The sequence below is a fragment of the Anopheles merus genome, chromosome 2R, assembly GCF_017562075.2.
Source record: "Anopheles merus strain MAF chromosome 2R, AmerM5.1, whole genome shotgun sequence".
Lineage (NCBI taxonomy): Eukaryota > Metazoa > Arthropoda > Insecta > Diptera > Culicidae > Anopheles > Anopheles merus.
Genome location: NC_054082.1, coordinates 17,281,732 through 17,557,350, shown reverse-complemented (window position 1 = coordinate 17,557,350; position 275,619 = coordinate 17,281,732). Strand labels below are relative to the sequence as shown.

The window sequence follows — 275,619 nt, the reverse complement described above, 5'->3', positions numbered from 1 at the left end:
ATTAATATTTAAAGGGTTTTCTTTTCTTATTGCAAATATCGTTTCTTTGGGTTGCTTGCTCCTAACCGTGATCGAAATAATATCTGTCAAAAATTGAAAAAAGGCTTCTTTAGGTACTCAGGGTTTCGCTTTTCCTTAAACTGTTTGATCGATTGAGTGAGAAAGTGTCGAAAAACAGTGTATCCACAAACAATCCCTTGTTTGATTTATGCCGAAGTAATGCATTTTAATGCGTTCAATGACATTTTTTCACTGGCACAAACAATGACCATGCAGTATTTAGTAAATATTCTTTTTTTGCTCTTCCCTCATGCTTCCACTACAACATGACTTAAATAATACGCCTTTCACTGTGCCGACCCTATCGAACCAAGGAACATTTTCCTGCAAGTGGAAGTAAAGTATCCCCCTTTTTCTAACTGCTAAACCATGCTAGATACAAGCAGATAAATATTACCTAATTCTGAAATTCAACCAAGCTTCAAGGTGAAATAATCCCAAGGACAACTACCACAGATTTTCAGTACTTTTAACAAGAAACAGGGTCGTGAAAAAACAAGTTGATAGAACCTTCTAGAAACCATTAGCCAATCAGAAAAGGCTCAGTAGTACATTCCATCTTTGGCATAGAACAAAACAGATTGGTTTGCGTCAGATTAAAAGCAAGAATCGCTCCTGTCGCCTATAAAAAATAAAAACACTCAAATGAAACTTATACGCTTCTTGAAATCATTTGTTCAATTTTAAATCTATTTTTTCACACGCTCTCAAGAACGTATGTGCCGATTCTGTTGGGAAAGACAACAAAAAACACCATCAAAACATGATCTATTTCCTTTATCGATCGCCCGATGTGCACAATGCAGTTGATTAATCTTACCAACCATTAAAGCACAGCTTCTTGGTTAAAAAGCTGCACAAAGCTGCATCGTTATTGATTTTTTACCACAATCACCCAGATACTGTTGTGCCTTCAAGTGTTTTTTTTTTCTTTCTGACACATTTCCCCGGGGCCTGTTTGCCTCCATTTAAAACAAATCCATCTTCATTCATCATGCATCGCAGAGTGCGTGTGATCCGACCCGTCCACCACCTACTTCAGTGTGCCCTGGCAAAGCAAACAACCTGGGCAGTAATGCGCACTGCTACGAAAGGCATCACACTGCGGCAAACTTGTCGCTTTCTAATTAAAGCCTACCCATGCACCCAAACCCACGCCCCCCCGGGTTACCCCCTTGCAAGCGTTGCCTACCGTGCCGTTCCGTTTGTAAGATGCCGACCTAGGACAACCGGCAATCTTTTGTGTAGAATCGGACAACAAATTACCAACAATCTTTGAACGGCCGACGCAGCAAGCGCAGAAGGTGTTGCGGGTCCGTATGCTGCAGCCCCCGCTCGGTGGTTCACAACGGACACTAAAACCTACAATCATTTATTTCCCTTTTTTTCACCTATTCTAACACCCGCAACATCGATCGATTCGCAATCCTCAGCAGCAGCAGCAGCAGCAGCAGCAACTGCAAAGATCATTAACGAGCCCAAAGCAGGTAGTGGCCTTCCTTCCATCCCTTTCCTTAGACCCAGAATGTTCCTAGTGTGTGATAGAACGACGCGGTGAAGGTGAAGCGCGTTGTTTGTCCGAAAGTCACAAGAGGCGCAAAATAAGATAAATGAAAACAACACTTGCGGTATGCGTCCGGCATGTGATCCGGGCAAGATGAAAGCGCATCCCGGAGTGCCAGAACGCAGGACCAAAAACCGTGTCGGAGCGCCCTTTTGATGTAGGGGTCGGTCAGACCCGGGGAGGGGATAGCGGAGGTGGCCATTTTCCCGCACCGGGAAAATCAATCCCCTATCATTAGGAGCGCGTCAATTGTTGCTGCATTGTGTGAATCCTGACACATTTGAGTGGGTCATGTAACCCTGCGGTCAAAGTAACCTTTTCTTTTCTTCCGTCTGCTGACCACCTTCCAGTTCAACGATTCATCGAAACCGTTTTTGTTTCTTTCTCTTTTTTTCGGTACGGTCAAAGCAACCCGATGGCGATGCACTTCTTCACGTCAGGTAGGTGAAGCGAGAAGGAGATTGATTCGAGGCGTGAAACCGATCGGAAGTTGGTATAGAAGGTCCTGCTACAGTCAAACCAGGCGCCATTTGCAGTGTGTGTGTGTGTGTGTGTGTGTGTGTGTGTGTGTGTGTGTGTGTGTGTGTGTGTGTGTGTGTGTGTGTGTGTGTGTGTATTCGTGTGTGTTATCAGTGCTACTTGACTTACGGTGTGGGAGGAGTTCTAGGTGTCTTTTCCAATTCCATTAAGCGCGTTTGTGTCCTGTCCCCCGCCGTTCTGAGCGAGCCAAACATTAATTGTTTGTCCACCCAGGGGCGGTGTCGTATGTCGTGGGATAATTGCGCAAGTAATTAAACGTCCAAACGAAATGGCCTATGCTCCCCCTACCCTACCGTCACACGTCGGTACAGTCAATCGTCGGTACAGAGACTCGTACGTGTGGTTTGTCGGTTGTCCAATGCCGTCCAACGGATGGAGGAATGCTTAGCCACAACGGGCAACGGGGTAAGCATTAGCTGTCATGGCGGTGACACAAAGGAGCCGTAAAAATGACAACCACCTGAACGTGTGTGCAGTTTGAAAGTGAGAAGTTAATAGAAGGAAAAAATATAAACAAAACTGTGTATCGATGGCAGCGGATACGAGTGTCTCATAAAGTCGTACGATGTGTCTTGGGCAGTGATTAAATGTTTGTCAAATCTAATGGTAATTATTGGACGTGTCGTGTTGCTGATGTTTTGCAGGAGGGCATATGCAGCCGTGCCTCGAAATCAATGCTTTTAATCTAATGCCTGTCGACGGTCAGCGCTTGCTCGCAGGAGTTTCTCGAGTAACTTAATTAGTGCTTTGCTTTAAGCGATTAGATCATCCTGCTGTATATCTGTGTAGCTATTTTTTTTAATCACTTTTTAACTCTCAAAGAATGCATTAGCTAATCGCAAGTTTCAATTTAAAAGATGTATCAAAGTGTTCTTACTTACATCGATCCTGTTGCTTTTTGTTGCAATAGTTTGTGTTTTGTTGCAATAGTTGACCCTTTAAAAGCGACTGGAAAATCATACCAGCATTGGATGATAATCCTTTCCCAACAATCCTTGCATCCGTTCTGTTTACCTTTCCATCCGTTTTGTTTACCTGTTACCATTCGTGGCATTATTCCTAGAACCCTACTAATCAAACTAGTACGAATAATTGGGGTAGGAGTGAAAGAGAAATTTAGTATAAAAGAGATGTTAGATTATAATTCTCAAAATCAAAAGATTAATAAGCTCCAACTGCTACGAATCTCTCCAAGCAAACCCACGAACAAATCCTCGAACCCAAAAGATCCAGAAATCCACATTTCCAGATTTCTAAGCTTCCACATTCCCTCTTTGCAAGAAAAAATAAACTAACGGAAAATACTGGTTATTGGACAAAAAGATAAAGAATATATCCACAATGTTTGATCCTTCGCCGCATACGACTCTGCCACTCCTGCCGAGGGACAAATCCTCCGTGTCGCCTGTCGGTGAAACTTACTACGTAGTACTACCACTATAGACCGAGTAATCCTCGATTAATCCTTTCTTTCGAAAAATCTTCACATTATTGTATGTTCGCTATCGTATTCAAATATCCTTTTATTGTTGCATTGCAAAAACTAACACTTCATTCTTATCCATCCATTAAACCAAATTAGATCCATTAAACCAAATCAATAGTATAAGCTGATGTCTATGGGATGAAAAACACGATTCGAAAAATATAATAGCTCAACAATGGGTTTTTTAAATCAAAATTGTATCTATTTTAACATAAAACATGCAATCATTCTTCAACTTTCTGTGCGTTTTTTAAACGCATTTCAACCCTCCAATAGCGTTTTGCACCTTTAAGCATTGGAAATCACTCTTTCAACGGCCACAGTAATGCTAACCGAACGGTGGGCACTGTTTGGGAGAAAGCTGTCGTCATGCAGTCTACTACGACTCACGGTTGCAACCGTTTCCATGCAACCCTATCTTCCGCTTGCAATTGAAATTCTGCTTTACTTTAATCGGCGTTGCCCGCTTGGGTTGGTTCAACGTTCAGCGCTCAGATGCAGTGATGGAAAACCGCCAGAATACCAAGATCGGCTGACCAAAAACGAGAGCTCCTGCACAAGCACAGAACCGGACGGAACTAACAACCCAGAATCCGCCCATTCAAAAAACACGGGAGTTGTTTTGTTCTGCTTATTCGGACAAAACGGTTAAAATGTGGAATACAACCAACAACCTGCCTCAAGAAGCGTCCCGATACTTTGGAGCTGGACTGCAGCGAACCTCTCGCAGCGGAGGCTGTGACTAAAAAATCATACTCGAAAGGAAAGGAAAAAAACGGTCACAAACGCGCTCTTCTAAGGAACGCAACAAACGAGATATGCCGTGGCTCGGTAATCGGTGCACCCCAAAGCTTCTCTCGAGTCGTCCAGTCTGGCGAGAAACTGTCTAACGGACGACGGAAAGCAGGGACGGCGTAGTTTTCGCCTTACCACGGCGGATCCGCCCATCCGCGAGGTTTGCGCAAAGGAACGAAAACATACACGCAAGCAAACCACGCACCATCACTTCAAAGTGCGCACGATCGAGGTGCAGGATCGGAGGTGAAAGATAAACGACAGGCAAAACAAGATGCTTTGGCCGCACGATACACGATCCACCGCTACCACCACCACCACCACCCAACGCACTAAAGGAAGCCCGCACGGCAACGCGGCGACCCTAAATGATCTTTCGGCACTTCTTTTGAATGCGTGGTCGCCACGTTTTTTGGACGATTCCCTTCTCCCCCCAAAAAGGAACGCCAAATTAATTGCACCCCGACACTTCTGTGGCTGTGTGGGTGTGTGTGTGTGTTCTCGTGTTCATGCTACTGCGCGCGATGTGCCCTACGCTGCCCCCTTACCCGTTCCCAGGAACGCTGACGATGGGCGCGTTAAGTAGTAGAAGCATGGTTTGCTTAGTTCCTCAAGGATCGGTGAATTTTGTTTGCCATATTTTTTTATGGAACAAACTTCACGGCCACACAGCGAAATGAACTATTTGGCAGACGGAAAGCACTTCAAGTTGAAGCAAACGCTTTGGTAATCACTCTAAAAACAGCATTTTGTGTATTTGAGCTCCTACAAATAGGTTCGTCTCGGCTAGTTTGACAAATCTTTGTTCGACACTCGGAGAAAGCAAGGTTTCCCGCAAACCCTGCTGCAACTCTCCCCTCTAAAGAAATCCCATGATCTCATCCCACCAAAATCTGAACCATTATCTCACCTCTAGTATTCGATCTAGTCACCTTGATTATGGCTTTAATTTTGGCCACCATGATAGAAACGAATTTCTTTAGAGAATCAGCCGTACCGGTGAACTCGTTCGTTTTGTACTGCCTAACAGTAGTGGTACAAACCTGTCCAACTCATTAGCGACGAACGTTTTCCGACGAACGAGTTCATCGGTATGGCAATTATGGATAAATGGTTACTAAGAACTTTGTCAAAGTAAACGGGACGGACGGAGGCCGGTTGTAATTTATGGACCTTGGTTGATACCAAGGTGGCTAGATAGGAGGGTTTTTTACTTTGATTTTGGTAGCCATGATGGATGGACATTTCTAGGGAGATTGGCAGATAGGGAGTTATGGTTGCTAAGGACGTTGTATGAGTTACTAATTATCTTCGGACTCCCTAGCTGTGAAATTAAGATTTGTCAAAGCAAGCCAGAAAGATTGAGCAGTAGTAATTTATGGTTGACCTTCGTTGACGTACAGGCTGTTGGTATTTGGTCGATCTGGAAGGATAAAAATTAGTTGATACTTGAAATTCTTCTTCGAATTCTTGAAACTTAGGAAATAAAACTGTCTTGGACACAACCTAGAAGTTCCGCAAAGTTGACCACACTAACAAGAATATTCGGTACCTTTTTGATAATACACTCCTTGGAGTTTTACAGAGGTCTTCAGGCGGTTCTGTTAAATGTGGAATAGTTGCTTAACTCTCATTCTTACTGGAAGTGAACAGTACATGTGGTGAAGTGGACTTTACGGCATCATTGATGGGCTCATTTGGAATCCAATAGGAATGGGACAGTATTTCAAATTGCAAAATAGCGAAATACTTCTCGCAGGTAGAACCTCCTAGTGTTAGTAGAAACAAGTTAATTGTTGAGCATTGCTGAAAAATATATTTTATTCTATTGACTTCGACAGTTGATCTACGAAACAGGCAACAGCTGGATGAGAGTATCATGCCTAATTTAAATAAATTGCCTTTTGGATATCTATCTAAGCCTGTCCAGGAGCATACACAGAACAATTGGAAACAATTTAAAATTGTACTTCAATAAAGTGCTACCAGATGCGGAATATGCCACATTATGTCGCTCACACGCCTTCCTCGTATGGCTACCGCCCATTGCTAATCCACCAGTGTCACTATCGATACACTACAGCAAAACAAACGTTCCCGGCAGCCACAAATTGCGCTCGCCTCTTTAATCGCGTCAACATCCGTCCGCGACCGCATCCCCGCCATCACCTACCGCGCACTAACAAGCGAAACAGTCCCCGTTTCGACACGCGGGCTAAGTGGAGGAGTCCGCTTGACATGATTACCATCGGGGCCACGGGGCTTCTGTGCACACTGCTTCCTCGATCCACTCCCCGCTTGAGCGAAATGCGATCCGAATCCGATCCGATCGCAAACGACCCGCGCAAGCTGCAAGATGGCCGCAGTACTTCTGCGCACCCTGCACTGCCCGCCCCGCACCTGAGTTAATGAGTTAGTGGTAAGCCGTGGTGCACCCAGCTGATAATACCTATTAGCATAACGAACGCCTTGCCCATCGCATGGCATTGGCAAAGGGCAGGGTCGTGGCTGGATGGTTGGTGCTATTTCCCAGCCCAATTCGCAGATAGCGCGGACGATAGGCGACTACACCAACTACTGTCCTTTCGCGTCCATTTTCACTCGCCATCGCTCTCTTTCTGTCTCTCTCTCTCTCTCTCTATGACGACCCACCGTGTGCCCTTTGCGTCTTCCCGGAACGGTTCGCGGTGAAAATTGTAGCGCAGTGGAAAGCCTCCTATCGGTGGGCCCCGATCGATCGACCAATCTTCGACACGCGGTGGTGCCGCTTCCCGACACGTTCGCGCCAACGAAGACGGGCAGACTCTTACGGGCACTGCCTAGAGCGGCCTGCTCGTGACGATCTGTAGAGCTCGGCTCTGGGGGCAGTGAAGGCAATGGTAAAAAGACAGCGAGACAGCTCATTATCGATAATTTAGATCTTCCTTCCATGGCAGTGTTTCGCGGCTGCTTTTTTGCAGCCAGTTCTCTTTTCCCCCCGTGTCTTGTGTGGCGTGTATACAGTTTGACTTCTAACTTAATAAAGCCTAAACACATATAATTTTCGTTCCTGCGCGTTGTCGCGTTAAAGGATCTGTCTGCGTGAAACGGGGTAAGCCTGTGTGGAAAGATTAACTTCCAGGGAGAGGCAGAGAGAGAGAGAGAGAGAGAGAGAGAGAGAGAGAGAGAGAGAGCGCAGTCTTTGCACATGGAAAGATGTATCGAGATATGTTAAAATAAGCATTCTAGTTAAAGCCGTGAAAGCTGCTCGGTTTATCTTCATTGCATTTTCTCGTTACGATGATTTCGTGAGTGAGTGTGATATTTGGCTTAATTAGTATAATTATCGATGGCAAGTTAAAGAGAACGTTTATAGTTTTAAATACAATTACAAATACCAAATAAAAAAAAAACAGAATATTTACATAATATGAACAATGGTTGCTTTCATTTCTATATTTTTTATTTACAAAAAAAATCAAATGCAAAATGAGCTAATTTTTCGAATAGTACTAACCCAAAACGATAATTTTGAAACTCCTCCCTAGCGCCACCTATTGTAACATTAGAAATGCTAACGATGTTTCTGCACAGCGCCATCTACTGACCGTTTTTCAGTCGACGCGTTACGGTTGATTTCTCAGCTAGTGTTACGACATCTGTTAGATGAAAATACTGTTATACAATAGATGTGTAGAACAATAACTATATAACAGTAGAAACTGTTATACGTTAGACGTAATGCCGTTACTTAATTTTATTCCATTTTTTTCAACTTTTTATATTTGTTTATATTCGAAACAAAACATTTGAGAATTTGACTTTTTGCGTGAAATTGATTTTTAATTTTTATACTACGCATATTTTCTGAAATTGAAAATAAAAAGGATAACCAAATAATATCATATTTCTTTCGTTTTTCTTCCTTGCACAACTTACCTCACATACAAACCACAAACATAACCCATGCAAAACAATAAAATATCAACAAAAACGTTCGAAGCCTCTTAACGGACAATATTCAAAAATTTCAAATAAAACAAAATACATTTTTTTACTTTTCTTTTCGCATTTTCTTAGCTCTTTGTTGTATATTTTAAATTATAATTATCATCACTTACACTGTTAGGTAATCATCATCATCATCATCATCATTCCTCACATATGTTATCATCGCAACTAATGCCTTCCTCACAACTCTCACACACACACACACACACAACAAGCACGTCCACACTGTGCACACAATAAAATCATGCCATCTACTAGCATCACTTGTGTACTGTTGTATGCAGTTGCATGTGTGTGTGTGTGTGTGTGTGTGCGTGTGTGCGTATGTTTGCAGTGTCTCAATCTTCTTGCACCGTTTCCTTCGCTTTCACTAAAATACTAAAAATACAAATTTGCTTATTCGGCCTGATCCGGCGCGAGCCCTTTTCACCCTAATCTCCCCTCCCATACACACACGTACACACACGCGCTTAGTCAAGCGCTGTGCTGTCGAAGTACACTTGTCTACTAATCCTTTCTAATGTTTCTCTTATTTTTCCTGCTTTTCTTCATCTTTTAGCGACCATTGCAATCCCAACTTTATCCATCTTATCGCGAGCACTCAATGTGAGTGAACTTCCTTCTCTCACCTGGCTAAGGGGCACAAATAGCACAACTGTGTCCTACACTTTAAAAACAGAAGAGAGGGAAACACAACGAGGCTCGAAAAACCCCGTTTCGAACCGGTGTTTGTATCCCCATGCATGCCCTAGGGACGTAGCTCAACAGAAGGGAAGGTTTAAATTAACCGTTATTACAGTGTATAGATTCGAAGGAATCATCCTCCTGTACATCCAAGCAATCGTACGCGATCCCTTCTGTTCGCGATCCGGTGGGTAGGGGGAGGGGGCCATGTTATAGCCAGCTCTCTTTGTCTCTCTCTCTCACTCTCTCGCTTTAGTACACAGATAATCTACTTTCTCTCTTGCTTTCAACGGCACCTAAGTAGCCTTTGCCCTTCTCGTGGCCCTTCGCACACATACTTGGGTTGTGGTTAGGCCATCGCCTTTGTATCATGTTAAAACAAACCGCGAAACAAAAAAAAAAAACAACGCATAGCACGGTGAAGGTTAGGCAATGGTCCATAGTCGTCTATACATGCTTCTACCATTTCAGAATAAATTGTACATCCTAATACTATTTCTGTGTTTTTTTTTGCCTTTTTTTACCATTGTTTTGTTTGCTAGCTTTTTGTTGTTGTTGTTGTTGTTGCGCCGTGCACTCTCTCCTACACTCCTACTCTTTTGTGCTCTAACTTTTGTCTAACTACCGGATTTTGTTTGCTTCTCTCATTCTCTTAAAGCTCCTATACATGTGTGCAGTATGTGCGTTTAGTGTTTCCGTTCTAAAAACGAATCCCAGGACTGTGTGGGGGGGGGGGGGATAGATGGAAAGAAAGTGTAAGAAAATTGTGCTTGCTGTGCAGCAACGCTCTTTCTCCTGTGGCTGCCTTTCTGTGTCAGTCTTGTCGTCTAATTTTCTAGTTGTAATAATGACTGTTTCACAAAATTTCTGTTGCACAAAAGTATCCCAGGTAAGAGATAAAGGGGGAGAAAATAGGGGAGCGGAAATATCGACCAAGGGGTACCGCGTTCAGAACTGAGAAGGAAGCAACCGTACATCATTGCATGGCAAAAAGGGCCCAAAACCCAGTCCTATGTGCAGTCACGACGGATGAGAATTAAGAAAAAAGAACGAAAAAAACTAACTACACTACTTTTCAAAAACTCGCTCACTTGTTTCCGGTAGAAAAGGGCCATTTTGCAACAGCCCGTACTATTTCTTCTTTCGTTAAAAATATTTGAGTTCGATGGTTTGGACAAACTGTGTCGATCACATGGGTGGAATGAAACTTATACTTAATAAACACTAGCGTCTCCCTCTCTCTCTCTCTCTTTAGCACCGAATAATTCAAGTTACGCGTAAACTGCACACACACGGACAGGGCAAAGCAAACCCTTTTGCCACTATTGTTCGATTTCTCCTAACGCAGTCCCTCGGTTTGGTTCATAGTCGGTGGGGAAGCAGGGCTTTGTAGTTTGTAATTCCTCGGCCAGGAATGGGCTCTGTCTGTACTAAAACAAAAGAATCAATCGGTTCATCGCAAACATGCGGTGTGTGTCTGAGTGTACTGCTTTTTTTTTTGGTTTTGTTTTTGGATCGCACAGTGGGCAATATTCGTTTACTAGTCGCTTACGCTTTCCCACACACTCACTGCGCGGGCATACAAAACAAGAGCAAACGTCCCGATAAAGACGAAAATAAGAGCTGCTGTGCACTAGAAGAGCGTACGGGGTGGAGGGGAGGGTTTTGTTCCGTTTTTTTTTTCTTTTAGAAGGCGCTACTTTTGCTTACACATGAAAGATAATAAATTAAATAGTTTTAAGCTCCTAAAACACTCCTGACCTCGCGTCACCTCGAATACTCGACCGCTTGTATGGGGCGTGCGTTGTGTGTTGAGGAGTCTTGCGTGCCTGTGGGGACGCAACAGCGAAACCCATTGGGGCAAACGGGTAGGGGAGAGTGATAAGGGTTGTTAAAAAATATACCGTGGACATTACTATCAATATAAAAAAAAACCGCCTAGCACACACATGCACACTTGTTCTACACCCAGTAGGAATGGAAATCTAGCATCTAGCCGCGGCAGCAGCGGCAATAGGGGATAGGGATGTGGGGGGGAGAAAAACAAACTCCCAACACTATCGCGGGAGAGAGGTGTGTGTTGCACACCCTCGTCTCGTACCGATAGTGTGGCGTTTGCATCCTTTTCCTATTGCTCGCCCGTTGCCGCATCGCCTAGCCGTTTTATCATTTGTGTTGTGCCGCCCTGGAAGACGACGACGACGACGCTTAACTGCTAAAGTTGTTGGAAATCATTATGATTAATACACGTAGATCGTCTTGAGCTGGGGCTTCAGCTCGGGCGGTATAACTGGGGCGGGCTCGTGCGCTTTCCGCGATACCAGGCGCTTGAAACGACCGGACAGCTGACGTTTCAGTCCCTTGAAGCCGGTCTTCTCGTTATGTACTAACGCGTCCTGTTTGAAACAAAAAAGAGAGCGAGAGAGAGAGAAAGAGCGTTATTAGTACGGCGCGGCTTGTTGGTGCATTGAGGAGGAGCCCTAACAACTGCGGATGCGCTTCGGTCGCGTTTGCTTCACCCTCGTCCCGTCGATCTTTTCACATTCAAACATTCAATTCCATTTTGGTTCATTCGTCTTCCAACCTACTCTCTTCTTCCTTCGCCTGGGCATGCCCCCGGGGGGGACTGAAAGCTTCAATGACCGCCGAAATCGAGTTCCCAACCGGAAGCTACGCTAACCGAGAAAACCTTGAAAACCGAATGAACCGAACCTCATCCATACCGTCACGCCGTTGTCTGCTCACTGTCTTCTTCATGCAGGCTCGACCGGCAGCCAAGCAATTTCAAGTGCTTTAAGACATTTTTTAGTTTTTTTTTTTTTTTTCAATTTTTCTCTTAATCTTTTCGTGCGCGCCCCTGTCTGGAGCGTTGGTTTTTTGTTCCGTTTTGCACAGTACGTTCATCCGGGCGCCCGTCTGCGCTGCTCGTTCGTACCGAAAAGGACAATGCTCTCTGTCGCGCTCCCTGTCGGGCTGGCAGGGACCGGCCGTCTGGCGAGTAGGCGAGGAAGAAGGCGCTCACAGTGTGGTCCACAGCCACCCGGGCCAGCCAGCTGCTCCTGCTTCGCGCTTCCCCTGCGACCTCAGACACAGAGAGATCCAAGGGGCACTGAACTTAATGTAAGTGCAGGAAGCAACAACAAAAAACACCACAGCGAAGAGCCCTGTACAGCCACATCGAACGAGGGCGAGTTCAAGGCCTACCAAGCGACTGATGGGTTCGTTCAAAATCCACACACATACACACTCATACTCACTCACACACCAAAGGATGCGTGGTGTGTGTATGTGTGGTGTCTCGCAGTTCTGTTTGGTGTAAATTCTAAACTCTAAAATGCAATTTGGGTGATTTTGTTCCCCTTCTTACCTGACTACTGGCGTTGTAGATGTTGGGCTGCGGTGGTAACGGTGGAAAGACCCACACAGTAGACGGACTCTGTCGGAAGGCTATCGGCGTCGGTACGGAGTAGCCTGTTTCCGGACTGCTGCCGCCGTTCTGCTGGTGATGGTGATTACTGCTACTGTTGTTCTGCTGCTGCTGCTGCTGCTGAGGATGGCTGGTTCCGTTGTGATGCAGCTGATGGTGACTGTGAGGGTGATGATGCTGGTGATGATGGTGATGGTGGTGGTGGTGCGGTGGCGCCTCCACGTTGCCCGCCGTCACCGGGCTCACCGTCGACGACTCTTCCCGCTTTCTCAGCTTACTGCGGACGAGACGCATCGTCATTAGGGTACCGTTGCTTCCAACCATTTTCCTGAACTCGTTAATCTTGGCGCGTCGGTTTTGTGTCGTTTTTGGCTTTGCCAACAAGGAACTTCTAGTATGCTTCTTGATAGCTTTGCGATAACGTTTATACTGTTTTTTGATTGTTTTGCTTTAAGCAGCTTCACAAAAGGAACGCTTTTTCAACCCGGTTTTTAATGCTGTCGCATCACCCTTTCACAATAGCAAATTCTTCCCTCAACGCAATATCACAGACAATTTGCTTCCCGTTTTTTGGGTAGTTTTGATTAACACGAGTCACACTCGCGCGCTCGCGCACAGGCACAACACACACACGGGGAGAAATTTGGGTTCCCAAATATTTTAAAGACTTTTGGAAAGAACTGTCAGACACAATCAGCTCACACACTTTGCTCTCAGACTAGATATCCCGCGGGTTGCTTTGGTTTCTTTATCCCAAACAAAACCCCGATTCGGCTGGTACTGTGAGACCGTTTTTAGCTGGAGGACATTTTCTGGTTGCACTTCTTCTTCGCGTTGTGTTCTTCTCCTCTCAACTGTTTGCGCTTCTAAGCAGGCGTGTTGCCAGACGAACGTTACACGTTACGTGCGGTAAACCCACGAGAGCTATCACACTCGCAAACACAAACACACTAACAAACTCTCTGGAAGAGAGCGTGAGAGAGTAATCGAACAAAAAAAAACACACACACACTCAAATACACAGATGCACGCAACCCAAAATGTTTCTGTGTGTCCTGACCGGTACCACAACGATCCTTCCAATGGTGCGAGTGTCCTTTTCCTTTTTTTCCCGTGGCTACGCTCCCAGAGCACTCACACGTTACACACGCTATACTGTCGGGCGGACCGTTGAATCGAGCGCCTTTTGTACCCGATTTTTGCTTAAGCCGCTTGCCAGATTTGCCAGGCCAAGCGTGCGCTTCCGTGGGCTGTTGGCAAACGCTGCTCGATCCCGTAACCTTCCCTTCGGTTTCGGGCCCGGTTTTCGGGTCGTACGCGAGTCTTCGCGTCAGCACCGACCGAGCTAATAGGCGTAGGTGCGGGTGACCGTGTATCCTTTGATTCGAACTTTGCTTTTCCCACACCGAGCTAGTAGACGGGACGGGGCTTTGTCCTTGCTAATGTCACTGGTGCGGTTCGTTCACTACACTGCGAAGTCAACGTGTGTAACGCCAACGATAATCACCTTCGAAATGCTCGCAACAAGCGATACAGCACACTTGCCTTCGTATACACACACACACAACACCCGAACCTACTGAAACTATCAGTTCGAACCGATCGTAACCGTTTGTAACTTGTGTTCTTGTTTGAGTTTGTACTGGTTGTTATTTGCTTCCTGCTGCTAGCCTTTCTCTAATGACGTCGCTTGAAATATTCACCAACCACACTGTACCGTGTGGCGGATTCGAGGGCGCGCGTAAGTAGTGCTTTCTAACACTGTGTTTGTTTCTCGCACGCTCCGTCCGCTCTTTTGTGTGTCCGCTAGATGCGACGGTTCGTACTCGACTTGCTTCGGAGCGCCGTCGGCAGTTCGATTTTTATATCTCGCGTTCGGGATGCCGCGAAGCGAGCGATCGCGAACGGCTCTGCGTGTGTACAATCACCACACACCGCACACGAACGAACACAAACAGGGCAGGCATACGCATACAACCATCATCAGGGCGCCCGGTCTCCACCGCATGCTGGTTGGAGCGCGCGGACACTCCATATACACACCACCGCCCGGGGCCCGCTGCGCGCGTATACTCTGCGCCAAGCGCACTGACGTCACACGCGCACAGCGTACGAAAAGCCGTAGTAGTATTCCATGCGGAATATACCCTTTGCTCGGCGTACGGTTACAGCGCGTAAGGGTTGGTTAGCGACACGAAAAAAGCAAAACAATCATCGTGTAATACGACGATCCGCGTAACGTCACCACTACTACTGGTGACGGCCCAATGGGAAAGTGGAACGGAACTTTCCGACAGGGTATCGGTACCCGTGTTTGTGTGTGTTGTTTTGTGGCAGTGAAAAACAATAGAAATTAATTAGTAAAACACACACACTCGTTCAAGTACAATAACAACAGATAAAACACAAAACACAGTTTCACCTGAAGCTACTGAGTCATAAAACATGCAGGAACCCAGGAGGGGCGCACTTTGACGGGTTGCGCCCAGTGCGAACTGGAATCGGTTGGTATTATGACTAGTCGTTTCCAGCTCCCATACATTGCAACCATTGTAACATAAAACTACCTGCAAGGGACAAGCGCGTCCATACGTCCAAATCCAATCTCAAAGTGCCGGACGGACGGACGAACGGACGGACGTGTCTCGCAAGTCACCGCCGCAGAGCGGTGTCTTCCGACAAAGTTCAAGTGCAACGGACACAGACAAAGGAGAGGCGAACACCCGGCTCAGGCCCAGGTTTCGACCGGACCCGCCGCTCGATCGATACGAAAACGTACTCAAGGTCGATCGGAACCGGTTATCCGGCGGCGGGAGAAGGAGTCCTAAACTCTCCACTGCACCAACGAGCTGCATTATGCATGCGCGGCCAATCGATCGACCTGGCCCACCGGTCGTCGACTGTCTTGTTTTTGCTTAAAAGTTAATTATCGTTATACAGGCTTAAGAGAACCCAAGCGCTAGACGAAGAAGCACGCCAGTGTCATTATCTTTTCAAAGCGGTAGAACCGTTTATCTACGGCACTGGACAAAACACATTACCCGAGGGATTGCCCCGCATCTCCTAAGCTCGTTCTTCCTCGTGGATACCTTTTTAACCTGCCTTTAGTTAACATTGGATCTGATATCCGGAACTGGACAACTTCTTATCAGCTAAACCTAGCGCGCGTGCGCTGACCACTGTGACCGGACTTTCGCCTGATCTTCGTCTTGAAGTCGTAATAACCCCTTTGAAAACATCAACCATTGCTCATTTAGCTGCTTAGTAGCATTGGTCCAGCAGTGCCAAACAATGGCACTGGAGCACTGTAACAATGGGCACGTTTCGTTGGCCAGTGCAGCGCAATCGTGGCACATTACGTGTGCTCGATATACATATGTGTGACATCCGGCTGGCCCGAAGGTCCACGTCCCGGGCAATCAGTCACCGGGCGCGTGCTATCCGCGCTGAGTCAGCCACTGTTACCACCGCCCTAGCCTTGACGTGTGGCGTATTTGAGGGGAAACAAACATATTCATTCGATGTTTGAACATTGTGCAATGGAAAGATACTGCCATGATCGGAGGTTCAACGCGATCATACTGAAGACACTGGAATTGATCCGCGCAATCGTCACCGTACGTCGTACTGGAGTACTGGAATGATGGGGTTCGGGTGAACCTGTCGTGCTAATTGGCTCGGCTTCTTTTATGAGTTAGGAAGTAAATAGTGACGGCCGGGAAGTTGGTGACAAATGCAAATGCAAAACACGCTCGCTCTAATCGTCAATGAACATGCGGAAGAACGGCACCAAAGCCGACGATAGGGCGCTGCGGGGGCTTAGCAAAGCCTAGGCAAGCCTGTCATTCGGATGCAATATTAGTACTAATTTGCATTGTAAACCTCAATGACAGTGCAATGTACTTGCATCCCTGAAAGCGTGTGGCCTGTCGTCGGAATTATGACAGCCTGTCGCTCCCACTGTGCTCCATCTATCTAACGTCGCAACTTCACTTCCAGACACCTTCGTACAGTTCGTACACTACGGAGACAACAGAGCAATGGCCTGATACAAATTCACCAATATACAAACCGATCACGAACAGCAACGTCTTCCACCCGAGAGCATCATCGGAGCTAAGGGTTAGTTATAAATTTGTTGATAACACAACATCATCTTGATCGCCTCATGCCCCGCGCAGCAAGTCTCAGGGCAACCACAACCCCACCCACAAATTCATTCATGAAAACCTTGGTCCGCGGCACCAACGGCCCCGATTTAGATAAGAACGCCATTATTCAACGACCAACCGAAGACGCTTCTCGCGGACAATGACGCCATCGTTCAAGCAGAAAGGGTGATATGATACTGGCTCAATCCCTTCTGCTTCCCTGCTGTTTGTCGACCTACTGACGTCGTAACCGACAGAACCATCATCGGCCGTTGTTTGTTGCGAAATCGGAACAGTGCCCGCAAGCCGCCTCGCCACGATCTTCCTCACATTGAAGAAAACAAACATCAGGCGACGGTTAAAAACATGTTTTGATTGCGGCAGGGTTTGCTGTAGTCTTAAAGTCAGTCGGCTTGCACTTCCACAGCTAGCAGTCCCGTCTTCTCAAACAAACCGACCTTATCGTGCCCCGTTTTCTAAGAAGCTGGTCCAAGAATTAGATGCAAAATTGTACAGTTAAAGGGTCTCCTATCGGGCTGTGTATCAGCCACTGCGAAACGGCTTTATCACCGGAGACGGCGGACAGTTGACCGCACATCAATGTCGGCAAATTGGTTCGCGGTTATTGCTTCATTAAGCAACTTCTGCCGCCGCCCTTGCCTTCCTCCTCATCACTTTCAATTCGCTGTCGCTGATTAATCAAAACCTCGTCGAAAATTTAGACTCCCTTTTTCCCGCTCTCTTGCGCGCTCCGTGTGCATGTGACCTTCGTGTGAGACGAAGCGTGAGAACTTGCTTTCCCAATGGGGTTTAAACGTTCTTTTCCTGATCATACCGTAGCGATGCCGGCAGTTCAGTGAATCACAATAAAAAGAACATTATAAATTGGGAAGAATTAGCACCCTTAAGCTGATGTATAAATTAAAACTGTAACTTTAGCGGGTGAGAGCACACCATCTGCCCGAAGGTCAGCCGCTTAAATTCGGCAAAGAATAGAGTTTGGACACTGCGTTCGTGCGTAACATAGCCAACAGTGCCGACGCAAATGGCACCACGATAAACAATAAGGCTAACAAATTTATATCACCGCGTGAGGAACTCATTTCGGCTGGCAAATATAAATTAACAAGAAGAACGTGAAAGCTTCAAACATCTGGTGTGGGGCGCCTGGTCGTTGCTATTTGCCATCACGCTGCGGGAGTTGGCATTTGGCGCACCGGAAGCGGGAAAGGGGGGGGGGAGCGAGGGTGCAAGCATTGGAAAATGGCCTAGCAAACAAAAACAAATTTATCAGCAACCTTAACCAACAACATGCAAACAAACAGCGGTTTGTGCTCTCTAGTGGGGACTAAAATGGGAAAAAAACATTTCCAACCCTTGACCAGAGTCTGGGGGCTCGCCTGGTGGGCCGTGGGTTTTGCTCACGTCACCACGTCCCATCCCGTCGTCCACTTAGCACAAGACCACAGAAGGGGGATAGGATTGATTGGGTGACTCCCCGAGTGCTAATCATTGATCAAAGAGGTAAGAATCGTGCAAGGACCGGTTCAGAATACAATAAAAACTAAACCAACTGCAACCGTCCCCCAAAGACATAACACCTTTGTCCAGCGATGATTACTTGTCCGGCTTTTTGCCGGCATAATTGCGTTCAAGTCTAGACCGAGTCTTTTCATAGAAACCACTGCGCATTATCAGTAGCGTTGCGGCGAACAAGCCGGACGAACACGGTGCAACAGACCACAGAACATCGGAAACAGGACAGACATTTTTATCTTCCGCTAATCGATCGACACCTGGTCGATACGATAGGTGTTTCGATACGATTGTTGAATTAGTTGATTAATGGACTGCGCAAACAGTCCACCGGGTTGTCGAGCAGTTACGTTAACATTTTCCTGGAATCGTTAGATCATTATGAATTTTGTTACTGTGCCCTTTTGCTGACTAATAAGTGTTGCTAGCCAGAGTGCTGCCATGATAAAAGGTGTTACCGATCGTCTCGCACGATCGCTTCATTGTAAGTTCTCCCTCTTAAGCACCAGCGAGATCTTAATTGAGAGTCACTGTGAACGAAGGTTCGCACAAGTCCTCTCCAGAGTTTTGGAGAAAAGATGAAGATCGCTCGATCGGTTCGTGCAACGTCAAAACTTCACTTCGGGCTGTCAAAAGTGATCCGCCCGCTCTGGAGGAGGAAACACGCATTGCTGCGGCAAACACTTTCTCTTGAGTTTGCTTGAAAATTATGCAATATTTTTTCGCAATTATAACATCGTGTGGTGTAAAAACGAGAAACGAAAACATGAGAAACCTCCAACATCAATGTGCCAATAACTGATTGACGAAATAAACATCATCTACTCCGTCAGTGCACTGACGGACGTGGAATCTTTTCCTGCGAACATTAGCGTAAAAGGGGGATTGCCCAAAACAAGGATGTATTGTAGCCAGTCCAAACAGCCAAACTGCAACACCAGGCGCCCCGCATTTGCCAGATGTACGTGTTGTGCTGCGTGTGATCCCCGGACTTCATGTAAGCCTGATCCAGCCAGTCACAACCAGACAATGATCGGTTCCCATGACGTCATTGCCGCTCGTCTGTTTACGTACGCCAGCTGGCACACAACCCGTGTGCGAAAGCGTGAACCTTGTGCAACCCGCCACGGTACTACTGCGAAGAAAGTGAATCGAACTGTAAATGCGTTCTGCAATTTCGAAACAAGCGATAGAGCGAGGGGATCATTCGGTCGGAATGATTCATTGGCCCCTTTTCCAGGGCAAGCGATACCTCCTTTTTGTTAGCGAACTGTGCATTGGGGGGGGGGGGGGGGGGGGGGGGAAGAACTTCTGAGAAACTTACTACTGACAATCTGCTCTATAAACTCAAGCACAAGCACAGAAATAGTGTTATTTCCCGCTCTGTGTTTGATCTATGTTTATCCCTCCGTTACTTCCCTCTCTGCGCTTAATTCCATCCATCCTTCGCTGCCGGGTTCGAAGCTACTGGAAGGAACAGATGTACAATTATTCGTCGACCGGAGCGTCGATCGTTTTCTAGAAATCCCGGGGTACGATCATATCCATCCACGCTCTGGGCCGTTTCCATCGCTTGCACAATTAGCTTCTTTTTTCATTCAATTGTAGCAATCGGAAGGGAAGTGCCAGCACGGAAACGTTTGATGATTCACCGTGCTCTCTCCGTCTCGGAATTCACATCACCCCTCTTCCCACTGCAACGGCCAACGATCGGAGTGCGTTGCTTAAGGCAGCAATTAACACCTTTTCTTCAAGCTATTGCAGGCCAACGGCCATACCTGTTTGAAGTGCTCCAGGGCAGATGAGTGGTGGCCACTTCAAAAAGTTAAAAAAATCGAGTCCATCTCGAAACAGAAGCCGAGACCTTTTGAGGCAATGGCCAATTTTAGAACGATTCGTCAGCGATCGCTTCTTAGACACTTTTCGCTCTTCGAGTGGAATCGGATGAATCAGTACACTACTGCATTGTTTGCACTGGACTTTCCGTCTTAATGGGGGGGGGGGGGGGGGTACAGGGGACTTTAACCAACGGCCTCGATTAACAAATTGCATAATAACCACCGCCGCCGCCACCACCATCACCACCATCACCATTACAAACCAGCAAGCTATGCATCTCCACCGACCACCAGGGGGACACGTGCCAGACCGAGCAGGTCCGAAGATGTGTGACCATGGCGTGGAGCAGCAGCAGCAACAGCAATGTGTGTGTGTGTTTGCAAATGGTGTATGGCGGGCGGCGGTGACCGTGAAGTGTTGCTGTCGATCATCATTACCTTTCCATGTAGAGATACAGATAGACCTCCTCCATCGTGAAGCGTGCGAGATTGTACTTCCAGCCGACGACGTTACTGCCACGTTTGCGCTCACAAAAGACGGTTCACGATGACGAGCGTTGGGGAGGATGGCTCTGCTGGCCTGTCCACAGGTCCTTGTGGCAGGGATGGCAGTTTCGGGGTTTAGATAAATCCCAGCACGAAATGCATCACACCATTGCCAGGTGCCACGGGAACGCACACACACACACACTCGCTCTCTCTCTGCACCGGGAACCAACTCTGCGCGGTTTTAGCCTCTAAAGTTTTGCGCGTGTATTGAATCGAACGCCTTGACCGGCATCGGTTGTTGAGCCAAACAAGAAGAGAAGAAGAAGATTGAATCGAACGCGAGGCACGATTAGACACACACACACCACTGTTCGTTTCTTGCCGTTTTGCCACTATTGTACCTCTGAACGACTAAAAATGGCGGCCATCGATCGATCGAGAGGGAGCGAGAGAACCGCAACCGTGCAAAAACGAATGGGGCAGATACAAACGGAAAAAAACGGAAAGCCTTGCGCGAGCTGCACAAACAACTCTCCGTCCAGCGTGTATGGTAAAGGCTTCACGGGCAGATCGTTCCGGAGTGGGGGGGGGAGTGGGTGGGTGGGGATGAGATGGTGGAGATGATGATGGTGGTGGTGGATTGGAGCCAACCGCAGCAATCAGCTGTTCTTCCAGTGCTGATGGTGCTGGTGGAGCGGTCTCGGCGGGACCTTCTCGGCGGCGCGTAGCTTCATCGCCAGCTGCAGGCGCGGTGCACGAGGCAGAACGTTGGAAAGAGGGAGCAGGTACAGTCCACCCCTCCCGGCTGCTATCACTAAGATCGTGCTCCCCTGGCTGTTTTTTTTTTTTTTTGTTTTCGCACTGGCTGGCACCACTGCACCCAGCAATAACGGTAATAGACGTGCGGCGGAACGGACCGGTGGATCGGTTGAGGTGAGTTTTTACACCTCACACACACACATACTCACACGCACACAAGCAAAGATGCGTGAACAGAGAAACACTCAGCGCGACCAAAACTGCCGTGCGGTTCTGTCACAGCACTCAATCTGTCACTGTATCCGCGCGCGACCGATCTCGATCCGAGTGTGCTGCGTCGTCGCCAGTTTAGTAACACACAAGCACAGTCCGTTAGTATGCGTCGCAAGCGATCGGGCAGCGTTTGGTGTGTGCGCGCTCGCGCGCTTTACAAATGAGCCCACACCTTCACACACAGCACCAGCGAAAGACAATGGCGACTGTGTGGCGACTCGGTCCCGATGCAGAAGTTTCGCCTGCTTTTCCTTCCGGGCCAACAATGCCACGCTTTGCACAGTACGAGATCGCGCTTGATCACACTAACACACTATGCACGGCACGCTCGGCCACGCTGCTGCTGCTCTTGTTTTGGGGGACTTTGGACGTTGCAAACGGCGAAACTTTACCACCACCACACCATCCGGTGGAGTTTGGAACACGTCCGCCTCGACCGAGGACAAAGAAAATGGCCCGCGGCTAGCACAAAACTCTGCACAGTGCGCACCATTGGCTTGTGGCCCCGTTTCTTTCTCTCTTTTTTTTTTTTTTTGTTGTTGTTGCACCAGTCCCACGTTGCGACCCTCACAGCCCGCGGCGATAAGATAGCACACGCCCGTCCGCACCACGTATGCGCCTCGAACCGGGGGCGGTAGCGCCAACAGCTGATGACATTCGCTACCACACAAGCACACACTACATACAAGCGCACGCACGCACGAATGCACACGAAACACGCGAAACGCGCACACAAAGATCGTCGAAAAGGCACGCACAGCGATGGCTGCGCTATACGCAATGTGGTTGCTCGCTACACGCGCTCCGCTCAGAGGCACATTTGGTCGGGGACTGGTTTGCGAGCAGCGGTGGACCGCTAGTTTTAACCGAAGAAACTAACCGACCGTAACACACACACAGCGGCAGCAGGAGGGAAACAAAACCGAGAGAGAGCACGTTGGCAACTGTACGCGGCCCAGACTGGCAGCATCAACCGCAGGTCTACAGGGAGGGATTGTACGGCCAACCAGTTGTTGGAGTTTCCCCCTGCTAAAGCGAACGCAAAACCCCGGAGCCTTCAACGGAGCACATGCACGGACGGCGGGGAAACGACAGCGAGAAACGGCTCTGTATCGAAACTGTCGGTGAATGATCGCTTGCAGCAGCCGTAGCAGCAGCAGCAGCAGCAGTTCGCTCACGAGCTGAGAGTAATCCCCGTTTTGCTCATGAAACCCCGAGCCGAAGCTGACTCATGCGACTCCGCCGTCTGGAAGTCCCGCAGCGATGCAGCGGCGGTCACAGTCGAGAAACGGGAAAGGGATGGGAACTCCTGCACCCAAAACGCTCCAGAAGGCGTCGTCCCTACGAAAGCCGTTGGTCGCTCGTGAGTAGCCTGCCTGCCTGCCTGCCTGCCTGCCCGTCTGCCTTGCTGCTCAGAACTCGATCCGTGATGCTTTTTTTCCATCGGGAGCATCGGCTTCAGCAGCATAATTGAGCCATGAGCGCCCTATATACGAGGGTAATGATCTTAGGCCGGATGATCAACGAACTTTGCGCGGGCATGGGTGAATCGACCCGAAGAAGAGTCGATGTTGCTTGCTGCCACGAAATGAAAAAGAGCCGTTGCCTTTGTTTGGATCCGACCCGAAGCTGCCCCTGACGCCATGTTTGATCGCATCCAGTAAAAAGATAAAACAGAAAGGGGAAATGGAATCACGCAACTCTGCACAAGCTCAGAAACACCATATGAAAGACTCATCGTGCTCACATATTTTGCTCGACACGCAGCTATGGTGTATTTATCAGTTGAATGACATTCCTGTCATTCGATTAAGAACTTCCCGCACCCAACGATAAACGGTCGCACATCAAACGAAACCCTCGCGGTTAATTTACAACCACACCCCAGTTGTGGTGAGTTACTATCAACTGTTAAACCCTTAATGCTAGTAATCCCACATTTTGATCGCGAAAGCAGTAACATTACCATCCAGCTTATCAGTTAGTGGCACACCCGGCACTGCCAAAAATGAATAGACTTCCGCTCCAACTCACACCAACGTCGAAGCCTTCCGAATGCGGCACACAGCAGCTGCTGGCCGTAACACGACCGTAAGGGTTGCTGTGACACTTTCAATTTGCAATGTTAACCTCACTTTCGGAAGCAACCCGCGTTCCATGTTTCGTAATTTCTCCAATGTCGACACAAATTGAACGAATTGGCCATTTCGCGTAAATAATCAACACCGCAACGGCCAATCAACAATACCGACTGACCCCCGACCGATACCTAAACTCTGACCCCGGGAGTGTTCAAATCGACAGATTGTTTTGACAATAACTTAATAGATGCGCTCGATTGATCGTTGGGCAAAGCAGGGCCTGCTGTGATTGGCACCGACCAACAACGACCAACATGGGTCCCAACGACGGCCTAGCCTGGTCTGTATCAGAGGCTGGTGTGAACGAAGAGCATCACTTTCTTGCTTAATTTCCACTACTGGCTGATAATGAAGCCTGCCTGGCGTGTGTGTGCGCGCGAACGCCAATTACGCAAAAGCCGCGCAAGAGCCGTTTTTAGAACGTTTGCTGCTTTCTGGAACCTGCGAACACCAGCGAAACGGCACGTTCAAATAAGTTTTGCGTCATTTCTGCGATGTTTGTGCTAATCGGCTGAAAGTTTGGCGAAATCAAGGCGTAGGTCTGTTGCAGGAAACATTTCGGACAAAAACGTTACGTTCTAACAGCGCACGTGTTTCCCAGTCGTTCGACCACTTTCTTGTTGTTGTTGTTGATAGTTATTTGTGTACCAGTATTGATTGTTGCTGGAATTTCAAGCGGTGTCGTCAGATGCTAGGGATTTTTTTTGTTTTGAAATTTAGCATTTTAACAGTGAGGGATTTTTTGTAAACACCATCCCCACCATACCCGCTTTCGGGAGAAACCGGCGTCGAGACCTGTTTGAGGGAATTTTTGCAACACATGCTTGATGTTGTAAGACGTTCAAGAAAATCGACATTTCAAGCACGGTCCAAACAATGCTTACAAACACAGTCCCTACACGTGGCGGACGATAATTTAACGATTTAGCGCCCCCGTAACAGTTTCATTTCGTTCTAAAGCATTTTGCAAATGGCATTTGAAATTTCCATGCAGCCGAGACTTGTTCCGTATGTTCCGTGTCCACACTGCACTCTGGTGAAAGAGAGAGAGAGAGAGAGAGAGAGAGAGAGAGAGAGAGAGAGAGAGAGAGAGAGAGAGAGCATGTGCAGTCGTATAAAGTAGTTCTCCCCGTCAAACAACTCCTACCGACTACCGACAGCACAGTGTGTGCGCGAACGTTGATATTTCATAATTTGCTTTGCAAAGCTCGGGCAGCTCTCGACCCCCCGTGTCGTGTCTAATCGGCCACATATCGGCATTAGAAACGGGAGCGGAAACAGTGCTGGCGGCGCTAGAGAGCTCTAGAATCTAGAGCAGGGTCAGGGCTTGATCGCGGCGTCGATCGAGACCGCACACAACCTAGAACGTTGGGTTCTTAGTTTTTGTTTTGTCGTGCATTTGTCGTGCGCTCAGCCGTTCCTCCCCAATGCACCTTTTGAGCAACCTTTAAGCAACTCGCGCCCGCTGGTGGCGATTTGTTGCAACTACGCACGCGAACACCGCCTAACCGCACCTCCGCACCCCGTTCACCCCGATCACCACAGGCCCTGTACATGGCATTGTTCGACACGCGTTTCCTTAACTGGACGCGGACCTGGTAGTTGTGTGATGGCAGTCCCGCTGTCGTGGTTGACCTTCGAAGAGCGTAGCGAACACCCCAGCACGCTCGTGCCAGCCGTGCGTTCGTTCTACCCTAGAACAAAGCGCAAAACAGCGAAGCTCAGGTTCGCCGCCTAGACCTGGACCTGGAGGCCAGTGTTCTGTAGTAATGTGCGGGTACTGGCGAGCTTAAAATAACCCGTAAAACATCGCCCGCGGTCCGTTACGGAAGACTTTACGGGCCTGGTGTCGGATGCTACACGCGACTGCTACCGAACACCATACCGGTACCACTGAAGAAGAGGAGGAGGAAGAAGAACTCGCCAAGGGTACGAAAGGCAAACGACTGAGCTGAGTTCGCACTCCCACTCCGTTAGTGTGGCACAATTGGACACTTGGCCGGGGGCGTTATATTACACCAACGTTGTCGTCTGGGCCGGACCGGGATTCGTCGGCTGCCTTATGGAAATTCCCATAAGCGGGGCGCATGAACTGAAGTGGATGTATTTCGGTGGCACCCGAAATATCTCCCAGTCCTCGAGGGGTCCGAAACTCCGCTCAAATTACTTCAAAAGTCACTCATTTTGGGGCTATCGGTAATGCTGTGACCCTCGGCTGTGACGTTGCCTCTGAATGAGGATGCTTCTGCTGCGCTAGTGTCTGCGGTGTTATGTAACAAAAACGGCAACAGGGAACTCTCTGTGGCTCTGTGGGAAAGCGGAGTCGCCCTTAGACGCCAGCTAAGCGTAGTTATTGGAGCTGCGCGTGGAGCATTCAAGTGTCCGTTATCGCTTCTAGCGTAACATAAAAAAATGGAAATCCATAGTCGCACACGACGGCTATCTTGGCCGCCATCACAGTCCCCTACCGTTGAGAATAAATCCCAACGGTACTTCTGTACCAGCGGAACCTGCTGCCACCGAAAACCACTCATACTAGCACTACCAGCAAACACACGCACTGGAAACGCGGAAGTAAGCGCAACAACGGTCCGGTCCGTGCCCGGGCGTATAAACATTTCACGATCCAAAACAAACCAACCGGAAAGAGTTGATCGAACTCTCGACCATCCTCCCGGTCCAACCGATTCCCCTCCGACACGGGCCAGCAACAAAGAAGCCGCGAAGGAGGAGCGGTGAGTTCTTCGCGATCGCACGGCGTTGCACTTCTCTACGCACCAGCATGCGCGGAAGCAGCGCCACCAAACCGGTACAAACCGCAACGAAGCTGGCGGACCAAACCATAACAACACAGAATGCGAGCGTGAACGGGTCGCCAATTACCCCACAAATGTATACAAAAACCCCCGCCAGCTCGAAAGAGACGTCACACAACCGACGTCTGAAGAGCTGCTGACATCGCTGCTGTGATCGTCCATACACCGCGCCGTACAAAATGCGCCGATGAATATTAATGATCTCTTCGCATGGGATTAGTTTTTTGCTTACACATTTTGGTCTACCCAAGTTCACTTCCTGAGGTGATGGTGACCTCCCCGAGTGGAGGAAGAATTTGAGCAAATCTTGATTAGAGGGAAGACTAAAAGAAGTCTGCCATGTTGTTTTGCGCCTTACCGATAATGGGGGGGGGAGGGGGGGGGGTTTACATTTGAATCCTTGTGTGCCACGCTTTTTGATTAATCAAGTACAGGTGTACATGCTTGGACGAAGCGACAATTAAGTTCTTCATCCGACGTTGGGTTGAGATCGAACCGAAGCTTTACTTCAGTTCTGAATTTAAGCAGGCGCATGGGTTGGAGGGGATCAGCGAATCGATTAGAATCTTCAAGAGCTTGATAAACGACCTCTTCAAGTCCTCTTCAGTCGGGATTACCGCTTGAGATTAGGCTCATCCTCAAGCGCGTGTGGTGCGCATCCGTACCTTCGCCAGCTCTGGCACTGGCCTTGGCAAATCCGGGCGGTTCGCGTGTTCACACGCTTTGACTCTTCGCGCAAGCCACTTCCCGTTTACCTTTCGTAGATACTTCATCAACAGTAGTTGTTGGGAGGAGGGCAACTACAAAAAAAAAATATAAAGGTAACTCCACAAAGTAAAACGAGTAACGCTGCTGGTGGAAGTGGAGCGTTGGCAAGCGATTGCAAAACACACTCCAGCCGCACGCGGGGGTAAACAGGAGCTTAAAATAGCCGCCCAGGGCCGTGTTTGTAAACTATTAGTCGTAACAACAACAACAACAACACCAACACCAGTAACCGCAACAAAAAATGCGCACACTCGTTAGCCTCAAACCTCAAAAGCTCCACTGTTTGGCATTTACATTAGCGGATGTAAGATCGTATTTCGTAGTGGAATTCGCCTCGTACATGTCTTGGCCATGTCTGCCGCCTTTGATAATGGATGTGGAAAGGGTAATAGTGATTGTCATCCCTTTTCAAGGCCATATCAAGCCTAAACCTAGAACCTCCAACAAAGAATACAGTTCCAACGTTTGTCTGTCCAACTGTCGTTGCGCGGTCCTCTATAAGCGAGAACCTCAGTATTTCAGGATCAATTCGTGCATCATTCTCAGAGGGTGTGTCCTCTAATAAATATAGCATCGGTTTTGTTTTAAAGCGCTTCAAAACCTGCACACAAAACCGAGGACGCCAAGAACGTGTTCTAAAACGGCAAATCACACTCACCTGATCGTAACTGCAACTAAAACTATGATGAGGCCCACGAGGACCATGGCGATGACGACTCCACATATCATATACAGCACATCGTTGGGAGCATCTGCAACGAAAGCAAAACAATCAGTTTTGTTAGTAAAGAGGGGGGAGGGATCTGTGAGTGGGTTTTCATTTCAAGCACAAGCAGCCGCGCACTATTTTCAACCCAGGCGGTTGCTGTGGCGTGTGTGGTTTCGATGTTCTGTGAGTAAAATTAGTGCCGATGGACAACACAACACAGCGCTGCCGGGTGCTGACACCCAAACGAAAACGACGACCGCGACGACGATGAGACGAAACGGGAGCGTGCCAACACATGTGGGGATGGGAGGGAAGCTAAAGATGTGACTTTTGTGTGTGTCTTTTATGTAAGTGCAGTGGTTCGCACTCGCAGCGGGTGGTGATTTTTGCTCAAACGTCCCAAGGTGCACACGGTAAGGTGATCAGATATTGATAAATTCTTAAACCAGAGGTTGGTACTAATATGTCCTGCATCTGTACAATTACATACAACGATACAATCGATTGCGTGGGGAGTCGAAGCCTGACCCATTTCGGTTCACAACTCGACCGCCGCTGCTGATTCATCCATGCGCGCAGGGCCGTCTAGCAGGAAGCAAGACAGGCCCCAACATCACCCCGTTCGGTGTGGGTGCTACGACAAGTACCTGCGGGCTGACATATGCACCGGGCTATACCTTTCTATTGGCAGTTGGCGAGACTTTATGGTTTACTGCCCCGGGGGTGACCCCACATCACCAGGTGGACCGAGCACGTCGGCGGTGAGTTGCAAGCGCACCGACACACATAGGAAGTGTCGTTCAAGGAGCGCCCAAAGGTGGCGTAGTAAGTACTCTTGAGGTAGTACTTACAGCAGCCTTTTATCCTTGCATACCTTCTTGCAGTGGATCGCGAAAGTAAACGCTTTAAAACAGGGCACTTTGAACGGTTTATGGCTCCCCATTGGACCATGATGAACTGCCAGCAAAAGTGGTGTTTTGCATCTGTAAATCAATTCACTCGTTTTGCATAAGATTGTTCTCGTTTTTTTTTTCATTTTCTGGTACTCTTGCATAAGAGCATCTCCAGCCATCGTTATGCCACAGTGGATGTGGCCAAAGCCGCACTACATTTATGTAACGGGAGGGCATAAAGTTAAGCTCCAGCAGGCGGCTCCCGATGTAAGATGCGGAGGCTCTCCCCAAGTGCCACCACAAAGCCACGGTGTGTCTAACTGCCACTTGCGCGTGGGATGACCACCACGGCTTAAGGCGGCTTAAGGCTGTGAGGCGTTTTGGAGACACGTTTCATTCGAACAGTTCAATCGTGCTCCTTTTCGGCAGTCTAGCTGTTCAGCAGACGTAACTTCAAAGCGAAAAGTTGTCGGTGTGGAATTGTGTAGAAACTTCACATAATGAGCGCTCTATCTTGGAGACAAACAATAGTGCTCGTTTATTGCTAGAATTCTGAAAAGAATCCTTTCTTCATAAGTCTAATATGTCTTTCTACTTCACTAGCAAAAGTTCTTAAGAAGGAAAACAACGGCGAATCTGTCTCCATTTTATGCCACAAAAAACAACAATCAAAATGATTGAACATTCGCACTCGTGTCAGTTTTCGCACACAGCACCACCCTCATCTAGATCATCATCATCATCGTCGTCATCGTCACCGCCGTCACAGCATCGTGACCTGAGTGCAACCGCCAACGAGAGTAAAAGTGAAGCAAATCTTCTTCCCCCGACGGATGCGAAAGATCGTCACCGTCACTGAGGTGCGAAGATTGAATATGGTAATGACGAATGGCGAGCAGTGGTACATTACAGCAGCAAAATGAAATGAAGCAACAACAAAAAAAAACACTCACAACCCACAAATCCGCACACGTTCGCGTAACCGCATTCATTCATAAACGCGCGCCAAGCAGCGGCGACGATGAGCGATCGGTTTGCCTTGGCTCGTTTGGCGCAGTTACCCGGCGGACAAAGATTTCAAACGCTCTCCCTCTGCCCAGTGCATGGGGCAGTGGACACACACACACACACACATATATATATATAAACACCAACTCAGAACGCGGGTGGGAGGATGATTTTTTGCCCGCAAGCCTTGCATTGATTTATTCTACGCGATCGCGCGTACAGTGACACAGGCAGGGACCCCCAGCGCGACTTCCCGGTTCGTCGTCTGATACAGTGTCTAGGGTGCGCTTGCTTTCACACGGCAGACACACAGCTGATGGTGTTAATCATCATCATCACCATCAAAAGGATCAATGTTTGCACGAGATGCCAAAAATCAAATTCGGCGCATTTGCAATAAATCGTTTGGGGTTGCTGCATCAAGACACGAAAGATACAAACGATCGCTCTCGGTGCTCGGAACCGAAACAGCGCCAAACATTGTTGGTATACCTGCTGTACCGGGTTCGCCCCCGGTCGCCCTACCGATGGCCCTCCTTTTTGGCTGTTTGGATCACCGTACCGTAAACAATCCGAAGGAGAAAGCGAAGGACTTTCCCGGGTGCAGTTTCGGTCTTGGAAAGGGCGCACTGCGTTGACGCACGCACTATCCTTCCCAAGAGTCTGGGTGTCTCTGGGCACAATCGCACAATCCGATCAGAATGCAGCCAACGGGTGGGATGAGCACACGGGCGATCCCTTTTTCGCCGTAGGATTCCGTCGCGTTTGCTTGATTCTACAGGGTGGTTGTAGTTTAAGCGAACTAAAATTAGTTGCCGGCTGGCTTTAAAAATAAAACCAAGCCACAACCAACGATTCCACGCGGCTTATCGATAATGTAGTGTGGAAGAGTGGGGTGATATATGTTGACGAAATAGTGGTATGAGCGAAAGGGTTATGCTGTTAACATTTTAGGCATGTCAATTATTACATTTTAAAGGACATTAAAATCGTTTAAAAGTTCCTTTTTAAGATGCATTTCTAGCGGCGTCATAAAGTGAAACCATCCCTTTCCCTTCTGGTACAGCATGGCCCACCGAAAAGGCAAGCCGTTCGGGCGCTAATTACTCTCTTGCGCTTGGACGGGTGACAAACTCCTACAAAGACATAACTAAACGTCGCGTCCATCGGTTAACGCCATGCCGCGTCGCCGTCACCATCGAATCCGTACCACGATCCGCTCTGCTGCTGACCACGCGCCCCACCATCGACCGTTGTCATATGACCGCGTGGATTTGCCACGCAATCAAGCACGAAGAGCGGCGGCTAACCGTACCCCACCCATTGCTAAGAATAAACTCATCATTGCCCGACTGCGCCGTGCTCGTGTGACGCCCGCTTGTGTAGTAACTGTCGCCGACCACAGCATAGCTGTACAGCAAAAAAAAAAAAAACGGTGACGAAACCGCAAACCCTCATTGGAGCTCCCAATGCGTCTCCGATGCCGATTCTAACTAAGCGGGAAATCCTTGACCAAGCAGCTGAAAGATAAATCATATACCACGGGACTCCCATGCACTGGTCGCCCGCACACTGGATCGTTTGCTGAGGCGTTAGAAAGATCAGCCACAAGGCAAGCCAAAACCCGCGATGTGCACTCAGCGTGTGTGTATTTAAACACCCGATGTTGTTGTTTTTTTTTTCGCGGCACCCGCCACAAAAACTGAGAACTATTTTCAGAACTTTCTCAACCGCGCGCATTCGGGCGGATTTTTGGATGGCGCGTGTGAATCTAACGAGTAGCACACGCGCTTTCTAGCCCTTTTGAAGGTGAAAGGATGGACATTTTGGGTGTGTATGTATGTGGCTGTGTTGATAGAAAACTATCCATCCAAAGTCCACGGACAAGGCTCGTGGTTCTTTGGTCTCTTGTCCTTTCTCCCATTCCCTTAGTTTATCGATTTTCGATGGTCATCAATGGAAAGGGGAATTGATACGTTTGTTGCCAACAAAGCCAGACCAGAGAACAGGGAACATTAGTGAATTGGTACTAAATTTAGCAGTGGTGTGTATGCATAGCAAGACAAATGCATACTACCAACTAAAACACTCACACACACACAACAAAAAACCGAACATTGATGGTTGTGTTATGCCCTATGTCCTTGCGGAGGCTCCCTTTCGGCTTCACCTGGAACATACTTTGTAGAAGCTTATCTTTCAATCAACCTTGGCATTCGACGATGAAGAAGAAAAAAGAACCTTCTACATTATGCAGCGAGTTACGGAACTGCGGACATGCGACTACCCTGTGGCCTGGGATGTTATCAAACAGTTCGATCTGGTTCTGTACGACACTACTCAAATTGATTCTTAATTGGTGTTGCAATACTGTACAATAGCAACTTACGACGACTGCGAACCTTTTCACAACGTTATTCTTATTACTACATTTATTGCTTGTTTTGCTTTCTAATCGACTTTTATTGCCTTGCCGAGAAACCGGAGAAAGTGTTTCAACAGTCCAATTAACTTCGAACAACGAAAAGAAATAAAATATTCCTCAATTCCATACATTCCGTCGCCAAACACAATCAGTAGCAATTAGCATGCCCGAACTGTCATGCTGCATGGCCGAACCGATCCCTCGCGTATCTGTCAATTAAGAGCAATCATGTTCAACCTTTAGCCCCCCTTACTTATGTACCAGCAGCAGCAACGAAATCGCGGTCAATGAATTTCTTACAACTACAACTTGAGCATGAACAACAAAGACTAAGCCATAGACACAAAGCAACCGTCTCGTATCAGTGTGTGATAATTCAGCACAATTTGCTGCAAATCCCACAGTACCTTTCTGTTCAATGAAAGATTGTAATTATTGCTTAGCAAACTCTATCGCCGCTGATAAGTGCATCCGTAATGCAGGGCTCCAAATATAGCGCCAATGCGGGGTAAAAATAGTCACAGCAAAACAGCACACACACCCATTGGCCCCGGTGCGCCCCAGGTTCGTAGTAGGCGCCGCAATGCACTCCATCCCTGATTTCCCCACACGGCCTTATTCGCAATCGCACAGATGCATCGAATTGCTTGATAACCTTTTGATACGGCCCCAAGCCTCCAGCTGCCTTGCCCCCCCTGATGGTTATCGCTACTCCCAAAGGGGGTTTGAAAGTTTTCGATTAGCAAAATCGAGCAGCCGCCATCGACCGGTCGGTCCAAAGTTTCCCCGCGACTGTTGCTAAGGTAAGCTGCGACCTAGCGAGCCGCCTGTTTCCACGGCAGTTTGGAAAGGGCCACGATCGGAGGTCAGTGTCTTCGCCAGGGCGATTTTTTTATTCTTTCATTTTTTTTCGTTTCGGTTCCAGGCGTTTGTCGTCCACTCGCGTGAAATTGGATACTCGATGGACGAGCGTGTGTGAGCAGTCACATGATGCTTTTTTTTCTTCTTTTTTTTTGGTTTCACTCAACCCAACAAGGAACAGAAACGACCGCTAACATTCTACTGCCATTCTATTAGTGAGGACCCCGCCCATTCCCTTGCTACCAAACCACTGCGCATGAAACGCGATCGATGCATTTACAGTGGAGGCGCGCGCGTACCAAAGTCCAACCCAACTCCAGGCTTCAGGCAAACAACACACACACACACAGTCACAGTCACTCGGTGGTAACGGAAGAGAAAGTGTTTCAGCAAATTTGTGATTATTATTGCCATGAGGGGTTTTTGTTTTTTTGCTTTTATTCTGCCCATCGATCAGTTTGGATGGATTGTTGTTTTGTGTCATGTTGTTAAAGCCCTTTTTGTTTCCTTTGGGTTTACCCCCGTCTCTGCGATCGAGGTCGATCGGCGCTGACGCGGCGCTGTTTTTAATGTATTTCCCTCCCTGTCCCGTGATCCCCTGTTGTGGTGATCGTTGTGTTCACCCCGATTGGTGGTGATGGCGCCAACATGTTTACACTACACTGCTGCGGCACAAGGGCAGAGACACCCTTGAAAAGTAGTGCAGAACCCTGCCATCGGAGTACAGCGCCATCGGATGGGGTTAGCTGTATACGAACATACACATACACAGACATCAGGTAAAAGGTGGACTAGAAAATGGGGAAGGTCTTGAGGTAGGTCTTCCGATAATAAATGCTTCGTGATGCAACACCAGCATTTCAAAGGACAGATAGAGAGAGAAAGAGCGACTGGGGACAAACTCAACTACTTCGATCGTACTATACTATCCACTTTTAAGCAGCAGGTAACGATAGCAGAGGGTGCTGGAATTGCCATCTGACCGTGCAATTATATCAATTGCGTGCGTGGAAAAGTTTTCGCCCTGTTATGATACAAACATCCGCAAACTGCTGTGGCCCGATCGAGTCCGATGCAAAAAAGATTACACTGCGATCCAAATCGTAACCGTGGTGGTTCGTATTAATAGCAAACTGTAAATACAAAACGCAGCATCATGCTGTACAAGACATGCAGGCGTAAAATGGTGAGATCGCAGCATAGCAGCTTCGGTAATGAGGAGTAGTAGCGGCAGGGCCGGAGATGCGGGAGTTATTTAAAACTAGGTTGCCTTCGTCACGGCGACACATGGCGACACACGGGCGGAGGTCAAACGCAGGGTGTGTCTGAGTGTGTGTGTATGTGTAGTACAAAACACTGGTACTAGAGATTACATGCACGATCAGCATAGAGACGACAAGCGTGCGCGAACGGTTTCGAGACCAGCAAGATCATGTTCGGGTGAAGACGGTAACAAAAAAGCGTCACCAATGCAACCCAAGTGGATGTTAGACCCTTGGGACGGAAGGAAAGAGAGACAATCTAAGGCAAAAGTACACTCCCCAACACACACACACACAGCTCCGTCACGGACAAGCGGCGGCGGCGGCGGCAGACGAAACTAGAACACATCGCCGTAGCGCCGTACCAAAAGGGCTAACGTTACGGTCCTGCCCCCGGCTTCTTGTGTCTGGCAGTCTTGCTCGCTGTCTCTCTGTGCTCTGCTTTTGCCTGTTGCTGCTGCTGCCGCTGCGGCCAAAGTCTATTTTATTTTTGAGCTGCTAACCGATGGTTGGTAACACATCGCGGAGCAAGCGATTCGGAACGATGATTCCCGGAGGAGTTCTGTCGCCACCTTGCAACCGGACCCAAGCTGCCAGATGTTAGATTGTTAGCATTAGGCTTTCTCCAGGTTATTCAAAACATCCACAAACGCGACTCCAACCGGATCGTTTCATTTCAAACAGTTGGCAGCTCTGGCAACTCTGTAGCACCGCTAGCGTTATTTGTAAGCAAACAATTGCTATGTGCAACAGCTCTATTCGCTATTGTTTACGGTTCTGTTGTGTGTCGCCTGCAATTTGCTTTCGTTTGACACTTTAATTTACAATCTAAACCGCTGAACCGATAACGATTGACAGCCGTTCCTTTCACAGCTCGCGGCACGAGCGTCCCAGGCAAAGTGTTGGCGCAGCGATTGCCATTGTAATGGATTATTTTATTGCACCCGCAACACCCCTCCCTGATTAGCTCTCTCTCTGCCCCGGCCATCATCCCGGCCTCCCCAAAGACCCGGATCCAGAATTCGGTGTGAATGGCGTGGCGAGAATGATCGGCTGGAAAAGCCCCCAAGATCCCACGGTTGACCTTCGCCAACACGATTACCTCGTTTCAAATGTGGAGGGTGCCCTCGACCCTCCCTCTACCGAGAATCCCGTGTTGGGGGGTGGTTGTAAATTCGTTGCGCATCATATCATAGGTTAAAGTGTAAAGCGTACCGTTATCAGCGCCGCAGCTCCCAAAGCTAGTAATAAAAAAACCGGCAATCTTTTCGCGTCCGACAGCAACACGGGAACACGGGAAGCATTTCAAACGAAAGCGTGAGTCAGTGAATTAATGTGAATTTTCCTACGCGATAAGCGTTACGATATGCACCGCAGACAGCACACCATCGAACATCAACTGCATCCGATCAGCTGATCTCATGGGCATGTGTGTGTGTGTTTGTGTGACCGTACAGCATCACTTCAACGCTGAAGCCCCAAGCCGGGGGTGAATTGGAATTGCCCTCGGGACCGACTGAAAGTCCCGCGCGGTACTCTGAAAACCAATGAGCCGTGTCTTACTTCGTTTTTTTGTCTCTGTTGACCCACTTGCGGACCCGCAGTACGACCGGCCAAAATTTTATGGTATGCCTTGGTGGTATGCCCCCCAGCAACATCATGCTGCCGGAATCACAAGCATGGCAGCGAGATCTCTCGTTGACGCTTCCCGTTGTTGCCTTCGAACGTTCATTTCGCTGTTCTGCAGGAAGAAAAGCCCGCACTGTTGCTAAGCGCGATCGAGCCACTCGCTAAGCACAGACACACACAAACACACTCACACACACCGACATGGCGACCGCACCAACACGATCGTTTCGAATACGGCTCGCTCGGCAAAGAACGCTCTGGCAACACGCATGGTGAGAGCGAGCACCAGATGGAGCAGCGCGCGGCCGACGATTACAGTGCGCTACACTAATTAGTCAACACCAGACAGCGTGTGAAAGGTGGATATCAGTTGTTGATATCTTTTGCACCCCATACTATCGCACTCGAGAGTGTTCTGGTATGGAACGGGGCGCATGTTGGCTTGGTGTGATCGTGGTTCCATGGAGATGATAATCAAATTTACCCCCTCCCCCATACCTCCCCTCTCCATCGGGCGCGAGCGAAAGCGGCCTTGTCACTAGGGCGAACCACAGGTATCTCGCACTCCCCACCCATTTGCCCGGCAGTTTGCAACCGAGTGAGGTATTTTTCCGCTAGCAACCGCACACACTATTGACACAATGCATTAGACCCGGTTGTTAAGGCAAATCCTTTATTCCGCCCAGCTGTAAAGCACAGTTTTTTTGTTGTAATGTGCTCCCTTTGCCTGGCGACCGTACGAACCGTACTGATGATTTTTCATCGTCAAGACCGCATTTTCACACTTGCCCGTGATTGCGTGGAGCAAAGATGATGGTGGAAGCGTGTCGCGTAGCCTTTCGTCGCGCTACCGCCGTATCGCTGGAATTGATGGAGAGAAAACGCATTCACCGTGCACGATCAGGCCCGCCAAAAGGTAAATAAAGCTTTTGGGACCAGTTGGAACGTTTGATTCCTCACGTTTACTTTGAAGTTGGCGAAGGAATTCCACGGCAAACAACAAAAAATCAGGGTCCAGCCAAGAGCAGATCAAGCCAGCCGAATCATTCAAAACAATATTTGTCTTTCTAGCATCCGTTCTGCTCCCTTCGGCAAGACGATTCGCGTTAAAATCTCAGGTTGGAGGCGCGGCTTCTTTCACAAAAAAAGAAACCAAACTTCTTTCGACCAAACATTTCTTACAGTTTAATTAATTTTACTCGCTCGTTCTTTTTCCAGCATCCCGAAAAAAGGGGAAAGCGTAAACACAATTATCGTGCCTGTGGTTTCTTCCTTCTCTTAGGTCTTCAGCCCTCCCCGATCGTCATAACGGACGATCCGAAATGATGTACACACGGTTTTACGGTGCATCATGAAGCTAAACCTCCGCTCCCCAAAAACCGGTGCCGGTATAGAACGTCTTTGTTTATTTGTAATGTTAGGTTCTATTGTTTACACTACTACCCCTCTGTTTGCAGCACCGTTTACTGGTAGAGAATCATTCAAAATTCAAGCAGCATTACAGCTGCATGACAGTAAGCTTACACTTTACGAGCGTAATTAAATGGTCCGGGCAGCAGTCCGGCACAATGAATGTCTTTTAATTATTTCCCATCTTCCATCTACCAACAAGAAATGAAAGTAGAGTATAACATCCGATCGAGAACTATATTTAGCTTTAGCCACAATAATGTATCAACATGTACACACACACATACCCCAACCTTGAGGATGTTACCACACCTGAGCGATTTATCTTTTACTGCTCTTTATATTGAGAAAAAGTGCCCCTCGTCTAGCATCATCTTCCCCCGGCTGTCATAGTCTAGGCTCGTTCGGTTAATGGCACCTGGGGCACCAACCCCAACCGTCCTCACACCCTCTCTCACTCTCTCCCAAATCCCAATAGTAATATCACGATACTTTACGATATCACTTCATAGTATCCGCGACCGGTGTCACGCCGCCAACATGTCTACCAGATGTGTGATGTGTGTGTATGGTGTGCAGGAGTCTATTTCTGTACATCATTACTTCCACGCCGCGTTCGGTCAGACGCTGGATGGCAATTATATGGTCTACCGCGCACCACACCATATGTCACTCCACCTACGACTTGGGGGGAGGGCGGCGAAATCAGCTCCGAGTTACCGACGATCGAGGTTCGTAAATATGGTCCAGATTTTCGGACACCGGTACCCCAAATAGTACGATTCGGTCAGCGGGATTTCGAAACGCGATTCTCCGAAAACGGGCTGACGTCAAACGGTACGATGCTGTGGTGGTCCGCGTCTCTGTTTACTGCAATCCCTCATGTGTACCTTTGGGATCCACCACTATAACGAGTTTAGCGGAGGAATGCTACTACCACAGAGCGCATAATGTGAGCGCATAATGGGAGCACAAGGCCTCATCGGATTGCACCATATGCACCACTCCCGTGTGTAAGCGCACGACGACTGACGTCAAACGGACAACGGCTGCCCTGGGAGCCGTGGTTCCGATTGCTTAAGACAACCGCCGCTACCACACGCTCTGCTGGTGCTGGTCCGGCTCTATCGGCTGCTACACTCGCCAATTGGGTCGGAACGAGCCCCCTTCGATAGAAGCTTCTCATTAAATCTATAACCGTATAGAGTACAGCACATTGATAAGTGACAAATCGCCGTAGCGTTCAAGATTAGTAACCGGCTTTGTGTTTCGTAGGTCAGACCGCGGGGTCGTCGTGTCGTTTCCGGGCACGATCGATAACGCTACTATCGCCCGTGCGTGGCTTTTGCCTTGGAGATAACCGGCCGCCGGTAATGCACTAACAATGTCCGGTTCGGGCACCAGCTCCTTCCCAGGGGAGGAAGTGGGTTTTCGGCGTTGGATGGTAATGAAGCAGACAATCCGCACGAGACAGGTCTTATTATTGGTTGCTCCAGTGGGGCTAAAAATAGTAACAGCCGTGAGGATTATCATCCCCGGTCGTACGCAACATTGTCAGCGGATGAAGATTGCAAAGTATAAATATCACGAAACAAAACTAGCACAGGTAAAGAGATACTTTGAAAGTAATTGGAGCAGTGATGAAAACGTCAATGATGTGCTCTAAATGTGAAATTAATCATCGCTATCTGGACCGTGCTGTATCAGTTACAGTGCCACTATTCTGGGAGCGATAAAGATTAGGCGAATTTGTGTCTCGTCGCGTACAATCCCAGTTTGAAGTAATCGCTTTAAACTATAGAGACTATCGTGGCGCCAGACTACAAGAGCAATGACACCAAGGGTGGTGTATCCTTGAAGGATACTAGTTTCAAAACATAATCGGACGCTGCATGGCGTCCGATAAGCAGTGAACCGCGATAAGAAGAGTCTTTTCAAATGAAATTACTGCACAGAAATATTTTTTTCGATCAACCAATTGCTTCATATGGAAGAGAAGAAGCAGAAAATTAGAGCCCCAAAATGAAAGCTATGACTGAACCCAATTTAGATGTAATTTTGATAGAAACGTTCGCCATGGGAAAAGCCAGCATCTGCCGGCGCCCATAAAATGTGTCACGGACATTTGTTTACGATTGACTTTCCATGGCATACAATCACGCTCTTTGGTCGTGTTTCCGGAAGCCGACAAAATCTAGTGCAATGAATTAGCGTAGGGCGGCATTCGTGTTTATTGTAATTGTACAGACACATACAACGCTATGCTCGATTAAATTTTGCCCACACTCATAAGTGCAGTGTCCCTTTTTCTGTGTTCCGCCACTTTCTACTTCAGCTGCCTGTGTTGTCTGCTCACACTGTGCTGCCCGCGCGTTCGCTTCGTTCTCTTAAAATGAATCGTTTTACGCAACTATTGTCAATATTCTGTCCTTCGGTTTGTTACACAACCACCACTACCACCGCCATCGGCACCATGCTGCGATTGATGGCAGTGCCATGCGGTGAGCTGATGATATAAATAAATCACGATACGCTCACTCAATAGTTTGATAAAAAAAAACATATCTGCGACGCTGCTAATGGTATGCGTGGATTGATATCATTTGCCAGAACTAAGATAACACGGAAAGGGAAAATAGCAACTCATCCTACATATACTGCTAGCAGCTACTTTTCCTTTCTAACGTAGTCTAGATGTTTTATTCCAATCATTATCCTTAACACGATAGTCTGGAAAATTATCAAAATTTTCTCTGATAAACTCAAATATAATAATTGTGGATATTATCACTGTTGTGTACTTGTTGACTGTAATGTATTTTGACTCGGTTCGGAACTAGTCTTGCTACGCACTGGCAATATATTTTTAGTTTTCCCAAGCAGTAAAAAAATACCAAAGGGTTATAAATTATCAACACAGCATTTCCGTTTCACACACGTTATCTGTGAACAATCTACCAGGAGTAATACCATATTCGAACATCAAGTGATAATACTTAACCTGAATTCCTACTCAAGCTACTTTTTACTCAGTTTCGTGCTTTGTCAAACACATTAACTCAAGTGGCGGGACGGATTACGGCTAGACACACTCTTTTTCAAGCACTGGTAAGAGTGTTTTGGGATTAGCGGAAGCAGCACTTAATACAGTTTAATTATAGAATTACAATTTGAAATATAAAAAAAAGAACCACACACCTGAGATAAGTTGTACACAGCCATCAGAAAATAACAAAATGCTTCAAAGTGTTAAATTTGCTACCCACTTACTATACACCATTACCTTACGATATACCTTTGCAAAGCGTATTTAATGATAATATGCGAAAAAATGCGACATTCATCAATGAAAAACATCACAGTGTGTGGATAAGATTAATATGCTCAAAACTCGAAACAAGTTAATGAACTTACCAAGATGGGACAGAGAAGAAAGCTCAGAATCTGCAATAAACGATGGAAAGAAGAAAAAACATAGTACAATGCGTATGAGTTGAAAATGAGGTTTGAAAACAATACAAAAAGCTTTGATAATGTTTGCACACAAACGCATGTAGCTAGCAAGAGTGGAGCTGAAGAAAGAGAAAATGCTGCCTTCCGGCGACTTTGTAGTGGGACACAATTTTCAAGTCTGTTTTGATTGTAAATTAAAATATTCAACCTTTTCTAAACCAATAACCCCGATCACGTCCAATTGCACGTGAAGGCTTAAGCAAACATGGCCTCAACACGGGCACGGCCGCCCCATTTATTGGCCACAATTAGCGTGTGGATGCACATGTAGCACATGAGCCTGCTGGTTCGGTAAGCAAAAACAGATACGTTGATGTGACTTAGCTTAATTAATCCGACCGATAGACAGCAAAGCGTAGTATCAATACGGTGCTAGCCCCGTTTGTCAATGGTCGCACGGTGGATGAGTGGATGTTTTATTGTGCTCGCGAAGGAATTCGTCTTCAGAAGCAGAAAAAAACGCAAAAAAAAAACACTTTTAAATGTTGAAGTGCATTGCTCAGGAGTTTTGATAACACACACCAATTGCGTTGTTTGGGTTTTTCTGTTTTGAACAAAGAATGAAAGCTTGCTGCGTAAAAGTTTATGAACCGGCAGACAGCAACATTGCATGCAAGAAAGCTACATTGTCGCTCCGATCGAACCGACAGCACACTGACAGTATACTCTTTCTCCTAGACTCGTAAGCACAAAAGCACGTAAGCACAATGAAAAAGCTTCTTCGACTTACCTGTATCGTTGAGTAAGTCCTGTATATTGCCATTGTCTACGTCACTCCCTTCTCCAGCGGCTGTAAAGAAAAAAGAGGAATGTATGAAATAAAATAAAAACTAAAGTAGTATGAACTAGAAAAATCAGTTCTGCGAGCAGCAGTCCATATGTTTTTTTTTTAGTATTTTTTTCCACAAAAGGCAGAAATAAGTGTTACACTTGAAATTGTTTTAAATATTTTTTTCTCTCTTAAATGTTAATTGACAAAAATCAAAGTAAATCCCAATTCAATTAAATCCTTCTAAATTGTAATAATACAATCGGTTACACATATTTCTTTGCAATAAATACAGCCCGCACTGTACTTACAACCACTTGTGTTGAAGATGTTGTCGGGTAACCTATTGCGTGCAAGTTGGTTGGTGCCAATTTTAGCCAAGACACACACCTCGAGGTGTATATCCAAAATTCACCACATTCACGGCGTGTGGTGTATAGTATGACAGATTTACAGATCTCTTTTCTATGCAAACAGTACTTGACTGTACACATTTGCTTGCACACCGAACATGTTTCCTGTTGGCTTTTGGTGCTTTTTTTGTTTATTGAGCTTATTTTCATCGTATACTCAGTAGTGGCTCTATTATTATATGTTGTAGGTCTAAATAATCCTCGTCAACTCCTTGTAACTTGCAGGCTTCATAGGCCATAGTCCTGTGAAAATCCTGCCACGTCTAGCCTTGTAGGATACTCAATGCATATTAGCTTTAAGCTTAAACCATCCGAGGTGTCACCGTTGTTGCAAACACACAATTCTCCTGTTTTTATCGCAAAATTTCAATAGCAAACATGCAAACACTACTATCATCGACAATACTACTCACAATGGCCCCATAAACAATGCGTCAAGCAATCGATGTTTACACTTCATTAGCACATCTCACAGACGGGCGGGTTTATGATGGCGGCTGTTCGCTACCGCACTCCTGCCAATTGCCAATCGAACAATTTATTTACCGATCAAACTCATCAAACAACGTTCATCATTACCACTTATCAAACAATATTGAGCCGTGTGTGTGTGTGTTCCCGAGCGTACCCGGCAGAACAGATGGCAAACATTTTAATTTTTGTACGAAAGAACAGTAGCACGCAAGTCTGCCATTTGATACACGCTCGAACAAATCAGGATGCTGAGACAATCAATTTACATCATCAGGTGCACCCCGTTGACTCACAACGTTGGTGCAATCTCGTGACATGTCGCGCACGAGAGTCGCTGATTTATGCATTGTCGTGCCAGAGGATTTAATACATTGGCACACACATGCCCACATATACTCTAGCCGCCCGGTCTGACACCGTTCGGTCCAAATATTGTGAATCTAGATATTCCATTATGCAATAGGAATAATCGCCTTCCTGTGCATGACAGAGCGAAGGTTGCTTTCCTTCCCGTCCGACATGACTAACCTTTTTTGCGCGTTGTTTCGTTGCTGGTTGCTTCTTTGTGTGCTTTTTTTTTCTTCTGTGCCGAGTGCCCCAGTGTTTGCATTCACCCACAAATAAAACCCTGTGTGTGCATGGTAAGGTGTACGCTCGGTTCAACTTTCTCAACTATCCTCAAGCGCTCAACACACAATCCAAAGCATTGATGCATTGCGCTGTGGCAGGAAGAAAGGGAGAGTGCCGTTTTATTGCTTCCAAATCGAAGCACCTCCAAGCCGCCGAGGGGGTGAGAAACAAAGTAGAGCTTTCAAAATTTTAACAGTTTCCCTCACCCGATCACAACTGTCGATGCACGGGGATCGTGATCGTTACACCATCGATCGACCTCCGAGCACATCGAGCACCCCACACACACACACACACAGTGACGTACTTGCATACCACATTCCCGCACCATGAGAAAGTGTGCGATGCACGCGACCTGTGTAACGCAACCCAGCAACCGTAACCGAATCCTTCCTGCGGCAGCGAAACCACCCAACAACCGCCCACAAAACATGCGGCATAGAAACATAGCAGGAACCTACCCATCCACATCCCCGCACCCTCAACCCACCTTCTTCATTCGGCAATAAGTTTCGGCAGTTTCGGCGGAAGCGACATTGCTGACCAACTGACTGATTCGGTCCCGTCACCTAGCCGCTAGCCGAGTGATCGAGTGTACGGGGCCAGTCTGTCTTATGCAACGCCGGTGCTATGGCGGAAGTGATGGCGTATTTCGATCAGCCATCAGCAAGTGTTACACGAAACACGGTGCCAGGTTTTGCATTTCGGAAACGTCATATTTAATGCGCCGATCGTGGGGTAAAAAATGAGGGGACAGAAGAAAGTAGTTTTCCACAGACTTAATGTCGTGGTCAAAGTGAGATAGCGGTGATAGATCCTTTACATAATAAATATCAAAACATCTTCCACCTCTAGCACAGCGAAGGCGGTATGTCATAAAGCTAAAACGATAAGACAGCTTTCTTTAATTTCCCGGTTTCTCTGTCTCTTTCTCACTAAAACGTGACGCAATAGAGACACATAAATATGCTCTACCAGAACCGTAAGCATACTATGAACAGTGTTTTGCTGTGCCCTGCGGGCATAAACGTTACCGACGACGACGTCATCTGCGGACTTCCGGATAACCTTCAAGAGTGTTCATGATTTTTTGGACGTGAAGAGAATGCATCATATGTTCCTGCCGCAACGCCCGGGCTGGCGAACGGTTTACCGACACAGACCTTCACAGGCACAGGAACGACGACGACGACGACGTCGCGATGGTAGTTGACTAAACTGCGTTCACGTGCACGTCCGTATGCCCATCGCCATAGTTACCTGTTAACAGTTCGGCATGAGTTCCGTTGTCTACGGCCGATGACCGGAGCTGGTGGTAGAGTGATAGTAACTGGTGCTGCTGCTGCTGTTGCTGATGCACAACACCGGCCGACGGTTCGCCGAGGATCGTCATCGTGTGCGAGCGGGGTTTGGCCTTCGAAATACCGTCCGTTTCTACTTCCGCAAGCCGGTAGACGGCAGGATGGCCAACTAGCAACTAGTTGCGCGTACACTGATGACACTGATTGTCTTTCAACATGGTAAATCAATCATGCCTTGCCTGCGCTAATGATGCCTGGTCGCATCTGAGACACCGGCATAAATTACTGCACTTTCATGCCCCGGAGAATGAAAGGCACTGGGGGGAGGGGGTGGGGGGAGCACTTTCGAGTGATGTTGGAAGCATATACACTGACACAAATACACACACATACACACGGGAATGCTGCTATTTTAATAGCAATCCAACATTACAGAAATTCACGGAAAATGGATGGTTTGGAAGCTGTAGACCATTAATTTTAATACAGATAAAAGATAAGATTGGCATGCCATTTTGCGATTTTATCTACAAACAGGGAATTATCCTCGCCTAAACATCGCTGCTTTATAGTACAATCAGTAGATGGATCACTTGGCATAGCAGACGTCTTTGGATCAAAACTCGCTTGTGCCGACGCAACCTTCATCCACTTTTCATCTTGGGAAAAACCATCTTCATCCCAACACTGCTGCCCTCTTCATCAGTTTTTATGTGTGGCCTCAGGCACCTCATCAATCTGTCCCATTATATCCCCTGTTCATTTCACTTTTCCCTTGCACACCGACGTCAACCCAGCGCGCTTGATGATTAGCTGCTGCGCACCAACACACTCTCAAACGACGCTTCTTCAAGCTTTGCCAAAGAAGGCAACCACTTTTATGCCCACACATTTTCACGTTTGTCCCCCCACGGTCAGGGTTATCACTAACACTGTTTCTTCCGCTTGGCCCACGTGAGCAGAGCGTTCATCTTGTCAGCGATTGACGTAGCAGCAGTACGCGCGCGATATCTGATGCGCGATGTATTGCCCATGCCTAACCTGTCCGATTGGTTCCTTATCACTCTCAAACCGTATGGCGTCTGCTCTTCGCGCGTATCATTTCTATGGAACTAATTTATCGCGATACGCAGCGGCGTTTGATTGGCATGACCATCTTGCCGCTCCCGATGCGGCTTGGAGGCGAGCACTTCGCAAAAGGGGCACCCATTATTTGTGTGCACTGAATTATCACCCACTCGCCGCTAGCCTTTTTGTTCTATCGGGTCTTGTAAGAAGGCGCGCGATGCTTTCTTATCGTGCACTTTCATAGCTGAACAACCTGATCACCTGTTCACCTGGCTGCGAGCAATGTCAAACAACGTCCAACAATGGTCACATGCTTTCAAACACGACGCGTTTCTGTTTGTGTGTATAAACTTCATACAAAACACTTTATACTTCGTTATTTAGCCTTATTATTTAGCTTTATACTTTATATTGCGTTATTAAGCCTTACGTCTCAAATTACAACATATAGAAGCCTCACTACGACTAGCAAGCGTTTCATAAGACAAAACAGTCACTATTCCCATTGGTTTAAACCTAAAGCGATTGGTAAAACCATGCCACTCCTCACGCCTATTACGACAACGACCAAGCCTCTACCAAACACACTGATTAAACCTCCTCCAATTGATTATTTGTATAGCTTCGATTACTTCCTACTACCGAGATCCTACCCCGACCGACGCCGAAACCGTGGCCACTGTCCGCGCGTGTGTGTCGCGGTTCGTCGCGGTTCTGCATTTTCTGTCGCTCAGTTCCTGCGCAAGCAGGCGCGGTAACCCGCTGCGAGGGCCCACTATAGCCCACCGAGAGTACTGAGTTTCCGTTCTGCAGCAGTGATTCGGTTTCGTCGTTGCGCTGTGCCTACCCACACAATATGTTTCCGAGTCGATTCTGTGCCAATTTGAACCCACTCCGGAACGGCCTTGACCGTGGTACATAAGGAAGCATCGGAGCGTAACGATGCCACCCGTTCGATGGTGGCCGCCAGCTCGTCGTGGTGGACACACCATCCAGAGTCAACCACACTGCACACAGCACCGCCTTAGGGTGGTTGTGGCCTCGCGTGAAGGTTAATACGGATCCAACTAGGAACAAATCGCATCCAATCGCACCAAACGTGCCGGCGCTCAAACATTAGGACGCAAGAACGAATGGAGGATGTCGAAGGCGCCCCTTTGCCGGCGCTGCGTTCTACTTCGAACGCTGTTTGTGTCACAAGTTTTAGCTCAGGGCTCGTTCGGCGAGGCTACACACTCTACACACCTGGGCCAGTGTCAAGGATGTCGGCCATGGTCAAGCGGAAGCTGCAACGGAATCGAACCGAACCGAAATGGACCCCTTACAGCACACCTCCATTACGCCACAGCGCGACAAGAAGGAAAAGGCCTGGTTGGGGTTTGGTAGAGCGTTTCACGCGTTGCATTCCACCGCGGAAGATACGACGCCGTGAGGTTGTTGACACTGCACGGGTGCACACATATCGCTTGCACGACCACTGCACGGTGCGAAGATTTCGAGTGGCATTGTCAAGTGATTGTCATACGGAGGGGTGACGGGAGTTTACATACCCACCTCGGGGACAATAGTGGCACATGCTAGGCCACTGTTTACAAGGGGCTACTGGTGTTTGCTCTACTTTGAAGAATGTTTGACAGGTGCGCATCGGGCACAAACAAGCTGACCTAATTTGCTGGACAGATGTTTACGACCGTTTAGGACGTCACCGCCATTGGTACACCAAAGTTACGCGGTGCATCATGTGCGTTTGCGCACAATTCTATCCCAAACAACTTCAATTCTACTTCGCTCCAGAGTCGAATGGCGTCGGAAAGTTCGCTTCGCAGCGGATTGATTTAACATCGCAGCATTCATCGGCAGTGGCACCCAGTGTTCCGCGTGCATTCGAGCAAACGAGCAAACTCCGCACCCAGCCACCAGTTTGGCATCATTAAGCGGACAGCGAAATTCCTTTCGTGCCATCACGCAGGTCGCTTTTCCCCGGGACTGGGACCGAAACCGACACTGCACTCTGAGCACGTTCGTTCTGCTGTTGCTGCACCGAGGCGGCACGGCGAACGGTGTGGCGTAACAGGCACCGCCAACTTCCCTCACAACGATTCACCAACGACCAACCCCATCCAACCAGCTTCCTTATTGACCGATTGTTCGCCCCGGCAACGGTTTGCTCCGGTGCGTTTGGGTGAAGTGAATTCCTTTCTAATTTCGTTCCACATTGAAATGTCACTATGAGTGAGGGAGCTTGGGTTTCCTTTGTGTGTTCTATGTCGATCGGTTTAATGTTGCTGAAAAGTGGCGGCTGAAAATTGCACACGTTGTCATGACACCAAAACAACCAAATTCACACGGCCGTTGCATACTGCCACAAAACTATTGCTTTCCAATCACTAGCACAGCCACTTTACACTAAAATCCTCAGGTCGTCACAAACTCACTACCTTTAGCGACACGATTTGGCGCACGATTTGTGATCACGCACGCAACGCACCAACAAACAAATAAACAAAAACAATGGCGCGCACCGCGTTAGCACCTCGTACTGCGGGGAGCAATTCAAACAACCGTCCGTTCCGTAAGGACCCTTGCTCCAGAACTGAATCCAAGCATTCAGCCAACGGTCGTTCTTTGCCATTTTGCCTCCATCGCGCCACCCCGCCGCCCGGCGACGGCAAACGGTTCCGCCGCACGACTCGGACCGGTCGGGCGCACGCTGTGCGCGATTACAATCGCACCAGCCGCACACAAACACAGATGCGCACGAGCGCTGCTGTTGTAGCGACCCCCTACCAACACAATGAACGGGCGGCCCTGCCGTCAAACTGCTGCCCTGCCGTGTGTGTGCGCACCTGTAATCATCGACGAGACGACGCGACATATCATCGTTCATCATCGCTCATTTTTGCGGAACTTCTGCCCTTGTATGCGTGTGTGATGAACCGCGTGAATGGGGATGTAACGTAATGTAACGTATTTCGGCACGAACCCTCCACACGTGCAAGTTGCAGAGCAGAAAAAACGATGAAATGATGGGCCCAACCATGGTTTGTCAGTGTGTGGAAGCGGTTGATTGTCGTGGTGGTTGATGTCCAAGCAGCGTGAGCAAGTTAGCTTTTATCAAGTAGGAAGAGATATGCAACTCGTCGAACAGTAAGAACAGGGTGAAACGGTAAATGTTGTCGCTCACAAGGGGTTAACTCGACAGCGGCTGAGACAGTGCCTTAGAGTGCAGCGAGAGAGCGCTGCGTTTGAGTGTGGAAGGAAACAGACACGTCTTATGCTTGTTAATGAGTTGCTTTTTTTTTTTTGGAAACTCCTCATTAGCTGACCACTGCAGCATGATAATCGCTTTGGAAACGTTAAACAACAGGAAGTATAGTGTAACTGTAAGCAACGTTTTACTACGCCTGCGCGAAGCGCCTAAATGTATGCAACAAGCATTACAAAACGGTCATTTTGAAGGTTCACGTCGGAATAATCACTCATCACTGCGAAAACATTGTTGCGCAATGTCTAGCAAACATTCTAAATTATGATGTTGCTTGTTGTTTCCCTTTCATTAACAGCCCGATAAGAGCATGTCAACAAACCGCCGCCTTGTTTACAAGACCCATTACAGACTAAAGAAGAAGAATAAAAACTCCACAGAACGTCCCGCAAACAGCGGTCACCTTTTGGGTAATCAACCTATTTGTCAGCTATTGTTCACACAAATTTGTCTGATTGTCACAAACCGGCACCACAATGCTTTGTCCAGCCGTCAGCGCTAACCCCAATGGTGCTGGAATTTAAGTTTCCATGCATTACTCACCGGGCGGGCTGGTGTGTTCACAGTTGTATTGGCACGAATTGACACAAGCATTGGCTTTGCTGCTCCACATCACCCGCGCGCTATAAAGCTGTGGCTCTTTTACATCAACAAAAATATGAAAATAATGGTCCGGCAGGGTGCCTCCATCTTCCGATGAGCAATTTTATTGTTGTTGTTCTGCGGCTGTGCTTCAGCCGCTTTGTGATGCAGCAACGCAGTTAATGCGGGGAGAAAAAAAAACAACTTGCCCGTTTTGACAATTCGATTCTAATTTGTGTTTATCGTGACTCACGTTAGTTGCCGCTTGCCAGTCTAGGTGCGGGCGCTAGAACGAACGTGAATCATCCGCAGCCCGGAAACCGAACTCAAGGCTATATTTGCCTTCGTCCGATAAATGGGTTTAAGCACGGTACGAAGGCGCTAAAGGGATAGTTGGGTTTGTAGTATTTAGAATTATCATATCTCTAGGTTTAAGCCAAGTATCGCAAGCGATATGCTAAGTTGAAGGTATCAGTGGAACGCATGGCAAAACCATTCCGCCTCCAATTAGACAACCGTCCATTTCTTCATTGCTCTAATCGGCGAACCAATTGCTCACTATCGGCCACCGATGTGAAACCTATCGTTGCAAGATGCAATCGCAACAACAACAGCAAAGGCAACAAAAAAGTGCTTTGAGAATAGAGCCACTTGCCCAAGCGCGCACGTGGGGCGAGCGCACTTATCATCGCTGTGCACGTTGGCACACACGAAAATCTTGAAGAAAAAGCGTTCGATTGGCCTGGCCAGGCATGGGACCGAGCATGGATCCGAGTGCTGTTGTGTGCTGCGATCAAAAGCATCGAACAACGGACGTCGAATCGAAGATCGAACCAGTATCCACGGGTGGGTGCACCGGTGGGGTGGGGGGTCACCAATTATCGCCTTACACCAGCTCATTTCGTAATTAGTCAAGACGCTTAAGCAAACCCGCGGTGCTCCGCGTTAGATGGTGTCCAGTCACACCACGGCGCGAAGCCAAACTGCTGAGAAATGGAGGTTCAATCCCTCTCTCTCGCATGCGCTCTCTACCGGGGACAGCACACACTGTCAACGAGGGCTGGTTGGTTGGTTGTAAAATTACACATTTTCTTCGCGACCGACTCACATTAACCCACCGCGCTGAGCCTGTGAATGAAAATCATCGCAACCTTACCCAATGGTAAAGTAGTATTTCTGCAATGGCACTTCTTTCTTCGGCCGGCAACACAATTGGCAAGCGGTGCTGGCCCGAGATTACATGCCGGGCGATTGCCTGAAAAGCATTTCTTAAGGTATTGCCACTTGTAGCAGTTGTAGGGGGGGGGGGGTTCGTGCAGGGATCGAAAATTATAGAAGCTTTTTTACGACCACCAAAACATGCTGTCAGACTGCCAAAATCGCCATTACATGTTATTCAATTCTGGGGGATTCCCCAAAAAGTGAAAAATAAACAACAACCGGTTCGGGGTTTTTTTCTTCTTCTCTCCGTACCATGTAAACAGATATCACGCATAATACTACGAACAAACAGAACCAAGTGAGCAAAATACCACACACCCGGTCAAGCGAAAGCAATGAGCAATGGACCAAATACGGGCAAATAATCAACAGTCCTAGGAGGAATTCGACATTCCTCCCAGAAACCCGAAAACAGACGAAACGGAACAACGCAAGCCTAGTAAATATAGGCGCAACCGTGACAATCTGCTGTACAACAACAAAAACGGGTTTTTACGCAAATTTTTCATCGAATGGTGCCAATAAATGTTTGCATATTGATCAACTGAAAAAGTCGTGCCCAAGCCACACAAAGATATATTCGAAATTTTGGTATACTTTTTAATTGGTTAGAGAAAAAGGAGTTACATTCGTAAAAGCTTTAACGTTGCTTTGTGCGGCATTTCCTATCTTTGTAAATCTTCTTTATCGTTTTTATGGCATATAAAATAGTAATTACAAGGTGGCCAAAGGTGAATTCGATCAGCTTTTCAAGATCGGGACTGGATGACAAACACAGTACTACTACCTGTCTCTAGCTCCGAAACGACGTATTCCAAACGTCCAGACGTTTCTTCTTCCTGTACATGTCTCCGGCCAACCGTACCGAGACCCGTTCACTAACCTTGCCGACAGATAATGGCATTATTAATGATTTGCTTTGATTGGGAACACAACAGTCAGCGACCAACCAACGGGGCCGACCACCACACACGGGGTAGAAGCACGGGGAGCGCCGTTTAAGACCCCAAACGCCACCGCGGGTTGCATAGATCAATTGAATTTGTTTCAATTAAAATGGCGCAACCAAACCCCGTGCCGGCTGCGGTCACCCCGTGCTCACTGTTATGGCAATCAGCGCTATTTGACGCTATTGAGTTGACTCTCGGCACGGAGCGTGAGAAGTCAGTGTGTGATGACTGGTTGCGCTGGTACGATCGCACCCCAAAAGCTGATGCTGGGAAAGTGATGGACATGAAGCGCTGGACACTGCGTGCCACCGTCGGCGCCCGATGACATTTTGACTCCACAAAATTTAGCTTGATAGTGGAAGTAAAGCAGAGGTGTTGTTCGATTTACCCTTTGGTCGGATTGCACCGTGTTGTGAAATGGTTCTACGTCGCACAGGGTTGACCTTGAATGGTACCACGCACACACACACATCGAACTGTGTACAGATTAAGACTTCTGGAATAAGACGTACTTTGACTCATGTTGCCACGAAGAGAGCTTTTTCCTAATGAGCCTGTTTTTTTCCTTCTAGCAAGTTATTCCCTTCCGCCTCAAAACAACATATTCATAACAAATAAATTATTCAACCAGCTCGTTCATTCACCTTCCCTCTTGCGGGACGGCAGCACAGGCAGAAACGGCAAACGATCACTCCATTCTTCAGCAGCAGAAACTCATCGATCAAAACCTGATCTGTCTGATCAGTTTCATCTTCACTTTCCCGCGTGTGTTGTTTGGTTAGACTTTGCCCACCACACTTCGCTGTGCTGTTTATTCTTTGCCTTCAAGAGCTCAAGAGTGAAGGTTTTTTGTATTTTTTTCTAAATAAAATATTCATAAAACCTTAAGTGGGACGACGACTTCTAGCACTCCCTCATCCGTTGCTAGGGAGATTATTTAAATTGGCCAGAAAACTGTAGTCATACGAATAGACTGATCCACTGATCAGGGATCATAGACTTTTCGCGGAATACGTTTAACAGGCCGTAACATTCAATCATTATTCATGCAATTTCAGACAAAACATTCGGTTACCATACCAGACCATTGCGTATTCAGTAACGCAGCGTATCCTCAGCGTCGACTCCAATGCAAACGTCACCGAACCGGCTTGATACGACCATGTACGACCATTCCGGCGATCGGCGCCGGAATATCAATTGCCAGCGTGTCCCAGTTTTCTCGGTGTCACATTTTTGGGGCCAACATAAACGGTCATTGCCAAATGCTGTGCTGCTCTTAGAATCCATATGATGTATGTCTCCTTTTGTGTCCACTTACCTGAAAGAAGAGGTGAGGAGAAAACGAAAAAAAGCACGTTTAGTCTTTTAACATTAAAAACACTTTCGATTATTGAACGCTCAGTGCGCTGTTACTTTGAAGGTCTGCTCAAGGAGAAAGAACATCTTCGAAATTACACTTTCTAATAGACCGCAGACGAGCCGCGCACTACTGACGGATGCGCAGTTTCACTCTTAATTGACCCTAGACGCTAGAACGCCCGTCACAGCGTCATTGAACCGCGATCGATGAAATTATATGCCCCGTTCCAGCCGAACACAACCGTGCGCAAACCAAACAGCATCGCGCGAACGGGTAGCTGAAACTGGACATAAAAACTGACACCATCCATTTTTGGGGCTCCGAAAGCCACAAGTCCAAGGATACATGCACCCAAACACCCACTCGCACGGTACCCGACCGCTTCTAGAGATGAGTCTTTGCAGCCTTGAAGCCAGCAGCTTCATTCACAAGTTCCCCGCTGCTTCGATCGCGCATAAAGTGAAGGTTTTAGTTTCTTCTTCTTAATGTCAATGTCGGCCAAATGTGCCTGGCCTAAAGCCTTTTGGGAGATGGCAGTGTCTTGACCTCATGAAACGAGCGTAAAAACACACGCCACCCAACAGACGCAACCAACCTACGCTGTATAACTGGGTCTGTGATCTTGGGAGTGCTTCCTGGTGCTAAAAATACGTTCCAATAAACTACACATTCGCGCTCGCACCATTCAGCCCAGATTCCTAACCCACATACACAGCACGGACAGCAGCACGGTAAGCATCTAATAAACAGCCAACCGCAGCGCTTAAAACTTGCCACTCCAGACCCTGGCCAACAACAACAGCAGCAGGTGTCTAGCAATGCTAGAGTGGCGTGCCAGTAGCATAGCCACCGACACGATCGATACCGATCGGTATGCATGGTGCCCGTGAACCAGCTGTGTCCCGAACTGTTGGCGAGATCCCGTGCGGTCCTGACTAGATTCTCGATTCAAGATTAATCGAGGTCAGGCACGGAGTCGATCAGCAATGATGGTTGCATAATGCATGACCGCTTACGGCATCATGGTAGCCCGGGCAACCGCCGCTGTCGCTGCTGCTGTTGCTGCTGCTGCTACTGCTAGTAGTCTGGTAGCTTCTAATGCCCAGACAGAGAGGTCGGTAGGTGGCTTTTGCTCGTGCTAGCACCCATTGGAACGGTTCCACCGAGAACTGAACCGTGCCATGACGTACGTACTTCCAGCTGGATAATGACTCATTTAACGCTAGCCCGCTGCAGGTGAGTTAATCTGGAATTGCATCTCAATGATGTCGCACACACCAAGTGGTGGCACCGGGTGGACGTCTAACCAGAGCGAGTAATAATAGATTGCATTAATTAAGCTCACGCCGTGCCGAGTCATCACGCAATTGAACTGTTAATATGACACAACAAAAAAACATACTTTGTTTGGATGTGGTTTATGGGATGATCTTGTTTTAAGTCGAATGTTTTATTCAAAAAAGAAGGATGATTACAGATTACACGGATAGTCTCGTGGTACAGTCGTCAAGTCGTATGACTCAATAACATGCCCGTCAGGAGTTCAAACCTAGAATAAGACCGACCGCCGTAGCAAAGACTGACAATCCGGCTGCGCAGTACTGAATAAGTCTTAAAAGCCTATAAAAAGGCCGACATGTCCGCGTAGGACGATACTCCAAATACAAGAAAAGGAAGGTGGTAACGGAAAACTTCCTGAATATTTAAGCTTGCTTTTAAATCCAAAGACACAATCGTTTATTTCCAATGCTTGGAAACCTCCCAACCTCTCTGCAAGCTATTTTTGGTTTCTCCCAAGCTCGTGGATGGGAATTTCCCAATCATCGGTATGAGATCAACTACCCTGCTTTGATGCTAGCGAATACTTGTTCCGCTCCTTCAATGCTCCCCATGTGCCATACGCACCAAAACTGCCCGCATTTACACAGCCTGACTTGCAGCAATCTTCAAAGCAGCAATCCAAACCTGTTGTACCAATGTTGTACCATGCGAAGCACAAAGAAACAGGCAGCCTCCGCGTTTGGGCCTTTCCTAAGGCATCAAACTTGATCGAAAACCTGATTTCTTCCCTGCTCCAGTAACCACCAATGCTCTAGCTAGCGTGGCCTAGCAACAGGGGAAAACACAAAAAAGAGCCAACCTGCGTATCATATCACCCAGAACTGGTCCCAGGGCAAGATGCAGCAACAACGCTCGCAACGTTCCCATCTTCCTGCGGGAGCGGATCACTTACTCCTGCGTCTTGCCAGTCGATTGCTCGATCGAGCGGCACGAAAGTGAAAGGCTGGAAGGATACGCCGTTAGGTACTTAGGGGGGAGACCAGCGAGCCTATATCAAAGAAGCGTGTATCCCGCGTCGTTAGTACGAGCCTTGGTGAGAGGTTCGTCACAGCGCTGCTATACTTCTACACCTGCTGACCTCAAGGTAAGCAAGCTACGATCGATTCATTTCGACCCTTAGCGCAACTTACGCACCGACCCCCGGTCACCCTTTCATTACCCGCTCCGCTGACGTCACCATTTGGTCCGCTGCAATAGTTGCAGTGTTCTTATTAGCAATGGCGGAAATTGTCTATCAACAGTTCATTAGCCACTTTGCGGACGCACGCACGCACGCACGTCAGTGTGCAAAACGGAAGTGTCTTTGCCGGTGGTGATTTAATTCATCCGTGCCCTGATAGTGGTGCCGTCGGTGCATTGTCAGGCTGCAATCACCGATTGACCGAACCACCCGGCTAGAAACAAACGAAAGCCTCCAAGCACGCTAACGTATCACGAGATTTCAACGTGCCCAGATCAGTGCGAGATCGCCTGCCTCATGCGCTCATTTCCATAACGGCCGATAGTGGCGGTGTGCGGCCGGTCGGTGACGGAAATGGTTTGCCGACAAATGCAACCCGGCACAACGGCGGCGAGTCAACAAACTGCAACAGTGCTTTAATTTGTTATTGTCACTCTCGGCAGCAAGGAGTTTCCAGGGTGGAGGGGCGTTTCCAAAATTTGCATACCGTTTTGCACAAACTTGCGCACTAGGGTGATCCGTTACTACACTAAACCCTTTGCGCAACGGTGTATGCATCAGGTTGTTGGCTCGTGTTTTGCGCCAATTGAGTTCAACAACTCACGAGCTAGAGAGTACTTAGCATACGTGCTTAGTAATAATGAATTTAAAATGATCATTAAAAAAAGCTTCAATTTGCTTACAAATCTGTTCAGAAAATCAGAACGTGCTATTTGTGGTAATTTTGCTGTAATTTTGCTCGTCATATTTCTGTTTACTTCGGGCAGCGCCGTCCCGACGGACAGCCTTGCAGCAAAAACAGCTGTCACACAGAAAACACCTGCACGCCTACTACTCCAGTGACCTCATTTGGGTGGGTGCGTGGGTTGTACTTTTACTCCATTAGTTAATTACTTTAGCCACCCTTGACAGTGAGGCCCTCCGTGAAGGCCTTTGAACCCGATTGCGCAAGTTAACCGCTTTACTTCTTATGCGTAGTGGTACTTCGTGCACGTAGAAAGAGGCTCGTCTGTGGTTTCGGTTTGCTTTGGAGGCAAGTTTTCACTAGCCCCAAAGAACATTTATAAGCAGGAGGTTAATCCAATTAGCATAGGACGTTATGGAACGGTATGACATAATATTCACAGTCGGAATATGCTAAGCAGCATTACCACATCAACTCACTGTTAGCTGCATTAACGCGAAACCATACAGCGATACAAGCATTGTCCATGTAATGTCCCATATTTATACTGCGCACTGTGTGACAAGAATTTTCCAATAAAGGCAGCACTGACCTAACCGAACACTGACCCGGGGCTAGTTCCTTCTGTCTCCTCTGGTTGCGTTAAGCGTTAAGTTTGTGATAACTGAAACCGCTGTTTGAAAAAAACACACACACACCACAGCCGATTCACATTTCCAGCCTCCCCACCCATTACTTTAGTACCAGGTTGCACCGATCATGGCAATCGTGTCGCAAGTCAACGACTTCTGTAACCTGCCCTGCACGTACTTAAACGGAAACTGCACACATCGCCGTAAACTGACCGTAATCGTCGGTACCGTTTATGCTGCACCGAATCCGAGCGGCTGGGCCCGACCGGGAGGGCTTTAATTAGAAGTGCCCAACACCAAACACTGTCCGTTCGCTGAGCGATCTCAAGACAAGAAGCCTGTAAGCTCCTCGCACGTTAGAGTTTGTGTGAACGAGGGATGTTTTTTTTGCGAATTTAATAGCTTACGTATATGCAGTGCAAGGCGAGACGATGACCAGTTAACAGCTGTCGTACCTTTGCCGTACCACCGGGCAGCAGCAAAGGTGCTACTTCAACGGCTGCGCAGCGCTACAAAGCTGCCCAGGCGAGCTTCTACAAATTCTACACTACAAATCGTACAATAAAATGTTCATCTTCCTTTTCAATCGGTTACTTAATTGATTGAAATCAGCGCCCAAAAAGCATCGCACACACATCGCCGCCGGGAGCCTTGACATCTTTTCGCACAGGCCGCGTTTGTGCCCCGCTGGATGAACCACAGGCAAAAGAGACAAACATCAGCATCATCATTTGGGCCTTCGATCGAAACATCCCAAATTAGGCAAAGCCGAAAGGTCAGCGGAAATGCGCACCGCTCACAGCACAAAACGGACGGGTGTCCGATCAGTGGCAGGGTTTCCCAATCGCTCAATTATATGAGCCCGTGAGATGGATTGATGATTTTTTTTTCTCTTCGTTAGGACAGTGTGAAACGTTACAGTCGAGTTTTGGGTTTTTTTTAACAAAACTGTTGACTAATTATCATTCTGAAGCGTCGCATTTAAATGGAAACAAAAAATTGACAAAGTTTTGGTGTGCAGAGCGAAGCCTGTACTGCTTACAATCTTCACTAATCTACATGCTTCAAACGCATGGTCACAAATAATATTCAAAGTCGTAAACAACAGCTATTCAAATACAACTCTAGCACGCTAGTATAGAGTTGCTAGCAGAAGTCCTCCCGCGTCATTTGCGCAACCCGCGGGGTAGATAATAATGTCACCGGCAGGTATTAAATACCACGCAACTTAAACAGCACATCACGTTACAAGTGCCACCACTTCTGCGTATGATCCTATCGGATCAGTCTAAAAGAAAACAGAACCGCTTCAACCCTCCCCCAGTGTGCGAAGTTTGCATTGCAAATTCTTAGCGGACGCTGGTGATAGCGCATCGGGCACACGTGAGATGACAAATGATCATAACCACCTTCGGCGTCTTATTAATTGCGCATAGCGCAATATGTGCCGCACCGGCCCTACCGAAATGGACTTCTGACGATGACAGATAAGGCACCACGCTGCGAACGTGATTCCGATCTAGCGGGCACGATACCCGCGTTCCGATTTGACATTTGCAATCCCTGAGGGTTTGCCTGGTGACAGCGAGCGCCCGACAGGCGACAGTTTTGCTAATTGCGTTCACGCGAAACAGTTAGCTGTACGGCGGCTCATTCGCGAATGATAGTCTTTGTCTCGGGAATAAAAATTCTAAACGAAAGTATCGCAATACCAAGCGCACCCAGTTACACCGGAACGGAAGGAAAGTGAAAGTGTCTACATTCTTTTCTTCAAAGACCCTGTTTGCTTTTTCTCGCAAACATTTCTTAAATGTCACCCGCGCTCAGAATGCGCTCTCTTCTCCCTGCAGCTTGCAACAACAGCAGCCCGTTGTGCCCAGTTGTCAGTCAAGTCACGTTGACTGATGTTGCCTTCACTTATTTGTTGAGCATTTTTGCCTCACTCCTGCAGTTACAACCGTTTCCCACCCCAACGGCGCACAACATCACGTGATGTGTTCTGTCGCTACCTCAGAATAATTATGCATCGTACAGTTTCGGGCAAAGCGTTTGTTCGTCTCCTTTTTTTTGCTTCAAAACCGGCACGTCTGTGGCACAAAAAAAAACACGCTTTACACCGTTTCAACGCAAGCGCAGTTCCCTTGCACAGTCGCAGTACCACGCGAGATTGAGTTCATCGAACGCATTATTCGGTGCGGAGGTCTGTCATTAACGGAGGTTTCGTGCTGCCGCTGCGATGCCCCGAACGCTGACAGACGCTGTGCCTACCCATTTTCGATGGTGCAGGTGGAGGTCGGTGGCAGCGTCCTGTGAAACCCCCGCAGGACATGTCCCGGCCAGACCGGGCCGGGTTGGCGGTGCGGAAATGCATCGAAACCGGCTTTTTACCCCAATGGCATGGAATGATGGCGGTAAACCCGAGCACCACCCCGCACAAGGAACTTCGGGCGCCGAACATACGCGAAGGAAGAAGCACCGTTCTTCCTGCATTTTGAACGATCTGTGCCAGTCCCCGCTTGCCGCAACTCGAGCCTCAACAGGCAAGGCTCGAGAGCGCCCCATTATGGCAGTGGGCTAACTATTTCCCCCCTGCCAGTAACGAGTAGGCACGGGCAGGATTCAGGTTCGTTTCTTTTCGTTCGCATGTTCGTTCCCTCCACCGTTCGGCGCTCGGTTCATGGCCGAAAGCGTCCCGCGCTTTTCAAGGATACGCGCACACGATCGCGTGCGGATTCTGAACCGTCATCGCCTTCCCACCGGTGCGATTGTTGATATTGCTGGCGGTGCGAACCGATAGACCGACGCATATTCTATGCTTCCCATAAATCAAGCCGCGATTGGCGGCTCTGCCACATTGTAGAGTAATTGTGTGGCTTTTGGTCCGATTTCGATTGCCGGTGGATCAACGTCCAGCGCTAGTATTTTGAGTGGTTTTGTTTCGTTTTACTAAAGCTCAGTCAGGCACTTGATGTCAGCTGATAAGTTGCTGCCAGCATCGTCTACCATGATCAACGCGGAAGCTTTAAGTGCAACAATCATTTACCTATCAAACCAGCAGAACGGCCACGAACGAACACGAGCAGGAACATTGTGATGCCGGTATGACGCGAAGGTTCACAGCGAATACACGCAATTAATATTCTCTAATTATTGCACGTTTGGTTTTGGGCTGCATTGTGCACGTTCGATGGAGGGTTTTTGTTCCTGCAGTCTCTCACCGGGTGAGGATCGGCTGTCAAGGACACCCTCCCGTACTTGCCAGGAAGGTTTCCCCGTGCGGGTTATGATATCGGCCGATCGGTGCAATTAAAATCGACCACCTATCGTGTGTCATTCCTCCGGGCGTCATCATCGCAACGGAAAAGGATTGTCAAACCGAAACATCGCACACATGGCTCGTTCCGGTAGAATGGGTGTCTCGTGCCATCCATGAGCGCATACACACACAGAACGGGTTCGGCAGCAACAGCAGCAGCACGTTACGGGCATAAATTTGGAGGTCACCCCAGCTGGTTTAATATTCGGGTCACGATTTTTATTAGCACCGCTGCTCCGTTCTGAAAGTGATTGTTTGGTGCCCATTTTGGACCCCGCGTAAATAGCTTGGGCTTCCAGTGTCGCGCTTCGGGAAGGGTTTGGTAGACACGCGTTATTGACACTCGCCTCGCATGTACCGTATCGTGAAACCATACATATTTCATGGTTAGCACGATGTTTCACAGTCGATTCGGATGAAGAGCCTCGGTTGATCGAAGAACAAAGACGAATGCATCTACAATGCGTTTACTGGGCTTTTGCTACTGGATTATTTTAAAAGTTGTAATAACCTCTTCATGATTGATTGACTGATCGAATAAATTTGTATCGATATAAAATTAAATCATTTTTGCACAAAATCGAAACAAAGTTTCGCGCCCTCCACTGTCGTTGCAGTCTTTCGTTAAAAATTCACGCGATACTGTACGCAAACGTACTGCTACCGTTCCCACCGCCGTACATCATTTAGCTTCATTGTGAAAATAAATAAAGCGAAACGATTCTCCCCGTTTGCCCTGATCCCACACTCCTCGCTCTCATTCATTTTTCTCTTCACTCTCTTCCTTCCCGCTCGTGTTGAATGGAATGCTGGCCAAATCCGAGAGTGAAAACTCATTAACGGAGAGCAATTAAATTGCACCCCATCTCGGGTGGCTCGAACGCCCGCGGGGAAAATCGCTAGCTAGAGATAATAAAAAAAAGGCTCCGATGAGGGTGGTGGCTACACTCGTGGCTACATTAATGGCTGCGTTCCACGTGCGCGGAAAACATCCGTTTCCGTGACTGTCGCAATTTCCTCCCCATCACACACTCTCCCGCAGGTTGTTTCTAAGCACTGAAAACGTGGTGTTTGGAAAATACGGCGGGCGCATCGAACGTTCTACACCACGTGAATTTTGTATCGTGCACCATTTATCTTATCCCCCGAAGCGGCCACGTTGCCACCAATCTTCTATTCCCGATCACGTCCCCTTTGACACACACACAACAATTTTTTTGTGTATGCACAGGCCACATTCGGGAACCCAGAGGCCCTCCGTCGCTGACACTTGCTTTTTTTCTATCATCAAGTGAAAATTGCTTCCATTATTTTGCTTGCAGGAAACGATCTCTGTGTATGTGTGTGTGTACGTTTTCCCTCAACCGTTCCACCAGACATGACACCGCTGCAAGCGAAACAGTAACGCCTAAACGACCACGAGGCTGCGACTCTAACGCTCGGCACGATGGCATCGAACACCGCACAGTGATTATCCGTTGCCAGTGCAAAGCGATTGTTGTCCCATCGCAAACAAATTACCATTCGCCATAAGCAATGAAATAACAATAAAGAAAACATTATAATTTACATTCCCTAAACGGGGAGACAAGTAAATTTGTACCAAGAGACGCGATCGCTCGTTCGCTGACGTCCGGCGTCGTTTTTCGCTTCTGTTCTTCTCTTCCAAATGATGTTGGCGGGTATGTGGACAACACAATCCGAACAGCAGGGCAAGCTTGAATCGCTTCAACACTCTCCCAACCGTTTGATATCTTCTGCAAGGTATTCGCGAATACGCAATCATTGCTATATTTGTGTAGTAGCAGGCCCGTTTCGTAGCGCTTATTGTCACCGATCGTCCGTCGGCCAGATTTGGTGCACGAAGGGAAATTCCTTCGCCTTCATGATGTAATCCCATACACACCGGAAGAGGAGCGCGACATATTTGTATGCAAATGTGGGCACACTGCCAGTGCGGTATGATGATGATGAAGTAGTAACGTAGTAATTTAATTTTCGTCCTTTTATGGACAGATTAATCCAGTTCAGAAAGCGCATTAAGACACGAAGATTTACTTTCTACTCGTGATCATCTCACTGTGAATAAAGGCAAAGCTATTGCTCATTCATGAATCATAGAAAAGGAGAGAAATGGTAACACATTTTGGCACACATTCCGGCTGCTGAGTCATGCTTGATAAGCTACTCCAAATTAAATCATTTTATTACCGGCACATCAAACGCAATGTCTCGGCGAACATGTGATGCCGTCACGTACAATCCACCAGTGCCCTCGTGCTATAGATAAAGAATGCTAAACAGTGACACACACATATAATGTTATCAGCCTATCAGTCACAAGTATCACCTCCTCGTTAAAGGGTTCCGCCGTGTACACATACCGCGGCAAGTGTACGGGACGTGGTTAGTGAGATCTTTACGAGCCCGACAAAGTGCGAAAACTCTACTGTACGACGACTGCCCAGAAGGGGTTCGCTTCGACCGAGGTGAAGGTTACGGTATTGGCAATGATCCAAACAGAACTGACCCGATCTTTACCGTCTATACACGCGTTCGAAAGCACGAGTAGGGTCGCGCGGCGCACGTTAGTCGAGTCGGCGAGTCGCCAGAACTTCGCATCTTATGGGCATCTCGCACACAAGATGCCGAAGGTGGTAGGGTAGAGCAGCATGGTGGCAATAGCGACCCGCTCTACACAATAAACCGCCGGCGCTAATGACGGGTGCGTAAGAGGTGGACTCGAAAAAAAAGGTATTTCCTCGTTCTCGCGGGCAAGATCGTGCCCACCTTCCTCGAGTGTCGCTTGCGCCTTCCTCCGGTGTGGTTCTCCGGTTAGGGCACAGATCCTCCGCTACCACCCCCTTCTTTGTGGCGACTGTGTAAGTGAGCTTATTAATTGCGCAAAAAAGTACCTAGCAGCGCATTGGTTAGCTGCTGCTGCTGTTGCTGCCTGCCTCTGCCTGTATCTCTGACCCTGACCGGAGACGCACTGGTTTTTGTTTCGTTTTACTCCGCCACTGCACCAGTTCTTTCTACATCGACACACAGACACACGCACACAGCTTGAGTAGAAGGCAAGTGCAAGAGGCTTGCGAAAGCTAACAAACCCTCACCGACCGACCTCCCCTTTGCTAATTGGAGCTCGATTAGAACCCGTGTCAGTTGGGACGAAGACGACGACGACGACGACGCTTACCTGTGCTCGATGCCACCGCGGGCTGATGGCTGGTGGTGGGCAGATCATTGATGACACTGTATCCAAAGTAATCCAGCTTGAACGCGTGAACCGCTGCCGATTTTCCGAACACACACACACACGCACGTCCGCTACCGATCGCTCTTCATTCACTTGTCTTGCGGGGGTCTGTTTCGCACGTTTTCCTTTTTGGCAGCCGGTCGGCGTAGTGTCTTTTGGGAAAACTTTGGATCCACCAACGTAACACCCTCACGCCGTAGCAAGCAAAGCCGCTGCTCTATGAAACTGTCAATAAAAGCCCAAACTTTAACATACCGCACGGTCGGGTCTACTGCGGTTCCTCCTCTACACCGTGACGGAAATTTCTCTCGTTTGCCGCCATCGGAGGTGTAAGTGTATCAGGAGGAGCCACAGTACACGTTTTACGATCCCAGCACATGGTAACGGTTGGCCGATAGGGGTTGAATCTCGTTGTCACTTTCACACTCTCCTACAGCAAGAAACCGTGTCCCGGGCAAAGATGGGCAAAGATGCAAGCGACGCTTAGGGACGCGTGCAGACACTACTACCAGTGCGCACATCGCACTGACCACCGCATGCTCTATTAAATTTGGACACATTTTAATTGCTGCTTAAGCTTTCGTAAAGCTTTATACATTTTCATGGCCGGTGCACGCTTTTGCTTCGGGCACGAGTTTGTGTGCGGTTGTGTGTGCTACTACCATCGCTAAACTCCGAACCGTCCCCGGCAGCCAGTGAGAGTGAAGAAACGAGTTTTTCGTGTTTTCACAGCTGGCCTAACGCACACACCCCCCCCCCCCCCCACACGGACTGCCAAACGTAAGTTAAGGAACAACCACACAAAACGTTAAAAAGTGAAACGTATAAATAGGCATCGTTTTAAGGCTTGAGCAAATGTAAGTGGCGTTGTACTGCCGTTGTTGGAATATTCAAGAAAGCATCACACAAAATGATGGTTCCGAGTTGCAGATAAAGCCTGATAAAACTTTTAAGACTGTTTTTACATGGCTGCAGGGAAGACAGTTGATGTCTTGGTGAAAAATATGTCATTAGGCCTTTTTTAAGATATAGAAGTAGCACCACCTAATAACGTCCTCCCAATGGACCTGCCGGGTGGTCTAATGATCTAACGCGCCGGTTCCTTTGAAGAACGTATTAGCTTCGATACCCAAGTGGAATGTCCCCCGGTATGCCCTTTACAAGACCGGCATGACTAGTGTCAGTTACGTCAAACAAAGGAAGAAATGAAGAACATTCTTAACATGGTTGTCACTAATTTGAACCATAATCAGATAAGGTTAATCAAACATTAAGTTGCTACAAAAAAGTAAACCGTGCAATTATGATCTGGCGTTCGTTTTAATTCTCTCGCCCACAAAAAAAAACAAACAACATTCTTTTCAAATACGCATATTTCTACCACCGATCACAACACACAAATGTTTACGCTTTTCAAACAATCAACAAAAAACCACTGACACTGTGGTGTTAGCCACATGTATGTGCATTCATCAACTACTATTAGCACTTCACGGCCACGGGATGAGATGCTCTTGGAATTCAAATCCAAAGCCGCGTCATCTCCCCTCAATTGTGACACCATTTTTAGTTGAAATTCTAATCGGCAGTTGGGCAAACATCAGCACCGGAGCTTTTAGCACCTTTTTGACTCACACCACAGACGTACCCGCGACGACGCTACACAACGTTCTTGGCTCCCAGGTATTCTGTGTGAACTTACTCCTAACACAGTAGGAACAGTCTAGCTGTCATTCCATCCACTTCAGGGTTACGTTTGGACTTGTTGTTATGTACGGCTTGCCTATAACACAGCAAATTTCTTCTACATCGAGTGCCGACAAAGTACTGGCTTGATCGAAGGCACTCGCTGTTTTCTAGCCCAAAACAATATCCTACAGTTTGGCTGCAGCGCATTTCGCTCGACGATGACGTTGCAGGATATGAGCGGAACAGGTCGGCCAGGCCGGTTTAAACTGCATTTTGAGTCGCCGGAGCGCGCGCCCCATCAAGCGCAGTGTGCCCTTCAGAGGCTGATTGTGCGTCTTGTGGCTCGGGGGTAAATCGAAATTTCCCAAACATTGTCTGACGTTCGCAGACATGGTAGCGTCATGGTGCTTAATTCGGATGAAACAACACCTTTGTTTTTTTTTTGCTTACACCTAGCTATTCTCCGTCTGTTCGGAGGATTCATTTCGGTTGAAAATTATATTCCGCTCGCCAAATACACAATTTAAGAACACACTGCCAGACCAAACGCTTAAAACGGGAACGCAGTTCGTCACGTATCATTACGCTGCGCATCGTACCGGGGAAGCGGTGAAATTTTACCACACTACATCTCACTGTACATCACGTGAGATTCGCGCAAAAGCTCCCGCCAGGCCCTGGATGCTGCGCGAATAAACAGAGGCAACGGTAAACATGGGAAGCGCGTTATCACAATGCGACACCTTGTACGTACGGCTGCTTGAGGGAATGTTTTCACACTGTCACACCTTGGATTGGCCTCAGCGCACGGTACGAATTACGGCTTCACAATTTGATACATTCACGATACCAATATTCTTTTACGCTCCTTGCTTTGTAACTTCAAGTTACTAGTCTACACAAGATCCTATCAGGACACACAGCACCTTTACCACGTGTTCCCAGGAATGGAAAAATATCCATGTCGAAGATCTAAGCAGATCACGCTTGCCGTGTACTTGCCGTAGTACGCGCCACCCTGAGCACCTTCCGACGATCGCCCACACCAAAAACCCCAAACCAACAAACTCCGCAAGCTCGGCGCTACCTACTGGATTGTGCGCTTGGCACTGCTGCAAGTTCACCGAGGCGCGCACCGTTCGCGTTACCGTATCTGTACGGTCTGCGTCAACTGATAATCCCGAGCCTGTCCGAAACCGAGACGACGATGACGCTCCGGTACAGTGTTGTGTGTGCGTGCGCTGCGTCGGCCTCCGTCGGCCCTCCGCGCTCCGGCGTCTCGCGGTTTGCCGGCGGGGTTTTGCTACCTCTCACACCGTCCCACCTCCCCCTCCCCAAGCCTTCGGACGTAGCGCCGATGATCTCTACCGGTCGCACGGAACTCCCTTTCCAAGCCCGCTGCACACGCTGCGCAGCACTAGTAGTTCACTCTTGGCGCAGCGGAAGCTTTCCGTTTTTACAGGCAGGCACTGTATCAACCTCGAACGGCGGCGCGATCAACAAATCGCTTATGAAAACAGATACGATCACAGAGAGAGAGAGAGAGAGAGAGAGAGAGAGAGAGAGAGAGAGAGAGAGAGAGAGAGCAACTCTCTGTTGAGGTACACACAGGAGGCTGTATATGCTGCTTAGTAGCAGCGCCACACGATCGTCGAGCCGCTATGAGAAGCGATCTTGTAGAACAACGACCGCGCAATCGCCAGAACAGACGGGCTGCTGATCCATCCACCGTATATGCTGACGAGTAATAACGATCATCCCCACTCCACCCTCGCAAACACTCTCTCACACACACGCACACGTGTGCACACTGGCACTACCGCGAGTGTCAACGTAAATGCCATTGCAAACGAACCGGAGATGATGTCGCCGCGCTCGTGTACGAGACAACCATAAAGCCAACCCCAAAACGACAGGTAGATAAATAATAAACAATAACACTTCGTCTAAAATGATACACGATACACACATGGCACCTCCACTCCCCCGATCCGCCTCTTCAGCCCATCATCCCCCACCGCCATTCGCAAAACCCGCATAATTAGCAGATAATGAATTCGCCCACGACACGGCAAGGGATGGAAAGTTGGCGAGAAAGGCATCCCGGCATTAGAAAGATAGAGATAGAGAAAACGTTGTGGAAGAAGAGAGAGTGAGGAAGAGAGCGAGGCAGGTGGCTGAGCTCTTCCGAATCGACGTGACTGAGGAAAAATTGACGCTCTCCGGTTCGTGATTGCCCGGTAAGTCACGCTAGCGAGAAAAAAAAAACCACCCGCACTAGCGATCGGTCACGCTTGCACTAGCGACCGGTTGATGGCGCCACCGTACAAAGCGCCTTGCTTGCCCGACGGCCAATTAGTGTTGGACACTTTCAAACTGCTTTGGCGTGCAAACGAAGCAAAACAAAGCCTCAACCGAATTCTAACTGAAAGTCACAATTTCGACGCAATTTATGCAATCGCGAAACCGGTTTTTTTTCTCTCGCTTTAATCCAGAACTCAGCATCCCCGTGAAGGACCAAGAACGAGTTAATGATGTTCAACAGGATTTGCATATTTTTTGGCAATCGGATACTTTCTTCTCGCAGTGGCTGGAAATAACATAAACGCCCAAGCGCAAGGCTTGTTTTGGTGAGAATGTGTTTGGCGTTGTGCATCGATATGGCGTGCTGCAGCCAAAACTGCACCATGCATCCATATCATTTGTGCGCATGCTTATTGCATTCGAAATTCCCTGCTCAAGCTTTCCCAATGCTCCATAAAGGGAATGTCTGATTGTACAACACAGCGCGTGTGGTGTGCGAAGTTTTGGAACGGACGAAAAGCTCCACCCTCGCCTGTCCCTATCTGCGTTGCAAAAGCCAACTAGTTCAATTAAATTATGTCAGAAGGCAAGAATCGGTTGTTGAAATTATGGCAGCAGAAAAGGAAAGCAGGTGCACCGATTATTGTCTAGCCTGGTGAGGTACACAGTGAGCTAGGCACGAAAACTTGATTCAAGTGAGCGTCACTGAAGGTAACCGGAACGATTACGATTAATCAAGTGCTAAAGCACCGCGTGGTAGTGATATGTTTTGGTCCACTTTTTTGTACATTGCTCAAAAATGTTCCAGAACGCCTTGCAGCAACCCGGTGGCAGCAACCGTTCAAGGTACATCACATAAAATACTCGTTTTCACTCGCAGAATGCGGCGGCAACGGTGAAGGTTCGCCCAACCATTTTGTTCAACAAATGATCAACGAACCAGCTGACCTAACCGGCATTTAGGACACTTCGTTCTTCATAATTAACAAATAGCGCACCCAATAAACAACGCAATGTAGCGCTAATGGGTTTCTGTTTTTGCTGCGTAAGGCAAGTCCCAATACCAGTCCTTCACCTTATTTACGCCGCAGTTCTGGTGAGCGTTCCTGATCTTGATTCGATCCTGGGCACGCATCAACACAGAGCCGAAGGTTACTCGGCTGCGTCCGGGAGTAGAAGCCGCGAAGCAATTTAATGAAGCTATAAAATGCATTCCCGAGAACGTTCGACCGATCCCTTGCCGACCGTTGTATGGCCTCCAGGCTCCGGGGAGGAACAGCACAGCATACGAGCCGAGCCGGACGATCCTGCCGGGGCAGATGGGTACCGCGGGCGAACATTATACGAAGGCCACCGAGACAACCTTTAACGATCCTAGCTCTTATGCAGCCCACTGTGGGCTTCAGCATTCTGAAAGGCTTGTGAGACACGCGAGTGCAAGCATACACAGGAACTTCAAGGTGGCTTCCTCGTTACAGAAACCAAATAAAAAAAATGCACTCACTCCCGTCGATCTCTTGCACCCGCAAACTACTTGCTCCGACTTGGACGTGTACACTTTCTGCCCCTTTTAAGCGATTGTATGCGCGATTGCCTCTTGCATTGTGTGTGCAGCGTTTTGATTAATCGTGAACATTTATTTATTTTACATCACGGCACGGCCCTCAAGCCGGAAGAAAGCACTACACGACGGGCGCGATTCATGGGGTTCGGTTTTTATCGATTTAAATCGCACTGCAGCCCCGTCCCTGCTTAATGGCTTGTTAATCGACTGAAGCTCCCACGCTGCCTCACGCCCCGTTCGAGCGTTTTCGTTTTCTTCTCTTTCTCTCTCTCTCTCTCGGTCTGCCCCGGGCGTGCTGCCTTCGTTCCATCTCCGTCAAGGTTACGAAAGCTTCCGTTTGATTGATAAGCTCGGGCAACATTCACCACCCCCTGGGCGGGCTAGCTGACCACCAGCACCCCCTTTTACGGCTAAGGGCATGCACGCTAGTAGAGCCGTACGCTAGCTGGCCAATATGCCGATTTTACTTCCGTCCGATACACAAACACACTTGAACACTAAAGTTCACACAGTTCACTCAGCTGCCCTGCGTCGGTGGTCCAGTGCCGTACCGTGCAGTGCACGAACGTTACACACGCGGACGGGTTCGCGATTTCGTTCGAAACTGTTCTACACGCACGCAAAACGCGAGCGTCCTCCGTGCGCTCCGGTTGCAAGAATACTGAGGGCAGGCCGGACGCTGTCCGGTCGAGACCGAACGTCTCGACTCGCGATACCGACGAGAGCCACCGTACGCAGATCCTGGCTTGGGTGTGTGTTTGCGGTGTTGCTTTGCTCCCACATCAGCCGTGTGTGCTGGCTGTGCGCCAGTGCACCCCAGCGTGACCTTTCGCGCTTCTAGAACACAGCCGATCATGGGGTCCAAACTTCCGTCCGCGCAACGGGTTCAGCCACTGTTGCTTGCGCTTAAGTCCTCCCCAACCCGTACCATTCCAGCCACATCAAACCTTCACACCTTCGCCAGTTGTCCCCTAGGATGTGCCGCCGAGCAGCAGGGATGATGCGGCAAGCGTTTGTCGGTGCGCCGTAACGAAGGGCACGGCGCAACGGCAAGCGCAACAGTTTACAGCCAGTGAGAAACTGACGTTTGACCTACACGACCGCAGCCTGACACACCTGCGAGGCGCGGAGCGTGTATTTGTATGGTGTGCCGCGTACTGCCGAACCGGAGACCCGTTGGCGTGGCGTCGTGAACGGCACGACGCAACATTCACAGGCCCGCGGAGGTGCACAGGTCTCGTGACACATCGCGCGTTAAACGCTTTGACGCGACAGGACTACGCACTTCGCAAATGGGGGGGGGGGGGGGGGGGGTGGCAGAGGTTAACCGATCTGCTCCGTTCAACGCCGGTTTGATCTTGAACGACCGGACCGCCATTTTGTGTCTGTCCTCCCCGCGGGGGTTCTCTCTCCGCTCACGTTGTGAACGTGTGACTGAAGGACATCCAGTTCCGTCCGGGCACTGTCGAAGTGCGTGCCCTGTGTTCTCCAGCGCTGCGGTCAAAACGTATTGCACGGCAGAGATAGTCCGTTGTCCAAACGCATGCTGGTGCGGGTAAAACAGGTGTGTGCATTCGGTTACGAATCTTTCGCAAGGTCCACCTCGGGATGTGTGGAAGTAAGTCGAATAATAACGAAAATAGCCATTTTTGCCCACTAATCAGCAGCTAGAGCTGAGCAGGCGCAATGCATCCAGTGGTAAAGTGAAGCAACCTTACACATTAATTGCATTTCGTAAGCGCCGTGTCAAATGTCAGGGAGCAGCACAAAAAGGCTCGACCAAAAATCGAACAGCCGAATAGCCGTGTGTCACCGAGGTCGTCCGGGGCTGGTGGTTCACATTGGTCTCAGTGAGCGCAAGTGCATTGGAAGTAAAGAAAGAACAAAAAAAGCCTACTCTTACTACCCTACAAACCTTGTATGGAATTTTACATGGAGATCTCTCTGCAGGACCTGAACCTTCCTTCCTTAACCATTCCGAGAAAACCAAGATTCCTGGCTATGCTTTACTACAGCAAAAAACACACACAGACACATAAAAAAAACTGACCAAATTGGTGTCGGCAAAATACAAAAGAGGCGTATTGAGGCACTGAAAACTGGTTGTCCAGAAACCAAGTGACCTGACCTGATAACTTGGATTTTTTGTTTTGGTTGCCTTCAGTTCAGACAAACGATGACGCAACCGCTCTACCACAGGCGGGCTACAATTTCACCAATTGCTGGGCGCGAACCTGGGGGGGGGGGACCACAAAACGTGTCTTTCCTGTTGCGCTTAACGAGATTTTTCCAAAAATCGAAAGCCAAACCAAACTGAAAGACCTTGGCTAAATAAATCGACATCCCTTTAAGGATGTCATCGTTTGGTGCCTGTGTAGCATTGGGGAACTGTGAAAATTCTTCAAATCTTGGCAGGTTTCCATCACCAATTAACCTTCAATATGACCAACATATGTCTGTATGAAACCGCTACTAATATTGATTCCAGTAAAATTGCCCGAGGCGGTCCAGAGCCTATTCAGCAACCAGTTCCTTGCACCTCAACATTGCTAAGGCACGCCCCGGGTCCATCCCATAATTGGATGTTACGCTTCGTTTAATTACTTTTGCAGCTCCGTGTCTGGGACCGGGCCTAATCGGAAGTGCACCCGCGCGACCTGCCGGGTCTCTAATATCTAACTAGGGTGTAAGATACGGACGTCTGACGTCTGAATAACTTCCCTCATTTCCTTGAACCTGTGTAGGGCGCGCACTGATGGCCAAAGTCACCCAAGTTTATCGGGCGCGTCGCTATCGCGATCAGCGCGCGTTGGTCAGTTTCACGTACAAGCACACCATATCAACGCTGGACCTGCCTATTAGCACAGTCAGTCAAGTCAGAGAGATGAGATAAAGATGAGAAACCATCGTGCCAGCCAAGACCCAATGTAAACATGATTGTGCTTAGGAGTGGCTGTATGAGTGTGTGTATGTATACGTTCACAAATGTGTACGTTAGAGCATAGTGTACAGAGGGTGTCGGATATTAAAACCTACACGGGAGACTTTTCATTGCCACGTTTTGTTTGCCAACTGATGAACTTACCAAGGTCGCAGAAGGCCTAGCTAGCAAGTTCACTGCGTGTACAGTGCAGCTTCTTTGGGCGCCACTTTTGATGCTCTAAGCAAGTTGTTTAGGAAAGCTATACAAAACATTTATTCTTCTGATAAAAACATGTGTGGGACGACTCTCTAAGCAAAAACCTGATGCATTTACCATTTTTACTATTTCTTACTTCACGACTACTACACAAGGTCATGCAAGCGTCTTGATGATTAGAGAACGGTCTAACGTGGTGCACGGAACTAAATCGATCTCGCATCCGGCGTATCGGCTTTCCGAACTTCTGCGGCCGTGTCTGCATTTCGTTCACGGAAGCAAACCACAGAAACTTGGCAGAAAAAATGTCATTCTAACTGCACGAGTTTCCCCCGTACTGGATGGAGTCACTTCCGCTTCTCACCAAAAACAAAAACCCTCCCATTCCAACGAGCGAGATATTGCACACCTCGACGCGCTCGACACCGTTGCAAACCGGATTGCTTGCTGGATTTGCGCAACCACCGATCCACATAGCGGCGTTCGGCGGAACTAATCCAAATCGCGGCGATCGCAAAGTTGGTCAGAATTGGTGGCTCGCCGCGATCGGAAACCCAAAACCCCACGAAGGCCATGCGCCGTTTGGGTTCCGTAACTGGGGCGCCCGAGTGGTTTTGGCAAACAGCAATTTGGAATGATCGCAAATGATCGCATCCAACGATCGGTGCATGGCGAGAGTGATGCAAAACATAAACACACGAAATTGCAAAGAATTGTTGAGGATTGGCGAGTGTCGGCCAATTCTAAGCCGATAGGCTCGATCGATAATCTCAGTTGGCATTGCAATCCAAACTGATGGCGGATTTTATTTCGCTTCTAGCGACAGCTTCAATTGCTTAATCTCTCCCAATGCTATCGCGCCTTCTTCGCCCTCTTTCTTATTGAATCGAACTGATTCATTGCCCTAGGGGATCGCGCAAACGCATCGCTCGAAACGACAAACGAGTTCATCTGGGTCACCGAGTGCTGGCCAGCTAGTCATTAACCTTATTTCGTTCCGCATCGCCGGACACCCGTGCTGCTGCTGCTGCTGCGATTTTGCACACAGATCACGTATACACAATGCGCTTGGCTGTGCAATCCCGCCACACCCGGGACAGGTTTTGCTGCCTGCACCAAACAGCCCAACAGGGACGCATTTATTTTGGCAACATAGGAGGACACGTACCGGTCAAAGGCTACTGCAACCCTTCCCGTGCCCGGGCAGACCAAGAACCGGTTCAGGTTGCGTAAGATAAGTTGGCAGTAAAACAAAGCATGCCACGCAAACTACAGCAGCCTGTTAAAAAGATCCTTCAGGTATATCTTGCCGTCGTTTGAAGAGCAGCTTCGCCACAAGTGTTGAGAAATGAAACCGAGAGTTGTCTGGATTGGTAGGCACGATAAGTGACAGGTGCTTCACGGTAAAGAGAGGCAAAGCCCTTGTACGTGGCAAATGGACTCCAGCATACTTATTGTTTGCAATTTGCAATTACTTGATTTATCAATCTCCTTCACTTTATCGATCTATTTCCTAATGTTCTATTCATTCCAACTCTCCTTCAGAATCTTTCCGCGATGCCATCGGAAGATAGTGCCAATGGTGGGATTGTAAAACTGCACACCGAGCTGCATCGAGAACGTCCAACCAGTCGCACCATCGTGCAAATAGCTCCTCTAGGGCTTAAACAACCTGTAGGAGCGATCTTGCCATTGATCATTATTTTCCACCTCAGCGGTTGCAAACGCGTCCCCTTAAGGTATGTCGATTAGGAAACATAGCATTCTAACTCTAATGGCAATTGCATTTAGATAGCAATAGAGTTGCTTGTAGTAAGAGTAGAGCAAAATAAAAGGAAGAAGCCTTAGATTGCTCTGTAGCAGTTCCCGTTCTACCTACAATTGGTCATTGGGTCGTAATTGTACATAAAAATCTTAACGAGCGTCAGTTTAAAAAGCTGTTCATTGATGAGCTAGAAAGTGTAATGTCCATTAGGGCCTACTTAAAAGTAAATTAACAGTTACAGGTACCATTACACAAATTGAGCTCATTTCAAACACCTGACATCTTTTTTGTTCTGTCTGTCTCATCTGTAAACTCAGTCCAGAGGTGCTATAATGATAGCGAAATTAAATCGATAATAGGGCTTTCATTTTATCTTGCGAAAAAAAAGAGACAGTCCTACATAGACCGGGTGAGTGGAGAGGAATGGAAATGTAAAGCACTGCTTAAAAGAATGAATTTGCTGCAAGTATCAGCCCACATACGTTTTTTTTTTCTTTGTTTATGTTTTTTTGAGGGGTGTTAACATTACACCAGGGGTAAGCATAACTCAGTGCCAGTCACAGCTTAACAATGACAACCCATAAGTCTTACATAAGCAACAATCTTGACTTGGCTCAAAAAAGAGGCATGACCTGCATGGGCTTCAGCACTTAAGCAAGCATAAAAATCCTACCCCCTTCGAGGTACATCGAGTGACATTGTACGAGCGCAGCGCTAAAACTAGGACAAGTGCGTCGTAAAATATTGCGGTCGCTGCCACCAAGCCGTCTCCGCGGTTGCTTTGAAATGATGTGGGTAGGTTGGTAGTAGATTTACATATAAAAATACTTCTTCTTCTTCTTTGGCTCAACAACCGATGCCGGTCAAGGCCTGCCAACACACTTGTGGGGTTGGCTTTCAGTGACTTATTGATTTCCCCCCATAGCAGGATAGTCAGTCCTACGTATGGCGGCACGGTCTATTTGGGGCTTGAACCCATGACGGGCATGTTGTTAAGTCGTACGAGTTGACGACTGTACCATGAGACCGTGATAAAAATACTATTTGATAATAATTTTACTCAACCGTCTTTACCTGGGGAGCTGTTCTCGAGCTTGGAATGTTAATGTTATTAGAACCATTTCCAACTGGTCGGCGAAGCTTAAAATAGCTTATTCCAGATGTTCTGGCATTTATGCAGACATCTCAAGAAAGTTGGATGCAAATGTGTGCTCCATCGGCAACAAAAAAAAACCCAAAAAATTACGAATTCCAACCGCTCACATTCTCAGAACAGAACCTTTTAACCTTTCCCCGTGGTGGACACCGCTCGTGAACTGGTTTTCAGTGTTCAGCAGCCCCTCCAGACGCCCCTGCAGGAGTGTAGTTTACGATTATAACGTCGCGAACGTGACCGTTTCGCGCGGACATCACTACCAACCCTCCCGTCCGAGCAGCAGCATCAAACGGCTGAAAAGCAAATGGGCAACCTACCTGCTTCATGGTGATGGTCGTGACTCTCGTGCCCGTGATGCCCGTGGTGATGATCGTGGTCATCCTGCAGATGGTGCTTCAGATGATGCAGATGGGCGTAGAAATGGTGATGGTGCAGGACGCAGGCGAGATCGGTACAGTTTAACATAATTCCGTATTATGTGCCGAGTGTGTCGCTCGGCTGCTGGGTGGATGATATCGTCGCGTCGCAAACCCTGTTTTGCTTGGCTTTTTGTTCAACAACTTTCCACACTGTTCACTATTAGCATAGCCACACACGGTGCGAAGTGTATACCTTCCAAAATGTCACCTCGTGGCGCACGTAATCCGGGCCGGATCTTCCGGAAGATTTTGCCTCACACCTGTACTCGAACCGGCATGAAACGAAACCTGTAAGACAGCGGGAAGAGAAGAAGAGTGTGATTAATGCCGGCTTTTTTGCCTTTGCAACTCCTAGCTGTACCCGAACAAGAAACGCTAACTTCTTCCCAACTCCTCAGACGGTCAAGACAACTTGTCTCCGATCGTTAGAAGCATCACGCACACACACACACACACACACACAGGCACACTCCTTTCATGCACGATGCGAGATTCAAGGATTTCGAGAACTATCCAAAACCCACCAGCCGCTAACGATAATCAACGTCAACGTGGTGCGTTCAGTGCGGACGAACACTTCCTGCAACACACCTGCGCCCTCAATGTTCTAGCCTGTTCGGGCAAGATGAATGTACTGCCAGCTGCTAGACACTGACGACATAGAACCGTACGGATCTCCTTTGCCATTGGGCCAAGATCTGAGTGCCGCTAGATCGAAGCGTTCGCCCCCTGTGCGCACGCTCGTGTGTCCTTGGCTGGCTGTTCAAATGTCGAAGAGCCATTGCGAAAGATTGCGCCAAGCAAACGGATCCGACCGGAGTCCGGGGGGCGAGTGGGAGAGAGAGAGAGAGAGAGCGGAGCTGCTGATTATTTGTGCGACTCCCTTCCCAAGCACGGCCATGTTTTGCATAGAAGTTCTACTGAAGGAATGAGGAGGAGGACGATGAGGTGTGGAACCTGAGCAAGGGAACCTGAGCGTCGCTTCTTCACCACACACAAAGAGCGCGAACAAGTGCGAAACGCTACTAAAACCGTGGAGGTTGCTGCGGTGGAGCAGCCGGTAGTGTGGATCGAGATAGATTGATCAACGGCGTGTCGAACGGAGGCGGCGGCGAGCGGTGCTAAAAGCCTGCCCGTGTGTCTCGCCGTACTTTGGCGATGAAACTAACGATAGTGCTGTTAATTAAAACCATGAGAAGGTTCAACGGTACACTGTGCGCGGTTAACTGCTGATTGTAATACATACAGCGCCTACATTTCCGACACCAATTTGTCTCGCCGAAGCTTCCGGGAGAGTTGGATGTGCTAGCGGATATTCTAAGCGACAGTGGCGTTAGTTTACTACTAATGTATGCAAAGTTGCATCTAATGAGCTTCCTATCAAACAAAAACTAACAGTTTTAGTATATCTAGATATAAGTAAAATAAAGGAAAAATGAATTTTTGTTTCCTGTGATTATCTATCATATATCAGAAAAAAATGTTGCTTCCCATATCATTCACATTTGAAAAGCAAGTAACGTTCAACATTGTTGTTCCTTTTTTTCGTATAATTGTTTTTAATTCAATGTGTTTTAAATAGTCTTGTTTCTAAATCTAATTCTACATTTTAAAATGGTTTAATGATAGCAAAAACATCAAACTTCTACTTTAATTATTCAACTAAAAATGTGTCAAATGGAGCCATCTCATCTCAAACCAAAAAGTTAATGCAAACCGACGGCTATCAGCGATCAGCATTGATTTCAACACATTCGGTCGCTGGGCTAACTGAAGATACGAATGCCATCAACAAAATGATGATCTTTATCGTCACTAGCTCCGATTTCCCAAATTGGGTTAGCGCATGGTGAAATAATTAAAAATGCACACATCTGATACGAAAGGTTCGAAAACCCCTCTTCGCCCTAATGCGTAAGTAGCAAGCTATGCCCGTTCGACACGTAACGATGCGTTTGTCATTATGCAAGCTTACGGAGCAGCATGGCCAGACAGTCAACGAGCCACATTTAACGTAAAGGAGCGGAAAACTGTACTCCTGACGCATCAATCAATTGCAACTCCTTTTCTGCCGTTTGATGATCGGTTGGCGTTATTTTGTTAAGTTAATCGCAGCCAGCACCATCGCAGCACATTTTTCTCGCACTAATCATAGTCTTTTTTTTTTTGTATGGGAATTGAAGCCGCAAGTTAACTATGCTAATAAAAGGCTTGTAAAATCCAACACGAGCCACTAAGTGCTGCACCCGCCCCTCAAGCACAAGCATTCCACAAGCGAATCTTATCAGCTGAAGCGTATCTCCGACTCATTCTCCCGATTCGCACGTGCGAATGTGTAACAATCCATTATTTCGCTTCGATTAAACCTGACTAGAGCATCATCGATGCGATAAAGCGGGACAGAGACAGTTAGTTCGTGTTTCAAACCGACTTTATTCCGTACTATGACTTGAGTAGGCTTCGTACTAGCTACCTCACGGTGCCATCACATTACGACTTGTCTTACAGGTCAGGTTCGGCCTGACGCCGGCTACATCTTCATTATGCAAACGTCTGTCCTAGGCAGGAAGGCAGAAGGCACACCAGCGAGGCAAGGCGGAGTAACGCACGCTGGTTTGGTTCGGTACATGAAAATCGCGCCTCCACTCTTCAACAATCGATCATTTACACGCCGCGTCATTGCGTCAGGGCTGTGGTGACGACGAGCAGGTGAACGTCAACGACAACGCCCGTCTGGCACATTGTTGAACCGATTTTAATCGACCCAACCATGTTGCAACGCCCAACCCACCGACAACGGCAAAAAAAAGTACAGCCCAGCTTTAAAATTGACTGTCAATTCTGTCCCTTCGACGCTTACCGTCCTCGAGTGCGCTAAACACCGAGCCCAGACATGCGAAATATCTTCAGCCGCGCGACGAAAGGCTGCAATTTTCTGTTTCCACCGAGCAACATTTTAATGATCATGTCTGTGCAGGGATCAGTGCTGTAGGTTTCCCTTTTCCCCCTTTTCCTTTTTACCCGCCACCTTAACGCTGAGGATGAAAATGATGGATCACATTGTGTGCTAGATTGTTCGTAACCCACTTCTAGGTCCTTGGGCTCTTGCTTAACGATGCTCTGCGAAGGGTCAGCGTAAGCGGCATGTCACAACCTTTTATTGCTGCCACCTAGATGGCCCAGCTGGTGTGGTGGGTTTCTTCGCGACTGTCTAAAACAAGCGGTGGAGATATTATCTTCACCGACATCCCAAAATGGTCGGCGCATAACTTAGACATCGACAAGCTAAGGCTAACGACGGTGACAAACGGTCCATCACACGATTTATAGGTTGGTAACCTTTTATCGCTTTAGCGCAAATTGCTACAAGTCATTTCAGTACGGCTGTAACAGAGCGCCTTTCGTTTGTTCAAGTCTCATCTAGATGCAAGTTTTTTTTTGTCGTATATAGCGTTGAAACTTTGCATTTACAATGTTACTTTGTTTCTAAAGTTTTCATAGACAATTCATGATCAGAGTTCAAATGAAAAATACTTCCTCAAAAGCAATAGGACACAGCTTCGTGCAGGTTCCGTTTAATCACCGCTATTATCATATCTCATGTCACTTTCTTCAAATACATCCACAGACATCTACCCGCCCATCCATCCACTAGATTGGAGATAGCAACGACACAGTTCGGTTCAACGTCTCTCAGTTTGCATCCCGCTCAACGTGCAAATCATCGGCGAAGATAAACACACCTGTGTATGCCAAACAGCTTGAAAATCATCATCATTAGCCGGTGCCGATTTCAACGACACGATGAGTGATGAACACCGAGAACAGGCCGCTTAGTGTCTATCGCCGCTGACAGCTAATGGAGCTTCGACGGAGCGGGAACCACGGCAACCGATCGGCGCGGCAGGATCGACCGTCACGATCGTTCTCGGGCGGTTTGGAAGACAAAACAAGCGAAGTATAATCTACGGTTGCTGAGTTATTACAGCACTCAGATTGGAGGAATACCTAGAATAACACAGACACTACGTTAGATGTAAGAACAAACCGTGTGCATTAGCCTCCGCACGAAAGCGTCAATTTATTTCGAATAATGCACTCGTAACTTCCTACTCGATCGTATCCGTCCCATCCCGAAGGAGCACTTATATCTTTGCACTTTGTCATCGAATCTTCGCCAATCGTTCCGTAGCTCACAAGTCCCAAAAACGGGTTTGGCCAGGACACTGTCAACAGGGCAAATTTGTACCTTATCGACACTGCCACTCCCACTGAGGTAGACAAACACTACGTCAGAAACCGGTCGGTCACACAATTTCACAACCATTCTACAGTCCAAAGAGCAGCGAAAACAATCTCAGCCTTGAACTCGTCCGGGGCTTAGGACCGTCGTACCGGAAGCGTCTTTTTTTGCAGCTGCAAGCTCCTCCAATCAATTGAAAGATTGCTGGGCCCGATCGCGACCTGATGGCGACATCTCTCGTGCTGCCTTTGATTGCTCAACACGTGGTGGTAGGCAGCAATGGCGGTGTGGGACGCCAGTTAGTAGGTGCGCGGTGGGGATGGCAAACACCGCCACAGCCACAGAGAAAGGTGCGTACTTTCCTAATCGGAACTGGTTATGATTTTGTTTTACATTTTTTCTGCTTCACGTTCGCTCAATGCACAATGCAGTGGGCAATGGAGGGCCTGGGATGATTATTTTATACGTTTCGGGTTTTTCCAGCTGAGTTTACAGTGTCCGATTAGCTTGAGAGCTTTCATTCATATGCATAAGGTAGTTTCATTTCTTTTGCTCGCATCAGCGCGATGTTTTGCTCGAAATGATGCATGTCTAATAGGGCGCATAGCCGAACGTTCAATCAACCTGTCAAACCTGGGTACGCTTAATGAAACTACCAAAAAACAAACGATCTACCACCGCAAGCGGGTCTAGTTGGTTACGCTTTATCACTGTCAAAAGTGAAATTGAAGGTGGCCTCCGGGCCGTAATTGCAATCGACATATATATTCTAGCGACACACTTTACACCGGTCACCTTTCCACTGTCAAGTTCTGCCTGTCCTCAATCGAAACGGGCATTGGCGCTATGGTCACTCTCAATCTCTCTCGCTCTCGCCGTCCTGTTTTGCATGCAGTCTTTTTCCATACCGAACAGCCTGAAAGGTGCACACATACACACACACACACTACTACACCGCACGTATATCACCTCGTTAGCGCCAGGACCGGAAGCCGAGGTGAAATCACTTTCGAAAATATTGAAAATTGCGCCACCAAACCAAAAGTGCACCGTACTCGCACCGTATAACACGCACGACGCATGCAACGCGGGCGCGCGCGCTCGCACAGCCGCTTCCTACGCAGCCGAATGCAACCCGTGCGCGAAAGGAGTTTGAGTCAAACAGAGGGAGGGGGGAAGCACGCGTCAAGAGCAACCTGTTCCAGCACACGAGCACGAATTCAAATTCGATCACGAGAGCGTGGGGTGCTGGTGCAATGGGCTGGTGTAGCACGCGCTGTTCGAAGGTAGCATAATGCTGCGGGTGCACTAAATACACACATACAAACACACTTTCCAACCCTCTCCATTGCGCCTTATCGCTCCCTGGTTTGTATGTTTATTGCGTATTATGATAGCTTTTAAATGGTTGTAATTTCTTTACCCCTTCGCGGCGACTCTCGCGGCGACTCTCGCGGCCACTGGTCACGCGATCGGTTTGACGTCCGCGTCAAGTTAACTGTCAGAACGATTAGAAGGAAAACCCCCACATGCCAGGATCAGGCCAGGAAGCTGATGCGGCGATCCGTAAACAAACAACTTACAAACCGCTTACAAATACAGGAACGGAATGACGTTTAATGGATGAACAGAGGGGTAGTGTGTTACAGTTTTCTAATCTCGCTCCTCGAGCATGTCAAGTAGGAGAGAGAGAGAGTAGGGGCCACTAGTTACCACTGGCCACCGCATATCGCATAACCGATGCGTAACATCAATGCGTAGTTAGTGCTGGCGGCCGAGTACGACATAATCTCGCCTTATCTGGCGGGAGGGGGAAGTTTCCAGTGACCGTCAGTAGATTGTAGCATTATTTAACTCTTCGCTCTCGGTGCCGTGCTCTCGGTTTGTTTGTTTGCCCATCGCGAGTACAAGGATCAATCAATTAGCGGCTGGAGGGCAAAACACTGCTCCCAGCGGTTCCAGTTCGTTAGCAAGTACGTTACCGCGTCTCGACGGGATCACAGATGCGATCAGATTAAATATATATATATATATATATATATATATATATATATATATATATATATATATATATATATATATATATTATATGTAAAGAACAAGCAGTCCGACGAAAGACTGGCACATCAGTTGATCTATCGTATGGACAAGAGATAGACGTGCTTGTAGTTGATATACACTTTAGTATCTTTCTTTCGTAATCTAATGCAAATGCCTGGAAGTGTACGATCACTCGAAAGGATTGTGTAATACTTAGGACATAGTGATCGTTTGCCAGTTCTTTTACACCTTTCTCTCCACTTCCCTCTTCCCTCTTCACTAAACGCAACGGTCACACTACTTACCGAACTGCAGGGCCCGAACGCACTCACTGCCAGCTCTGAAGTTTGCCGATCCCGTTTCCGGTCTCGTAGGCTATTCGTGGCCTTTTCTCACTGTTGGACAAAAAAAAACAAAAACACTTTTTTGTAGAGACGGAACCGGAAATCTATTCACCCTAAATGAGGGGAAACACACGCACACACATAAGCTAAAGTTGTGTGTACTACGTAAACATTCGTTAAGCAGCCACTAATGCCCTCCTCGAGGCCTGGCTGACGCAAACACTTAGTAGCACACGAAGAAGTGGTAAAGCTACTAGCATGAGAGTAAAACCAACATAAACAATGATGAAACAAAATGCTCTCTCACACACACACAAACAAACACACGCACACAGGGTCGAGATAAGATCAGCAGTGCAATCACTACCACTTCCTCCGGGGCTGGATGCTGTTGCTGCAGCCCCTTTGCAGGCTCACACTTCGGGTTCGGGTTCCACTTTCATCCACTCTTGGGCTGCAATTTGCTGTACCTTCCCGGTACTCTTTTGCACTTTCTTTTCTTAATGCTCCCGGAGCGACCGGGCGAGGGAAGGCGTGGAAGTAGCACTCCTCTTCGATGCACTGCCACAACACTGCTGCTTCCTATTTTCACTGTTTCACGGACGGCCGGGCAACGCGTTTGAGCGCTCTGGTCAGCCTTTTCCTAAGCGAACCTTTCCCGTGGATTACTTGTTAGTTAGCCCTCACACTATCGGCCCTTTCCTTCACCGCCACGAACGAGAGTGAGAGATGGAGAGACCCTCGAGATTGCTGATAACACACCAAAACACACACACACACGCTGCGGGCTTGACTGATAATCTACGAGCTACGAGCCACCAACGGACAACCGATCACCAATCAGGCAGACCTCGCAAGACGCGCCCTGCGACAGTGACAGTGAAGATGCAAGCGCAAGTCTTCAATCGCTTTGCCTCCAAACAGATTACGATTCGAACTTTGTGCACGCTGGCTGCTTTGTTTCTAGCACTTTGGAGCGATCGCACGAGGGCCCAGCTCCGTCCACTGTGCTGCAGACTAGCACCAATAGCAACTGCTACGAACTGGTTGCTGATAACACACCGTACTGTACCGCATCATTTTTCATCGCACCGCCATCGGCTCACAGAAAAGATGTCTTCCGAAACACTTTTGTTTGGCCCTTGTTACTTAAGCGCTACACCTTCGAGTATTTTCTATCGATCGATCCGCGCAATACACTTGCCACTGCTTCAAACTTCACCGAAAAAGTGTTATAAAACCGTCACAACAAAGCGCGGAACTACAGCAGACCGGTACGCCAAATGTACTACCGCATCGGTGGACCACTGTCCAAGCACTGATCCGTACAGGGGTGGCCGAGATTTCGTCTCGGCTTATAGCGGAGCCGAGCTTTTGTTTGTCGTTTTGGAGCAGCACAAGCACAACAATAGAGCAGGGACCGTCCGTGTAAACGGGCGCGAGCTCGCAGTTCGACAGCCTCTCTCCTTCCTGTACTGCCGCCAGCAGTTGTTTGACTTGTTGTGAAAAGCTAAATCGACCGACCACGGTCAACCATGCAACACACACACACACAAGCACGCACGCACAAAGACCTCACGAAGCTCAGCAAAGATGGCGAACCGTACGGGGACGACCGGCGAGGGAGGTCCACTGGAAGCTGTAAGGTTCTATTCAGCTAATTTACTAGAGCACATCAAACGCGCGCACACATTCCATTCTGGCCTGAGCTGAGTGCATCGCACGCGGGACACGAAGGGGAAGTTCCGCCTTGGGGTGGAGTTGGAGCACTGAGGTTGGATGCACCCTTATTTTCGTCTAATTATAGACAACCCAGCACTGGACGGTTGGAATGGTGGCGGCAGCGGGGCCGGACGGGAAGATGCGCCGAAGCTACACACAATTGTTTGCCCCGTGGCTGTGTCGCTGGGCTGTCGATTAGTGGATGGGTCGCACCGGCCCCACCAGCTGGCAGTGCAATTTGTGCACCGCAAGGGGGATTACGCACGGGGATTACGGGATTTCAATCGATTTTCTCACCCTATTGTGTCTGGTGGACGGGACGCGGAAAGCGGGGAGTGTTGCGTCCAGCTTCCCTGGTCGGAATGTTCGAACCGGAGCACAGCAAAAAACTGCGGCACCAACACGCAAAAATTGCTTCCCGCGAAGTAGGGGGCGACGAGATAAGCGATCCGACCGAGTCCAAGAAATTATTCGAAAGATTCGGAAGGTCACCTCGCGGGATGCGTCATTGCGGCGGAGAAGGTTGTTCGGCAGTAGAGCGGCAGCTGCAACGAAAGTGAAACGAATCAAAGGTGGCGATGAGATAAGCGGAACGGACGGTGAGCGGTACAAGATTAATGGAGAAGGTTGTGTGCCACAGCACAAGATGAACTAACTATCTAACTAACTAACTTTTTTCTATTAGTCGTATTTATGAAAAAAAAAATTTTTACACGTACATTAAATAGACACCATGGGTTTAGCGCTCAAAACGCTCGGTGCCCCACATATGCATTTCATTTCACTCGAAAAGCGTAGTGAAAGTTGGGGTGGTAAACACGGCCCTGCCCAGCAAAGAATGGTCGGCGTCTGTCCGGTGCAAATTATGGTTCAGCTCGAATCCCGAACCAGTTCAGCTGTAAACGGCAAGTAGGTTATGGGTAGAGCGAGGTTCACTTGTGTTTGTTTAGTTTTGTTTTTTTTTTTTTTTGCGCAGCACTTTATCTTTCGATGTGACAGGAAAATAATGCACAGACATAACCGTAGGCTACGAGGCTATGATGTTCCCGGTATTACGATCTTCCCTAAGGCGCTGCTATGCAGTCTTACGTATTGAACAAACGACGAACCTGTGGTGGCATATAAAGATGCTCTAATAAACCTGTCAAACATGTTGAAACATCAAACATGAAGCAGTTGTTTGTCGAAAATATCTAAACAAATACAAACACTGATAGCTGACTGAACTTTCTAGGTTGATTCTAGAGCATCACTTGCATCAAAGAACTAATTAATAGAATATTCTTTCAAATGAAACGCTTTATTGATCTTCGTAGGAAGATGTATGTATAAGTAAACAAAAAAAGTCTAGTGAAGTTTGAACTCTCCCACAATTTAATGTAAATGTTATAAAAAAAGACATGAAACAGCACAAATATTGGACTTCTTCTCTGCTTCTCTCTAATTCAATAGACTACCAATGATCAAAGGGGTGCAAAACATCTGCTCAAAACAATTTTCGATTATCTTTTCCACCAAATTCATGCGTAAAATTAGTTAAGCATGTTCGGCACCACACAAACTGTACGAAATAATTGCTCGCCATACACGTTCGCCAAAGTTTTGTTAAACCGCTCGCCACTGAAGGTGAAGAGAAAATTACCAACGCACACTACTACTCCACCACTGCACTCCCCCTTGTATGCCCAATTCTTGAACTCTGCTCCTTTGCGCAACAACGCACAACATTTGGATTCATCTTGCATGGTGTGTGTGTGTGGGGGGCGTACATGTGTACGGCGAGTCCTTGTGCCTGATTTCGCTAATTTCAGCCGGCCCGACCCGTGTGTGAATGAATGAATAGCTGTATTGATTGGGCCAACCGTTGTGAACGCTCCCTATCGAGCTTAATTAAGCGCAGCTATTAAAATTATTTTCAAGCGCAGAGTAAGAAGGGAACAGAAGAAAAAACCTAATAACCATAAAATATCAACGAAACAGTTTTGCATGAGCATTGCACCAACCGAAACTGTTTCTATTACGCTCAAGGAAAATATTAAAATCATTTTTAACACTGAGCCGTTTGAAACACACCCCCTGGGTTGTGGTTTTCATTCACACGTGAGGTGCTAAAAACGTTGCGAGCAAAAATGTTTGCCTTTCTTCCGGCAGGCCCCTGTACGAGGTATGCATTACGTGGTCTTCTATTTACAAGCCAGGACGTTACGCTCCGTCCCAAAACAAACCGCCCTTTCAAACCCCTTCGTTCACACCAACTAGAAAGAGGGCGGAAAATTTGCACAGGAAAAGCACCAGCACCACCTTACGTGTACGGGGGGTTTTGTTTCGCGCGCGCACACACACACGGCAACCACTGTCAATCATAAAGGCAACCCTTTCTACGGTGAGCGGTACAAGCATCGCAGTCTGTGTTGCCCCCGGTAGCGTAGCATTTGCCCGGCTGTGCACGTGAAATGGAAAGTGCACGAACCACCCCCTAATATTGGCCGATGACGCCTTCCGCCTGTGAAAAGGCTAGACCGGCCGCAAGGCACTTCCCATTGCATCACCGGACCCGTCGGAATGGCGTACCGTACGCAAACATTCCTGCAAACCTCCCCTTCAGGCGTCAATTCGAGCATGAATTGGCATCCGCGTGGTTTGGCAAAGTGGTAGCACACGGTGCCTTACGTACGCATCCGTGCACTTGTGGTGTGGTACCGCAACTTTTGCACTATTTCTTTCTTTTTTTTCTGATTGCGAGTTGCTCGCTTCATGTTGATGTTGTTGGCTGTCCAAATCAATCTACGCTTCAAAGCGGCGCGCTGGTGCATCCATTAATTCGAAACCCCAAAAAGCCTGACCTGAAGCCCCGAAAGGATGAGTTGCTGCAAATTGTAATTATCTCACGAATCGATCGGCGCAACGGCGGCAGCAAAAAGAGAGGCCGAAGTGACGATTGCTGGCAGACGAAATTGCCACGAGAAAGCCGAACCGATCCCAGAAGGGTACACCGCAAACGGCCAAATGCCACACACCATCACCCCGTCGATGAACGGGGCTGGTCCCCCCACACCACGAAGGGGGTGAAACCTATTCTGCGTAAGGAAAGGTTGTCGATGTGATGAACTGTTCGATGCTCGGCTGTTACGAAAAGCCTCTCCCCATGGGTTACAATTTATCGCGGAAATAATAGCCAATAGTGCTGCTACTGTTCTCCGGTGGTGATGATGGCCTCCTCCTTCTCACTCTCTGTCTCTGTCACGAAGGGGGCAATGTTTTTTTTTTTGTATGACCGCAATAGCCACACACAACAACCGCACAACAAAACAGCAGTTCCACGCAAATTACCGCAGGACGGCAGCACCAACTGATAAAAGATTGGGTAAGACGCTGCCAGATGACGATTGATTTTCCATTCATTCCGAGCGGCAACCCGACATCGTCTCGCAAGGTTTTTGTGTTGATTATGGCAGTTTTCTATCCGCAGCACACACACATACGCGTCATCGACGGGTCAATATGAAACAGTCGGTGTGTTACCGAAGGCTCTTTCGCGCGATAATCCGGTGGCGGTGTATAATTTCATCATTCAGTAATTTCGCCTCAATTAGACGGAGAATATAATTCGTTTAAAATAAACGAGAGCCACATTTCGCAAGATGAATTCGGGGGAAGAAACGGGCAAAAAGTGACCACCACAAAGAGCCACACAGCCGTTTGAATTAGTGCACAAAAACAAATGAGAAGGTACATTAACCACGGGTACTTTTTATTGGGAGGGAACATGAATTTGATACAAAAACGATTAGACCTTTTTTCCCCCTCATTTACTTTACATTAATGAATCGTTCAAACGCGATTGCTACTTTCGATGTCAAAAATTGTCTTTGATTTTTTGGGGGCCCACCATCCGTTTTAATTAAATGACAATGAAAACGTCTGTACAATGCTTCGTAATGGTCGTGTGAATGGGCAACGGGCTACAGCACCATATCGCTCGCTGGCCTGTTACGTTGACCGGATGACTTTCGGTAAAAGCAGCCCGGTAAGCCCGGGCGTAATGGAACGAACGCCGGAAAAGTCACCTCGCACTGAACGTTGGAAACGAACGTGCAGCTCGATTGAGTAACAGTGAAATCATCGTCCTGCCCAATGGCGTCAACGAACGTGCGAACGTGCGGGTTGGTAGATTAAATTCGGCAAAAGATGACACAATGCACGGTATCGGGAGGCGCAGGTTAAGGGGCTTGCCTTAATTTAGTGTTTAAATTATGATAGAAAGCTACAAAATGATAATTGGACTCCAAATACAATACAGCACGACAGATTTGTCGGTTAGATCAGATTCCACCAAAGAGCTTTAGTCGCACGGGACATGTGCAAAGGTCATTTGATTATAGATCAAATGGACTTTACTAGAGTACCACACAAAGATTATCTTCTCGTATGTGCTACTCGCAATTAAAATATGTTTTATGTTGCAGTTTATGTGTGTAAATAGTTAGTTCAGCCCACAAGTCATATCAGCCGAAAGACGTATCGGAATCTCATCGCACGGTTGCACCATTTCCGCCACAAGACGCTTCATTCCACATACCGGCTGCGCTTCCCAACTTGCACGTCAAGCAATTATGATTTGCACTGATTTGCGATAACACAATCTGTGCTTTGATTGCTGTTGGCAATGATTTCTGGCCATTGCTTCCTTCACCACCCCGTGCACAAGCGTGTAATGTTTCCGACCACAGCGCAACAGCGAACATCCAAAAGCAAAACACATCAAACATAACGCATTACCGATAATACCGCCCAAACACACACACAGCACAGCACAGCTCTCGCGTCAGCTTTGGGAAGGAAAGCAAAAACCATCGGCATCGGTCCACCATTCCACCACCACCGCCATTTTGCAAATCCCCACGAGTACGATAACACCACACGGCTGAAGGAAAATTGGCAATTCAAACCGTTCCCCCTCCCTACCATTGAACCACGAACGGGTTGCATAGATAGAAAAGGTAACCTCTGGCACCCTTCCTCTCCACCCATTCATTATCTGCACACAGCACCGCACCGCGTCCATCTATGCGCGGTGGACGCAGGCACTCAGACCACCAGCCGATCCCATCCGAACGGGTGTGAAATTAGAAAGTGTTTTCTAATACATCCACAAACCGCCGGCACTACACACCAGTGCCTGTTGGGAGCCGCCGCAAATAAGCGGAGCCTTTTTGCCTTTTAGTAGCTGGATAGTTTATCGCGCGAGAAGCAACGTTTCCGTGCGCCTGTAGTTGTGCGGGATGGACGCGCGAGCGCACGCTGAAATTCCACAATCTCGTGCAAACCATTTACCATTCATTCAGCGGATGCGTCTCGACCTTACCGGGACGCTGAGCGTTTAACCTTCAACGCGTAGGCCTCCCGAACTGGAGCGACTTTTTAAGATTTAAAATTAATTTAAAAAAAATGCTACATAAACGAATGTCAACCCCAAACAGGAGCTCTGACCCCAAAGAAAGTAGAGGCACCTTCTGGGCCGCGCTGAAGTACTGCCGTGCATGCCACGCAACCAAAACGGACCGCGTCGACAGTCTGCCTGCGCTGCCTGCCTGTAACTCAGCCCGTGGGTGCGTGGGTTTATTTAAACGAGGACGGGACCGGAGGACGTACCTGTTGTGTATGCAAAGTTTTGAGCACCGAATCCCCCGCCCGACGAACGAGTTAACGGGGTTTTCGGATTTTGAAACCTACCGGTGGTCACCACCACCATAAGTCTGGTTCCATTTTCTATGAACCTTCTTTCTGTTTGTGTGTGTTTTTTTTTTTTTGCTTTCCCTTCACCATTTCCTCCCAACCATTATGCGAACCACCATTGCAGAGCCGGCGAGAGACGGCGAGACCGGCTGGCTAGCCATCGTTCGCCCCGTCGCCAAAGCCGATAAGTGGTGAATAGCAGCATAAATATGCGAGACCAAGCGCGCGCACTCCCTCGTGGTGGTTATAGTTCTGTGTTTCGTTTTGCCAGCCGACGCTCGACGTCCGCCGAAACCCACTTGGGACTGGGATGGGCTGGACAGGGAGATACCTCGCAAATCATACACAAGCTCTCATAAACTTGGACCGTCTGACGACTAATCAGGGAACCAAACGTTGGAAAAAAGTCGGGCGCTCAGGGAAGTTTTGCTAGAAAAGGTTTTATTGCATTCTGCCATCCTGCTTTTGCAATTAATGTACGACCAAAACACTTGCCATCAGGCCCATGCCCACATGCTTACCTTCGTAGGCATTTAAAATGTGATTAAATCGTGCTGCGGATTTATTGTAAGTGCAACTACACCAACCAAAACTTGATGTTCTCTCTTTCTATCTCTCTCTACCTCAATTACGCTCTTTCAACATCACCTTCAGGGTTGGCTTTACGTTAAACGTTTACAAGGTGACTTAGGGGTGGGTAAATAAAACCCAGCGTTTCGCATCGGACGAAAATGAAAAACCCCTTGGCAGCAGCTGGCGGAAGTAAGTCCGTAGCTAACCGGCCGAACAAGTGGCAAATCGACGATCGATACAACCTCATTACGGGGCGAGCTCGCAATAAAACTGAGCTACTTTGTGCGTACTGTAAACACACTCAAACGTCTGACGTCTTACTGTGACACTTAAGAGTCTTTTTCGCACTACGAACTCAAAATGAGGATTCTCCCCACTGCTTTTTTCTCTGTAAAATTGATGATCTGCACAAATTTTAAAATAAAACTATTTTCAACTCCGATAGGTATCGAATATGTCTGCCTGTGTGGCACTTGAACAACGCTGCAACACCGGAAAGGTGTCGAAATGTCAACTCGTCCTTCGACCGCCGAGGTACGCGAAGAGGGCAGATTTAATTGGATCCCCTCACTCGCTACCCCTGCCCCCCCCCCCCCCCGGTACTTCCCACACGAAAGCTTCCCCGTGACACGCGGTAGAGTCTTATAATGTCTTGAATTTTGTTGTCTGAAGGACAGAATTCAAAACGGAATCTCTGAAATCGATGAAGATCACAGCTTGCAACATCAACGTCCGGCTGCGACACCTCGTCCTGAGCCTCAATCCACCAGTGTCCATTGTGACGGTTGAACCCCAAAGTCTGCTTCATTACACCTAATTGTAACACGTAACGGCGTGATCCCCTTTCAATAGCTACCGTTTTGGAGGGTGTCCAATCAATGTCCAAGCAAATACTGCTCCTTGTCTCCCAAGCCCGAAAGTCCTTGAGTGGTCCGCGGTGCGTCGTCCTACGCAGCACACAGTGAGCGCCCAACGCCTCCCATTCAAAATTAAAAAAACGCCCTCCCCGGCCAAATGAAGTAAAGTGAACCGAGGGACAGAGAGAGAGAGAGAAAGAACAAGCGAATAAGAGAGAGACAGAGGAAAGCAGCCCAGATCGTCACACCATTGCCGCGATGCATTATCGGGCGGCGCGCTGATGCAATTGCGCGCACCGTGTGCCGTACCAACTACCGTCCCTTCCCCTACACAATCTGGGCAGTCGAACTGGCCGAGCGTCGGACGAAGAGCGTTCTTTAATTGGACACACGGGGAGCAGCAGCCAGGCGCAAAGCCTCGACAGTGCCGTAAAAAGGCAAGCAAGATTCGCAGCGAGCGCGCTTCGAGAAGGCTCTCAAGATCTTCGACTATCGGGATGGCGATTTTCTGTGACACTACTACAGTGCTACATACCGGTGAGAGCACGGGACGGTGAAAAAAAATCCTTCCCCATATTGTTTCTCTCCTCCAGGGCGCGAAAAAGCGAGTGAAAAGGGAACGAGAGAAGCGAAACATATCACACGCACTAAAAGCCTCATTTTAGCGCATCGAAAGCCCTTGCAGGAGTGTTTGTGTGTGTGTGTGTGTCCACGTTGTCAGCGAACACGAGTACTGAGCCCTCCCCACTTCGGTGGCGATCGGTGGTCGGATGATCTTGACAGGGAAGCGCGCGGTCTGTTATCAACACTTTACCTTGCGCTCGCGGCAAAAACCAATGGTGGTAATGTGTGGATGGCAAAAAGTGAAGGGCCCTCGAGTGGACATGGGTGACGATGCGAGAAAATATTGCATCGGGAGAAAGAGATAGACAGAGAGAGAGAGAGACCCGTATGCTACCAAGTGTTTAAGCCGAGACGCGAGAAATTGGTTCATCTTGAAAATCCCGCGCCACCTTATCGAAATGGGGCAAAACCCAATGGGATTGTTCGAGAAAGGGTCAGCAGCACACGCCTGATACATTGGCTCAATCACCACCACTATCACCAAAAACGGGCTTTCACGGTGTGGCGTGCAATCGCAGTGAAAAAGATGATCACAATCACTGGACACGCACATGCCCAAACGAAAACACAGAATATAAATACCTGAGCGCATTTTCACCTGCGCACACGCACTTACGCACGGTTCTCAGACGCTTCGTGTGCAAACGCACATTGCCCTGGCATACACACACACACACCCCCCCATTCACCACGCCGGGCTGAGTGGGAGGGAAGGCCAAAGCCAAACCGTGTCGTAGGAATGTTCGAATGCTTTACCCCTTCTTCTCCTGCTCACGCTGCTACCTCCATGCACCAGCTCTAAGGCATCCCACACTAACGCATCTTAGCAACGCGCGCGGCACACAGCGAACGTCGTCGTGTACGGATGATTTGTTACGCCAGCCAGCCCTTTTCGAAGGCTGCTACATTCCACGGCGGTTCGGTGTGCCATAATTTTCCGATGCAATACGCCCAGACACACACACAGGCATAGATATCCAGGGAATAGATGTGTGTTTTTGTTGCGCTACCATCACATTCTGGAGTGATTTGTTTTTATTTGCACCGCCTTAACCAAAGCAGTAAATGGCAACTTTCTACCAGAGCAAGAAGAGCGAACCTGCCAGACGAAAATAAACCAACTCACACACACACACACACACTTACACAGCTCACATCACACTAGCATGGCGACTCTGTGCTGTGCTGGTTGCGGCCAATCGTACGAATCCGTGCGTTCGTTCCAAGGTCTCACAAAATGCTGCATTTCACCCGAACCCGAACGCTTCTTCGAACGCTTGCTTCCACGAGCAACACACAGAAGGGCACCACGGTCACTGTACGACACCACACCGTTACTGCATTGAACTGCAAACTACGAAATACTTACACTGCTGCGAGCGGGATGTGCAGGATCAAACCCTCGAACGTCACTGACAGCTGAGTGTGTTGTTTTTGGCAGGGCTCCTTTCGCTCTCTCTCTCTCTTTCTCGCTGTCAACCACACTTCTCGGTCAAAGCCTGCTACGTATTCGTCCTTTTCATACGCGCACACACACGCACACAAAAAGCCTTATCTGGAGCTCGGAGGTATGAAAAAGTTTCACCAGCATTCATACACCACGACGGCACGGCGGATTCGCAACGATCTGGCGTCTAACGCGGGCCGATTTTCAAAACATAAACACACACGCCGCCACGAGACGCGGACCTTCAGTGCGTGCTGCAGTCGGTTCGTGGTGTTCGGCACCTTCGACACTATACACTCACACACCACCACCACCGGCGGTGTACCCCCCGGTTGTCGAACGTACAAACACGGCGCACAATCACGAACGCGGTAACCGTTTGCGCTGCAGGGCTTGTTAGGGTTGTCGGGGCTACTACACTGATCGAAACCGGGACGCGCGCGCGCTATCGGCGAAAAATGTTAATCCAGCGAACGCTTGCCGAGCATTGAATTAAGCTCACGCGCATAATGATGTTCAGAGCCCGCAGAGCAACGCGCGGTGCTGCGAAAGGAGAGTTCCCCCTCCACGCGACAACAGGGCTGTACTGCTCGGTCCGTGCGGGGCCCGGCTGCTTATTGTGTGGACGGGGTTTCGGACGGAACCCGTCAACGCCGAGAGCATCGTTCGGTGGTGGCTACAGGGGCCACAGCACCGTACGCCCGAAACAGGCGGAAAAGGGACAGCAGCAACGGGAGCTTTTGTGCACCGCTCACTCCGACGGCTCCGACTCTCGGGCCCGGCCCGGGTAGGCCTCTCGTGAAAGCTTGCCGAAAAGCATTTCGAACGGCGGTCAGTTTGCGATCGCTTCACTGAAGGGTTTGTGCGGGAGATGTGTGTGTAGAAGTCGGCCAGCGCATATTGGTTTTATTTGAATTATTTTCTAACACATTCATTTTGTGGGTATTTTTTTATATGCAAGGCTGTTTAACTAACATATTAAAAATTGTTTGATTTCAGCATTACATTAAAAATTTATTTTTATTAAAATTATAACGTATGTTAACAATGCCATAGACTACGCAACAATTACTCAAAAATTATATAAAATTAATTTCATTTATTTTTACTGGAATTCTACTGAACATCTTTCAACAGTTCCGAAAAAAACGAGCATTTTTATTTTAATCATTTAAAAACAAACATACAACCCGCTAAACCAAACGCCCGGCAACCACTGCAGCCTTTCGCTCACGAACAAACGACTTCAACGACCAACCCGATCCGAAGAGACGAACCCCACGCCAACGAGCAAAGCTTGCAGCGAAGCGCGGGTACGCTTGGAAGCTTGGAAGAAATTTCTCACCACACGCTCTTTGCTCGGTGTGAGTGAAAGGAGCATAGTTTTAGGGAAAAAGAAAGGTACAATACACCAAAAAAGCTTACCACAAAACCAAAAAAGCTCTACAGGCAGCTCATTTTTAACTGCTTGAGTAGTGGGGCAAACACTTACCTGTACCATTCCGGGTGGTGAACAATCCGTAAGAGGATGAAGTTTTTTTTCTCCTTCTTGTTGTTCTGTGTGGTGCTGTTACGAAGCCGGTAGGATGGGCCTCGCAAGGAAAAAGAAACGCACCGAGAAGGTCGTCCATGAGAGAAGCAATTTACGAGCGTGTAGTGTAGAGAAGCTAAAACAAAAGCTAAAACGGTAAAGAAATAACACAAACGAATAAGCGAAAAGAAAACGATAGCCCTTTTGTTCACACAGGGACGAAACAAGAATTATATTGCAGTAATGTGCAAGGATGTTCATGTGCATGGGTTTGCTTTTGAAGGAGTAATTATTGAGAATGAACCATTCTTTACATGCTTATGTGTAGTTTTATTTAGCTTAAAAACTCAAAAAATTGAATGACGTTATAAATTTAGTCGTATGTAATTCTAAGCTTATTTTAATGTAAAAAAACGTTGTCCACCAATCACGAGACGCAGCCGGCGTCGAAAAACAAACAAACAAATTTGCGCATCCGCCTGCACGAAGCTGTGCCAAGGCGAGTGAGCTACAGCGATATTTGTTATGCCTCTTTGCGGCGCTTCATATTTCCCTCCCAACAGGGAATACCGTCTTGACGCAACCGCGTAGGATTTGTTTGCCGTCATGAGAGAGTTTCATGTTTTTGGTTTATTTTTTTGCTTTGCGTCGATGCATTTTTGAGCCGATTTTAATAATCAACACAACGTGAAGGACATTGGGCGATGTTTGTTTTGCTCCGATCGTAAACAAAACGAAAACAAAAAGGTCATTTCTTTCGCTGCAAAATCGACAGCTGCGTCGCTTCAATCGCTCATTTCACATGCATTACGCATCAATGAATGGAGACTGCGTTACGTGCATCATAATTATTTTGACACACAGAAACGACCATTGTCGCCTGTTGCGCACGCCGGCACAATGGATTTGCAATTGAAAGTGCTTTCCTTCTTGCTTCGCTCACCTTCAGTTGGGACGCTTTGTTTATGATCCTACAGCCGATTTCAATGGCAAGAGCAACAAACACATACACACACACACATTTTGCACCCATTGTTAGACAAGGCAGGGGAAATTGTAATTTCGTTGTGCTTTTTTTTGCTGTTCCAGTACCTGGGTATCCTTTTATTTTGGGGCATTTGTTTATGATTACTTTAAAATTTAAATAAAACCCAACATACACAGGTATACAGTTACAGCAGTGACGAGTCTATTTGGCACGAAATGAAACACAGGATGACATTGTTTGAAACGTGCATACTCTAATAGTTGAACTACCATCCGCACTTCGCCACTGTCTCATAATTATGGAGCATCAAATGTTACTGTAAACTCAAACTTTCTCTTATTCGTACGCTAATGTTGGGATTTTTCTTTTAAAAAATCACAACACACTCGCATGCCGTTTGAGAAAACCCACCATAAAAAAAAACGGAACGCAGAACCTGCAACCACCACAAAGCATAGCACCATACTGACCGATAGAATTATGAATGTCATCCAGAGTGACACCACACTCCACGAAGCATATAATGCCCCTCCGGATCCGGGAGTGGATCAAACAATGTGTCGTGCAGTAAAAAAAAAGGAACACAATAACAAGACAAAAACCCTCAACGGCACGACACGACATGAATGGGCGGCAAATTCGCATATGTAAGGCGATCATACAAAATACTTAGCCTTAGTCCAATCGGCTTATCCTGCCCCATTCGTAGCTCCACGTTCTTGGCGTGTGCCGTGCTGCCAACGTATGCGCTGGCGTGCGCGTTCGCGATGTAGTTGTGGACGAAATTAACATGTTTAGCGGCTTAGTTCACCGATGCGTTCGCATGTAATTTGATGCCATTTTACGCTCATAACGCTACGCAACGTGATAAGCTCCGTGTACGGGAGTATACAGTGCTCTGGGACGATTTTCTTGAGGGGCTCGTTTTCCGAACACTGTAGCTGGCAGTCGAGCAATGAGTCAACGAACGTGTACTGTGGAGCGATTAGACGTATCCCATAGCTGTTGACTACCTTGACCTTACGCTTTAACTGATGGGGCGTCGGCATATACTTCTATGAAAGCATTGTTAAACTAACAGTAGGATAATCGCAATTTTTATCCCCTACAGAACAATACAAATATTTAAATATCAATTTGCTGATCACTGTACTTCGTGCGTAGAACATGTAAATTTTACATGAAGACTTATATATTTTAATTAACGTCGTGCAAAATTGCCGGCTGGAAACTCTGACATTACCAATAAAGAGCAATATTATCTCCAAAACCTTCATTTGTTTTGTGTACTACAAACTATGCTACAACAATTTGTAAAATTGTTAAAATGACTAATTACACAAGTACACAAATCATTCAAGCAACGTTATAAGGATTAGCGAATGTCCAATTTTTTATCAGAGGGAACTCCCAAATCAAATTGCATTTGATTTTATCGTATTATAGCTAGACTTAATATAGTTCCAAAATGGTTTGGCTTTGATTAAGCAATACGGCTGAACAATCAAAATTATCTAATACGTACGGAAAAATTGAGAAATAAAGGTATAAAAATTGTAATGCAACAGCTAAGACATTTAAGCCTGCACTCTACTGTAGAATGTTTGTTAGTATAGAATGTATGTAACCCAAAACTAAGTCTACATTTCAGAACATACATTGAGACTTTGAGTGTCCATTTAAGGAAAATTACAAGAATAAATCGATAAATTGAAGGTTCTCACCGCTTCACTAGCTGCCCCCAACCCTTCCACGTGAAACAATGTACACCAACTCTCCTTTAATTTGTTTACAAATGATGCGCAATAGCCACGACCTAGCGTCCGTTAGGAACCTTAGGTCAACGTCTCAACAGTTACCATCCTCGGATGACCGTTTTGGTGTGAAGCTAATTAGTGGTAAATTATATTAAACACACTTGAGAAGCTCATTAGCCCAGACCGCCAAACTGACACCCACAAGACACACCTCCCCACGCACAAACTTTCCCTCGCCCCCTCGCCCCACAGCAAGCATTATGACTGTCAACGAAGCAGCATTGAAACGATGGGATGAAATATGAAACCGGCCAGCGAGCTCATCACTTCCTGGAGGAGAAAATGTGCGTTGCCGTTTGCTTTTCCGCCGGGAAGGCTGGGCCGGAAAAAGCGTTACCGTTAACGAGGACATATGCGGGACGCTCGCCGTATTAATCTTCTGCCAGCGCGGCGGAAGGCACCAAGGCACCGGGGCACCAGAATGGACCGACGAGCCTACTGCCGCCGTGTAATTCGATTAGCTCTATTATGTGCAATAAATATGTGCCGTCTCCTGCCGACCTGCTCAAGTCGGTGATCTGACTTCGGCGTGCAAACAGTGACTCCTGTGGGTGCAGATAGTAGCGAGCAGTGTGTGTGTTTAGTGTAGCAAAAGAGTGATCCACGAAGGCAACACACGCGGGGCGCTAGTAGTTTTTTTCCCCCCAGACCGTTTCCACAGAAATTCTTCAAAGATGCCATACTACGGTCCAATGCAACAGCCCGGGCTGTGGGGCCAGCCGGTGGCCAACCTGACCGTGGTGGACAAGGTGCCGCCCGAAATTATGCACCTGGTCGATCCGCACTGGTCCCAGTTCCCGCCGATGAACCCGCTGTGGCACTCCATCATCGGGTTTGTCATCTTCGTGCTGGGCGTGGTGTCGATCATCGGCAACGGCATGGTGATCTACATCTTCTCCACCGCCAAAACGCTCCGCACACCGTCGAACCTGTTCATCGTCAATCTGGCCCTGTCGGACTTCCTGATGATGGGCACGAACGCGTTCACGATGGTGTACAACTGCTGGTTCGAGACCTGGTCGCTCGGGCTGCTGATGTGCGATCTGTACGCGTTCTTCGGTTCGCTGTTCGGCTGCTGCTCGATCTGGACGATGACGATGATCGCGCTGGACCGGCACAACGTGATCGTGCGCGGTCTGTCCGGCAAGCCGCTCACCAACACGGGCGCCATACTGCGCATCCTGCTCTGCTGGCTGATCGGTGTCGTGTGGGGCATACTGCCGATGCTCGGCTGGAACCGGTACGTGCCGGAGGGCAACATGACGGCCTGCGGTACGGACTACCTGACCGACGATTGGTTCCACAAGTCGTACATACTGGTGTACTCGGTGTTTGTCTACTACACGCCCCTGTTTACCATCATCTACGCGTACTTCTTCATTATTAAGGTATAGTGAGGTCCCGGGATCTAGACTAATCAGTAGAATTAAGATCACGCCGCCCCTTTTCTAAACTGTTACCCTCTCTATTCCAACCACTCCTTGACAGGCTGTATCGGCGCACGAGAAAAACATGCGCGAACAGGCGAAACGCATGAACATACAGTCCCTGCGCTCGTCGGACGATGGTAAGAGCACCGAGATGAAGCTGGCCAAGGTGGCACTGGTGACCATCTCGCTGTGGTTCATGGCCTGGACACCGTACACGGTGATCAACTATACGGGCGTGTTCAAGACGGCCAGCATCACACCGCTGGCCACCATCTGGGGTTCGGTCTTTGCCAAAGCAAATGCCGTCTACAACCCGATCGTGTACGGCATCAGCCATCCCAAGTACCGGGCGGCCCTGTTGCGCCGGTTCCCATCGCTCGCCTGCAGTGACGGTCCACCGGCCGACGATAAATCGCTCGCCTCCGAAGCGTCCGGCATTACGTCGGCCGGCAACCCAACCACAGCGTAAAGCCCGACGATGGACGTAAGGGGTGAAAGCTGAGGAAAAACCCTCCCAGCACCCTGCATAGTGAAACTGATGCGCCGTTTTGCTTTGAAAGGAAAAATGGACTCTCAGGATAGATGCCGAACGAAACGCTAGCTAGCTTTCTTAGTAGGAGCCTGTCCTTCCGTGTGAGTGTTGTGGTAAGGGAATGTGATGTATTATTATTATTATTATTATTGTGAACATAATTGTTTCTTTTGTGCAAATAAACTTCAACTTGTTATCATGCTACAGTGGAGCGACACTTTTGTTAAGCGACACTCTAAATTTAAGTTTCCGTTTACATGTAAGGTCATAATTTTTGGGATTCTTTTCGGAAGTGGAGCCTACAGGCGAGAAAGAAACCCAGAACGTCGACATAACCATTCTATTGGCGTTAGAGAAACGTTGTTTTGTGCCAGCTACGGTGCAGCGAATTGCATTTGCCTTCGTTCTACTGCATTGGCCACGCAAATGCACATTGATAAAAATATTTTTGAATCTAATATTGTTTTAACCTGGCGTCCACCAAACTGAACAAATATTTGCACAACAATGGGGAATGGTAATTATTTTTCAATTTACGAACCTTAATTGATTGGCTTCCACGCTTGCGGAGAAATTTGTGGTAGTTATCAGCTATAAAATAGAACACGTATTTTACAGCTGATAGTCTGTTTTGTGTTCCCGTGTCGAGTGTGTAGTGGAACCTCGAAAGATAAGAAAAGGTGAGTAAAATTGAACCAGTGAAATAGGGTCCTTTTTCCAATGCAGGGGAAATATCTGAAAATCTCACAAACTATCCGTGATTTGATTCAATCCCGTATGGAACTAGCCCTCAATATATCTTACCTAATATATCGTCCTATAAGTGACAAGACATTCAGTCACAGACAGGCCAAGCTCATTCACTAAAGGCTAATATCGGACCTAGACCGGCTAAGCTTGTTTATATCAAAGGAAAGGCTGAAGCAAAGAACATTTCTTCACATAAACAAGTAGATTTTGATTTTTTATTATAGGCTTAGCATTTTCATACTTCAGTTAATAGACGCTATAACCAATTTCCGATCATCCAGTTGAAGAAGTAAACACATGAGCTTCTTCTTCTTCTTCTTCTTTGACTCAACAACCATTGTCGGTCAAGGCCGGCCTGTATCCTACTTGTGGGGTTGGCTTTCAGTGACTTATGGATTACCCCCCATAGCAGGATAGATAGTCCTACGTATGGCGGCACGGTCCTTTTGGGGCATGAACCCATGACGGGCATGTTGCTAAGTCGTACGAGTTACAGGGTTCATTAAGTTATCTTTTCCACTTCGTAGAAATAATCTTCGGTCTGTTAAAGTGGACAATAGAAAAGATCCATATCTATTTCCATGTCGATCCAGTTACTACAACTATGTAGAAATTAATAATCTTCTGTTGCCTACTCTCAACAATGCTGCAACTACTCGAAGTGATTGTCACGTGTCCCAACTCCCAACACACGTGTAGTTTCCGATCCGATATGAATTGCCCTAAATTGCTTACCTGCAATGAGATAAATTCATATTGAAACAACTATTCCGGTGCTATGCGCATTTACTATTCCATTTGAACAACAAGTCACAGTTTATTTCAGCGAATACAAACGAGCCGAATCCACAAAAACACGCACATTCGCATTTAACTACGCCTGCGTTTTGTCACCCAAGCGACTGTTGGTGCACTGCTAGCTGCTGACCAGCTCGTGGGCGCAATGTCACAACATTGCACGCACACTACCATACCCTCGCTCCGTTCCAAATCAAAACAAACCTCTCCGCTACACAGATTTGTTTGCGTGTCAAACTCAAGCATACAAACTTTTTCCAGCGCGCACGTACGCAGCAACATTAAAGCAATAGAGAGAAGAAAAAAACCCCACACTCCCAGCTATTTACTAAAACCGAAGGATTGTTGCCAGATTTTTTGTGCTGGCACCGGACGCTGCTATTCGACAGTAGTCTTTGCGTCTGTACCTGCAAACAAGTGTACTGAGATGCGATTTGTCTGTGCTGTGCATCGGTGCCTGGCTGGCAGCGTACCGCGGAGAGTGTGAGGTTGGCGCCGTAGGTTGTCGTGAATGTAGATCGATGGCAGATATCGCAAGCCACCAGCAAAAGATGGTGCCGTAACTTTGCATCATAAATCGCTAAGCGCTCGCAGTTTGTCGTGTACCGTAGTAAACAATACTCCCTTCCCGTATCAATACTCCACTCGGAAGCGCTCGCATATGGCGTGGTAGTAGTACCTGCTGTTTAGTTACCTAGTCCTTTAATTGTATCCTGCCAAGTGTGTCTGTGCGCGTGTGCGTGCGTATTCAATAGTTTAAGCTAGCAAACGCGAAATCATGGCAGCGCTTCCACCACGCAAAAATCCAACGCCAACCAAAATATCCAAGCAACACCTGACACCGCTGCAAATACTGCTCCAGATGGGCTTCCCCAAGCATAGAGCGTAAGTAGGAGAAAGTACTCCGAACAGAGTGTTGGCATTGCAAACCCTCGTCTTCCCCGCTTCGACTTTCTTATCAATTCGTTCCTTTTTTGTTGTAGTGAAAAAGCACTAGCGGCCACCGGCAACCGGGGCGTCCAGCTGGCCTCCGATTGGCTGCTGGCGCACGTGAACGACCCCTTCCTGGACGAATGCGCTCCGCGCGAATACATCCTGTACGCCTGCCCGACCGGTCCCTTTCTGCAGCAGCTGGAAAACTTCTGGGCCCAGTCGAGGGAGGCGTGCGGCTGGAACGGGGCCCACAACTTTACGCCCCACATTACGCTGGTGTCGTTCTTCAAAGCGCCGGACGAGTGCGCCCCCCAGCTGTCGAAGGCGCTGAAAGACCTGATGAACCTGCCCGGCGCCCGGATCGATCGGCCGATCGGGCTGGAGCTGTACACGAGCCCCAACTTTATGGGCTTTTTCGTCGCGGAAGACGACGCCAACTATCTGAAGCGGCTGGCCCTGCAATACGTAAAGGAGGTGTCCCACTCAAGTGAGCCATTCGCCGTCCGGCGGCGGAGTGTCACGACTCTCACGCCCCGTGCCAACCGTTGGCGTAGTAGATCCATTTCGAGCCCTGCACGAACTGCACACACAAAACTACACACACACTACTAATTCCTTTCCGGCTGGTGGTTGTTTCTCGTGTAACGCTCTTTTTTCTCTTGTCTCTTGTCTCTTCTTCTCATTTCTTGGGACACGCGCGGTTGGTTGGCAAATCGGTAGTAATTAGTGACACCTATGAGCAGCTAGACGCACTGGTAACGTGTTTTCCGTGGTGCGGAGGAGTTACCTCGGCCCGATGCATACCGCGTAGCAGTCGATGTAAGCAGCTCCCCGGTGCCCGACTCCTTGTGCCCTTCCTGACGCTTTCCGTTTTGCGTTTAGTTTTGCCACTTTTAGTTATGTTAGTATTTTTATTACACTTATCTTCTATCTTCTATCCTACTTTTCCATTCTGTTTTGTAAGGATAGTGCTACTTTACATTCCTTATTACTGCTACTATTGCCATTCCATTGCATGCAAAACCGTAGACAGTACGTTGTTTTAGTTGCCCAAATTTCGACCCACCGATCATTAGCCACGCGTTTATTCGCCTCCACACACATTGCAGCCATCTCGCTGGAACCGCACGTCAAGTCGCTGCATCTGACGCTGGCCTACCAGTTCCCGCCGGGTCAGTTTAATGCGCTGAAAGCGTTGGTGGAAAATTTGGACGCTTCCTGCACGGACGCCAACTGGGAGCTGCGGCTGTACTCGCGCGATCCCCGGCTCGTCTCGAAGCAGGTGCACAAGGTGCTGTATCCGCACACGCCGCGCGAAACGGACGAGCTGGAGCTCCGGATCGGTGACCACATCTATCTCAACCCGGAAGCAATACAAGCGTCCACCGACGGCTGGGTCGAGGGGATCTCGTGGCTAACCGGCACTACCGGCTACCTGCCCGAAAACTACACCGAGCGGACGGCGGAATCGGACGCGTGGACGATGCACCGTACGGTGCCGCTGTGCGACGCACGGACCGTACCGGCCGACGAAACACTGTCCGACACGGTTGATGGAGTGCTGCCCGCCAGTGGATCGCCCAGCCTGGCACCGGAAGCGAACGATACGGGTGAGTTTTGGTTTTAGTGGCTGTCCGGTATGTGTCTCGGTTCTGTCAAATGGTGCCAAACTGTTGTGTAGTGTCTATCCCGCGCGCCCTTAGTTTAGCATACTTAGTTGTCTAATCCAGCGAAGGCATGACCGAACAGCGCACAATTGTGCGATAACACGTGCGCACGCCAAAAAGGAACGATACTCCGTATGTGAATCAGTTCGATGAAGATAAGACGGCAAAAAATGATAAGATTTTGCACGGTCACCCTTCACGATGTATCGGAACAGCGGTTCGGTTTGTGAGAACTCGTATATAAAACATCGATCGCACTATGGCTGTCCCTATCGGTGCTGTTGGTCAAGTAGCAGCGTCGCGTGTTATGCGTTTGGGCAGTGCTGTGGCTTGTTATCATCTTTAGCATTGGTTACTGCGACGGAGTGAAGTGTACGTGTATCAATATCAACTAAATTGCTCATCTTGAAATGGTTTCCCGGAGATGCTTGTGCCTCACGCAACGAGTGCACTAAATGTATCAGAAAGTCGTTAAAGAGCGTATTGATAATTCTCAACTTTAATGTTAAAAGCTCAGAATTAGTAAATTACTTTAGCGTGAAACACAAAACATTAATTCATTACAGCCTTTTTGTGTACTGTATGTTCTGCTCTTCATCCCATTGTTCGAGCATTCCTTTTCGGCCTGGTCGATAATGTTTCACCTTTCCGTGTGTGACGTTCACCACATTTCGCTGGAATGAAGCGAAACAAAAAACAGCAGCAAAAACAAAATACCCTACACAGGAAATGTGATACCACACCATCCGAGTGTTTAACAAAGGCGGCCAAATATAATCGCTAACGGTTGGCTTCTCGGTTTCAGTATCTGTAGGTCAGAGCGAAACGCAACCGGACGGTGCACCGCAAACGACGGACCGAGCAGCACCTGCACCAGACCAGCAACAAACAGCAACGGGCAGCGGCGGTGGCGAGCAGCAGAACGGTGGCAAAATGTTCGGTGGCAATAAAACGCTCGACGACATTCCGCTGGAAAAGTTGCACGAGCTGGTGAAAAAGCGTACCAACATGCAGGTGATCCCGGGAGATCAGTGCGCCTCACAGTCGCCGTCCGTACCGCGGACGGAATCGGGCACGCGCAAGGTGTACGTCATGCGACACGGCGAGCGGATCGATTTTACCTTCGGCTCGTGGGTGCCGTACTGCTTCGATGAGGCCGGCAACTACGTCCGGAAAGATCTGAACATGCCCACATCGTTGCCCACACGGTAAGCAGAGAGGGAGCGAGGGAGGGAGTGCCGTTTACCCGTGAGCAGTGTGTGTAGTGTGTCACGTATGATCACATGTTTTCGTGTCCACTCTATCCACAGTAAACCCAGCCTCTGGCAGAAGGATTCACCACTGACGAACGTGGGCCGCTATCAGGCACGGCTGGTGGGCGAAGGGCTGAAGGATGCGGGGGTACAAATAGCGCGCGCGTACTGCTCGCCCTCGTTCCGCTGCATCCAGACGGCCACTTCAGTGCTGGAGGGGCTCGGATTAAAGGCAACCGTGCCGATCTGCATCGAGCCCGGCCTGTTCGAGTGGCTCGCCTGGTACCAGGACGGGCTGCCCGAGTGGCTTACGCCGGACGAGCTGATTGCGGCCGACTACAACATCGATACGGCCTACAAACCGCTCTCTTCGCCGGGCCTGCTGCGGGAACATTTTCACGAAAAGTTGAACGAGTTTTACTGCCGCAATTCGAACGCCGCGGAAGAAATTATTAAAAGCACGGGTAATTGATGGGGGAAGGGGAAATGGGAATTATGGCTATCAAAAAGCAGGAAATACTAATGAAACCCCCTTTCTTTTGTTACGCCTTGCAGAAGGAAACGTGCTGATTGTGGGCCATGCCACAACGCTCGATACGTGCACCCGGTTCATCATTGGCGAGAAGCTTCGCTCCACCAACGATATGGCCCGAATAATGCAGAAAGTGTCCTACTGCAGCCTGGCGGTAATGGAGTCGGACGGCACGACACCGTCCGGTGACAGTGAGCAGGCGGAAAGCACAGTCAAGGGACACTGGAAGCTGGCGGTGCCACCGTGCGATCCTGTGACGCACACCAACAACAACCGGTTTGACTACAAGATACTATTAGAGTAGGCGTAGAATCGCGCAACCATGAGGCGGACTAGTTATTGGGGTTATTGGGTACATCATTGGGACCCTCGTTTCAGCCGTACCAGTGCATTACCAGGGCACTGGCGACAATGGAGAAAGTGTTACTGCTCTACGTTATGCCTGTTATTTAAATACACACATACACACTAGACTAAAACAAAGCTATACATATTATTAAAATCAAATAATTGTCAGGTGACGCGGTCGAACGGAGGAACTTGTTTAGTTCTACGCCAATGTAGCGCATGCGCATTGTTGCTTTTTATATTATCACCGGATGCGTATTACGCCCAAAGTGGCACATATTGCATGCCCCAAAAGGGCAAAGGAACACCCAACTGTTTCGCTTTAATAGTTAGCGCTTTGTTCTCCGTCTGCCGGTGAAGAGTAGGTTCTTCATGCTTTCGAAATGACAATAATACAGAAACCAGAGTATGATCTCAATTGCTCACAATACAGCAAGCACAAGCAAATCAAGCATATATATTCCAATTGGAAAACTGCGCTTTCAACAAGCTTTCGAACCGTTGCGCACTGTCTTTGCGTGGAAGGCAGCTTAACCATGACGCGTACCACTGCTCTCATCGCTTTTACATGCGTTGCACTTGTTGGGGATGGTTTTATTTAAATGATTAGCGTGTGTTAGCGTTTCTTTAAGCAAAAGTAAAACAAAACTGTGGCTACCGTACAATAACTTATTGAAATAAAATATTACATGTTGTGTCAAGCCAAAAAAGATAACAATATACACATACACACACCAGAGCTGTCGTAGAATGATGTACATGTAATAAACCATACTTTTCTTTTGACCAACTACCTCCCGTTGCACGTTGTGTTCTAGGAGCTGTAAGCATGATGCATTCTGTATTTGCAGTCGCCCGATAAGATAAGACGCCCTTAACCACTCGAGTATGCTGTATGATTGTGTGTCGGTGTGTGCGTGCTAGCGAATTTGAGTGACTCCCGTACTGCTGTAACAACCGCACACCAACGCACGCTATCGAGGATACACGGTCGAACCATGGAGATGACTAGATGGTTGTTTGCGGAATATGGTTTTTGCGCGCGGCACCAACATTCACGAGCCAACCATTTGGCTTCCCCTTCTAGCCCTCCCTCCCGTCTTCCGTTGCCCTGGGTTAGAAAACCATTTCTGTTGACTCATTTCAACCGCCACCGTGATTCACACTGCCGTATGGTTTGGTTGGCCTGGTTGCAGAACAAAGAGATGTCTATTACGCAGCGATGGTGAAAGTTCAAGCTAATGGTTTGATTATATTTTTCTAATCGATGTTTGATACCTTTTTCGAGTCAAATTAATTATTATTAATATTTTTTAACAATAAACCTAAACAATTATTTATTTAAATTTCTAGTTAATTTATTAGTTAATTTCTAGCTATTGTTGCATAATTATACAAATCAATCTCTACTATCGACAAGTCATACTAGCTATGAACCACACACCGCACTGGGTCTTTTGCATCGTCATGCCGCAGGATTGAAAGCCGGTAAACAAAATGCAGCCCGAAAATAGATTTAGTTCTAGAAGCGCCTCGGCCGACAATGCTCGAATATGCTACATCATTCAACACCGCTCGCCTGCACCTCAAATAAGATAGAGAAATAGTGCATGATGATGTTGCAACAGTTTCGATGATTCCCTATGAGTATATTTAAAGCAATCGCTTCGAAATGCGTAGTAAAGCCGCAGCTGCAAGATAGTGCATGGCGCGGACAAAAGACAACCACATAACGTCATGGAAAATAACCATCCAAACGATGGTTGAAACCACATGGTTTTCTTCTTCCATACCAGTAGGGCACTCATCTGGTGGCACTCTCACCACTACCATCCAAGCGATGCCGGTGCATGTGTGCGTGTGCGCTAGCTGTACATCGAAAAACCATTTGAGTGACCAAAGCGCAGCAGCGTTTTCGGATTGCTATGATGGCAGGAATCATAACTTTCCTATCGACATTTTGCTGCACCGTGTGCTATGGAGAGGAGAAAAGCCGTCTCCGTTGCAGCGGCTCACGCAAAAGGGCAAATGACTGATAACGTGCACATGCACAGCACAAGTGCAGCGGGGAATCCAGCGTACAGGGTTCGGTAGTCCTCCAAAACCGATCGTCGATTAGCAAACGGCTTTACGTGATGATAATTTCAACGTAAACAAGTCACGCTGACGTTTGTAAGCGAGCGTGTGAAAGTACATCCCAAACATTCAATCTGAAAAAAAAGACGCAGTGACTATTCTGGATTATTATTTTCTTCCATTTTGTGGATCACATGTTGGAATTTTAATGTTTATTTCAAATTCTCTGGAAATACATTGTTTTTTAGCCAAGGGAGTGGCGCTCTAAGCAACACGATCATGCGATCGCTTACAACTGTTGCCAACCTTTCTCCCGGCAGCAAACGCGCTGACCCGGCGGACCTACCCGGCTTACTCCACCTTAGCCAGGAACTCGTCGAACACATGGTTGCCCAAATCGTTGGCCGCGTGCTTCGCCGAGGTGAAGTGCTTCAGGTTGTGCACGTAGCCGGCCAGATCGCGCACCACACCCGACTGGTACTCGATGATGTTCTCGTCCAGGTAGTGGGCCGCGTCCGGATCGTAATGGTAGACGTCGTCCGAGCCGTTCGAGCCGGCCTTCGAGTGGGCGTGCGAAATCTTGCGATGGATGGCGTGCGCCTCCTTCGCCATCTGCTTCTCGTAGTCCAGCGCGAACTGCAGCGAGCTCAGCTCCTGCACGTCCAGCACCTTGCCGTAGTTCTCGCCCTTGCTCGGCTGCACCAGATGGCCGAACGAGCCGCGGCGGCTCTGGTACTTGATCAGCTCGATCGCATCCGCCCATGCCTTGTCGCTGATCTTGCGGTACAGCTTCTCGAACCCGGGACGGTCCAGGCTGTGCTTGTTGAACGCGGACGACATCATCAGGAAGTGGAACGATTTGTCCACCAGCTGGCTAGTGTACTGCTTCAGATCGTTCTCCACCGTCTTGCCGGAACGCGACAGAAAGCTGGAGTAGGTCGGCGAACATTCCTCTGGTAGAGGGATAAAGGGTAATGAAGGGGAAAGGCGTTAGGGGGTAACTGCGCATTGTATATATGTGTGTGTTTTTGCCATGTTGAGCGCGAACGGCCACTTACCCACGTTGATTTCGCAGTCATTTGCACTAAGGTCCGTCGCAAAGGCGGAAGCCACCAGCACAAAGCCCAACACAAACACAACATTCATCTTTGCCATCATTTTTCTTTTTCTTTTTTCACTCGTTCACTCACACTGCCTGTCACTCGGATCGATCCCCAAGGGCGATGATGGCCGCGAACAAACCTGCTTCCAACTACACGGGGCACGGGTATCAAAAAGGGACAGTATTTGTGAACCTTCTCGATTCGACAAAACTGTTCACGGTAAATGGGATTGTTCGGTTATGCTTTAGCCAGCAAGCGAAAAGGATTTCGCTGCAAAATTGACACAATTTCGTACGGGAAAGACACACACAGCACAGAAAGCAAACGCGATTTGCGTCTTACTTCCTCGAATAGTTGCCACTGTTATGAATGCTCTGTCCGACAGTCGAGTGACTTTTGTTCCCGTCCGCACGAGAGTGTAGTGGTGGTGTGTGCACGCCGTAACTCACGTACACAGTTATATACGGTCGTTCGCGGCGCACCATGGAGACAACGAAACGGAATGGTGCCTGCGCTGATTACGAAGCGACAGCGAAATAAAGATCAATATCGGAGGCTACGTGAATTGGGACAAGTGTCATCTTGATCTAGATTTAATTGTTACAGCTTCTAATTCTCGATCGTCACTGCGATGCCCACCTCGATAGGCCGCTAATCGAAGGAACGTGCGCAAAACCATGAAACCATGCAACAACCATCGGAAAACCATTTTGTGTCGTATACAGCGTACTCGCGTACACCGACGGCACTGTGTGCGTGAGAGGCGTTGCTCTACCATCGAATAAAATGACCAGAGTGCCCGCTGCATGAGAACAATACGTAGCAAGCCGTGAACGAGTCAAGTGCACGTCTGTGTCATTGGAAAAGGCAAGAAAACAAATCGTACGCGGTGTGTCTGTTCGCGTTTCCGCCACGGGAAGTTATTCCAGCAACCAGCAAACTGTCGGTGAAGCTGTCGACCTTCTGTGCCAGTGCGTATAAAGGCCGGACAACTTACGTCTCTCGTTAGCTAAGGCTCAATTCCCGTGAGTGTGAACTCTGGTACGAGACGGAAGTGGACGGTGGTGTGCTCTTTGACAGAAAGGAAAGGGCTGTTTCTCGCCCAAGTGTCACACACACACACACACGGTCGTTTCGTCTTGCCGCGTTTGGTGCCCATTGCCAGCGACCAAAACATACTAATTTGTGCGTTGTAATTGCAGCTTCTGTTTCGTGTCATCGCGCTCAAACGTAACTAGGAAATGATGAAATCGATCTTCTTCGGAATCGTTGCCCTGATGTTCGCGGCTGTTGTGATGCAGCAGGACCAGGCATCGGCACAGGTTACCGATACGGATGCCCCCTCAAGTAAGTGCAGGCGAACAACAGTGTTGGTTAGATCATTAGACCTTTTAGATCATTAGAATTATTTCTCGAAAAAAAGTGGAACACTTTCATACGACGCAGTATAATGGTAAAATTCTGATGGCGCCCTGCTCCTTCCATTCCTTGGTGGAGATTTGCCTTGGAGAGCTGTGCGTTTGTGTTTGTTTACGGTCACTCACTACCACCACCACTACGCCGAACAAAGTGTTGGTGTGGCGGTGTGTGAGTGTGTGTGCGTGAGAGGCACGGTTGAGTTCTTTGTTTTGATTCCGGCACACACAGTCACAGCAGCTGATAGGGGTGAAGGAAGAATAGAAAGAAGAAAGCACACTTAGCACATACCACAGCCCAGACATATCCCGCTGTGATAACGTGCAGGGAACGTCCGAAGAATCGAGCAAAAAAAAATGGAGCATATCCGTTTAATCATACGCCCTTTTGTGCCATAATTGAGCATTCATCATTGGTTATTAGCTTCTTTTGCGTTCGGCTTTAAAGCTGTACATCATGCCAAATGCTCTGATGCCAACATAATTCATGCTTATTGTACTTAATCTTGTCTGTTTCCTCCTTTTTTTTTTGTTGCTGCCACACAGGCACCGACGAATGGAACTACATGAACCGTAGCTGCTCCGCCAAGCTGCAGGACCAGATCAACAAGGAGTTCGATGCGGCCATCTTCTACATGCAGTACGGTGCCTACTTCGCCCAGTACCAGGTGAATCTGCCCGGCTTCGAGAAGTTCTTCTTCAACGCCGCCTCGGAGGAGCGCGAGCACGGCATGAAGCTGATCGAGTACGCGCTGATGCGCGGCCAGAAGCCGATCGACCGCAACACCTTCTCGCTGAACTTCGTAAGTGTTTGAATAAGCTCTACCGCAGCGCTGTTTTAACACGTGTTCTTTGTTGCCACTGCAACAGGCTAACCCGGCTGCCCGCGTCGATGCGGAGCAGGGTTCGGTTGCGCTGACCGCCCTGAAGGCCGCCCTCGCCAAGGAGCAGGAGGTGACCAAGAGCATCCGCGAGCTGATCAAGATCTGCGAGGAGGACCACAACGACTACCATCTGGTGGACTACCTGACGGGCGAGTTCCTGGAGGAGCAGCACCAGGGCCAGCGCGATCTGGCCGGCAAGATTACCATGCTGAGCAAGCTGCTGCGCACGAACCCCAAGCTGGGCGAGTTTATGTTCGACAAGCAGAACATGTAAAGCGTTTCGCGGGTGATGGGTTATGGAGAGTAGGAGGCACCTGTGTCCACTTGCAGCATTATGTCTGAATTCCCTGTTAAAAATGTACGTGTGTGTGTGCTAGGAGGTAGAGATTCAATAAACACTTCCAGATAAGAGTCGTACCGACACACAAATCTGCTCTGTTGCTATCCACTGTAGTCTAATGGGATGAGGGAAGGGAAGGGGGGTTGGGGAACAACAACAAAAGGGGATGATGGGCACTTGAAGCAAAGCCGCCTCAGTATAGCTGTTGACGATTTGATGGAGATAGAGAGAGAGAGAGAGAGGAGCATGTATGTTTGTATTGTGATAACTTATGCGTCAGCATGGTGTGTGATTCTTTTGTCCCATCGACACGCACAATAAACTGTCAAATGGTTATAATCACTCCACAAACAAAGAATTAGGGACCTAATTGATGGAAAAAATCCCTGACGGTGCTTAATTAGGGCATTGTGCAACAATTATGCAACCAAACAAATCGCCTAAATATTCCTCCCTCATTTAACGCCATCGAAAAAGGACTTTTTTGCCAAAAGGATGCTAAAACGCCGTAGTACGCAGACGCGTGAAATTTCTGTACTGAGTAAGCCGTGAAATGTCTTTTCTCGTTCGTGTGCGTGTGTGTGTGCGTATTATGCCAAAAAGTCCTTCAGCAGCATTCAGTTTCTTCCCCCGTTAGCCTGGCAGTAGGATGTAAAGTGTGTTTCACGTTTGCTAGAAAAAATTGTCTTCCCCGGTTTGGTATAACTGTTATCCTGCAATTTGCACGTGTCGTTTGTGTTGTCCCTCCTCCCCTTCATGTTTGTTGCATTTGTCACACGTTTCGTTTCCATGTGTTTAAGTATCCTTCATGCGTTTGTATTTTCACTGGTGCCACTGGAGTGCCCATTCAGTCGTACCTCCCCCTTTTTCTGGTGAATTTCGTTCTTATCAATGAATTTCGTTCCACCCATTCGCCAGTTCCCTCAGTCGCAGTCGCAGTCTGCAGTGCAAGGAATTCGCGTGCTTTTTTTTGGAGCATGCCTGGACTGACCACTCGATGAAAGGGAATTCCGGAACCAAACCGTTCGTAATGTGCAGCCGGAGCTACTAGGCGGACTGAGAGGGAGATAGCCAGAGAGAGCGAGAGAGAGAGAGAAGTCAGCTAAAAAACTGGAAGGGCCAACCCTCTTCAACCCACACGGACACCCGCGTAGACGACGGCGAAGACAACCATGAAGCGGCAAAACATTCGCACCCTTTCGCTGGTGGTGTGCACGTTCACCTATCTACTGATCGGGGCCGCCGTGTTCGACGCACTGGAGTCGGAAACCGAAGCACGCCGCTGGGAGTTTTTGAAAAGTAAGACCACGCGGTGCCCTTTGCGACACTCCACCTTACAAGAGGTCTAGGCAGCAAGTGTTTCCTTTCCCCTTTGTTTCTCTCCTTCTTTGCAACCCCTTGCCACACAGGTGTGAAGGCGTCCTTTGTCGCGAAGTACAACATCACGCCGGAGGACTACCACATGATCGAGATCGTGATCACGGAGAACAAACCGCACAAAGCGGGACCCCAGTGGAAGTTTGCCGGCGCGTTCTACTTTGCCACGGTCGTGCTGGCGATGATCGGGTACGGCCACTCGACGCCGGTCACCATCGGCGGGAAGGCGTTCTGCATGGCGTACGCGATGGTCGGCATTCCGCTGGGGCTCGTCATGTTCCAAAGCATTGGCGAACGTTTGAACAAGTTTGCCTCGGTTGTAATACGCCGCGCGAAAAAATATCTGCGCTGCCAGCAGACGGAAGCTACCGAGATGAACCTGATGCTCGCAACCGGATTACTTTCGTCGGTTATTATTACGACCGGAGCGGCTGTGTTTTCACGCTACGAAGGATGGAGCTATTTCGACAGCTTCTACTACTGCTTTGTAACACTGACGACGATCGGCTTCGGTGACTACGTCGCGCTGCAGAACGACCAGGCGCTGATCAACAAGCCCGGCTACGTCGCGCTCAGCCTGGTGTTCATCCTGTTCGGGCTGGCCGTCGTCGCGGCCAGCATCAATCTGCTCGTCCTGCGCTTCATGACGATGTACGATCGGTAGCAGCGGCGGCGGAGGAGCTTCCGGAACGCTTCCCCGGCTTTAATCAACATTTCCCTTTGCGTTTTAGGAATGCGGAAGACATCCGGCGGGAGGAGGCCGAAATGCAATCGTCCGTCGATGGGCTGACGACGTACGAGTGCGAATCGACGGGAAAGTTGCTCTCGTGCGCCAACCTGAACTACTGCTCGGAGATCGAGGAAGAGGACACTTCCGTCTGCTCGTGTACCTGCCTCGGTGGTAACAGCTTCACCACGCACGAGCACGAATTTCTGCTCGACCAAGGATATCATCCGGCCGATATCATCACGAGCACTATCAGCCTTAAGCGCATGTCGATCTAACTAGAGTGGGCGGTGAAGAGCTGCACTCACACACACACGGATTATAGATAGAAATACTAGGGCAGGGATTAAGTATAGTAAGTTCATCCTTTTTTCGTGTGCACATAAGCAAACCGTTCTTTTCTTCCGCTGCTTCAGATAGTTAGAGCCATTCGATATTCAATTTTAGTCGTGCCAAAACAAACGATCCACGTGTCCAAAACAGATTTTGAAATTAGCGATTTTTTTTCTCTCTTTTACTGTAGTGTAGTGTTTCTCATTTTTGTACAAAGAAAACGCCGTTTAACCATTTTATGAAATAAAAGAAATTCATCATTGACTCGTAGTTCGTGATTTGCTGTGCTGTGGTATGCTGCTTTGTAACGTGCTTTTCAAAAATATTTCATCCCTTTCTGAGAATGACAGGGAGTCTTCAGGCGAGCAAAGACCGGGTAGCGAAAGTGAGCGAGAAAGCAGCGATTTGTTTATGTCAAAAACCCTCGCCATGTTGTACGGGCGCGGATGACGGAATCGTTTCCAAAACACCTACAGTAGCGGAACGTTTTGCTTCCTTTCTTCTCAAGTAGACCGAAAACTCGTCTACTGTTTTGGATTTATCATCACCACAAATCAGTGCCGATTACCGTGACTGTTTGCTTTTTGATAAGTAGTAAAAGTCGGGTCACTTGCCTGCAGCGATACAGTGCAGTGTGCAGTTGGAATCATCACTACCGGGGGGGTTTTGTAGGTAAGAAAAATCAATAATCCCCTTGCCTGCAACCTGCGCTCATCGCCTGCCTCCTTACGTGTCGGACTCCTTACGGGCATGCCAAAGAAGTAACGATTTGCTCAACCCACTTTACCAGACGTACGGTGTTGCGTGCGTGTGTTTGTTAGTGGCTCGCGGCACTGCAAACGGCCGACAATGTTTTGCAATGTCCCTCGCCGTGGCTGATACGACAAACACGACGACGACGACGACGACAGTAGCTGAAAACCTTGTATCGCCGACGGCCGAAGAAAGGAGCAACCGGAGTGGGAAACAGCAACCAATTACGCTGATTTTGCCAACCAGCGGAAAGCTATTTTTCGAGAAGAAGCAAGAATTTCAACTGTGCAAGCCCCAGCTGCTGCCGCTGAAATCGTTCAGCCTGGAGAAGCTGGAAAGAATGCACCAGGAAGCGCAGCGACAGTTGCAAGAAACACGCGCCCGAACCGCTGCCTCCAAGAGCGCCAACGTCTTCTAAACGCAAGCGACCGAGTGTGTTACCCAATTACACAACCACACTGTCTGAGAGTTATCCGGCACGATGGCGTATCTGTTGGTGTTTTCCATCTGCTTGGCACTGCTGCTGGCCTCCATATCGCTCTATCGCTACGGCTGCATACAGCGGCAGCATCCGATCGTGACGTTTTCCGTACTGACCGCGTGGAGCTTCTCCTTTCTGATAGTGTTCACGATTCCGCTCGATGTTACCTCGGTGAGTGTGCCGGTTTTGCTGATGCAACCGTTGCTTATTCGCCACTAATTCACGTTATCCCACTTTTCCCACTCCAGACCGTTTATCGCCAGTGCCTGCAGGAGCACAACATTACCAGTAGCAACGGTTCCAACAACAATGACGCGCCCGATGCGATCTGCCAGCGGCCGTGGGGCATGGTGGAGGAGGAAGTGTTCCCGAACCTGTGGCGCATCATCTACTGGTCCTCCCAGTTCCTTACCTGGTTGATAATGCCCCTGATGCAGTCGTACCTGAAGGCGGGCGACTTCACCATCAAGGGCAAGCTGCGATCGGCCCTCGTAGATAACGCGATCTACTACGGCACGTATCTGTTTATCTGCGGCATACTACTCATTTATCTCGCCCTGCAGCCGGGCATATCGCTCGACTGGCAGAAGCTGAAAGCGATCGCCTCGTCCGCCTCGAACACGTGGGGCCTGTTTTTGCTCGTGCTGCTGCTCGGGTACGCGCTGGTCGAGGTGCCCCGCAGCCTGTGGAACAACTCCAAGCCCGGCTTCACGCTGCAGTACGCCTACTTCAAGCTGTCCAAGCTGAGCTCGGAAAAGGCCGAAGCGGAGGAGAACGTGGACGATGTGCTGGAAAGCTTGCAGTCGGCCAGCCGCGCCATTCCGCCCCGACACGAGCTCCGGCCGGCGCTGGAAACGATCATCCGCAAGGTGCCGACCGAGCTGATGGAGCGGGCGAGCCGCATCAGCCGGGAGGACGGATCGCCCATGGCCATCCCGTCGGAGAAGGCGCTGGTGCGGCTGCACCGGCAGGTCATCAAATCGCTGCAAACGCTACAGCGCACCGAGGCGCTCTGGAGCGTGCAGGTGAACAAGGTGCTGCACCTGGAGGACGTGGCCAAGAATGCGGTGTCGCTCGACCATCGCTTCAAGAGCGAATTTCCCAAGCACCGGGTCGGGATGGCGCGGGCCCTGTACAGCCCCACGGTCGACTGGTACTGGGAGTGTGTCGTGAAGGCACCGTTCCTGAAGGCGCTCGCCATCATTACCGCCTTCCTGTCCTTCACGGTCGTCTGGAGCGAGCTGACGTTCTTCAACCGCCAGCCCGTCCTGTCCATCTTTGCCAACGTGCTGAACGTGGCGAAGGGCAGCTACGACTTCGTCACGATCGAGATCTTTTCCATGCTGACGCTCTGCTACCTGTGCTACTGTGCCTACTCGACCGTGTTCCGCATCAAGTTCCTGAATCTCTACTATCTGGCCGCCCACCACCAGACGAACGAGTACAGCCTGATCTTTAGCGGCATGCTGCTGTGCCGGCTGACGCCCCCGATGTGTCTGAACTTTCTCGGCATGATCCACATGGACTCGCACATCATCAAGGAGCGGGTGCTCGAGACGCACTACACGCAGATCATGGGCCACATGGACGTGCTCGGCATCATTGCGGACGGGTTCAACATCTACTTTCCCATGGTGATGCTGGCGTTCTGTCTCGCGACCTGGTTTTCGCTCGGCAGTCGGGCGCTGAATGCACTCGGCTTCCAGCAGTTCATGCTGAACGAAACCATTGCGGTGGAGCTGGTCCAGGAGGGCAAGGATTTGATTGTGCGCGAGAAGCGCAAACGGCAACGGGCGGAAGATGCGCTGGCACGCCGAAGGGATAACATACTGGGGCAGATTGCACGCGACGGAACGACCGGTGGTGGTGGCAATGGAGGAGGAGGTGCTAGCATGGGACACGGTGGAGTGGCGGCCGGTGCTGGCAGCACGAACGGAAATGGCAACGGTGGTGGCGGCATACTGTCCAAGTACAAGTCGCGCAATCACGACACGGTCGGACCGAATGACGATCTGGTCGGGCATGGCGACCGATTGGACTACAGCACCAGTGCGAGGGGACTGGACGACATCAATCGTTCGCTGTCGCAGGAAATTAACGAACGGTTCGGCGTGAGTACGGGCGTGTCGGTCGGTTTTAAGGGCTACGGGTCGGCGTTCGACGACGACGACGGCCGTATGGGAGGGGCAGGCCGTTCGAGCTCGAAGCCGAAGGGTGGTGGACTGTTCGATGATGTTTAACTCGCTGTGAAAGCATTAATTTATAGTAACACTATTATTATAATTGTAGTTTCGTTTGGGTAGTGAACATTTCCAGTTCAGTTTTAACTAGTTTCGTTTTAGTTTCTGGCGCAACAGGGTGTGTGTTTCCTGTCCATCGTCCAAACTGGTAAAATATAACCTTTTAACTTGTACTGAAAACGCAATTAGCAGTGGATACAACATTTACAGCCAACTCACTGAACGCAAACTGATGCGCACCGCAAAACAATGCCTTGATGTGATGATGTTGTTAGAGAAGGGAAGCAGTTACAATGGTGGTGAACTCTCCTTCAGGCGGGGAAATTAACGCTGCTATGTACGATGCTTTGTTAGAACATAGCAATACACACACACACATACACACACAGAAACACTCCACTCTACTTTACTAAATGCGCGAATGTAGCTCTTTCTATGTATGCATGGGTCAACAGGAGAAATTACCGTATTATAAGTATACTAAGCACGTACGCGCTGTATAAATAGAATAAAGATCGCACCATAATGCAATAAAGGATCCATAAAGCGCCGTACCAATTCTTGCCTGTTCACAGCTGAACCGTGTTGTGAGACATCGTCCGAACATTATGCTTGGATGTTTAGAAGACAAACACTTTTAGCACATAAGCATTGCATAGTATTTTTTTATTATTTTTCAAAATAATTACCATCGCTTTGTATGCACTTTTCCCACCGTTCCGGTAACTGCTGTAAACCGCGCCAAAAAAACGACCCATCTTTGGTGCTAAACCACCTGTCCAGCCACTGTTCGATATGTTCCAGCGAACCGAACCTCTGATTGGACAGTGCAAAACCAAGCACGGGAAACAGATGGTAGCTCGAAGGGAACAGGTCTGGCGAGTTGGCCACGTGCGGTAATGCCTCCCACCGGAACTGGGCGATCGTTTCCTCTACCGGTTTACCGCTGTGACTGGGCACGGGATCGTGCAGCAAAATGATTGTCCTGCCATCTTGCCTATCGCCGCCCTCTGAACGTTTTTCCCGCAATGCCTGTTCCAGGGCAATCAGCTGCAGCTGATACCGTTCCGGCGTGACCGTTTCGCCCGGTCCGAGCAGCTCGTAGCAGATGACACCGTCCCGGTCCCACCAAACGCACAGCCTGGTCTTCTGGGCGTAACGGCTCGGTCCGGCCGCTAGTGCTGCCGGATCGGTCGGCTCGGAGCTGGACTTTTTGCGCTTGGGATTTTCAAAGTAAATCCACTTCTCACCCCCGTTCACGAGCCGGCGCAGAAAGGGCTTCCGCTGGTTGCGGGCGAGCAACATTTCGCAAATCGTTTTGCGCTTCTCCTGCTGCCTGTCGGTCAGCTCGCACGGCACCCATGTGCCACCGCGGTGAACCTTGCGCATCGCTTTCAGCCGTACGGAAATGCTTTCGCGCGTCACACGCAGCCGGTCCGCGAGCTGCTGTTGCGTCTGGCAGTCGTCCTCGTCGAGCAGGGCCTGCAGATCGCCGTCGTCGAACTTTTTCGGCGGTCGGCCACGGAGCTTGTTTTGGATGTCGAAATCACCGCGCTTGAATTTGCCAAACCATACGGCGCACTGCGTTTTGCCGAGCGCATGTTTGCCGTAGGTTTGCACCAGCAGCCGGTGCGCTTCGTAGGCTGTTTTCTTTTGATGGTAGAAGAATAATAGTGCTGCTCGCAGGTGGTGTTTTTTCGGTACAAAGTTCGACATTTCCAGGCACAGGAAGCTAATTTTGTCGGGAGAAAGAGATCACATAACCGTTCAACATGCGAGTAAACAAACGAAGTACCAAATGATACGTAAACAATCCGCAGCGTTTGTTTTGATTCACGGCGCACAAGGTCTGTAACGATTCATATAATCCTTGGTATTTAAATTTAAAAAAATCAATTGCAATTACAACTTTAAAAAGTATGTATTTTGTGCACAAAATGCAGTCAGTCAATTATTAAACAAAATTCTGATAGTAAAATATCGAATAAAGTAACAGCGTTGAATAATCGAACATTTATATTCATGCACCTTTTATTCATCTTATCCTACTGTATCCTACCCCCCGACGAATTTCTGACAACGATGGATGCAGCGCAACTCTATAAACCTTGTTCGGATGGCGCTGTCACGTTGCCATGTCTTCTTTGCCTTTTCTCGTGCTGATCTTTGCTCCTAGTGATGGTACATATGATTTTGGCCGGATCATAACGTTCCAGCGTCTTTTTATTTAGTGTATTTTAGCCCTTCTACGCCATGAAAAATCTACAAACTATTTTAAATAAATTTTTCTCAATTATTTCAAATAAATTAATACCAGAAATAGTTAAAAGAGATTGATTTTCCGAAAAATAGCCAAATTCAAACCGGAACGGAATGACTCACCAGCCGGATCGAGGTGATCCATGTTGACCGACTGGCCATCACTACTTCCTTTTCCGACATCTTGAACTACGTGAAGCACGCGTTTTTCGGGTGTACGAGTATTTTGTTGTAAGTAGTGAAAAATTGTGCCGATATTGGCCCGAAAAGCCCTCGAAACGGTGCAGTACCGATCGCTAACCAGGAATCGATTCGCGTCCTCTCGTTGCAGCCTCGGAGAAAGATGAAATTCAACAAAAATGTTTCGTCGTCCCGGCGCAAGAGCCGCAAGCGCCACTTCCAGGCCCCGTCGCACATCCGCAGGAAGATTATGTCGGCGCCGCTGTCGAAGGAGCTGAAACAGAAGTACAACGTGCGCTCGATGCCGATCCGCAAGGACGACGAAGTGCAGGTGGTGCGCGGCCACTACAAGGGCAACCAGGTCGGCAAGGTGGTGCAGGTGTACCGCAAGAAGTACGTCGTGTACATTGAGCGCATCCAGCGCGAGAAGGCGAACGGCACGAACGTGTACGTCGGTGTGCACCCGTCCAAGTGTGTGATCGTGAAGCTGAAGATGGACAAGGATCGCAAGAAGATCCTGGATCGCCGCGCCAAGGGCCGTCTGGCGGCGCTCAACAAGGACAAGGGCAAGTACACCGAGGAATCTGCTGCCGCCACCGCGATGGAAACGACCTCTTAAGTGTACACAATACAAAACATTCGCTGGTGTGGCAGGAGGAACGTGTGTTGTGCGGCCGTGAACGGCAGGCGAATAAAATAAGGATGAGATGGAGAGAAAGTTAAAAACGCGCGCATGTATCTCTGTGTGTTTGTGTGGTAGTCGTGTGGTCACGGGTGTGCATTTATTTCGGTGGTCATTGGCATCGGACAGAGCTTCGTTACGCCCAGGTGTATCAGTTTGTGGCGCGCGATGCGATGAGGGGAGATGCGGTCGTCCACCTCCAGCGCGACGTTCATGCCGGCGTGTATCGATTTCAGCTGCCTGTCGCCCTGGTCCATGTAGATAATGTTCTCCACCTGCTCCTCCTGCACGCAATCATCTCCTTCGGCCATGGTGGTGAAAAAACGCAGCATCACGCGTCCGTAGATCCGCTCAATGGAGTCTATTTTCACGACGAGCTCCGGCTGCACCGTCCCGGACACGATCGCATGCTGCCACAGATGTTGCCGAGAGCTTCGCTCGTTCAGTGCCATGGCCAGCGTGCCTAGCGGTGAATTCTTGGGATAATGTTTGTTCTTACTTTTAGCTGTAGGCGATGTGACATAGAACGACTTGGACGACGGTGACGTGCTTTGGGCGTTATTGTTCTCTGCCGATGGTGGTAACTCTTCAATGTCGATCGCATCCCTTTCCCTGCGTCTACTCTGCCCTTCATTTGCACTGTCCGGCGAAGATGGCAAATCTTCTATGCAACTCGCATCCAGCTCGGCATGGAACGATGCATCAAAAGACTTCCAGCAGCGTGTGGTATCGAGAGCACCCGTTACGCTGCTATTTAACGTTTTCGATCCTTCGCCCACAATGGTCCGGTTAAGCGTCGCAACGGCTTTGAAGCGCTTCGGACTCAACGCTGTTACCAGCTGACGATTTTTTCCCTTGCTCGAACAACCCGCCCCAAAGGAAACGTCCATATCGTCCGTTATGCGGCGTCGCTTGAGTTGACTTTTGTCCGCAAACTGCAATCGTGTCATTCGGCTCTTTGTACAGTGAATAGCCAGACAATCGTCCGAATCCGAGTCGGAAGAATCGGACGTAGTGCTGGTCTGCTGACGGCATACATCCTCCTCCGAAAGGTGCTCCACTTCCGAATCCGACTGATTTCTACGGTCGATCGTCACCTCGGCGGGGTTTAGCGATTGCGCTACGGAGGGAGTAAATGCCGGACAGGATGAATCGTTTTGAAGGCTCCCACTGTCTGCCACCGCTTTGTCGTCATCCGAACCATCATCTATTTCCCATTCATCTTGTCCATGACCTTGCACTTGTAAAATCTGCAACGGTATGAACAGCGCAACATCAAAATAGCGTTCCAGCTGGTTGAGGTACGGAATGAAAATACTCTTTGCTTACACTGTTCTGTTTATTTAAACGAGTTTTCGACTGTCGCCTAACACCCTTCCTGCGGGCCGTCCGCCCACTAGACACGGAGGGAGAAACGAGCAGCTGGTTAAATTCTTTCCACGCCTTTTCCATGCTGCTTTCTTTCCTTCTGCTATTTATTTGGCCGCCGCCTTTGTTTTGTTTCCTTTCGTCCGGCAATATGATTTTCTACGTCAACTCGCGCCAGCTGTCAAACCGACACCAACACACGCACACTTGCGCAATTACATGCCAAATAGAAGGCGCACCACGCACTCATACACACACACACACGCTGGGCTGCTCGTTTGCGTTTTTCAGTTTGGAACGGCGAGATAGGCCACAAGTCGATTTCTTGCGGAGTGTTGTGTGATAAGTGTAGTTTCTCCGACCGTTTTTTTCTTCTCTCCCTCCACCCAGAGTGACCATTCTGCTGCATCACGCCTATCGCACGGGCAGTTCTCGCAGTAGCAGGCAAAGCAGCGCAACTGGCGACGGTCTGCCTTCCTACGCCAAACCCTAAAATGTCCCAAAAGGGCTAAAGAGAAGGCTAATCCACAACAACAACAAAAGTTCGTCCCAAACAGTCAGTGCATACTGTGGTGGACGGGAGAAAAGCGGATTTCGCTAGAGGAGGGTGTGTGCAAAAACGAACGAGGCCACCAGGCGCTAGATAAAAAAGCATAATTGAGTTCCTCCTCCGTGCGGTGGTGGTGCGTGTGCTGACTGTTGAACACGTAGTGTTGGTGGGTTGGCGAAAAGGAAAACTGAACTGTTTTTTGTGTTGCTGCTGCTACTGCTGCGGCTGCTACGATCGAACAAAATTGCGCACGTGAACAAAGGTGGCAGAGGGAAGGGAAGGTGTAGCAGTGAAGGTGGTCGCGCACGACGGCTATCATCCGCTAGAGCGCCTCTACACGGTAGTAGCACCACCCCTACCACCGCCCTGGCGCAAGGGCTAACGATTCCCACACATTGATTATTGTGATTCTTGCAGCGCCAGCGGAAGTGATAAAAGAACGATAGGGCGGAGTGAGCATAAAACGGGCGAACAACACACCCGAACAACAGGCCCTGCTGCAGCGCAATGGACCGAGCGAGAGCAGTAGCATAAATACTGTTCGATAAATAGGAGGAGAGGGGAAAAAACGTTTACCATTATTATAGACTGCCGACATCCTGCGGGGGTAGGGGAACACACAGAGCCAGTAGTGTTACCACTTATCAGTAAATTGCAACACACACACTTACTTGGCTGGCAAATCCGCCCCTTCGAATTCAGTTCGGCATTTGGAGTGCGTGACTCTTGATTACATCAACCGCGGACACCTGCTCGACCGTCCCAACCAACCAGCTCGATAGGGAGATAATCACCCCCTTCACTCTTCTTCCTCTTCGTTGTCCTCTTCTCTTCCCCTCTCGTCTCATCACCAGCAACGAAGACGACGGTAGGATGAAAAAGTTTATCTCCAAGTTCGAGACGAAAAATGAACCGTGCTCGGCGAGCGGCAGCAGCAGCCGGGAGACGAACAGTTTCGTCGGCAAAACGTTCAAGCTCAGCAAGGAGAACGTGGTCACGGTGGAGGAGGTGCTGGCCGAGGGTGGCTTCGCCGTCGTGTTTCTAGTCAAGGGTGCGAAGGGCGAGCGGTACGCGCTCAAGCGGCTGTACGTGAACAACGAGTACGATTTGGGGGTGTGCAATCGCGAGATCAAGATAGCGAGCAATCTGAGCGGCCACAAGAACATCATCGGCTACATCGACCACAGCATCAATGCGAAGGGCAACGGGGTGCACGAGATATTGCTGCTGATGCCGTACTGCAAGACGAACCTGCTGACGCAGATGAACGCGCGGCTCGGGACGGGCTTCACCGAGCCGGAGGTGCTGCAGATCTTTTGCGACGTGGCGGAAGCGGTCGCCCGGCTGCACCAGTGCCAGACGCCGATCATCCACCGCGACCTCAAGGTGGAGAACGTGCTGCAGAACGATCTCGGCCACTATGTGCTGTGCGACTTTGGGTCGGCCACGGCGCGCATCCTCAACCCGACCAGCCACGGGCGCACGACGGTCGAGGAGGAAATCCAGCGGTACACCACGCTGTCCTACCGGGCGCCCGAGATGATCGATCTGTTCAACGGGCAGGACATTACGGTTAAGGCGGACATCTGGGCGCTCGGCTGTCTGCTGTACAAGGTGTGCTTCTTCACGCTGCCGTTCGGCGAGAGCACGCTCGCCATCCAGAGCGGGCAGTTTAGCATCCCGGACGGGTCGAAGTATTCGCGCGGGGTGCACCAGCTGATACGCTACATGCTGGAGCCGGATGCGGACCGGCGCCCGAACATCTATCAGGTGTGCGAGGTGGCGTTTGGCATCGCGGGACGAGCCAACCCGGTGCGCAACCTGACGAAGTGTAGCGTACCACCGCTTGACACGCTGCCCGTGCCACCGTTCGAGTCGGAAACGAAACGACTGCCAACGGCACCGGGTGGACCGTCTGGTGGACAGCACGGCGGATCCACACCGAAGCCGACCAAGCCGTCGGCCGGCCAGCTGCCGCTAGAGGGTGGAACAAGCGTCGCTCCTCGACAACGACCGAAAGCATCGCAGGTAGCGACACCTGGCCAGATGGGCGTGAGCAGCTTTTCCCTCGGTTTGCCGCCGAATCCTTCGCCGAAAAACATCATCTCCTCGCCAACGCCCGGCATGGCACCGGCGGCGGGCACGATCGGCACTACCGCCCCCACCGATGCACCGGAAGCGTTCGTAGCGAAATTTGCCGCCAATTTCCCACCGGCCAGCAACTCCTCCAGTGTCCCCACGGTGGCCGCCGCATCAGCGGGTTCGATCGATCCAACGGCGCCTACTGTAGCAGGGAAGGATGGCACGGCGGTGACAGCGTTGCCGGCACAGCCCGTTGCGGTGGCCGCCCTGTTCCAGACGACGTATCCCGATCCCTTCCGGGAGGCGGAGCTGGCCCCGATTCCAAGCGGAGGCGAAATGCCCACCGCTTCGGCTCCCAACTCGTCGTCCTCCTCGCTGTCGATGGTACATTCGCCGAGCCATGCCGGTACGCAACAGCAGCATCCCGGCCCGTCCAGTGCGGCGGCACAAACGCCCACCCTCGGTGGTTCCAACTCGTCCTCGAGCAGTGGCGTTCATGGGGCCGGGGTCGGCATACTGGCGCCACCGAAACCGTCCGGCCATCGGCGGAACGTGAGCGATACGTCGGCCTTCAACAAAGCGTTCGCCACGGAAACGTCCCAGTTTCTGGCCCCGTTCGACCAGTCCACCAACAACTACCAGCCGTCATCGGTAAGTCCGAGCGTCGGGCAGACGGCCGCCTCCGTCAGTGCATCGATGGCGAGCGGGTCCAACAGTTCGCTGCACAAACAGCAGCAGCAGCAGCATGCCAGCAGCCTCGCCTCTAGCTCCAATCCGCAGCTGTTTCAGCAGCAGCGATCCACGTCATCGGCGGGCGGTAGCGCCAACTGGAACCCGTTCGGCGATCCGACACCGTTCGCGCAAATGACCGAGGATCACATTTTCGGCGAGGAGTTTGACAAGATCCGCGAGCAGGGCAGCCAGGGTAGCTTGAAGACGCCGCCCGAAGTGCCGCGCCACTCGTCGCTACCGCTGATCCAGACGTCCGCGAGCGCCGCGGGCAATGTGGCGGCCCTATCGACCGTTCAGCAGGCCGCCCCATTCTCGCCCGAGAACATCCCCGACACGCTCGGCGACGACGAGGACGATCCGTTCAGTTCCGCCCCGTTCTCGCTGCCGGTGCGCACCGACAAGAGCAAATCGTTTAAGCTTGCCTCGCGCAAGGTAATCGTAATCGATGGTGGATTCAGCACGCAGCTCACCGAGCACGTCGGCGCCAAGCTGGACAAGGATCCGCTCTGGACGTCGCGCTTCAATGCGACGAACCCGGCCGCCGTGCTGGAGACGCATCTCGACTATCTGAAGGCGGGCGCGGACTGCATCCTGACCAACACGTACCAGGCGTCCATCGAGGGCTACATGGACTTTCTCGATCTCAACGAGGACGAATCGCTGAAGCTGATCAGGGCCAGCGTCGAGCTGGCGCGGCGCGCCCGGACCCGCTACCTGGCCGAGAAGCTGGAAAACAAGTCCCACAAAATACCGTGGGTGGTCGGTTCGATCGGGCCGTACGGGGCGCATCTGCACGACGGGTCCGAGTATACGGGCGCGTATGCCGACCACGTGCCGGCGAACCGGTTGCAAAAGTGGCACCGGCCCCGGATTAACGCGATCGTGGAGGCCGGTGTCGATGCGCTCGCGATCGAAACGATCCCCTGCCGCATGGAGGCGGAAGCGCTGCTCGACCTGCTGTCGGCCGACCATCCGACCGTGCGGTTTTGGATTTCGTTCCAGTGTCGCGACGGTGCGTCGCTCGCGCACGGCGAAAACTTTGCCGAAACGGTGCTCGCTCTGTGGAACCGGGCGCGGCAACTGGCCAACCCGAATCTGCTAGCGATCGGCGTCAACTGCGTCAATCCGCAGCACGTGCTGCCACTGTTGCGGTCGGTGCACGAGCTGCTGCAGCAGCGGGCGGCCGGTACACCGCCGGAAAGCGAACGCATACCGCTGATCGTCTACCCGAACTCGGGCGAACAGTGGGACGCGGCGGCCAGCTGCTGGCGGGGTGCGGAAAATCTGACCCCACTGGAAACCTACCTACCGCAGTGGGTGGAAATGGGCGTCAAGTTTGTCGGCGGATGCTGCCGTACCAATGCGCGGGACATTAAGCGGATTAAGAAGGCCGTCATCGGGCTGTACGGTAGCCGGAGCAATGAGAACTAATTGGTGGACGGCACCTGTCTGCACCTGGTCTCCTGGTGGGGTGTCCTGTGCTAGTAGCGACACACGTTCCAATCGGAAGCTGTGATTTAGTTGATGGAAGCAAATGTTCACTTCACAAGAACCCGACACAGAGGCGTGTGTAATCCGTAGGCAAGCAATTCGCACCAAGCAATGCTTAAAGGTTCCTGCTGTCTAAGGGTTCCACTGAACCCCGGTAGCCCTTAGCAACTACTACGCGAGATCGAAAAGCAGGCCAAGCAAGCCAAGGAAGTGACGTTAATTCAGATTGTAATTATTTATCCAAACAATGGGCAGGCACCGCGTAAAGGGAGGGAAATTAAAATCCTGCCGCAAGTAGCAATCGCAATAGCACGTGCAACAACAAAGTTATTACAGTAGGGTAGACACAGTGTTGAGCAAAAATGATGCACAATTGTAGAAGGCCACACTAGAGCGCAGTTTCTATCGCCAGAGCTACCCCAGGCCGGCGAATTGATATGAAATTACGAATACAACGACGACCCCGGTTTCCCGCTCTCCGCCAAACAGCAAATGGCGCAAAGCAGAGCCGGTAGTAGTGTTAGAAACCGAGCGATCTTTATACCACTCTAACCAATTATAATTACCCCGTCCGTTTTTGGCTACAAGTTCCATAAATCTAGTCCAGCTTCGTTTATTCCCTGTTCCAAAAAAAAAGGTTATCATCTGCTCGTGAATGGTAGGATGCAAAGGTACGCAGAAACATTATTTACGACATTGCGCGTAATTGAAACCGAACGAATCATTAAAGTATTTTGTTAGCATTTTTTTTTGTTTATCTTCGTCCCTCTAAATCCTCTCCTAATTTATGTTTATCAACTAGCAACTCGTACACAGTTGCGAAGTTGCAGAGAAGGAGGTACCATTATGTGACCGATTATCAAAGATTCAATTGCTGCGTTTGTGCGCAGTCCTCGTGAGATGTGTTTTGCGTAGCAATATACGTATCAAATATTGTTGTATTATTTGTTTGTTTGTTTGTTTGTTAACCAATTAGTCCAATTATTTCAGAGTTTTCATATACAGAGTCTGGTTATGGACAAGTGTGTAACTAAGAATTAAAATAGGCATAGAGCGAACATAAAGACAAATCGTGTTTTTTGGTTTCATTTTGTGTTGTAACATACTCCCTCTCACACACACCCGTACTCAACTTAGTAGAATTAGGGATTAATATGGGAGAAAGCCGAACGGTTGGATTGTAGGATAAGGCAGAGAACAGTGAGAGCATTACTTATGAGATTTTGAGATCGTGTGGTAGGTAGTTCCAGGGCGGGATGGGAGTATGGTTTGAATCTGGTTTCATTCTAGCTAACCGGAATTCGGTAACTGTAGCACTTGGAAGCACCTACACGTCCTCTATTTATATTTATTCACTCTACAATCCTGCAATGGATCGAACGAAGAACGAAACAGAAATGACATGCCCCACACATTGGAAGGCGATTGACCAATTAGTGAAAAAAGCTTTGCCCCATGCTCGGGACAAGTGATCGACGAGTTCTCGTCTTTAGCCATTGCAAACAGTACAGTATAGGCGACGAGTGTACAGTATAGGAAAGGGAATGGGGCTTCGGAAATGCTAGTTATTGCCGCTTTTACAATCTTTGCGCATTTAATCTCCTCTCCACATCCGTTGGTAGTTACATATGTTCACAACTTTTAGACCGCTGCTATAACGTTGCAAGAGCAAAACAAAAGGGAAACTTAAAAAAGGCATACCAAATGAAAAGAAACGGCTTCTAGCGGAGAGGCTTCCACACTCCGCCTAATGGCCAACAAGAAACGTAAAAAGCTCGCTACTACTTGATTCACCGGTGGCTGTAAAACTGGTTTGCTTCCCGTTTCGATCGAACATAACGAACCAAATATATTACGAATGAATGCAAATGAAGCGATTCACGTGAAGTACAACACACTATTGTATTTATCCGAACTATCACCCGGCTACGGGGTCACACATTCGTCTGAGAACTGAGTTAAATTTCATCTATCAGCTTAAAGCGCTGGTGTTGCGGTGCTGGTACCACGTTGAAGAACTTCTTGTAAATAGTTTGTCCCTCCCGGCCGGCATAGCACCGCTGCACCCAGGTATGATCCCAGTTTGGGTCAATCTTTTCACAGGTAACGTACACCTTGCCGTGCTCCATAGCGAACAGGGTGCCATTTTTACCGAAGCCAACCTACGAAGAACGAGGGAACTGGTGTTATTTACAGAAAACACTTGCAACCAGCCATCATTTTCTTACATTCAATCCGGGATGGAAGCGAGTGGTGCGCTGTGTTACCAGTATAGTGCCAGCCGATACGTGATGGCCATCCTGCACCTTCCAACCACGATGCTTCGGGCGCGGATGTTTTGGAGGATTTCGCGAGCTACCGCCCGTTTTCTTGGACGCATTTCGCACGGTTGCTGCAACATGGCAAAGACAATTAGCACTCTCTGCATTCTGCATTTCCCATAGTGTTGGCATTACTTACTCAAAAACGGAGCGAGCCCTTGGTGCAACCGGGTAAGAATGCTGGAATTCATTTTCACTGCACGCGCACAATTACGCACGACAATTGCTTTTCGAGAACACCACCACCCGGCAGAGAGCGAACTTTTACGTAAACATTGTGGAGCTGTCATAACGAACGTGCCCCCCTTCGGGAACGTTCATCAGCCGCAGTGCCCGTCTGTCCATGGCAACGGAAAACTATCGATCAATCAGGAACGGAAACGTCGGTCCACAAATTGCACAAATAGGCAGAAAACGTTATCCGTAGCCATGTCTTACCTGTGCCTTGGTCCGATGAGTGCTGGTAAAACGCTCCTGCTGACCTGCCTGCAGAAACCGGACTCGGTGAACTTTACCTCCCATTCCGTTCCGAGCGTGGGCACGAACCTGTACACCATCAAGATACCGCCGATCGTTATCGACGAGAAGGATGTGAACCAGAAGATTCCTCCACCGGGAAAGCGCAAAGAGTTGGTGCAGGTGCGTGAAGTCGGCGGATGTTTGGCGCCCATCTGGCGCGACTATTTGCTCAATCCAGTGGAGAAGCTTATCTATGTGGTGGATACTTCGAATCTGTGCCAAATATCGGCCGCAGGTAAATCATAGCTTTGTTGAATATTCGTTTCTCGTGATCTTACCAATACATTACCTTTTCTCCCCGCCGTACCGAGGTGTGCTGCTGTACTCCATGCTAGCGGAACCGCGATTGAAAAAGACGAAATTTCTGCTCGTACTTTCAAAGATGGATCTTGCCTATCGTCAGATGCGTAACGAGGCGCTGCTCATGCTGCAGATGGAAAAATTTCAAAAGCAGATACCGCAGCACATAACGATCGTGCAGTTCAGTGCCATTACGAAGGAAGGCATCGACGAGGTGTACGACTGGTTGGCAATGAATTAAACCGGTTGCTTGTTGAATCAATGCATAGATCACAATAAATTTATATTTACGTTTTACTTCTCGCCATTTGCTGCGACCGTTTCGATTGAATTCCGTTAGAGAGCGTCCCTTCAGAAACGGCCTCCCTAGCAAACGCGGCTGTTGACAACCGCGCCAATGTCGACTCGCTACGTCGACCCGATGTTTCACAAGCTGTCAAAAGAGGAAATAATTCTGGTGTACGGCGATCGGCAAATGCGCGTTTCGTGCGCTTCGCATAACAAACAGTTTGGGCAGGAAAATTGTGCATTTTTCACCGTGAAGTGCCGCACGCATCGTGATAAAAGCAACACACACGGCACGAAAAGGACCGTCGTAGTGCACAATGGCGCACAATTATATTGTGACTGCCCAGAAACCAACGGCGGTTACCGCTTGCGTTACCGGTAGGTGTTTGGGGGAAGAGTGGCAATGAAGGCAGTGTAGCTACCGAAAATGACGGAGGAAGAAAAAAGATTAGCGTGAAAATTGAAGCTTGTGCAGGATATAGGGCTTGTCTTTTTCGCTCCCACTACCCCACGTCACCGTATGGGCAAATGTGAATAGAAATTGTGTTGCCAATCGGTGTATTCGTTTGTCTATCAATAGAGAGTTTGCTGTTAAGGTTATGTTTTCCTATTGCTTCGTTTATTTTGGAATCATCGTACTTCCTCTCCGCCGCATGCGTTCTTCACGCTTCTTTCCACCCTTGCTTTTCAGGTAACTTCACCTCGCCAACCGATCTCAACCTGATCGTGGCCAAAAGCTCGCGGTTAGAGATATATTTGGTAACGCCGGAAGGGCTTCGGCCTATAAAAGAAATTGGCATCAATGGGAAAATAGCAGTGATGAAGCTGTTCCGTCCGGCGGTAAGTGTTGGGATGTTGGGGATTGTTGCGAAACTGCTAAGGAAACCACTCTGCCCACTGCTAACTTTACCCTAACATGCTGTATGTTTTTTTTTGTTTACTTCCGCAGGAAGAGGCGAAAGACTTGATATTCATTCTGACCCACCGGTACAATGCGATGATTCTGCAGTGTGCCGTGCAGGGCGATGACATCGAAATAATAACGAAAGCGCACGGGAACGTGGCCGACCGGGTCGGGAAGCCGGCGGAAACCGGCATCCTGGCGGTCATCGACCCGAAAGCCCGCGTCATCGGCATGCGCCTGTACGAAGGGCTGTTCAAGATCATTCCCCTGGACAAGGATACGAACGAGCTGAAGGCGACGAGCCTGCGCATGGAGGAGATGCACGTGCAGGATGTGGAGTTTCTGTACGGAACGACGCACCCGACGCTGATCGTGATCCATCAGGACATCAACGGGCGCCACATTAAGACGCACGAAATTAGCCTTAAGGATAAGGAGTTTACCAAGATCGCGTGGAAGCAGGACAACGTCGAGACGGAGGCTACCATGCTGATCGCCGTGCCGATGCCGCTCGGCGGCGCCATTGTCATCGGGCAGGAGTCGATCGTGTACCACGACGGGGACAGCTACGTGGCGGTCGCGCCGGCCATCATCAAGCAGAGCACGATTAACTGTTACGCGCGGATCGACAGCAAGGGGCTGCGATACCTGCTCGGCAACATGGCCGGCAACCTGTTCATGATGTTCCTCGAGACGGAGGAAAACGCCAAGGGGCAGACGACGGTGCGGGACATTAAGGTGGAGCTGCTGGGCGAGATAACGATCCCGGAGTGCATCACGTACCTGGACAATGGGGTGCTGTTCATCGGCTCGCGGCACGGCGATTCGCAGCTGGTGAAGCTGAATACGACCGCGGGCGATAATGGGGCGTACGTGATGCTGATGGAAACGTTCACCAATCTGGCGCCGATCGTCGACATGTGTGTGGTGGATCTGGAGCGCCAGGGCCAGGGGCAGATGATTACCTGCTCCGGCAGCTTTAAGGAGGGCTCGCTGCGCATCATACGCAACGGCATCGGCATCCAGGAGCACGCGTGTATCGATCTGCCCGGCATCAAGGGTATGTGGGCGTTGCGCGTTGGCATCGACGATTCGCCGTACGACAACACGCTGATACTGTCGTTCGTGGGCCACACCCGCGTCCTGATGCTGTCGGGCGACGAGGTCGAGGAGACGGAAATAGCCGGCATTCTGGGCGACCAGCAGACGTTCTACTGTGCGAACGTTTCGCACGGCCAGATCCTGCAGGTGACGCCCAGCTCGGCGCGGCTCATCTCCTGCGACAACAAGGCGATGATCTGCGAATGGAAGCCCCCGGACAACAAGCGCATCGGTGTGGTGGGCGCCAACACGACGCAGATTGTGTGCGCGTCGGCCCAGGACGTGTACTACGTGGAGATCGGGGACGGCAAGCTGGAGTACAAGGGCCAGACGACGCTCAGCTACGAGGTCGCTTGCCTGGACGTGTCGCCGCTGGAGGATAACGCAACGCGGTCCGAGTTTGTGGCCGTCGGGCTGTGGACGGACATTTCGGCCTGCGTGCTGAAGGTGCCGACGCTGGAGCTGCTGCACAAGGAGAAGCTCGGCGGTGAGATCATACCCCGCTCCATACTGATGGCCGCCTTCGAGGGCATCAACTATTTGCTGTGCGCGCTCGGCGACGGTTCGATGTACTACTTCGTGCTGAACAAAGCGACCGGCTGCCTGACGGAGCAGAAGAAGGTAACGCTCGGTACGCAGCCCACCATCCTGAAGACGTTCCGGTCGCTTTCCACCACGAACGTGTTTGCCTGCTCGGACCGGCCGACGGTCATCTACAGCTCCAACCACAAGCTGGTGTTTTCGAACGTCAACCTAAAGGAGGTGAACCACATGTGCTCGCTGAACGCGGAAGCGTACCAGGACTCGTTGGCGCTGGCGACACGCAACTCCGTCATCTTTGGCACGATCGACGAGATCCAGAAGCTGCACATCCGCACGGTACCGCTCGGCGAGTCGCCGAGGCGCATCGCGTACCAGGAGGCGTCGCAAACGTTCGGCGTCATCACGTTCCGCATGGACGTGCAGGATTCGAGCGGGCTGACGCCGGCACGCCAGAGCGCCTCGACGCAGACGAACAACATCACGCAGTCGAGCGGCATGGGCCTGCTGAAGCCCGGTGCCAGCAACACCGAGTTCGGCCAGGAGGTGGAGGTGCACAATCTGCTCATCATCGATCAGAACACGTTCGAGGTGCTGCATGCGCACCAGTTCATGCAGACCGAGTACGCGCTGTCGCTAATGTCAGCCAAGCTGGGCAACGATCCGAACACGTACTTCATCGTCGGTACCGGGCTGGTAAATCCGGAAGAGCCGGAACCGAAGACCGGCCGCATCATCATCTACCGGTACGCGGACAACGAGCTTAAAATGGTTAGCGACAAGGAGGTGAAGGGCGCGTGCTACTCGCTGGTGGAGTTTAATGGGCGCGTGCTGGCGTGCATCAACTCCACCGTGCGGCTGTACGAGTGGACCGACGACAAGGATCTTCGGCTAGAGTGCAGCCATTTCAACAACGTGCTGGCGCTATACTGTAAAACGAAAGGTAAGCATTGGCGCCCTGTTTCGTTGTGCTCTCTCTTATGCCATCACGTACTTATGCCTTTTCTTGTCGTGGTGTGATTTGCAGGTGACTTCATTCTGGTGGGCGATTTGATGCGTTCCATCACACTGCTGCAGTACAAGCAGATGGAGGGTAGCTTCGAGGAGATTGCCCGCGATTACCAGCCGAACTGGATGACGGCCGTCGAGATACTGGACGACGACGCATTCCTCGGTGCCGACAACAGCAACAACCTGTTCGTCTGCCTAAAGGACAGCGCGGCAACGACGGACGAGGAGCGCCAGCAGATGCCCGAGGTGGCTCAGTTCCATCTGGGCGATATGGTGAACGTGTTCCGCCACGGTTCGCTGGTAATGCAAAACATCAGCGAACGCAGCACCCCGACGACCGGGTGCGTCCTGTTCGGCACGGTCAGCGGCGCGATCGGACTGGTCACGCAAATTCAGAGCGACTTTTACGAGTTTCTGCGCAAGCTGCAGGAGAACCTTACCAATACGATCAAATCGGTCGGCAAGATTGACCATTCGTATTGGCGCAGTTTTCACACGGAAACGAAAATGGAACGCTGCGAAGGGTTCATCGACGGCGATCTGGTGGAAAGCTTCCTCGACCTCAGCAGGGAAAAGATGCGCGAAGCCTCGCTCGGGCTCGAAATCGACGTCGAGGGTACGAAGCGAGAGGCCACGGTAGATGACATTATTAAAATCGTAGAGGATCTTACCAGAATACATTAGAAAGCGCGGAGGAATTGATTGAGGAATCGGGGAGGAAAGAATTCGAGGTCATATTTGCTGCTCCCAGAGTTCAATCGTGGTCACACCGGTGTGTTTAGTATGTAACATTTGCCTCCAGTTGGGGCTAGAAATTTATTGCATTATCAAAGAATGATAAACATAATAAATAGCGACGTAAGACGTAAAAATCGGTGTCGTGCGGGTGCGTTGATCCTTTGTTCGTGGTAAATGAAAGAGAATCCCCATAAGTGTTTACACAGCTGAAATGATCCTTTATTCTTTTGATCCTTGGAATGCCAACAACATAACGATGGGTGGGAAACACAAACAACACACGATCGTATAGTACACAAGAAGAGGGAGGGGAAATCGTTAATACTACATGGCTGTTAATGGGAGAGGTTCAAAATACGCAATCCGGACAGTTACCGCCGACTGCACGTCCCATCTCTTGATCCCCTTTTTGCACAGGCCATCTAACCGCGGTTAGCAATCATATCTTCCGGATTGAACATACCCTACAGAGAGAAGATAGGTCCAATTTGCACAATCGTTAGACAACCCGCAGCACAAGAAACGGGCGACAAGATTCCGCTCCACTTACCTTAGCGCGACGCAGAATCGAATCCTTGCTAGCATCGTACGGGTGGTCTTTGGATGGGATTTCCAGCACCGCCGGCGTGGGCGCAGTGTGCGAATCGATCACGTGACGGATCAGCTCGGCGTAGTTCTGATTGATCAGAATGATGTCGATATCGTCGCGCTTGATGAAGCGCTTGAAGCAATCCTCAATCTCGCTGACGGCAGTATCTGGAATGTGAATGGACAGCATGGTTGAGTTATCGATTATGCACTCCCCCACCTGCTATCTGCACTCCGTGGCCCACTGTGGGCTTTTCTTACTTTTGTCGACAACCATGAAGTTGGGGTGACGGTTCTTGTTGATCTCACCCACTCCGCCAAGCAGGAATCCGACGCATGTGTCCTTAAATTGTAAAGTAAACCAGGTTAAAGGATATTCGCACAAGGGTCCGCGCCTGCAGGTGAGTAGCATTTTGCATCAGCCACCAGGGATTTCGGTCCCCCGACACAAAAACACCAAACCCCCATACTTAGGGCCCAGATTTTGGCCCCCCTTACCTCATCTCCAATGACGGAGATCAGCTTTCCTTTCATTGCCGACAGAAGAGCCATTTTACGTACGAGAAGAAGTGTGAAGATGGGGAAACAGTTCAAGCGCTTTTGCTACAAAATGGGATTTCTGTTTTGAGACGAAGAGAAAAACATCACCTGACTGACTTACAACCCGTGGGTGATTTTGCAGGGTTCGTGATCAACAAAACGGTGTCAAATGTCAAATTGTGTCCTCCTTTGCCAAGGTATATATACAATGGTATGTTATTTTGAGTAATTAGAATGCTTTCTAATGTCTAATCTAAATGATTTTTTTACAAAGAAATAGAAAAACGTGTTTTAATCGATAAATTCTTTCGCTGTAAATATGTCCCCATTCAAAACGTATTATTTTGCTATTTTTTATTTTTATCTATAAATCTTGTCCGTTTGTAGCAAGTTCGGTGTTATGAGTTGATCCACTAGCCCTGCAATTTGACACGCACGACAAGCTCCACCAAAACGTCACAACAAAAATCCGCGCGTCCTAAAACAAAAATTTCCTCTGCTCGCACTGCTCGCCGGCAATCAACAAAAGATTTTTACCGAATTTTACCTCGAATGGTGTGTGTAGAAAGTGCTGGAGCAATATGACTTCCATCATCAAGATGCACGCCATATCTGGCGCGATGGATGAGTCGCCCCCGTGCTATATCCTGCAGGTGGACGATGTGCGAATTTTGCTCGACTGCGGCTGGGATGAAAAATTCGACCAGGGATTCATAAAGGAAATCAAAAAGTAGGCCCCAACGTTTGTCGGAAAAGTGGGGATCAATATTGACTAATCTTTCGGACCACTTTCCAGATACGTGCATACGATCGACGCCGTGCTGCTGTCCTACCCCGATGGCAGTCATCTCGGGGCCTTACCGTACCTAGTCGGTAAGCTGGGCCTGAACTGTCCCATCTACGCGACGATTCCAGTGTACAAGATGGGCCAAATGTTCATGTACGACATGTTTATGTCGCACTACAACATGCACGATTTCGACCTCTTCTCGCTCGACGACGTGGACGCAGCGTTCGATAAAATTGTCCAGCTAAAGTACAACCAAAGCGTGGCGATGAAGGGCAAAGGATACGGTATCACCATCACACCCCTGCCGGCCGGCCACCTGATCGGTGGCACCATTTGGAAGATTGTGAAGGTGGGCGAGGAGGACATCGTGTATGCGACCGACTTTAACCACAAAAAGGAGCGCCATCTGAACGGATGCGAGCTGGAGAAGCTGCAGCGGCCCTCGCTGCTGATTACGGACGCGTACAACGCCCGGTACCAGCAGGCACGGCGACGTGCGCGGGACGAAAAGTTCATGACCAACATTCTGCAAACGCTGCGCAACAATGGCAATGTGCTGGTAACGGTCGACACGGCCGGGCGCGTGCTGGAGCTGGCGCACATGCTCGACCAGCTGTGGAAAAACAAAGAGTCCGGACTGATGGCGTACTCGCTGGCGCTGCTGAACAACCAGAGCTACAACGTGGTCGAGTTCGCGAAAAGTCAGATCGAGTGGATGAGCGACAAGCTGATGAAAAGCTTCGAGGGCGCCCGTAACAATCCGTTCACCTTCAAGCATCTGCGCCTGTGCCACACGATGGCCGATCTGGCGAAGGTTCCCAGCCCGAAGGTGGTGCTGGCCAGTTCGCCCGACCTGGAGAGTGGCTTTTCGCGCGAACTCTTCATCCAGTGGGCACCGAACGCGAGCAACAGTATCATCATCACGAGCCGCTCCTCCCCCGGCACGCTGGCACGCGATCTGATCGAGAACGGTGGCAATGGGCGCAAAATCGAGATGGACATACGGCGGCGCGTCGAGCTGGAGGGTGCCGAGCTGGAGGAGTACATGCGGACGGAGGGCGAGAAGCTGAACCGGTCGATCAAGAAGCGCGATCTGGACGAAAGCAGCTCCGATTCGGACGACGAGCTGGAGATGAACGTCATTACCGGCAAGCATGACATTGTCGTGCGCCCGGAAGGCCGCTCGCATACGGGATTTTTCAAGTCGAGCAAAAAGAACTACGCCATGTTTCCCTTCCACGAGGAAAAGATCAAGTACGACGAGTACGGGGAAATTATTCAACCGGATGACTATCGCATGGTCGACCTGGGCCCGGAAACGAACGGGGGCGATGATAATAAGGAAAACGGAGGCATCAAGACGGAGGACATCAAGAAGGAAAAGGAGGACGAGGTGACGGTGCTGGACAAACCGACCAAGTGCGTGCAATCGCGCAAACCGATCGAGGTGAACGCGCAGGTACAGTTTATCGACTTCGAGGGCCGTTCGGATGGGGAGTCGTTGCTGAAAATTCTCTCCCAGCTGCGTCCCCGGCGGGTGGTGGTGGTGCGCGGTTCGCCCGCCAATACGTGCCACATCGCCGAGCACTGCCAGCAAAATATAGGCGCGCGTGTGTTCACACCCAATCGCGGTGAGATTATCGACGCAACCACGGAAACGCACATCTATCAGGTACGGTTGACGGAAGCGCTCGTGTCGCAGCTCGAGTTCCAGAAGGGCAAGGATGCCGAGGTGGCCTGGGTGGATGCACAGATCGTGATTCGCAACAAGCGAATAGACACCGTGGCGGAGAAGGACGCTAACGGTGCGGCAAATGGCGGTGGTACCCTGTTATCGGCCAATCCTGTCGTTCCCGGGCCTGGCGGAAACTTGGGCGGCGGTGGTGCTGGTGGTGGTGGCGGTGCCGGCGATGCGCAGATGGAGGTGGACGATGTGGATACGATCGACGATAAGATGGACAAACAGATTTTAACGCTAGAGCCTCTGGCACAGGAAGATCTGCCACCACACAATCCGGTGTTCATCAACGAGCTGAAGCTGATCGATTTCAAGCAGATTCTGATGAAGAGCAACATTGCGTCGGAATTTTCGGGTGGAGTGCTTTGGTGCAGCAATGGTACGGTGGCGCTTCGTCGCGTCGACACCGGGCGCGTTACGATCGAGGGTTGCATTTCGGAGGACTATTACAAGATACGAGAACTGCTGTACGAACAGTACGCCATCATTTAATGGGCATAATTAGCAGTGCATATGTGTTTGAAATAAAAAGTTCATCCGTCATTACAAAATTCAATTAACTAAGTTTAGAGATCACTTAATCTCCGCTGGTCAAAGATACTTGCTGGTGAGCTGGATAAGAGAGCGCGCGGGCGAACTATCCCGGGATGGCTGCGTTTTGATCGAATTTCCCCGGAGTCCTGGGAAGCGCCAATTTGGCCATAATCAATCCTTCTCCGATGTCGAAATCATCTTCGTCAAAGAGTTTTACTTCCCAGGGGTGTTTGTTGTCGCTGAAAAACACAAAAGAAGATGAAGCGTATTGAAAGATACAAACAACAAATCAAGCGCCTCTCGCTGCCATGGGTTTGCGCTCACATAACCAACGCCTTCATCGGTTTGTCCAGAATGGATTTGTACAGCTGATCGATAGCCTCCAGGTGGCACGGTTTGATGCGCTGTATGTTGGCGATACGGCAGCACGCTGCCTGGTACGGTAGATACTTAAAGCGATCCTCCCAGCGTCGCACTTCGCTCGACCCAACGGTAGCCGTATTGCCGTAGTCGAAGTAAAACACGTTCACCATATCGTCGAACACGTCGCAAACTGTTGCACGGTACCAAATGCCATCGTACTTAGCAATCACCAGTTCGCCGAGGGCTGTAATTATAAACCATGTTTCGAAATTTCAGTCTAATAAATAACACCCGACCTGTAATGCAATCCCTACGAATCGGACACACTTACAGGGCATTAATTTGAAGGGTTTGAAATTTGCTACCGTTTCTGGATCGTTCATTTCCGCCATCAGCTGCTCGTAGTCCTTGTCGTTGCGCTCGTTCCCAATGATGTGAGCGTAAAACTGATCCACATCGACCACACAGGTAGGAAGCAGCTGTATGTAGGTATTTGTCTGCGGCACTTCCATCCGTGCCGGAACCGACACAGTTACCGTGTCCTTATCGAGCGTCCATCCATCCGGATCCTTTGGCGCATGTCTTAAGCGGCAGTTGCTTCCCTTGAAGCAGCGTTTCGTTTCCGGATCATAGTGCTTGCACAGTCGATCGTCGTCCTTCGGTACGTATCCCAGTACCGCTTTCATCGGATTCGAAGTGCTGAGCGGCATTTCGTCCATTTCTTGCAGTTCCTCGACCGTGAGCGTATCTCTGCTAATGGCGTACTCTTCGCGCGAAGGTTCAGCATGCTCCACTATTAGAGTATCGTTTTCAACCGCAACCACACTACAGGACACACTGTAGTACAGACTCAGCGGCAATGCGGCAGCCGTAAAGCTTACTTTGCACTTGATCGCATACGCCGGCAACTGACACAGGTCGGACGGCAGTTTCGCTTTAGGAAGATGATCACTGTAGGCAAGTGTTTCGCCCATATCCAGCAAATAGAGCTCTGCCGTGCCACTGCCAGCCGCTGGCATATTGCAAATGGCGCGATGCCAGACATTATCCAGATATACGGCAAACACCGCACCAGCGGGCGGTGCTTTGGTGAGCAATTCCTTTGGCATTTGTTGCAGTATCGTTAAACTGTTCCTAATGACATCCTTTCGCGAATCATCCAACGCATAGAAGGTACCGTCAGCAGGGGACGGAATGTATGTGACAAGCAGCTGTACTTTTTGCCCAGCATGATCTACATCAGAGAAAAAAGAAAAAGCAAGAACCGAAAATACAATCGTTAACCACTCATTCGTTTGAGCGCATTCTGAAGAGGCAGAAAGCCACCCACAGTCAAGCGTTGGTGCGATGAAGCCGAACGAGAAGTACGTATCGGCTGGAAGCGGGTTTTGCGCCGGTTTCGTGTCCAAGACAGAACATTGATCCGCAAACAATCGCTTCCAATCGTTGACGACGATTTGCAATGATTTGCCCATGCTTTGCAGCTTATCGTGGGCTGCCTCGAAGTCCTCTACGAAGGTGTCACGTTTAGTCGACTCAGCACTAAATAGCTGCGACCGGAGCTGCCTTGCCTTTGGGATGGAAACGTACGCAGTTTGTTAGCATTTTGATGATTGATTCGACGATTATTCCTTCCTTGCACTTACCCGCTCTAGCATTAAACTGGTCAGAGAATTCACGAAGGCCACATGTTTCTCCAAATATTCGTGGGAAACATCCCAAAGCTGCTCGTACGTGCCATAAGCCATTGTTGTCTGCACGCTGCACGCAATCCGCAGGACCAAATCCACCTGTTTTTTGCGACCTTAACGAACTTCGTCGTACTGCAATGGCGAGCTACCGGAACAATGCATTCGATTGTGCTGTGTCCGTTCGATGAAAGGCTCTTGAGAACAAAAGTGACGATCGCTTGTGTGCTTTGGTTTATCTTTTGTTTACTGGCCCGACGTTTGCCAATTCTATTGAAAACGATTCAACCCGGGCAGGTAAACGGTCTGACTTGATGTGACGTTTCATTTCTGGAAAGGCGGGAAAACTGTTTTTGTACACAGTGGAATAAACAATATTTTTGCTGCGCGTTATTTGCGTTTGGAAAGTGTTATCGTTTTTGTATGTGTGCTTTAAATTGTGTAACAAGGCTATTAGTGGTGTTTACTTAATTGGCGGATGTTCTAACTATCGCGTCTACCATGGAATACGATTCCGATTCCGAGCTGCACGCAACCGATACATTGCGTTGCGAAAGTGATTCAGAGGAAGATGATCAGCGCAAACAGAACAGAAAACTGCCGGAGAACAAATATGACGACGACGGGGAAAGCGTTAGCAAAGATTCGGAAATGTTGGAAACGGTTCAAGAAAGTGCGATAACTGATGTACCGAAGAATGGTTCATCCGACGAGGAGGACCCAATAGGACATCGTACCGTTAGCACAGGCCGTAAATCGAAGGTTTCAAACATCATTGATAGTGAATCGGACGAAGAACAAGCAACGCCGGAAATCGGGGACAAGGAGGTGACACCGCACTCTGATAATAGGGTACACCTAAATCGCCTGCAGTCCTTGCTTGATTCCGATTCAAGTGAGCAGGAAGTTGCTCCACAGGAAAAGAAAGTAAAACCCCAAACGAAACGGAAGTTGAAAAAATCTGCCAATGAACTGGGAACACTTGCATCATCGGACTCTGAGGGCGAAAGTGAAGTTAAAATTAAGACAAATGTGAAAGAAAAACGAAAACGTAAAAAAGACACGAAAACCGAGGAAACACCCACTGTAGTTCGCTCTGCTCGGGATATTCTCGCGAGCGTAAGTAGAACATTCACCGCTACACAGCATTGGGATTCTTCTTTAACTCATTACCTATTTATTCTTTTTTTCCGTAGCTTAACTTATTTTTCGATGATGATGACCTAGAAGGTACAGCACGGGTTGCTGCGCAGTCAAAATATTCACCATCGGCCTTTGCTGAAAAAACGGCCTACTCTTCTTCGGAGGAAGAATCTGCCGAGGGTATGATAAGAAGCGCAAGATCGGCTCGAAAGGTATTTGGACCACAAGCAAAGTAAGCGGACGTAACGATCACCATTCAAGTGTGCTTGCATTACAGATGACGGCTAAACAGGCGATGGAGGACAAACAGATCATCCAAAGTGAGTCACAGCGGATGGCCCGGGAAAAGTACATCGATGTGCCGTACCACCGTACGAAAGTGTTTTCCTTCGAAGAGTTTCGCGCTAGGAAAACGATCTGCAAGCCTGATCCGGCGCGCGATTGTAAGGAGAGTGCCGCCACGGCAAACAAATCGATCCGGATGAACGCGGCACAGCTGGAAGAGTTTGCCCGAAAGCTTGCAGAGCGAGAGCTGGAATCGCAAAACTTTTTTAAATCCGAAAGTGACTCGGCGGAAGAAGCCGAACCGGAAAAGGATGTTGCAACAGACGGCAAGCCCGACGAACGGCAGGAGAACGTCACATTGCATGATTCGCAAGATAAAAACGATCAGGAACACGTACAACCGAATGATGAAGATGCACCTACTTCTACCGTTGCACCAGCTATCGATCAATCGATCTCGTCTGAGAATGGCACGCTTGCAACAGAAACAGCTTTACCTATGAGTGAAGAGCAAATGGATCCTATCGATGAAATAGTAAATCGAACGTCCGATAATATGGAGCAGATGATGGCTTCGTTCAGTAGCGAGGCGGAAAAGTCTTCCGTACCGGAAACAGAACCAGTTCAGATTAATTATGATCTGTTTTCGAATGAATCACCTGCCGGCGCATCGTTGACGAGCAAAAAGGCTTCCCTACTGGCCAACCTTAAGCTTCCACCGTGCCCAAGGCTTAGTGGTAGTTCCGACATGCTGATCGATCTGGACAGTGGTTCACTGCAACCGAAGGAACCATCCGGGGTTGACATACTCTTCCAGCGGCTGGCAAAGTGTAGCGGCAGTGCGCAAAAGCCGACGACGCCAACAGCCAAAGCCGTCAGCATCTTGAGCACAGAGCATGGTGTGGTAAAGCTGGACACGGTAACACTGTTTTCGTCCGATGAACGCCCATTAGTGCACAAGGAACCCATCCCTGGAGCGGCGTATCATAAGCTAAAACAAGTTTTGAAAGAAAAAATAGACAACAACCGCCGAGAGTATATCCGTAAGAGGGAAGCAGAATTTGCTAAAAAGATGGACCTCGAAAAGGCAGAACAGGGCGATCCCGCCATGGACGAAGAGGAAGAGGAAATTGAACTGCTGGATGAGGATGAGGACGAGGAGGACGAGGTGGAACAGGAAGAAGCAGAGGAGGAAGGTACAAAGGCTAATGCGGATGGTCCGCAGATCGGGGCACTGTTGGATGATCAAGCGCTGGACGACGAAGTGTCTGAGGCCGATGAAAGCTCGAGTTCTGACGAGGATGAAGAAGATGACCACGATACGGCAGGGGCCAGTAAAAAAGCGGGAAGAATTATAAAAGCATTTGAAGATTCGGATGATGAATTGCAGCCCGCTAACGGGGAACCCAAGAAGCTGCTTGAGAATGCAACAAATGCAACAACGTCTTTCACACTTTCCTCTGAAGGTATGTACATTGATTGTATACTCGTGACTTGTTTTTAAAAGGACTTTTTTCTATTTTTTATAGGTCTCTCTTTAGCTTCCGAATCTGCCACCAATAACGAGCAGAATGATGAAAGTTTAACGCTGCTTTGGAAAAACGACGAAGAGCAGCCCGATCAGCGGGAGGAGGAGCAAGAGGAGGATGACTTGATGGCGCTCTGTTCGGGACAATTTGCAACACAGCTGCCAACGCAGAAGCAGGCTCCATTTTCACAGGGCGACGATCACGATGGTGTTATCGTAAGTCAGGCAAATCCGAAATCACTGTACACACAGAATCAGGAACCGTTTGGGGAATCTCAACTGATGGATCTCTGCTCGGGACGATTCGAAACACAGGCGAATGATGAAGATCCGACCTCAGGTGACACAGGGAAACAGGATTCTGCTCCCGACGCAGAACAACCAACTGACCACAGTGAAATCCTTATCGGTGGACGTCTTCGGCTAGATTCGTCAGATGAAGAAACGGAACGCGTTGAAAGTGAACCTAAACGTAAAGTGAAAAAGCAAAGAAGAAAGCAAATTAACATCTCCGATGATGAAGATGATGTGACAGAGCCCGAGAAAAGCGCCACGGACGTTGAGAAAGCGGCCGATGCAACTTCCGACGCTGGCGATCAGGAGGAGGAGGAGGTGGAGGAACCCGACGAGGAAGCCGAAGGCGACGAAGATGGTGAACGGTACGTGGATTACGATTCGGAGGAAAATGAGGTGGAAGTTCGACTGACCAAGAAGGAAAAGGAACTGATGAGTGCAAAGTTCCTGGAGAACGAAGCCGAACTGTCGGAATCGGAATGGGGCAGTGCGGATGAGGATGAGAAAGATTTGGACCGGTACGATGTGGAGGTAGCTGACGAGGAACAGTACGATCAGGAACAATTGCAGCAGGAGCTAGAAAAAATCCACAATCGTCAAATGCTGGATCAGGACGATCGGGAGGTGGAGCAGCTGAAAGAATTCTTCCTCGAGGACGAAGAAAAAGATGGCGTCGGACGGGTCCGGCAGTTCCGATGGAAGAATGTGGAGAAAACGTTCAGCCTAGATTACGATAAAAACGGCCAGCAGGAGGGTGAGGGAGACGGCGAGGGCAACGGAAGCGATGAGGAGACGGAGCTAAACTGGCGCAAGATGCGTCACGAGCGCAATTTGTTGCTGAAGGAGAAAAACATCGATCTCAGCACGATCGATCTAACCGCCACGACGATGCTGAATCCGGCCGACACTACTGCCGTCGCCGGCGATGAGCAGGAAAACATGCTTCAAGCGAGTGGAAAGAAACGGATCACAATCATAAAGAAGGGCAGCAGCACCTCATCTGCAGCGGCGATTAAGGACGATAATCCGTTCCTGATCTCTAATTCCTCCATTCTGCAGGTAGGGAGAGAAGGGAAGCTTATAGCTGTTCTTTTTTCTCCTGAGTATTCATATCTAATTTAATATTTTCAATCCTCTTTTCCCCAAGGGCCACAAAGCATCGTTTCTGTCCCGCGATAAGGAAACGCTGGAGAAGCTGGCAAATTTAATACCGGAATCCGAAGGCGCAACCAGTTCGCTCATAACGGCAAAGGCACGAAACTTCGTGTTCGCTACCCTAAGTCCTGCGGTCGAAAAGGTAAAATCTTGATAGAGAATGGTAGAAGTAGAAGAATTTCAGGGAACTGGCGTATTTACCTACCACTATTGAACCTGCGCTCTATTTCGTTTCCTTGCAGTCTTCCAAGCGATCCCTCGATCAAGAAGGCGTTGAGATGAATGCCAACTCGAAGAAAGCCAAGACTGTGGAGAAACAGTTTGGATCGAAGAAGAAACTATTACTGGAACCTTCAAAATAACATACAATTAAAATCGATGTTAAGTAAACGTTAAGTAATGAAAGTCTGGTGCATAGAATATGAAGCAAGCGAATAAATATTGTACACAGAAAAAAACAGACATGAAATGCGTTTCCGCTTTTTCTTCAAGGGTTATTTTTGATCGCGCCAGAACGGCTGGTATTTTTGACAGAAAGTTTGTTTACAGTGCTATTAGCGCACAGCCGCCTCGCGTCCTTCTGAATATGATTTCCTCAAGCGTAAGTAAAAGTATTATTAACTCATTTTTCCGCTGAAACCGATGTTATAACACGTTTTATTTTCATAGATGCTACAGGTCAGCAAGTTCCTGATGCGAACGGGCCTACATCGTGCCTATTGTACGGATCCTACCCGTATCGAGAAGAGTAAGTGGATTTTGCATCATCAACATTGTACAATCGGAATCGGAATTGTGCGCTTCCTCTAAAAACCGATTCTAGTAGGATGTAAAGCACAATCATTTACATTTTCTATTCTATCTTTGTTCTATCATCTAGCTGTAAACACTGTCACGCTGCTCGGGCGTGTTGGTGCGGATCCACAACGCCGCGGCAATGATGAGCATCCGGTCGTGATGTTTTCCGTAGCGACACACTCCAACTACAAGTAATAGTTGACTAATAATGCGTAATTGCTAACTATGCCCTGGTACAAACAGCGTTTTGTCGTACATTCGCAGATACGAATCGGGCGACTGGATGCAGAAGACGGACTGGCACCGGGTGGTAGTTTTCAAGCCGGGTCTCCGAGATGCCGTGATGTCCTATCTGAAGAAGGGACAGCGCACGATGGTCACCGGCAAGATAACTTACGGAGAGATAACCGACCAGGAGGGAAAACAACGAGGCACCACCAGCATTATTGCCGACGATGTGATCTTCCTTCAAAATTAAGCACCACACGCGTTCGGTGGTGCGCATTTTGCATTTGTTGTGTATAGTGTTTTGCTAGCATTTTGGAAAGAAGTAAAGTGTTGCTATGAATTATAAACTGGCGTTTATTACACAATGTATAGGAAAGAAAGGGAGAGTTTCTTAAGCAATAGGATGTGCTGCTGAACCTGAAGGAAAGATGTTTCGGTTCACTTTCTTTCTCAACTCTGCCTCTGTGATTTCTCCGTCTAATCATTCCTCCCGATTAATACCTGTCTAAAAAAAAAAAACAAAACAATAACAACCCAATTCTAGTAAAAAATCGTTTATTTGAAAATGCGTTTCGCGCACGCTCTGAATTTTGCGCATTCACTTACTCGCTACTAAAAATGCATCTAACTTCGCGATCACACGCGAGAAAGCAATGGTCAGGTGTTCGTGCGTGTGCTTGTGTATTAAGCCCCAAAAATCAGTCTCATTTGCGATCTTGCCAAACGTAGCGAGAGAGAGAGAGAGAGAGAGAGAGAGAGAGAGAGAGAGAGAGAGAAAGAGAACAGCCTTAATTGCTAACACTTACAAGCTAACAAGCATCAATACAAGAAATAACAGGAAAAATGAAACGTACGTGACAAGTAATCAACGATAAAAAGAATAATTAATGGATGGTTGAAGCAAAAAAAAAAACCTTACAGCTACGACACAAAAAATATCTTGGCACGAGATGAAACGGCGAGAGCGGTTGATTTTGTTCTGTTATATAGCCTATATTACTAACGATTTGAAATTACACCACTCTTCACAGAACGTGTGGCCAGGACGGCGACATGCTCGCGCGCACACACACTTTAGGCTAGCTATTTTCTTGGTCAGTTCATCATGAAAGGGGTCTTACTTTGTATAATGCAGTGCAGGAATCAACGTTACCTTCATGTGCTTTTGGACAACCATGAACGTGGTACATCATATACTATTACTCAGGGTGCGCCGGTGGCCCCGGTTTGCACCTTAATCTCATTTGTTACTGACGGCGGCCGGAATGGGTGCGACATTTTCTTTGGTCGTTGCGTCGGCTGCAACTGGTAAGGCGGTGGGAGCCGCTTTGTACATTACGCTTGAGGTGGCAAACAGTTTCTCCATACTGGTGATGACGGGGCGTTTGGCCACCTCGAAGAACAGCTCGTGCGAGTATTTCTTGTGCACCGTGTCGAACGAATATTGCCTCGAGCTCATGCCGTTGTTTAGCAGCACGATCGCATCCGTAAATTGCTCCACCTTGTAATCTGCAACGAGAAGAGATGCAACGTTTCGCATGGGATTATAAGTATGCAATTGAACTCCCAAACACCCCCCCCCCCCTTCCTCCGCTCCGTCATACGCACTTGAGTAGTATTCGAGTGTTTCGTTCCATCCCGGCTGGTCCAGCATACGGCGAGCGATGAAGAGCGCACCGCAGGCAAGCTTGGAATCGCGCACCAGCACCGTGTTGTAATCCATCAGCCCCGTCTCGAGAATATAGCGGGCCAGCGTGAGCGTCATCATCGGAATGCGGTTGACGCGAGCGTACCGACGCAGGAAACGGTAGGACAGTGGAAAGCCGAGATCAAATTCGATGGTACGGAACACGGTGCGCTCCATCTTGAGCAAATCGTTACGATCGTACGCACCGTCGCAGAAGTAAACAAAGTCATCGACCGTCGGGGGCAAACGTTCGTCGTACTTCGAGGCGATCAGCATGCCCGCGATTCCCACGAGCTGCAAAACTTCGTGGCCGATCGTCACACGGGACAGGTAGGTGTCGAGTATTTTAACGGCCAGATAGAGCGTTTCATGGTTCAGCTCGAACGTCTCCTGTATCTCAATCATCCAGTCGACCAGCAGGGCACGCATCCGCTTCGTCAAGTGCTTCTGGCGCACCATGTAGTCCGGAATGTCGTACGCGGGCTCCCGCTCCTGCAGGTAGTCAAATATGTCCTGTGCGTACTCCGACACCTGGTAGATATCGTTCCAGTAGCAAAGATCGTAGTCCTCGACACTTGCCGGCGGCTGTTTGCGCGGCACACCGATCTCGGCAGTGGCGGCCCGGGTTAGGGCAACGTTTTCGGTGATTAGCATTTTCCACGGACCATTTTCATCTTCCACCCGAGCCTTCGTCTTCTTGTCCGGTACGGCAAGGGAAGCACCGGTCGCTGCAACGGTTGCTGCCACACGACCAGCGGCCGCAACGGCCTTTCCTTTGTTCGAGATGGTCGCGCCATCATCCAGATTCTCTACTGCCGTCATGTACAGTGTACCACTGTCTTCGAACTCGCTCGACCCGCGGCCGCGCTGCTTAGGCTTTCCATCAGCCCGGGCAGCGAGTGGTTTTGCCGCCGGTGGTGCTGGTTCGTTGCGTGGTGCAATCTCCGGCCCAAGCGGATCCACACAGTCCGGCCCAAGCGGGTCCACACAATCCGGCCCAGTACCAGCGGAGGCTGCTGAACCGTCCTCAAAATTATCAACTGCCGTCACGTACAGCGAGTTGTCGCTTGCCTCGAACTCGCTGGACATTCGGCCACGCTTCGGCTTCACCACCACCTCGGCATGCTTGGCCAAGCAGGCAGGTGCGGCTTGCTGGGACTTTTTCTGCTCGCCATTGCTTGCAGAGTCGTTTGTGGCGATTTCAGCCCCGGTCGCTACTGTTGTCGAGCGCGCTCTTAGTACATTTTTCCATGATGCGCGATTTGTGACAACAGTCGCTAGGGGTTTCGGTTTAGCAACCAACTCGTCCGCTTTGCGGTTTTGAGCGAGAGCTAAAGCAAACGGAAAGGCGTGTTCGTTCTGTTACCATTTAAGTCGCTTAAGGACGCACAGTACACACTTACCTGACACACCCGCAACGTTTCCGGAGACGGTGTCTGACGACGACGGTACATTCTCTTTGCCCTTCATGACCGAGATGGGTCTGTCTTGTTGTGTCTTTTGATTCACATCGACGGCTTGCTGTTTACGCATAGCGGCGCGCGTCATGATCCTGGGGACGCCATGGATCTTCGGTGGCTTGTTTTTCTTGAAATGTTGCTCGTTTGGCTATGAAACGTAGGGAGTGATATTTACATGTAACCTTCGAAGACTTTGCATCTCGATCGCGCATCGCTCTAGGGATGTGGATCACACAAAACATACCTTCCATGTTGGTTTGGCGACGTCCCCGATCAATTTGTTCGACGACATCATCGGCTTGCTCAGAAAGTTGGTCATCTTGCTCTTCAGGACCGCTCCGATGGTCGACGCCGTGCCCGTGGTTTCGGCATTGGTCAGATTGCCCAGCGCGAACCGTTTGGCACCGATTTCCTGCTTCGCTAGGCTCATGTCTGCTTTGCGCTTGGTACCCGTTTCCACCATTTCGTCTGTACAATTTACTGGATCGTGTGCACTTTTGGTTACGATGCTGTTGGCGTTCAGAGCGCACGCTGTCGATTTTAGGGCGACGGTGTTAAAATTGCTGTTCGAAGCCATCGTCGTCGCGTACTTCGTTCACTTTACGATGCGGTGCGTGCGCGGGCAAATTTTGTGCGTCTCGGCCTATGCCTACAGATCCAGATGGCCGTTACGGGAAGCTTGTTCAAAGGTGCTCGGACAGACAGATGGAGCGAGCGCGATGGCAGGTGCGTACATCACAATACAATTTGACACTGAATTTTGGCGGGTTTAGATACGAGAGGTAAACCACAGTCGTTACAAATCAAGATGAGTGATAAACTAAGGTGTCATAGAACCCATTTTGACAACTGCCATATTTGTTTGATTTTTGATTTAAAAAAATTTATTTTAATTTTTTTGGTCGCTCTTCATAATTAAAAAAAAAAATTACGAATGCTAGTGGAATTCCCATATTTAAGACAACTATTGTTATGCCACCATGGTCTTGAAAAGCTGTGATATTGTCCAAGCAAAATAGCTCAATTTTTTTTTACGATAAACACATGGATTCTGTTCCATGTGGTATACTCAGTTCGTAATGTACTTTTCGGCCGTCTACAAGGACAGAGGGGGCCCAATGGTGCTTAGATGGTGTTGAGGTGTCTGCCATAACACCCGGGAGCCGGGATAACGGATAACGGATTGGCAGACGAAAGCGCCAGACCGTGGGCAGTTTCGGACACTCGTGCAGCAAGCCAAGGCCGCCAAGCGGTTGTTGTAGCACCGGTTAAGAAAAAAGTAAAATAAAAATATTACCTAAAAATGATAAAATATAAAACTATTCTGGCAAGGGAAGCAGTAATGGCAGTACAAGGACGAAAAGGGAATGCAATCGTAGGTATGGCAACACACACCGTGGCGATTCATTAACGACAGTTAATAACCGAGTATGCCCGAATAAGGCTGTTCCGTTGGAGCAACTTGCTTCAGAACTTACACTTCACCATGGCAATACAATCGGGGCCGTAATAATTAAAAATATAAATAAAAAATGAACGTCAGTTTTCTTTTTACCCCTCTTCAGTCTTTATTTCATGTATTGCAGCAATTATAATTAGACCAGTAAATTCATTTTTGTTTGATTTTATAAATGTTCGATCAATAGAACAAGTTCAGTCCTGATATATTTAATGGTGCCGTTGTAAATACACGAACATGATCGTATCACATGGAGCATTCTTTTAATTTTGATATTCGCTCAGGCACATCGGAGTTTTGATACTAAGAATCGTTTTAAATAAACCTATTACTAGGAGTATAAGTATCGTATAATTGTGTGATGCACAAGAGTGTGGTATATTGTCGAGTGTTTCTTGCGCGCTTTTCTAGATATACTTGCTCATGAAGGCTATAGTTTTGCCTTGCCAGTTACTGCCATTTGGAAGAGTGTAATATGACTTCTCATGTGTTTTACAGGTGTGTTGTAGATGTTATACACTCGATACTGTATTATTGCATATATTTAAGCGTATAGCCATGTTTGGTGTACATGAGTAAGGCACTGTTTGCATTTAATCTCGTATCGTAATGCAATCATCAACTCGCTTGACTGAACAATATATCTAACATAATGAGATGTGATGGGAATTGAACTCTACAGCACTCTTTGGGAACATTCAGATTGGAAATTCCTATTGGATTTGTTCGAAAAAGATGCTATAGAGCCCGTTTCCCCTTAAGAAACAGTCAAGAAAATGTCTCAAAATTATAAGAACCTCTGAAACCCTATGAAAGGCTTAAATAGCCATGTTCAGTAGTGGCTTATAGCAGATCATACCGAGTACACTTATTTCGCCAAATAAAAAGAAAAATTAGTAGTTTAACTTCCTCATGATGCTAGCTAATGTGTATCGTCAAAATTGTTTAAGCTCATCCATTTGGAACACTTTTAGAACATACCATACCAAGAACCATACCACAATATTAACAAGAACACTGACGAAAATAGACAGGCAAGTAACGTTAGAGGGAATTATTTGCATATCAGTTAGAAATTCGCGGGCTCGGCTTGGTGAGTAGCGCTCGTTAGGCTGTGACCGGGCAACAATCATAGGGAAGTCTTCGTTCTGTTCTGCATCTTTTAGTTGTTGCGTTTCTTCGTTTCTGACGATTTTTATGAATTGTTTCCCCTGGGGAGCCCGCACAACTAGTTCATCGGTAAGACTGTTCAGTGTTTGTATACTTTTCTTGCATAGATTTTGTGCTGCCATGCCCGCATCGATCAGTGCAGGACGTTGTGGATCGCTTATCTGCAAACAAAAAGAATAAAATGATGTAAATTATTTCTCATATAAATCATCAGGATCTAAAATGAAAATTCTACTATATAATAATAATAATACTTTGAAATTAACTATACAGGATTCAATTCTTTGTGACTGAAATTATTGAGAGTTGGTTTTTCTAATTTCAAATACGTATTAGATGCACGATTATTTATCGATCGGCGTCAAAGTTCTAGCTTAGGAACTGTTGAAAATATTAGCAAATAGATGCGGAAAAGTAGAATGTAGCTTCAATTTATTTAAGCAATACATACATATGAGTTATTCGTGCGATTTCCCAAATAGCCAGAATTGCTTAAGCAGCTCATTTTGGCACGCTAAAGATCGCTGCTCTAATTCGCCTTTTGCAGTAGATAAACAGCATCAAAGTTCTATGTGGGTCTTTCAAACAGCGCCTAAGCAGCTTCCTTATGCCACGATGCCAGGGATTATTTTTCTGTGTGTTTTATTTTTAAGCAAGCGTCATCGATGAAATAAACAACAAGATTTGTTTCGTTTAAACACATATGTATATTTTTAAAACTTTTGTATTGATGAATTACACAAAATTTTACACAATTTACTGATAATTCACAATCACTTCACTCAATATTCATTCTTTAATTAACTTATCTAACTTGTACAGCAGCAATGAGATGATTGACGGCGTCTCTCTTTGACACTTTGACAAGATCCACCTTGTACCGATGCCATGCATTAAAAAGCTATAAAGTTCCACCAAGTTCGATACACACTCTTAACAAGCCTTCAAGTTCCACCATGAACCCTACACATAGTGCTAATCAGCCGCAAAGTTCCAAAAAGTACGATGTGCCTGTTAAAAAGCTCCTTAGTTCCGCAAAGTACCGTCTATCTCTTAATCAGCCACAAAGTACGACATCGGAACGATTTTTCGTTAAACAGCCCTAAATCAGCTATAAAGTACGAGCTGGCTATTTGGGTTATTAGGCGACAGTGATACTCTACTCAATGCAAATCATAAGCGCAATTCATGGGAAGTCAGTCAGCCACTTTCCCAAACTCGATCCAAAAGGAAGGATAGTTGCATTTGCCTAGATACAACAGTTGCTTTAATTTATTTCATGATTATCCTGCTCAGTTATACGTACAATATGGCAAAATGTTCAAAAAACATCCAAGGAAACTGTTGTGTTCGGATGGCCGAGAGTATACAATTTATATTTACACCGAACACGTAATAAACAATACACAATACTTTATTACACGATCAGCCCTTGTGTTCCCGACGGTGTCCCACGAGCGTCTGGCGCTCTCTCGTCTGCTAACCGCTCATCAGTCACTCAGTGGCTGCATACGTCCTTAACGCCGAATGTAGGGAGCCTTCCACTTCGTGACCACAACAGAAACCAACCACCATTTTATGTCATTTGGACAATCGCAACGATCGTTCCCGAATTCGATCGAGTTTGGGAAAGCGGCTGAGTATCATTAGAAAGTGCTAGCCATACTGTGCAAGTGATGGGAGCAAGTGCATTGGTGGTTTGATCAGCCGAGGTTTAAATGGTTTAAGAAAGGATGCAACAAAAGCTAAACTAATTGAACCAATATATAAATACAACAACGCACAATACACCAGATACCCCCAAAATTAGTCACACTTGAAATAAACATGGAATCTTACGCACTTTTATTTTCATGACCCGGAAATTGTAAAAAAAAAAACCTTCAAAAAGGATCACGGATTTCTTTTACTCCCTCTTTTTTTCAGAACGCATTACAATTTCTCTGCTATTTCTGCAAATAAAAGGTAAACAAGAGTCGCAACTAGTAGCCCAATCCAAAAGAGGTATGATGTGGGAATACAGATAAGTATTTATCTATGTCGCATACATTACATCATATTGCATCATCGCACTTACCGGAAATAGACCCACTTTGCACATCTCCGGCTTATTCTCCGGTTGTTCTGCAATGAAAAAAAGAGTGTAAAGTTGTATTTCCAGCTGCTTTGTGTGTAATGTATTTAGAGAAAACATACCACAGCATTTGGCACTCATGTTGTTTGGTTCCAGAGATAGACAATCCATGTCGATCTTTACATCATTTTCCTCGGTGCCCTTGATGTTAAGGACATCATCGTTGGCTGAGAATGTGTTGTTGGCCATAATTATTCGATTATCCATTCTTTTGCAAACTATCAAGTAGGTCCTCCGAAGTGTTGCGCTGTAGCAGAAAATTGTGTATTGGGATGAGTCACTGCACCGCCACTAGCCAACGTTGTGGGCGATGTGAAAAAGTACTTACAGGCACAAAACACAAGGCTAGTTTGAGTTTTGTCTGCTATATTATCCTTGTTATCGTACATTTATTAACTTTTCTAGCTAACTTTCAGAATTTACACCGGCAACTGTAGCGGAAGGCAGGAATTGTTGCTGCTTGTCCGTGCGGCGTTTCTATTCCGATTTTTTTTCCTGGGATTACCAATTTTGACAGCTAGTTAACATCAAGCTACGCTTACACGTACGTAACTCAATTCCGATGCATCAAGCCGTAAATAAAATGAAAAGTAATGTTTAGTCTCGTTCGTTGATTCTCAGATGCAGGGTAAAAATTAACCGTGCACTATTTTTTATCAATATTTCATTGTAATCGTGCAATTCCTTATGCTATTGTATGGAATTGTACAATTGATAAAAATCACCACTAGCAAGGTGTAGCCGAGCCTTTAGTGGAGCAGCTGGAAGTGACAAGGTAAAATATAAATAACAACAAAACTCCCGTACTTTTCCTCGCGCAACATTGCGCCCTCTAAAAACCCTCCAACGCTTCTATTGCGTGAGTTGCAAAAATGAGCCAACAGAAACCATTGACAAAATCAACGCCCGGTGTTAACGATGCTGAAGACACCGCCGGCCTGGTTTTAAACACGGATCCAAAAGTTGTCACCAAAGCGGCCGAACTGCTGCAACCGATCCGTACGGAAGTGGTGGACAAGAACCTGGACAAGGTGCTGGAGGCGGTGAAGACCGTGGACCTGACGTGCGATTTTAAGGGCTGCAAGCAGAAGACGAACCTCGTCGGGACGGACTGCTCTTTCTGCAAGGATCGGTTCTGCTTCAAGCACAGTCTGCCGGAGATTCATGGTTGTGGCGAGGCGGTCAAACGCAAGGAGCGGGAACTGTTTCTGCACCCCATGACCGGCAAAGCGAAAGCGGAACAGTACGAGAAGCAGAAGGCGCAAGTGCGGCTAACCCAGAAACTGAAGCAAATGTCACTGGAGCGGAAGCAGAAACCATCGTCCGGGGGGAGCAGCAAAACGGGCGGAAGTACTGCCAGCTCCACCAGGGGTGGCGCTTCCTCTAGCAGAGGGCGGAAGCGCACCAACAACCCATAAAAACGATAATGTGGTACCGTTTCGAAAATCTTTATTTAATACGATCCTAAGTGTATAAGTAAATGTTTCTTTTTTTGTGTAGCAGTAATAAATCGACACGCGCGGGCCGTTTGTAACTGAATGCGTACTATTTCTTCCCCTGATCGCGTGACAGGATACGGTTACCACACTTCAATGATGACAAGCGGGAGGTTGAGGGGGGGTTTCGAAAAACAGCTGGGAGGGAAACACGGCGGTTGCTAGTCGTCGCTGCTCTTTACGGGACATAGTTGGGATTTTTTCGCAAAATGCAGAACCCTTCCATGATCGGTGTCAAGGAGATGTACTCCTCGGTCGCCAGTTCGGCACGTTCGCCCATCGCCAGCAGCACCGGAGTGGTGTGTGTCTGGAAGCCGGTAATGGTTTTGGGCTTACCCGCCTGTCCAACAACGTCTACGGCCTGTAACGGAAGTAAGTGCGGGAAACGTTTTATCTTCAGCTGTTAACTCCATATAAGCCCCTCTCTACCTACCATTCCTACACGGACTGGGACGGGACATGAGTTCAAGTCTTCGGTGAATGTAATTAGCATGCGCGGTTGCATGGCGGTCGTTAGGGTGTACAGCAAGTAGTGCGATTTGCCAAGAATAACTGAAATGAAATGATGTCAGAGTTACGCACATTAGCAATCTCTTAAATTGGATTCAACTCTTCGACTTACTGTTCTTCACATCCAGGAACGAGACGAGCGCCGCCATCAGGCCAGCTACAGCAACCGGGCTCATCAGCTGCCGATCGCTGTGGTATGGGCTGATCGTGAACGTACCCTTGCCCAGATGGGTCAATCCCTGGGCGATGCGCACCATAAACAGGTTGTTCGGGTCTTTGGCGTGATACTGCGCCAGCTGGCGCAGCATCGACGCCAAACGCGCGTTGTTGGTTCCAGCTCCGACCAAACCCATCGCAAAGATGGCATTGTGCGCTACCTCGGCATCGCTGTCGTGCGAAAATTTGCTCAGCGTGTCCAGTATGTTCAGCTTCGGGTTTGAGACGGAAATCAGCCCGAGAGCTAGCGGGACCGCTCGGCGTATGCACGGCTCACAGTAGCGCAGCAGGTTGCCGAACGAGCGGAATGCCATTTCGGCACCGATCTCCTCACCCATCGCAATCAGCGCAATACCGAGCACGGCCACCGCCTGGCATCCAGAGAGATCCTTTTCCTTGTCCTCCTTTTCCTTGTTGCTGGTGTCCTTCGATTCGGACTTCTTGGACGCCGGTTCCTCGCTCGACGAAGCCGACGGTTCGTAATGCTCCGAGCAGAGATGGAGCAGTTGCTGGATTTTCAGCACATTGCCCGTGCCGGCGTATGCGCAGATTTCCACCATGGTGGTGGCCATCGAGCGGAACGGTTCGGCCACTATCTCGAGCGCAGCCGTAACCGCTTCGACCGCCTCCTGGCGGCCGAGGTACACCAGTCCCAGACCGAGTGGCAGGAAGCGAGCGTAAGTGTCCTTCAGATCGGCCTCGCTGCGATCCATAATGATCTGCAGGAGCACCTCCGTCACCTCGCTGTTGCACGAGCCGACGGCAATCATACCGAGCGAGAGGGCCGCAATGCCCATCACCTCCATGTTCGAGCCCGTGCGACGCTCCGAGCTGAACACCGAGCCAATCAGCTCCAGCACCACCGACCGGTTCGAGCCAGCGTACGCCAAACCCAGCCCAAGGATTGCGCCGATGCGCATCGTCGTGTTCTGATGCAGCACGTAGTCCGACAGCAGGGCCAGCGCCGGATCGACCTCATTGCGTACGCCACAGTTTACGATACCGCAGGCCAGCAGTGCGCCCGACTTGATGTAATCCTCGTTCGAGTACAAATACTTGTCAATTGGGGTCAGACCACCGTCCACATCCCACAGCAGTATCAGCCCGAGCGAAGCGGTCGCACTCAGCATACCGTGCTCCTTGTTCTTGTACAGCCACTTGTTGCCGTCCTCCATCAGCAGCTTGTCCTGCCCGAAGCCGGCATTCACGAACCCGTTCACGAAGCTGGCGGCCAGGTTCTGGCGGGCCGAATCGATCTGCGAACCGAATGGGGCGCGCGAGTTGTCCAAGTGCGACTTGTACACGTCTTCGGGCGTCTTCGGCTCCATAATGTCCAGCTCGCGGGCCAGATTGAGGAAATGGTGGTTCAGATGGGAATTGGACATGATCTCGACCAGATCGTCGTAGTCGTTCATTCCCTCCGACAGCTCGAGGAAAATCTGCTGCCGGCCAAGCATGAACGCCAGCTGCTTCTGTACCGCGCTGTCGCCGCACGACATAAAGATTTCTTTGATCAGCTCCGTATCGTTGATCATCATGGCCAGCCGCATCGCCTGCGTGTGCTGGTTGAACTTGCGCGACAGATTCAGCGCACACTTGAGCAGACTCACGTTCTCCGGCTCGGCCACGTACGGCACGCAGCTCTGCAGATACAGACAGACCCGCGGGTACGCACTCTCGTCCACGTAGTTCTCCAGCAGGTCCAGCCGTTCGATCTCCATCAACAGATCGCACGCTTCCGCCTCCGCGTTATGCGCCATGTTGTACGGGATGATCTGATGGATTAGCTCGATGAGCCGGTTTTTGAACAGATTGTCCGTCGATTCCGGCCAGTTGGCGGCTATCTCGCCGGACAGGTGCCGCACATACTCGTGGCCCCACTCGCCGAGGCTCTCGGTGCTGTTGTCGCTCAGCAACCGGTACACCAGGCACTCCTTGCCGGTGCCCATCGTCATCGCCAGCACGGAGATGATTTCCGCGCACAGCTTCAGCGTGTTGACGTCCTTCAGCTTGGCCGTCATCTTCTTATGGATCTCCTTCATCGCTTCGTAGTGCGGACGCATAAACTTGAGCGGCTTCGGCACGGACGTCATAGAGGTGGTGGACGCCCGGATCAAATTTGCCATCGCTTCCAGCGACGGGCGGTACAGCTCCACGTCGGCTTCCTGCAGACGCTCCACCAGCATGTTCAGCTCATCCTGCAGCTGCTTATCTTCGTCCGACTAGAAGGAAATGGGACAAAGAGAACACAAATTGCAGACCACGGGCGCAAAACATTGACCACAGGATGACGGGGCAGATTGGTGATGATGGTCGCGTTGTTTTGTTGGAGTCACCCGGTCGGCCTCTCCAGCCACGGCACTTACCAGTTCAGTCTTTTCGTCTTCCTTCTCCTTGCCCTTGCTCTTCACCACGGGTTCTTCAATTTTCTCCGTTGTAGACATGTTACCGTTGGGTTGAGTCTCTTGTTGTTTGCTGAAAATTACACTGAACAATTGTGTGTCGGTCGGTGCTGCTTCCCTTGTTCCGCGGATGATTTTTGTTGAATCACGTACCTGTCAAAATTGAGGTTAGCGAAAGATTGACAGAAAGGCGCTGCGTTTAGCAAATTGGATGGAAAGTCGAGTCGGGTTCAGCAGTAAACGAACTGCAAATAGAGTTAGTTTAGAACAGCGGCTTTTATAGATCATAATTGTTTGTGTGATTTTTGTCTATTCAGAAATAACAGCTTATTGCTTTGTTTGTGTGATAGTGAAGTAGAATTATTGTTCCCGATGCTCAAAAAGTGGAGCATTTACATCGTTCGTTTTCAATCCTGTTGACCAATATCAGTTCGGAGCATTCAACACTACACTATGAACCGTTTGATTTACGGCGAAAAAACGAACGGCGAATTCGCCTCACCGGTGTTCTCCGATATCGCGGATTTTCGTAATTGCACATTTTGAATTTTATTTTGCAGATCAAGCAGCATATTCAAGCGCGGTTGCTGTAAAAATGTGTTCGAGCAGTTTTTGCATTCTTAAAAGTATGTTTAACCACAAAATCGATAGCAGAGTAGTTTTCACGCCATCGGAAAACAAAAAAAACTGGCAAGCAAAACAATGAAACGTTGCGTTGGTCCCAGTGTGCGTGCGCTGGGCAGAACTTAACGGCCAGAATTAGCAGCTGTCAACGGTCGGAAAACAGCGAAGGAGCGAAGAAGAAGAAGAAAGACGACAGAAAAATAGTCGCAAAACTTGCACCCGAAGCAAAAACATCGGTCGGTTTTACGGCACGGCAGAGGAAATTTACTTGTTTGGGAAGCATTTTAAAACGATCGATGACGATCGCGAAGGTGATCGGTTCGCTGTAGCTGATCCATTCAAGCGGATAAGCACGGCCCGGTTGCAAAAGGCCAGGAGGAAATAGCTAATCAATGCCCTGGCTCAATGTGTGTGCCGATGCCAAGGTCAGAGTCGAATGTTGAAAAAAGAAACTACACACACTGCTGTACAGTCGGGTGCAAACCTCTGGAAGCCGCGGATCCCGGTGCTTGCGAGATGAATCAAAGGAGGTAGGTGCATTTGTGAAATCCTCGACGGTAAAAAAAAGAAAAGAGTTGCAGTGTGCACATCAAGCAGCAAACAAGAAAGGATACCGAACCGTATGTTGCATATGTTGAAGTGAGGGTGACGAAGGGCCGACACACACGCGCGCGCGATACCCCTTGAAACGTGTGCACGGGGTATCGGAAAAATCGATAAACATTAAAACGGAGTGTCTTGCTCGGGGAAGCCCCCTCAGGCGGGCCCAGGTGTGTCGAGGTGTGATTTGAAGTGCGAAATGTAGAGGCGGTGTCCCATACAGGTCGTCGGCAAGGGTTCTTCTGTCGGACGGGTTAATTAACACCTCACGCCGGTCGCGTTACTGACAGGGCGAAGAAGAGGAGCGGCGTGGTCGACTCGCGTCTGAGTCAACGCGTGTGCGGGGAGAAGGGAGAACCGCACCAGGAGTGGGTTATAAAGTGATGCTGATGAGCACATTGCAGCAGCAGCAGCAGCTTCCAGTGTACTCGTTTGTTATTGATCGATTTGTGTGTTGTGCTAGTGTTTGTGTGTGCGACTGACCATTAGTGTGTCGGGTCGTATGTTTTGGCGTCCGCATGATTCATTGCAGTTCCCGTTCCATTTTTATCAGTACGGCCCCGCCATTGCTCACCGTGTGCTAATCTAAGATCGACACCTTGGTAACCTTGGGGCCGGGGTGAGGTTTGCTTATCAGTGAGTGGAGTACGGGAAGCAAGATTCCCCCCCCACCCTTCCCCACACCACCTTGCCACTCCACCCGATTCACCTCCTGCACCTCACCAACTGTGTTCAGTGTCGCGCCGTATGTTGTGATTGATATGCGACGCACAGCGTATTCGGCGACAGGATGGGTCTGCGCTATGTATGGCAACGCTCACCCCTCCCCACTCTACCGTGCCACGGTTATCAATTTGGCGAATGACTTTTGGACTTTTGCTGGTCCGGGTCTTCCGATCGCGAGCCGAGACCGCAAGGTCGGAATCGTTTCCTGCATTGGATTATCGTGCGATGATTCGAATTGACGCGGAATCGTGCCGAGGGGTTACACAGCTATCGGTACACTTTCGAGAACGTTAAAGCGGGCCATGAATGTTTCTGAACACCAGTTGCTGCCGTTGCCATAGCGAGGAGGCTTGGTCGGGGGTTTTTTTTCGAGAGGGATTTGGTTTTTTGACGGGTTATTTTTGCATTTTTCTAGGTTCATGTAATCCAGCCACCAACCACTGTGGTACTGTAGTCTATCATCGCATCAAAGATAACGGTCGACACGGGGTGGGATGGTTCTATGAAAGAGGTTTTTAATATCCTCTCTCTCTCCCTCTTTTTGTTTCCTGTTCTTTAGGAAAGCGCAATAAATCAATGTATTCACTGGAGGAGGCTTTTTGCTGCAGCGCTTCGAAATCGTCTCAATGGAACCGTCGTCGTCATACCCGTGCTAAGGTAGTGGACGAGCTGAAACGGCCGTACAGCAATTGTAGCAGTGGCAAGCGGCGCAGAAAACTGGAAGCCACAAACGTGCAGCCCAAAATCCCGACCGGCCATCCGCCCGTACCTGGCTGCTACTGATGCAAAGCTTAACCACAACACCATCATCATTATCATCATTATCATTGCGCGGTGCGCATCAGCTCAGCCGAGCACGGAACGCGGGCGCGCGCGTGTGGATAACGCAGCATGGAGCTACAGTAAATTAGTTGGTTCAGCGTGAAGAAGATTAATCGCGTGAAAAGAAACGACCCACTACAGAGTACAGTACGCGGCGGGACATCGGGAGCGGCATCGGTGCCATAGTAGATCGCGTAGAATTAAAGCGCCATTGATAAGACACGGCGCACGCTAGAAAAATCCAGACCTTGTTGTGGACGTACATTCCGCACCGGCAGCGGGAGCAGCGAGACGCTGACTGATTGCATCGTGCTGTTGAACCTAATCACTGTGTATACACAGCGGACAGAAAGAATCGCCGGCCCCGGAGTCACGATGCCGTGCTATAGCTTAAGGTAAGTGGGTGCTTCGTCAAGTCCCGGTGCGATCGTTTCACCGTACTTACGTGACCATGTGGGACGTTTTGTGTGTTGCAGAAATATCATCAAGTACCCGCGAGCAGTGCTCCGGACGATTCTGGTGGTCGCCAACAACATCTACTGCGTGCCGACCTATCTCGTATGGATGTTTTTGCTGCTTCCGCTAAGAAAGATCCACGAAACGTACTACTACCGCATCGAGGGCATACTCTTCCACTGGCTGCTGGCCAACGTGTCGATGTGGTCCTGGACGGCCGGTTACGAAGGTGAGTCATTAACGCGCCACAATCCCAACCCGTCAGCTGATTGGGCGAGCACGTGTGTGCGTGTGTGTGCGTGTGTGTGAACTTAACTAAACTTTTCGCCTTCATCGGTAGTGGTGGAGATGGGCGACGATATAACGACCGCCTTCGATAAGCGCACGCTGGTGCTGGCGAACCATCAGAGCACCTCCGATGTGCCCCTGCTGATGGCGGCCTTCAACGCCAAGAAGGGCATCCTGCCGAACATCATGTGGATCATGGATCGGCTCTTTAAGTATACCAACTTCGGTGCGGTCAGCCTGGTGCATCAGGACTTTTTCATTGCCTCGGTATGTGTGCTTAGCTGGTTGTTTTTTTGTGTGACTCTCGTCTCGTAACTGAATCGTAATCGTTCTTGCATTACACCCGCCAGGGCAAGAATAATCGCGAAAAATCGCTACAGCAACTGAAATCCCACATACGGCAGTGCTACGTGCCGCGGAAGCGGAAGTGGATGGTACTATTTCCCGAGGGTGGTTTCCTGCGCAAACGGAAGGAAGTTAGTCAAAGGTACTTGATTTTGTTTTGCCTTGAACAGCTGATAGCAGGTCTTGTTTCCATAGCAACTTACAATGATGTGACCATGTGTTTTTTTGTGTTTGACGTTTGCAGATTTGCAGAGAAAAACAATCTACCAGTATTAAATAATGTCACCTTGCCGCGTGTCGGTGCTATGAAGGCCATTATGGATATGCTCGGAGCGCCGAACGACATGAACGTGTGTTCGTCCTCGTCCACCACCACGAACCCATCGCTCGTCGGCTGTGGCAGTGTCGGTGGCGGGCAGGATGCGGTTAAACAATCGGCCAGCAACAGCACTATCATCAGTAGCAAAGCAATAAACAAGGATGACGATGACTGTGGTAAGTAGTGATGGTGATTTTTTTTTTGGCCCCCGCCCAACGAGAACGGTACATTGAGCGTTTCGGGTTTGTTTGCAGATACCTGTAAGGATGCCTCGTACGCATTGCTGAACGGGCAATCGGGCGGCTGCTTAGAGTACGTACTAGACATTACGATCGCGTACCCGCAAGGCGTACCGCTAGATCTGCCCAACATTGTGCACGGTATGCGGGATCCCTGCCAGACGTTTCTATTCTACAAACTTTACCATAGTTCGGAGGTAAATGCAACCCCATTCTTCCTCGCGCCGGATCCGGTCTGGTTCTCTATGCATCCTAACCATCGTTTGTTTGCAACCTTCTCCCCCTTTCCTTAGGTTCCGCGCGACAGCGAATCCCTCACCCAGTGGTTGTACAATCGATTTTACGAAAAGGAGAAACTGCTCGAAGAGTTTTACCGTACCGGCAGCTGGCCGGCAAGCTGTACCATTCCCCCAACGGCCGTGCACCAGGATTTGCTGCGGTTTTTGCTAATTCATTTGTTTTTCATCACCTCTACTTACGTGCATCTGCAGCTGATCCTAATGCTGATCAACTACACGAACGTCATGTGCGTGTACATGCTGAGCTAAGCCAACGAATGGCAGCTTTTCGGTCGCGTTTCGTACACCACTAATCTCGCAGCTACCAGCAGCAGCAAGCACGGCTCTCCGAACGGTTCCACGCGACACAAAAACGAACACTTTAACAGCGTGCAGCTTAGCCAATGGCGGAAGAGTACTGATGAAAACCTGCAAGGCAAAAAGCAAAAGGCAAAAAACAAAACAAAACCAAACTCTAAGTCGCACCGAGTGAATATTGAGACATACTTTGCTAAATTATAAGTTAAAAAGATGGCCCCGCGTTTGTGCTGATGTTACCCACTCTAGTGTAAATGGTTGTAGTGTTAAGTGGCATATAACGATCGCAGAACCATGTGGGCAATCGCAGGAAGCTGTGTGTATGTGAAACGGCACGGCAGCAGGAAGATTAGCAGCGCAATATCTGTGTGTTTCTGTGTGTGTGTGTGTGTTTTTTGTGTGCGTGTGTATGTTTGAGCGCGCGAGCGCCTGTCGTAGTCATGCCGACAAGAGTCAGTTCAGCGCGGAACGGGAGTATCCTGCGTGCTGTTGCGTTAGTAGCACATGTCGCGACAGCAATGCATTATTTTGCATAAGAAGTCGCGCATAAAGTATCGTCCGATATCGAATACATTCTCCTCCACGACCCATTTCCTCCCCTTCTCCCCCCTCTCCCCTTCATCCACCCTGGTTAGCGTTTATACAGCGCGCACCATGAGCTTGCGCCTTTCCTCGCAAACGACGCGACGGTAAAGGTAGCGTTAAAACGCGCACAACATACAACAAATACTGATGAGAATAGGTAGCACAAAAACCAACCCCCCGGGAAGTAAATGTAATGATTTGCAATCAACTTAATGGTACTGTACACACTATACAACCAACACACACAGCAATGCAACATGTTTCCTGTCCCGGGCTTGTGTCGAAGAAATTATGCCGCAGCCGAAACGTTTGATTGTAGCATATTGAGGTAGAATTATTTTACCCAAACTGAGTCAGTGCATGCGAGTAAGAACTTATCCTCCCGAAGGTAGGAATATAAGCCGTTAAAAGAAAACGAATTTTTGTTTTCTTTTAAGCTTACCCTTAGTTTCGTGTCAATTTAGGGATCAGGAGCAGGAGCAGGTAGCGGTTTTAGTTTTTATTTGTGTTTTTATTAAAGCTATCGCCCCATCACTTTACGGCGATTGATTAGGGGAGCAGCGCAGCTTCTTGCGAACGTTGCAGCATGTTTTACCAAGTGTACGACGAGCTTTCAGGAAGCCGGCTAGGGAGAGTAAGGGTGAAGCGTGTGTCAAGTCGCGTGCGCAAGTCAAAAAGGGTAGAGAACTGTTTAAAACAGGGGTTTATATACACACACACACACACGATACATTACGTTTAGGTTAGATTTACTCGGTTCTTTCCAGTTCGTTTCGGTGCACAGGGAGCCACACGAAGGGTTAGATTAGAAGGGCCAATACAGGCGTGCTGCGCACTTACCAATTGATTGTACATACTATATACACACATACACACGCGCGTACACGCATACACTTACACGTGTGGCTGTTTAAAACGCCGTTTTTCTCTTTTATTTCTCTCCTTTTCGCTGTATCCGTACAAAAGCTATTACTACTATATCCTAGCGATAATGCTAACAGTTTTTTTCCCCTTTTTTAATATTATCCCCCCCCCCCTTGCTGGCCACTGACACACTGTTCCCTTACAAACGTGTAGCAGAAACTATTTAATCTACCTGTTCTTTAGGAAACACAACACACACACACGCGCCGTGAAAAACAGAAGAGAAAGGAATAAGAGTAGAAAATTAAAGCCGCAAACGATAAGGAATCACTTTCTTTCCACGACGCGGTACAGGGAAAATAATTCGCGCAAACTTGCACATACACGTGTGTGTGTGTGTTGTGTGTATAAGGAAGTTCCAGAGTGTTAGGAGCCGATGTACGTGTGATGCGGAAAAGGAAGTGGTAGCGTGTGTACTCCTGCCAGAGTAAGGAATTAGCATTCGTGCGTTATTTAGTGTATAAATGTAGCACAACATGATGTTCCGTTTTCCTGCGCGGGGTGCGGGGGACAGTCAGGGAGGTTGCGTTGATCAGGAAACGACCTCCACCGTTCGCCCTCCTCCTCCTCCTCCTCTTACGTATATTGTTTGCTCATTTTCTACAAACCCGCTGGGCACACGCGGGGGCTTATACATTACATACGCGAACCAGTTTGCCGTGTGCCGTGCACCATGATACCATGATTCATTGCCATGCTGTGTGGCAATACCGTGCGAAAATGATGATCGCCATTCCCCGATCGCATGCGTTTGGGTGGGGTGGGGAGCGTCGTGCTTCGAATACCTTTTTTCGAATAGAAACAAGACAGTAAACAACAGTCAAAACCAGTCAAACAAAACTGTGTGAAAAGAAAGTGTCGTCTAGTCTCGCTTTATTCCATCGAATCCGCAAATGGCCAGCTTTTGGCCGGCAACCCGCGACGCAAACTCCAGCACCACCGACAGGGAGCCCGGTGGCTCTTTTTCCGCCAGCTTTAAAATGCAACCGGCGACAAAGGTATCGCCGGCACCGAGACTATCGCGTATTACTTCCGGCGGGTAGGTCGGCTGGGTAAACCAGCGGTCCTGCCGGTCGATCGCTACCGTGTCGCGTTCGCCCCACGGACAGATGATGATGTACGATCCGGGGTGCAATTGTTTCAGCCGAGCAATGGCCTCCCTGGCGCTGTCGTGCCCCAGAAAGCGGGCAAAGTCTTTGCCCACAAACACGACGTCTACACCGTCGACGAGCAGGTCAAGATTGGAGTGGCGTGGTTTTTCCAGTTCGACGGAGATTTTCACCTTGCAGGATTGGTTTTCTGGCCGTTCGTTCCACTCCACGATGGAGCGTATCATCTGCACTATTGCCGATGTGTTGCGTCTTCCCTAGGGGTTGGACCAGTACATTAATTAGTATCAGATAAAACACCCCACACACACACACACACACGCACACACACACACACACACACACACACACACACACACACACACACACACACACACACACACACACACACACACACACACACACACACACACACACACACACACACACACACACCTCGAAATGAATCCATGCATAGTCCTGTAGATTGATGCGCTGAAAATCCTCAAAGGTAAGCTCCGGTAGGTCCGGATTGCTATGCACGATCGTCCGGCTACCGGTGGCCAAACTCAGCCAAACCGTGGACAGCGGTACCTGCGCACCGCGATGGTACACGCAATGATCGTGCGCGATCTTACGCTCGCGCAAATCATCCAGCGCAAAGTGGAACATTTTCGCATCGCTGAAGGATGCGAGCAGCTCGCAGCGTGCGCCAAGGTTGGCCAGCACGGTACAGTTGTTCGATGCGTTGCCACCACGCTGCCATCGGCTCGATTGACACCGCTGATCGGAATCTTCCGCCGGGTACGCATCACACACCTGTATGATGTCGATGTTGCACAGCCCGACGCACAGTATTTTCTCTGCGTGTAGCCGTTTGCCATCTTGCTTGGATTGTGCCATCGAGGCTGGAGAGAGAGAGAGAGAGAAACAGGGTACAAAATCGAACAAGCTCCGCATCAGTGTAAAGAATTGGAAACGAGAATGTGGAAAAGCTAAACGTAATAATGGAAGAACGGGAAGCTGATTGTTTTACACGTTCGAATGTATTATCTTTTGGTGTTTTGCATTTTACAACATCGTGTGCACACACACAGACTCACATCGTGTACTTGTTGGAGTATCTTTCGAAAGGAAAAAATAAACAACTAAACGATTATAAAACGTAATAGCAAAAAGAAAACAACAACATTAATCCTATCTCTCTTTCTCTCGATTGCGTCGAACCGATCGTCACGATCGTCGACACTGATTTGGTGTTCTGGCGCACTGTCCTCGTCCCTCCCTTTCGGTTCGTTCGTACCCCCCCCCCCCCCACTCACAAATCCACCCCTGTATCGATCAGTTCGCGCAACAGCAGCGACGCCCGGCGGGGCAGCAGCCGCAGCAGATGGCTAACGAAGAGCAAATATTTCGGTATACTAATCTCCAGCTCGTTGCGCCGCACGCCCGCTATAATACGCTGGGCGGCCTCGTCCGACCGGATGCGCCCGAACGCGGACGAAATGCGCAGCCGAATGTCGTTCAGACAGTGGTCGGTGATGATGAACGGGTAGATGTGGACGAGCGTTGTGTGGATCGTGTGCTGCCGCTTTTCGATGCGCAGCTCCTCCAGCGTGGACTCGTACAGACCCTGGACGGCGAACTGGGACACGGCCAGTGGCATCTGGTGCTTCAGCCCACTGACGCCGGCCACCGAGGTCAGGAAGACGATGTGTCCGTGGGCCATTTTTTTCATTTTGGGAAGTATCGCTTCCAGCAGCTGTCGTCAAGGGAGGGAAGCAGAGGTAGAGAAAAATTAACCGCGGTTAGTGAAACGTGTCACGATCCCTCGACTCATACGAACGGGTGAAAAGTTAATGCCTACCAAAAAGTGTGACACTACGCCAACATTCAGTGTGGTTTCGATCGGTGGCGCTTCGGTGACAAGGCTACGTGCGCTCGGCACGTTGCAGCTGTGAAATAGCATGCTGATCGGGCCGAGGCTGCCCTCGATCGCAGCCACCGTACGGCCGACCTCCACCTTGCTCGTAACGTCACATTCGAACGCGCTGGCCACACCGCCCGACGACTGTATTTTCTTCACCAACAGCTCGTTGTCCGTTGCGTTCACGTCGATGCAGGCCACCTTCACGCCTAACGCCGCCAGCTGTAGGGCCAGATCGTATCCGACACCCCGACCGCTACCGACAACCTGAGTGAGGGAAACACACAAACAAATCAAATGGCTGCTCCATACTTTTATCGGCTCCTCATTACTTACGGCTGCCACTTCCCCGGTGAGACATTTGGCCTTCGGTGCCCGGATCTGGTGGAACAGCGACTGCAGCAAGGTGAGAAAGAACTGCACCAAGATGATCAGCACATCCCAGCAGAAGATCAGCGTGGCGTACAGCCGTAAGATCATCGAAACGGGCTTCCGGTGACAGTCGAGCCAGGCGGGCAATCGGCGCGGGCTTTCCTTCGCTTCGGACGACTAAAAGCAAAACACACAGCAAGCGGTGCCGGTTATTGGTTGCGACAGATCTCATTACTCTCCTCTCCATTATTTTCACGAGGACGGGCGTGTGTGCAATTTGCGTGCGGGAAACCAATCAAAACGAACCACAACAGAGCTTTTGCTACTTACATGGAACCGCGTCACGTATTGGTTGGTCATTGTTGCGAAGCCGAAGTCTAGCGCAATAATCGTTCGCGATTAGAGCATATCATATCCACGCAGCACACACCAATACACACACACAACACAGAGGTTAAATTTAATTAGTAGAACTACGCGCATGTTCCAGCCACAGCTCGCGAACGGTATCACACGCTTCCCGTTAATCCCTTCGCGACGGGACGCAAGCACCCCCCAATACCCCACAGGACAGTCAACAGTGGAAGAGGGTCGAAGAACGCTTACCTTCTCGGGGACTGCGGGCTGCACGGTACTTGACGAGCTGCTAATCACACCACTCCACGGGCTTTGGGCAGCTGATTCGGTGTGTTTATCTCCAAATCCAAAGTCCGTCCGAAATGGACCCGCACGTACGTCGATGACGGTGACGACACTTGCGAGAACATGCGTAAAGTCAGTCAACCCTGGAAATCAACCTAGTCTCTGGTACGGGAGGCTGGTTTGTTGTGCACCTGTCGAGAATGTCGGCCAATACTACACTGTGCCTGTTAAACTGCAGTTGTCCCTTTTAAACGTTGATGGGTTTTTGCTATTTACCTGTTGGAGTTTAAAATTGCACGCAAAAAGCGTTGAAAGTGCGTGTACGTTCTCTTCACGGACTGTTGCAAATGTCATAACAAACCGCGGCTGGACGGGGCGGCCCGTTAGCTTCGGCCGCCCTCGTGTGTTTATACGGCACGAGTTGTGTACTGGAATGGGTGTTTCGTCGCTTTCTTCACCAAATCGATGTTCGTTCGAAATGGACGTTATTGAAATCGATGAGAGCTGGTACGTGAAAAACATTACAACTAATTTATGTTCTTTGAAATTATTGTATGAATAAGATGTAAACACATATTTTAAATGCGTCAGTAGATGACGCATTTAAAATATGTGTTTACATCTTATTCATACAATAATTTCAAAGAATTTTAGCTGAAACCATTAAATTGTTCCAATTGTTCTGGGATTTTAACAACACTGGCTGTGCTTCAAGCATCTCAAAGCTAGTTGCCCTGAATAAAAGTATATGACGCTTGAATTAATTGGTGACTTTGCCTTTCACACACACACACAATTTCCGAAGGGCAGCTGTGGAAAGTATCTTCCCTTCTCGATCTGCTGTAGTCGATCCAATCAAGTACCACCTCGCTCTCTTCTCCTTCCCTCTTTAAAAAAATATGATCTAGTCCAGCCTAATTCGATTCCTAACTTGGTTCAAAACATCGAAATAAAAAATAAATCACAACAACAGCAGGTACATAGCATTCTCCCCCAAAACGATGCTCTGCTTTTTCGCCCCAGAGAGAGTGAGAGAGAGTCATGAGGGCGATTTGGGTCACGAACGCTTCCACAGGTCATTATTACCGGGATACAATGAAATCATGCCACTCCTGGGGGGATGTTCCTGCAGTTGAATTGTATAATTGTCCTCCACCCTCCCCCCACGTCACCCTTCCTCGCAACGTGGGAGAAGGGTCACCCCAATTTCCACCGGCCGTGGGCTGCTTATGATAATCCGATTACCATCCTCACCAACAAAATTGTGTGCTCTTCGCCTCGGCCATATCGTTGGCGTTAAAATTTCGGGAGCACGGCAGCGTATTCATTAATCAACCGACTGCAGTTAAGGAAAAACGGAGCTAATGTCAATAAATTAACACAAGCTAACAAGGAAATAGTTTAAGTACCCTATAGGGTACTTATGCGTGTTTTTTTTGCCACAGATACAGCTACCCAACACGATCGCTTCCCCCTGCAAGGCGATGGTGGCGCTAATCGTTTCGCGCTAATGTTCTGCGATCGGGCGCCAACATAAGCATAACACGCGGCTAATTGATTCGCCGCAAGTAGTGGTGGTAGTGCACAGCACAGCTGGCTGTTTGGGCAGCAAGCCATGCCAATGTGCTTAACGCGATAATTATACCGTTTGGTCGGGGGTTTGGTCGCGCTGCTTTACATGCCCGAGAGCAAGTTGCGTGGCGAGTGCTCACCGTACCCCTGCTCGAACGATTGGAGTGGCGCGATGAAGCCACAAACTTAAGCGATCGGAGCGATCCCTCCCGGTGATCGAGATGGTCCATTGCAGTTCCCAGGCGTTTGTGCAATTGTAGCGGCAGTTTTGCTGCCCGACAAGAATGCTTGGGAACCGGGCGGGGAGGAGCCCTCGCCGTACCTAACCAGTCGTAGATAGGAGCGATAAAGCCACTGAAGAGATGCGAGCGAGAGCAAGAGAGATGAAGAGAATGGCCTTTTACTACCGTTTTGCCAGGGCGGAAATTTCCCGTCATTGGCGTTGATTCGTGTGGACTAATTTCCGTCCTGTGGAAGGCACCGTGCGATCGTGGGCCCCGCTAGGGACGGCCGGGCATTTGGTGATTGTGCAGATTGACAGCCGTAGGCCTGCGGAAATAATGCTACTTCTCATCGCAGCTCGCCCAAAATAATGCCTCTCCATCTTCATCAAGATGTTTGCTGCTTCCCATCTATCCGCACCCTCTTCCCGCCACCAGCCACCAGAGAAAGGAGGTGAGCTCGAGACATAGATTGTGCCGATTCCAGCTTGGGGCGGGTAACAGAGGCCCTAGTGAGCGGGCTTGAGCGGGCGGCAAATTGTTATTACACTAACATACACGCGGAGCGAGGGGGCGCCATCTCCGCTTTTATTTGGGCTCGAAAGAAGCAAATTTGGTCCGCTGCATTACGATGGGCGATCATCTCGATGTGTGTGTGTGCGTACGATCATCAGGTCATAGATCCCCGCATAGATGCTCGAGCACGGGCACCATAACCATTTGAAAGTGTGTACAAATCGATAACCAGCAGCGGCGGTAAACATCCCGGCACTCCAAAACACACCGCACCGCACCGGGAAAATGGCCCGAGATTGAAGATGGCTCGGTGCGTAATGCTGCCAGTCCAGCGCATCCCGCGGCGAGAGAAATCATGCAAAGTGTTACCACTAACAACATAATAACGATCGCGCGATCGCGCGCGCGCGCTCCGGAACAATTATCCGGCCGGACTTTCGAAGTTAAAGTGACGATGTTCGCCGCGAGGTCAGCGAACAGTGCTCGCCTTTGCGCCGTGGTCAGGGTCGATCACCAACAGCACAGCACCGGCAGCGGCCGGTGGTCAAGCACCCCGTGATGGACTCTCAAAGGCAGCGCGCCAAATTGCCTTCCGCTAGCACCGTTTTAGTGCATCTTAATGCGACTCGGTGGGACTTTTCCTTCTTTGCCTAAGCGCAAAACCGGGACCCTGGTTACACCGGACAATTCCCAAGGATGCACAGCCCAAGGTGGCTCGAACAAATAAACATTCATTTCACGGTTGGGTTGCTTTATGCGTGTCTAAACAGCGAATAGTGGCTAACAGGGGAAGCTTCTGGAGGTAGCAGGTTCTTGGAGAGAGAGAGAGTGAGCCGTGCGTGAGGCTCGCTTAGAATGCTTAAGAGATGCCGGTTGGTCGAAGAGGGGATAGGAGGATGATGCAGGAGTTGGAGCGAGCAGGGCTAATTACCCTACTCATCAGCTGCTAACCGTACAGCGGCCGTTCGGTAAAGGCTTTGCGGGAACAAGAATGCAAGAAAATCATACAAACCTGTACAGATTTGATTTGTGGTCTCATGCCTCTGCATGCCATTGCTGCGTGTCTGCATGTGTAATGTGTTTGCATGTGTGCGGCTGAAGGGAAAGATGCATCCGATCTCCCCCCCCTTTGAGCTTGGAGTGTCGATTTACTCACGCCAACTTCAACGCAGCTGTTGATAGATCATGATGGTTCGAGAAGCTAGAGATATTTGAACGAAAAATCGAGCTTCAGATATATCCTGGGGTTTATTTATACCAGCGAGTAGCGAACGATGATTGATTCCAGTGTCTGAAAATGATAGTAGATGTGAAATAATAAAACTATTCTTCTACTAAATGAATTAAACTTAATAATATCACAATATTTGTAGCATATTGATATAAGATCATAAGCTCGCTCAGAGTTTATCCGTACGATTGACTATTTGTCCCATTTACCTTTCCAGTTTACTAAATATCAGTTTTATCTATAAAACTAGAATAGTAACAATCAACTCATAAGATAGTCATGTATATGTATTTCTTCAACAAAAAACTCAACACCCAACGTACAGTCATCTTGGACTGTACCCTTAACGCATAACTGAAATGATCTCCAAAGAAGCCACAACCCCTTGGAATGTCTTAAGTACTGCCTCGGCCGCCACAGACCAAAAATCTCTATCGATCTTAACCAATTCAAAAGATCTGGTAAGATCGCTTCCAACCTCCCGTGGCGATGTATTCCAAACCCATTCCGCTATACTTTCTCCCAACCCGGCTCCAAGAATGGTAACGAACGCACACAACAAACACGAAGCACGAGAAGCCCGCCAGCCCACCAGCCAGCCAGCTAGCCCCAAACCGGAGAGGCAACAACAGGCCAGAGCGCCATCCAAATGGGAGGGGTTGGGCGTGCTGAGGGAGCTGCATGATGCGCGAGAGCAAGCAGAGACAGACAGAGGCAGCGGGAGAAGAAATTGTGTAAGTTGCTTCTTTTTATCTGCCACGGAACCGCACGTTCCGGTTCCAGTCTGCAGTCGATATTCAACCCGAACGGACGTACGAAGCAGAACCTGGTTCGTACGCGCGCAAAAGGCAAAGCAGAAGAGGATCGAATTCTGGAGTGCCCCCCGGGGAAAGGTGTCCAACTTTCCCAAACAAACTGTGCCCAATCGGTCGAGGCGCTGAAGGTTTAGCTACAAGTGAGTTTGAGTACTTATTGCGCTCGGTGCTATACACCTTGGCGGGGGAAACGCTAACAAAAAGACGGTTGGCATAGTAACGTTCGGTCTTCGGATGGGCGTAGCCCCTCTGTCCCAGATAGTAGGCGAGTTCTGGGTGCTTGTGAAAACATCAAATAATTCATCCAGGACACTTTCAACGTGAGTAGGGGAGCCAAAGCCCCCGAAGCGGAAAGATTTGTGGACTTGGTTTTTCGGAGTGCGCGAGTGATAGAATAGCGTGTGTGATTTTGTGTGCTCCTCTACAGTGCTATCTCGCTAGCAAAGTGATCCTCGCGGTAGACCAAGTTTGTGGTTGGTACGGACTTTCAGTGCATTGAATTCCGTGCATTCCGTTCCATTCCCTGTGGGCGAGTGCTCTCGAAAGTACTGCCGATTCAGAAGGAAAGTAGAACTACACAGCCCTTGGTGCCCTCCCAGTAGGCGACAACGAACCGGACCTCATCGGTGTGTTTGGTCGTCGACTTCTGTTCTTCGTCCGTGCGCTCGTTCGCTCGTTCGTACGGCTGTTCCACGTTTCTCGCGGTCATCGTGGACCACAACCACCACACTATAACGGTAAGAATCTCTAGGTGTAAGCCTGTTGCCTAGAATGTTGGTCACTGCTCTGTGGAGGCCAAGGGCGGCCTCTCCATCCGCACTGGTTCCCTCTTTTGCAAACGCGTAACACACATTCAAATGGCTTCTTGTTCTCTCGGACTTGTTACAAGAAACGTTGGGAAGGAACACACAACACAACAAAAAAAAAAAAACACGGTGTACGAGAGGAAAGTTTTTTCACGCCCTCTTCTCCATTCGCTGCTGGAAGGCTTTAACGACAAAATTGATGAAATAGACAGAAAAAAACACAAGCACAGAGATTCATGGCTGAGATCTTGGATGCTTTGCTTTGATACAGTGTTTGTGGGTTTGTGTGTGTGTGTGTCTGTCGTTCGAGAGAAGCTTCTTGACGACGATGCTCCATCGAAGTAGGCTAACCGATGACGTGCGACTACGTCCCCGCCCGGCGGTCGCAAGTGCGCTGGTGTGAATGAACTTTGCCTTTAGTGGTTGTGGCCAAACGGGAATGAGGCCGTCTGCCGTCTGTGCCCGGCGCAAGGGAACACAGCAGAATATTGCGACCCCTTTCGGGAAAAACCGTTTTGGAACGCCTGCATTTGGGGAGCAGGAAGCAAGCTCCACATTCCGTTTTTGGGTAATCGTTATTAAATGACGATCGCCGTGCCGCCGAGACGACCAACGCCAAGGTGTGTCGTTTCATGGCGATCTAACTGTACCCCCTTGTGGAGATGATCCATTGCAAAAAGAATGCAATAATTAGTCGAAAGTGTGTGTGTGTATGTGTGTGTGTGTGTGTGTGTGTTTGTTTGCATTTGTATGAAAAAAAGCCCCAGCGACACAGCGATTATGGTCACCGCACCCGACAGTGACGGGCGGTTGGTTGGGATTCCCTCGTCGGTCGGTTTTCGTATGGTAATAACTTAATCGATCGTTAAAGCGTCACCGCTCGGAGAAAGTAGTGACCTCATGCGCGAGTTGTACGCGACGGCAACAAACGTGGCTAGCGGAGAGTAGTGAGGGTGGGAAAAGGCGGCGCAGCGCGTTGAGCTTTGTTGTGAAGGCGTGCAAGCATGTTCAACGCTACCGCAAGCGACGAACCCTTTGCGCGAGCCCCAAACCGTTTGTGTCCGTTTTCAAATACACAGACACACAATTCGCTTTGCATGTTTTTCTTTCTTATTTTTTAATGGTTAACCTCGTTTTGCTTGCCGAGGCATATTTTTACCTCTACCCGGAATGAATTTTTGATGCGCCTTTTTGTGGTTTTTAGGGCTTCCCTCGCTCGTTCAATTGAAAACAAATTTCTCTCGCCCGATAACAAATGAAATCGAACCGGATCGAAACGGATATCGTTTGCTGCTGATGATGATGGCGCATCCTTTCCACGGCCCGATCGATAGACGCATTGGAGATGACCCAAAAAAAAACAGCCTCCCTCTCGATACAATTGTCCTCGCAAACGCAAACACTGTGCGCCGTGTTCGTTTCCATACGCCCATAAGCTTCCGTAGCCCGGGAGGAGAAAGTGTAACACGCCAACACCTTATTCTCAACAGCCACGGCGCATTCCCGGCATGGCGCCCTGGTCCCCGCTGAACAATACGGAGGGGGCTAAGCGGAAGAAACGAGGTTGGTTCTCACGCATCTCGGCCAACGAGTCGCGATTGTAATCGGACGATAAGGCGGGTAAACTGAATCGCACTGATTAACCTGAATTTCCGCCCAGAGTCTTGGCGGCTGTGTCGCGCCGATGGCACCCTTCCCACTGGAAAGGTGGGCAACGGTGCGTGTGAGCTGCGACAGAACCCATTGTGTTTTTGGCCCACGGAGCAAAGAAAATATCCGACGTAGTAAGCCAGCAAAGCATGTCAAAAGCAGGGAGCTTGTCGCGCTGGCATTGCAATCATATGCTCACGGCACAAGAACAGAAGCCTGGCGTTTGTAACCCACATTTGCCACCCCGGGAAGGGAGATGCTCCCCCCGCTGTAGGACCTCTTTGGGGAGTGTCTGTCACTGGAAAACAGTGCGCATTTATTGCTGCACTGTTTAAATGGTTCCGTTTTTTTTTTATTCAACACCCGTCCGGGCGCGCACCTGGCCGGAACAACGCGAGGCACTCATAAAACTAGCTCATGCTTGAAGCCATACCCCGGGCGTTGCATGGCTGTCGGTTTTGGGTAAATATTGTCTTTTGTCGGATTTGCATCCGTGAGCGTTTGTTTTTGCATGCACTTTTTGAAACGGGGTTTTAAATGGTTGCGTTCAGTACCATTTAAATGCATTTACTTTTTGCAGTGTGGTTGTGGGCTTTGCTTCTTCTACACGCGATCACCACTGTCCGATCGTTGTTATCGCTCCGCCGGGCCAGGAGCACTTTCAGCACGGGGGAGATATAGATTGCTATAATAATGGGCATGTTTGTCCGAGCGGCCCTCTGTATGGTCTGCAGTATAAGGAATGGTGCGCCACGTTTCACAGAGTGAAGAAGAGAGTTGGACAGCAAGAAGGGAGAAGCAGAAATGCTTACGTACAGGGAGAGGGAGGGGGGGTGCGTGAGGGAAGGGGCATAATATCGTAACGGGATTTCCCTGGGTTCGCACCGGCCAGGAGTTCATGAACTTGAAAACGAAACCAATGATCTGAGACCGACAGGGAAGGGGGCGAGACCGGTGTAGCCAGCCAGGGCTGCATGTATGCTGACCGGAACATCCAGCTGTCTTTGGTGGATGCGTGATTTGTTTTGCTGCTGCCGAACGGGAAATTGGGCGCGCTTCACACACCGGCCAAACGTGTGGGAACGAATGATCGTGCTCCACCCATTGTGTTTTTGCAGCAGCAGCAGCAGCAGTTGTTGGCTCTACACACAAACACGTAAACACACACTTGATGTGCAAAGAGCTGAAGATCAAGTTCAAGGTACTGTAGGGGAGCTTCAGCTGGCTGCGATCGTGCTATGTGCCGAAAGAAGGAGGAGGAAACGAATTGCACCCCAAAAACTCGGCTCGACTCTCGAAACAGGCGACGAACGCCTAGACGGATTCGAGAAGGGTGCTAAAGGGCTGCGTTACGTCGAGATGTGCGTGCGCTGCATTATGCAACACACGATTGCATGGAGTTGGAATGGACAGCAACAGATCACCCAACCAGTCATCCGAAGCGTCATCAACGTTTTCAACGATTGCAGCCATTCCAAGGACCGGAGATCTCGACGGGAGAATTCGAATGTGTGTGTGCTGTACAGTACAGCAGAAAGTAGTACATCGGCCCATGAACGACGACAAAACGAGGGTATGTGGAGGAGAAGGAAAGGTGCTTTGGTTCGATAGACGATCGTCTTACCCGACCCCCTCTGCCCCCCAGTGTCTAACCCAGTCGCAGAGTACATTGGAAGATTTAGGTCAGATCGCGCAGTGTTCACCTTCCTTCCTAATATTTAACGGTGCATCAAATGGAAGCGATCTAGCGGAGAGGGCACACATACACGTACATAATCACACACGTACGTAAAAGCTGTTTATCTCTTTAGGGATGCTTACACCTTCACGTAACGTGTACGCGGGGCCTATTGTTGTGCAAAACAAACAAAAGCACAGGAAGGGGCCAAGGAAGAGAAGTGAGGGGAAGAAATGAAGGGTGACTCCCGTTTGTCTCCTCCACCCTCGGGGGATCTCTTTTCGGGAAATCGTGCAGTCGGCTGGTTAGCACATTCTTTACCGTAAACGAGGTTATGCCGTGCTCCACACTTGGCATTGGCTTTGGAGTGCGACTTGCGAAAGGGGACGGTTGAACGTCCTTTACGGTATGCATGCCTTCGTGAGGAAAGAGAGTTAGGTAAGAAGAAGAAGAAGAAGAAGTAGAAGAAGACGAATACAAAGAGATATAAGGAGAGGCGGAAATAGGTGACATAATTCGATTGACCAGTGCGTGTCCGTTATGAATGTGCGCGCGCGCGGTGAACGGTTATTGCGGTGCGTGTTGAAATTCGTCAGCCGTGCAACTGTTGATTGATCGATAGGGGTTGGCCTTCGGGGTTAGATGGATGATTCAGTGTTTAGTGTTGTCGGAAAGGGCTTCAACTACTGCCCATGGAATGTTCTTTGACGCTACAATTCTTCCATTCTTAACTGAAATCTCTTGAACTGGAACTAATTCTGGGCCAACATTTACTTCTCCAATACAGAGATGAGACCGATCGTAGTTTGCGCGCTAGCCCTGCTGCTCGTCAGCCCGGCCCTAGCACGGCCCAACCTGGTGGAACCGATCTATCTGCGCCGGCGCAGCAACCCGCTGGAGATCGTGGAGGAAAGCGTCGAGTCGGGCAGCGTGCAGCCGCACGACCCGTCGGCAACAACGCCGAGCAGCTCCGAGCAGTCGTCGACCGGCCGGACGGAAGCAGCGACCAGTGCAGCGACCACCGACGGCAGCACCACCAGCGCCAGCACGTCCACGCACCAACCAAGGTACCAAACTACTAACGATGGTCTCTCTAGCGATAGTTTAATCAAGGAATTTCTACTAAAAAACCTGGCCAACCTGCAGGGCCAGTCACCGGTGCCGGTGGCAGCACCGGTCCCGGTCGATGGGGCCGGTTCCGAGGAGCAGAACACGCTCCGCTCGGTGTCGCTTGGGGGGTTGGGCTATCCGCCGCGGCCGAACTGGGACCCGCCGGAGAGTGCGTACGTCTATCCGATCAAGAGCCAGTATCCGGCACCGTTGGAGGTGGAAATTGGTCAAAAGCGTAAGCCGGTCATCCACAAGATCATTACGAAGTGGTCGGACAAGACGTCGGATGTGTTCAATGTGGACTACGAACCACCGTCCGGTGTCTCTCTGCTGCGACCCTCGAGTCAAATCTATTCCACTTTTGGTGTCACGAAACCGGCAGATACGCCGGTGGAGCAGGAACAGTTGTACGGTGGCATCACCGGATCACCGGAAGTTCTCTCGACAAACTTCCACACACCGTCGGAGGAGGTGTACCAGGCGGGTCCAGGACCGATCGTGAGCGATCAGCTGATTCCAGTCAGCTCGTCCGGCACAAAGCACAAGAAGCACAAAAAGAAGAACAAAATCAAGATCACAATCAAACCCACGTCGTCACCCTACGGAGGGCCCGTGAAGGTCACTCAATCGCAACCGCAGGCCGATCCGGACCGTCCAGATGCGGTGTACTCGGGTGAACAGGTCGGAGCGGGTTGGAATCCGTACGAAGATCCGTACGAGGACCCAGTCGATGATGCGAACCCTTACGACGAGGCAGGCAATCTGAAGGGCGAAGGTGTGACGGACGCGGTGTCGGACTGTAACGAAATTATGATCTCGCTAAACGGTAAGCAGGGCTGTAACGATATACAGATCGCGATCAATGACGACAACCCGAGCCCGACCAAGCAGGGCGAGCTGACGAAACTCGGTCCGGGAGCGGCTGGTGCAGTGCCGGGAGCGGCCGTAGTAGCGGCTGGAGCTGCAGCCGCCGGAACGGCCGGTGCTCTGTCTGCTGCGCCCCAGGCAGCAGCCGTCCCAGCGGCGGCTGTTGCGAGCGACGTGGCGTTTGCGGCTCCATTGGCGGCGGCTGCTCCACTAGCCGCCAACCCGATCGTGCCGGTAGTCCCAGCCGCCGTACCAGCTCCGGTGTCGAGCTTTCTCAACACACCGATCAGCAGTCTGGTGAGCAACATCATCCGGCCGCCGGTACGTATCGGGGCGGCCGGGCAGCCGGCGGCTACCATCGGCAACGGGATCGGTGCGAACCAGAACAAGCTGAAGCCGACCAAGCAGGGCAAACCGTCGCACGATCATGGTTCCTCCTCGCTGCTTCCCGACGTGTCGCACGCCCTGCTCGGCATGATGGCGGCCGTGTCCGCCATGACACCGATGAACATGTTCGTGCTCGGCATGACCAGCCTGCCCGTGCTGGCCATGATCGTCGGTACGGTGGCGGCTGGTATGTATATGTACAAGTTTTACTATCCGACGCCGGTGCGCCACTACAGCACGACGGTGCTGGTGCAGAAGAAGCCACCCGTCTCGTACCACTGGATACGGAAACCGGTACGGCGGCCCGTTTATCGGCGGCCAATCCACGTCGGGTCTTCGTGGACGGATTACGATCCACACAGTTGGGGCCCGGCCGCCAGCTGGGATAATGATCGGCGGAGTATGCGCCAGCACAGTGATCCGTACCGGCGGCACAAACCGACCAGCCCAGTCAATAGCAGTAGCTCCACCGTTCCAAGTTCCCGGGTCCGATAACACACCACCCAAACCCCTTTTCCGCCACTTGCAGCGTGCCAACTGGACCTCGGAAATGCCCCAGGCTTTGATTTTTTAGTAGAACATTCCTTGCGCAACACTTACGGACAATTACCTGACACTTACGACACACATAAACACATATAGACAGACACAAACCAATGTACCGATTAGTCAATAACCATCCAAACCCAAAAAAAAAAAAAACAATACCGCAACCATGTAGTAGCATGAAGTAGCATGGCCGGTGTCCTTTAGCTTCTAGATTGTAAGATGTTATCTGTTAGTGTGTAGAGCTCGTATCTTGCTAGAAGTATGTAGCATTTGTCCGTAAAACTAATTCCACCTGCATGCATGCGATCGAACGATCGGCGCCGCTCGATTTCCTAAACCATCTCATCTCATCGATGTTTTACATCTCTCGAAAACCCATCGCAAACATACGCTGTATCGCCTTACAAAAGCTGCTTACATATGGCTTCGTCTCATCTCAGCATTAGGCCGCATTTCGCTTCAGACTCTCGCCGATGTATGTACTTCATTCACACCATTCCTTTTTACACGCTTTTCCACACCCGCCAGGGGAGCGTTTGAGAAAGAGAGACACATAGAGAGGGGGGGAGAGAGAGAGGGCGAATGTTCGATTTGTTTTGTAGACATAATTAGTGTAATTTCAGTATTCACCGCTCCCAAGTATCATAGCGCAAAGCAGCGCTCAAACTAATCGAACCAACCAGCTAGGAACGATGGAGAGCCACCGCCGCAACAGCGGCGTGTTTAATAGTTTTATTAGCCGACCCGAGTACCGGTTAATGGTCTCTGGCCTGGTCTGAGTCTGCGGTCCTCTGGGTCGAGATTCGGAGCTACTTAGTGCAATATAAGTATACGTAAATCAAAGGCGGCCTCCGTATACACACCTCAGAGCAAGGGAGAGATAGCGAGGGACAACGCAGTCACACTTGCCGACCCGGAGCGGCGGAGGATGATGATCATCGTAATTTCAGTCCAGCATTTGGAGTTAATTGCCCCCGCCGGTGTTGGTAGGTTTTCGCGAGCCGGTCGCGCTACCCGATATCCGCACCTGACCTGACGTTTGTGAAAGCGTTTGACAATCGATCGAGGCATGCTGCGGAGTGGAGACTGAAGCGAGATGCTAAGAGCGCGTTCAGGTCTTGGGAAGGTTGTTATCCTCCTGCTTTTTCTCCTTCCGATGCGCGCATTAGACACGAGATCTGCGAGATGATCGCTGGTATCGCTTTCACGCGCGGTGTATTTTTTGTTGTTGCAGCATTTCAAGATTGAGATGAGTGAGATCTTGCCGATGATGTATCCTATTATCTGGTCTTTTCAGTTTGTGGAAGGTATCGCTGCTCATCATGTATAGCATTTCTCCTTGCTGCCAGGCAAACAACTTATTTTAGTTCTAGTTCTCTGTAGTGTGTAGTGGTTTTAAGCAAAAATGGTAAGCTAGTAACTCGTAGATTAAGAAGCATGAAGCAGCGTGATAGTACTGTAGAACATGTAGAACATGGCGTATCAATCGCCCACAGTACAGGAGAGGATGGATTTCAGATTGAACGTTTAGTTGCGTAGTAAGATGAACAAACGATATTAAGCGCATGACTGCATGGAAACACCTGTAAATCGTTAGGCTGTAGAGGGTAGTACTTTTCATTTTAACTCGTACCTTTAGTTTCTCCGCTCGTACCTTCCCGTCCCGGGCGACCTTAGCATGTAAGCGCATGTGCATGTGGCCTCGTTCGTACTGTAATGTAAACCGGCTGATCGAAATGTAGATTTGCTAATAGTGTGATCAGCATCCAAAACCAACCAAGTACCGTGACTAACAAAAAACCAATAAAACGATTATCAAGTACCTCCGCATAACACCCCTTTCAATCGAACATGATGTTATTTCTTGCTGTACAAACAAAAAAGCCTCGTTTACCCCATCGAACGATCGTTCGCGCCGATGCTTGGTGGCGATGCGATCCCTTTCTTTCTCACTTCCTCTTTGCATACTTTTCCTCCTTCCTCTTTGCATGATCAACTGGTCCTCTTATTTACTGAAAATAGCTAAGTAGCCTGCCTCAGGGCTTGCATGATCTGCATGATTAGAACGTAGCGGGGGGAAAGGGAAGGTGATCAAATGAAACCCACTTCATGGCCTGCTGGGCCATTGGCACACCGGATCGATCCAAAGTTGCGTGGCGTTCTAGAAATATATCTATCTTCTTCTCATTGCAGCTACGCGTTCAAGCGTCCCGAGCTGCTGAAGACAAAGCTAGGCACGTCCGGGTTCGTGGTGTCCACCAGCACGAAGGTGCTAACCGGTGGGGCGAGTGCCGCTTCCGGTGCGTCCCAAACGCGCCCCCGTCCGGCCCTGCTGACCGGATCGGGCGAGGCGAAAGCGCACGATCAGCTCACGCTTTTCGATCGCTTCGGCGGCCATGCCGGGGTGGCGGAACCGATGACGGACGAGGAGTACCAGAACGAGCTGCACCGGGCGACGGAACGGCAGCCCCTGCGAACGACCACCCCGAGGGAAGGGCTTTCCACCTGGGTGCTGCTGTCCGGCAGTGAGTCGAGCGAAATGAAGAGCGAATCAACCAGCACGCCCCGGAAGCCGCAGGTAATGACGACGACCACCACGACAACCACCACGAGCACGCCGAAGACAACGACGAAACGCTTCCAGCCGAGCACTCGGCGCGTCATGCAAACGACCCCTGCCCGTCCGGCCCGGACGACCACAACGACCCCAAGCAGTGTCAATTCGGAGGAAAAGAAGGAAAAGGCCAACAAACCGGGTCCGAAGCAGAAGATCGTTTCGACCACCCTGAAGCCGGTGATCGTGAAGAAGGTGAAGAAGCCGCCGACGACCACAACGACTACCAAAACGACGCCCAAGCCAACTACCACTACCTCCACCCCCACGACAACCACCGAGATGGTCATTACCGAGCAGAGTGCCTCAACGGTGGCCAACGATCTGCTGGCGGCCGTCACCGACGACAGCTCGATCGAATCCTCCACCTTCCTGATACTGGAACCGAAGGACGCACAGTTCGATCTGCCCGAGGATCGTTCGCCCTCGAAAACGGCCCCGGCCGCCGGCAGCAAACCGGCGAAGAAGCCAAGCCGCAAACCGGCCGCCAAAGCGCCGGGCAAGAAGAAGCCAGCGAACAAGAAAACGCGCAAACCGGAAGTGAAGGACGTGCTGCCGGGCGACAAGAAGCCGGGCAACAAGAACAAACCCGTCTCGACGCAGATCATCAACTATCTGTCGCGCGAGGTCATGCCGACGGTGGGCGTCGGGCTGGTCGGGCTGGTAATGGCCGCCGGGTTGGCTTCGTACTTCCTGGGCAGCCCGCTCGGTGCGTTGCGCCGTTCGGACGACCGGAAGGATGATCTGTACTACTCGAACTACGAAGAGTACGCTGGGGCGGACGGGCAGAACGAGGAGGACGTGTTCGGGAAGCTGATCGCGGGCATGCCGGATCGTTCGTACTACCGGAACAATGCGCCGGTACGGCGCCGCACCCAGGTGCAGCCGGTACGGACCGGCCACCAGTACTACCACGTGCAGCCGTACGCGGCCAACAAGTATCCGCACATTACGTATCGCAACCGGGCGTACGGTGGACCGGCGGCCGGTGGCCCCAGCGCTTCCGAGCCGATGTACACGAACGTGAACCGGCCGGCGCAGGCCCAGGCGCAGGCAAAGTCGCAGAACGAGTTCTTCTACAACACGCCACCGACGCCGTACTACCCGATGCGCACGGTTTCGGCCGAGGCGCCGACGCATCAACCGGCCGCTCCAGTGTACAGCGCTGCGTCCGCGGCATCCTCCCAACCAGCAACGACAATCGCCACCACAACAACCACGGGAAGTCCTCCAGCTGACAGCAATTTCAACACGGCAGCTGAGCCGATGGTCGAGCCCGAGCACGAAATGATGCCCAATCCGGAGGCCTACTCCTCGGAGCACAGCCCCGAGCACCATGCGCAGTACGTGGTGGGGGCAAGCTACTCGGACAGCATGCTGGACATGATCAACTCGGCACCGGTGCCGGAGCATGGACCACGGCGAAAGCGTCGTGCTGTGATGGAGACCGATGGGGGCGAGGAGGAGTTTGAAAACGAGATCGATGTGGATGAGGATCGTCCGAAAGATCAGACGACCAGCCATCCGGGAGAGGCGGCGGAGATGAGCTTTTCCGAGGGAAGCGAGACAACGGTTGGACCGAGCACGGGCACGACGACCGAAGCGCACCGGTACACGTGGGGCGACTTTATCCGAAACACGGTCGAGCGCAAGGTGGCGATGGGCATTCACTTCCTCCAGCACGTCACGAGCGACTTTCAGCGATATCTGAACGGTGTGCATGATCGGTTCACAGTGCAGCAGCACCACAATCAGACCGGCTCCGGGGACACGCGTCGGCATTAGCGAGCAGCGACAGTATTATAGAACGACACACACACACACACGCACGCAGGTTCTGAACCTACGCGACCTATGGGATTGAGGATAGAATTCTCGACACAGACACACGGGGCCGCACACGCGGCGCCGAGAGCTCTCTTCTGATCTTGTAGGTCGTCCGAACTGAACCGATCGCACGATGGCGATCAAACTAAAGTACACAGACAATAAGGCTTTCCTTGCATCCATTCTGGTGTGGTGTGTGTGTGTGTCGGTGTATATGGGTGGAAGCAAATTTTATTTATTTTTCTCGCACACATCCTAAGCGCACCCTGGGGCTGTAGCTGCGTGGCGATGATTTTATCGCACGACAAATGGCGTTGATTAGTGTTCGTTTTGTTCTCGTCCAATGGAGTTTTGTTTCGTGTAATTGTTTTAGGGACATCCGAAACACACACACACACACACACACACATCTGGCAGCAATGGAGCCACGGAATTTTGTTTGTTGGTGTATTTTACGCATTTATTTACAAATCCTTTTACAGGGTTGGTTGTGTACCGAGTTAAATATATCAAAAACAAACAGGTGAAACATAAATAAAAAAAACAAAGGTTAACAAACGACGCCTACTTGGGAGTACATCTCCCGTGCAGCGAGATCCTCCCTCCCGCGTTCTACAAAACGCAAACATTTTTATATTATTTTTACGTACTTAAAGAAATAAATAAATTATCTCACACACTCGACACGGACGTCGTTTTTCGCTTCCAATTGATCCCCCACGAGGCTCTATTTCTTCTTCTTCCCGAGTACCATCGGTGCGAGGATGGCCATGGTGGCCGGTACCATGCCCGCCCCGACCGCCGCCAGCACGGCCGAACTGTCCTGGGCCGCATCGCGCCGCATCAGCGAGAATGCTTGCGGCGACCCGGCGGACGCGGACCCGCCGGTGACTTTCGGATGCTTTTTCCTCTTCTGGCTGTGGCCGGTTGGATTGTCCGCCACGACGGTGCCTTTGCGCTTGCCGCCCTTCTGCTGCTTGACCGCATCCTCGACCGTCTGCGTCGAGGAGGACACCTCGATCAGCCCGTTATGCGAGGTGGTCATGTCGTGGGCGTTCTTCATCGGTAGCACGGTCAGCTTGACCGTCTGGTGGCTGGTGGTGGCGGCAGGGGAGAATGTGATCGCTCGCTGTCCGTGGCGGCGTTTCGGGTACTGGTAGCCCTTGGTGGTGGAGATTAGCACCCACTCGCCGTTGCCCCGGTCGGGGTAGGAGACGGGGCGGACACGCTGACCGTTGGTATCCTGTCCTGCGCTGTAACCGTTGGACGGTCCCGCACGATCCGGTGATGTCCCTTTGGGGAAGTTTGCTGGCCGTCCGTCCGTTATGATGTCCCGATTGGAGATCGTTGGGTTGGGAGGACCCTGGTCGTGGTATGCTTTCATCGCATCGTATGGATTGCTCGTGTGCAGTGGTTGCTGTTGCTGCTGATCGTACCAACCGTCAGCCAGCTGTGGCTGTGGAGCTGGCGACGGCCTACTACGATCCGCATCCGGTCGCTCACTGTACAGCGCCACCGTGGGACGTCTTCGGTTGTAGAACGATTCGGGGGGTGGTTGTGTTGAGCTTGGTACGCGGTTCACTGCACCCCCGTACCCGTAGCCATCGTCCTCCTCGCCGGTGTAGTAGCTGGACGCTCCGATAGAGCCGGACGTGGCCACCGGTTTGTATTTGGGCGTTTCCTCCGCCACTCCAGCATTGCCTACCGTGTTCCAGTACTTGTCGAGCGCGTGCTGCATCGCCGTCACCTTGCCGGGCTGGTGTTTGTTCGACTCCGACGACGTGGCGTGCCACTTTGACACCTTGCTCTCCGACCACGGTACCGCTTCGAGCGTCACCCAACCGTCCTTAACGTTCCACGGGTGGTTTTTGTGGCCCGGGTGCGTTGGCTGAGGTTGCGTCGGGTAGGCAGCACTCTCCTGGTACCATCGCTTGTTGCTGCCACCACCACCACCACCATGCCGCTCGTGTGTATCGGTGAACACAAACTCGTCCTCCACTTTTGGCTCATCCGGCCCTGGCGCACGCTCGCTGCCCTGGCTCGCGGCCTGAATAGCATCCAGGTGTGGCGGGACCCTGTTTCGGTACTGATTCTCGTCCCGCGTACCACCACCACCGGTACCTTCCTCGACGTCGTCGTCAGCCGCTGCGACCTCGTTCTGATTTCGGTTAATGCTGTTGTTGATCATCGTGATCTCGTTCAGCCGCTTTCTCGTCGCGGAATCGGCGTTGCGCAGCTTCTCCGAGTACTCTTTGAGGAATTTGTTCAGCAGTTCGGGCGAGTAAAGGGTTTTTCGGCTTCCTGGCACGATTTGTTCACCCGAGCTGGCACTCTCCTGGGACGGGCGGCTCACACTGAGCCCGGTGCTGGTCCGGAAGCTGGTGGTAGGTCCTCCCGGTATTTGGACTTCCCGCGGGAACGTGTCCAACGGCGCCCGGTGATCGTACGGATCGGTCGCTTCGATGATCGTGATCGGTTTCGAGCCGGGCACCTCGATCTCGTACGTCGTAAAGTTCTTCGACGCCATGATAAGTTTGGGCGAGTTGGTAAAGTGTATCGTTTCGGCGGAAAGCCATCCAACGCCGAGCGAACACATCCACAGCACACACCAGTACCGCCACCAATCACTGAACCGATCACCCATTGCACTGTTGGATGATTCTCACTGTCTGCGTTGCGTTGTTCAATGTTTCCCTTTTCCAACGATCGTTTTCCACACTACCACGCAAAACACTAGCTTCGATCAATCGATCAACGGACCTTCGAGATCTTCGACACACGCACACACACACACACTGTCACCCTTAACTGTACGATGAAACGGCGCTCGATTCTGACGGCTGCTGTCTTCTGCTGCTGTCTGTCTCAGCGTCTAATCAATACTCGCACATCACGCCCAGGCGACTGAAGTGGCGGAGACTGGTTGTCCTACTAATATACTTGACTTTCTTGGCTCGTACGCTTCGGTGTGTGAGCGCGCGCCCAACAACCGCGGGAAAAAAGGGGGTTGACAGCTCAGCTCAGCTGGCTGGAACGAGCCATCGAAGGCAGCGTTGACTTGTGGTGCCATTTCTTGCACCCGTTGCTTCTCGCCTCTCAGCACCACCGCACAAAGGAGCGGATGGAAGAAAATTGCATCCACCACTAAACCCCTTCCCCTCCCCCCCCCCCTCTCCCAGGGCGGTGTAGGATGTTTGGTGACCGCGCATGACTTGCTCGAAGGCTCGACAAACGGCGACGGCGAACGACGCGATTGAGCTGGAAAAGAAAAAGAAAGCTCTTGCCGTGGCCGTGGAGAAAGAACTGGCGTTCCTTGACGCTAAAACTGCCTCCCCCCTACCCCCTCGCCATCCCCACCCTATCTATTAAAGGGAGGCGGGTGAACACAACGAAAGAAAGAGAACCAATTTTCAATCTTACGCTCACGCGAAGGGCGTACAGCAGGGCACCGGTAAAGGTGAAAGTATACACAGAACGCTTGCGCGTGTTGACAAGCGCCCTTTCGGTGTGCGAGTATTGGTGTGAGCATGCCCGGTTCACCGTACCACCCATAAGGACCGTCTGCCGCGGTCTTGCGGCGCGAGAAAATGGGAGCATTCGTTGACCCTTAGGCCACCGTGCGGCCATTGCTTTGTAGCGGGCGTGCAGTGTTTCCCCCCCCCCCCCCCCCCCCCGCTAACGGTGTCACAGGGATGACGGTGCAGAAGCAGGAGTGTCGATCCACCCGATCCATGGGAAACCGATTTTGAAGGTGCTCAGCTAAGCGAACGCCCGATGGGAAATAGAGGTTGGTGGGTTTTTTTTTGTGTGTAAAATCACCCCAAAAAAAGCAATCTCCAGATTGCCACCTGCACTAGGTAAAATAACACATCAGTTCCAATTCGCCTGCCACGAAGGTTGAGCGGGAAATTATCAAAAACAATTGTAAAACGGGGCAGACAAACCCGCCCTGTTTGCTCTCACTTTTGATTTCGAGGCGTGAAAAATTATGCTCTCGGGAGTGTTGTGGATCAGTGTCCCCTTCCACTCGGGGCCCGTTGCCGGCGAACGGTAACGTGCGTCAAATCGTTCACGGTCACGGAACGGTGATCTAAACGGTGACAATATTATTTACCTCAGCAATTCATTTATCAAGTGAAGCAGCTGTCTGTAAATGGAAGGTGTGACGATGGTGGGCACAGCGGGACCACATGTTATGCTTTCACTGATCTTCCATAATGGTGATCGTGGGTGGGTTCTTGCTCGGTTCGGCGCCGTTAGCGTGCAATTATGCACCACCCTACTCCCTTGTATAGTTTAATTGGAAATTGCACGTGTGTTGCTATTTCTCAATCATAGCGAGCATAGAAAAGCGACATCAGTATCTGCGGATCATGGCTAATGTAGATACGGTGCGGCAACCAGCTACAATTTAATTGGTTCCGATGCGTTGGATGAAAGGGAAATTTCTTGTAATGTTTGCATTACTGAGAGTTATAATAGAAACGAACGATATCAAGAGAACAGAGGTGTTTTTTAAAGGCAATCAAGCACATTCAAGTACAATGGTGATGGTTTATTTTTTCAACAGAAATTGCTTAGTGTCGTTTTTAAAAGTGGCCGAACGGTCGTCAACTCACACAACATGCCCGTCATGCGGTCAAGCCCCGAATGGACCGTGCCCCCATACTGACTGTCCTGCTATCGGTAAATCATTAAGTCACTGAAAGCCAAACACACTGGTGATTCAGGCAGGTCGTAACCGACAACGGTAGGTGTGCCAAAGAAGAAGAAAAAGAAGAAGGAGAAATTTTTAAAAGTACATCGATCAAATTTAAAGAAGACATTTTAAAATCCTACATCTGCAAAAGGCTTTTTAACGTTTTGCCCCTAAATGTATGCAGTTATGAGTATTAGCCGAGACACAATCCAAAGATAGCGCCCCCCCTATCCGCAAAAGGCGGTTTTCGCCGCAATTTACGACCCGCTGCGCAAAGCGACGGAAGAAATCATGCCGTTCGGAGAATTTTATCATGCCATCTTTTTCCCTCCAACGGCAAATTTGTCGAGCAGCTCGTCGAGCTGCCCGTCCCTGGCTCCGCCTCATACCCCTCGCCTGAGCGCGCTGCCGAAGGTTTGGGTGTGTTGGTGCGTCAGACGGCCAATCGCTGTCAGCCATTGTCCGTGCTTTTTCCCTCCATAGCGCTATCTCTTTCTCGCGTGTGGTCAATGCTCATTAGTTGCTGTGGCGCTTAAAAAACCGTTTACACACATTGCTGCGATGAAGTTGCATTTTCACAAATCAAACCAAAAAAGCGCAATGAGTTTAATCAATCCAATGTAAAAATGACTACGGAATCACTAGCACACGATGGAGGGTTTGCTGTGCAACGCGCAGAACCCTAATTCGCTCTAACACGTTCAGCCCGGCGCTGATTTTCATCAACTTTTTATTCCGCCGATATCTTGAACGCAAGCTGATTGTGAAATCGGCATACTGGAAAGTTCACTGGCAGTCCCTGGGGCCTGCCATCGAACTGAACGTGCTAAGCATTAAGCATAACACTAAGCTTTTGCTTTCGTCTGTTGTGGATTACATAGATATGCTAAGCATCCTGCGCATGGTTGTGAGTGTGCGTGTGTATGCAAAACTGTCGCCAAATGTAATTTCTTCCGGAATGTTATGATCCATCGGTCAAAGAAAGGAAGGTGTGCATGATAGTGGCGGATTAGGGGAATCGGGGTCCCTAGGCGGAATGACGAGTTGAGGCGCCTCTAAATGGTAACTGATGACAGGGAGGAGGGGGTACTGGCACACAGCTGTTGGGAAATAGAACAGTATACTTATATTGCCGGCGGGGGAGGGGGGGTGGCCATAGGACCCCTACGATCATCGGTCACAGGCCCTAAAATTGTTGTCGCCATGGGGGGGGGGGGGAGGTGCAAATGGTTCTCCTGCCACGGAGCCCCAATGACCATCTTTCCGGGGGCCCTTGTCGCTAACACTCTGTCCACTTTTAGACATACGGCATACTACAGACTAGAGAACTTCGGTGACCGCCTAGTCCGCCTACCGTTAGATCCACCGCTGGTTCATGACGGAGGTTTTTTTTTATCGTGGAGGTGCATCCTTCCCTCTGCCTGCAGCGTATGCATCAAGCAGGAGACAGTGTGGCAGTATGCAAGTTACCCGCTGGATAGGAGCGGTCCCGCGGCACCGCCATTATTCCTCACATCTTAACAGCATGCCCGTCATGGGTTCTAACCGCGTATGAAGCGTCCGCCGTAGCAAGAGGTGACTATCCGACTACGTGCTACTCAAGACTTGAAAAGACCGGCATGATCGCGTTGGCTATTACGCCAATAATAATAATAAGAAGAAGAAGAACTTAGCATAGCAGTCCACACTCGGGGAAGGTTTTTGTTTTGACTTTGGTGCTGCCGGGTCTACTGCTGTGGCGTGACAAATGCACGGAATGCACTCGACCAAAACATGAACCTACCGATCCGAACCCATGCCAAGGCATTGCCGGTCAACCGGCGTCATGATAACTACTCCAAACCAACAAGCCACCAGATTCTGGACGGACAGGTGCAGCACCATACGCGCACCGTAATAAACAAATCCAGAATCCTCTTTTGTATGGATTCAATTCAAAATGTTGTTTCCACTTGCGTCCGCTAGCTGAATTAGAAATAAATGTGCAACATATCACACGCACGTTTGCTTAGATCATGTGTCTTTTTAATACCCCCAACAGCAGAACCGATCGCAAAGATCGTGGTGCCAATCCGATAGTTGTGTTGTCTCTCAGGTAGCGAGATCGAAAATGCATGGACTTTGTAGCCGTAGCGGATGAAAATGTACGCATCAGAATCAAATAGTTTTGGGGTTTCCAAACGCACACACACACACACACACACACACACACACACACACACACACACACACACACACACACACACACACACACACAAACGAACACACACACACACACACACACACACACACACACACAAACACACACACACACACACGCGCACACACGCACGCACGGACGCGAGCACACACGTACGCACACACACACACGCACACATGCACACATGCACGTACGCGTGCACGCGGGCACGCACTAGCGAAAGCGCGAACGCAAGCACGCACCCACGAAAGCGCGAACGCAAGCACGCAAAATGGCCAGCGCAGATTTTGGTACATTTTCTGCGCTGGAAACTGCTCGAATTTGCGCAGCGGGGTATGAGGCGGAGCCAGGGACGGGCAGCTCGACGAGCTGCTCGACAAATTTGCCGTTGGAGGGAAAAAGATGGCATGATAAAATTCTCCGAACGGCATGATTTCTTCCGTCGCTTTGCGCAGCGGGAGGCATGATAAAATTCTCAGAACGCCATAACGCCTTCCGTCGCTTTGCGCAGCGGGAACGTTCACACGACGTACACACGACGTCGAAAATTTTTGAAATTGTCGGTTGGGGACGTCGAAATTTTTTGAAATTGTCGGTTGGGCATGAGCTTTAGCCAAGACATAACCCAAAGCTAGCGCGAGCGAGGCGATCAGCGCCATCTAGTAGGAACGTGAAGGAAGCTTGCCTGGAATTTGGCATCCATTCGCGGTTTTGCCTGTTTTAAACGATTTTGATTCTGATTCGTGAATCAATGCACATGTACAAATAGTAAAAAGAATAAAGAAAAAATATCGTACTTTGATGGTTAGTGTATTGTACCTTGAAACTATAAAAGTATTTTCCGTATTTGTTTGTAAAGTATAAACACCAACAATTACTTTCTCCTATCAGCATTTTAAGCAATATACAAAAACACATTTAGCACCTCGCGGCAGACGCAGAGGCAACCGGCTGACGAATAAATCAATGCAACCATCCCTTCGCGCGCAGTTCATTTCGGTGTAAAGCGATGCCGTAAGCATCTGCAATCGAACCCTAATCGAACACCTCGCGGGAGCAATAAACAATCACGAAGCATCCCACCGCGACACACACACACGTGCTGCCCGCACAAGGTGTGCACATTCATGCGCAGTCGAAACAACAACAAAAACAAAAGAAATAAACCAAAAGAAAACATTCCGCGTAACTTTCACTCAATCGCTGACGTTCGACACACGAAAGTAATCAATAGAACCGGAAAATGGACGTGTTACTACTTTTACAGCCCTCCTCCCTCTTACCCCCGTACTCACTCGCATGCTGTGGCAGGGCAGGGAAGGTCCTAACGCGGTCCCGATTAACTATTACGAAACGTGTAACGGTGTTAGCCCGTGGCCGTGGGGAAGAATAATTATCGAACGAAATATGCGTGAGAAATATGTGGTACACGCCGGGATCGTCCGACCAGGTTCGCCGCTGTTCGTCGGAAACGATTTTGCTCCCTCGGGGTCCGGGGTCGGTACGACAAAGTCAACAAACCTGCGCGACCCGGGTCCGTTTATCCTTCGGGCGGACGGCAGATCGTAGGCAGATCTGTCGATCGGTCCGATATATGTGTATGTGTGTATGAGCATTTTAGTTTGACGCGCTCAAACAGTCATAGTCCAATGGCCAATGGCCTCGCGGCTGCCCGATCAGTGCCGACTGCCGGCATCTCCCGTTTGATGGGCATGGGCGTTGAAAGGTGCTCATTAGTGGGAGCCGCCTTAGCGCGGTCGTAATGGGATTACTCGTTTCATCGCGGCACGAAAATGCGGCACGCGTTCGGAAAAATGCAACGGCACCACAAACGCGTCCTAAACGAAGCGTAAAGTCGGAATTGAACGATCAGCCGCAGGGTTCGCGCTCTGGCATTTTCCAACGAGGCGGCTCAAGCGTTTTAAGTAAATTATGTCAAAAATAACACCCGCGATGGATTCCCCGAGAGATTGTTTGTGTTTGTTTTTACGTACGATCATTACGTAGCTCACGGGCGACACATTTCCTAGGCGTTGATCTTAATGGAACACGCGCGCGCGCACACACAATGATGCAATTGTGCAGTGTGCAAAAACACAATAGCCTCGAGCAGCCCGTCCTGCAGGCATTATGTCGGTCACAGTCCTTTAACAGAAATGTCCCCTCCTCAATCGAACCGCAGAGTGGCGAGTCCACGGAACACACCGACCCCGCGTGCGACATTATGCTTTATGCTTCGAATGGCACAGCGAGTGCAGCCAGATTTTTGCCACTGTTTTTGCTTACTGAAGGGTATCATAGCATCGTTTATGCCTTTATAAAATCCCTTGTAACGCAACTCGCTGCTCTTAATCGCAAAGTGACAGCGGCAGACACGGGTACGCGTATTTCAGAGTCGCTTTTCTAGCATCAAACGCATCAAACGCACGGTGAAAAGCAGAAGCGTCCGCAGTGCTTCACAGTGGACATGTTCTAAAGGTAGTGGATTCGTGTGTAAATGATGCAAAGTGTACTATCCTTGCCCGTGGCTTCCGTGCTGTTGGTGTGTGCGTGTTTGTTCGTGCCCTTCGTCCGAACGATCGAGGTGCACGAAGATGTCAACGAAGGTCCCACGATCGGTGCCCATCTGCGCGCGGTAAACGCGTCCATTCCGCATACCAACGCAACCGCTGGCCCGCCGGTTGTTGAACGCAATGTAAATGACCTACCGCCGCCGTCCGCGCCACCTCTGCTGCATCGGCCGCGTGAACAAATCGCCACCGCCAACGCCAGCCCCACCGCCAGTGAGGCAAGCGCGGGAGAGCAGCCAGCGCTGGTTGCAAATAATTTCACCGCATTTCCCACCAATCATAAACAGCATTCCGGGGCGAGCACGGTGCACGGCCAAACGTCATCGCCATTAACGACGGAAGTGGTTGCAATCGCTGGCATAACTTCCGTCTTGTCGTCCGCCACCCCAACGCCCCCGGTCGCCGCCGCGGTCGGCGGGTTGTCGTCCTTTCGAGCTGCGTACGTATGCAAAACTAATACCCCGCGGAAAACAGAAAACCGCCCCAACAGCACAATGGTTGCCCATGCAGCGGGCGGCAGGTTAAAGTGTGTGAATTTGAAACAGGGTAGAAATAGAGGGTGAGAGATAGAGGGGGAAAAACACACACAGATGCACATATCGCGCATTAATATGCGGATCTAACACGCGCACGGTTCGTCTATTATTTCACGATACGAGCTGCAGACGACGGGCGGAGGGACTGGGAGAACACCTGCGGAAAGCTGTGATCCGGAATCCGGAATGTTTTGTGTTTTGTGCGATCAGTCGAGATTGATTTCGGTTGAATGTGTGTGACGCTTCACTTTGTTAATGTTGTTTCTTCACCGTTTTGTCTGCACTGTTACGGAACTAGAGATGGGTAACGCTGATTCAGATTCATTCATTTGGATGAATCTTTAAAGTGAATCATTGATTCAGAAGCTCTCATTTTGAGTTATAAAAATCTTTAAAGATTCTTTAATTTGGAAAGTTTTGGGAAATTCCTATCGATTCATGAGTGTCGGAAGATTAGTGGAACTCTTAATGATTAATATATTCATTAAACATGTTCCCTCTCTGTTGTTAATAACACACACACACCGTTTAAAGCGATCTTGAAATGATCGATGTCACAACTACTTTTTGCTCCAACGTTCTTAAACGGTTTCTGAGTTCCACGTTATGGCTAACCTATGCTTGATGTGAAGATCACACGAAGATGCCCCTCGTCCGAAGATCAAATATGCACACACGATGTATACTGCAAACTTTTCATAATCAGCTATAAATAAAAAAAATCATTCTCGAATCAGGAATCTTTAAATAGTAATCACAATTTAGCGATTCCTAACTCTTTAGACGTTCTTGAATGATCATTGAAGATGTGCACTAAAATATATGCATGCATCTTTAAAGATAAAGGTTTTTTTTTGCGAAAGAGTCATAACGCACAACACTAAACTGGACAATATTGCTATGATCATCTTGGAAGATCGCCAAACAAACAAAGCAAAACAAAAAAAGCAGCAGAAGAAACCAAACACGTGATCGATTCGTGCACATGTTGCGAAACGGATGACCGAACAGGCAATCGCAGTTGTGGTAAATTACACTCACTGACCACCACCTTACATGGGGTAGAGGAAGGGGCGGTACAAGGGGAAAGACAATTCACTGCATGATCGCGGAAGATCCACCAAACCACAACCGGCCGGTGTTAAATGGATTGCGTGTACCAGTGCGTGTGTTGTACGTGGTTTTTGTGCGATGGAGCGAGGGGACGAGAGTCGGGGTGCGCAAAGCAGGTACACAGCAGCGCACGGCCCGAAGAAAGACATCATCAAGCCGTAAAGAAAGTGATACACTTTCACTGTTATCGCGGGCTAGCCGCGAAGGGTGCGTCGCCGTGCGGGCAGTGCCGTATTGCGTTCGTTACTGACTCTTAGGCCGTTCGTTTGGACAGCCAGTAGCCAGTACGACGGTTTGCATGAAATATGATTATGTCTTTAGGATCTCTTTTAATGCCGGTTCCTTCAGCTAAGCTAACTAATTTGTGACACATAGCTTGAAAAAGGCTCTAGCTGTCATCGCCAGCCACGAAGAGACGTGAAGTTTTGACCAGCTGGACGACTCAAACGACCCACAACTAGCTCCCTGCAGGGGGTTTTCGTAACACTTTCCTTTAAACCTCGACGGCCACCATGTCGCAAGGGACGGCGACTTTATTTCCATATCCCTGGATCTTCACAAAACTGTTGCGTGCTGGAATGCAAAACTGTTTTCGCCGCCACGACCCGTGCCGCATTGATGCAAAAGTGTATAACTTTTTTGTGTGCCTTTTTTGTGTTTCTCTCCTCTTTCTTAACCGCTTCGCCGACGCAGCAACGGTCGTTTGTATCCAGCGCGGGGCACCTCGTCGATCGTGAACGATCGTACAGTGCAGCACCAGATCTCGAGCTACCGGAAGCGACAGCTTTACGCAAGTGCAGCGCCGCGCCGAAATGTCACTGGCAGGTAGGTCGCACATAAATGGCATCACCATCTCGCCAGCCATTACGGCAGATCTAGATTTGCGTCCCTTTACGACTTTCTTTTACGCTTCCCAGCTCCTCCGAGGGACAGTTTGCCAAGGAGTTCGTCCCATCGCCCGAGGTGGTGCCGTTTTTCAACGAGGACAACTCGGCACCGGGCAGTCCCGCAGCGGGCACGGTGGATGCCCCCTACCCGTCCGGACATTCCGACGCTGACTCACGCTGGTATGCCGGTGGGATTGGCCTATCCGGGCACGGGGCGTACGCTAAAGCGGCTCCCGGTGGGGGTGGTGGCTCATCGGAAGAGTCGGGAAGGTGGGAGCATAAGTACGGTTGGACCACTCCTCAGACCCACCAGCGCCATCAGCCCACGGTGCAGATAAAGTTCCCGCAGGATCCAACGCCGCACTTCCCCACGCCCAAGGGCAAGTGGAAGTGGATACCGGAGGAGGAGGAGGAGACGGAATCAGCGCAAGCGGCCAAAGCCGAACGTCCACGTCCAGCGGAGACCCCGTTCTCGTCGCCGCTCGGTTCGTTCGAGGAGCAGCATTTCGGACGCCCTCAGTTCGCGTATCCCGTACCGACTGCGGTGAAAAGTCATCCGTACAGCTTCGATCGGTCCCCGGTAGAGGGTACCTTCAGCATTGAACCGGTGCTAATAGCCAACCATAGTAGTGCAGGTGGCGGTGTTGGTGGTGGCAGCAGTACCGGTGGAAGTGCTCCTGGGACGGAAAGTAATGAAGCTGCCGGTGGAATCGGAGGCACGACCGACGTTAAGCTGGCGGGCAAAGAGGATGCACATCTCAAAGGGTAAACGCTTAGTAACCTGTCGCATTGTTTTTGTGCCGATTGTGCAAATGCCACACTAATTACTCGCTGTTTCTCCCTCTCTCTCTCTTCGCAGTGTTTCACCGTGGAAGAAAATCATACACGTTCTGAGTGCAGCCATTCCGATCGGGCTGCTAATATCGGCGCTCACGCCACAGGTCGTTTACATCAACCCGAATGCCACGCAGTAAGTGAGCGCGGGTTCGGGGGGGCTTTAAACTTTTGAACCACGGCCGGTTCCAATGTCGTAATTGTCAGAGTCAGGGATGGGTTGGGGAAGGAGAGAACGAAACCTCCGCCACAAACCATTGTCTTGTTCCGTAGGGAGCGCCCTCTCTCTCTCTCTCTATTTCTGTATCCCCGCTGTACAATTATTTTTGGCGTGCAACGAAAAGTGGGCTCCAAGCCAATTTTCGCCAACTTTCGTGGCGTAATTTCCCTCCCGCGACCAGAGCACCAAATGAGCTGCGTACACACACACACACGGGCGTGCGTTGGCGAATAAACCGAAAACGAGATTATGTAGCTGCATTGCTGCGTGAAAGAAGAAAGGTGAAAATTGTGGACACAACAACAATGCAGCAACGCCGAAGCCAAAACGAGGCGAAGAAGCGAGCCGTGCAGTGCTAGAAGCCATCGCAGCAGCCTACTTTAAGGCGTTCACACACACACACACACACACACACGCACGCTGTAGTACACAGGTTGCCGGTGTGGGTCTCCGCGCGCGACAGCGCGTCTTTTGATGCCGCGGGCTAGTTAGGGGTGGTGGGGGCTCTTAGTTCGACGAAAGTGAAAACGTGTTTCCAAAGTGCTGCGTGCTTGCTGCTGCTGTTGTTGTTGCTGTTGTTGTTGCTACTCCACATTTCTCTTCCTTCCTTCCTTCCGTTCGGTGGGGAGCGTTTTTTGTTTTTGCATCACTGGCCCGAGAAAGAGGAACGGGGAGAAAGGTTTCAAGATTTTTCGCCTTTTTCTCGTTTTACCTAACGCACTCCCCGGCCGTGGTGGTGGTTTCTTCGTCTGCGTGCCCTGTCCGCCTTTGGCATGTTACATCAGTTATGAAAGATGAATGAACCGCGGTTAGAGTGGTGCGCGAGCGCGTACGGTCACCGCGCGGCGTGACGACGATGCGCTTCGATGCAATGGCGCATGGAGACGGCCACCTGTTTGGAGGGTCCCAGTTGGAGCTGCGATCCCACGATCCCACGTGTGGCTAATCGCAATTTGTGGCCCGTGTGGTCAGGTCAGGGCAAAGGAAGCTGAAGCGGTTTGCTGTTGTGCTGATGCTGCCTGTCCAAGCGTAGTAGGCCACGTAGGTTGTCGCTCAAGATAAGGTGGGAGATTGATTGCGGATCGAAGGCCAGCTTCATTCAACGCAGCATCCGATGTTTGACAAAAATGCTCGAGAGACTCTGGCAACAAGAGACTAACCTTACCAATAAGTGTTTTTAATGCTAAACACGCAAAAAGTTTACCAATGGCTGACAATTTGCTTAGTAGATGCAAACTATTTCACCAACATTTATCTTTCCCTGCCTATCTAGACCGCCCATCCAGCTGCAAACGCCGACCCCGGTCGGTGGTAGCGCTCTGTCCAGCACGCCAACGCGTCAGCGCAGCCTCGGACAGGATGTGCCACGGTTTCTGCTAGCCCAGCGCGGTCTCGGTGCGGATCCGGACGCGCTGGTCCGGCTGCTGCGCAAGCTGAACGCGCTCGAGCAGCGCGAAACGCCAGCACACGACAATGACGACGGCAAGGGCACGAACCGCCTAAGTGACAGCAGCGCTGCAAGGCTGCAGGGATGCGACTGGAAGCTGCTCTGCCAGCTCGTCCGCCAAGGAATGTCCGGCATGGGCACGGACGCACTGCACAAGACGCTGTGGAAGATTGTCAGCGAGTAAGTGTAGTTGTTCTCTCACGTTCCATTGGAAGAAGGGGGTGGTCGGGGGGGAGGCTCATCGCATGCATCATCACTTTCACTGTCCGATACCTTTCCTCCAGGACCTCCCCATCGGAATGGCAGGCGGCGGACGGGCTCGGGCTGGACGAAACGTTCCGCCTCATACGGGACGGTGATTGCGATCGGCTGCAGCGCACCTGCGACCAGGACACTTGAGGACGCGGTTGCGAAGACGTGGTAAAACAAAGGCCCACCACCCAACACGAAGGAGAAGGCTTCGGAGCGAGCAGGGAGGACAGCAACGGGGGACATCGTTTTAACAAAGCGAAAGTCGATAAAGTGCATCTTTGGCCCCACCGGGTGGTTATACAGTGTGCAGCCCGCGGCGCAATAAAACGAGATGGATGGAGAAAATAATTGTTTATCTGTATGTAATTTGTTAAGCTACAATGCTCGCCTGTGTGTGTGTGTGTTTGCTTGTGGCTGCTGAAGATGCATTAACAGCTACAGCATTGTTGGTTTTATCTGAGGAAATTTGTATGTTTACGATATAAATGCGTTTCCGTTTATGTTTCCAAAAAAACCCCATTTCAACTGACAGCTGTCACAAAGTAGGCGCTGCAAAATGAGGGAAATTGTAAGGTGCGGAAGTGCATCCGTGTAATTATTCAAAACATCCATCATCAGCAGCACAACAAGAAGCAATAAATAATTAATTACACATTTGTTAATCGATAACAATCCTCCCCGGCCCATGTTCGTTTAGGGAAGCAGTTTTTCAAGAAGATTTATAACATTCACCCATTCCCAAAGGGGCGGGGGGGGGGGGGGTCCATTTTTCTTGGCTCATCTCATCCATAATTACTGCGTGAAATCTCGTCTTTAGCTCGCCCTGAAGCAGCCGAAATGATTTATACATTAGGGCCAAGCGCGCGAACAAATATGGAAACTACTTATCTTCTACTACTGCTGCCTGTCTACCGGTGGATGCCACCTGAGTGTCCCCGATTAGGAAGTGTGATTTTTCGGCTGTTTTCCCCTCATCACACGCTCAACTTCTCGCTAATGGAGGGCGATATGGGGGGGGGGGGCAGATGAGCGCGCGTGCCGCTTCCGGTACCGGTGCCGCGTTCGAAACATTCCAATCATTATAAAACCTGCTTTCGGGTTGTTTGAGCAGCAAACGCGTAAATGATATTACATTACCCAATGCAGTGGCGAACGACGTGTGCGCAGGCCGTTATCATCCGTTCGGGCTGGCCATAGCTTTCTTCGATGCCCAGGAAGCGGGGAGGGCAAACGGGGGCCCATCAATCGTCATCGAATGAACACGATGCGCCTTTTGCATTACAATGGCGTAACGTTGCATAATTCGATCAGGTGTGCCGAGCGGCCACCGATCGGTTTGTGGGACGCCGGCGGAAGTGGTCGTGCGGAAGACACACACACACACACACACAGACACCGCACCGCACAAGATGTCGAAAGAGCAATAGAGCACAGCGACCGATTCGCCGGATCGGAAATGGCAGTTTGTTGTGCGCTTTACTTTCAACACAATCTCCTCCGGTTCGGCCCGTGTATGTGTGCCCTCTTCCCCCCGAGCGAGGTAAGGCTTTTCGATGGCAGAAATGGCAACTTTCTTTCGCGCTCGCGCGCGCCACTCGATGCCACCGGGCCGCAACCGCCGTGCGCATGTGTGTGAAACAGGGAAGGCCTTTTCATCCGTCGTTCCACCGCTGGTCCGCTGCGGACGCGCTTTCTCCACCGCCCCGGCGGACGGCTGTTTCGGGCCAACAAGCACCAAAGCAGCAGCTTCCCCGTTTCCTCTTCTCCCCGTTTTCCCCACTCTCACACCCTTGATTTGGGAGGCTGGAGTTGTTGGGGTGCCACACGATCACACGATCACGCGGATCGCTCTCTCCTCTCTCTCTGTCTTTCTTTCGCTTGCGCTCACGCTTTCTTCCTGCAATCCGACTCGTTCGACTCGCAAAGATGCACTTCCAGCGCGCTATTACGTTATTCAATCTTTGCGGCCCGGTTTCGCGCGACCACGGGAGGCAGGAAGAGCGCCACGATCGGGTGCGCCGATCTCGGATCTTCGCGTTGCGACTTTTGAGACTTTTAATTTCCCTTCGCAGCCGTTGGTGCTGAGAAAAAGAGAGAGAGGGAGCAGTAGTGGAAGGGAGCTGGAAAGGTAGCAGCCCCGGTATGGCTCCCCACTCCGAAAAAAGACACTCCGGTGAGGTGGCGAAACAAATCCCGCCGGGTCGGTCCGACCGGTGCGCACTACGAATCAGTATCAATCTGAGCGCTGAACGTGACGCACGCGACGAACCCGAAACAAACGCAATAGGAATTCCGGTCCGGATTCGATCCAGCCACATTCGAACGGATCTCCAACTCCTACCGATTACAGTGTCAACTAATAAAGCAAAAAAAAAACCCATAGCTACACCCCGAACAGTGTTACCCGAAACAAAATAGTGTTATTTTTGTACCAGTGAAAAATACTCTACACCTATATTGGGCGGAAAACCTCTTAGTACATCTAATAGTACATCAGTTAAACAGTGATCAAGAAGCAGCAAGTGTTTCTGCTTCACAACCAAAACTAACCAAACCGAGTTTGTTGTGTATGTGTGTTTGCGATTGTTGGTGGCCGTAAAAAGAAGTATGTTTTATAGTTTTATTTTAGTAATCAAATGTAGTGGCTTTTCTAGGTGTTATTAGTGATAAAGTGGGTCCTAATGTATGCCAAATGACACGTGATCGATCGTGGAGACGTTCGGTCAGTTTTCTTGCAGCAAGGGAGAGAGAGAGAGCGTTACGTAAACTAACCGTTGAAACATTTGAAAAGACAACCGTTAACATCACGTGGTCCTTGCAGATCCTTGGGAGGGAACTGACTCAACCACCCGTAATCTCAATAGTGTGGGCGAGAGTAATGCGCGAATGCCCGTAACAGCTGTCTCTGCCGCTCGTCTTATTCTTTGGTCGCCGTAACGGTCGAGCATGTGGCGTGAATGGAACGCCACAAACAGCACAGGCTGCAGCAAAAATAGAGAAAGTGAAATAATACCCAACCGAGGAACCGAGAACAACGCCGAACGGACTCCAAAACTGACGGGTGCGCTTCCCACTTCCTCTCTTCCCCAACATTTCCATCTCGAGTGAATAATTACGGCATCGAATCGTGCCCCGTGGTGGAAAGGAAATGCTCAATCGATCGCATTTCACGTTCGAGCGGCATCATTGGATGCAGATTACAGTCGTTTCGGTTGCTGTTGTTGATGCTATTGCTGAATGGGAATGGAATGTGCTTTTTTTTAAACGTTTCTGTGTCTGTGTGTTTGTGTGTGCCCAAGGGGAGGTTTGTGTCGAATATTGAAATGCACAGGGAGCGATGGCGCAATAGGGGTTAGCTGTTTTTTTTTTATGTTTTGTTTATTACAGACAGACGGTTCGAAATCAGGGAGTGTTGGTGAAATGGCACTTTAAACGAGATGCAACTTGGGCGTGCGCGCGCACGCTCGCTCAGGCTAAACGGACGGCGCACGAATGCAAGAAGCGTATTGGAATGGGGTGGGAAAGTTTGGCTCGTTAGCTTCCGACCAGACCGACCGGAGACCGGCGTATGTGTGTGTGTGTACGTGTGAGTGTGTGTATGTGTGCACGTCTCCATTATGGGAAAGTACATTTAAAAGGCAGATCACTCGAGCCGCGGTGTGAGGTGAATTGGGAATTTTCGGTTTACAGAGTGATTAATTTGCTGCACTTACGAGGGTTCCGTATCCGCGTCAACGTTGACGCAGCACAAGTCCACTAGCAACAGATGCATATTTTATGCGTTTTAGAAAATCGGCTTTCATATGTCTTTGCGGTCTGTTTGATCACAATGTTAACGAACACCGATTCCATAAATGAATTCATTTTCACCCGACTCGAGAGTGGGTTTGTTATCATGGTTTGATAAAGAGCGAAATTTGCAACCGATGAATTAAGCGATTTCGCTCTGCAAATCGGTTGTTTTCGCCCTGTTAGGCGACTCGTAAGGTTCGTCGCCTTTACCACCACGCAGGTCACCGGCGTTGAAGTTGCTCCACTTTAGTTAAAAGGATCCGCAGTGATCATCACTCAACGCGCTTATCACTGCGCAAATGTTAAGCATCCCCCTGTACGCCTGCCGCTTGCTTATCCCCTTTCCTTTCCCTTCCCGTTTGTGGGTCAGTGTCTGGCGTAGTAATGCGCGACGCAATATCGGCCTCCGGGGGGTGCTGTTGAGTGGATATTGCAGAGGCTAAAAGAAAGCCCCCGAGGCACATTCCCCAAATGCACACACACACACATACACACATATACGCGGGTGCGCTCCGGTGGGCTCTACACACATGGGGCAGCGAAAAATGTCTCGCAGAAGAAAAGGAGTAAAGAGGAAGAGGGGGGATGGGGGGAGTCCGTCAGGTTCATCACTTTCACGTGCCCGCACCATGTGTGTGTGGCGGTGTGTGGATCGAAGGTGCCGAAGATAGCTACATAACGTAACAGTTGAGTGGCGGTGTCGGTAAAGTAGATATTACATGGTCAGCGACAGCGAAGAAGCACAGCAAGAAGAGGAAAAAAAGAGTCACACACACACACGTATGGCTGGTGAATCGGTTGGTGGAGAAATGCCGGTTCCAATCAGCCTTTGCCAAACGAGATGAAGGGCTTGGGAAGGGGTAATCGAGAAAGGGGTGCGTGGCAAGGGAGAGGGGGAGGGGGGGAGGGCAGTTTGGAACGCGACCGAGAGCGCGCGCGCGCACGCGCCGCACACACTACAACACACTGCGCCGCGCTGGAATGCGCTGGAAAACGGTGCGCTTGGAAAAGCAAAATGAGATAAATAAATGAATTCAAGGCGATACTTTCCAAATAAAAGTGAAATTCAACAAAACCTCGGCACGAGCGTCTCGGCATCGTTTGCGCATTTGCGCAATGGATGCTTCTCAGTGCGCGAAGAACGGGGGGGGGGGTACGGTTAAAGGGAGAAAGGAAGAGAGAGAGAGAGAGAGAGAGAGGGAGAGATTTTGCACCGACTAAAACACTAGGCTGGATGATCGTTGAAGGATAAGGGAGGAATGGAGATGGAAGTTGACGTTTTGCGAAAGCACCTCCAGTACACCACCCACCACCCGCCCCATCGGGAGGGCAAAACCGATAACAATTAGATTGTAACGGTAACGGGAGATTGGCAATGTGGCGCGCGCCAGCGCCCGCACACGCTTTATCGAATCGCTTTCCCTCTTCTTACCGCTTAGCTTATCCGTTTTTTTTCTCTTTTTCATTCCTACCCCTCCACCCCCTGCTCGGACCGGACCAACCACCCACCCAGAAGGAAGGAAGGAACCCCCCGCCCGCTTTGCCAGCGCAAACATGCCGTCGGTTTTCCAGCCTCTGCAAAGATGACCATTTCGCCGGGGAACTGGAGAAGAGATCCGATTACAGCAAGGCGCCTGTAGTAACCTCCCCACATCTACGAGTGTGCGTGTGAGTGTATGTGTCCGTATGTGTGTTTATCAGTGACGAGTAGAGGGAGCAGAGCAGCCCAGTGTACGTGTGCATAGTTTAGACGAAATTAGAAATCGAACATCGAGGAGCCGGGCCGAAGAAAAGCCCTGTTCACTATCTCTCTCTCTCTCCCTGTGCCACCTGCCTCATCTCCGGTGTGCCGAAGGAGTGGAAAAGCCCGAAAAAAGCACCATTCGTACGTAGGCTATCAGCGCTACCAATAATTAACCAACCGAAGCTGAAACTGGAGCTGTGGTGCGGGCGCGAAGCCAACCGAAACCGGTGACAAGCGAGGAAACAATCAATCCCCGTGTGTTGTTGCCCAGTGTGTGTGTGTGTGTGTGTGTTTTATCGAACTATCAGAGCTTGACGTTTTATCTTCACCGGTAACGACTAAGAAGCGACACTCGACGACGACCGACCGGCGAAGTTCGTTTTCACCCGTTGATTTCTAAAAACGATCGTGCGAGGAAAAGCAAACGCGAAATTTCACCAAACCCTCTGGAAGACACTGTCGATTTTCACCGTTCTGCCTGGCTGCCTTCTGTTAGCATTTCCACCATCACGCACAGATAGAAATGGTAAGTTCAAGCCGCTTCCAACGTCCTAGGATAACCCCTGTAAAGCTCCACCCGGGAGATTCTTTCATCGCCAATTTCAATTAACGTTCTAAACCAACACATCAGCACAGCTACATAACATGCCGGAAACGATAAGGGGATTGGTGACCATTGACGATCGATCAGCAGCGGGCGCACGAATACTGCGCGACTCGATGACAGTTGGGCCGGAAACCGCCAAACAGATCTCGATCGTGGCACGTCGAATCGATCATCGCTCAAATTGCGGCCGTCGCCAGTGGCGATTGACTTTATCGCAATCGGGAGAAAATTCATCGGATTGCGTAAGACCCGCTACCGTTGCCAGAAAGTGGCGATGGTGGTCGGCTCCACCGATCGCCCCCTTCCCGTTCCCTTTGATCGGAATTCGCGGCCACCGATCGGTCGGTGACGGTGGTAGCTCGGCAGTAACTGGCCTAGGCCGAGGAAGGCAACACAACTTTCACGTAAAAGCCATTGCCACGGGCATACAAACACTACCAGTGCGCGCGATCTGTGTTCGACCGGCAGTTGCGCTGCAGCTGATTAGTGATTATTTTCGCTCGCCTCTGTTCGACGACTGTTTTCCGTTTGTTCGCCTTCGGGGGCCGGCCGGTCCGGTCGGAGTCCGGTTGGTCCGACCGAGCGGAGGCGGTGGCGGTACATCAACCCGCTCTGGCTCTGTGCGGCGTGGGTAAATAACACCGATCGGCATTGCTCGAAATAAGACATTATCGGTTAAATGATAGGGATGGAAAATGCCGGACCTGCTTCGGCCACCAGTCTACCAGGCTTTCGTAGCGCTTTCGGTACCGGAGCTCACAGTTGTACGGGGGGCAGGATGAATGGATTTGCAGGGGAAAAGTATGTGTTTTTCACGAAACAGTTGTGGGCTGTGTTACGTTGGTTAATTGGATTTATTGTTTTGAATTTCTCAACAAATGCAGCTAATTGGTGGGGTTTAAGATGTGATTTCTTTGCTTTTTTTTTGGTTGTTGCCCGTATTAGGAACGACCCTTTTTAATGCAAAACAGTTGAATGGTTAATGCAATAATGAAGTAAGACAGTTTTGATAAGCCAGAAAACAAAAGAGGCATATTTAGAGGCGATTATTTGGTGCCATGACCAGGATTACTAATCATTAACTATTCAAGTTCGACATTGTCTAGGATACAGACAACAATCCTCTGAATGCAGGCATTTCTTTCCGTCATAACTATTTTGTTGGTTGGCATATAACCCAACTATTGAGGTGTAAAATTATCGTTCATCTCAACAAAAACAAACTCAACCAATAAAGTTGAACTGTAGTACATTCTATGTGGATAGTGACTTAATAGAAACTAATAATGAATAATAACTTCCCGTTTATTATTACGGATTATGGAAAGGATACTGTCACTACTGCTTCGGCAACACCGATTCTGTTGTTCTTTATCAGTGGCAAAAAGAGCTCCTCTTTAAAACTAACATAATAAATTGAATCAAAATACATCAATACTATTATCATTTTTTTAACTTTTCCTTACTTTTTCGATTTGTAAGAAAGGAACTTACACATTGGAGGGAAATTTACAGATCCATCCATCGCAAACCTTACATACATGTTCCCATGCTCCCTACTGCGACATAATAGCGGAAACATACACGAAAACTGATCAGTGCCCTTTTCGTCTCTCTGTCTCCCTCTCTCTCACTCTCTCTCTTGCAGACGTCCTACCTGTTAACCCTGGCCACCGTTGGCCTTCTGCTTGCCGCCACGCTGGCAAACAGCGACACGCAATCGAGCGGTGTGGGAACGGCTGTCTTCACCAAGCTCGACCCAGCACCGCCAACGGCCCGCAATGCATCCGCTCCGGCGGAGCGAACGAATCGCACCACCCCGGAGGAAGTGGCGAAAGTGCGCCCGGCCTACACCCGAACCGAGCTGAAGGTTTCCCGCAGCCTCAACCCGGACCGCGTCCAGAAGCTGAACGTGCGCTCCAACAACGGACGCATGGTGCAGATCATCGTTAAGAAGCGCAACGGAATGGAGCTACCGGCCAGCGGAAGCGTGACATCCACCCCGAGCTCTACCACCGGCACCACCGGCCAATGGGTTTCCCATTCCTTCTCACCATCGCCCGCCCACAGCCCGCAGGTGACGCCGGCCCGGATCGCAGGCAACTACCGTCTGTCGGCTGACTCAGCGCCCGAATCGGTGGACATTATCAACGCTTTCCTCGAGCACGTCAACCGTATCGAGCGGCCGCCCCGATCCTCGTTCTACGACGAGGAGCACGGTGCGATGAAGAACGATCGCCGCCCGGTGCGCATTAAGGTGAGCGACGAGACGGTGCAGGAGAGTCGTGTCCCGCCGCCCGTTGTCATCAGCTCGGATCCGGTGTACATGAAGGACGGTGGAGCGGTCAAGACGACGCACAAGCGCGGTCGATCGATGCAGGAGATTGGTGCGGACGGAATTCCGGTGGTGCACGGGATCCGCGTGCCGGACGACGAGTCGGACAAGCGGCAGGTGTGGCGCAATGCTCGCGTCATCAACGGGGAGCTGGTGCCGTACGAGAAGGGGCACGTGCCGACGAGGCTGGAAAACAATGGAGACATCTACGGACAGCTGATCTTTGCCAAACCGATCGGCAGTGGGGGAGCTCGATCAAGCCCAGGCGCCCGTCAGCGCAGCATCGGCCCGTTCACGACCGCCGACAACTTCCAGCCGACTGATGGGCTGGCCAAGAGCTTCGGACCATTCAGTGTGGAGGACAACCTACACTCGGGCGCCTCGATCGCGGTGAACTCGGCCCCACCCAGAGTGACGGGCAACATTGGACCGTTCTCGCGAGCGGACAATGGACGTCCCGTGCCGAACGGGCGGCTGGTGGAGTATCTGCGCAAAATCAACGAGGAGGAAAGTCGCAAACACTATCCGCAGATTGTGAGCCGCGCCAACTTCAAGGAGGACGCGCTGGCCGACCAACCACCCAAGATTCAGCGCCGAATGCTGCAAAACCCGGGCAACCCGACCTATCCCGTGTCGCAGCTGTACTCGATCAATGGACCAGCGGCCGCGACAAACCAGGAAACCCAAGAGCTGGAAGACACTCGGCAACCCGTGCTGCAGTACGCCCATCCCGAGCTCGGTGTGCAGCCGGCCAAATCCGTCCCGCCGGAGCGCAAACCGACGAAAGCGATGAAGAAGATCATGAACGTGCAGGACTACTACAGCAAGGCGGCCCACAACGACCACTCGCCGTACGCGATCGAGCCGGCCATGGGCAGCAAGGACTACTACGATCCGCCCCAGCCCCAGCATGTCAAGATGCCGCGCCCGCCACAGTACGAAAACTTCAAAGGTCCCTCCACCTACCCGTACAACTACGGGTACATCCGGCGCGTCAAGCACGAGCGGCCATTTTGGGCCAAAATCACCGACCAGATGCGGGAGGGACTCCAGAGTGGGATCTCCACCGTGCAGGAGTTCACCAAGCCCGTCCTGGAGCCCATCGTCGAGGCCGGACAGAAAATCTCCAAAAACCTCGGACTGGTACGAAAGGCTGACGAGGCTCAGGACAAGGTTGGCGTGGTGGTGGCACCAGCTACAAATTCAATTATACTCCCGGCTCTAGGGCTGATGGCGGGCGGAGCAGCGCTCGGGCTCGGGGCCGTAGCCGTGGGCCGTTTTTTCGACATGGGCCTGCTGCGCCGATCCGGCAGTGAGCTGTTGCCGTTCGATCTAGACGATCTCGAGCACAAGCGGGCACTGGAAGCGATCCAGCAGCAGCAGCAGCAGCGATATTACGAGCAGTACGACGCCATGCGCATGAACACCGGCGATGACTACGCGAGACGCTCGAAGCGTTCGATCGCGCGGAACCCGTTCGAGGAGCAGGGCCTGCAGGATGTGGGCCGCGAGTCTACCAGCTCGTCCCGGGCCCGGTTCGAGCAGCAGCTGCGCGAAACTGACTGGAAGAATCCTTCCTGTGCCAAGCTCACCTTCTGCCGGGTGATGATCCAGCAGGGCGCCGACGATATCGTGCTGATGGAGAAGAAGATGTACACCATGCTGGATATGTAAGTAGCGTTTGTGTGGCGATTTCATGCAGTAAGCAACCCTCCATATATTGTGGTTCGTTTGTAATTCGTTTCTTTATAGGATGCACCCAGCACTAGCTGCCACTCTTACCGATCATCTGTCGGAGGTAACTGACGCCATCAGACAGAACGACTGCACACGGTTCGTGTGCCAGCAGCAAACCCGATCGTAAAGCACTTCAACAACCCCCTTCCGGACCGAAACTGACACACGGATGCGGCATGGTTCTTGCATTTCGACACTAGTTGATGTTTAGTAAAATTTTCGGCCCGAGTGTATGCGAGTGACATAGAAAGAGGTAGAGAGAGAGAGAGAAAGAGTAGTACATGGAAACTCCATCCAATGCAAAATCCTATTAGTTGTAACATAAAGAAGGCCAAGGAGGATGTGCCTGCCTGATGTACACGGCATCTTTCGGAGCATCCAGGCAGGCCACCGCCTCCCGCTCTAAACGGATTGATTATGTGTGTTTTAGACCATGTCTGTATTTTATATTAAAATAGTAAGCATCGATAGTAGGCGATAGCGACATATTTACAGTGCAACCCCTGTGCTGATCCCGACGATGACTGGCTCAGCGCACCGAGGGAGTAGTACGAAGAAGCAGCACTTTAGTGAATGTGAAAATTATGTTACCTTTATCTGTCTGTGGCACTGGCACTGGCCAAACGGCGCGCAGTGGAAAGAGAGGAAGAGGAAGCTAGTATAGACACGAATTACCCTTCTAGCCAGAATCTTGTTTAAAGAAATCTCGGTTTTACTGCTACTAACATTATAACTAATATCATTACTATTACGACACACCCAACACTCAAATCCCCCCCCCCAACTCCCTCCCCCATATATCTTACGTAGGAACGCTAGGATTCGATTACGTGTTTGTGTCTATACTTGTACATACACAAGAGCATCATATGCCAAAGGAGAAAGGGAAATACTAGGAAGTAACAGCGATCGATGATCGGTTCGAAAAAATCGAGCAAAAACACGATGTCAATCGTTGGTCGAGCAGATTTCGTTCGAGCAATTCGCGCAAAAGATTCTACGGTGCGCCAATTTAACGTGGATGAGATTCTATTGATTTTTTGTTGTTGATGTAGTTGATTCTATTGACATTAAGGTAGGAAGACGCGGAGGAAACGGATAGGTCAACAGTGAAAGTATGTTATCGTTTGCATTGGAGAGGATTTTATTGTATGCAAGAATTTATTTAATAAATTATTTACTTTATGAGTTTGATAAAACAAAGATCGTGATTTCTTCAGTCATACAAGGTTTTGTCATAATTTGTGGTAAGTTCAAAAGTTTGAAGTCTAGCAGATAAACGAGAATGGAGATTGAACCTTGTGTTCAATACTTGTTCTGTGCTACCTAAACAACTACAGTGTAGTAATACCTTTATGTCAAATAGGTACATAGTCATGGAATGGTATGAAGGCTTAACCTACTTTAAGTAGGTAACTTTTTTGTATGCAAGATTCTGACCAAGGCTTCCAATTTCTCTTATTCACCACATAAACATTACTTCAAAACTTCAAGTCACCCAATTTACAGCAGAGACAACTCTCACATAACAATATCACCCCGAAACCCATTTCTTTCGCTGTCTGATCGGGAAGATTGAAAGCGAAACTCTAGCAACAGCCACTCCTAAGATCATCACTCCAAAACTTTCTACCCATCGTCTCGGCGCACAAGATCACGATCTCGTTCGGCTCATTTAACGTGCGCATTATGCAATCATTGTGTCTGTGGAGTGTGCTTCACTCTTAAGGCTTCTCACCGGGAGCAATTTGTACTAAATTGTCATTGTCTTGTAGCCCCTTAAGCACATCACTTATCGGATAAATGATTTAATGCCAAAAGCGGTGAAATTTACTTCACCGAACGATAACGGCTCCTCACGGAGAGGTGGATTGTTTTTCCGTACTGATATGAAACCTTTGCTATTACATGATCTGCTAACCCTTTTTTGTAGAATATGGTTTGTGTTTAAAGCAAAAAACCCTGCCTAATCCAACCAGTGTATGGCAGTTCTTGGCAAGCAGCGGCGAAGGTCAAGATGTAACAACAAAAAAATTAACGGAAGTTAACTCCGATAAGAGGTGCTGCCATTGGACACTCACATCCAGAGAATGCGACAGCGAGAGGTTCACCAGGAGACGCTTCGCCCAAGTACCCTCGGCCCGCTTGCTGGACAGTAAGGCTGAAACCTGAAACTATTGCCACTGCCATTGTTACAAGGTTTTTCCATTGTGAGCTTCAAAATCGTTTCCAGCGTGTGCACCGCACCGATGAGCGTACAAGGAAGTACGGGGATGGAAACCATCGGTACACAGGCTAGAGGAAGGTTGAATCATGATGGCATGTAAGCAAAGAAGAGACAAAAAATAATAACAAAAACATGACAAACTCCGCTCCAGTGTACCAGAGGGCTTCCTTCGGGTGCCGTCGACGTTTAGGATGAAGCGTAGCGAGGAAAATTGTGCCTCATTGTCTTTCTACCTGGTCTAGCTATGGTGCCGCACCAGCGACCCACACCCTTGGCCCTCAGCTTAGCTTACCTGTGTCGCCAGAGGATATTTATGTTAGTTCGACAGCGGCCCAAGGCTCAGTGTTTCGTGCAACCTGTGCACAGTGTGTTCTTCTGCTCCGCCCGTAAGGATCCTCCTGACTGTTAGTGAAACGTGCCAGTACCAGTACCTGTAGCGTGCTCAACCAAAGCGTGTGTGTAGCAGAGTTTTTGACATTTTGCAACGATGAAATCGGCACTACTGCTCGGTACTGCATTTCTGGTGCTGATACTGGTGCTCGTGATACCAGAAACGTACGGCAATGTGCACGATTTCGATGGAAATGAGCTGCACACGCCACCGTACGATCGGCGTCGTCCAACAGGCCGCGAACAGGCCCCGGTTGGGCGTGGGTTTACCGACAGTGCGCGCGATATTCTGGCCAGCCCGGCCGGTCAGCTAGCAGCGTACGTTGCCAAAGAGATGATCAGCCGCTCGGCAGGAAATAGTCAGGTGTGTACAGGCGTGTGTTTGTTTCTGCGTTTATGTTCCACCGGCAAGTGAAAAATGATGCAAGTTTTCCGGACTGCAACCCATTTTACGTAATGAAATTATTCGCATTTAGTGTTTAATTGAAGTAATAATGTCGTTACGAAACATGAGAACTGCAACTATTGACATACACCGCCATCATCGCCCATTCTGAAACAATCCAATCGCCTGCGTCAACTTGCCAAACGTTTAACTTTTGCTTTTGAACTTTTACTTTCGCACTCGCGCAGTGAAAGTGGGAAAACTTCTTTCCACCGACCGCAGTCGAAAAGTAAAACTAACTAATTAATCGTTCCATAATGGATGCGTTTTTATTTTTCTCTCTCTGTCTCTCTCTCTCTCTCTCTCTCTCTCTCTCTCTCTATCTCTCTCTATGTCTCTTTTCACCTCGTTTCCGCTTCAATATTCGCTTCACATCCGTACAGGTGCTCAGCTTGAACTTGACGAATCTGCTGATTCTGTTTCTACTGAAGGCGCTCATCTTTGCCGCTGGTCTGATCGGTGCCGGCAACTGGAGCCAGTATGCGCGAGGCCGCAGCGAAGAAGGTAAGAGCATACCACCACCACCACCATCATCATCATCATTACTGGACGCATCGCCCCGGAACACCCCAGTGTTTGCTTCATGCAGCGATTGTCCTCTCCGCTCCCTGATGCGCGAACAAAACACCGGAAACGGCACATACACCCAGGGGCCACACACCCGTACCCGAAATACTGTGTTGCCCCTGCCGCAACTACAGCGACAATAGCAACAATAGACTCTCCGGCGCAACGCGCTAATGAGTTCTCCTCTTTGCACCTTCTAAGCAAACGAACCGAATGTGTTTTTCTTTCTTTTCCACGCGTCTGCAATTGTAGGTGCTGGCAGTGGGGGCTTTTTGCTGCCAGGTGAAGCGAACCTCATCATCGGCTATCTGGCGGCGGAAGGTTCCGGCCAGGACGGGTGCCTGATGCGTTCGGCCTGCCGGGCGCCTCGCACCGCCGACGAGTACGCCCGGGCGGCCCATGCCCTCGTCAAGGGAGCGGAAATGTTCAGCCCGGAGGTGGCAGAGAACTACAACTACAAGCGCCTGCTGACCAGCCTGGACCGGGCGGCCATGGAGGGGCTGCAGGGAGCGCCGTGCGAAATGATTTATCCCTGTCATATTTGAGCCCGCCGATCGATTGCGGCTTCTGCCACCTTAGATAAGTGTTTAGAGCTGTGCCGAGTCGGAGCAGCAGTTTAGCTGACAGGAACGTTTTGATGAATGAAAATCACCCTCTTTTAAAAATAAATAAAATACATAAACTGAGCAGTGCACGTTTTAAGTGAAATAATGCAAAACAACAGCAACAAAGGTAGTTAATAAATCTGTACAATATTGCTATTTGATGGGCAAATTTAATTGACAATATAAAAAAAACACAAAAGAAACGAAAACCAATCCACAGACCAAGATATCCCCCACTAAAAGAGCTGTTTGCTTTGGTTGGGTGAATTAATTCGTCGTCCATCGGAATCGAGGGCGAGAGCTTTTAAGGTAAGATAATCAGCATCATGTTACAGCATCATCCGCATCGTCCCTTTTTCAACCCTTTTTGTTCGCTCAAGCAAAGATCTCACGTCGAAGATAGTGCATGATATAGCAGTGAGAGCCTCTGGCGCACAGATCTATCAACGCTCAACTGTTGCTCTGTTGCGGCCAGCTCAAAACATCAGAAGAAGAGGAAAGCCATCATCCCGAAGCTGTCATCAAGCAGTTCTACGCCTCCGTAATCTGTTTCGTACGCAAAGGGCAAGACTCTATTCCCTCTAATGATGCTGAATAGAAGCAGCAGCAGCAGCAGCAGCAGGTACCCTTCTATTAGGACCCGTTTCCATCTCCCCTCCCTGCTGCATATCGCTGCTGGCATTACAATCGATCAATTCAAAGCCTACTGCGCGCCGTGTCCGAGGGTGCGATTGGTAGGACGAGACCAAGACCCCGATAATCATTCGGGGACATTTGAGCATTGTAACTCAACACCCATATGCTGTCGGAACAGCGTGCCAGGCAAGTGGAAAATGTATAATGCACATGCTGAGCTATGAAGAAAGAGAGATAAAGAGAGAGAGAGAGAGAAAGGGAGAAAAAAACCCATGGAGGAAAATGCTCATTCAAAATCGAACAACCCTGTGGAGAATACGGGATGCCCTAGCCGTACCAGTGCCGTACCCGGTGGGTGGGTTGCCGACGGGATCCGGGCACCCGGCTGTGAAAAACAACTGTTTAAATCCACTTTGGATTTCCGAGCAATTTACATTCAAAAGCACTTACGCTTCACGTTCACCTAACGCTACAGTTGAGCATCGGGCTGATGGAGAGGGTGTCGGCGATACGCAACAAGGGCAGACGGGGAAAACACAGGGGGAAAACTGGACACCCCCGCATGGTCGTGGGTTGACTTTCGATAGGTTGAGTTTTTCTCCATGCAGACCGATAAGACATGAATGGTGGGATCCGGCGTGGAGCTTGCATGTATCATTGTGTGGCCTGGCTTGTTCGCTTCCCGGAATGCCGGAAAAGAATGTAAATGCATAGAACATCGGTTGGATGACAATTGCTCTCTGTTGGAAAAAGAGAGAACAGTTTAGGGAAAGGATAGGAAAAACAAAAAGAACGTCCATCATCATTCCTTCGTTCGAATCGAAGGGAAAAACTGACGAAAGGGCCGCTGACGTCACAGTACGATTCCCTGAATTCTTTCCGCCCTAGAATGCCTCTTCTTGTCTGTCCTATTAAGTGAGATTAATTTGAATTAGGAATGACAAGCGACACACTTCGAACTGTCTATGTCACGCCCAGCGCCTGAGATGGGGCCAAAATGTCACCAAGACGGTGTTGGTGGCCAGTCGGTGACCTTTCTGCAACTCTCTAGTGGGACGAGCCGAGTTTTGTGACTAATTGTGAGCGGATCCATTGACCACTTTCGGGGTCACTTGGTTGGGATGTAACCCAGGTTGGACGGTTGGAGCAAAGCATAGCAACATCATTGACTTGAATGTTAAAAGATTGCATTTTTAGCTAAAGCATAGAAAGTTCTCAAGTTTTGAAGGAGTTTTTTGGTAAATTCTTCTATTCATATTCCGTGAAGTATTTATAAACGACAAAAAGATAGAGACAGACACAACCGTGGCTCAATCTGTGGCAAATGACAAATTCTACAAGATACCATTATACAATTTCAGATAAAAACTAGCAAAATATCCAAAACCAACCCAATCAACCGCTCGTCCGTGCCGATTCATCCTCCAGTGGGCTTCAGTTGAACGAATGAAGAATTATCAGGACCACTTCCCGCTTCCGATGCATCAAGTGCGCCTTCCTGGGTCGTACAATTATCCGTACATCGTCCACCCATCTCCCGGCCCTCACCCCGACCACCTGCACAAAACTGAATTCGAAACGAAGTGGCCAGGTGGTACCGGCCATCCCGAACAGGCTATCCCAGTGCGCCAGCCACAGCGCCCAGGCCCAGACGAGAGACGGAAAAGTGTCGTGCGGCTAGCAAACCTGCTCTCCGGGCCCACCTCCCAGCGTGTTGGATGCCCTCGGGGCATACATATGTCGGAATTGAAATAGAATTCAATTCCCGACCCCGACTCACGCACTCTCTCAGAATGTGGCCCCTGTTTCTCCGCATCCCCAGCACCACCCGGTTTAGCTATTGTTTGAGCCTGCCGAGCCGCATCGACGAAATGTTGCGACCAGGCCAAGGGTTCACTATCACTGCTGCGTGAATGCGGCTGCGTATGAAAATTACTAATTCACCCAGGACGCAATCGTCGCTACGGTGTGTCCGGGTCGAAACAAAAACCCGATAATTATGCTCCTGCTATTATCGCAACCTGATCAAACGGTACCGTACCGGCCATCGGGAGACGGTTCCGGTTTTCGGAATGGCTCTTGCCGTACCGTTTCCGTTTGATGTTTGAAGGACGGGCGAAGGCGGAAGGCGGACACAGCACACAATCGCATTGCTAAATGAACGATCTCGTTCGAAATAGTTGCATCGGCTGCTGCTGGGGCGGAGGTTTTGCAGCAGAATCGTAATTAATATTTCGATAGGACACGCAAATCCACAAAGTATGGTACATTGTTCGGGTAGAGCCGATCTTCATCACCAGTTCAACACATTGGATCCATATAAATCTCTCCCACACAGAACGTCCGGAGAAGTGCCCCAGCCACACCGAGGCAACACCCTGCACGGTGGAAGCGAAATATATCCCCCACACTCCCAAAACAAAACCGCCTCAAGCTATGCCGCACTACAACCCGAGACGGACCGACAACGGGACAGGGAACCAAGCGTGGTGGCAGCTATTCGCTTCGGCACAAGAAATGATGCTCATCATCATGGCCGGAGCGCGCCAGGATGCTTCGAACGTTGCGCACCCTGCTGGGACGATAAGAAGGCTATCGACGATGCGATCCGTCTCCGCCGCTGACGCTGGTGACCGCCGCCTGTGCCGCGTATCGCTTCGGGCGCTCACGGTGTCCGGGTCCCGCTCAGAACGGTGTTTGGTCCCCGGTGCCGGGGAAAAAGTCACGTCACACATCACAGGCGAAGCGCAAAATTGGAAAAAAGAAATCGCACCCACACGGGCCGCGCAAGATGCCGTGCGGACGGAGCCACGGCGATGTTTTGCTGCGAGTTTTCCTCCAGTCAGCTCTTTCGTTCTGTTACTTTAAGTTGTTCCTTTTCTTTTTTTTGAAAGAGAAACCACTCCACGGTGAACTCCGTGTTTCGTTTCCCTGTACCATGGAATGGATTATTGGAAACGAAATGGAAAACCCACACATAGTGCCTCCCAGCTCCCTATCACGCCTAGGGAAGATGGTGAAATCGGTCCAGCGTGACCTTAGCCGTGTGTGGAAGTTTGCACTGGCTTCGTCCTGCAGAAAAAGGGATCAGCTTGATGGGAGAAATACGCAGATATGCCAACGAACATCGGCACCGAAACCGCTCAAACGCCAATCCCGGAGGCAGACGGGAGACTCTTTCCGGGAGTGACGAGGGACGTCAAGAAAATGAGAATTTCGTTCCTGCACACCCCAACGAAATGGTAGAGGCTGATCGTTGTTGTGGCAAGTTGATTCCTTGGGCCCTCTTCTTACCTACCCTCGACTATAATTCCAGCCCAAGGAGGGAAAAGCAAAAAAAGACCAGTGAATGGGATGAGGAAAACCCGGCCATCATCAAGCCCCACCATGCACCCCAGATGCCAGAGTTTGCAACGCTTTTCCCAAAGCCGAGCAAACTTCCCCTTGTTCCTTCTGTATTCGCACAACAGACACACACACACACACACGCATAACGCCACAGCACCGGTATCTCATCCAGTTATCTATCTAAATAGAAAACATGCGCTTTTTTGCTCGCTTCCATTAAAAAGTCATTAAACATCCTCTTCTCTGTTGCGAAAATTATTAAACACGCTCTCGCATCAAAGTTTGTGTAAGTGTGTATACGTGTGTGTGAGTGCTGTGTTGTGTCAGAGAGCAGTGGGGAGTAAGGGGGTGTCGGGGAAACATTTTCACATCAATTCCCTCCACCTTCCCCTTTTCTGCACCATCCCTAACCATCCTTTTCAGCGTGTCGCTTTTCAGCGTGTGCTTTATTTTTATATCGCGTTGTTTTTCCGGTCTCCATCCCTCTCGATTGTCCCGGTAGTAGTCCGCGACGCTAGAAGAAGGCTTATTGTTGTAGTTTTAGTCTCTTATCTAGCCCCCGCTTTGTTTCGGCGTACGATGGGACAGATATTTCTCCGCTGCCCCGTGCCGCACCGGAGCCGGGCGAAGCAAATTGAGCTAGCGGATGTGGTATTTTCCGTTGCTTGGGTGAGATGAACAATATGCCCCCGGAATGATACTGCCAGCACTTCCGAGAAGTTCCGACGAAGCGGACGGCAGTCGAGGATTTAAAGCTTTAATCGTCACGGTTTCAGGTGGTAAGGATTTGTTTTATGTACTAGGATAAAATACACTATTTTACTAGTACACTAGTACAGAAAGTAACTTCTTTTGTTAGTTTGCAGTTCTGTTACTCGAAGGAGGCGTTGAATTTCTTCTTTTGTATCGCACGATCAACACTTTTGATATTGCTTTTGATTTGAACGATAAAAATTTAAATAAAAATAAGGGAAAATGTTGTCAGTTACTACTTTTTTATTCATAAATAAGTATTAAATAATCTAATTTCTCCTCGTTTCATTACTTACGGCAAATAAAAAAGGGGGAGCTATCACACTTGTTACATTTGTTGTCTATTTTTAGGAACGTGGAATGTGTTAGCCCTGATAAAGTGTGAAAAGAGTATTTATTTTTTGACATTTAAAATATCATCTATTGTCATAAGTGTCACAAGTAAACACGATAAAATGTTGAAAATAATATATAAAACAATCCTTGACTTTGAGGGTTTTACTCTTGCAACATTGGCTGGGAGTGCGCTATATCTTGTCCCAAAAAAAAGGTTCCCCATTTTCCAGGCATCTCTAGTTATGACGTGCAAGGCAACGAATAAGGCGAACATTTTTGAGACGAAATTTTCCCTTTTTTATGGCCAAGAAATAAGAGCTCTATTTCCATGTGTTTCTCAACACGACTTTGGGCAGAATATTGATCGGCATGTAGACGGGTACATGCTTCGCAGAACGACGAACAATGTACGGGATATGTGGCTTTTAAGCAAAGAATTTAGCAGCGAACACACCCACACACATACTCACAGAAATCGAGCCAAATACGCCATACACAAAAAAATGCAGGAATATAATCCCTCCCGCTTCAAACGCCATCCATCCGAGAATAAAAAGGCCAGAATCAACGAAAAGTGGAAGCAACAACTCGAAAAAAAATGGAAAGGTTCGCTCCCACTCTCCACCATTTTTCGGTTTCAGCTCTTATTAGTGTTTATCCTGCCGAAAATGAGACAAAAACGGTTTCGCCTTTTTAATGCTTATTGAAAATACATTTAAATGCCTTTTTGGTCCGTTGGAGCAGCAACAACAAAAAACAACAGCAACATGGAACGCAAACCGTACCGGGGTACGCATGTGAGCCATGTGTTTCCCGAGGCTCGTTTCGTAATAATTTACCGTCGTCGTCGGATGGGGGACGGGAAAATGAATGGATGCTGACGAGTTGGGGCGCGGAAAATTGAACGGAATGGGCGCCGGCAAAGGAGGGGTTTTTGGTAGGGGATTTTGGCTTACGGCTGAAATCGAAAATTGAACGATGGAAAGCTGAAGCGGGTGGGTCCGTTCGCGGGCGAATGAAAATCATCATCAACCGTCAGCAACATCGATGTCCCGCAACGGGCACCGTGCAAACGCTTTCGGCTGCGTCCGGAGGGATACGCAGCAGCACCCGCACCTGACGCTGGCTGCGTTCTTTCATCCAAGCGCCATAAATCGTGGCCACTATCGGGACCCGCGAGGGGGATGATTTTGAAATTGAGCCGCAATGAAAGAAACCCGCGCAAACGGAACCGACACGAGAGGGGCAGCGACAGAGAGGATGGCAAAGCGATGCATACACATGAAGGGAAGCCGAGAGAGAGAGAGAGATAAATGAAGAGACAGACAGGACTATTTCATCCCAAGGGCGAGCCTGGAAGGAGCAGCGAAACGAAAGTGTGCACGTACATTAAGCTTTTTATGCTTGCCGTAGATAAAAGGAATCATGTTTTTTTAATTACGATCGTTTACGCTTTTTTCTGTATTGCTCTCGTCGTCCTCGTCCTCGTTGTCGTTGTTGTTGTTGTTGTTGCTACAGCACGTTTTCCATTTGCACCCATCCGGCCGCCTCTTTGCCCTTCCCATAGCCGCGACTACCTTTTTTCGCCTCGAAGGCACGGGAAAAACGTTTTAGTAACTGTCCGTAAAACGGTTTTCGCGAAATTGGCTAATGTATCCCGCATAAAATATACAATCTCTTGCTATCATCGCTGCCAGCGACCGGCCGCCGATTGGTGGGCGTGTGGGTCACTGGTAGGGCGAGGCTTCTGGATGTATGTGCGCGATCGGGGGGATTGCATGCTGGTTGGCGCTCTTCGGTAAAGAAAAACCGTGCGATGGCGGTTAAAATGGACGCCAGCCGGCGGTGCGTGGATGATGAAACAGAGAGTGGCGGCGATACTGGCGGCCTTCGTTACTTACAGTGGGTGTGTGGGGACGAGAGGCGCAAAAGAGAGGGGAAAGCGATTTTCGAAAACTCATCATCGATTCGTGGCATTTTTGGCTTTCGGAGGGGTTTTTGGCGATGGGGAGTTGTACTGGGAAACCGTGAGCAAATGCTATACGCTGAGCGATTTGATTATGCATTTCGGGCAGCTTGCTTGGTTCGCGTTAGCATAATTTTCATTCTACAACGCACAAGTAACACGATTGTGAATGTGGTTTCTGCTGTTAGACGGTCGCGATGGTAGTGATGGAGTTTTAATCATATGCGCTCAGCGACGGCCTCACAGTGGTTGAGGTAAACGCTTAGTTTTAGTACACCAAGAACCATGGGTTCAATTCTCGTCCTGTGCGGGTGAAATACTTTGATATGGTGTGCTTGTGTTATTATAATAAAAAGGAGCTCAAAATCAATGCAAGAATTTTTTAAATGGAAATGTGTAAACAACATGACACAAAAGAACGCGCTCTCACAGAGTAAGAGAGGTGAAAAATGAAAGAACTGTGTAAAATCCCCTTTTTTTAAAATGTTTTATAGAAACTAGGAATTCAAAGAAAACCAACTTGGCGGTTCGGTTTTTAATAAAAGCGTACGTACCATTCACTGGAAAAGTACAATATTCCTCTCTGTTTTATATCACACACACAGCGCACAGCGATCGTTTCTCGAAACGCCAAGGGAACGATCCAAAGGATGCACTGATGCCTTCGTCAAAAAACACAAAAAAAGCACTGCAAGACTCATCGTGCTTCCTTTGAAGTAAGTTTACTTCCACTTTGCCATCGACTGTTGTGGGCTAGTGCTTTCCGGTAACTCGTGATGTGTTTCCTTGCTGTCGACATGTCGTCCTCGGTGGCACACTGCTAGGCACTACACAAGGACAGGAAACACAGAAACCGTTCGAAAAATGGGTAAGACTGAACACATCAGCACACGACACACACAAAAAAAAGTCCGTTTGATGGTTTTGTTTTATGTTTAAGTAATTTGGCCAAAGTTTATTTCCCAATTTTTGGACAAACCACCCCGCAACACATGTGCGGGGAAGGTGGGGTCACGATTCCGAGACACCATCTCGTGCTGCCCTCCCTTCCCCCTGGTACGCAAGAGTGTGTCCACTCCACGTCGTTTGATCCGCCACGGAAGAAGAGAGTTCAGCAATTAGATTTGGTTTAGTGCATTACCGTGCATTACCAGCCGGAATCGCTGGTTCTTACGTCTCTCTTTGTGTGTGTGAGTGTTTGTTCCTTCACTCGGTTGCTTCTACTGCTGTTGTTTCTTTTCCATTTAGTCGAGTGGATGTGTGTATGTGTCCTTCATCCCTCCCTGCTTATCGTTGTTGTTGTACGTTCTATTTTACTTCTTCTCGAGCACTCGCACGAAAAATGCTTTCTATTTCCAGCATTTCCAACCCACCCGTTTATCTCTCCAGTGGTGTCGCGGCTTATCGTTTGCCTCGCTGCGGTGTATGTGTGTGAGTGTGTTAAGCTGTCCCTAATGCATTTCGGGGCTTTGCTACTTGACACTTTGGGCAACTCGTCCTGCTGGCGTACGCCTTTTTACAAGAATGGGTGTCCCTTTTATTTTCTTTCGCCCAAGCCAAGCTGGTGACTTCTTTGTGGCCCTATGCTCATATGTGTGTGTGTGTGTGTGTGTGTGTGTGTGTGTGTGTGTGTGTGTGTGTGTGTGTGTGTGTGTGTGTGTGTGTGTGTGTGTGTGTGTGTGTGTGTGTGTGTGTGTGTGTGTGTTTGTGGCCTAAATAAAGCACGGTCACCAAGGCGTGCCCACCGAGGCCACGTGTCAGAACAATTCGCTCGAGATTGTGAGGCAAACAATCTCGGAGCACCCTTTCCCGAGTGTGAGTGTGTATAAAAATGTATAAAGCTTATTTTCGCCCTATGTGGCCTCGGCACACCCCGGCTTTGTGTATGATTAATTCTGGACTATTTAAAAAAAGCCCAACTTCGAAACTGCGAACCGTCCCACCGCTGCTGTTTCCATTCTAGTTTGAGAGGGGAAGGACAGTCGAGCGCGAAAGTGGTCGGTGCCACCCGATAATTAGCGGGAACGGTACCGACCGGAAGTGTAAATATTGTGACACAGTAAGTGAGGCCACGTGTTGTTACTTTGGCTTTCTCGTACGCCCGTACGTAACCTAACGCCCCCTAATTAAGAGTCGAATTATTTCTGTACCAGCACAGGTCAGAAGGGTATTTAAAAAATGAAATCACTTTTCAATAAAGTTCTATTTTCGAACAAGGTGAGAAAAAAACTCCCAACAATATTTCACAACAACAGCTCGAGTTTCGTGTGACCAGCTCGATTAGGTTCGACATTAAAGCAGCAAAATCGAACGTCGCTTCCCATGCCAACGATCACGGTTCTATTCGATGGACCGTTGCCTTCCTCCCCATTCGCAGGCAGGATCATGTATCATGTATAAATTGATTCGCTGCGGGCCAGGGTGTAGAAGGGGAGCTTCCGACTCCGCTAGTCGGAAAAACCTCCATTCCCGGGACCCTAGAACCCCGCTTGCGTACCGCTCCAACCGTAAGCAGCAGTAGTAGTAGTGGTAGTATGGCGAAAACATAATTACATTTGCTAAACTTTATTTCCACAAATGTCATCCACCCGCTGGGCCGGGATAGCTTTAAAGCGAAACAGATCTGACAACAACGGGGGCATGGAGGCACCGACAAAAAAGAAGAAGGTTCAATCGATTACCGTTTATCGAGTAATCATTATCCAGCGGAGACCGACCAACGCGGAAACCGGATTGATACTGAGCGAGGTTTTCCTGCTTTAATGTTAGGCTGAGTTGAGGGAAAAATTGAATTGCCAAAAATCCACCAACGTATGTGAATATTTGCTTTATTTAGCGCTCCTCTTCGTTCCTAAAAGCCCATTATCGTATCGTAAGGACTCCACCAAGCATCTCTAACAGTCATAAACGGACAGTATCATAAACCTGCTGCTGTCGTGAGTTTATTTTCAATCTATTTAAATACATCCACACAGCAACTCGGAAAAAAGGACACCCACAACCAGCGCCAAGTATCTGGCCAACTGGGTGGAAAAGTGCAAAAAAAGACCTCTCCGCCAAAACCAAAATTCCCTCTCGCCCTCCGCCGGATGTTGTTCTTTTCCAATCAACTACGAAACGGACCTCCCACACCCTCCCCATGCCCGATTCCCCGATGGCCAGATGGCCGACTGTCGGGGCACGCCACTATGCATGATAGGTGTATCCCGAGATATCCCGGACACCCCAAAACAAAGACATCTTTGCAGTACGACGCCATGAGCGAGAAATAAAAAATAAATAAAGCTGTACAAGGAAAATGAAACTACAACTTCATCGCAGCTGACCCCAATCCATCCGATGCCCCGCCACAGAACATCGGTTCGTCGCAGGATCTAATCCGACGGGGGACAACCAACACGGACAACCATTTTGTAGCGGCTCTCGGCCCCGTGCGCACTGCCCCAGTGCTGCCATGCGACGCACAATACCAAAAGTCGCCTTGCCGCGTGTGTGCCGTCGGCCAAACACAGCTTTGCGCACAGTCGCAAACTCACACACTGACGAGCTCGGACGCAAATGGAAAAAACGGGACAGCCAGGATAGCACCCACCACTAGCGCAACGGCGCTAGTTATCCTTGTTGCACCGCCAGCACGGCACGGCGTTGCCGTAGAAACGTGCACCGAAAACATTAGCTCGAAATGATTGGTCAATTTTTTTTGCCCATCTCGCGTGGGAGCGAAGCAATGCGGCTGATCGCTGCTGTCGTCCCGCTTTATCCAGTCGGGCGATGGCGCGTGTTCGTGCACCGAACACGCAAACAAGGACATGCGCACAACCGTTCGGTGAGGATGCGAGACGATGGTGGGTATCCCTCTACAGAAATTGGTAGCTTGCGGATCGGCAGGCCCGTTGTCCTTGTTGTCTCGCTCGTGCAGCCATCTGCTGTGGCAGTCACAGTGGCCTTCTGTTTCTGTTCACCCCCGCTCTTAACGCAACACCCTTCCCGAGCGCGCCTTTTGTGTACGTCCCCCTTGTTTCGGTAGGGCTCCGTTTTTGGCAGCACTGCTTCTATCAAACACAAACACACACACACACTGACTACACTATGCGAAGTATCCGTGAAATTGCACAGTTGATAGAATCCTGAACTCCCTTTCCCTTTTCACCCGCCCGGTCACACCGCCGCAGGGAAACGATTCCTTTGCTCGCGCGAAAAGAACCTTGGTGCACGCGCGGGTACACGGTGCTCGCAGGAGCGGCCAAGAGGCAGAGCACACAGAAGGGAGCATCATCCGAACAACAACCAGCTAAAAAAAAAGCCCTCTGTCGGGCCAGCCCCTGGATCCGGTCGAAGCGGGGACATCAGATGATATTAATTTTGTTACTTTCCAGCATTTCCATTTCGCAGTCCGAACGTCGCTGATGCACCGTTGCGGGCTCTACACCCCACCTAGGACACTCGGGTTCGGAACTACCGACGAACGTACGGCACCGGTGGCGGACCCTGGTAGCGTGAGTAGCGTGTCGGTATCCCGCTGTAGCGCGTACCGATTAGCGCGGTTTGCCAAGTTTTGCGGTTAACGGTGGCAATTGGACCTAGTGTGAACAGCATTTCAGAACCAGCAAACCCCCCACAGTGCGTCGAGAAGATGGTAAAAAGGTGATAGAAAAAGTGAAGTACTGGAGCGTGCAAGGTTGTCCAAGTTGTGTGATTTTATAGCCAAGAAAGCAGATGTCGGTAGTGTCGCAGTGTTTGTGCGTGTTTTGGGGCAAAGTTTGAGCGAAAAAACGATCCAGAAGTAAGCGTAAGCGTGAGTAGTAAGTGTTGTTTAGCGACGGAAGAACGGCAGAAGAACAACCGTGCTTAAGGAAGAATAGAAAGACGAAGAGTGTGATTAGTTACTCATGCATAGTTCATTCCACTTCGTTAAACCGTAAGGTTATGGAAATAATTTAAAGTTTAAGTGTATCTCAGTCTTGCTGGAAGAAGGATTCAACACATACGGTAGTGTCGTGTGTGATAGTTTAATCTTCCCTCAGTTCGATATCAATCCCCATCCAAGAGTGCCAAGAGCCTAGAAGCATTAGTCCCCCAGTTGGCATGGAAATGTTCGATTCCCTTGCGAGCCGCGAAAGAAACGATTTGTCTTGCCGTTTGTAGCTTCCGTTTGAAGTGTCTTTTTTGGCTAGTGTTCAGCCGCGACTAAATCCGCCCAGAGAATTTAGCGCCCACCCGTTTGGTTTACGCGCAACTTCAAGCTGTATCTGCCGACGGATTACTGCTGCCTGCCTGCGCCGGTGGTGAATGCCGAGCTCGCCGATCCATCGCTGTCGAACGCCGGCCGCACCCGCTGCCAAGACAGCCACGGCCCCACGGTGGAGTTCAAAACCAACTGCGCGGCAACCGGCCCCGTCGGCGGTGTTCTAGGAGGAGCGGCATCGAGCGTACCGGGCAGCGGCGCGGGCGGCATCGGCGGTCTTGGTTGCCTCGGCGGTGGTGGAGGCGTCAGTGGAGCGGGACCGGACGGAGTAGCAGCGAACGGGACACCGCTCGGGCTCAGCCCGACCAGTGCGGCGGACTCGCAGCAGTTCAACATCTTTCCGGCCATCTTTAGCCGGCAGCTAAACTTCAACACCGCCACCGCCGGGTCCTGCAGCCAGTCGAAGCTGATGGACGATCTGCGGCCGAACCTGGTCGGCGGTCTGCTCGGCCTGCAGCAGGGCCTGCTGGACGATCATGCGGCCCTCGCGCACGGCGGCAACCTGGCCGCCCAGCACAATGCCGGCCAGGACAGCAAGTTCATGGCGCTGCAGGACAACCGGCTGATGGGCATCGGGGCGCACGAGAACCGGCTGCTCGGGCTGGGCGGCCAGGACCACGGCCGGGGCGGTCTCGGCGGCCCGGGCGGCGGTGCGAACGGGGACAAGTCCCTCGGTCAGCATCGGAAGTGTAGCAGCACACCGGAGGACTTCAGCGCACTGTACGGAGGACTGTCCGGTACGCCCATCAGTGACCATCACCATCACCACACGCCAGCCCACACCCCTCCGAACCGGCTGTCGGACAATGGGTCCGTTACGGGTAAGGTTCCATTCTCGTCCACACTACCACTCAAACCGCGGCGCAGATGTTGTTTGTCCCGGGGTCTATCCGTACCACTGTTTTGACCACCGTCGGCACACGCTCACACACCAGTCGGAAGTGGAACCCCTTTCTTAGCCAGAGACACACCTTCGTGTCAGTCCGTTGAATCGGTCCGTCCGCCACGTGGCCAGGATTAGCGCGCTGTGAAAGGGATCGCTCAGGAGGATAATCCGGCCCATTATTGGTGCGACGCTAAATGGCGCAGTGGAATAGCTTTCTAATGGGATTGTGTTGACGTTTCCGACACCCGACGGTGTCCAGCGGTAGTTGGTTGGGCCTTTTTTACGGCAGATCGAACATCCGACGGTGTTTGTCGTTCGATGTTGTGGTCGCACGGGTAAGAATAATTGCTCGCATGAGTAGAACGAGCCAAAAACCGCACTCCATGTGGGATGCTAACGTTTGTGTTTGTTGCTGTCTCTTTGACAGCTGCGGCATCTTCTGCCGACGGGATTTCAACACGGACCGGTGCGGTGCCGTCGGGAGTTACTTTTCACCGACAGTGTACCTGGCGTTGAAAGGATATTTGGGTTTAATTGTCTTATTGCCAGCTGTTTTACTGTCGAATATCTGCAGAATATTGCTAGGATTGTACATTAAAGCCTTATTTTGATTATGAGATTCGCAACACGATAACAAACGAATATTACAATAAGAATCAATGATGATTAGGAATCTGCAGTTTGTGTAGTGCGTGTATCAACAAAACAACAATATTGGTATTGCCCACCGACATCCATAAAACAAATATTTTCCATCAACTTCCCGGTTGACTTTCACCCTCCCTTAAAACCGGAACCATCCATACCCGGGATTTGTAATCTCAAATCTGGTAAACACCTATCGATGGCAACGTGTAGCTAAAACCTAATGCACCCACCATCCCGTGACCACCAATATTGTACTCTAATGATGACAATAGTAATAATAATAGCAGGTTGAATGCAAAATCGCTTCGCCAAGGGCTGATACAACACACCCGGGGAGGACGGCCCTAGGCCGAGGATGATCGTAGATAGAACTCGGGGACAATCCAGCGCCCGGTACGGGGGAGGAGAGTGCAAACAAATGGTTACATTTCTGGTAAGAGGACACCGGAACAAATGTTACCCCCGCTTAAGCTTCACACTTCACTCGCACCGTCGTTTCCCGGGGCAAACTCACTACGGCCGTAGGTGATTGTCGTTCCGGCGATCGGTCATTAGCATTGAAAAGCCCGACAAATTCACCCAACTACACACACACACGCTGATTACAAAGCAATTGAGTCGGTTTCCGTCCGTCTGTACACGGAACTGGAACATCACCGGTTTTTTGCCTGGCAAACCTCCTCTCCTTTGTGGAACGTATAAACGCACCCCGCAAGGAGTGCATGGCAATCGCAACCCTCCTCGATTTTGCATTATGTTGCTCTAGCCCGTGGCTTTTCCCCCTTACTCTGAGGTTTGTCGTACACCCGGGACATCAGCACAAACCCGTCAATCTGCCAACGGAGAGGACCCTCTCGCACCAGCGAGTGCATCAAATAAAATAATTGTCAAAAGGGGAATTAGAGAGCGAGAGCAATCGAAAGGTGTTGACATACTTGTCGTAAGCTGCACTTCATTATTGTTGCTTTCTTTCGTGAATGAACGTCAAACGCGGCACGGTGTAAAATCGCATCGTACGGCCAAACCTGGTGCCCGGCCATATGGTTGGTGTAGAATTAGAGCCCAGCGTGACAGGGCTTTTAGCGTGATATACACACACACAGAGAGAGACGATGCGCTCGGGTTCGGCACTAAATAGGATTTCCATCAATGGATAAATGAGATACGGGGTTGAGCCCCCGACGGTCCGGAGGTTGGAGGTAGATTGAGTGTTTGTTCCGCTCGACAGGAAAGACACAAGTACTTATCGGTTTGTGGTGGTTGATTAGTGAATCATCTTCCCCCAAGAACGAGAATTCCGCAGTGAAGTAGAGTTGTTAGCACTGACCGCAAGCTAGATCTTCCTGCGAACATTCTACCGTGGTCCACACCATGAACCGAGGAGTGCCGACGGTACTTTCTTGTGGAATTAAAATAGCTCTTCGCGTGGGGCCCCTTCCTGGCCCAAAGGCTTCCCCAAAAACCGGTTACCAGCGTTGCTGCGGCACAGTATCAATTATGTAGATGGGCTAATTAAAGGTAAACGTGGGTGTCATTTAACTAATTAATCGCTTTTCCTTCCTTCCATCGGGAAGCCCTCGGGGAAGTGCAGCAATGCCCCGGCCTGGGGAGTTGACCAGAACAAGGCACCGCAAGCCCTCCGGAACGGGGAAGGTGGATGTGGACGGGGCTGAGAGGTCTTCTTTGCTTGGGACGTGGGCGACGGCGCGTGATTCGCGAAACCAACAACGGTTATTAATGAATTATTTATTTTTGTAAATTATGTTAATGCGCTAGTGACTGCGAACGATACCTTTCCCCAGTGTCCTGACGATGCACTGCCCGGGACGGCACGCATCTTTCCACTGACCAGGGCTGATTAAAATTCGTCCATCTTTACCATTACCAGTCAAAGCCAAAGGATAGCACTGATAAACCTAGCGGCAAATTCTAAGCCACTTGGCACTACCACATCCAGTCGTATGCGGGTTTAAAGGCTCGGCAGGCACAGAACACAACCAACTGAGGAGAAGTTGCTGTTGGCGTGTTGTGTTTCCTGCAAACTGGGCATGAAATAGCACCAGCAGGTCACAACTTTACGGTAGTTACGGTTTGATAATTTACATTTTCTCCGTAGGTCGCACGGCGCATACAGCAAAGCGACAGCACAATTATGCGCATCTATCATCATTACGTGTACTGATGACGTTGTGGACGGGCATGATGAAAGTGATGTCGGTAATGTTTTTTTTCTGTCTCTTGATTTTCCCACCTTTTTCTCACATTGATGGGCGTTACCGGCCGAATGCGTCACGAAGGACACGCGTGATGTGCAAGGCTCACTGTCAGCTCCGACTGACGGTCAGAAACTAGCAGCGCCCACGGGTTGGCAATGGCCAAACATCGAGCCACACATTCATCACACATTGTCACCCAGGCCCACTGCATTCCGATCGGTGTCCAACGGCCAACGCGTTGGCGCCATTGCTTTATGTGACACACGCCGGGGAACTGGAGGAGCTTTTTTAAGCGCCAGCCTACCAGGCCTGGGAGGCTTTGGCCAGCCCGAACCGAGCCAGGCCGTCCCCATGCCATTTGGGCTGGATGCCGTAGACATTGCGACATAATTTATTCATTTCCATCATGGAATTATACCATTTGCATACTAAAAAGCCTTTCGTCCCGGGCAATGAAAGGCCTCGTTTGCAGCATCGCCTCTGCGTGGCCACATCCGTTTCGCAACCGTGTTACTGGCAAACAGTTCTACATTCAGCAGTACCTACACGCTCGCACGTGCTGTGTGAAAGTCGAATGCCAACAACGAATCGTTAAAGGTGGAACGACCAGCCAGTTGGCCAGCATCTGCTAATGAGCAAACGGCTTTGAGAGCAGCCATTTGGGGAGAATGAGCCGGCGGATGGTACATTGGGAAGTGGGAGGTTTTACTTTGCCGGGTTTAGTGGCCATAGACTGTGTGATATGGCGGGAAATTTGCTGTTGAATTTTCAAATGCAAAAACTAGTTTCTTGTCAGGGTTTAGAACGTACCATATGCCTATGCTTGAATGATTATAACATACAAATTTGAAATCCTTTATGATGATTGTGCGTGAAATGCAAGGAGTCTAGAGAAGGGCTATTTTGTGAGGAGCTCCTTTGGAGGAGCTTATAAAATCATCATGCGACTAGTGCGCCTTAAAGTATGCAATATTATATTATAAAATCCGTTCGTTAACCGCTACGTTTGCATTTAAAAGTATGTGGCTCGGGACTTGCAAACGTTGCATTTAAAAGCATGTGGCTCGTTTTGCAAGTCCTTCATTCATGTGTATTTATATTTTATTCAAATAACTTACTTGCTGCTTATCCGGCGCTACAATCGCTTTGCGGTCTTGGCCTCCCTCAGGAGTGTCCTAAACCGCGCACGGTCTCGCGCCTTCGTCTGCTCTTAGTAAATAATGTTAAAATTTGTACCTCTTAATTTTCATTACTTTGCCTCCTAAAGTTAGTGCCATGATGATTGATACACTATCGCGCCTTAAAGTATGCAATCTTCCATACAATTTTCCCGCTTTAACAGTCATGTTTGCATTTAAAAGCATGTCGCTTGCTTGCGTATTTTTATAAAAATAATACCTCTCAACTCATTAGTTTACTTCTTACAAAACCATGGTGCTTGAATTATTACAGCGCCTTAAAGTATGCAATTTTATGCACAAAATCCCCTCTTTAACAGCCATGTGTTGGGGGTTGTCGCTCGCGTTGCGAGTCCTTCATCCATGTTTATTTATTTTTTATTACCTGCAATGAAGGCTACATCATCGCTTCGCTTATTACTACCATCACAAAGGCCCCTCAATATGTATCACCATCACCATTCCACCATTCACCATCAGTTTATTGCGATAAAAAAAAAACGACCGCACTCTTTGATGTGGACACTTGCTAGTCGATGCGATTGAACAACATCGTTTGACAGCTTAGCTGGTTTTTAACCAAAAGAACCGTTACCGGTTACATCCTTCAAGGGTTCATTACCAATCTAGCTGCAAAAAACCGAGTATAGAGATGGATAGAAAAAGAATATCATCCTGGGATGGGACCGTGACACAATGTGTCCTCTGTGCGAAATCAATATCCTGATCCGTTGACGACCGACGCCAACTTTGACGAGCTCATCATCATGCACGCGTGTGGAGGTTCGTGTCTGTGTGTACGTGTGCATGCTGGAAGGCTATGTTTTTGCAGCAGTGTCAAAGGCACCCTGTGCTCACGGTATTGAATTTAGGTTTAGCCCATTACTTTGTAATTATCGGCTCTATAATTATCAATTTAATTACAATCAATTTATTAATTAGTATTATTTAAATGGATACCACCAATTTGTTGGCTCATTATATGGCTCGCCTTCGTCGACCGGGATACGTGAGTGTATATGTGTGTGTGTGCGTTCGAGTGCATTGTATGTGTGATTCGTGTCGATCGTGGTGAGCATCGCCGCTAAACTAAACGCCACATTGCCACCACTTGCCTTCTCGCACCGTTTCACCTGTACACCAGCAGTGCATTGTTTTTCCCTACAACCCCATCAACAAATTTGCTGACGTCAGTGTTTAGTGGTGGTCTTTTTTCATGTTTTTTTTTGGCTGCTTATATGGTGATTATAATGGTGCTGCTAGATAATGGTGGATAGTGTACGTCGCGTTCGGTGTGTGCATAATGTTGGCTAGAGCGTTTATCGCCACCGAGGTTCGCCTCCCGTCGGCTCGAACGCCTCAAATCAAATTGTGATAAACCGCCACGCAACGGGATGCGGCACCACCACCCTGATGCCCCTGATGCCCCTATGTATTGGCGGGAAATCAATCACTTTTTGTTTCTAGTGTGTGTATGTGTGTTTTTTTCCCCAACAATTGCTGATTAAAATAATCGAAGGTACGTGCGTCGTTTAGCGATTGGGGAAGATGACACCCGCGACAAAGTGTGTTCGCGCACACTGGTCGTATCCTTAGCGGCTAATAAAGTTCTATCTCGTTCATCATCCAACACAATTGTTTAAAACAAATGATACTGCTAGCGAAAGAGAACGGGTTTTTTTATATGGCTGAAGTTTCTCAAATCAGTTCCATCTTATCAGCTTGAAATCTTCACCAGAATGCTGCTCTACAGCAGTGAGCAAATGCGTCTTCACTGTAGCAAAACCGTACCCTCCGATGGCCCAGTTTTTCAATTTATTATTTATCGTACATATGGTAGCTCTATTATTAATCCATTTCCTGTGCCCTGTTGAGAGCCCTTCTGAGTTTTGATGACAGTTTCAAGCGTACCTTTCCCCTGGGGTGTGTACCCCAGGCAGCTAAGAGTGGGATGTGCCCCGTTGGGTTGGCCAGCCGGGAACGTGGTGCACACTTGACTCGTCCACACCACCTTTCCTCCCTTCCCTGGTTGGCTTTTCACTTATCGAGTCTTATCGTGGGGACGAATCAGCCCAGTAGCCCACGTATCAGTGTGATTGCATCTGCAAACCATACCGACCAAAGCAAGCTTCCCTTCACACTCATCCCAGTTCTCTTGTCAACTAAAAACCCGAAAGAGCGACAGGGAAGGAGGGAAGGCAAAAAAGTGCATTCTAAATCTGATAATTTCCTTTACATTTTATTCTTTCCCACATCTGCCCATCTCGTGCGGCTTACGTTTCGGTGCCAAAAAAAAACCAGCGGAAGGTGCATTTAAAAAACTAAAACCCGAACCAAACAGCGGCCCGCTCGGTTCCTCCGTCCCGGGTGGCATTTCGTCGCCCGGAAGCGGCATCTCAGGGTTGCCCCAGCATGCTGGCCACACGCCCACCACAGCATCCTGCCCGACACCGGCCCGAAGGCGACACCGAACTACCTTCACTCAGGTGAGTAACGAAAACCCCAACGAAGCCGTCCGGCGTCCGATACATCCGATACTAATTCCCACATACCCCCTACTCCACCTCCTTTCCTCCCGCAGGAACAATTAGCAGAATTAGAGGCGGCCTTTGCGAAATCACACTATCCGGATATCTACTGCCGGGAGGAGCTAGCGCGTACCACTAAGCTGAACGAAGCCAGGATACAGGTAGGTTGACCGTAGCTGGGCTGTGGCCCATAGGAAACCTCGTGTTGATGCGACTCTGTGACGCGTCGGGAAGGTGTTTTTTTTTCTTCTGGTGAGGACAATAACACCGTAACGCGTGCTACAACTTCACACACACACACCCACAAACGTCATGGCTCTAGGCTCGACTCGGCACACAATTTGGTATGCTAATTGACGAAAGTGAAAATTGAAATTTTCATTCAAACTTGACGGCAACAATCGAAGACGTAGCGTACAGTGATACAGAAACAGACACACACACTCACGCACAGACAGACGGGGAAAGCGTTGCAAAACGGCGTCTCCGGGTGGGAGCTGGAACGGCACCGGAATTACGGTGCCATCTATTATGCTAATTTGCACGTCGTTCTACTTTCCACATTTACTTCCTTCTATTTTTATTCGCGCCTTCGCACCCTTGCAACGGCATCAATGCCGCGGGTTTTTGTTTTGCTGGCGGCATATCTGCTGGCATCTATCTGGCATCGTTCTAGCCGTACGGCTTTGTGTCCTTTGCGCCCTGTGTGGCTGTCGAAGGATGATTAATATTCCACGATCGACGCGTTCGATCGACCGTCGGTATTAGAATATTGCCCTCCGCGGAGCCTGTGTGAGCCCTTCGCAGGGTATCGGAATTTCTGTTCACGTGCTACGTTGCACATTCGATTTGGTTGTAAGGATGGTGGGGATGAATGCAGAGTGGTGAAGTAGTACACAGTAATACGCTTATGTTGAATATTTGTAAAAAGGAACACGTTGGAAAGTGAAGCAAAAGAAGGACTCGTTGTTTTCTTGCTGTAAGGTTATTTTTTAAAGTTGCGACTGTTTGGTGCACATGAGAACATTTGCTTGGAAAGAAATATCAGAAGATAAGGCAGCTTTCTATGGCAGCTATTGAACAAGACTTAAGACTGGAACAAACGTTTAGAGTTTGGAGTTTTATGGAGGTACACGATCAGACATTTGTCGAACAAACAGAAGGAAAATCAGTTCGAACAAACCAGTATGTTTTGGAATGTGAAGTTCGATATCCAACTATGCTGTGCATAGTCAATGGGGGCCTTCACGATTCTAGTTAGTTTTTTGTATGGAGTTTGACAGTTGGAGGCTGAAATCATGTAACAAACAAACAAAACCACACAAAAAACTATCCTGCAATTTTCAGTCTAGATTATTCTAGCCATAAAGCTAGAATTAGATTCGAGTACCTGCTCGAAAACACGAGATTGTTTACATTTATCCCAAGGTGCATTAAAGAGATCAGGTGATGCAATATAGAATCAAAGTGTATGTAGTCCAGGTGGTCTCATAGCATTTTTTTATAACCAATTTTGAACATCACTTTTTAACAGAACAAGTGAAAACTTTTGCTCAAACGAGCTTTCTGGAGGCTTGACGAATACTCAAAACACTCTTAAAATCTTCATTCAAAAGCAGAAGCGATAAAAATCAGCCTTCTAAATTCCTACATCTTGGGATAAGCCCACCTGTATATTATACTCACTTAGATAGCTGCTCGAAAACTGCTATACAATGCAAACAGCTGACAGGCTGAAATTTCAGCCTACAAACTTAAAATGGAAAGGGCCCCAATAATAGACTACTAATTTTTTCCAGTTTCTTGTACAAATCATTGCCAGTTCTCAACATACTTTGTCTGTCCTATTCTGGGCAATGTGTTCATAAGCACCGTAACTAGAAGTCAAACAATTGATCGTACACCTGCGATTGAACGGACAAAAGTGCAACAAATGTGATCATAATATAGACAGAGACAGAGTCATAAGAAGACAGAACACCTTTTCGAACAGAGCCTTGTCGGTTTATCTTGTTCAAAAGCTGACAGGGCACGGCGCTACAATAATCAACATTCCAAAACACACCACGCACGAATGAAATAGATGCTATCGTAAAAAGGAGCAACAAAACTGTTGCCACACAACCTTCAAATGTCGAATCGTGCGAAAAGTGCTTGTCCCCTCAGTCAAACCCTACCGGAATGCCGATCCTCCTCTGACGCACCTCTGACGAACCGACAGCTCCATGCATGCTTGAGAGTGTGGCGCGTAAAATTTAGTCACGACTAGCCGGCGCTCAAATGACGAAATAATACTTATTGATTGCATCAATAATTCAATGAAGATCTCGCACGGGCACCGTGTGTGTGTGCGCCTTCTCGCCAGCCGTTTGGATCCAGCCAGCGGGAGGGAGTTCGGGTGGCGTCTGGTGGCGCAACCGTTTGCGGGCTAATGCTTGCCAGCCAGAGCCACGGTGTAGGCTCAAAAAACAGTCCCAGTCGTTGCCATCGGCGTCGGCTTGTGATGACAATGCGCTATGCTGTGCAATGTGCGTGAGCTGCATCGATTCCGGTTGTACGCGTTTGATCCAGCACGAGCCTGGTTCATCCGGCAGAAGACCTAAAAGGTGCCGTTCCTTGTGCGTTCTGAAACTTTCGTGCGATTTGTTTTTGCTGCTGCTTTGATCGATTTTTGTGCGGGCATGTTCGGGAATTTGTTTTCCGACGGACACACCAAATTCACCCGGACTGTCTCTCTCTCTCTCTTCCCCCTCATCGGGGTACGGTAGGAATGATTGTGCAGTGAACATAAAGGACGTCCTTGTGCGCACACCGATGGGATTGATTCGCTCCACCGGTACTGGATTCACTCTTATCAAAGGCTGGAATGCCATTGCCGTGGATCTCGGTGAACAAAGATGAAAACCATTTGCAGCAAAAACTCTTTGCTCGGTTTTTGGGCCACCGCGCCTACCCCCTTCTGCCAACGGGCGCTGTGAATTTATTATTATTCTCTACACACTGCACACCGTTTCATACGCGGAAGCAGTCGGTCCCCGGTCCGTGCAATTATTTTGGGATATTCGAACCCTGCGTTGTTCGACGCCCGACCAGCCCTCCTCCCTTCCCCAGGTTTGGCGATTGTTTGGGACTGTTTCATCGTCGCTGTACAACAAAATAATCAATCTCCAGGGATGGAAGAAAGGTGCTCGGGAGAGGAATAACCAATAAAGCGAGCCAAACTAACTCATCGCATATTAACAGCTCGCGCCACTGATAGGCCGGCCAGGTAGACGGGGACCACTGTTATGGCAGGATTGGGGTTTGGGTCTTTTCTGGCACTGTCCTAGCCCCTTGGTGTTCGTGACTTGCAAGCAGCCCTAGTCCAGTGTGACGGATCGACATGAAAGCTACCGGACGGATCACGGACGACACGGAATCCACACTCATCATCATCAGCAGCAGCAGCAGCAGCAGCAGGTTCGTCCTCGTCGTCCTCCATCCACGTTTAGGCATCGAATCGGAACCAATTCTTCCCGCTCGCTAACGCCTAATCAGAAACATATTTTCAAAACAACATCCCACCCGCCATGTGCTACATACACATACACACTGCATGCGAATTTTTCTTCACCGCACAGCACATTAGCTTACGGCTCAGTGGATCATCCACAGGAAGGTACCGGGAGTCGGGTCATCCTTTTATCTTTTAGCTGGACGCTGTTGGTTCCGTTGATGGACTCCGGTGCGCTGACATGAGCCTTCAGCGACGGCCACGGCAGGTGTATTGTCGCATTTCGTCGCAACCGGACACTGCAAAGAAGCGGTGGTCCGTTCTAACGGTTTGGGGCTGAAGCTTCTCCCTGCATAATGCAATTGTGCAGCCATGCCAAGCTGTCTGTAGTGGTTTTTGGGAAGGGTCGGTGATGCAGCATTCCGTGGAATGCTGCGACTGTACGGGCTTGATTAGAAGGCTAAATTGTAATTTGTTTTAGAATGCTAGCTAGCTACGCAAAATCGGAACCACTCCGAGTCACACATGTGCCAGCTAGAGCAAACTAACGCAAAACCATTAGAAGAAGCTAAACCATCCCCAACCATCACCACCACCTCCAGCCAGCTGTAGCTTCCTCCATAAATAATCCATCTCGAAGAAGGTTGCTCCCGAAAGAAAAACAAGCAAGCATTAGAAAAGAAACGTGCAAGAAAACTCCACAGCTCCAGCCAACAAAGCAGGCGCATGGTGGGCAAACAAAAAGAAAAACACGAACACGTTCAGCTGAACAGCAACGCAGTGGAGCGTTCGGGCGAGTTGAAGTTTAAAGTAACGCAAGAAACCCGTTTCCGTTCCCTTCGTTCGCTCTCTCTCTCCCCCTCTAAGCTGGTAAAACTTCGAACCCATCAAAGCATCGCCATCATCATCATCATCATCATCCTCGTCGTTGCCGTCATCTTCATCTTAAGGACATCGTTCGCAAGGATGGTCTCGTCCGCCTTCTTGACTGACGGCAACTTTCACCCCCGCTTCATTCGTTGCTAAAGCATGGCGCCCGCAGAGCGAGCAAGAAACGTGTATATCGTTTCGGGCAAAAGAACAGTGCCAAGAAAATTACCTACCCAAGCAAGGATAGGGAGAGGGGGATCGGATCGACGGACGGAGTGAGAGCTGGGGGGGAGGGGGAGGGTGCGCGGCACGCGGCATTCCCGTTTGCTGTTAGTGTGTAATCTACAACATCAAATGGATCCTTAATTCAATTACTCCGCCTTCTTGGAAATTCCTCCATTACGGTCCCCCTTCGACCGGCGCCGGCGTCTTGCCTGCTGCCATTGCGTCTCTCGCTCTCGGCTCGCTACAAAATTCCTCGCTTCCGAACCGGTCGCGGGCAAAACCCCAGCTAAACCAGAAAAGGGCCCAAAGCCATAAGACACACAGGAGAGCGTCCACCCCAACCCCCGTGGATGGCACTCCCTCGAGGACACTTTTCCGTCCCGATGTTCCCCAGCTTCTCGCGTAGTTTATTTACGAGTTCAATTTCGACTCGACCACCGCTCCCCCTTTCTCCAGCTCACCCACTCTGCCGCTGTTTGCTTCCCTGGTGTGTTTCCTCCCTTTGCCTTACCCTTGACCCACGAGAACACGAAGCCATAAACTGTACACGTGAGTGTGTGCTGGTGTGTGTGTGTGTGTGTGTGTGTGTGTGTGTGTGTGTGTGCTGGTGTGGGTATATGTGTGTGGCTGTGGTGAAAGGAAAATGGCGGAACTAACCACCGCGCACGGTATTCGTGTCCACGGTGCTACAGCAGTTCCTAAGAAATGACAGCATCCGATAAGACGGAGGGGAGAAGCACAAACGTGCACTCCTCCTCTCGTGTGCGTGTTTCCCCCTGTACGCGTACGTGTCGCGTACTCCTCTCCTCGGTTCGGCCCTACCAGCATTGCTAAACCACTGTGCTTGCTTGCTTGCTTGCTCAGGACGCTAAAAGGCACGGACAAAACTTTGCCCTCCTCATTTCGCGCGACTTCGAACGAGAAACAGTTAGGGGCGGAAGAAGGGACGATGCAAAAGGGCCGGAGCTGACAGATGGGTACTACGTACAGAAGTGCGGGAACGGCAGCGGGAGCGGACGTAATGGAAAGGGGAGTTCCGGTGGAGGGAAGGGGGCGATGATTTCGAATAGCGGTATACACATTTAATTTAAATAGAAGACAGCAACGCTCCACCCTCCGAACCGAACGACAGCCCCATTCTAGTGGGTTGGGATGGTAGGGCAGCCCATCTTCTATCAGCATTCAAGGCGCAAAAGGGAAGACAAAGGGCTGGCAAGGGGAGAAAGAAAATAAGAAAGGCAACAACAACAACAACAAAACAAGCAATAAATGAAATAAGGATAACGTCACCATCAGCGAAAGCAACAACCAGCAAGGGCACCATCGACAACGGCGGTATCGTTTTCGTTCCATTTTGTCCCATCGCCATAGCATTGTTGCTCGGAAGCGACGTTATTGCAAGTCAGTTGCTATTGCTTGAAGTTGCCCTCAGCATCTCCGCATTTCGTTTGCTGCGTAAAGGTTGCTCAGGATGATGAATTCCGCCCGCGAGCTGCACACTATTAACTAGGTCGATTCGTTCTGAAGTATCATAGTTCGTTGTCTAACGACCAATAGCTCATCATACTAAGGCTTCGAAGAAGACCAGTTTATATTTTCCATTTACTCCATATTGCCTTTGCTTACTTCGAAACAACAACACAACAGAAAGATACACAAGAAATAGCACGAGGCACGCATATGGCGAGGTGAAGAGTAGTAGCCATTGGGGATTGGCTAGCGCACGCTCAACAAAGCCCGGTGACGGTGATGGTAGTAGTGGTGATGGAGCGTTCTAAAAGCGAGCGTGAACGAGCGAACAAACGAACGGAACGACAGGCTCACACTAACACACGCTTAGCCACGTGCACGAACGCGTACGAAAAAGGGGGAAGAACCCGAATGTGCCCGGTAGGACGAGCGGACGCAGCGAATGGTGTATATGGCGAATCGAGAGCAATACACACGGGGTTCGATTCAATAACATCCCTTTTTCCTGGGACCTACTTTCTCTAGGCCAGGCGCCGATCCACCATGATGCCGACGTTTAAACCCCGGTCGAACGGTTGGTTCGCATAGCAAACGCACAGCAAATGCGCGTTACGTCCGCCATTTTACCGACGGCAGTGGAACAAAGCAGAATAGAAATGGTAGCGATTAAAATGTTTTTGCTGCGGAAATGTATTATGCAATCTTTTGTACACTATTCTACGCTGTTAAAATCAATGAAATAAAACCGTGAACATGAGGCACAGGTACAACAAAAAAGAGCCAATCAAATTTCCCAATAACTACACCAACAGCGACCGACAGGCCGACCCGTTGGCGGTTCAAACACGCCAAAACGCTCGAAACACAGTTTTCTCCTCCGCTTGCTCACCACCACTTTTCACCACTTTTCCCCCAAACAGGTTTGGTTTCAGAATCGAAGAGCAAAGTACCGAAAGCAGGAAAAGCAGCTACAGAAGGCGCTCGCCCCCTCGGTCATACCGTCCTGCAATGGCATGATGCGCAACATCCAGGGCTACAGCGTTTCGAGAGGTTATCAACCGTATCCACATCCAAATTCAATCAACCGGTATCCCCAGGTATGCGAATGCGAGCAACGCGAGTAGCAAGAGGAAGAAAAAAACAGGAAACATCCAGCGCCACACGAACTCACACAAACACACGGCAAGAGGCACATGCATAAGGACCATTTTCCCATCAGCCTGCCCATGGCCTGCCTTGTTTGCGCGTTTGGGGTTGTGTGAGCGGCGCTCGATGGAAGATTGAGAGTATTGATTTGTACTTTACCATTATTTTTTTCTTCCCTTCACCTGCTCTTCTCTTCCCTTCCGGTTGCGTTCCTGCTGCTGCTGCTTCTTTTCTCCCTCCCGTTTGTTTCTCCGTCAACCATCGCACCAGGACCTGTTCCAAATGGGAGCCTCATCCTATCCGGGCATGACGCAGCCATTCTCGATGACGCACGGTTCCAATATGGGTGCTGTTGGCGTTCGCCAGGACTCGATGGGTAAGTTTTTTTTTGCACAGTGTTTCTTTTTTTCTCTCGCGCGCGATCTACCCCTCACTCTGCCCTATCTTCACCCAATTTCCCAACCGGAAAACGCGTGACAGCGTGTTGCTGCTTCGCTGGAGAACGGGTACTAAGCGCAGGACGGCAGGACGAAATAGTAAACTGAAGTCGGAAATGGTTCGACACTGTTCTGTAAACGTTGGACAAGCAAAATATAGCCACACACACACACACATACACAGCTGCTTGCTAGCTAGCTCGTGGCACGGTTAGAGGCGTTAAACGAATCGCAGCAACCACAGCACGGTCCTTTGACAGCGCCCTGGCATGCTTTGATATTATATATAAATAAATAAATGCCCACCACATGCCCGGTGGGATCGTCTCCCACCCTGGGTCGGAGAAGCGTGTTCAGCGGGAAAAGCAACGGAAAAGCCTGCATCTTGCAAGGAAATTTGCTATTTTCACCTCGCAAATGGAGAAAGCGATTTGGTGAAGGTGTTCTGGGCCGAGCACACGCCGGCAGCTTCCGGCAGCAAAAGTGAGCCTGTTTGGAAAGGCGTGAAAGAGCGCACAAACACACACACAACACACACACACACACACACACACACACACACACACACACACACACACACACACACACACACACACACACACACACACACACACACAACACACACACACACACACACACACACACACACACACACACCACACACACACACACACACACACACACACACACACACACACACACACACACACACACAACACACACACACACACACACACACATGCGACCGTTTCGTCTTCGGTCACGAGGCGCACGTCTTTGGAAAATTTGTCATTTCCGCCGGGCGGTAATGATCAATAATGTTTCATCGTGTTTCTTCGGTTTTTTTTTTCTGTGTTGCCGTTACTGCAAGTTCTTTACACAGCACGCCCGGGTTGTTTCTTGAAGACGTTTTTTTTTTGCATTCCGGCATGAAAAGTAGAACTGTGAAGCAATACACAACATCGGTAACGTCCTGCCCTTACGGTGTTTGCACCTTCAATGCTCCAGATTCGTTAAAGATTGTATAGAACCGCCTCGCATTTAAGTGTTGTCGCATTTGAACCTTTTTCTTGCATTGCATTTTAATTCACAAACTCTTTTCTTATCTCTTCCCATCCACATCGCACCCACAGGAATGACGGCCGAGGACGAATGGTACAACAAAAGCTTATCGGCACTGCGAATGAACAGCTCCCATCATCCGAATCTGTCCGCACCGATGCTGCAATACCAAACATAATTAATGTAGATCAAATGAATACCAAACAGTAGAACACACATACACACACACACAACCAAACACATCCAGCCACAACTTCCGCTCTGCGTTGCGTCGAGCCATCAAACCCCTCCCACCCACAAGGAAAGGACAACAGCACAGCGGAACCAGGCGGAGTGGTGGATGCATCGGAAACCTGCCCCGTTTAACCGAGTGCCATGCTGCAACGGGCAGCGAAAATGCATCGAACTGCAACGGGACAATGCAGTTGCTCACCAACCCCACCATTCTGGCCTAAACCCCATCATTCCCGGGGCTCGAGTTTTGTGGGTAAATCCCCAGCGCCATGTTGCCGAACGCCATCTACCCTTCCTCATTCGCGATCACTTAACTTCGACACACAGCACTCAGGGCCAACAGCCCGGAAATGGCCATTATTTTTCAGGCTCACCCTTTGCTGCGTCCTGTCAACACTGCTCCTCGCAAAAAAAAGAATTCCAATTCACTTTTATGCTTCATTGTTATTGATGATGGAGATTTTTCATCATCAGGCTACGCGCACAGCCCCACACAATTTGCCTATTATTGACCAATGAACGTTAAACAGAACGAGAGACAAAGAAAAAAGGCGAAAGAGAGAGAGAGAGAGAGAGAAAAAGGAAAAACTTCGGAAAACCGTTTAGTGTCCCGGCTGGTCGGAAAATGCTAATTGATTTAATTTATTGCGTGCGGCAACGAAACAGCACTCGCTTGTGCGTCTCGGTGTGAGTATAGTAAGCATGTGAGAAAAAGGCTGCAATTGTTGGTGGCGTTCATCGTGCGTGTAACGTTTTTGCGCAATAAAACTCACCATAATTGGCGCTCATCACATGCCGTGAATGGCCGATGCCGAAGGAGCTTGGAATGAGTGGAGGGTCTAGTTATAGGCACTACAACAATGAAAAAGACGTCATGCGTCTGCGGTCGGTTGACAGCGGAAAAGGCACAACTATCAAATACTATCGTCTAATGCACCTAATGAAAAATCAAAACTAACTTCCCCATTTACACGCGGGGATGCAACCGGAGCAGGAGGGAACCTGGCAAGACAAGCAGGCAAGGAATGATGGCGGTACGTTGCACGTGGTCCCGTGTTCACTTCAGTCATTCCACTTTTCATCCGTACCTCATCATCCAAAAAGAAGAAAAGTTAAAGGTGGTAGTCATTTTCAAACCTAAGCAATTCATTCATATACCAGGATACACACAAAAAAGGTCGCAAAGGAGGAATATAAAGAGAATGATCTTCACTCGGCGGAAAGGGGGAAAAGCACAGGCCCAAAAGCGCAACAAATCAATAGATCCTTCCGATTTGCTATCCGAACGTGTGTCCCACAGACCACAAGGTACATTCGTTCGATCTAAGCGTATGAAAATGAAAACATAGCTAAATTATTTTATTTAACACAGTGCAAGAAAATTAATGCAGCAAGCAGGTATGCGTGCCACGTGCAAGCAGTACCGCGAAGGAAACACTACCAGCGATCTCTAGTTGACCGTGATGGCCGTGGTGGTTGCCATGGATATTACGGTGTTGGAAGTGTTGGACTGGATGACTGGTAGGATGGAAACAGTGTGGTATGTGTGTCACCTTCGAGCACACTTCACTTCCGCGCACGCACACAGCACACACATTCTGCCAATGCTGCAACCATACTTGTATATAGAACAATAACGAGTAGTAAGGAATATTGAGGAAAGGAGAAGAAAGAAACTCCACGAATACTATAAACCAGGGCTGCGCTGCTGCTACAATATAATACCAGCTGCTGCTAGTATTATAATGCTCAGTATAACTAATGGGAAATATGTGGGAATAGCGGGGTAAGCATAGCATAAAGCACGAGCAATGAGCAACACAAATCCAAAAGCACCCCCAGCCAGCAAGCATGGGGATAGGCACGGCGGCAAAGATAGAGAGAGAGCGAAGGGGGAAAAACACACAGACACACACACCACACACAAAACAATCCAGAAAAGCGTTTGAATTTTATGTAGATGTAAATATTATAAGGATACATTAAAATTAATACAATCGTCAAGTAAAGCGCGCTGTTCGGTTGCGTGTGTTTGCGCCCGTCCTTCGTTGCGTTGTCTGTGAGAAACGAACCTTCCCCTACCTGCGCTGAAGATATGCAATCCGCAGCGCTAAAGCTCCTTATTGCCGTTTCATTAAGCCGTTAATCTATGTGTTGTTTGGTGGCAAAATTTTAAGGTAGGTATTTTTGTATCATTTCAAAGGGCTTTATGGGCTTGTGTAGGTTTTAGAAAGATTTTCAAATGTTTAAAAAAAGGCTTAATTTTGTCCCCTTATTACGATTAAATTCGTCCCACGATGATTTGGCCGCATCGCATCAAGTTGGAAAGAAAAATTGAAAATTGAAAGTCAAAACATCGAGCAACCGATTCAAAAATATGTGAAAAACAGTAAGGCGATCGTGAGACTAAATTAAAACAATTCGACCAAAACCGTCCCAACACACTTTCGGATGCATTTATGCAATTGCAACTGCCACGTCGTCACCCGGCCACCCGGATGCGTGTTGAATTGGTTATTGATTTTTATTCTCTGCACTAAACCGGTTGTTGTTTTGTTTTGTCTCGCTTAGTTAAATATTTATCGATAGCATTCATTCATAGTCGCATAATGAAACGTTATAAAATCGCACCTCCTGTGTGCCTCTTAACGATCAAACCTGTTGCTGTTACTCTGTCTCTCCTGTCTGTCGTATCCCTTTACTTCTGTGCACGTGTTATCTGCTTGGATCATGGTCATTATCATTTCAAAACTGAACATTGCTCCTCTCTCTCTCTCTCTCTCTCGTGCTAGGGCGTAGCTAGTGAGTGTTTGGCTCTCCAATATGCTCTATTACATTATCGCTATACAAAGGGGTTAAAAGAAAACACTGCATATCTCACTGTTTTCGGTTTTCTTCTGTATTACGCTCCACTGCCACGTTCTACCTACTGAGTAGGGCCGATCGTTGTAGCTTTCTGCGTGCTTTCTCTGTTTTATTACATTGTCATTTGCGTTTCAGCAGCAACAGCGCTCCCACACGCTCCTGAACCCCTCTTCCTGTCACTTCCAAGAAGAGGCACTTCTCACAAGCCTGCATATATATCTGCTGCTTCGGCCTAGCTCTAGTTAGTTTTTTGATTTTTTTTAAATCATTCCTACACACAGGACGAATGTGTCTCTCCGATGGCATTTTTATAGCAATGCTACGTATGTGTATACATATAGATGTGTGTATGTGTGTAAAGATGTGGACGTGTAAAAAGAATCAAGGATAAGATTGACCAACCCGCGACAATCAAAACAAGGCCCAAAAAGGGGGAACAAACCAATAGTCACTTGCAAAGTGTCGCCGATATGTGAAGCCTCAACTGACGGAGCGGAGCAGCGAAATAAAGCTAACTCTAGGCCTACTACATCGTTGATGATCAAAATTGGAACCCGAGCATCTAACCTTCAAGTGGTGGCCCTTATAGGCGAACACATTGCTATTTTGCTGTTTTCGTGTGTATGCGCGTCTTTTTATCAGTTTTTATTTATTAACATGCATTTCGATCAGTACTTTTTCAGAGTTTTAGAGTGCATGATTTATTCTGTTTTACATGACCGAAGGAGGAGAAAAAAGAAGAAGCATTAACTTGTCTCCTGCTCATGGCCTACAGTAGCGAACACGTGCGTTCACCGGCAGTCGAACCGTAAACTGTTCGACCACAATAATTACTAGGTCTTAAAAAGGCATACTTATATGAAAATACGTAATCTTTTCGTCCAGTTTCCCATTTTCCATTTTCGCTCCGCCAGCAGGCAAACGATATGCATATTATAATGGGGGCGGTGAGCTTCAAACTTCAAACCCGAAACAGTACATTCATCTGCGTGTATCAACGTATCAAAACTTTGGCAAAAGTGCATACCGCTGCGAAAAGATAACCGCGCACTGAAATGGAAGGGACGGACCTTACTACCTCGATAGAAAACAACAGCTCCTAACTAACTTTTTTTTTCTTGTCGCTCACTCACTCTTTCTGCATATACGTGTGACACCCTGTATGCCGGCGGGGCGGCCCGGCTAGGGCGGAACGAAAAGGGAAACATGGGGAAAATCCTCTCCATCTCAACTAATCACTAAGCGTTAAACAGGAGTACAAAAAATACTACTCAGGCGAACACACTAGGAAACACTAGCGCCAGCAAACACGATTCCCAACAAGCAAATTTAAAAATGTGTCTTAGTGTGTAGCACGTCTGTTTCAGTGATTGTGTGTGCGAATGTGTGTAACAGTGAATACTCGCGTCACGCGTCTTGCAAATTATTTTAGAATTCCTATAACCGCCTTCGCCCGGCGGAAAGAAAGATAGAAAAAAAAGGAAGAAAGAGAACAAAAGCAACCTCAAACACACACGTACACCACCTTCTTGTATCATACAGTCTAGTATATAGTTAGTACGGGTGCATGTTAAATGTAATGATAGGAAATTGCTTTTATTCTACCTAAGCTGTAGCTTCACCCCACTCTCGGGGAAGCTGTGTTCTTTCTACTTTCTTCCTTTCTAGATCTCTCTTTCGTGTCGTTTCCCCGAGGCGTTAGTTCCCTTCAACGGCCTACCGTGTGTCCTTACAAACTACCACTACTATCAATGCATTCCTAATGTTCTGTAGCTCCATTTACCGTGCGTTTAGAGCTGTTTGCTTACGATCATGCAGAGCCAAAGGCTTTCCAGGAGTGTTTTGTTTATTTTTGTTTCAATGTTTGGGCATCAAATGATAATGGTGTAACTTCCTTCGATGAGAGATGTACGCTTTCTGGTACCGTATCTGAACGGGGTGTGTATCCTCCCCTTCCCTGTTCGCTCTTTCTTACGACCCGCTCGCGTCTGGGGTAATTCTACTGAATAATGACAGTATTGGACGCGTCGGCAGCATCATTGCCCTTGATGTTGGGCGTGATCGTCACCTCATCCACGTCCATCGACAAACTACTGTCGAGCGTGATTGCTGCGGACAGCGAGTTCACGGAGACCGACTCCATGTTGTTGATCGAGGTATCGTCGTCGATCATGTTATTACTGCTGATCAGTACCGCATCGGTCGGCTCCTTTGATTTACCGTTCGCCGTCGCAGTTACCCTGTTGTTGTCGTCATCGACAAGATCAATCTGAAAGGATCATTATCAAGTCCGTGCATATAGTATGGTCATGTTTTGCTAGGCTTCAATTTCATTCACTCATTTTTATCAATTTATTAGAAGAGAAATAGAGAGAGAGAGAGAGCGAGAGTGCGAAAGAATATTAGGGACAGAGAACTGGAACAACGAATAAGGTCCATGTTTATCATTTCATCCTCTGCGGTACCATCTGCTTTCCCATCATTTACATCCTAACTTATACTAACGAAAATGCACTACACGAAACCAATTCCACTCGCCCAGCTGGACTCCCCGAGCATATTGTTAGAATGTCCGTTTCGCTCCGTTCCTGTGGCTGTGACTGGTTGTGATGGTTCGTTTTCTGTGTTTCTTCATTTCACTTCCATTATTTCCACATCTCCGGCCGGCGACACCGATTTCTCTTGCTTGTCCTTATCAACGGAATGGTCCTGTCTGTTCGGTGGCTCGGCGTTCCCTTCGGCGTCACCACCAGTGCTTGCAGCAGCCGGAGCACCAGTCGCACCAGCATTACTACCACCGGTAGCGTCCGACGTCATCTCGGTGGAATCTTTCGACTGGTCTAGCGATTCTTTCGTGCTGCCCAGCACCTCTTGCGTTTGTTTCGAGTTGGTGGCTTCAAATTCCTTCAGCACAGCGTCCAGATTAAATCGGCGCCGATAGTTCATGAAAAAAGTGCGCACTTGCGTTTCGGTTTTCGAACCGAGTGTGTCCGCAATGGCCTGGCCGTGCACAGGTTTACGGGGGAAGGGGTAGTAATGTAAACCCAACCAGAGAACCCGGGTGACCATGTGTGCGCAGTACGCGGATGATTTCCAACCGACCAATCAATAAAAAGAGAAAAGAAAGAAAGAAAAATCCAGTCAGAGATATGCGTCGGAAACACACAAACCTTAGAACGGTTGTTGGTAGAGTTCTCGAATGGTTTGAATGACCATTGCTTTTGAGGGAAAGTTTCGATCGTTACCTGGAAATCTCGCCCGTACATTCGAACACCTTGCACCGCTAGCATTAGCTCCTCGTTGTTCCAACGGGAGTTTAAACGGACGGAGCTCACTTCCGGTGGCTTCAGTTCCTCCAGCACATCGTCTATCTTGCGCTTAAGTCCACTGGACTTTTGTTTGTTGTTCTGAATCTGAGATGAGGAGGAACGGGGAACACATGGTCCTATATCAGTGTTTGAAGTGTAAGATTGACAAGCACACACACATACACACGCTCACACAGGGGGAAAAACGCATCCGACGAAGCGCATATTGCAACTGTGTATCACGAATTTCAATCCATACATTATTGTTGAGTCCAACAAATGAGAGCATCAAGCTGCTTTTAATTCATTAAAAAATTGCAAAAACCTGTCGCAATATTCACTGCTTTGGCGGATTGTTTTTTTTTTCTCTCTGCACTGAGACGAGCGTGGTATTTTAAGTGTGGTGCGAGGGAGCTAACGTAACATCCAAAATGGCTATGCACCGACAGCCACTAGCAGCTATCGGTGTGGTTGTGGTGTGGTTCGCTTACTTGAGTCAAGAGTGAAACGATTTCCCGATCCATGCTGGCCAACAGGTCGTTATTTTGGACAACCTTCTTAACGCCACCGTCACTGCCAACGGTACCACCGTCGTTGTTCTGGGCAGAACTGGCAAGCTTCACGATGTCGTCGTGGTTAATGTACATGCCCTTGGGCGGGCGGCGCTTGTGGCTGTCGCCACTTTTGCCCAGGATGTTCGAGCCCCGTGTACGTTTGTTCATAAAGGACGGCCCGGTCGTTGGACGTAGCACGCCGGTGCGTCTAGCATGATCAGAGTGGAGAAGCGAATGGATCAAAATGATGGGGGAGGTGTTCGTACATCAGCCAACAGAAAACACTATCAGTAATGGGGAGCTTCAACGTTCGGAACTTGTAACCGGGGTAACAACACAAGCGTCACTCTACAATACGACACAGAATCCATGTTAGGTGGTTTATGGGCAACATCTCGTACGTGAAAAGCTTTGCGATTAACCGTAACTTTTTGCAACTAATTAGCACTAACAGCGGTAAACTAAAAAAAAAAAACATTGATCAATCAAAAACACACGATGATGCCAAGTGTGTTGCTGTTGGAGTGTAATGAGCGTGCCGTTACACTTTGAATTAAGTTAAATGCTGTGCGGTCAAACCATAGTGAACAAGTCTGCAACTTGTGCCGCCAAACTTGCGGACATATTTTAGCAAAGAAATTAGAACGAATTCAAAATAAACAAGACACAACAACAAAATTAAATGATCAACACACTCAAAGTACACACAAAATATTACATAGTTGGATTGTGGTGTAGTAGTATTGTAAAGTGACGGAGATGGTGAAAGCAACAAAAAAAAACAGGGAAATGTAATGTGGAATTTGTACAACGGAAAATGCTTTGATAACTCGATTGCGTACTAGGATTTAGGGATGAAAACCGTACCTCCAGTGATGGTGGCAACTGCCACAGAGCTTGCCATGCGATGACGCATGCAATTCGCTGCACGTCACCCCGCATCCGGCGCAGTTGAGTGACCCCTCGCTGGTCGCTCCACCAGCGGCAGGGCCGGAACTACTGCCATTGGTTTCGTTCTCGGCATCATTGCTTTTGCCACTACCACCACCCGCACCACTGTTAGGAGTGTTCGGGTTGTTATTCCCGACGCTGCCACTGTTCGTACCCGCTGCCGCACTGTTCGACGAAGGCTGCGGACGGAAGTTTTTTTTTTTTGGGACCGCACGGAGCCCATACAAGTCCCGTCGGATTTCAGATGGACACGCGAAGGCGGACGAACGCATAGGAAAAAGAAAGCGAAAGATGGTTTAAATTCAACTATCCCGGTCAGAAGCGATCCGATCGGATCAATCCAAGGCGCAGCATTGCCAATGCAGCTATACTGCACGATCATATGTGCCTACAAAGTAAAATATAGTATTTCGTTCTCTTCCGTCCCGTTTAACTTCCGCTTTTTCCTCGTTCTCTCACTTTGCACCCCCTCTATTCTCGCCTTCTCACTCTCTTTCTCTCTCTCTCTTTATGTTTCGCCTTGTATTAGTTCTTGGCTGGAACGCACGGTACTGATTGTGTACCGTTCCGTGATCCGAGATCTTCTGTTTTAAAACATAGTTAACACTTACCTTGTCCTCATTGTCTGATTCTTCGTTGCTTCCGTGGTCACTGCCATTTTCCGAGCTGTCGTTCTTTTTCATCTTTTCCTGCCGATCCATAACGCTCGTTCGGCTGCGGGTCTTTTTCCACGAGTAGTAAAACTTCACTAGACTTGCAATTGATTTATCGGGAAGCTACGTTTATAGAGGAGAGACAAATAACGTTACAACCTGCACTCATGGCCAATTTAGAAATGGTTTATCGGAATGCATGCGTACCATCTGCCGGATGCGATGAAAGCTCTTCCCGTGGAACTGGAACGCTTGCTCAAACAGAACCCGATCCTCGGCGGACCACTCGTCTGGGAAGGGTGTAAAGTTGGCCAAGTCCAGGACTGCTCGCTCGAGGTCATGCTTGTGCCAGAACAGCATCCCCAGGGCCTGCTCACCGTTGTATCCATACTTTTCTTTAGCGACGGTGATATATTCTTCCACTGGGAGGGCAAAATAAAGCGCAAAATAGGAGCACCAAATGATGGTGTTTAGTCGAGAAATCGGAAAACGAAACGCAGCGACCAATCAAAGCAACCACCTACATTTGTTGTCAGGAATTTCCTTCGTCGGGGACCATACAAGCAGCGCTCGATCGTTCAGCTGTTCCGGTTTGCGCTCGTTCGGCGCTACAAGCTCCGGGCAGACGGCCTGATAGTCACGGCCTACGCGAATTTTCTCTGCGAAACCGGATGGGGTTTGGGAAATGCAATGTCAGAAACGTCAATGAAGTGTATCGGATAATTCAAATTTCCTCCTCTTACGAAACACCTATCCAGCTGGCCACCACCCCAGCCTGGACGGGAGACGTGGGTAGGAACGAGAACCAGCCGCAGACCCGACGCGTACACGACGCATGCAGAATCCTGCGTATCGTACGGAACGTTAGCCCGAACGCCCTGTGACCTCGCCACACGATTGAAACTGGCTCACCCTGTGCCGCGCACCGTACGTTCCAACTACAACTTACCTTCGTATTCGCTTTTGGTCTTTGTTGCCTTCGAAGAGTTGCCATTTTTGCGAGCTGTGGCCGAAGAAAGAAAGCAAGATACCATTTATTCGAGACGATCGTGCCGGACGGAACAGAACGGAGTGACCACCTTCCGTTCTGCGTCTCGCACCCCAAGAGCTGAAGGGCGCTCACGAGGAGGAAAGTGACACAAACGTCGTCGTCGTCGTCGTCGTTACTTACAGTTTTCGTCGTCCGAGCTCGAGTCGGTAGCGCCACCGGCCGCGCTGGAAGCGCTGACCACCCCGGCACCCGCATGACCGTTAGGGCTTGGGCCTCGCGATCGCTTCCCATTCCGCACGCCTGCCTCCGCTGTTCGCTCCGCTAGAACCATCTTCACCCTCTTCGAATCCAACGCGAGTACTCCAGGAGCGCGACCCTGGTGGTGTGCTTCTTTCACAAATTCGGCCGCTTGGTGGTATTTCCTACCTTACCCCGCAGCGGACACTTGCACTCCAGGGGGAAAATCACCGATCGACGGAGGATGCACAGTTTTTCCCTTTCGCAGCGAGCGAGGAACAGTCGGTTAGTGAAGGAAAATATCAAACAAAACGGAACAAACACTGCGGCTCACTTGGTATTGCAGACCTAGCTGCACTTTTCACGCCACCGTACAATCGAGCAGCTGTCTGATTCAAAGACGCCTAAAGTCGAGCACTTCTGGCCTGGAAGCTGCTCGAGCTGTCAAACGTCAAACCTTCCATGCCTGCGCCAACCTTTACCTCGCTCGCTCTAACCTTCACGCTTTCTGGTGCTGTTTCGCTCTAGTTCACGTTTGCGATCGTACTCGCTACCCAAGCGTTGGATGGCTAAAAGCCTACAGAATTGAGAAATTCTTGCTAATATGTGTCCCAAAGTCCATTGTTTCTTGTTTATTAGTCATTTCGATTACATTTATACGATTTTCTTGAATTTTCTTCAACAACAGCAATTAAAAATCGGAATCAAATGGAATGGGATGAAAAGCGACCACTGTGCAGAGCAGCTGCTGGGAAGCGCGTTGTATAATTCGACAGTTATCCAGCAGAATTGGCAAGCTAATATAATTTTATGCATCAGTTTTAATGCAAAAACAAGCACACACATAAAAAATATAATTCAACATGTTCACAATTTACTATTAAATTTTTTGCACTTACTGAATTTTCTGCTGGCAAGGAGAATTACTGTAAAATCAACTGGAAACATAATAATATCGAAAAAAGATTGTTTTTTAAATGAGAAACTTTCAATTATCACGCTATTAATTACCTATCGCACACCAAACGCCAGAGTTGCCCTTGAAAATTCCTCATCCAAGAATTTAAAAATGCTAGCAAAGCCGCTTCTATGGTAGCGGAAATTTGACAGCTGTTTGACTGCCATTTCGGTTCGCCCGCTCTTTGCAATTTCCTCATGCCGTCAGTTGTCGCTGGCCGGAGGGAAAAAATCGCCTCGAAACACCACAAAAAAAGCGATGAAACTAAAAGTAGTTCGTGCTAGCAGCTAAAACCATCTTATTCAACGCCGTAGTTATAAGTTAAATCCAATCGTGGCATGCGGCTTGGGTGAACTTGCGGTACGGTGGTGGTGTGTACCTGTGCGACCTGGTGCTTAATTGTGTACGGCAGCGGTGACTGAGAATGAAAAAAAGCTCCCTCAGAGACAAGCGCAAACAGCAGCCGAAAACTCTTCGCCGTCGGAACGGAGTCGACAGTGGGTCTGATGTGGACCATGAAAATGAGAGAATGCATGTGAAGCAAGATTCCGATACGGTGAAATCCAGCTCGATAGTGAAACCTGGTGACAATTTAACCACCGCTGCTGCTGCTACTACTACTCCTACGGGACTGTTGGAAAACGGTGCATCGATCAGTGGTAGTGGTGATAGTGGTGAAGCGGCGGCGCCCGTAGAGAAGAACAATTCGCCCGCACCCGACGAGCAGGACGCAGCGCGAGTAGACTCGCCGACGGACGATACCGTAAAAACGATCCGATTGGTGTCGCTAGATAAGTTGCTTGGGCCCAGCTTGGTCGGAAAGGTGCCGGAGGAGGGCAAGGGGGAGGAGGAAAAGGAGCCGCACGAGTCCCGCCGTTCGTCGTCTAATCGCGCCGGAAAGAAAAACATTAGCATCATCGAACTGAGCGACGATTCGGAAGAGGAAAGTTTGCAGCAGTACGTGATTGATAAATCTTCCATAAAGAGCGAGAACGATGCCGGCAAGGGAGGTGTAGCAGCAACACAGCCACCTCCATCTTCCGCCAGCAAAGTGAGTGGAAAAAGCGCGAAAAAAGCAGCTAGCGGTGAGGGAAGGGCGAAGTCCAGCACACTTCTCCCACCGTCGACGAAAGAGCTGAGCATTGTAGTTACGCCACTACCGGCGGATTTGAGCACTATCAAAGCTACCCACGGTTTGAAAGAGATTCGCGACCATCGTAACACCGTTATCGAAACCTTTGTGCCGAACAGTAGTCGGCTTGCGAACCGCACCCGGAAAAACAAGGCCGCGAAACGGAAAAAGATGGCCTCACCCGAGGAAGAGCAGCAGAGCGATGCGGTGGCGCTGGAAAAGGCCGACACCGGCAGCAACAGCAAGGAGCACCGACAAGAGGACGATAATGGTGGTTCGGAAAACGAGAACCAATCCGATGTCGAGGAGGGTAGCAAGCGTAATGAGAGCGATTCTGATGCACCGATCACACGGGGCCGTAACAAGTCCAAAACCAGCATTCCAAAAGAGGTGAGCACAGTTTTTTTTTTGCATGTAAGGCAATTTAGTCATTACTTATGATTTTGTAATTCATTTTTTTTTGTTTTTAGAAAAAGAACACTCGCACTACCCGAAAGAGACGGGCAGTAAGCGATAGTGACGAGGAACAGGATACAGGGAAACCATCAACGCCGGTCGCTAATGATAACACGGACAAGGACAGTGAGAGCGGTAGTGATTTTGAGTTTGCTAAACGCAACACCGCCACCAGCCGTAGCCAACGGGCGGCCGAGCGATCAAAGAGGGGAAGGGCGGGCGCTACTAAGGCAGCAGCACCATCGGCGGATGAGGCTAGTAACGACGAGGAGGCAGACAAGGAGAAGAACGATTTTCAAACGCGCAAAAAGCGAACCAGAATTCGACGAAATTCAACTTCCTCCTCGGGTGAGGATGGAAAACCGGTCTCGAAAAGGTAAGAAGCTGAACGTGGACCAATGATGATGACCACCAACTCATACGCGCCTAACTTTCGATCCTACCTATTTCAGGAAAAAGCGCAAACAAACTAAAAAGAAAAACTCCGACAGTGAGGGCGATTCACCGAACAAGGGGCGCAAAAACATTCGCAAGCTATTGAAGAAAAGCGATCTGGAGGAAACGACCAAGAACGCGGAGCAGGAGGAGCGGGAGCGTAAGCAGCGCATTGCAGAGCGCCAAAAGCTCTACAACCAGGTGTACGACGAGAAGCCGGAAGAAGCGTGTACGCTGGACCAGCTCGTGCTCGACTTCGACGAGGAAACGAAGGAACCGCTGCTGGAGGTGGACAGGAAGCTGGTGAAGCAGCTGAAACCTCACCAAGCGAACGGTATAAAGTTTATGTTCGACGCCTGCTTCGAAAGTCTCGAGCAGATGAACCAGAGCAAAGGTTCCGGCTGCATACTGGCGCACTGTATGGGGCTGGGCAAAACGCTGCAGGTGGTTACGCTGGCGCACACGCTGCTCGCCAGCGCGGATCTAACCGGCGTCGAGCGCATCCTCGTCGTGTGCCCCCTGTCGACGGTGCTGAACTGGGCGAACGAGTTCCACATGTGGATGAAGCACGTGAAAAAGGGCACCGAGGTGGAGGTGTATGAAATATCGAAGTAAGCGCAGCTGTGTTGCTATGGTTTGATTTGTACGCTAGTACCCAACACCACCATCGGGGGTTTTCCTCTTTTCTTATTTGCACACTCACAGATACAAAGACAACGTCACGCGTGCCAACAAGCTCATGGAATGGCACAACGAGGGCGGTGTGATGATAATGGGCTACGATATGTTCCGCAACTTGGCTAATCCGACCGCGACCCGCATTCGCAAGAAGGTGCGCGAATCGCTGCAGACCTCGCTGATCGATCCAGGGCCGGAGCTGATCGTGTGCGACGAGGGGCACTTGCTGAAAAATGAGAAAACCTCCCTGTCCCAGGCCGTCAACCGGATCTCAACGATGCGGCGAATCGTACTGACCGGTACACCGATTCAGAACAATATGAAAGAATGTGAGCAATGGTGAAAGCGGGGTTGGGATGGTCGCATTTCTAATCTTTTGCTTGATACTTATGGAAGAGTTTGTTTTGCGTTTGTTTCCGTTACAGATTACTGTATGGTTCAGTTTGTAAAGCCCAAGCTGCTCGGTACCTACACCGAGTACATGAACCGGTTCGTGAACCCCATCACGAATGGACAGTACACCGACTCGACGCCGTACGACATACAGCTGATGCGCAAACGAGCGCACGTGCTGCACAAATTGCTTGATGGCTGCGTCCAGCGCAGGGATTATGCAGTATTAGCACCTTTCTTACCACCTAAGCTAGAGTTTGTGGTGTCGATCAAACTAACTCCACTGCAGAGCACCCTGTACAAGGTTTGTGGGCTACGCGCTATCTAAGTGTTGAATAATCACGTCTCTCTTTTCCCCTTTGCTCTGCCCCTGCTCCAACAGTACTATATGGAAAATATGGCCGGCAAACGGAACGACGATGATCCGACGCTAAAGCGCTCCTCGATGTTGTTCATCGATTTCCAGAATCTGCAACGCATCTGGACACATCCGAGGGTGCTGCGGTACAACAGCGATCGCTACGAAATTAAACAGCAACGGAAGGTTCGTGGGATGCGCTCCGTTGCGAGATCGATCCAGCTGTCTTAACCTTTGCTTTCTCTATCTGCAGCGCGATTTGGACAGTGAAAATGAATCGGAAGGCTCGATGAAGGACTTCATCGACGACGAAGATACCGCGGAATCAACGCCCGCATCGTCCGATTCCGAATCCGACGTCCAGTCCGTGCACGATGACAGCAGTCGCGATGCCAAAAGCTCGGGTGATTCTACGAGCAACAAAAGAAAAGCAACGGTCGGAACACGCAGCACCAGGAACAATCCAAACATCAATGGTAGTTTGCTTTATCAAACGAGCTTGTCCTTTCGTTTCGGTGTTTGCTTTATTAGTGTTTTTTTTTTTTCATTCAAAAGGCGGCGATGATGACGATGTAGTAATGCAAAAGCCGGAAAATCCTACCGAATGGTGGATGCAGATGTGTCCCGAAACCGAGCTGGACAACCTCGAGCACTCCGGGAAACTGGTCGTTTTGATGGAAATTTTGAAGGAATGCGAGGCAATTGGCGACAAGCTGTACGTGTCACTGCACTCGGAAGCACAGGTGGAAGCGCACGTTTAGCTAATGTATCTTCGCTCTTTCTCCCTTGCAGGCTGGTTTTTTCGCAATCCTTGTATTCCCTGGATGTAATAGAGCACTTTCTCTCGCTGCTGGATGAAAACTTGCAAAAGGACGAAGATGAGCGGGACGAACAGTTGAGCAAGTATCCAGGATCTTGGTCGTTGGGTTTGGACTACTTCCGGCTCGATGGTTCAACGTCGATCGATAACCGGAACGACGCGTGTAAGGTTTTTAATGACGAGAGCAATACTCGAGCGAGGTATGTGTCTGTTGGTGTGTGTGTGTGTGTCAGACAGAACACTAAAACTGTCCCTTACTTGATTCTGCAGATTGTTCCTGATTTCTACGCGTGCCGGAGGTTTGGGAATCAATTTGGTAGCCGCCAATCGGGTGGTCATCTTTGACGTGTCCTGGAACCCATCGCACGACATCCAGAGCATATTCCGGGTGTACCGTTTCGGTCAGAGTAAGCCTTGCTATATTTATCGTTTTATTGCTATGGTACGTAGTAGTAATAAGGGAGTGGAGCGTTTTGGGGGCAAGCCGTACCGTAACCGACGCCTGTTCTTACTGTTCCAACAGGGCACGATGGAGGAGAAAATCTACGAGCGGCAGGTCACGAAGCAAGCTATCTCAAAGCGTGTCATAGACGAGCAGCAGATTGACCGGCACTACAAGGAGAACGATCTGCAGGAGCTGTACCGGTACGAGGTGGAAACGAGCGAACCGCGGCCAACGCCGAACGTCCCGAAGGATCGGCTGTTTGCCGAGCTGCTCAAACGGTTCGATCCGCTGATTTACAAGTACCACGAGCACGACTCGCTGCTCGAGAACAAGGAGGAGGAAACGCTGAACGAGGAAGAGCGCAAGGCGGCCTGGGAGGAGTTCGAGCAGGAGAAGAACCGACCACCGATGCCGGCGTACGGCACCAGCGGCTTGTTGGGTATTGGCGGAATGGGCGGCAGAGGAGGTAGCGCAACTAGAGCGTGGAGGGGAGAGTTTGACCGTATGACTAACGGAACGGGGAATCGGGTTCACTTTTTTCCCCTTTGCAGTTAATGGGCCGGTTACGTCCAGCACAACGTACGGCTTCCGGAACGATGTGCTGCTGAAGCTGCTCCATCTGAAGGCCCGGGAGGATAATCCAACGTTCAACGATGCCACCATTAATGCTATGATACCATTTTTAATGCAGCAGCTATCGCAACAAATGAGGGACGGTGAATTAACGGTAAGAAAAAAGTGTACTATTTCTTCTGCTCTGTTCCGTACACTGTACATTTTCTACCCGAATTGTATCTTACGATCGTCGTTTTGTTTGCCTGTCCCCCTCCCCCTCCACAGATGTACAAAAGCTTATGGGAACTTTACTACAAGCTGGAAGTTCCACCACAGCAAATGAACCAGCAGTACACGATGGCGTACAGCAACACGATGCAGCCGGGTGGAGGCGGTATGGTGATGGGACAGATGGTACCGCAGCAACCGCTCGTGGGCCAACAGCAACCAATGGCGGGAGGTGTTGTAACCGGCGGTCCCGTTGTTAATATGCAGTATCAGATGAATCCATTCCCAACTGCGGTATGGCACAGGAGTTCATTTTTAAGCTTTCGCAAATCGCATCGTGACCGTTTCTTTCCGTCCCTCTCTCTACCTTACAGATGCCACAGCCGGGAATCAGTGGAATGCAAACCACCGGTACTGCTGCCGGGAACGATGACGATGTCGTCGAGGTAACACCGGTAAATAGAGGCCCCATCGTGATCGATCCGGAGGTGGTTGAGCTCGATTAAAAAAGAACGCACGGACGACCCATCTCCTTGATGCTTGATCTTCTGCTGCCCAGAACTTCGAATATTTTGCTGTGTAGGAACCGGATGGCACGATATTATTGTACTAGGTTCGCATAACGTACACCCTTTAAACGGGCGTATACTCTGATGAAATTAGATTTTATTCACAACACATCTTAGCTGTTTAAATAAAGACATTTTCTAACCACCACCCCCCCGGTAATAACACACGCCCCTCTCTTTCACTCTCCTCTTGTGCCGTGTAAGTAGCCGTGGGTGCGTTCGCGCACTGGGAGATGTTTGGGTTTTTGTCTGTAGCTGATTGGTTTGATCTTTTGCTGTAACAAAAAAAATGGTAATAGCAGTTTTCAGTCGATTTTTAAACACAGCACGCGGAACGCAGGACCGAATGGTGCGGCGGAAGTAGCAGCCATTGCTTTACACTTTTATATGGCATCGTATGAATCCGGATCCGGTGCCCGATTCGCGACCCGGCAACCATTCTGCAGAAACTGGGCCCCATCCTGCAATGGAAGATGGGAGGTTGTGGTATTAAGTGTGACCGGCTTTTGCGGAAAATACTTTTCAGATTTTTGAACTTACGCGCACAAGACCGGGCAGCCCGCGCCAAAAGTCCAAATGTGGAACCATCTCGATGCCACGTGCGCCCAGATACAGCGCGTTTACCGTGGCCCCGATCAGGAAGTACGACACGAGGCCGACAAACAGCATTATCAATAGTACCGTGCCGGTGCTGGGCTTGCTGAAATCTTCTATCACGATAGGACATGCGTACGGGGAGAAAAGCAACAGATGCTACACCGCCCGGAAGATGCGGAAATAAAACAAAACAAAATAAACAAAAAAAAAAGATGATTAGTTACGATGCTGTGATGTTAGAGTGGGTTTTGAGGGGTTTTTTTTGTCTTCCTCCCCGTCCCCCTTCTCAACAGCGTGGCTGGCACATACCGTGGTGACATTCGTGGTGGAATCCGGGAAAAAGTACGACTTCTTATCGCTTGTACACACCAATTTTACATGTGTAATACTGAAATTGATAATCGTTACGGGTTTCAGTGAGATGACTCAGCCGCCTGACAAGGTCCCCGGGGCAGTGTTTTGCTTACCTATGGTTTGGTTTGATGTAGCTGAGAAAAAGCCCATCGTCGGATGTGAATTGCGTTTCCCTCAGCTCACCCAACCGTACCAGCTGGTTGTGTGCGGCGTCATACTTGCAAAGCTGTAAAGGAAGGAAAACAAGCGTTTAACCAGTTTATTCCACATTTACAATGGACCGCCCTTTCGCATCGACACTTACCGTATATCCTTTTAAGCATTCATTGCTAGTTATGTTCGGTTTGCTATCATCCGCCGTGTAGTTTATGTCCTGGCAAGGGCTGAAGTAGTACGCATCGCCACTGGAATCGTTCGCGTGCAGCGGCTGGCCACCGAGATCGATGATGGGCCGCAGGTTGATACCCCTACCGTCGTAAAACTCGCAGGAACAGTCCCCTACCCGATTGCACTCGCTCGCGTTGGTGAATGTTAGGAAACCAACCAACCACACCTGCACTGCCACTACGACGAAGCGTTTGCCCATCTTCCTCTTTGGTATTGTATTGGTTTCGCACTACTGGCACGGTTTTGTGCACGGTGCCTTGAAAAGGATAGGACAGCCTAATAATAGTTACTATAATCTACGCTTTGAGCTGGGCCCAACATTCGGATGAAAGTGAAACAGCTGATTCGGTAAGCGATTTGGTCGATGGCAGACATTTACAAACAGCGCGATGATTAAGCGCATCGAAACAGCGACAACAATGCCTGCCTGTGCTCCCTCTCTCGATGTGTGTGGGCCGTCCCCCTTGTTTTCAGTCTCGCCTGCTCACTCCTACGGAGCGCATACGGGACGTGCACCGTGGGATATTGTGCTGCTCGTGAGGACATGCCGTTTGACGTACGATTATTATTTTTTGGTCATTTCGTGCACTTTACAGTACGTAACAAAAAAATGAAACACAACGACCGATCCGCTATGCCGTGTTTCGCGTGCACTTCCGTTCACAAAACAACCGCCATTTTTTGGTTTTGGGTTTTCATCAAAGTCATGGTTTATTTTACATTCATTAGTTATTCAACTCATTCAACACAAGACTTCCAACACTCACATCGAAATATAGGTTGTACGAATATCGCTTCTCAGTTGTAAAATAATCGTTGCTGCTCTGTGCTGCGACTGGTGAAATTGAAGGAGAACAGTGTTTGTATATATGTCTGTGTGTGTGTGTGTGTGTTCGTGTGTACAAGCGGGAAAACTTTTTGGAAAATGGTGGAAAACGCAAGAAAAAATCACAGTAATTGTAAAACAAAACTTCAATCAGATATTCCCTGCACACCAGGTAAGGGGGGGGGGGAGGGGTGATGGATAGGTGAGGGTAAGGGGAAGGGGAGGAGGGGGGGGGGGGACATTGAATTCGCTTCGGCTTAACTTGTTCGTTCTCCTGGTTCCGTTTTTTGTTGTGTTTGTTTTTTCTTCTCTTACTCGCAACTTATCTGGTTCCTTTTTCCCTTTATACAATGACTCCTAGAATGCATTTCAGTCTTTGTCCTCTTGTGTGTTTGTATTGTTTCTTTTTTTGTTTTTTAGGTTTTTTCAAGTTGCACTAATAAAACATGCCATTCGTTTGTCTTTGCTTGTTTTGCATTGTCTCTTTACTTTATACACAGAACGAAAGAAAAAGTGGTTTAAATAGTTTCTGGGGGTGCTGATGTAACACATATTATTTAACCGCTGGTATGTTCACACTTATTTTATGCGTTAAAAGACGTTTCCCTTTTTCTTATCTTTCTCTTTCTCTTTCTTTTCCTTTGTGTTGTAGATTGTGTTTTTGTGGGGGGTGTTTTTTGACTGAGCATAACAACCCGGAAGATACAGATCATTTTGCTTTTCTGTTTGCTTCAAATACGTAAAATAACTTTGATGAGAATTGATAAGAAAATCAAAACCGAATAAATAGACAACAAAATCTATGATGATAAATACGCCGCGCAAAATGCATAAATAAAGATAGCTATTATTGTAGGGTTATAAATAAATAAATAAATAAATAAATAAATAAATAAATAAATAAATCGATAAATATTCCATTCGCATCAATATGCGCCAGTTCAACTTGTGAAGAAAACAAGTCGATTAAAACCGGACTAGGACCTTAATATACAAACTAAATATAGGGACTAGCTTTGTAGGAGCTGAGGCGGCTCTCTCTCTCTGTCTGAGTTGGATGCGGTGGCTTTCATATAATTTAATTCGTTCGTTCGCGCACACTATGAAACGCAAAAATAAATTGCACTAAAATATCGACTCGCTTGCTTTGTCCTCGCATCCACCATATTCCTCTCTCTCTCTCTCTCTCTCTGTCTCTTTCTATTTGCGCGTACTATCCCATCGACTAAGAGGTCACCATTCACCACGTGGCTTGGATCCTCCACTTCACTGAAGTAAACAAGGATTCTTCCTCGCTGCTGCTGCTGCTACTAAATGCAATTATTGTTACTGTTTTGCTGAGTACTGACGATACTTAGGAGGTACAATTAAAGACTAATGATTGGATCGGCATTCCCAACAGTGCTTTTGCACAGGCCACAGGCTGTGCAGATGTTACTGCTGGGCCTACCAATGTTGCACATTATTTACAGTCAATCAGTGTGTGGAATGACTCTGGAGATTCGTCTTCGGAACGGGTGTGTTTTACCCACCGGGAGGGTTTTTTTTGTGTGTGTAAAACAATCGGACTAATCATAATCTTTATAAGTTACCTAACTTCCAATGACATGAACATGAAATGACACGAATTTTGACTAGCAGTTTATAATTTAGAGAGAAGTTGTACGGACTAGAGAGCTTGCCCGCGGTTCACCTGCGGAAGGATAGAGAGCAGGGATGAAAACAAGGGGAGGGGTGTGGGGGAGATGGTTTGTTTGTAGGGAGAAGGGGGAACCGCGGTCTGCGCTTATCGACTAGAAGTTTGCCTGACGCATCCATGGCTTCAAAGCTATTCTCTTTGTATAAGAAATATACCTCTATATATATATAAATACGAATTTTCTCTCTGACCTTATTAGCTTGTTACAAGTTTGCAGGGGGAGGAGGGAGGGGGTAGAAATATGATACTAAATAAATTTGCTCAATGCGATCGTAGATAGTAGCTTACACTTCTAAAACCCTTCTTACCAACCGTACACACCGACGACCACCACGATCGGGGGGCCGCGTCTGATCTGATGCCCGTTCCGGGCACCACCCACCTGTCGGGGGGCTGCCTAGTGTTCGATGATGGTGGCCTCCTCGCCCTTGACGTCGGACATGGCGGCCATCGCTTTCGTCAGCACCGATGCATCCTTGAGGCTGAGCACCTGCAGGACTTGCGGTTCCGACCCGGGCGGTCCTTGGATCATCATCTGATGCATGCCGGGGCCCACGGTGATCGTTTCCATCGTTTCGCCGTTTTCGACCTAGACACGATGAGAGATGAGCGGGAGAGAGAGAAAGCGTGCAAGAACAAAACCGAATAAAGTAAATTCACGCACAGATAATTGAAAGGAAAACCGTAAAAAATACAAACAAAATAAAACAAAAGCATATCGATCATTCGTTTTAGATGTACGAAAATGAAACGAACGTAGGAAAAGTGACAAGGAGGAGAGAGAGAAAAAAATCCAAACAATAATGCCGCACTACGCTGGAGGAGACACAAGTGACAAGGTGGCAGCTTTTTCGGGCAAACTAATGCTAAACCAAACTAAAACAAAACAGGGTAAAACAATTAGCACTATCGCCAAATGCTACTCACTAAATCACACATCTGAAACGAAAAGAAATACAGTGAAACATTATTCCATTGCCTGTGGTAAGGGGTTCGCACGCACAACAGAGTGAGTCCCTTTCCCTGTCCTGGGCCGGCTGGTCACTAATAGTAGCGGTGATGATGTATGGGGTTGTACAGGAAGGTGAGAGTAAGGCTACAAAACAAAATCATCAAATCCATTGCACAACAGATACTTCAAACTGAAACGAACCTAAAGCACTACGAGTAAATAATTTATAATAAATGAAATAAAGCGAAACTTCAAATTCAAAACAAAAACACAATATAAATTTAAAGTGGCGTTTCTTTGGACTTTGGTTTGTACAGCGCTTACAAGCTAAACTCTTTAAAAGGTAACTACTTACACGCTATTATATTGCATTACCGGGAAGGCACTTTGGTTGTTTTGGTTTTTGGCTCGTTTTTGGTATCAAATTATTACAACAATTACAATTCTATGCTTAGTATAAATAGTGTGACTTAAAGGTTGGCACCAACCTTTCACGGAAGGTTGATGCGGTCCTGTGAGACGACAGAAAGACAAACAGACGGACAGCGGACGGTCTGTCGTGTCTCTCCAAAAGGATTTAACTAGAACAGTTGACTGTGCGTTGATAATAATAGGTGGATTTGGCTTGCCTCTACATGACTACATGGCGGTTGGCGATTCTTGCGATCGAATTAAAAAAAAACAAAACCTCTGCTAAAACATGTTGAGATCCTTCAGAAAATGTTACCCAGCTACAATAATCTGACTGGAACATCTTTACTGGGACTGACGCGGCGCACGGTACGATCGGTCAAAGACATAAATATAATAAATAAGCTTCTTTCGTTTGCTGTCCTACTCAACAAACGCTCTAACATTCCCTATCGCTCTTCCCCGCTTCGTTTCGTACCTTTTTTGCTGGGCTTTCTTTTGTGGAACTTAAAATGACCAACCAACCCCCCCTTTGCTCTTCACACTTCACACTAACATCGCGAATGGCACAATCATACGGAGATGGGGGAGGTGGTGGCTGCCGCATTGGACTAGACACACAGAGTGCCACAAGCAAAAAGGGGCACAACAATGGTTGCCTTTTATTGCAGTACGGGGCAGCCGGGAATTAAGCCGTAAGTAGATTAAGCACTGCGATCATCGGCGGACGGCGGCTAAGATCGAATAAATAAATTCTAACACAAGAAAACAACATTAAAATCATACCACTACTACCCACACACTCGCATCTCTGTGAATCGTGAGCGATCGGAGCAGAGGTCCGCTCCTGTTTGGCTAGACAAAACAACTAATTTACATCCTAAATCTGTTACGATACTTTTGGTCAAACAGCTAAAGTACAAACGTAAAGCTAAATGGGATCAAATCTTAAATAAAGTACACTTCAAAGGCTTAACTAAACAACGGGAACGGGGCTGGCGTTGGGTAGGTCCAAAATTGTGCTACGGAGAGCCGGGTGCTACAGTCGTGTATGGGGAAGGAGGAAATGGGAGGGGGGGTTTGTTGTTGTTTTGTCAAAACGTTTCGTCCGGTCTGAGCACTGCAAGCTACACGCTCTGCAGGCCAAAATGTTTCGGGTCAACCTCGGTCGTAGTGTTGCTGCCACTGCTGTTCGCCGACTTCTGACCTATGCTCAGCGCATCGATCAAATGACTGCCGTCATTCACCGTCAGTTCAATGTTGCGTTTCAATTGTTGGTGCTGGTGCTGCTGCTGGGAGGACTTTGCATCGGTCGTGGCAGTGAACGGGATACCGCTCAGCTGAATTACAAAGCTGGGAGTGCCGCCACCGCCAACGACGTCCGCCGCCACCGCGTCCTCTTTGTCCTCGTCCATCGGTTCTATCTTGGGTATGCAGAACTTGATCTGATTCACACCGAGCCCGGCACCACCGAAGATGGTACCGCCGCTCGGTATTACGTTCGATTTACGGTTCGCGTTTAACACGTTTTGTGACATGCTGGTGTTGTTATTATTATTGCTATTGGTCATATTTTGGTCGGGTTCGTCCAGTTCCTCCGGTTGCTGCTGGTTCACGGCGGTGGCAAGATTAAAACAACCACGCTGCGAAGGAAGTATCGTATTCAGGCCAACCATCGGCACACCACCGGTCACGGCCGAAGCGCGTGATGAGGTACTGCTGTTGCCAGTATTGCTAGCACGCGACTGCTTGCCGGACGACGGCATCGGTTGCATTTGCGGTACGGTCAAAATGGTCCCATTGCTGCTCAACGCATAGTTGGCCAGCATGGTGGCGGCATGGTGCTGGCTAGATGCAGCGCCCACGTTTGTCGAAATGGTCAAGTTCTGTGTCGTGTTGCTAGCTGCGCTAACCACCGCAGCGGAAGTCTGTTGCTGCTGTTGCTGTTGCTGCTGAGAATGAGTGGACGCTATGTTATGTACCTGCATCGGTGTTATGCACACGGTTCCGTCCACGTTCGGCACCTGCTGTATGTTGGCCACCATCGTCTGGTACATCTGTGCGGACACCGGCACGGTGATCATGCCACTCACGTTCACTGGGTAACCTGGGGATCGATTTGAGATAGGAAAACAGTGCAAACGGGATGTGTTATTAGACCGAATGCACTCATACACGACGACGACGACAACGATGATGACTATACCTTGCCCATCCTCTCCGGTGATTATTAGCTGTCCATCCTGACCGAGGGTCGCCTCCGTTAGATCAACCGACATGCTTTCGCCCTGCCCATCTGATATAGTTTGGATTGCATGAACGCCTCCGTCAGCCTGTTGCTGCAGCTGTAATAGGGCCGGAAAGTTTAGTGCATCATGCAGTGCCACCGCTCACAAGCTCGCTGCTGCCGGTAATACTTACGGTGGCAATTCCTTGTACTTGTGCGGTAGTTCCGTCGGGTAACGTGATGATAGGATTGTTGGGATCAACCTGAATAAGTGATACGGTACCGTCGGGGTTCTGTATGGTTTGCAATACGGTATGTGTGAACTGAAAGCAGAGAAAAGGAAATAACAATAATAACGCTAAAAGTTCATACACATTAGGTCCATCATTAGCTACTGCGAAATCGTTAACGAAAAGTAAAACAAAACTTAGGATAGCACACGAAAAAACAAAACAACATAAATGGGAAATTAATGTATTAAATAAATAAATAAAAAAAAATTTACAACACAGCGAAACCAAATGCAGCAAAATGCAAAACCAAAACAAGTGAGAATCATACCACAACAAATAACTACAAACGCAAATATTAAGGATCCGAGCGGAGCAAACAAACGTTTGAAACAAAAGCAGAAAAATAAGGATGAATATCACAAAATTCCTTTCACAGGACGTGAAAGAACGAGTTCTTACAGAAGAAGAAGAAAAAAACAATTAGACGAAAAGTAAAATAAACTCAATAGCCACTCAAACAAAACCGGTTCAAACCAAACGAAAGCGTCACGACATCAAAGTTGATTAATAGAAAATTGGTGTTAGTACGAACATCCACATCGCTTAGAGCCATCGAGTCTAAGCAAACCTGCGCGTTCAGGGTCTGCGTGGGTGAAGCCTGCTGCTGTATCTGGATCGTGCCGTCCGCGTTCTCCTTAATGATCTGACCGTTCGTGCTGGTAATCGTGGTCTGGCCATTCGATTGGACCTGCTGTTGCTGCTGCGGATGGGCCTGATGGATGATGATCTGCTGCTGGCCGCCGGCACCGTTCGTGATGGTGGCCGTGGCTGTATTGCCGCCGCTTGCCGGACCCACCGTTACCACGCTGCCATTTTCGATCTTCATCACATCGACCTAGTTTTCCCCCAATAACGCGGTCCCACCATCCAACCCCAGAGTGGTCAGTTGCCCCGACAAAGCAAAAGAGTGAGAAAAAGTAACAGTGCGTTTAGCAAAGGATTATTCGACCGGCTCGATTCGATGGTGGATAGAGGCGACACAAGTTCCCGGTGTTCAATCAGAGCAGGCCACCAGGTTCCCACTAAGATCCACCCGTCCGCACGCAATCCACAATCTGAGGGGAAATCCGCCGGGAGCAATACTTACGTTCGAGCTAGCCGTTGCTATGGCGTTCGCTTTCTCGTCCTCTTCACTGAACGCGGGCAGCAGATCTTCTCTGCCGTGGTATTTGTAACAATTTATGACAATTTTTCTCAGTGCATGTGTCCAACTTATCTGTACGTGGCCGTTTCCCGAAAGATGCGTGTTAGAAGATAGAAGGCATGGTTTAAAATTCCCGTCTCCAAGTTAGTACCCCCCGATTCCTTGGCCCTGGACCCGCCCGCCACCAAATGCAGACGTTGGGAGTAGTTACCTTGCTTACCTTTTGCTTTTCGTCCTCAGTGCGCGCATCCATGCGGACGTTGGCCCAGGGCAGCTCCTTTGGCCACCAGGGTGGCCGGGTCGAGTCTCTGCCCCAGCCCGGCTTTCCACGCCCGGTCGAATACTTCAGCATCAGCGGGATGAACGCGCGCAGCTGTGCCTGGGTCATCTTCTCCACCGGCGTCGGTATACCGTCGATGATGAGCGGCGGCAGCTCGAACAGCGAGGGATCGTCCTGCACGCGCGGTGGTGCCTGTGCGGCCAGTGCCTCGTCCAGCTTGTCCATCACGTTGCTGCGCAGATTCTTCAGCACGTCCTCCAGCGGTTTCGCGCCGAACACTTTGTAGATGTTGTTGGGTTTGCCGGGCGTTGCGACCAGCACGACCGCCTGCTGTCCGACACGCGTAGCGTACTCGAAAATGGTTTGCTGCGGGACAGAATGGTGGGATTGGTTAGGAAGGCTAAGCGCTCGGTTAAGAAGGCACTCGAATTCGAGCGGGTGCCGGATCGCACGGTGAACCTACTCGTAACTTTCGCAACAGCCGGTTCTGCTGCCGCTTGCGGATGGAAGGGTTCGTTTCGAACGAGTGGGGCCTCTTTTTCTTCTTAGACGATGTGATGGCGGCGGCGGCAGCCACACCGACGACACCGGCGGCCACCAGCTGTGCTGTGACTTCGTTCTCCATGGCAACGTTGATGAGGTTCCCGTCATCGTACGCACTGCCCGGACTGCTCGGATTGTCGTCATCGTCATCGTCCGATGCGCCGGTGATGTTGTCGTCATCGATATACTCCATCGCGTCCACCGCGTTTATGGTCAAACTCATCTTTGGTATGGTTTAATTTGCTGTAAGTATTAGTAAGTTTGTTTTTTATTTAAAAAAAAACCCTATGTTCAGTTCTTTCCGATCAGTTCGCCTTTTTAGTATTAATTTCATTTCACTATCCTACAAATGTGCTTGCCAATGATTTGCCAAGAGTCGTATCGTGTCAAAAAGGTGATTAAATCAAATGATGACCAATAATACCATAAAACAAAGGCATGGTTCATATTTTAAGCTATATTACTACACAATTAAAATAACTCCGCCAACTTTAGCCTTTGCAGAAAATTCAATTCCAAACGTTGAAAGTGCATACACAAATCCTTTCGGTTGCACAATTATAAGAATAATATAACCAGTGAAAATAATATAACTTGGAACATATTATTCACGGCTGTATATGCTGATCACGCGATAACCCCTGCATAGATCTCCTACCAAGGGAAGTCAGTTGGAAGAAGAAAAAAACCTACACTTTTGTTTAGCACGCGTTTAAGGCCTTAAATATACAGCGTGATTATAATATTTTTGAAAAAGGATGCTAAATATCCTTTATCGTGTACACTGAGCACCAGCTAATATTATTCACACACACTCACACACACACGCACATAATGAATGTTCAGAACAAGAAGCAACGCACAGCCATTGTTCTATCACGACCCGGCATAGGCGATCCCTCCAACACATTTAAACACAACCGAAGCAAAGCATGCATCCATGCGGCCCTTTAAACCTTCGCCCTTTCCGTCACCCTACCTTTCCCGTCCATACACCGTCGACAACACGCTTCCCTTTGTTATACTCCAGAGCATGGAGGAAATCCAAGCCAACGAACCTATGCTGTGTACCCTATGCTGCCACACTGTGAATGTGTGTATGTGTGTGTGTGTGTGTGCCGAGTTTCCTTCCCTTCGTACCCTTTCGCACGGACCTGTGTACGTAGGGGTGTCGGCAAGAGCTGCACACATAATGATTCATTTTTTCCCCGGAGAGGACGGGGGCCCAACACACACCATTTTTATGACAAGCATATGTGAGTGCAATTTTGCGTTGCTAAGAAGCATTCTCCGTACGGCATGAGAAATTCATTTCACGTGAACGAGAGCAGCAAAAAAAATGCTACTTTTCGCTACATCCCAAAAACCACCCCACCCACCGCGGCCCTATGCACGGCCAACAACATGGTGGCGATGAAAGACTTTTCTTTCAGAGCGCGGCGCTGTATCGCTGCGGCGGACATTTTTCACGGCGGATGCATTTTCACGGCGAGTTCGATTGCAATTTTCTCTACCACCACACAGGACACCATAGACACCACAGCAGAGCCTACCGGGTTCGACGGGATGGAAGCATCTTTTTTTTTCGTTTTTTTCTTCCTCGGACACGACTTCTCCTTTCGTACGCTCTGGCGAGCAGACGATTTTGTCACCATCTTGTCACCACAAGCACCCGTGAAAAATGCGGACTTTTGCGGCTGCAACACACGAAAAAAAAATCACTAATTTCCCGCACGGCGACTGCATTGCGACTGCGGGAGGAGACCTCGCCTCGGCGTTTGTTTACAGTTTTTTGCCATTCGACTCAGCTCATTTCCCAAAAAGCAAGCGCCGTTCGAGGAGGCCTCAGCGCATGAAATTTTCCCGAGTCTGCCCTTTTGCCATTTGCCCATGCACCAACCATATACACAGCACACATTATTCCTGAGCAAGCCCAGTTAAATTTTCGCGTTACGCACCTGCGTGAAGTTTACAAAAATAGATCCCGTCCACGAACGGCCGACATCAACAACAAACGCTACCGAACGGTGGTTCCGAATCACTTTTCACGGCGTTCCGGGTGCGATATCACCGAAAATTGGGCTTATTTTGCTGGAAAAAACTCGCTTGCTACTTTTCCACGATTTCCACGGTCCACGACTCGTATTGATTTTTCCACACATCGAACACATGCAAACGCTGGCGTACACACGCGTTTACATGCATACACACATATGCACCTATACACACACAGAGTGTACCCGTATGTTCGAAAAACCCAGAGCGCCGCCCGGCGTGCCGTGGCGAACATCGGAAGCTCTGCATGCGCTTTTGAATGACGAAGTTCAAATGTGCCCGTTTGACCGTTACACCTTTGATGTGGGGAACATGTGTATGGTACTTGTCGTTTATGATTAAGAGAGCGAATATCGCTCCAGTTTGATTTTTGAATACGAAAATTTCAAATTTATTAATGTGGAAATTGTAACAAATATATTTAAAATCATTTTAACCGCTCAGTCTTCAGCATTACTAGCTATAAGACAATGAGTTGCGGCGCTAAAGAAGTGTACAGTATTATATTATATAGTAAGAAGTGACACGTGGCGTGCATCTCTATGATGTTTCAACATCGTCATTCATGCTGGCGTCGTATACATGACCATACCGATATAAACGAGTAATTCGTAGAAGAAACCGATAAAATCCCCCAAGCACATTACTCATTCGAATGGCTGGAAAAGTGTGATTAATATTATAGTTAAAGAGTAACAGTCAAACAGTGAAAAAATATTACAAATTTTTACTAAAATTCAGGCATGAATTATAATTATTTTTTGTAAACTGGCAGACTTTATTTTACTTATTTTTTCCGCTCATATCCACTTTTCAAACACCAATTATTTCACCTGCATACAATAACTTTGAACCGGCACAGTACGGCGAATTGTAGCACAACCTACAATGGGAGGCGGATCTTGTTCGCATTGTAAGGGTAATACAAAAAGATCAATATAGTTGGCGAAAGGTTTTGCATCATCTAATTGACCTCGACCTCGTTATGAAGGGAATATGTATTCCATCCAGTTACCCCTAATGTTACTAACGACACTCGAGGGAAGGTTTTTTTTTTTTTGCTAATATTCACAGTACAGCATTCACAGTAAATATTAAAACTATTAAAACAATCAACAAATTCGAACATTTAGGATTTTCACCTCCTTTGTGGCACTTTTTTTTCTGTGAAGCTCAAGTACAATGTTGCCCTTCACTAGGCAGCTAGCTTAGTAAAATTTAGCTAGATGACCTAGTGAACGACCGAATTGTAAACTTGACGCGGTTAGACACACGTACGCACACACACACACACACACACAATACGCACCACGCGTAGTGCCGCACTAGATGATTAGCGTAACGTATCGTAAACGTAAAAGAACTTTCCATGCGATCGTTCATTCTTTTTATATGTTTTTGCTGTGCGCTACCGTTTGGCTATCGTGTTTGTCCAAAGCGATGCAGTTTTCTTCTCAATCTCGGTGACTTCGGGCGGGCGTTTGTATTGCCAGTACTGGTGGCAGTATGTGTGCATCGAAAGGGACGGGCACGACCCGCCTAACCCAAGCCACGGGGGAACAGGAAATAAGGATGTGATAAAGAAATTTCCCCGCCCAGCACACAACAACACATGATGTAGCGGCAGCCGTACAGGCGAACAAGCACTGCGAATACACAATCGTTTCGGGCCACGTTTTGATGATGTCCCCCCCCCCCCCCGGCTCGAGACCATATAACCATGGCTGACCGCTTTTATCGGGACCTGCTATGTTCTCATTACCATTTTTATCAGCAGCACCAGCTCACCCAGAATCTTTTACCGAGGATTGTTTCGGACGGGTATCTCGAAGGAGTTGAATGTGCACATACGTGTTCTTTTTGCTCGGTTGTGGTACGTATTGTTTTCTCTGGAAATCACAATAGCTGATAAGCACGGCAAGCAGGGCAGCATGTGTTCGATGAGGATTTTAGTGAAGATTTTCTTCCCCGCACATGGCACAACATTCTAATACAATGGCCAATACGCATACGACGCACACGCGAAAACCCGCTTATTCAATAAAGATAAACATTAGCACACTGCGTAGAAGCTGCATTGGATGGGGGAGGGATATAGTGATTTGCACTACATCTTATGACCGCACTTACTCCGCAGCGGAGGAGGGCTCCTGCCTTCGATCACACTAGTCATCACTCGGTATCGCCTAGCGCCTAGCTCCATCTGTACCGTGCACCATTTATCGTCGTCCACTAGAAGCTTCAAAATACTACAGCAAAATATTAGTCATCGTATGGCGAGCGTAGTGCGGGCCACTCGAACGAGACTAGCGAAACAATTTAAAAAAAAAAAGAATACTGCACTTGGCCAAGACACAAAGTGTCGTTGCGTTTGTTTTCTTGCAATCGGGAGCGCGGGCTCCAATGCGCAGCTGCCCGAAAATGTTTGACATTGCCATTGGAGTTATGCCCATGCTCGTGTTTGGGAGGGGGTGGGGGGGGGCATGTCTGGTGGAGGCCGGTCGGTACTAGTAAACTCCCGCGCGCCTCAATATACCGAGCAGGAAGCAGGTTCTCTTTTTTCGCATTAGGTAAAATGGTCGCCGATTGAATGCCGATCCGAGAGGTCGCAAAGTGGACGAGCCCCCAAGTGTCGCTGGCAAGAGATGAACCTACGGCACGCTTTGGTATGCGGGTTTTGCGGAAGAGAAGCGACCGGTTACGCAATTGGGAAAACCATTTTCATTGTTTTATTTTTCTATTACTATGACAATTTTCAATCAATATTGTGAAATAAAATGGAATAATTTTACAATGTTTTAATGTTTAGCATAACTGGAAATGTGCTAGAATTTTTTTTAAACGCATGTATGATAGAATCGAATTATCATATTGTGATCCTTTTTTTGCTTATTTCAAGTCAACCTTTTCTGAGCTGCCATACCTTTAGTTGGATATTTAAATATATGGACCATTAAATACTTCATGAACTAGAAATTAACGACAGCCTTTAACGAGAAATACTGCATTATGCATGTTACTAGTTGTCATCATAATCTACTAGAAACGAAGTGAGCAACTCAACTGTGGTATATACTGTGCACTACCACAAAACAAATGTGGAATTAGTGGGTTTGTCTGTTGCTTGGGACGATCCCGTAATACAGTGGGCAACTCGAACAGCTCAATAACATGCCCGTCATGGGTTCAAGCCCGGAATGAACCGTCCCCTCGTAGCAACGATTGACTATGGCCGGCATGTCCGCGCGTAGGACGACGTTTACGCCAAATAAAGCAGTCTGTTACGCAAAGCACACCAGTGCACACCAAAACCTTACGCAAAGCACACCAAAAACTGATAAAGAAAAATAAAAATTATTCCACGATGGACTAATTTAACACAATGAAGAATTGGACAAAAAATATCTTTATCGACAACATAAATGTTAAAGTTTTCACCAAATTTTCAATATAAATTGATACAAAATAAACATAAACAACAATGAGATTTAAACTTCCCATGGACAAATGTGTCCATGTGTTAGTGCGAGTGAAGAAGCGTACGGTCTATCTACACGGTGCAACGATGCATCGGCTGACTAAACTCAGTGACCGGGGGTGCTAGTGAAGGACGTGAAAACCCGAACCTGCTAATCGGAGAGTATAGCTAGTTGACGCGTATTTTGTATCATGATTATAATTCCAGTAGGATCAGTAAGTTTAGGAATAAACATGAATTTCTAACCGGTGGAAACTACAATTCTTCTTCTTTGGCTCAACAAACGATGTCGGTCAAGGCCTGCCAACCCACTTGCTTTCAGTGACTTATTGATTTCCCCCCATAGCAGGATAGTCAGTCCTACGTATGGCGGCACGGTCTATTTGGGGCATGAACCCATGACGGGCATGTTGTTAAGTCGTACGAGTTGATGACTTTACCATGAGACCGGTTATACAACTAAACCGGGAAACTACAATTACATTCATAGAATTAGAACAGGTGTACTCTAGTACAATAACAGCTTCTTCTTCTTCTTCTTTTGGCTCAACAACCGTTGCCGGTCAAGGCCTGCCTGTACCACACTACCTGTGGGTTTGGCTTTCATTGACTTATTGATCCCCCCATAGCAGGATAGTCAGTCCTACGTATGGCGGCACGGTCCATTTGGGGCTTGAACCCATGACGGGCATGTTGTTAAGTCGTACGAGTTGACGACTGTACTACGAGACCGACAATAACAGCTAGCCTATGAAATTCCGAACCGTTTATGGATTTATAACACACTATAACTTGGTTTAAGATATCCATATAAGTCACACAAGGTTTA

The 275,619-nt window shown here is 49.1% G+C and overlaps 34 protein-coding genes across 71 annotated transcripts; 20 read left to right on the top strand and 14 right to left on the bottom strand.

Annotated features, from left to right (window-relative positions):
* Positions 1-8,482: 8,482 nt before the first annotated feature.
* LOC121587803 (protein catecholamines up-like) lies at positions 8,483-93,674 on the bottom strand. Of its 9 annotated transcripts, none has more exons than XM_041904967.1 (9): positions 93,021-93,674; positions 82,471-84,406; positions 82,101-82,190; positions 75,411-75,800; positions 41,758-41,817; positions 40,929-40,958; positions 27,976-28,069; positions 12,487-12,823; positions 8,483-11,515 (listed from the first exon to the last, which is right to left on the bottom strand). In XM_041904967.1, exons 4-9 carry the CDS (start codon positions 75,556-75,558, stop codon positions 11,360-11,362), a joined length of 825 nt encoding a protein of 274 aa, XP_041760901.1. In that variant the 5' UTR covers positions 75,559-75,800; positions 82,101-82,190; positions 82,471-84,406; positions 93,021-93,674; the 3' UTR covers positions 8,483-11,359. The 9 variants fall into 9 exon arrangements, with proteins under 9 accessions (XP_041760901.1, XP_041760902.1, XP_041760898.1 ...); XM_041904968.1 differs by having other exon boundaries at positions 84,159-84,406; XM_041904964.1 differs by having other exon boundaries at positions 82,101-84,406.
* Positions 93,675-97,919: 4,245 nt separating this feature from the next.
* Positions 97,920-99,641, top strand: LOC121587801 (rhodopsin-like). The gene is made up of 2 exons (XM_041904957.1): positions 97,920-98,822; positions 98,923-99,641. The coding sequence occupies exons 1-2, from the start codon at positions 98,109-98,111 to the stop codon at positions 99,331-99,333; spliced, it is 1,125 nt and encodes a 374-aa protein (XP_041760891.1). The 5' UTR covers positions 97,920-98,108; the 3' UTR covers positions 99,334-99,641.
* A 980-nt stretch (positions 99,642-100,621) lies between these two features.
* LOC121587796 (protein UBASH3A homolog) lies at positions 100,622-106,470 on the top strand. Of its 3 annotated transcripts, none has more exons than XM_041904949.1 (7): positions 100,622-101,829; positions 101,928-102,364; positions 102,598-102,778; positions 102,907-103,487; positions 104,350-104,752; positions 104,855-105,261; positions 105,353-106,470. In XM_041904949.1, exons 1-7 carry the CDS (start codon positions 101,723-101,725, stop codon positions 105,631-105,633), a joined length of 2,397 nt encoding a protein of 798 aa, XP_041760883.1. In that variant the 5' UTR covers positions 100,622-101,722; the 3' UTR covers positions 105,634-106,470. The 3 variants fall into 3 exon arrangements, with proteins under 3 accessions (XP_041760883.1, XP_041760884.1, XP_041760885.1); XM_041904950.1 differs by having other exon boundaries at positions 100,625-101,829; positions 102,598-102,696; positions 102,987-103,487; XM_041904951.1 differs by lacking the exon at positions 102,598-102,778 and having other exon boundaries at positions 100,626-101,829; positions 102,987-103,487.
* Positions 106,471-107,918: 1,448 nt separating this feature from the next.
* LOC121587805 (soma ferritin) lies at positions 107,919-109,300 on the bottom strand. The gene is made up of 2 exons (XM_041904976.1): positions 108,812-109,300; positions 107,919-108,706 (listed from the first exon to the last, which is right to left on the bottom strand). The coding sequence occupies exons 1-2, from the start codon at positions 108,909-108,911 to the stop codon at positions 108,105-108,107; spliced, it is 702 nt and encodes a 233-aa protein (XP_041760910.1). The 5' UTR covers positions 108,912-109,300; the 3' UTR covers positions 107,919-108,104.
* Positions 109,301-109,650: 350 nt separating this feature from the next.
* Positions 109,651-111,584, top strand: LOC121587806 (ferritin subunit). The gene is made up of 4 exons (XM_041904977.1): positions 109,651-109,881; positions 110,059-110,203; positions 110,818-111,074; positions 111,142-111,584. Exons 2-4 carry the CDS (start codon positions 110,098-110,100, stop codon positions 111,427-111,429), a joined length of 651 nt encoding a protein of 216 aa, XP_041760911.1. The 5' UTR covers positions 109,651-109,881; positions 110,059-110,097; the 3' UTR covers positions 111,430-111,584.
* A 98-nt stretch (positions 111,585-111,682) lies between these two features.
* On the top strand, positions 111,683-114,188 carry LOC121587802 (potassium channel subfamily K member 9). 6 transcript variants are annotated; one of them, XM_041904963.1, is made up of 4 exons: positions 111,683-112,036; positions 112,414-112,794; positions 112,905-113,523; positions 113,604-114,188. In XM_041904963.1, the coding sequence occupies exons 2-4, from the start codon at positions 112,668-112,670 to the stop codon at positions 113,875-113,877; spliced, it is 1,020 nt and encodes a 339-aa protein (XP_041760897.1). In that variant the 5' UTR covers positions 111,683-112,036; positions 112,414-112,667; the 3' UTR covers positions 113,878-114,188. The 6 variants fall into 6 exon arrangements, with proteins under 6 accessions (XP_041760897.1, XP_041760896.1, XP_041760895.1 ...); XM_041904962.1 differs by having other exon boundaries at positions 111,683-112,078; XM_041904961.1 differs by lacking the exon at positions 111,683-112,036 and adding an exon at positions 112,060-112,146.
* A 195-nt stretch (positions 114,189-114,383) lies between these two features.
* On the top strand, positions 114,384-115,103 carry LOC121587810. Its single transcript, XM_041904981.1, has 2 exons — positions 114,384-114,604; positions 114,723-115,103. Exon 2 carries the CDS (start codon positions 114,792-114,794, stop codon positions 115,101-115,103), a length of 312 nt encoding a protein of 103 aa, XP_041760915.1. The 5' UTR covers positions 114,384-114,604; positions 114,723-114,791.
* A 63-nt stretch (positions 115,104-115,166) lies between these two features.
* LOC121587807 (60S ribosomal protein L26-like) lies at positions 115,167-120,571 on the top strand. Of its 2 annotated transcripts, XM_041904979.1 has the most exons (3): positions 115,167-115,337; positions 115,415-117,400; positions 119,997-120,571. In XM_041904979.1, exons 1-3 carry the CDS (start codon positions 115,167-115,169, stop codon positions 120,462-120,464), a joined length of 2,625 nt encoding a protein of 874 aa, XP_041760913.1. In that variant the 3' UTR covers positions 120,465-120,571. The 2 variants fall into 2 exon arrangements, with proteins under 2 accessions (XP_041760913.1, XP_041760912.1); XM_041904978.1 differs by lacking the exons at positions 115,167-115,337; positions 115,415-117,400 and adding an exon at positions 119,781-119,896.
* Positions 120,572-120,593: 22 nt separating this feature from the next.
* Positions 120,594-122,155, bottom strand: LOC121587800. Its single transcript, XM_041904955.1, has 2 exons — positions 121,857-122,155; positions 120,594-121,777 (listed from the first exon to the last, which is right to left on the bottom strand). Exons 1-2 carry the CDS (start codon positions 121,977-121,979, stop codon positions 120,614-120,616), a joined length of 1,287 nt encoding a protein of 428 aa, XP_041760889.1. The 5' UTR covers positions 121,980-122,155; the 3' UTR covers positions 120,594-120,613.
* A 478-nt stretch (positions 122,156-122,633) lies between these two features.
* On the top strand, positions 122,634-128,610 carry LOC121587795 (AP2-associated protein kinase 1). The gene is made up of 2 exons (XM_041904947.1): positions 122,634-122,785; positions 122,863-128,610. Exon 2 carries the CDS (start codon positions 123,319-123,321, stop codon positions 126,688-126,690), a length of 3,372 nt encoding a protein of 1,123 aa, XP_041760881.1. The 5' UTR covers positions 122,634-122,785; positions 122,863-123,318; the 3' UTR covers positions 126,691-128,610.
* A 98-nt stretch (positions 128,611-128,708) lies between these two features.
* LOC121590221 (39S ribosomal protein L27, mitochondrial) lies at positions 128,709-129,185 on the bottom strand. The gene is made up of 2 exons (XM_041909693.1): positions 128,979-129,185; positions 128,709-128,912 (listed from the first exon to the last, which is right to left on the bottom strand). The coding sequence occupies exons 1-2, from the start codon at positions 129,183-129,185 to the stop codon at positions 128,709-128,711; spliced, it is 411 nt and encodes a 136-aa protein (XP_041765627.1).
* A 26-nt stretch (positions 129,186-129,211) lies between these two features.
* Positions 129,212-130,214, top strand: LOC121587804 (ADP-ribosylation factor-like protein 16). The gene is made up of 2 exons (XM_041904974.1): positions 129,212-129,825; positions 129,902-130,214. Exons 1-2 carry the CDS (start codon positions 129,249-129,251, stop codon positions 130,129-130,131), a joined length of 807 nt encoding a protein of 268 aa, XP_041760908.1. The 5' UTR covers positions 129,212-129,248; the 3' UTR covers positions 130,132-130,214.
* A 126-nt stretch (positions 130,215-130,340) lies between these two features.
* On the top strand, positions 130,341-134,606 carry LOC121587794 (DNA damage-binding protein 1). Its single transcript, XM_041904946.1, has 4 exons — positions 130,341-130,556; positions 130,870-131,018; positions 131,128-133,666; positions 133,751-134,606. The coding sequence occupies exons 1-4, from the start codon at positions 130,496-130,498 to the stop codon at positions 134,416-134,418; spliced, it is 3,417 nt and encodes a 1,138-aa protein (XP_041760880.1). The 5' UTR covers positions 130,341-130,495; the 3' UTR covers positions 134,419-134,606.
* Positions 134,607-134,669: 63 nt separating this feature from the next.
* LOC121587809 (V-type proton ATPase subunit F) lies at positions 134,670-135,745 on the bottom strand. Its single transcript, XM_041904980.1, has 4 exons — positions 135,559-135,745; positions 135,322-135,403; positions 135,023-135,228; positions 134,670-134,936 (listed from the first exon to the last, which is right to left on the bottom strand). Exons 1-4 carry the CDS (start codon positions 135,610-135,612, stop codon positions 134,895-134,897), a joined length of 384 nt encoding a protein of 127 aa, XP_041760914.1. The 5' UTR covers positions 135,613-135,745; the 3' UTR covers positions 134,670-134,894.
* Positions 135,746-136,025: 280 nt separating this feature from the next.
* LOC121587797 (probable cleavage and polyadenylation specificity factor subunit 2) lies at positions 136,026-138,684 on the top strand. Its single transcript, XM_041904952.1, has 2 exons — positions 136,026-136,330; positions 136,397-138,684. Exons 1-2 carry the CDS (start codon positions 136,182-136,184, stop codon positions 138,618-138,620), a joined length of 2,373 nt encoding a protein of 790 aa, XP_041760886.1. The 5' UTR covers positions 136,026-136,181; the 3' UTR covers positions 138,621-138,684.
* On the bottom strand, positions 138,601-140,841 carry LOC121587799. The gene is made up of 5 exons (XM_041904954.1): positions 140,672-140,841; positions 140,356-140,596; positions 139,357-140,259; positions 138,987-139,269; positions 138,601-138,901 (listed from the first exon to the last, which is right to left on the bottom strand). Exons 1-5 carry the CDS (start codon positions 140,771-140,773, stop codon positions 138,766-138,768), a joined length of 1,665 nt encoding a protein of 554 aa, XP_041760888.1. The 5' UTR covers positions 140,774-140,841; the 3' UTR covers positions 138,601-138,765.
* Positions 140,842-141,214: 373 nt separating this feature from the next.
* On the top strand, positions 141,215-145,866 carry LOC121587793 (claspin). The gene is made up of 7 exons (XM_041904945.1): positions 141,215-141,832; positions 141,910-142,068; positions 142,134-143,607; positions 143,671-145,022; positions 145,111-145,260; positions 145,361-145,719; positions 145,788-145,866. The coding sequence occupies exons 1-6, from the start codon at positions 141,215-141,217 to the stop codon at positions 145,478-145,480; spliced, it is 3,873 nt and encodes a 1,290-aa protein (XP_041760879.1). The 3' UTR covers positions 145,481-145,719; positions 145,788-145,866.
* LOC121590212 (single-stranded DNA-binding protein, mitochondrial) lies at positions 145,705-146,394 on the top strand. The gene is made up of 4 exons (XM_041909677.1): positions 145,705-145,719; positions 145,788-145,866; positions 145,999-146,107; positions 146,181-146,394. Exons 1-4 carry the CDS (start codon positions 145,705-145,707, stop codon positions 146,392-146,394), a joined length of 417 nt encoding a protein of 138 aa, XP_041765611.1.
* Positions 146,395-146,685: 291 nt separating this feature from the next.
* Positions 146,686-150,037, bottom strand: LOC121587798. Its single transcript, XM_041904953.1, has 4 exons — positions 149,536-150,037; positions 149,235-149,439; positions 147,753-149,162; positions 146,686-147,653 (listed from the first exon to the last, which is right to left on the bottom strand). Exons 1-4 carry the CDS (start codon positions 149,866-149,868, stop codon positions 147,385-147,387), a joined length of 2,217 nt encoding a protein of 738 aa, XP_041760887.1. The 5' UTR covers positions 149,869-150,037; the 3' UTR covers positions 146,686-147,384.
* Positions 150,038-150,871: 834 nt separating this feature from the next.
* LOC121590817 lies at positions 150,872-154,478 on the bottom strand. 3 transcript variants are annotated; one of them, XM_041910835.1, is made up of 4 exons: positions 154,383-154,478; positions 154,117-154,301; positions 153,998-154,044; positions 150,872-152,081 (listed from the first exon to the last, which is right to left on the bottom strand). In XM_041910835.1, exons 2-4 carry the CDS (start codon positions 154,259-154,261, stop codon positions 151,686-151,688), a joined length of 588 nt encoding a protein of 195 aa, XP_041766769.1. In that variant the 5' UTR covers positions 154,262-154,301; positions 154,383-154,478; the 3' UTR covers positions 150,872-151,685. The 3 variants fall into 3 exon arrangements, with proteins under 3 accessions (XP_041766769.1, XP_041766770.1, XP_041766771.1); XM_041910836.1 differs by lacking the exon at positions 150,872-152,081 and adding an exon at positions 153,314-153,902; XM_041910837.1 differs by lacking the exon at positions 150,872-152,081 and adding an exon at positions 153,314-153,872.
* A 49-nt stretch (positions 154,479-154,527) lies between these two features.
* On the top strand, positions 154,528-155,574 carry LOC121590818 (DNA-binding protein SMUBP-2). Of its 2 annotated transcripts, none has more exons than XM_041910838.1 (2): positions 154,528-154,598; positions 154,676-155,574. In XM_041910838.1, the coding sequence occupies exon 2, from the start codon at positions 154,927-154,929 to the stop codon at positions 155,470-155,472; it is 546 nt and encodes a 181-aa protein (XP_041766772.1). In that variant the 5' UTR covers positions 154,528-154,598; positions 154,676-154,926; the 3' UTR covers positions 155,473-155,574. The 2 variants fall into 2 exon arrangements, with proteins under 2 accessions (XP_041766772.1, XP_041766773.1); XM_041910839.1 differs by having other exon boundaries at positions 154,549-154,598; positions 154,656-155,574.
* LOC121590813 (26S proteasome non-ATPase regulatory subunit 2) lies at positions 155,487-158,840 on the bottom strand. Its single transcript, XM_041910824.1, has 4 exons — positions 158,643-158,840; positions 156,173-158,498; positions 155,984-156,102; positions 155,487-155,911 (listed from the first exon to the last, which is right to left on the bottom strand). Exons 1-4 carry the CDS (start codon positions 158,718-158,720, stop codon positions 155,729-155,731), a joined length of 2,706 nt encoding a protein of 901 aa, XP_041766758.1. The 5' UTR covers positions 158,721-158,840; the 3' UTR covers positions 155,487-155,728.
* Positions 158,841-159,317: 477 nt separating this feature from the next.
* On the top strand, positions 159,318-165,194 carry LOC121590814 (acyl-CoA:lysophosphatidylglycerol acyltransferase 1-like). Of its 6 annotated transcripts, none has more exons than XM_041910825.1 (8): positions 159,318-159,832; positions 161,188-161,845; positions 161,927-162,135; positions 162,247-162,461; positions 162,545-162,681; positions 162,784-163,034; positions 163,113-163,294; positions 163,391-165,194. In XM_041910825.1, the coding sequence occupies exons 2-8, from the start codon at positions 161,826-161,828 to the stop codon at positions 163,643-163,645; spliced, it is 1,269 nt and encodes a 422-aa protein (XP_041766759.1). In that variant the 5' UTR covers positions 159,318-159,832; positions 161,188-161,825; the 3' UTR covers positions 163,646-165,194. The 6 variants fall into 6 exon arrangements, with proteins under 6 accessions (XP_041766759.1, XP_041766762.1, XP_041766764.1 ...); XM_041910828.1 differs by lacking the exon at positions 159,318-159,832 and adding an exon at positions 159,868-159,922; XM_041910830.1 differs by lacking the exon at positions 159,318-159,832 and adding an exon at positions 159,944-160,072.
* Positions 165,195-166,043: 849 nt separating this feature from the next.
* On the bottom strand, positions 166,044-169,380 carry LOC121590816 (ketohexokinase-like). 3 transcript variants are annotated; one of them, XM_041910832.1, is made up of 5 exons: positions 169,196-169,283; positions 168,920-168,966; positions 168,554-168,766; positions 168,158-168,484; positions 167,318-168,052 (listed from the first exon to the last, which is right to left on the bottom strand). In XM_041910832.1, exons 2-5 carry the CDS (start codon positions 168,947-168,949, stop codon positions 167,609-167,611), a joined length of 1,014 nt encoding a protein of 337 aa, XP_041766766.1. In that variant the 5' UTR covers positions 168,950-168,966; positions 169,196-169,283; the 3' UTR covers positions 167,318-167,608. The 3 variants fall into 3 exon arrangements, with proteins under 3 accessions (XP_041766767.1, XP_041766766.1, XP_041766768.1); XM_041910834.1 differs by lacking the exon at positions 168,920-168,966 and having other exon boundaries at positions 169,196-169,380; XM_041910833.1 differs by lacking the exons at positions 167,318-168,052; positions 168,158-168,484; positions 168,554-168,766; positions 168,920-168,966 and adding exons at positions 166,044-166,568; positions 166,747-167,198 and having other exon boundaries at positions 169,196-169,284.
* Positions 169,381-173,560: 4,180 nt separating this feature from the next.
* LOC121589279 lies at positions 173,561-185,729 on the top strand. Its single transcript, XM_041908053.1, has 3 exons — positions 173,561-174,323; positions 178,508-178,787; positions 182,827-185,729. Exons 2-3 carry the CDS (start codon positions 178,510-178,512, stop codon positions 185,030-185,032), a joined length of 2,484 nt encoding a protein of 827 aa, XP_041763987.1. The 5' UTR covers positions 173,561-174,323; positions 178,508-178,509; the 3' UTR covers positions 185,033-185,729.
* Positions 185,730-185,745: 16 nt separating this feature from the next.
* Positions 185,746-187,968, bottom strand: LOC121589280. Its single transcript, XM_041908054.1, has one exon. It carries the CDS (start codon positions 187,716-187,718, stop codon positions 185,802-185,804), a length of 1,917 nt encoding a protein of 638 aa, XP_041763988.1. The 5' UTR covers positions 187,719-187,968; the 3' UTR covers positions 185,746-185,801.
* A 6,384-nt stretch (positions 187,969-194,352) lies between these two features.
* Positions 194,353-200,164, top strand: LOC121589287. Its single transcript, XM_041908064.1, has 6 exons — positions 194,353-194,982; positions 196,886-197,017; positions 197,110-197,844; positions 197,939-198,049; positions 199,407-199,760; positions 199,865-200,164. Exons 1-6 carry the CDS (start codon positions 194,471-194,473, stop codon positions 199,977-199,979), a joined length of 1,959 nt encoding a protein of 652 aa, XP_041763998.1. The 5' UTR covers positions 194,353-194,470; the 3' UTR covers positions 199,980-200,164.
* A 1,918-nt stretch (positions 200,165-202,082) lies between these two features.
* On the top strand, positions 202,083-211,228 carry LOC121589286. 2 transcript variants are annotated; one of them, XM_041908063.1, is made up of 4 exons: positions 202,083-202,437; positions 205,141-205,894; positions 207,624-209,980; positions 210,063-211,228. In XM_041908063.1, exons 2-4 carry the CDS (start codon positions 205,892-205,894, stop codon positions 210,172-210,174), a joined length of 2,472 nt encoding a protein of 823 aa, XP_041763997.1. In that variant the 5' UTR covers positions 202,083-202,437; positions 205,141-205,891; the 3' UTR covers positions 210,175-211,228. The 2 variants fall into 2 exon arrangements, with proteins under 2 accessions (XP_041763997.1, XP_041763996.1); XM_041908062.1 differs by having other exon boundaries at positions 205,138-205,894.
* A 1,389-nt stretch (positions 211,229-212,617) lies between these two features.
* Positions 212,618-214,435, top strand: LOC121589289. Its single transcript, XM_041908066.1, has 3 exons — positions 212,618-213,028; positions 213,493-213,613; positions 213,929-214,435. The coding sequence occupies exons 1-3, from the start codon at positions 212,762-212,764 to the stop codon at positions 214,219-214,221; spliced, it is 681 nt and encodes a 226-aa protein (XP_041764000.1). The 5' UTR covers positions 212,618-212,761; the 3' UTR covers positions 214,222-214,435.
* Positions 214,436-225,531: 11,096 nt separating this feature from the next.
* On the top strand, positions 225,532-244,901 carry LOC121589288 (pituitary homeobox 2). 2 transcript variants are annotated; one of them, XR_006004288.1, is made up of 7 exons: positions 225,532-227,386; positions 233,795-233,979; positions 234,075-234,182; positions 241,000-241,176; positions 241,496-241,601; positions 242,796-244,266; positions 244,331-244,901. XR_006004288.1 is itself a non-coding variant. In XM_041908065.1 (6 exons), the coding sequence occupies exons 1-6, from the start codon at positions 226,975-226,977 to the stop codon at positions 242,900-242,902; spliced, it is 1,095 nt and encodes a 364-aa protein (XP_041763999.1). In that variant the 5' UTR covers positions 225,532-226,974; the 3' UTR covers positions 242,903-244,901. The 2 variants fall into 2 exon arrangements, 1 of the variants encoding a protein (XP_041763999.1); XM_041908065.1 differs by having other exon boundaries at positions 242,796-244,901.
* Positions 244,902-248,240: 3,339 nt separating this feature from the next.
* Positions 248,241-253,620, bottom strand: LOC121590775 (REST corepressor 3-like). The gene is made up of 11 exons (XM_041910755.1): positions 253,529-253,620; positions 253,417-253,455; positions 252,461-253,314; positions 252,239-252,292; positions 251,814-251,948; positions 251,497-251,711; positions 251,248-251,412; positions 250,553-250,815; positions 249,623-249,893; positions 249,069-249,236; positions 248,241-248,823 (listed from the first exon to the last, which is right to left on the bottom strand). The coding sequence occupies exons 3-11, from the start codon at positions 252,609-252,611 to the stop codon at positions 248,455-248,457; spliced, it is 1,791 nt and encodes a 596-aa protein (XP_041766689.1). The 5' UTR covers positions 252,612-253,314; positions 253,417-253,455; positions 253,529-253,620; the 3' UTR covers positions 248,241-248,454.
* A 39-nt stretch (positions 253,621-253,659) lies between these two features.
* Positions 253,660-259,692, top strand: LOC121590773 (transcriptional regulator ATRX homolog). Its single transcript, XM_041910742.1, has 14 exons — positions 253,660-254,997; positions 255,078-255,439; positions 255,516-256,109; positions 256,204-256,505; positions 256,602-256,873; positions 256,952-257,113; positions 257,181-257,403; positions 257,483-257,642; positions 257,720-257,947; positions 258,018-258,189; positions 258,271-258,658; positions 258,744-258,919; positions 259,033-259,269; positions 259,350-259,692. Exons 1-14 carry the CDS (start codon positions 253,900-253,902, stop codon positions 259,479-259,481), a joined length of 4,506 nt encoding a protein of 1,501 aa, XP_041766676.1. The 5' UTR covers positions 253,660-253,899; the 3' UTR covers positions 259,482-259,692.
* On the bottom strand, positions 259,596-261,350 carry LOC121590776. Its single transcript, XM_041910756.1, has 5 exons — positions 260,800-261,350; positions 260,609-260,721; positions 260,451-260,529; positions 260,085-260,297; positions 259,596-260,005 (listed from the first exon to the last, which is right to left on the bottom strand). Exons 1-5 carry the CDS (start codon positions 261,079-261,081, stop codon positions 259,928-259,930), a joined length of 765 nt encoding a protein of 254 aa, XP_041766690.1. The 5' UTR covers positions 261,082-261,350; the 3' UTR covers positions 259,596-259,927.
* A 189-nt stretch (positions 261,351-261,539) lies between these two features.
* On the bottom strand, positions 261,540-271,448 carry LOC121590774 (DNA-binding protein Ewg). Of its 10 annotated transcripts, XM_041910751.1 has the most exons (10): positions 271,216-271,448; positions 269,178-269,500; positions 268,646-269,080; positions 268,378-268,506; positions 267,823-268,125; positions 267,192-267,320; positions 266,977-267,115; positions 266,753-266,877; positions 264,335-264,346; positions 261,541-263,996 (listed from the first exon to the last, which is right to left on the bottom strand). In XM_041910751.1, the coding sequence occupies exons 2-10, from the start codon at positions 269,478-269,480 to the stop codon at positions 263,805-263,807; spliced, it is 1,767 nt and encodes a 588-aa protein (XP_041766685.1). In that variant the 5' UTR covers positions 269,481-269,500; positions 271,216-271,448; the 3' UTR covers positions 261,541-263,804. The 10 variants fall into 10 exon arrangements, with proteins under 10 accessions (XP_041766686.1, XP_041766685.1, XP_041766687.1 ...); XM_041910752.1 differs by lacking the exon at positions 264,335-264,346 and having other exon boundaries at positions 261,540-263,996; XM_041910753.1 differs by lacking the exon at positions 264,335-264,346 and having other exon boundaries at positions 268,655-269,080.
* Between the last annotated feature and the right edge of the window lie 4,171 nt (positions 271,449-275,619).

Coding starts and splice junctions, on each gene's coding strand:
- LOC121587803 (XM_041904964.1), bottom strand. CDS start 75,558: ATGTTAAACTGTACCGATCTCGCCTGCGTCCTGCACCATCACCATTTC. Junction 41,818..75,410: donor CGACCATCACCATGAAGCAG/GTAGGTTGCCCA, acceptor TTTTCTTTACAG/CCGCTGGAGAAGGGAGTGAC. Junction 12,824..27,975: donor TTAGTTGCAGTTACGATCAG/GTGAGTGTGATT, acceptor TCTCGTCCGCAG/TAAGCTGAGAAAGCGGGAAG.
- LOC121587801 (XM_041904957.1), top strand. CDS start 98,109: ATGCCATACTACGGTCCAATGCAACAGCCCGGGCTGTGGGGCCAGCCG. Junction 98,823..98,922: donor CGTACTTCTTCATTATTAAG/GTATAGTGAGGT, acceptor ACTCCTTGACAG/GCTGTATCGGCGCACGAGAA.
- LOC121587796 (XM_041904949.1), top strand. CDS start 101,723: ATGGCAGCGCTTCCACCACGCAAAAATCCAACGCCAACCAAAATATCC. Junction 104,753..104,854: donor CCCACATCGTTGCCCACACG/GTAAGCAGAGAG, acceptor CTCTATCCACAG/TAAACCCAGCCTCTGGCAGA. Junction 105,262..105,352: donor AGAAATTATTAAAAGCACGG/GTAATTGATGGG, acceptor TACGCCTTGCAG/AAGGAAACGTGCTGATTGTG.
- LOC121587805 (XM_041904976.1), bottom strand. CDS start 108,911: ATGATGGCAAAGATGAATGTTGTGTTTGTGTTGGGCTTTGTGCTGGTG. Junction 108,707..108,811: donor TGACTGCGAAATCAACGTGG/GTAAGTGGCCGT, acceptor TCCCTCTACCAG/AGGAATGTTCGCCGACCTAC.
- LOC121587806 (XM_041904977.1), top strand. CDS start 110,098: ATGATGAAATCGATCTTCTTCGGAATCGTTGCCCTGATGTTCGCGGCT. Junction 110,204..110,817: donor CGATACGGATGCCCCCTCAA/GTAAGTGCAGGC, acceptor GCTGCCACACAG/GCACCGACGAATGGAACTAC. Junction 111,075..111,141: donor ACACCTTCTCGCTGAACTTC/GTAAGTGTTTGA, acceptor CCACTGCAACAG/GCTAACCCGGCTGCCCGCGT.
- LOC121587802 (XM_041904963.1), top strand. CDS start 112,668: ATGAAGCGGCAAAACATTCGCACCCTTTCGCTGGTGGTGTGCACGTTC. Junction 112,795..112,904: donor CCGCTGGGAGTTTTTGAAAA/GTAAGACCACGC, acceptor CTTGCCACACAG/GTGTGAAGGCGTCCTTTGTC. Junction 113,524..113,603: donor GTCCTGCGCTTCATGACGAT/GTACGATCGGTA, acceptor TTTGCGTTTTAG/GAATGCGGAAGACATCCGGC.
- LOC121587810 (XM_041904981.1), top strand. CDS start 114,792: ATGTCCCTCGCCGTGGCTGATACGACAAACACGACGACGACGACGACG.
- LOC121587807 (XM_041904979.1), top strand. CDS start 115,167: ATGGCGTATCTGTTGGTGTTTTCCATCTGCTTGGCACTGCTGCTGGCC. Junction 115,338..115,414: donor TTCCGCTCGATGTTACCTCG/GTGAGTGTGCCG, acceptor TTCCCACTCCAG/ACCGTTTATCGCCAGTGCCT. Junction 117,401..119,996: donor GTGGTGGACTGTTCGATGAT/GTTTAACTCGCT, acceptor CTCTCGTTGCAG/CCTCGGAGAAAGATGAAATT.
- LOC121587800 (XM_041904955.1), bottom strand. CDS start 121,979: ATGGAAAAGGCGTGGAAAGAATTTAACCAGCTGCTCGTTTCTCCCTCC. Junction 121,778..121,856: donor GTTTAAATAAACAGAACAGT/GTAAGCAAAGAG, acceptor ATACCGTTGCAG/ATTTTACAAGTGCAAGGTCA.
- LOC121587795 (XM_041904947.1), top strand. CDS start 123,319: ATGAAAAAGTTTATCTCCAAGTTCGAGACGAAAAATGAACCGTGCTCG.
- LOC121590221 (XM_041909693.1), bottom strand. CDS start 129,185: ATGCAGAATGCAGAGAGTGCTAATTGTCTTTGCCATGTTGCAGCAACC. Junction 128,913..128,978: donor GCTTCCATCCCGGATTGAAT/GTAAGAAAATGA, acceptor CGTTCTTCGTAG/GTTGGCTTCGGTAAAAATGG.
- LOC121587804 (XM_041904974.1), top strand. CDS start 129,249: ATGCTGGAATTCATTTTCACTGCACGCGCACAATTACGCACGACAATT. Junction 129,826..129,901: donor GTGCCAAATATCGGCCGCAG/GTAAATCATAGC, acceptor CGCCGTACCGAG/GTGTGCTGCTGTACTCCATG.
- LOC121587794 (XM_041904946.1), top strand. CDS start 130,496: ATGGCGCACAATTATATTGTGACTGCCCAGAAACCAACGGCGGTTACC. Junction 130,557..130,869: donor GGTTACCGCTTGCGTTACCG/GTAGGTGTTTGG, acceptor CTTGCTTTTCAG/GTAACTTCACCTCGCCAACC. Junction 133,667..133,750: donor GCTATACTGTAAAACGAAAG/GTAAGCATTGGC, acceptor TGTGATTTGCAG/GTGACTTCATTCTGGTGGGC.
- LOC121587809 (XM_041904980.1), bottom strand. CDS start 135,612: ATGGCTCTTCTGTCGGCAATGAAAGGAAAGCTGATCTCCGTCATTGGA. Junction 135,404..135,558: donor TCTCCGTCATTGGAGATGAG/GTAAGGGGGGCC, acceptor TTACAATTTAAG/GACACATGCGTCGGATTCCT. Junction 135,229..135,321: donor CTTCATGGTTGTCGACAAAA/GTAAGAAAAGCC, acceptor TTCACATTCCAG/ATACTGCCGTCAGCGAGATT.
- LOC121587797 (XM_041904952.1), top strand. CDS start 136,182: ATGACTTCCATCATCAAGATGCACGCCATATCTGGCGCGATGGATGAG. Junction 136,331..136,396: donor TTCATAAAGGAAATCAAAAA/GTAGGCCCCAAC, acceptor ACCACTTTCCAG/ATACGTGCATACGATCGACG.
- LOC121587799 (XM_041904954.1), bottom strand. CDS start 140,773: ATGGCTTATGGCACGTACGAGCAGCTTTGGGATGTTTCCCACGAATAT. Junction 140,597..140,671: donor CCAGTTTAATGCTAGAGCGG/GTAAGTGCAAGG, acceptor TCCATCCCAAAG/GCAAGGCAGCTCCGGTCGCA. Junction 140,260..140,355: donor CATCGCACCAACGCTTGACT/GTGGGTGGCTTT, acceptor TCTCTGATGTAG/ATCATGCTGGGCAAAAAGTA.
- LOC121587793 (XM_041904945.1), top strand. CDS start 141,215: ATGGAATACGATTCCGATTCCGAGCTGCACGCAACCGATACATTGCGT. Junction 141,833..141,909: donor CTCGGGATATTCTCGCGAGC/GTAAGTAGAACA, acceptor TTTTTTCCGTAG/CTTAACTTATTTTTCGATGA. Junction 142,069..142,133: donor GCGCAAGATCGGCTCGAAAG/GTATTTGGACCA, acceptor CTTGCATTACAG/ATGACGGCTAAACAGGCGAT.
- LOC121590212 (XM_041909677.1), top strand. Junction 145,867..145,998: donor TCCTACCCGTATCGAGAAGA/GTAAGTGGATTT, acceptor TCTATCATCTAG/CTGTAAACACTGTCACGCTG. Junction 146,108..146,180: donor GCGACACACTCCAACTACAA/GTAATAGTTGAC, acceptor GTACATTCGCAG/ATACGAATCGGGCGACTGGA.
- LOC121587798 (XM_041904953.1), bottom strand. CDS start 149,868: ATGGCTTCGAACAGCAATTTTAACACCGTCGCCCTAAAATCGACAGCG. Junction 149,440..149,535: donor TCGCCAAACCAACATGGAAG/GTATGTTTTGTG, acceptor TACGTTTCATAG/CCAAACGAGCAACATTTCAA. Junction 147,654..147,752: donor AACACTCGAATACTACTCAA/GTGCGTATGACG, acceptor TTCTCGTTGCAG/ATTACAAGGTGGAGCAATTT.
- LOC121590817 (XM_041910835.1), bottom strand. CDS start 154,261: ATGGATAATCGAATAATTATGGCCAACAACACATTCTCAGCCAACGAT. Junction 154,045..154,116: donor CATGAGTGCCAAATGCTGTG/GTATGTTTTCTC, acceptor TTTTCATTGCAG/AACAACCGGAGAATAAGCCG. Junction 152,082..153,997: donor GCAAAGTGGGTCTATTTCCG/GTAAGTGCGATG, acceptor TTTTGTTTGCAG/ATAAGCGATCCACAACGTCC.
- LOC121590818 (XM_041910838.1), top strand. CDS start 154,927: ATGAGCCAACAGAAACCATTGACAAAATCAACGCCCGGTGTTAACGAT.
- LOC121590813 (XM_041910824.1), bottom strand. CDS start 158,720: ATGTCTACAACGGAGAAAATTGAAGAACCCGTGGTGAAGAGCAAGGGC. Junction 158,499..158,642: donor AAGACGAAAAGACTGAACTG/GTAAGTGCCGTG, acceptor ATTTCCTTCTAG/TCGGACGAAGATAAGCAGCT. Junction 156,103..156,172: donor GTTCCTGGATGTGAAGAACA/GTAAGTCGAAGA, acceptor ATTTCATTTCAG/TTATTCTTGGCAAATCGCAC.
- LOC121590814 (XM_041910825.1), top strand. CDS start 161,826: ATGCCGTGCTATAGCTTAAG. Junction 162,462..162,544: donor AGGACTTTTTCATTGCCTCG/GTATGTGTGCTT, acceptor TACACCCGCCAG/GGCAAGAATAATCGCGAAAA. Junction 163,295..163,390: donor AACTTTACCATAGTTCGGAG/GTAAATGCAACC, acceptor CCCTTTCCTTAG/GTTCCGCGCGACAGCGAATC.
- LOC121590816 (XM_041910832.1), bottom strand. CDS start 168,949: ATGACCAACCAATACGTGACGCGGTTCCAT. Junction 168,485..168,553: donor TCACCGGGGAAGTGGCAGCC/GTAAGTAATGAG, acceptor TCCCTCACTCAG/GTTGTCGGTAGCGGTCGGGG. Junction 168,053..168,157: donor GCGTAGTGTCACACTTTTTG/GTAGGCATTAAC, acceptor CCTTGACGACAG/CTGCTGGAAGCGATACTTCC.
- LOC121589279 (XM_041908053.1), top strand. CDS start 178,510: ATGAGACCGATCGTAGTTTGCGCGCTAGCCCTGCTGCTCGTCAGCCCG. Junction 178,788..182,826: donor ACGTCCACGCACCAACCAAG/GTACCAAACTAC, acceptor TTCTCATTGCAG/CTACGCGTTCAAGCGTCCCG.
- LOC121589280 (XM_041908054.1), bottom strand. CDS start 187,718: ATGGGTGATCGGTTCAGTGATTGGTGGCGGTACTGGTGTGTGCTGTGG.
- LOC121589287 (XM_041908064.1), top strand. CDS start 194,471: ATGATGCAAAGTGTACTATCCTTGCCCGTGGCTTCCGTGCTGTTGGTG. Junction 194,983..196,885: donor TTGTCGTCCTTTCGAGCTGC/GTACGTATGCAA, acceptor TCGCCGACGCAG/CAACGGTCGTTTGTATCCAG. Junction 197,845..197,938: donor GAGGATGCACATCTCAAAGG/GTAAACGCTTAG, acceptor CTCTCTTCGCAG/TGTTTCACCGTGGAAGAAAA.
- LOC121589286 (XM_041908063.1), top strand. Junction 209,981..210,062: donor ATGTACACCATGCTGGATAT/GTAAGTAGCGTT, acceptor GTTTCTTTATAG/GATGCACCCAGCACTAGCTG.
- LOC121589289 (XM_041908066.1), top strand. CDS start 212,762: ATGAAATCGGCACTACTGCTCGGTACTGCATTTCTGGTGCTGATACTG. Junction 213,029..213,492: donor GCTCGGCAGGAAATAGTCAG/GTGTGTACAGGC, acceptor ACATCCGTACAG/GTGCTCAGCTTGAACTTGAC. Junction 213,614..213,928: donor GCGAGGCCGCAGCGAAGAAG/GTAAGAGCATAC, acceptor CTGCAATTGTAG/GTGCTGGCAGTGGGGGCTTT.
- LOC121589288 (XM_041908065.1), top strand. CDS start 226,975: ATGGACGATCTGCGGCCGAACCTGGTCGGCGGTCTGCTCGGCCTGCAG. Junction 227,387..233,794: donor GGACAATGGGTCCGTTACGG/GTAAGGTTCCAT, acceptor AAAAAAAACCAG/CGGAAGGTGCATTTAAAAAA. Junction 241,602..242,795: donor CGTTCGCCAGGACTCGATGG/GTAAGTTTTTTT, acceptor TCGCACCCACAG/GAATGACGGCCGAGGACGAA.
- LOC121590775 (XM_041910755.1), bottom strand. CDS start 252,611: ATGGTTCTAGCGGAGCGAACAGCGGAGGCAGGCGTGCGGAATGGGAAG. Junction 251,949..252,238: donor GACCAAAAGCGAATACGAAG/GTAAGTTGTAGT, acceptor CCGGTTTCGCAG/AGAAAATTCGCGTAGGCCGT. Junction 249,894..250,552: donor AGTTGCCACCATCACTGGAG/GTACGGTTTTCA, acceptor TGATCATGCTAG/ACGCACCGGCGTGCTACGTC.
- LOC121590773 (XM_041910742.1), top strand. CDS start 253,900: ATGAAAAAAAGCTCCCTCAGAGACAAGCGCAAACAGCAGCCGAAAACT. Junction 256,110..256,203: donor GAGGTGTATGAAATATCGAA/GTAAGCGCAGCT, acceptor GCACACTCACAG/ATACAAAGACAACGTCACGC. Junction 257,948..258,017: donor GAGAGCAATACTCGAGCGAG/GTATGTGTCTGT, acceptor TTGATTCTGCAG/ATTGTTCCTGATTTCTACGC.
- LOC121590776 (XM_041910756.1), bottom strand. CDS start 261,081: ATGGGCAAACGCTTCGTCGTAGTGGCAGTGCAGGTGTGGTTGGTTGGT. Junction 260,722..260,799: donor AATGCTTAAAAGGATATACG/GTAAGTGTCGAT, acceptor CTTCCTTTACAG/CTTTGCAAGTATGACGCCGC. Junction 260,298..260,450: donor CCACCACGAATGTCACCACG/GTATGTGCCAGC, acceptor CGGGCGGTGTAG/CATCTGTTGCTTTTCTCCCC.
- LOC121590774 (XM_041910744.1), bottom strand. CDS start 269,480: ATGAGTTTGACCATAAACGCGGTGGACGCGATGGAGTATATCGATGAC. Junction 269,081..269,177: donor GGCTGTTGCGAAAGTTACGA/GTAGGTTCACCG, acceptor TCTGTCCCGCAG/CAAACCATTTTCGAGTACGC. Junction 268,126..268,377: donor TAGCAACGGCTAGCTCGAAC/GTAAGTATTGCT, acceptor GGGGAAAACTAG/GTCGATGTGATGAAGATCGA.